The sequence below is a fragment of the Telopea speciosissima genome, chromosome 8 (assembly GCF_018873765.1).
Source record: "Telopea speciosissima isolate NSW1024214 ecotype Mountain lineage chromosome 8, Tspe_v1, whole genome shotgun sequence".
Taxonomy (NCBI): domain Eukaryota; kingdom Viridiplantae; phylum Streptophyta; class Magnoliopsida; order Proteales; family Proteaceae; genus Telopea; species Telopea speciosissima.
This window is the reverse complement of record NC_057923.1, coordinates 40,968,514-41,256,871: the sequence shown is the minus strand read 5'-3', so window position 1 is coordinate 41,256,871 and position 288,358 is coordinate 40,968,514. Positions and strand designations below refer to the sequence as shown.

General features: G+C 40.3%; 2 protein-coding genes and 4 long non-coding RNA genes across 6 annotated transcripts; 3 read left to right on the top strand and 3 right to left on the bottom strand.

Annotated features, from left to right (window-relative positions):
* Nucleotides 1-111,604: 111,604 nt before the first annotated feature.
* On the top strand, nt 111,605-137,022 carry LOC122672300 (proline--tRNA ligase, cytoplasmic-like). Its single transcript, XM_043869795.1, has 8 exons — nt 111,605-111,628; nt 111,854-111,961; nt 115,638-115,760; nt 115,900-116,052; nt 133,574-133,858; nt 134,535-134,753; nt 136,138-136,231; nt 136,869-137,022. The coding sequence occupies exons 1-8, from the start codon at nt 111,605-111,607 to the stop codon at nt 136,907-136,909; spliced, it is 1,047 nt and encodes a 348-aa protein (XP_043725730.1). The 3' UTR covers nt 136,910-137,022.
* Nucleotides 137,023-144,100: 7,078 nt separating this feature from the next.
* LOC122670957 lies at nt 144,101-163,624 on the bottom strand. The gene is made up of 3 exons (XR_006334293.1): nt 163,525-163,624; nt 152,349-152,354; nt 144,101-144,113 (listed from the first exon to the last, which is right to left on the bottom strand). It is a non-coding gene; the product is annotated as an uncharacterized LOC122670957 (long non-coding RNA).
* Nucleotides 163,625-164,098: 474 nt separating this feature from the next.
* On the bottom strand, nt 164,099-181,798 carry LOC122672698. The gene is made up of 3 exons (XR_006334460.1): nt 181,789-181,798; nt 181,266-181,270; nt 164,099-164,139 (listed from the first exon to the last, which is right to left on the bottom strand). It is a non-coding gene; the product is annotated as an uncharacterized LOC122672698 (long non-coding RNA).
* LOC122672697 (protein SMG9-like) lies at nt 165,373-245,920 on the top strand. Its single transcript, XM_043870171.1, has 8 exons — nt 165,373-165,646; nt 165,744-165,852; nt 187,493-187,608; nt 208,931-209,050; nt 209,200-209,289; nt 224,514-224,665; nt 245,298-245,565; nt 245,659-245,920. The coding sequence occupies exons 1-8, from the start codon at nt 165,443-165,445 to the stop codon at nt 245,809-245,811; spliced, it is 1,212 nt and encodes a 403-aa protein (XP_043726106.1). The 5' UTR covers nt 165,373-165,442; the 3' UTR covers nt 245,812-245,920.
* LOC122672701 lies at nt 191,651-208,097 on the bottom strand. The gene is made up of 3 exons (XR_006334462.1): nt 207,867-208,097; nt 206,840-206,845; nt 191,651-191,662 (listed from the first exon to the last, which is right to left on the bottom strand). It is a non-coding gene; the product is annotated as an uncharacterized LOC122672701 (long non-coding RNA).
* Nucleotides 207,721-207,917, top strand: LOC122672699. Its single transcript, XR_006334461.1, has 2 exons — nt 207,721-207,761; nt 207,861-207,917. It is a non-coding gene; the product is annotated as an uncharacterized LOC122672699 (long non-coding RNA).
* Nucleotides 245,921-288,358: the final 42,438 nt, after the last annotated feature.

The following is a 288,358-nucleotide window of genomic DNA, read 5'->3' as shown; positions in this document are numbered from 1 at the left end:
CCATTGGCCAAATGGGATTTTAAATGAGTTTTAGCTCTTAAAGCCCAAGCCAAACAGGCCCTAAGTGGGATTTGATATAAGACCAAAGCTTTGCCTTCAAGTCTCATTTATTTCTCTCACCTACTCAAAACATTGGAGACTTGGAGCATTGAAGGCTTTTAAGAAGAAGAGCTTGCAGGGGTTGTGGAGGTGGAAAATCATCCATTAATCCATCCTTGAGGTAAATGCCCTCATCCTTTCCCTCTCTTTTCCATTTTCGGGTTTGGAAATTCCCTTAGGACCGATTACAAGCTTGGGGTTTCTCTTGGAAACCCAATAACCCCTATTCAATGCTCCCTTTGAGACTTATATCCCCTTCCCTTAATGCCTTCATGAATTTGATAACCTAAATGCTGTTCAAGCATTTAAGACCTAGTTAGGTTTGGGGGAAAACCTTGGAGATGGATCCAATCTCTTATTTCCCCTAAATTCTGTAAGGGACTATGTGTTTCAAAACTCCAACGAAGGTTTGGACCCACCTCCCCAACCCTAGGACCCTTATGGTTCCATGGATGAAGGATTGGAGGTGAGGATCTTCACGGATTTCAAAAGAGTGGTGACGGATCAACGAGCGGATCCACTGTTGTGCATCTACTCGTTAGTCCGTCTAGCATAACCTAACCATTTAACCTAGGCAGAGCCATGAGCAGACCCACTTGGTAAATCCACCTGTAGCTCAGTTCACTCTCGGGAAAATCTTAGGGTTTGGACGGATGAATGAGCGGATCCATGTTCAACATCCTCCCACGAGTCAGTTCCATATATTTTCTAGGTATGGCCTGGATGGATCCATGACTGGACTCACCAGGCTGCCTCCGTTCCTGCATCAGCCCCTGCTGTCTTGACCCAAACTTTAATTAAATTATTGGGACCCTTCATGGGATCCACCTATACTCTTCTAACTTTGCTCTCACGCATCCTCAGACTTTGGGATCTATACAGGAGTACGTGCACTAGGGCAAACCTTACCGAACACACCGAATGACAAGAAAGTGAATTGTGAGTGGGCTTTGGGTGATGTTTGGGCTTGATATATAAATTATAGCTATATAGATCACACGATGGTTTATGCTTGCATTCATTCTTACCATGTTGCATCTTTGCATATAAAACCTTGTTAGATACAAATGGATGAAATGTGGATATGTTTACTTTACTTCATTATATAGGGTTACGGTGCCAGGTATTCCGGTGCCTGACCCCAGGAATTTTTATTATAATTCATTGCTTACCATCTTGGTCTGTATGTGTCGTGCCGTGCTGGTACCCAAGTACTAGATGGAATGGGACGTTGATACGCCCAGAATGTGCAACCTGCCCCTAACAGACTGGGATTTTGATTGAAGGACAGAAACCCCTGACATAGCATCCAAGCACACTGTGGAGTATCACTTTAGTGATTGAAATCGATGAAGAAACCCTGAGGATGTCCTCCTATATACCTGTCAGAAGATGGATCACTGACCCTTGTAATTGTACAGCGCACAGCATAATGTACTGCCTAGACTCCTGGTATTCTCTCTCCTCTCCATGAATGTAGGTCCCACACCTGAAAATAGGTGCAAAAGGCCCTGAGTGGCATGTGGATGCAAGGCCCTAGCCCTAGGTCAAACCCTTGTGCAAGCCCATGAAGAATCAGCCTTGCTGAAATCTCTAGGTGATGCAAACATCATTTAGAGACATCACCCAAAGTGGAAAAATTGAATATTTTAATGATTTGATCTATGGGGACCACCCATATTGGACATGGGTACCCTCCATAGGTTGAGGGGAGTCTGAGGGACCACCTCATACCCTTGGATCCCTGTGGACCCCACCTGAGTGCCCAAAATGGCAAGAATAAGGTTAAAAACACATTTTCAAAAGGGGCTTAGGCAGGCAAACAGGCCTCAGTGAGAGGCTGGCATATTAATAGGGATGCCTTAGCTCATTTTAGAGCTTTGGCTACTGTTGAAACCGTAGAGGGAAGGAGAAGAAAAGAGAGAAAAGAGAAGGAGAAGAAGAGAAAGGAAGGAGAAGAAGAAGGAAAGGAGAATGAGGAGGAGCAGCCCTGCCTCCAAGGCCCAGTTTGAGCAGCCCTAGACCAGTTCAGGTATAAAACCTCTGCCCCTACCTACTGTTCTCACTGGTTTACTGCTATGCTCCATGGATCTCTGTGTTTTTGAAGTTATTCTGGCCATTGGCAGCCCAGAACAACTGGGGGCTGCCATAAACCATCTCAGATCCAACATGCAAACCTGATGCATGAAGGATCTGAGCATTTGATGATATTTTTGATGGCTGTTACAAGCCTGAGACCGAAACCCAGCTCATGCCAGCCTGCACTGCCCTATTACACTAAGAACAGGCAGTCTAGGGCTCAGATCTGTGTACCCTGGCTGCATACAACCTAGCCATGAGTTGTAGCAGCTCTAGAATACTGATATACATGTGAATCAAGCCCTGCATGTAGCCAAATCCTTGGTTTGCAGCTGAAGATGCACTGGGTTACTATTCACTAGGCTTTCTGGGTAGCTCCTGGCAGCCAAGTGGTGGGCCCAGGTAAAAATCCAAGGTGTCCAGTGTAAAGAACACCCCTGGGGGTCCATGATGGCTTAACATGCATGGGGGAATGATGTGGCCACTGCCTATGGCCCAAAACCTAGGAATCTCAACCTGTTCACAATTATATAGCCTTTGGGCGATGCAGACATTGCCCAGAGAATGAAAATTGGCAATTTTGCTGATCTGACTTGGCGATCTTCACCCATGGACCATAAATTAGTGTAGGGAGGTGGTAAATGACCAAAACACGCCTCCCCACATCTGTCCACATGTGTGAACACCTTGGGTACCCAAGTGGGCCCCATAGGCCTTGGAACCTTGTCTGTGAAGGTCCTGCAGTACTGCCAAGTTGGGAATGTACTGTGAAGCTTAAATGACCTAGAAACATGAACTATGGTGGAAAATGACCTTTCTACCCCTAGGCCACAATCTCTGGATGATGCACCGGGACATAGGCCTAAGGCCCAGAGAATTCCAAGTGATTACCAATTGTATACCGAGTCAACCCGGTGAGCTTAGATCAACCCTAGGACATCCAAAAATAGTTTAGAATATTAAATGAAATATTTTTGATTTATACTTAGGGTTTGATCCCGCGCTCGAGGTCTACAGCCAGACTGCAGCCAAAACTGAATTTGCAACTGAGTTCATAGAACCAAACCCAGGTGAGTGAAATATAATCGTGTATGTACGTGTAACAATATTATTATGCCGGCAATTAAATTCTTTAATTTTAATGTTGTGTTATTTAATTCAATTCAATTTCGTAAACTTTTACACATCGTATGATTGTTGATCAACTCTATGGATATATCTTGATGAATGTGATTGTTAGACTAGATGTTGTAGCCGACTTGGAAATGGGGCCTGTAGTAGCCCGTATTATGGGATTCGATTGACACTGCCTGACTCATATGATGCCATTTAAACATGGGGTTAGAGAATCATCACCCGTGCTACGCACCCTTCCCAACAAGGGTTAAGGTGTTGGATGACTATGAGGACTACCGTAAAACCTCAATCATTTACGCTAGGAAGCATCAGCATAGTTGGGATGCCCCAAGGCGAATATGCTGGGAAGGGGAAGCACCAGTAGGTGAATCATGGCTATATGCCCAACAAAGTTTAACCTCAAATTACATGTCGAGAAGCACTGAAAGGTGAAATTATATTGAGTCGGTTACCTCACAAGTTCAATCTAGAGGGCCGGTCAGGCTGTCCTGGGTAGGGAGATGTCGAAGCCGGCTGGTTCTCTCCGATAACTCAATGGGTGTATTGCAGGAAGGGGTAACCAAGCCCATACCAGGGATACATGTATTGGAGATTGTAGTAGCACTAACCTACCTTAGCTATATTGTTAGGTGGCTAATTGAATAATCTGGACTTACAAATCATGTAGGAACATGGAGATTGTGGTTGCATATGCATGCATGATGATATGTTTTGCTCACGGGCTCAGTGGGGCTCACACTCTGTTATATATGTTTTTCTTTCTAGATGATTATGTAGATAGATGCCACTGTGGCATGGAGGCTCGTTACGAAGAGGAGAGCCCTCGTGATTATGATTCTATTGGTATGGACCCCGATGGAGGTCGTACCGATGATGTGAGTGTTTTCAATGATTATTGATGAAGACCAGTGAGGGGCGCTCTTTATGCTTTTTATCTTGGGGACTCCTTTTTGCTTTTGATAGGAGTTTATCCCCGTTCCTATTTCTTTCTTAGCCTTTTCTTTTCTTTTTGGGGTTGAGTTATCTCGCCCTGTATATATATGTATATTTCCTTTTTGCTTATGTATATGTCAGCTTTTCTTTTCAATTTGTGGGTTGTACTGGGGAATGTATCAAACTTACATATGTGTATATATCACCATCATTCCCGTATCACTACGCTTTCTCTTTCTTTGTTATAATTGTAGATTATCTGCAGCACTCTGATGCTACTTATGGTAATGTTACAAATGTGGGACCGTGAATGTATTAACTGCTTCTAGATTCATGAGATTTGGTGGATTGCCGTTATGCAATTTGATTCACCTGCCTAATCCTCCCAGGGGGTGGTTTGGGGTGTGACAAAGCTTGGTATCAGAGCGTGAGGCTCTTCTTACATTCACGAGTTGCAGAATAGGGATAATAAATTACCAACATTAAAACATGTATAAAGTAAAAAGCTACATGGGAGGTAGATGTAATTAAAAGACAAGATGCATAATTACATTAACAAATGATAACTGTGGCCGAGCCACTACAAAGAGTTCGATTGAAAGTACTACTTTCAATTTACATGTGTTGACAAAAAAAAAAAAAAATACATAAGCTAAAAAAAAGGTAAGATAAAAGTCAAAACTACATAAGATTAGGTCAGGCTAGATGTGTGAAAACTGGCTGGAGTACTACTCCGGTGGAGGCAAATCACACGGTGGAGGCTGTGAATGCCGTGAGTCGACACGATAGAATGTCTCCCAAAAGTCTAGGCGTCGTTCCACTGATCCCACTCTGCCCTCAAGAGAAGAGAAGCCCCGATCCACCCTCGTAGATAACTCGAGCTGGGTGCTGAGGCCCTGGAACTGAGACATCATCTGCGACCACTCGAAGGACTCTGGCACATGTGAGATAGTGGCACCTATCGCGTCATACGGGGGTAAATTTGTAAACTATGCACCAACCCCCTCAAAGTCGCCCTCCTCTCCCTGTATGTCTCCCTCATCGCCCTGCATCTCTCCCTACTCCTCATCTCCCTGCATCTCCACCTAATCTCCCTCCTCTGGATTACTCCCTGGCTCTCCTGGCACCTTCATCTTCAGGATCGAGGTCTTGTTGATGGGTCTAGACCTGTCTCTCTCCATGTACTGACCATCCAAGGGAATCTCAAAGTGTCTGAAGACCAAAGTAAGGAACTTCCCATATGGAAGGTTTCCATCAGAAGGGTTTTGGGCGTGATATAGCATAGCCTGAAGTAGTAAGTACGGGAGGTTTATCACTGGACCCCCCTTGCCCGCTCCCAATAGGCAATAAGTAATGTAGGCCCTCATCATAGAGATACTACCTCTGTTCCCACCCTTCGGGTAGATGTTGTATGAAATACATCTACTGATGATACGAGCACTAGGCTTGTAGGAAGCCTCAGACTTAGGAGTACTCTCAGAACCGGTCAAAGCCTTGAAGACCCTCCTCCTAGTCTCCAAGGAAAACATATCAGAAATATCAATCCTGGGCTTATAGTAGCACCTCACGCCCGTGTTAGGCAGCCCCAGGATCCCTGCTAAAGTGGCGGTGGTCAGTCTAATATCCACCCCCTTGACTCTGCTCTCTAATCCCAACTCTTATGCCCCAGATGGCACTAGGTTGCAGTAAAAGTAACAAACCAAGTTGGGATAACATGGCTCTGTAGGTGATAGCATAGAGGCCCAACCTAGAGTGTTGAACCTGGTGTACAAGCTATACTGGTGGAAGTCATCCACTTGTACCACCCTTCCATTTACAATCTTTAGGGACCTAAACTTGTCCCAATCCCTAGCATGCTCATACCTAGAAAACAAAAACCGATTGAAATCCGGCTCCTCTGATGATGAATCCTCCCTAGGAGAGGTAGGTGGCATAGAGGATGAAGAGGAATGCTCGCTCTCGGCCCGTAGCCTCTTGCGTGCTACGGATTTCCTCACCGTTCTATGGCTAGTAGACATTAGGCTGCAAAAAGGAAAGAAAAGAAACAGTTAGGGCAAAAGAAAGTGCGAAAACCCTAGCCAAAATAAGAAAAATAAGGAAAATAACCTAATGTAAGGAAAAAGGGTAAAGAATCTTACCTAGGGTTGCGTAGAATTGTGGGGGACCCGTGAAAGTGGAAGGAAATGGTGTGGAAGAGGTCACACTAAGCACCAAAGCTCTGCCCTAGGTGTTTAGGAAACTCTAGAAAAGAAATGAGGAGAAATGGGACCCTCTCGAACTATTATGTCTGGGCCCTGATTCTCTGGGCAATAGCACTAGGCGATGCATCTAACGCCCAGAGAATGAATTTTTGCTGTTTTTGCATAACAGCTTGTGGAAACTTGGTTTTTGCCTAAAAATGCTTCAATAAACACAAAAACATTAATTTTATAAAATATACATATAAAGGAAATAATATATATATATTAAAGGGGAAATGTTCTCTGTTTGGGAGTGTGGCCTATGCCAGCACTCCAATGAGTCTATCTCTCTCCTCCCCATGAGAAAAGACACCTCTGCCCACTTGTTTTAATGAAGAGAAAGATAGACACATGGGAGTGTTGGCGTAGGCCACACTCCCGTACAGAAAAATACTTCCCTTAATTAAATTGAAAATATTACCAAATAACATATTTAGGAAAGTATAGCCAATGCTTGAGGATTATTAAAGTAAAAATAAGACACATGGGGATTTAGGAATTTTCTTACATATGAGAATAAATAATGATAAATAAAAATGCCTATGCCTAGAAGCAAGTGATGTGTGTACAAATAATTAATAATATGTGCCTAGTACTATGTGTGTATGAACCGAGTGGTGTGATCCTATGCAAACTTGAACATAGATATATAAGTATGTTGTAATACGTATCTATGAGGTTTAGGGAATGTAGACCTTACCATACCCACAACCTAGGTCATCCAAGAATGGGACCCAATAGGTTGTCCAATCAAGCTGAACCTCGTAGATGCTAAGGTACCTCGAGCCAACCCAAATATTTTCTTTTGAATATAGCTACTTAAATTCCTATAGGCATGCACTTAATTCTTTTAATTAAGTATTCATAGTAACTTAATGTTTAGAACCTCTTCATGACAGGACTTACCACCTCAGTCAAGCCTGGAGACCCCAACAACATGATCTATATTAGGCAACTAAGAGAGAGACTAAATTGGATACATCAAGTACTACCCCGAGCCGAGAACCGGTTGGACTTCTTCCTAACACTTGCCGCCAATAGTGGATCGGAGGGACGAGCCCTCTATCTATCCTTAGCCGAGGAGGTTAGAGCCGACATAGAATACCTGCATATGATGGCATTCATGACCGAAAAGACGCGGGAACTGCTTGCCTGTTAGACTCAGGTACGTATTTAAAAGATTTTTGGTTAAAATTTGAAAGTCTATCATATAGTGTCATGCATAGCTTATCGTCGCATAAAATATTTATGAACAGAACAAGTAAAAGAAGAACCTTATAATAAACAAAAGAAAACATATCTAATAACACACCTTGCTGGTACGACTATATAAATTCACTGAAACTATGGGCTAGGTATGTACATGTATTGACTAGGAAAATTTTGTTGACCTCGATAATGAGTGTTGGATTTTGAACATGTTGCTCTTTTCAAAAAAGCAACTATGGTCAATACAAGAAGTTCTCGAGGTGGTCGTCGTGGAAAATGCCCTCGCCTTATACCGGAGGTTGATCTGCCCAATGGAACTGAGGCCCAAAATTCTGAAGCATCGGCTGCTTCGTCGGGAGCACCGGCGGCTGCTCAAGCCACTGCTGTGGCACCTCAACCAAGTATGGCAGTCATTGAAGTAAATGTTTTCATGACAACTATGATGCGGACCATGCAGCAACAACAAGAATTGTTGGGCTAGATGTCTACGCAATTTGCAACTATGTTGCATGAGCGTGCAGCACCACCTCCACCACCCAACTGGCTTGTACTTTTCCCACTACCTGTGCCTCAACACTTAGCGAAAAACTCTACCGCCAAGGTGATGGAGAGATTCAAGAAACTCCAACCACCCACGTTTTCCTAATTGACTTTCGAGGCAATGCAGCCGAAATGGTGGATTAGCGCCTTAGAGAAGGCATTTGAAGTGCTCGAGTGCACGGATGTGTAAAAGTTGATATTTGCAGGTTATTAGCTACAGAATGACGCTGAAGCCTGGTGGAAGGCTACTAAGCCAAATCTTGAAACTGCTCACCTGAATCTGGGGGTGTCAATTCAAGGCTCGGACCGGCCTGACAGAATCGATCGAGCCCGCTCGACTAAAGCCCGGCCCAGTCCGGCCCATTTACTAAACATGTCATCAGGCTTAAGCCCGGTATAGTTAGTAATCGGGCGGTCTCGGTGTGAGGTCTTAGCCCGTCGGGCACCCGACCGGACTGACCGAATGCTAGCCCGACCTAGCCCGACCTTGATGTATAAAGATATCCTAGGAACTGGGTGATCTTCCTTCCTCTCCTGCTACTCCTTCCATCTTCAACACAGAACCACCACCACGTATATACTCAATATTTTCTTATCTGTGATTTGATTAGCTCCTCCTAATCTAATCTTCCATAAAGAAAAAATTCAGTTTCAATTTGATGACAAGAGATCTAATATAAGGTTTTTGATGATACTATACTTAATAAGCTGAAGTTCATGCACCAAAGAAGAAGTCAGAGGGGAAGTCATGGCGGCTATATTTGGGTAAGTTTTGGCCTGAACCCACCTTTGATGAAGCTAATAGACAATGATGAGCACATTTATGTGTGAAATTTTAGGGCATAAATTATACATTTTACCACATTGGACAGAGTTACTCGGTGCTTTCTTGTGCTTTTCAGGGTTTAGGTGAATTCTTGTGAAAATGAAGGAGATGATGCTAAGGAGATGTTTTTAAGCTTTTTAGAAGTGTAAATGGATGCATAGCCCATCGAGGCAGCTTCGCAATGGTTCAAACGGCACTTAATTCCGAGTTGAAACGAAGAAGTTATGGCCGTTTCCGTAACGACGCGTGAAAATGGTCTGCAGGGGTTTATTTATAATTATTGACAGTCGGATGGAAACAAAGTGAAACGGAAGTTCGGATTTTAGGGGCCTTAATGAAATTATCAGAAGTTACTTTACTGTACCCGAAAGATTCCATTTGGAAGGCTCTGGACAGTCCAACTTCAACTTGAGATATCTTGGGCTCCCCAACTCCGAATTGGATGAAATTTTGGTCTATTTTGTGTGATTTTTCGCAAGGAACACAATGGTGAGACCTATATAAGCACCCCATGCTCCACGTTTTCTGAAGGACAGAATGGATATTTTATTTATTCTTGAAGGAATCCTAGTCATCACCCTTACTCTCTCTCTCCTCCAACTTCTCAAGGGCACTTCTGAAATTCTACTTGGGATAGATTTATATTTTCTCATCTATGGAAGGTTGAAAAATCAAAGATGCTTTGATTTTATTGCTTGGAAAAGATATCTACAAAGAAAAGGAAGCACTTGTTAAAATTGGAAGTTTATTTTTCTAGAAATAGAAGCTCTATGTAAACAATCTTCTCTTCTTCTTCTTTCTATTTTTTTTCTTTTTTCTTAGGATTCAAGGCATTGTAAAAGAGGAAAGAGAAGAGAATATTCTCTTTTCTTAGGGAATATTTCTCCTACACTTCCATCTTCTCTCTTCTCCTCTCTTCCACCTATAAATACCCCCTACCTCTCTTGTAAAAATTTGCTCATTCACTTAGTGAAATTTCTTCTCTTCTTCTCCTTCTAATTTGTGATTTTTGGCTTTTCTAAGTTCTAGTTTGCTTTTATAATTTTTAGTTAATGCTTATAATAAGTTTAGTTTATGCTTTAATTTCAATTTAAGTTTTCAATTGGGTTGTAATTTCTTAATTCTAGTTTAGGTTTTAAGCCTTCTAGTCTAAGTTCTTAAGTTGATGACAAGACTTGAAGATTTAGAAGAGGAGGCCATGGTAAGTTTATGCAAGTATTCAAGCTTTTCATTTACATTCATGCAAGCACATCCAGGTTTTACTATCTAAACTCTCAATCTCATTCTCCATCTCCTCTATCTCTCTCTATCTTCTTCTTCTTCCCCCTCTATTTCTTTTATTTTAATTTTATATGGTTGTGGTTTATGGATGCATTTTTATTCCCTTATTTCTTTTTATGTGGCTAGTATGTGTGGCTGCATTTTTATTCCTTTCAATTCTCTTTAGTTTGATAGGTTAGATGCTCATGTGTTAGGACGCCGATTTAATCCCTTAATTTTGTTAGATGCTTATGAGTTAGGATGCATTGATTTTTGTTAGTTTAATTAGTTTAATTTAACACTTTAATTTGGTTCATTTTGCATTACTTTTAAGTTAGTTAAATAGAGTGGCGTATATCTCCTCGTGTTCGACCCGTAGCTACGATTGACCCGTACGCTTACGGTTTTATTTTAACTCAAACAAGTTTTTGGGGCCGTTGCCGGGGAGATTATTGTCCATTTTATTTATCTGATTTTTTAGTAGTTCGAAGTGTTTTAGTTTATTATTTTCTCTTCTTTTTTTTTTGAAAAAAAAAAAAAAAAATCAGTTTTTGAAAACCTCTTCTTGTTTCTCTTCTGTTTCAAATAGTGTGCGCCCAATCTAAAGTCCTTCATATGCTTCAACCCTCCATCTTTTGGTATCCCTCATAGGATTAAGTTACCTATGACGCTACATCTTGACTTGGTTGGGTGGATTGACATGTGACTTATCTTTGGAGGTGACCACTCTTGATAACAGGAAAGCGACATAGTGAGAGTGTTGGAAACATAAACGTATAGTAGACCTCCATTCTACATCAGAATCCATATTGGAGTCGCACGTAGGTGGCTATAGAAAACTATACGGGTTCCCTTGCTGTCAACCTATATGGCATCCTTACAGCTTTTGAACCATTGTTTCGATTTTTGAGGGATAGAGATGCACTATCTACCTTGGGGTCCCTCTTGTTTCTAGTTTTTTTTTTTTTTTTTTTGAAGTGTTTTATTTTTCTTTAATTTTTCTAAAGGAAACCTCATATCTATTTAGGTGGCTAAGGTGTGGACTCGTGATTCAAGTAATCGTCTTATTAGAAGACCACCTTCTCTACCACCTTTGACCATGGGTGACCAACAACCCAAGACTCTTAAGGATAGGTTTTACCCCACCAGGGCTACACGCCCTCATGCATTAGTCCACTTTGTTGTTACAGGGAATAACTATGAACTCAAGACCAACTTCATCAATGCTACCCCATTTCCATGGGATGGCTAATGAGGATGCATATCTCTTCCTTAGGGAATTTGAGGAGGTCTGTGTTCTAATTAAGGTCCAGAATTTAACTGATGATGCAGTTAGGCTTAGGTTTATACCCTTTGCCCTGAAAGACCAGGCCAAGAAGTGGCTCTATGGACTGCCAACAAACTCCATTAATACATGGGATGAGTTCACCATTGTCTTTTTGAGAAAATTCTTCCCTCTTCACAAGACCAATAAGCTTAAAAGTGACATCCTCCGCCAGAAACCATATGAGTCCTTTTCTAAATTCATGGAAAGATTCAAGGACCTCCTCTTAGAATGCCCTCACCATGGTTTTGACTTGTGGCAGCTATGCCAAATTATTTATGAGGGTATTGATTATCAGACCAAGCAACTTGTAGAGTCTATGTGTCCAGCAGGCTTTACTTCTTTTTCTGAGGAGAATGATGCATGGACATTCTTAACCAACTTGGCTGATAAGACTAGGGAATGGGAATCTTCCCAAGAGGCTGAAAGGACCACTAAGGGGTATCTCATTGAGGGTATGCCAGCCAAGGAGGCCAAACTTGATAGCCTCATAAAACGGTTGGAGTCCATAGTTCTTAAAGAGTCTATACCAGTTAATCCGGTCAACCAAGTCAACCATGTATCGGTATGCAGTTGGTGCCAAACCCCTGGACACCTTTCTGAGGAATGCCCCAACACCTTGGTGGGCAATTCCAGCACTGAGAATGTAAGTACTCTCTACCAAAATAACCCATATAGCAATACTTACAATCCAGGATGGAGAAATCACCCCAATTTCTCATGGAATCAAGGGAACCAAGCAGGCCCATCCAACTTTAACCATCAAGGCCAGGTTGGTGCCCAAAGGACCAACTATGCACCACAAAGCCAAGGAATGTCTCCTAACCCCTTTCCCCCTCGTCCTCATCCAGGACCTTCTATTAATTCTGCTAGGCCTCCTCTCCTTGTACCTTATCAGCAACCCCCAGGGTTTACCAATATAGGAGAGGCAATAAGACTGAATGAGATGGACAACAAGATAGCTCTTCTCATGACAAGCCACAATAACATGGAAAAACAACTCACCCAATTGTCACAATCCTGCATGAGAGGGAAACAGGGAAGTTACCTAGCCACTGAGCCAAATCCTAGGCATCGGTTCATATTCAAAAAGGTACCCAAGCTCCTCCAACCAATGTTGCACAAGGCCAACAGCACCAAGGGCCCTCTAGACAGGTAAATGTTGTTTATGCTTTAAGGAGTGGCCGTGAGTATCAACAGGCTAGTGCACCTCAGTCTTTATCATCTCATACTCCTGTTGACTCTCCCCCTTCTGAAGAGGCCATTGAAGTGCCTACAGTTTCAGGTTCGTCTGATGAACCTAAAGATATACCAGATGATTTGGTTGAGGAAACCAAAGAGGATTCTGTTGAGGAAGTTAAAAAGACCAACCCTGAAAGAATTTATACCCCACCTGCCCCTTTCCCAAATAGGTTGGTTAGCAAGAAGTCTCCTTCTATGGAGAAGATATTGGATGTGTTCAAACAGGTTCAGGTGAATATCCCCTTGTTGGATGCTATTGCCCAGATCCCCGCTTATGCTAAAGTCCTCAAAGACTTATGCACCCAAAAGCGGACCACCAATGTGCCCAAAAAGGCATTCTTGGCTGCTAACATTAGTTCTCTAATCTCACAGCCAGTAGCAGCCAAGCATAAGGATCCGGGAAGCCCCACCATCTCTTGCACTATAGGCCATACTACTATTGATCATGCCTTATTGGACCTTGGTGCAAGTGTGAACCTCTTACCCTTTCATGTCTACCAACAACTGGGATTGGGAGAACTGAAACCGACCAAAATTACTCTTCAACTTGCAGATCGGTCGGTTAAAGTTCCTAAGAGAATGATTGAGGATGTCCTGTTGAAGGTTGGGGAATTTATTTTTCCTGTAGATTTTATTGTTTTAGATACCCAACCCACTGCCAACTTCAAGGACCAAATCCCAATCATATTGGGTAGACCATTCCTAGCTACCAGTAATGCTTTAATCAATTGCAGGAATGGTCTCATGAAATTATCTTTTGGCAATACTTCTGTTGACTTCAATGTGTTTAGGTTGGGCAAGCAGCCTGACATGGATGAAGAGGTGCATATGCTTCAAGGATTTTCCGATGATATTGATACGTTCTTTGAGATTGATTTTGATTCGGGATTTCAAGAATGTATGCAAGAATTGGAGGGTGTTGATGATACTCCCTTATCTGAGGTCTGGAGCATCCAACCACCTTTGGATCCCCTTGGACCCCTATCCACTTCCATTCCCAAATCCTCTATTATTGAGCCCCCCACATTAGAGTTGAAGGCATTGCCCTCCAACCTCAAGTATGTCTTCTTAGGACATGATCATACTCTTCCTGTTATTATTGCTTCTGATTTGACTTCTATTCAGGAAGAAGATTTGATTAAGCTTCTAAAGGATAATAAGGAAGCCATAGGTTGGACCATGTCTGACATCAAAGGTATTAGCCCCTCCATTGTTCAACATCATATACATCTGATGGAGAGTTCCACACCTTCTAGGGAACCCCAAAGGAGGGCTAATCCTGTGATGAAAGAGGCAATCAAGAAAGAGATCCTAAAATGCTTGGATCATGGCATCATTTATCCTATTTCTGATAGCCAATGGGTGAGTCCTGTGCAGGTTGTGCCTAAGAAAGGAGGAGTCACTGTAGTTGAGAATGCTAATAATGAGTTGATTCCAACCCGTATCCAAACAGGATGGAGAGTGTGCATTGACTATAGGAAATTGAATGCGGCAACTTGGAAGGACCACTTCCCCTTACCTTTTATTGATCAGATGCTAGAGAGACTAGCTGGCCATGAATATTATTGTTTTCTTGATGGTTATGCAGGCTATAACCAAATTCCTATTGCTCTAGAGGACCAACACAAGACCACTTTCACATGCCCTTATGGAACCTTTGCTTATCGGCGTATGCCTTTTGGGCTTTGCAATGCCCCTGCTACATTCCAAAGGTGCATGATGAGTATCTTTTCTGATATGGTAGAGCACTTCCTAGAGGTGTTTATGGATGATTTTTCTATTCATGGCTCTACTTTTTCTAATTGCTTGCATCATCTCTCTTTGGTTCTTAAAAGATGCATAGAAAAGAACTTGGTCCTGAATTGGGAGAAGTGCCACTTCATGGTAAAGCAAGGTATAGTTCTTGGTCACATTGTGTCCAAAGAAGGGATCAAGGTTGATAGATCTAAGGTGGACCTTATAGCCAATTTACCACCACCCAAGAGTGTGAAGGACATTCGATCTTTTCTTGGCCATGCAGGTTTTTATAGAAGATTCATCAAGGACTTTAGCCAGATAGCTAGACCTCTCACCTCTCTTTTGGCAAAGGACTGTCCATTTGATTTCTCTTCTGAGTGTCATGATAGTTTTGAGCAATTGAAAAGAGCGTTGACTTCAGCCCCCCATTATTCAAGCTCCAATTTGGACAGTTTCATTTGAACTTATGTGTGATGCCTCTGATTTTGCTATAGGGGCTGTTCTTGGGCAAAGAATCAATAAATTGCCCCATGTGATTTATTATGCAAGTAGGACTCTTAATGATGCACAGCTTAATTATACCACCACTGAGAAAGAATTTTTAGCTGTTGTGTTTGCTTTAGAGAAGTTTAGGCCCTACTTGGTTGGATCACATGTGATTGTTTATACTGACCATGCAGCTATCAAATATCTTGTGCAGAAGAAAGATGCCAAGGCTCGCCTCATTAGGTGGGTCCTTTTGTTACAAGAATTTGATTTTGAAATTAGGGATAAGAAAGGGTGTGAAAATTTGGTTGCAGACCATCTATCCCGGCTGCCTAATTCCTTGACTGTTGATTCTCCAGTCAACGAGAATTTTCCTGATGAGTATCTGATGGCAGTGTCTAGTGAACCTTGGTTTGCTGACATTGTTAATTATCTGGTTACGGGTGTGACACCTGCACATTGGTCCACCCAAGATAAGAATCGTTTCTTTTCACAAGTTAAGTATTTCTTTTGGGATGATCCTTATCTTTTTAAGACCTGCTCGGATCAAGTAATCCGGAGATGTGTCCCTGATCATGAGCAACAATCTGTCTTATCTTTTTGCCATGATCAGGCTTGTGGAGGCCATTTTGGGCCTAATAAGACTGCGGCCAAAGTTTTACAGTGTGGATTTTATTGGCCTAGTCTGTTTAAAGACGCTTTTACTTATTGCAGGGCATGTTCTTCATGCTAATCCTTAGGGCGTCTTACTAAGAGAAATATGATGCCCCTCAACCCAATTCTGGTGGTTGAGGTGTTTGATGTATGGGGTATTGATTTCATGGGGCCTTTCCCTAACTCTTTTGGTAACCTGTACATATTACTTGTTGTGGACTATGTGTCCAAATGGATTGAGGCAGTTGCTTGTAAGACCAATGACCACAAGGTGGTTGTGAAATTTCTGAAGGAGAACATCTTCTCCCGTTTTGGTACTCCCCGGGCTCTCATTAGTGATCGGGGCAAGCATTTTTGTAATCGGCCTTTTGAGGCCCTCATGAAAAAGTATGGTGTCGTCCATAAGTTGGCCACACCCTACCATCCCGGACCGAGGCCAGGTTGAGGTTTCAAATAGGCAGATCAAGCAAATTCTTGAGAAAACCATCAACCCGAACCGCAAGGATTGGTCTAACCGATTGGTAGATGCATTGTGGGCCCATAGGACAGCCTTCAAGACCGATCTTGGTCAATCTCCGTACCGTCTGGTGTATGGAAAGGCATGTCACTTACCTGTAGAGATTGAGCACAAGGCCTTTTGGGCTATCAAGAAGCTTAACTTTGACCAACGCACTGCAGGTGCCCATAGGAAACTCCAACTATCTGAGTTGGAAGAGCTTAGGAATGAGGCATATGAGAATGCCTGAATTTACAAGGAAAAAACCAAGGCTTTCCATGATAGGCACATTTTGAGAAAATCTTTTGAGGTAGGCCAGAATGTTTTGTTGTACAATTCTCGTTTGCATATCTTTCCAGGTAAGCTGCGTTCTAGATGGGATGGGCCCTATATTGTTCAAAAAGTTTATCCTCATGGGGCTGTTGAAGTCCTCAATCCAAGTACAGGAGCTACTTTCAAGGTCAATGGCCAAAGATTGAAGCCGTACATAGAGATGCCTACTCCAGTTGACGAAGAGGTCATGAATCTCCATGAGCCTCTTTACCTTGACCCCTGATATCCTGGTATGTATCCCCTCCCTTGTCCTTATTCTTTCTTTTCTGCATGCATTGAGGACACTGCATGAATTAAGTGTGGGGGGGTGTGTTGGACTTTAATTGTGAATTTTGTGAATTTTGAATTTTGTGAATTTTGATTGTGGCGATAGTTTTTGGGTATGTGCATAAGCCTCTTCAAATTGCAAAGCAAGAGTGAGAGGGAATTAGGTGCCCTCCTAGCATGCGAAATAATAAAAAAATCCCTTTTCAATGATGGTAGTTGGTTTGTATCCGGTGATGGGGATTGAGTTTGAAAATATGAGTGGTACTTCATGTGATGGTTAGATTCATCTATGTGTTTATGGACCCCTTTGATCTTTTGGCTAGTAGTTGAGACCAATTTGTTTGTGGCAAGGCAAGGCATGAAAGTGGAAGTGAATGAAAAAAAAAAAGAAAAAGAAAAAAAACAAGGAACAGAAAAGAAAGTGGAATTCCTTAGGACTAGACAGGGCACTGTGCCTCATGAAGCAGGGTGACTTGATCGAAATTCCTTGGAAGGAAACTCAAAAAAAAAAAAAAAAAACTCTTGCATCAATGTCTCAATGTCTTATGGATATATGCAAAAAACGAAGCTACCAAGTATTTGGGTGTCTGGTGTATGCTCCACCATGTCATTCAGAGAACAGTAGTGGAGTAGAAATAGAGTTTGTGGTTGAGAAAGAAAAAAAAACTTTTGCCTTAATGCCTGAAAAAAAAAAAGTATGGTCAACAATACTCAATGCCTAAGTCTTTGGTTCCATCGATGCTATGGGGGGTTTACTTGAAGATGAGTAGTGTTCAGAAAATATGAGGAGATCCCTTGAACTTGATACATGCTTGTTACATGAATTGATGTGGGGTGATAAAATTCAAGTGTGGGGGAACCTTTGGCTCCTTGATCATTAGTTGAACACTTTTTGGGATTATGTGCACTGTCCTACTTATGCCATGATTAAAATTTGCAGCATTTATTTACAATTGAATTTTGGGTGTATATTCACTGCAAACACCCACGAGACACAACTCGTCCACTAGGGGTAACCTAGGGGTTTAAAGGCTTGTTGCACATGCTAAGTGCAACCGTGATTCCTACGAAAGTGAGTTAGGATTTTCTGCATTCTAGGTTAGTTTTTGTTTTTGCTTTACTTGAGGACAAGTAGCGTTCAAGTGTGGGGGAATCTGATGAGCACATTTATGTGTGAAATTTTAGGGCATAAATTATACATTTTACCACATTGGACAGAGTTACTCGATGCTTTCTTGTGCTTTTCAGGGTTTAGGTGAATTCTTGTGAAAATGAAGGAGATGATGCTAAGGAGATGTTTTTAAGCTTTTTAGAAGTGTAAATGGATGCATAGCCCATCGAGTCAGCTTCGCAATGGTTCAAACGGCACTTAATTCAGAGTTGAAACGAAGAAGTTATGGTCGTTTCCGTAACGACGCGTGAAAATGGTCTGCAGGGGTTTATTTATAATTATTGACAGTCGGATGGGAACAAAGTGAAACGGAAGTTCGGATTTTAGGGGCCTTAATGAAATTATCAGAAGTTACTTTACTGTACCCGAAAGATTCCATTTGGAAGGCTCTGGACAGTCCAACTTCAACTTGAGATATCTTGGGCTCCCCAACTCCGAATTGGATGAAATTTGGGTCTATTTTGTGTGATTTTTCGCAAGGAACACAATGGTGAGACCTATATAAGCACCCCATGCTCCACGTTTTCTGAAGGATAGAATGGGTATTTTATTTATTCTTGAAGGAATCCTAGTCATCACCCTTACTCTCTCTCTCCTCCAACTTCTCAAGGGCACTTCTGAAATTCTACTTGGGATAGATTTATATTTTCTCATCTATGGAAGGTTGCAAAATCAAAGATGCTTTGGTTTTATTGCTTGGAGAAGATATCTACAAAGAAAAGGAAGCACTTGTTAAAATTGGAAGTTTATTTTTCTAGAAATAGAAGCTCTATGTAAACAATCTTCTCTTCTTCTTCTTTCTATTTTTTTTCTTTTTTCTTAGGATTCAAGGCATTGTAAAAGATGAAAGAGAAGAGAATATTCTCTTTTCTTAGGGAATATTTCTCCTACACTTCCATCCTCTCTCTTCTCCTCTCTTCCACCTATAAATACCCCCTACCTCTCTTGTAAAAATTTGCTCATTCACTTAGTGAAATTTCTTCTCTTCTTCTCCTTCTAATTTGTGATTTTTGGCTTTTCTAAGTTCTAGTTTGCTTTTATAATTTTTAGTTAATGCTTATAATAGGTTTAGTTTATGCTTTAATTTCAATTTAAGTCTTCAATTGGGTTGTAATTTCTTAATTCTAGTTTAGGTTTTAAGCCTTCTAGTCTAAGTTCTTAAGTTGATGACAAGACTTGAAGATTTAGAAGAGGAGGCCATGGTAAGTTTATGCAAGTATTCAAGCTTTTCATTTACATTCATGCAAGCACATCCAGATTTTACTATCTAAACTCTCAATCTCATTCTCCATCTCCTCTATCTCTCTCTATCTTCTTCTTCTTCCCCCTCTATTTCTTTTATTTTAATTTTATATGGTTGTGGTTTATGGATGCATTTTTATTCCCTTATTTCTTTTTATGTGGTTAGTATGTGTGGCTGCATTTTTATTCCTTTCAATTCGCTTTAGTTTGATAGGTTAGATGCTCATGTGTTAGGACGCCGATTTAATCCCTTAATTTTGTTAGATGCTTATGAGTTAGGATGCATTGATTTTCGTTAGTTTAATTAGTTTAATTTAACACTTTAATTTGGTTCATTTTGCATTACTTTTAAGTTAGTTAAATAGAGTGGCGTATATCTCCTCGTGTTCGACCTGTAGCTACGATTGACCCGTACGCTTGCGGTTTTATTTTAACTCAAACAGACAACTTAGCAAATGACGAAGAAGAAGAAGAAATAGCCAAATTGACTACTCCTTTCTTGAACCTACCTCTACTATTATTTCACTCAAATCGTTTATTGTTGATGAGATGGAACCCATTGAAGGGTATAATGTTGTATTAATTATCAGTGCTGGGAAGTGTCAATTTAAAAAGATTGAATCCATTACTAGGGGTGTCAATGGGTCGGGTTGGGCCGGGCCTGCCTAAACCCTGACCCTGACCCTAGAGGGTTTAACCTAAACCCTGACCCTGACCCAACCCTGGTAGGGCCAAGAAACCCTTAACCCTGACCCGACCCTGCCAGGGTCAGGTTGGCCATGATTGACCATGTCTTGACCCTGATTGATATATATCAAAGAATATATCTAAAAAAAACCTGAAAAATTCTTTAAAGAAGAAGAATAAGAGGGGAAGGAGAGAGAGCGAGAGAGGGAGAGAGGGACTTGGAGCATGACAAATGGCAAGTCAAGTGGATCATAGATAAAAGTGATGGAATAGGGTAAGGAGAAGACCAATTTACAACACTGCAAGTCTGCAACATTTGATTCAACTATTGATATTCATTAAAAAAGAGAAAGTAAAGCAACATGGAAGAATCAACCCAAAAACAGCAGATCGCATAACCAAGGGTTACAATGTTGCGCAATCGATGAAAAATATACCTAGTAAAAAACTCCACCGTTATCAACTGTCTCCACTCATCTAGCGTCAAAAAGATTCATAGGAGCAGCACCAAACTGTTCCAGGGTATAGATCAGAACTTGATCTGAAGCCATAATAGGAATCCAAAGCTTGCTCTTCGGTAAATAAATCTCCCTTCAAGCAACAACCACCACCAAAGCCAAGCAGCTTCTTCCTATAGATCGACCTTGTTCCACCACATGTCTAACCAAGGAGCGATGGCAGCTGAAGGCTCGACGAGATCACGAGAGAGATAGGGAAGGAGGAAGAGGAAGGCAGGAGACGCAAGAGTGGCAGCTTTTCTCCCTTAAGGAGTTAAGGGATCTGGAAGAAAAGTGAAATGCGATGTAGGGTTTAGCCATGGGTTTTTTTATCTTTTCATTAATAATATACATTAATATATGATACCTATAACTAATAAAGGGCCGGGCCGGGCCGGGCTAAGCCCGAGGTCTTATCCCGAACCCGACCCGACCCTGCCAGGGTCAGGCTAAAATTTAACCCTGACCCACCCTTCGGACTAACAGATCAGGGTTGGGTATGGGCCGGGCTCAGGGCGGGTTCAGGTGGGTTCAGGCCAGCCGGGCATTATTGACACCCCTATCCATTACATGACATTTGGTCTAAAACATCAATTAGCTCGACCATTTTGAGTTAAATAGGTCATTAGCCCGACCGAGACCCATTTCAGGCCAGTTTAGCCCGAATAAGGTTGTCCCGATTAAAGACCGAACACCGACCGATCAACCGAAAAGAAACCATACCATGCCCACCCAAGACAAGCCCGAATGCCTAAATGGTCGGACACTGTGCAGCCTATAAAATTGGTGAGGCCCGTTCGGCCCGATCGAGATCGACCAAGATCGACCGAGCCAGACCGGTTGACACCCCTACCTAAATCCCACATGGGAGCAATTAAAGGAGTCTTCTTCAAGAATTACTTCCCAGAGCTTTGGGGACAGGAGGGAAGCTGAGTTCTCTGCACTGGTACAAGGGACCAAGTCAGTGTTGGATTACTAACAGCGGTTTAAAGATCTGTTCCATTTCGCTACAGAGCACCTGAGAAGGGAAGTTAGCAAGGCAAAGAAGTTTGAGAAGGGACTCAAACCTGAGATTGGATCAGTTCTGTCAATTATGGACATCCGGGACTATGCTCAGATGGTTGATAAGGCAAAGACTCTGGAAGACAGGTTTAAAGAAAAAGAGAAAGAGAAAGCTGTGACATCGCCAGGATTAGGCAAAAGGCCAACTAATTTCCAGACCTTTGGTTGGCCAAACAAAGTTTTTCGTGGAACTAGTTCGTACCCCAATCCGACTCCATACCGTAGGCCGAACGTGGGTCAGAACCCTTTTCGCCCCACTTTCAATGGACCTACTCAACTGGCTACGAGTTAAGCGACAACGGCTGCTACGCTAGCTTGACCAGCCACAAATCAAGTGAGCCAAGCCTCAACACCAGCTGTTCCACCCTATAAATGCTATGTGTGCAACAAGGAAGGGCACATGGGCAAAGAATGCAGATTGCGTGGGTACAGCAATAACTCACCCAACCAGCCCTACGCTAGACCATTTTAGCCATGGGACGATCGGACGCGAGGAAAGGTGTTCGCGTTGACAAACGAGGAAGCTAAGATGAACCCTAATGTAATGACAGGTAAATCCGTTGAACACTACTAAGTTGTAGGGAACAATTGGTTTATTTATGTAACCTCAATTATATACAAACCCTAGGTACGTTGAGTGTCTCAACCATTCCTGCATGAGTACTATTCGACTCAGGTGCATCCCACTCTTTTGTTTCTCCCACCTTTGCGAGTAGGATGGAAGATCAACCGAGAGACATTGGGCACGATTTAGCAGTCAGTACACCAACGGGTAGTGTCATGACGTTGAAGGAGGTCTACGACCCCTATCAGATAGAGATTTGTGGGAGAAGTTTGACCACATGGCTAATAAAGTTTGATATGAAGGACTTTGATGTAATATTAGGCATGGATTGGCTATCCGCCTATGGGGAAAATGTCATGTGTGCAGAAAAGAAGATAGTATTCAAGTTGGAAGATGGGTCAGTTTTCACCTACCAAAGTAAACCAAAGAGGAAACCTAGAAGGATAACCTTATCTGCCCTCTAGGCGCGAAAGTTGCTAGATGAAGGATGCCAAGGCTTTTTAGCCACTGTGATAGAAACGGAGGCTAAGATGCCTTGGAGGAACTTGATGTCGTCAGAGAATTTCCTGATGTTTTTTCAGAAGATCTGACCCAGCTACTGCCGAATCATTAGACAGATTTTGCAATTGATCTAACCCCTGGTGCAGCATCAGTATCCAAAGCACCATATCGTATGGCACCTATCGAATTGAAGGAGTTACAGGTCCAACTACAAGACTTATTGAAGAAAGCTAGGTTTTATACAACCCAGCGTATCTCCCTCGGTAGCACCCATGCTATTCGTGAAGAAGAAGGTGTTAGCCAAACAATGGTCCAGGGATCAAACCATGGTTCCCTAGGGAGACCAAGATATTTATCCTTAGGGTTTTGCATGCCCTGGGTTAGCCCATGGTGTCCCATGGGTGCCCCATTTTAATTTTTAGGGCTTCCCATGGTCGCCCATGGGAACCCTGGTGCATCCCTATTAGGGTTTCTCCTTCCCTCATGTGTCCCATAAAATTTATTATCACAGTAGGGACGAAGAAACTCATCCCTAGTCCATCACATGGCAAGGGGGATCCATCCCTAACTCGAATGCACAGCGGAAAAGGTCGATTCGAGTTTCTTTCGCATCCCATAAATATTAATAATCAATAAACTGAAGGAATTAATGAAGAACTGCTAACCTGGTGAGCCTCAAGTGTTGCTCCTCCAATAGACAGTGGTTCTTCCTCCAGCGAGCGCTCCAAGCAAACAGATCTGAACCTCCAATGGTGCTACCAAGGTTCTACATGCCAGTCCCAGATGCCCTCAAACTCCTCAACACAGATCTAGGGTTTCACAAATCCTAACTCTCAAACATAGGTGAGAGAAGCAAGAAGAAGAAGAGAGATCACAAGAGGGAGGGAGAGAAACAAAAAATGTAGGAGAGACAGTGTCTGCTCCAAAAACATGGAGAGCTGCCCTCTTCTGCGTTTTATGGTCCCCTATTTATAATAATAGGATTTAATTAAATCCTAGATAGATTTAATAGAGCCCTAGTGAGAGTCTGACTCTCTCTCTCTCAGTGTGGCAGTTCTGTTTAAACTTAAAGTGCTTACACAGGTGAAGAAGCAGAATCTAATAGAGAAAGTATTAATTAGATTCTTTATTTAATTATTAATGGATAATTACAATTAGCATCAAATCCATTAATTAAATAAAGAGCCAATTAAATTAGCAAATTCCAAATAACTCCCTATATGATAACAATTTATCATATACAACCCCCCCACTAATCAACACCATCATTATGGAATCTAGGGCATGTACACATGTACTGCCAAACCCCAATCCATAGTACATGTCCATATAAGAGCGTCTGTGCATCCGATCGGGTTCCTTACAACTCGATAAAACACTTTATTTGAAATAACTATAAATAATGTATCATTTTATGTAAAATAAATTTTGCAAAACCATTTCCAAAACGGTACTGGATCCAGATTCTGATCCGACCATGCACAGACAGTCTCTATCTTGGTGTTCCCCAATCGGGCAGTGGTGACCGTGTTGGATAACTCCTTCACTCACAAAGTGTTCACGCATTCCCAGAACACTGGCTTTGACTCGCTTGAGTCTCAGTCATTGATAAACCAAAGAATGCGATCACACTTTGTAGTGACAGGGTTCCCTCAGGTACAGGGTGTTGGTGACACATGTCTGTCCCTTCCTACATCTGGCAGTAATACATGAGAGAATCGACAAAGTAGATTCTTCGCCAATGCACACATCAAACATGTGAGCACTCGCATTCGTACCCTGACATCACATGTCTAGGCATACCCAATGCGACGACCATATGATAAGGGTGCCCAGCCCAAACCCTAGTCGTGACTACCATTTTAAGTATAACTTACGGACACATAGTGCTCAAAAAGTTTATATCGCATGTGACAATATTAAACTAAAATGTATAAATGTTCAATACAAAGGTGAATCGGGTTGAACCGGACCGAACCGGGTTTGATGGACACACACTTGTCCAACAGAAGGATGGCAGCATGCGGCTGTGTATCGACTACCACGAGCTAAATAAGCTGACCATCAAGAATCGATACCCGTTGCCGCGCATCAACGACCTATTTGACCAACTATAAGGAACAAGAGTCTTCTCCAAGATTGATCTTAGGTCCAGATACCATCAGTTGAAGATCAAGAGCGGCGACATACACAAAACAGTGTTTAGAACTTGATACGGACATTATGAGTTCCTAGTCTTATCATTCGGGTTAAACAACGCCCCCGCAGCATTCATGGACATGATGAATAGAGTATTCCATGACATGTTGGACAAGTTCATCATCGTGTTTATTGATGACATTCTGTTGTACTCCAAGAGCGAAGAAGAGCATGCACCGCGCCTAACTCTCGTGTTGCAGCGGTTGCGGGAACACCAGGTCTATGCCAAGTTCAGCAAATGTGAGTTTTGGCTACACCAAATTGGATTCTTGGGACACATTGTCACCAACGACGACATTAAAGTGGACCCAGGCAAGGTGAAAGCAATTTTCGAGTGGAAAACACCGAAGAGTGCCACTGAGATCTGAAGTTTCTTAGGTTTGGCCTGGTATTACCACCAATTTATTGAAAATTTCTCGTGCATCTCTACACCCATGACAAAACTAACAAAGAAGGGCGCCAAGTTTGAGTGGAATAAAGCATGCGAGAAAAGCTTTCAGGAGTTAAGAAATTGGTGGGTGGTAGCTCTAGTTTTGACCATTCCGTATGGCACTAGAGGAATGGTGGTATATACTGAAGCATCCAGAATAGGATTTGGTGGCATCTTAGTGCAAAAAGGTAAAGTGGTCGCCTATGCCTCAAGACAATTGAAGGAGCACGAAAAGAACTATCCCACTCATGACATGGAGTTGGTAGGGGTAGTCTTCACATTAAAGATTTGGTGACATTACTTATACAATGAAAAGAGTGAAATCTTCAATGATCACAAAAGTCTGAAGTATTTCTTTACCCAGAAGGAGTTGAATATGAGACAGAGACGGTGGTTAGAACTAGTGAAGGATTATGACTGTGAGATCCAGTACCACCCCGGCAAGGTTAACGTTGTAGCGGATGCATTAAGCAGAAAATCTCAGACTGCATCCCTTGCTTCCTTGGTCATAAGCGAACAGTTGTTTGAAGAAGCTCGAAAGCTTGATCTGGAACTCGTGATCGAAGGAACAGCTATACAATTAGCAACTATGGATTTACAACCGTCGATACGAGAGGAGGAAATTACAAAGCAACCCTTGGACCCCGAGATGGCCAAGATAATTTGGGAAGTACAACAAGGAGTCCATAAGGACCTAGATTTTTCATAGGCCCATGATGGGGCATTTAAGTTTCGAGACAGATTGTGCGTGCCTGATGATTTTGACATCCAAGACCGAATCCTTAAAGAGACACACAACTCACCCTATTCAATCCATCTTGGAAGCACGAAGATGTACAAGGACTTGAAGAAGTATTACTGGTGGCTTGGGATGAAGGAGACCATAGTGATATACGAGTCTAAGTGCCTCACCTATCAACAAATAAAAGCAGAGAGACACCGACCATATGGATTGTTGCAGCCACTCCCTATACCTGAATGGAAGTGGGAAAGGATTACTATGGACTTCGTAACAAATCTACCCAACACCAGGAAGGGAATGAATGCAATTTGGGTAATTGTAGACGGACTAACAAAGGCGGCTCACTTCGTACCAATTAAAATAAGTTATTCAATGGAGAAGCTTGCCTAACTATATATTGAAAATATAGTCCGCTTACACAGTGTGCCTGTTAGTATCGTATCTAATAGAGATCCTTGATTTACCTCAAGGTTTTGGAGGAGTTTACAAAAGGCATTGGGATCTCAGCTAAATCTTAGTACGGCTTTCCATCCGCCAGCTCGAGTTGGTGGTTTTGAGGCCCAGAAATGTTTTTTTTTTGCTTTGGTTTTTTATATACATCATATTTTTGACATTCTAAACACAGTACATTAATTATTTTCACAAAAGAAAAAAAAAACTCAAAATAGTACTTGTATTTTTACCCAATTTTACTAATGTACATTGAATGATCTTGTACAGTGTAAACTAGGCTTATTATAAATACTAAGTTCACATATAGTTAAACTACTAGAAAACTAAAAATTCTTTTAACCATCAAAACATAAATTATACAACACTCACCACTCAATTCCATGAGGAGTTTCTTGGTGGGTCCAATCCACGAGCTATGTACAATTGAAGATGTCGTAGTCGTTTCTCTGAATGCACCACATATGTATCCCATGACATGCTTTGGGCCCAATTTATCTGATAGTCCATAATTTTCCATCTATAGGCCCCATCATCAACTTGACTGTGATATCCCAATCTAGGGAAGGGCTCACCGAGACTGTAAGAAGGTGGAGTCGACACACATGATTGGGCTGGATACCCGAAGATACTGTCGACAAAAGGTGACCCATCCCCATATCCATATGCAGTAGAAGATGCATCATGACCACTCCCATATCCGAATGAAGTAGAAGATCCACCATATCCAAATGAACCGATGCTCTCGAAGGATGGTCCACCATCATATCCACCATACAGACACAACATGTGATGCTAATCTGACACTCTCGAAGCCACTATCATGATGTTGTGCTGGACTTGGGGGGTCTCTGCTATGAAGGATGGTGCACGCCAATGCCTAAATCCTCGAGTCTCCTTCAAACTTATGGCTTCCATAGTGTCAGACAAACTTGACATATCTATCACAGATGCCTCATCAGAACCACTTGCGAGGACCTCGAGTCTCCCTCAAACTTATATAGGCTTGGTTCGACTTGGTTCAACCATGTTTTGGTCTCGGTTAGCTACTTTACCAGCCGAAACTTAGTATTTTTTATCTATGATACCGAGTTGTCTTGGTCAAGACCTGCAGTTTCGACTGAGATTTATTTCCATGAGCGCTATAACTCCCAACACAAGACAAACAACTCTATATATAAAAATTGGGCAAGAGATCACTGTCTGGTCGTGCAGCGCCTGCACCAGCGCAGGGGCTAATAAGAATGTGTGCAGGAGCATTTGACTAAATGAGATTTTTTAGTTCACTGGAGGCTGAGCAGTAATTTTGTGAGGTCTTGTGTCTGGATGCAGGAACCATATGACCAGTTAATGTTCTTTTTCTCTTAAATTCTTTACTTTGATTCATTTTATGTCAAAGCAAAGGAGCCTCATAACTCATAAATCGGTTAGCTATACCGGCCAGTAGCTTAAACATTTAATTCCTTATTTTGAATCAATTCATGACTCATGACTCAGTGCCTAATAATGAGAGAGAGAGAGAGAGAGAGAGAGAGGTGGTTATAAGGAAAATGGGCTTGATCAAACCAGAACTATGCCTATCTAGTTGTAATACTAGAAAATATTGAACTACAGGAGGAAACTATACACACCCCAAAATAAGAGGGTATATGTTTAAGTGTAACTACAATTACAACATTTACAAAAATTGAGGGGTGAACCATGTACAATACATAAGTTTCCATATAGTAAGTAAGGGTTTTACCGGAAAAACACAGTAAAAGTAATAATTAGAAGGTTGTATCATCAAGGATCTTGCACACATCATTAACAAGTTACACTCGACAACAAAAGGTTTAAAGTCAAAACATGTTTCAAATTTATTTATTATGCTACATTTGTTTTACTGTAAAATTTTACATGAAAAATTTTACATGTGAAAATTTTACATGTTGAAATTTTTTCCAATGTTTCCATGATGTAAAATGTCATTGCAAAATATTTTAATGTTTATTTTCCATTTATTTTACAAGGTAAATTTTAAAAAATAATTACATAAGATGCCATGATTACAGTTTGTATTAGCAACTCATATTATATGCTTGAATGAATCATATGAGTAGATGGTAACCACAAATACATAGGCCTTCTATTATCTATTCAAGGCGACAAAAAAAATGTTCAATGTGGGACACTTCATTTTATTTTTCCAATGTTCAGACATGAAAAAACACACTTTTTATTTTATTAATCAACTATATATTTTTTTTTCTTTCCATGTAAAGTTTTATTGAACACTCTATTCATAAATTATTGTTGAGGCTTATGAAATTCTTAAAATCTTTAACTCTAATGTTTCAGATGCTTTGAATATATATTAATTTCACATGGAAGCCATGCTTCTTTTCTGATACTTGGCTATGTCTAAAAAATTTGGCCACAATGGGTCACACATATGGATAGAGAACAACATATGTTGGGGATTGCAAGTAGTGAGTATTTAGGCAACTAAAGGTAACCAATTGACACAACCAAGTTAAGTAAAAAGGTTGATGGAGAACACTGGGGTAAGATGGAAAATAAAAGAGAAGAAAATAGAAATATGTATTTAATTAATAATTCATTTTATTAGTGGTAAGAGAGAATTTAATTAGTAATTCACTCAAGAAAAGAATCCAATCTTATATCAAGTTTGTGTATTAATGTATTATATTCACCTATCACTTGGAGACAAAAGTTCTTCTATAAATTAAGGGGAAGGGTACTCTATGGTCGAACCAGACCATATTAAAACCTCATAATACACCATAACTCGACTACTCAGTCATACTATATTTTTTCTTTTCTTTTGGCAAATCACACCTCCAACACCTCATCAAAGCTTGATTCATTGAAGATTGAAGTTGCTAACCTCCTCCAAGTTGCATCTCAAGAACCTAAAGTAACTATTCATCTCAAAAACTATATTTTTCATAGAAATAGATTTAAACTTGTTTGTTGACTATGAATTTTTTTATATATTATACATTGTCCACCCATCTATGGAATGCCAGAGGTGAATTTTTTTTCTGTTTTTAAATTATTTAGTAGTATGTAGTATGTAATGGTTAAATGGTTTATGGTTTGATGTATTTTAGTTTCAAATGCTTATTTAAGTTGTTTTGCACTTCTAATCTTCTATTTTAATTATATGAGTTCTAAATATTGTGTGGAATAGTCCAGGGTAAACCTCACGCACACCCTAGATTACTAACTTAGGGTCCGTAGTCAAAGTACCATTTTGGGTTTGAATTTGTAAAAACTAATGGTTCCACTATGTTTAGAAAGCCTAAAATAGGGGGAATGTCAAGTTTCAATCTCTATCTTGGCGATATGGTCACCGAAACCTACTATCGAATTCAGAAAAACAAAATACATGATCTCGTCGAGATCTCAGCTTCGTGGCCTGGTGAAACCGAGATCTAAAACCTTGGGAACAATTATTTTCCAGATCAACCTAAATTTGAAATCTGAAACTTTAATAGAATCCTTAACCGAACACAAATTAGGTAATGAAAATAGGGAAACATCATGTAGAAGACAATTTTCTAATCCATTCACCCCTACCAATAAAAGGACCCAACAATGTGCATATGGAATCCAAAAGTTGACAAGACATACAATATTGTAGCAAATCATGAAAAAAACATACTCTTGAGCCAAGAAAAGAAGAAATTAATATCACCTTGTATTGGTAATAAGGAATGCCTAACAAAAAAAAAAATCTGCATCCTTGCATCGAGGAACATGCAATACACGATTGATCAAATAAATTTTAACGGGATTTAGGACTACCTCAAAATTCACAACTGCTATTTGAAGGATCCAAAAATCATTGACTATTAGTTGAATGGTGTCTCTCAACTCCCTAGATATGTATAGAATGCCATCTAATAGTTTTCCTTATGAGTGTGCCAACCAAATTGTGTAACGCTATAGGGTGTCCCACAGAAGTTGTACAAGGTGGGCCTAACTCATCTACAGAGTGCTATGGGAAGTGTGAGTGTTCTAAATGGAAGAGGTGTATGAAGTCTAACTTCATAAAAAAAAATTCAAAGAAAACTGCCAACCCTTAAAAAGGGCTAAACCAAGGCATGGGGGTATGGGCCAGCATGGGTGGGCTTGGGTCATCATGGGCGTGTGCTTGGACAGGCTGGCAGGCACACCATAGATAGTTCAACACGCAGCCAAGTCGACCTAGGCTCGAATAGTGCACTCTGACCAGGCACGGGGCGGGGCAGCTAGGGTGTTGTCACGCGTGTGTGGCTGCCAATGCGGTCGCGCACTTGGGTGCCCTTAAGCCATCTGATTGGTTTTTTTATTTGTTTTTAATTTATTAAGAGTTAAAAATAAAATACTAATAACTTTTAATTTGTATGGCAGACATGCCTTTTATCGCCGTAAAGCTTTCTGCAAGTAATTTCCATCTATACGGTTATCAAACCCAAATTTTGTTTGGGATATGACAAAAAGTTTCCAACAAGTGTGTGAGACTTTTAAAATGATTTTGTTTGCATCGATCGAGAGGTCCAAATGATATTAGAATTGAATGAAATCTAAAAATAGCCAAATAATGTCATTTGAGAAGTTTTGACTCAAATTCAGAAGGTTTAGACGTTTAAATTATGCTGAAAAAAATAGGGAGGGTTGGACCAATTAAAAAGAAGCCCAGGAATCGTGTGCTTCTTCAAACTTTCTCCTCTTCTGTTTGTGTAAAAGGGTAGGAAGCGTTTCATTTTTCATCGACACTCTTCGTCCTTAAAAGAAATCTAAATAGAGAGTGTTTAAGCAGCAAGCAAGCTTGCTGCTTGCTGCTTGCTTATTCAAAGGACCTACAAAGAGCCATCTGCTGTTTCAAACTTTTGGAGTCCAATACAATGAACTTTTGCAATTTTATGGGTTAGAGGACGATAGGTATTTTGAAACAAGGGTTTATAGACTTATGGAATTCATAAGGTTAAGGTGGTAGACTAGTAGAATTCATAGGATTAATTGTTTATGCATATTTTCTGGGTTTTATTTTTCTTGTTTCCCAAGATTCAGTTGCCCTTCTTGTAGGGATTTGAAAACCCCAATCAATCATTCACATGCCCACACAGATTTGGAATGCATCAACAATAGAAGAAGAATAAAACATACCTTTTGGATTTTGAAAACTGAAGTCGATCTACAAGCTTTTCCTTTCCTTTAGCCTTCCACAGCCTTTTCACTCTTTCTCCAGTGAGTAGGAATACAAAATAATAAGTGACAGTTGTGAGGACTTTAGAATTGAATATATATTATATTCTCCCCGACCCTAACCACACTCCCACAATGTGTAAGATCAGTTATACCCCTGACTTAAACCTAGAGTAAATTATTAATATTGACATTATGGACCCGACAAAGATAAGATATATTACTGAAACCCAAAAACCCAATACTTCTTTCATTTGCTTTTGCAAACCTTCTCCTCATCTTCTCTCTCCTTCCCCATTGAAATTAGAGCACAGACCACATGTTCCTTCTCCTTTATCTCCAATTCTTGTTGCTGCTGTGGGTCAATTATCTAGTGAGATAGTTGAAAAGGCAAGAGTGTAGTGGATAGATTTCTTAGGGAAAACACTTGTTGAGATCAAGGAATTGAAACATTGGTTGGTTCGGTCTTCTTTCTTTTTAACATTTAAGTCTTCTTTAATTATCTAGTTTGATTTCCTTATGGTGTATTGTCAGAGTAATTCTTCTGTGTGCGAATCTCAACATGTTTGAATTGTATACTTCAAGAGAATATATTAAAAACTTGTAATAAGAATATTAATTTAACGATGAACCATGACTATAAAAATGATTTGCCATTACCAGTGCTAGATAAAAAAAAATTTCAACAAATGGATCCCAAAGAACACAACCAATGTAATACAATAACTGAGAGAGAATGTTACCCAAAACTCACTGATGGTGAGTTACTCCAAATGAATGCAGCACTTGAAGATGATTCATGTTGATTGCTCCTTCTCCAATGACCATAACCCAAGCTTGAAGATGAGGAGATAGTCTTTGCTCTCCAATTACAAAATTATATTGTGTTATTATGCAATTAGGGTTTCAGCCTTCGCCTTTTAAACAAAAGTCAATGATGGAGATTACAATCCAACAGATACGATCATCCCAAGTGGGTGATCCTAAAGGGTAATCATTAAATTATTCATAGTTACACAAAAGGATAATTTTGCAACGACTTAACTTGAAAACTTCCAATGCGAGAAAACTTTTATTATATTTTCTTCCCCACACAACCAACATCCATAATGGACCTTGCAAGCATGGAATTAATCTTAGGGTGTCAATTTAGGTCCAAACCAAGAAGCGTCCCAGAATCGTCTTGCGAATATCTAAAACCAACCAGTCACATTACTAAAGGGGATGTTTCTAGAAGCTGGTTTTGGGACCGATTATTAAATGACTGACATAGGACAGTTTTTGGACAGGTTTCCCAACAGGTCTAGAACTGAAAGCCCAATAAAGAACCAACTAGAACCAGAACAGTTATGACGTGTTTACTTATTTAAATTTAGTTAATACTTAATATATAGTTATAACTTAGATAAGAGTTATATAGTAATTACAAAGAAAAACTAAGGGTTATCATTTATTTTGGGCTTGGTTGAGTGTTTATATTATTAAGAATTGACGTTTGATTATTTTATACTTATGAATATGTTCAATTATTTGTATACTTAAGAATTTTGTATATATTTGATTGTTCGAGACTTTGACTGCTTAGAACCGTTAAGCAATCGGAACCGAACCCTCTCATTATTAAATAAGACTGGATCCTAGTTTTGAGACTGTTTATTAAACGGAACGATTCTGGGATTGACCCCTTGGGACCAGAATTGGCAAAAACTATCTCAGTTACCCAGAACAATCTAGTTTGACACCCTTAATTAAATCACCGCTATAAACCACAATGCATTGCATATTAATAAGTAAGTATCATGACTAGTGATTGGACCAAAAAAGATATGGAAATATTTTTCAAATAATCTTTATTTAATATAATAATAACATAAAATCATTTTGCAAACACTTTACAAAACTTGTATCAAACCTAAGCTTTTGACCAGTCGCTGTTAGACGACTCGCTCACTTGGATGTTCTCCCTAATAAGACAGTGGTAACCATATTGAGTGTCATCCCCATACCCTAAACATTGAGTAAACCGATATATAGTCAATCCTATCGGTAGACATCAAACACCAGTTTACCATAGATGCACAATGCATAAATGCAACAATAAGTGCATCTTAGGTAAATGAAGAAAACAACTACCAGAGATTCTTGTTGACAAATACAATTGGCAATAAACCATTCAATAATCTCAACAAATCAACTTTCAACACACAAATATGCATTCATTTATATTTCCATGTCAATCCTCATTGGATAAATATACAATGTGGCAATCCTATAACCCAAATTCTGTCCATACTTCTAAACCAATAAAAGGTAACTTTTGAGCTGTTGCACATGAAATGATAATCACAACAACCATATAATCATGAACTGCAATTAATTAATTTAATCACATTAGATTAGGTTTGATGGTCACACGTCTCATACATCATAGGTCATATAATTGAAGACTTGGTTCTAGAACGACAACAACACTACCAGGATCGTGCCTGTACTACCACAACTTTAGGTGTCCCTCTCTCTAGTTTCCCATCTCCTCTTTCCCTCCCTCATAGTTATGTTGGATTTATGTGTCCATCAAACCCGGTTCGATCTGGTTCAATTCGGTTTTACTTTGTATTGAACCTTTATACATTTTGGTTTAATATTATCACATGCGATATAAACTTTTTGAACATTATGCGTCCGTAAGTATTACTTAAAATGGTAATCACGACTAGGGTTTGGGATGGACACCCTTATCATATGGTTGTCGCATGGGTATGCCTAGACATGTGATGTCAGGGTACGAATGCGAGTACTCACATGATCGATATGTGTATTGGCCAAGAATCTATTTTGTCGATTCCCTCATGTATTACGGTCATATTAAGGATGGGATAGATATGTGCCACCGTGACCCTTTACCTATAGGAACCCTGTCGCTGCAAAGTGTGACCACATTCTTTGGTTCATCAATGAGTGAGACTCAAGTGAGTCAAAGCCGGTGTTCTGGGAATGCACAAACACTTTGTGAGTGAAGGAGTTACTCAACATGGTCACCACTGCCCGATTGGGGAACACCGAGATTGAAGTTGTCTGTGTATGGTCGGATCAAAATCTGGATCCAGTACCGTTTTGGAAATGGTTTTTACAAAACCTATTTGACATAAAATAATAGATTATATGTAATTATTTGAATAAAGTGTTTTATCAAGTTTTGCGCGACCCGATCAGATACACATACACTCTTATATGGACATGTACTATGGAATGGGATTTGTTAGTACAAATGTACATGCCCTAGATTCCATAATGATGGTGTTGATTAGTGGGGGTTTGTATATGATAATTTCTTATCATATAGGAAGTTATATGGAATTTATTAAAATAATTGATTCTTTATTTAATTAATGGATATGGTGCTAATTGTAATTATTCATAAATTAAAATAATTAATTAATTATATCATTCCCTATTAGATTCTGCTTCTTCACCAATTAGAAACACTTTGAGTTTAAACAGGAAAGCCAACAAGGAGAGAGAGAGTCTGACCCTCATTGGGACTTTTTCTCATCTAGGGCTTTGGAAATCCTAGTGTTATATAATAACCAAAAACGCAAAGGGGGCAGTGCTCTACGTTTTTCGCTGCCCACCCCGCTCTTGGATGATTTTTGGTTCCCTTTCTCTCTCTTGTGATTTCTTCTTCTTCTTCTTGCTCTCTACTTTGTTTGAGAGTTAGGGTTTTGGAAACCCAGATTTATACTTGAAGAACTGAAGAGCATCTAGGATTGGCTTGATGAACCTTGGCTGCACCATTGAAGGTTCAGATCTGTTTACTCGGAGTGCTCATCGGAGGAAGAACCCATTGTCTATTGGAGGAGCAACACTTGAGGCTCATCAGGTTAACAATTCTATGTTAATTTCTATTGATTTAATTGTATTGATTATTCATGGGATGTGAAACCGAATCGATTTTTTTTCGCTGCGCATTCAGGTATGAGATGGATCCCTCTATCCATGAGATGGAATAGGGATGATTTTTCTTTATGACATGGATCCCAATAATTTTATGGGACGTCAAAGAGGTGGATTGGGCATTGATTTGTCATACCAAACCCTAATAAGGTTCCAGTAAGACACCATGGGCGACCATGAAAAACCCTAAAATTGAAAATAGAATGCCCAAGCCAGATTAGGGTGCCCAGGGACAACCCTGGAGTTCCCTAAAACAGGAAACTCGATAAATATCATATATTGGTTTACCATGGTGAACCACCATCCATGGACCGTAGCATCGACCTACAAGTTATTCTTCCCAAAGGTCCCATTTTTTTAAGCATGAGACACCAATACGTGACCATCATGCATGTGTTGGGGTCAGGTGAATCGGTCAATCCGGATCAGCCGTCCACATAAGGTCATTCTGGAACAGTAGGAATTGGCATCGGTCTCGGTCAATTCCGATCCAAATCGGCCAATTCTTTAAGCCTTGCTTCTATTCCTTTCATACTGGAAGGGATTTAAATCCGTTGCAGTGCTTAATCTTGCGGTGCCTTTCTAGTTTGGGACTGCAAGCTTGACAAGTGGAAGATGCATCATTCAACGGTGCGAGCTCGAGTAGACTTAGTTGTTATTTTTATTTTTATTTTTCTTTCTGCTTGAGCTCCACCGTAGGATAAAGCATCTTTCACGTGTCAAGCTCGCAGACCCAAACTACAAAGATACCGCAAGATTAAGCACTACAGAGGATTTAAATCACAGAGGGATTTAGAAGGATGAAGACTTTCATCCTCCCGTGGGTCATGCTAGTTACGTTCTGAATGAATCTAGGAATGCCCAAATGCTTAGGTTTATGTTAGACCAAGAGAGATCCAAGCAATAAGACAAGTAGAAAAAATAGAAAATACTAATAAGTAAAAATAAGGAAATTTACACATACCCCCCTGAGGTTTGACGAAAGGATATTTTCAACCCCCAGGTTTGGAAAATTCTGCGTACCCCCCTGAGGTTTGCAAACGGTAACAGATAGGTCCATTCCGTCAGTTCATGACTAACACTGTTAAAAAATAGACTTGAACTGACGGAATTGCCCTTACAAAAAAAAAACAAAAAAATACCTGCAACTCCTCTTCACCAAATCGATTGGGGAAGATGAGTTGTAGGTTTTGTAGAGAATAAGTTTAAAAAGGTCTTTTAATTCATGGATAAATGGGGAAAAACAAAGAAATTAAATAAAGGAACAAGAGTTGTGATCCGGACTCCATCTTCGCCATCTAGTTTGGCAATATTGGATACCATCTTCGCCATCTTGGCCGTCTCCTTCTCCACCTTCGTATCTTAACCAGTTTTGTTGTTTCCTCCTCCACATTCGCCAACTTAGCGCTACACTCACCGTCTCTGTCTTCGCCACCTCTGCCAAATCCTTTGGAGCATCTACAACCGACTTTGAAGCTTCCACCGCCGCCTTTACCGCCTCAGCAATCGCTGTCTTCACCACCTCAGCATAATCCTTGTTTATGACTAGGGTTCGAAAAGAAAATCCAGCAATATGGCAGACTAGCATCATAGAGAGCATGGTACCGTAGGGAACATAATAGATATGACCAGATCTTTAATTAATGAGGCAGCAACATCAACAATTACAGAGTGAAAAAAAAACCATGTGCATACGACAAAATCTCCTCCTTTCGCAGAAACCCTAGATTCAGATTAAGGCTTCTTCAACTTTATAGATGAATGGAAAGGGTTTTTTGAAGATCTTACTCATTTGTAATCGGAAAGGTGCAAAATTCTAGGATAACCTTCTCTCTATACCAAGGGAGATTCGATTCCGATTTGAGGGCAATCAGAGCCCTCTATCTATCTGCAATTTGGAGTTCTTAGTTTCCTGCGCAAATAAGCTATTCCAGAACCTTGGGTTACCCCTATGAAATCGAGATGACAAATAGTGGAACAAAGAAATGTTCTCTGCTCAACAATAAGGCTTCAATTCAAGCATCGGAATGACTGGATCCCATTATCATAAACAATTTCCATGAACAATCTAAAGAAACATTCGGATGCTACTATCAACAATCCTTCTTTGTAAAAATTACAGAAAATCAAACACCAGATACATTTGACGGAGGAGTCGCAATGGCTTTGGTGCCAGAAGCTTCAGGAATACATTTACTCTCTCGGTCTGTTACTTTCCTCTGCTCTTTCTTGAAAATTTCTGGTCAATTTCGAAATTCTTTTCTACTCTTTCTAAAAAATTGCTGGTGTGATGGTTACTTTTCTCTAGTCTTTCTTAAAAGTTTTGAAATTCTTTTCTGTTCTTTTAGAAAAATTGATGGTATGATTACTTTCCTCTTCTCTTTCTTGAAAGTTTTGAATTTTTTTTGCCTCGCCTAATGGTTGACCATTAATTGACTTTGATAATTCTTGTTTTTGAAAACTGGAAACCGAAACCCCGAAACCTCACCGAAGATGTTCCATTAGAAGCCATGGATGGAGCAATTGATGGGATACCTGTAACTCATCTTCCCCAATCGATTTGGGGAAGAGGAGTTGCAGGTTTTTTTTTTTAAGGGCAATTCCGTTAGTTCAAGTCTACTTTTAACAGTGTTAGTCATGAACTGACGGAATGGACTTATCTGTTACCGTTTGCAAACCACAGGGGGGTACGCAGAATTTTCTAAACCTGGAGGGTGAAAATATCCTTTCATCAAACCTCAGGGGGGGTATGTGTAAATTTCCCTAAAAATAAATTCTGCCAACTTACAAGTTCAAGTAATCAGCAAGTTGGTGAGAGTGATGTCTTGAAACAACAATACACGAACAAAACCAGGTTGAGACTCACCAAACTAATGTTGTCCTTAAGGTCTAAAAACACCCCTTATTAGAGTGCAACCGGGTGTCTTGCGTTTTTATCTCCAAGATGACTCAACCTCAAGTCTATTAACTTTTGCACAAAGTGTTCGACTGCAGCGGGAGAGCAAGGATAGGCTTACAGAACGGTTTTGAAAACCTTTGAATGCAACTACAGACGGTAGTGAGAAGTCAAAGTTACCAACAAAATACTATTCTGTTTCTAAACAGAATACTATTCGGACAAAGGAAGAGAGAGACGGAGAGAAAGAGAGAAAAGCCACAAAAAAGGAATGAATTGGACTATCCATTTCACCTCTATTTATAGAGGTAAATGCATCCTTTCAAGGCATCCCATGGAAAGGGTGTGTCCATTTATTTGAGTGGATAGGATTAAAAGATTCCAATCCAAACATTTATATGAAGTGTCTCTTGAAGATACCTCATAGTATAGGTGTGTCTCTTGGTTCAATGGATTAGATTAAAAGATTCTAATCCAAGTGCTATGAATGCACCTATACAAATGGATATGTCTCTTTAAAGAGACATGGCCCTTAGCTAAGAAACCAGGCCAACATTGAACCAAATAATAATCCAAAATCGGGTCAACATTGAACCAAAGAATGACCCAAAACCGGGCCAACTTTGAACCAATCAACTTTGAATCGAAAAATTAAATACACCACATCACACTACCACGACTTTGGTTCCAAGTCTGATGCTCTTATTTGCTTCCAACACTTCAAGAAAATGGCAGAAAACACGCTTTCTTCAACCATTAAATATTTTCAGTGTGATGGTGCCTTGGAACTAACTCGCGGATTCTTTAAGGATTTTTTGGATGATTGTGGCATTGTTTATCGTATTTCATGTCCACATACCCCAGAACAAAATGGGATCTCTGAACGGAAGCACAGACACATTACCGAAATGGGTTTAACTCTTCTGTTTCAAGGACATATGCCAAAACGGTTCTGGCTTGAAGCATTTAATATAGCCATTCACATTATCAACCGACTACCCACACCAATGCTACAAAGACGCTCCCCTCATGAGATTTTATTTGGCACGCCTCCTGTTTACTCTTTTCTTCGTGTATTTGGATGTCAATGCTATCCAAATATCCGGCCATATAGAAGTGACAAGCTTTCTCCGAAGTCCCTATCCTGTGTGTTCTTGGGGTACAGCCAGTTTCACAAAGGGTATCGTTGTTTTGACGTCAAATCCGGCCGGGTTTTTATCTCTCGCCATGTCACATTCAATGAACAGATTTTTCCATTTGCGGATTCGTCACTAGCAGCTAGTACACCACCACCTCCCACCACTGTAACCCTATCCCTTCCATTCACATTACCAAACCTCTCCTCTCCACCCACCCCTACCTCTTCCATTGCTGCCTCACCTAGCTCATCAACTACACCAGCTCCACACCCAATTCTACCACCTATTCAGCCACCTTTCCCAATGTCACCACCACCCCCACCCATTCCCATACATCCTATGGTAACTAGAAGCCGCACTGGCTCTAGCAAACCACGTATTCCCATGTCCCTTATTGCCCTAAAGCATCCTCTTCCTCAAGCATTTACTGTACACACCACTTCCATCCCCACCGACCCTACTACCTATGCTGCTGCTGCGAAGCACCCACACTAGGTTGCTGCCATGCGTCATGAATATGAAGCTCTTCTTAAAAATGCCACTTGGTCTCTTATCCCTCCCACTAGCACCATGAATATGGTTGGTTGCAAGTGGGTCTATAGGACCAAAACGCGTAGTGACGGTTCAATTGAGCGTTACAAAGCCAGGCTCGTCGCCAAAGGCTTCCATCAACAACCTGGCCTAGACTTCTTCGAGACATTCAGCCCTGTGGTCCGGCCTGCTACAGTGGACACCGTCCTCTCCTTAGCTGTTACACGCACTTGGCCCATTCACCAACTTGATGTAAAAAATGCTTTCTTGCATTGTCAGTTACAAGAAGAAGTTTATATGCAACAACCACCAGGCTTTGTTGATCCGGCAGCACCATCTCATGTCTGTCGTCTTCACAAGGCCCTCTATGGCCTCCGTCAAGCGCCTCGTGCTTGGTTCCAACGGTTTAGTGGCTATTTGTTGCACATTGGATTCACCCAAAGCAAAGCTGATAGTTCCATGTTTGTTCACTATACAAAGGCTGGGATAATAATTCTACTATTGTATGTTGATGACATCATTCTTACGGGTGACAATGCCACTAATCTTTCTCAATTTGTCACTCGTCTGGGCCGCGAATTTGCGATGACTGACCTTGGTGCACTTCACTACTTCTTGGGCATTGAAGCCAAGCGCACGCCTGCTGCCCTTGTGCTAACACAAAATAAATACACCCATGACCTCCTGGACCGTACTAGTATGACTACTTGCAAACCTTGTGCAACTCCGGCTGTCTCTGGGTCCAAGCTCTCTTTCACTGCTGGTACTCCATTGTCTGACCCCCAAGAATATCATCAAATTGTAGGCGTTCTGCAGTATCTCACTATGACTCGTCCAGACATCTCATATGTTGTTAACCAAGTATGTCAATTTATGCATGCCCCGCGGACGAAGCACCTAATGGCTGTGAAGCGTATACTACGTTATCTCAAGGGCACTGTGGGTGCTGGCCTGCCAATCCGACCTGGTCCCCTACATCTTATTACTACATTCTCTGATGCAGATTGGGCTGGCTGCCCCGACACTCGACGATCCACAACTGGTTTCTGTACTTTTCTCGGCCCCAATTTACTATCATGGGGCTCCAGAAAGCAACCAACTGTGTCTCGTTCAAGTGCTGAAGCGGAGTACGAGGCATTGGCCGTCACCACTTCTGAGTTGTTATGGATTTCATATTTGCTTCAGGATCTTCACCTACCTGTTGCACTTCCAATGATCATTCACTGTGACAATTTATCTGCAGCGCAAATGGTCGTGAACCCAATTCTTCATGCTCGTACCAAACACATAGAAGTTGATTACCACTTTATGCGTGATCTTGTTCTCAAAAACACACTTCGGGTTCGGTTTGTTCGCTCCAATGATCAACTGGCCGATATTTTCACAAAAGGCCTGCCCAAACCATTGTTTAGCGTTCATCGTTCCAAACTGTTGTGCCTCCGGCCCAATAGTTTGCGGGGGAATGATAACGCACAAGGATTGTCACCTCAGCATCACTTATCCAGTATTGCCACCTAAGTATCACTTATCAAGTCTCCACACACCCTAAACTGAATTATCTTATCATCTCACGGTTGTAACAGTATCTATCCACTGTAACAAGTTGTAACCATCTATGACTCTTTGTATAATGAATATTATAAATACAAACCACTACCCACAATGGGTAACGTGATTTGCATTGACTAAAACATTCCCATCTCTTTAACTACTATAGATGATGTTGGTGGATTTGATATTGTTGAGCTATCTGTTCTTCTTTGCAATGATGAATTTATCCAGAAACTCAATAAAGATTGGAGGGATGAGGTCCATGCTACTGACGTTCTCTCTATGTCACAACATATTCCTGAACTTAATCTCCCAATAGTATGAATTCAATCTTTTAACTGACTCTTGATTTTCCCCTCATGTTGGTGCACTGTTGACTATGCGTCATTTATTTCGCAGCTTATGCTGGGTGATATAGTAATTTCTGTTGAGACCGCAGCTAGACAAGCAGAGGAAAGAGCGCATACCATTCTTGATGAGATCCACATCCTTATGGTTGGTTGTACATTAGTGTTTTTACCCACTTATATCATTTCCAGATTTGTATTTTCAGCTTACAAGCGTCTGTTAAATTCGCTGACATTGTGTTTTGTAGTTTGAGTATATTATTCTATTGAAATCGGCTGCCTTTCTTTATTTTTCTTTTTTCCTTTTAAAGATATATTACTGGATAATTATATAGCTCTAGACAACTATTAACCAGCACAATAACTAGATGATTATAAGACATATAACAATGGCAGAAGGTCCTTAACACAGCCACATATGAAGGCCTTAATCCATGGCCCACCTACTTTTGCCACATAGCAAGGTGATGTCAGGGAAATTAGAAGTTAGTGCAAGTTCTTTTTTCCCAGGGGAAGGGGCTTGATATGAGGCTCCCTCTTCTGTATAGATCTTTTCCGGCCTCGTTGTATAACAGGCTTTTTTATTGAATCAATAAAATTATCTTTGAGTTATGATAAGAAAATAAAAGGGTAGGGGAAGGGAGGGGGTTGGCCTAGCACTGTCAACATCCAGTGGTGTCATGGCAGGCATCCTTGGTATGGATAGAGCAAAGACACTTTTTGCACAGTTGTGTGACTTTGCTCATGTTGCGGGCTTTCACAATCTCTTGTTTCATTTGCACGTGGGCATTTCTTGTTATAAATTTTTGTTACCGAAAAAAGAATGAAGGAAGAAAAGAAAAGAGGATTACGAGCCACTACCAGCTCTTTTGCAATGCATGTAGAAACAATATAAAAAAGAGAACATAAGAGTACAATGCTCTTGGGTTCCCATTGGACTGAGTCATCATCCAAAACTGGCTTGAAAGGGTGGTGTAATATACCTATCTCTGCTTTAATTTTACTGAGATCTGATCCACACAAGGTCCATTATAATTTAAATCATACTTGAATATACCCTAATTCAATCTGTTAAAAGTATTATTCACTTTTTGTATAAAGTTTCCCTTAACATATCTTTTATATGTATATCCATCTTGGGAATATCTATACACTCCACTCGACTCAACTAAGTTTTATCCCTACTAAATGGGGTCAGTAGATGAATCCTATTTTTCCATTCAACTCTACTGAGAGCAATGTCTCTTGTTAATTTTTAGCCATGGATATATTTCCTCACCACTTCTTCCAAGGTCATTTGAGGGCTAACCTTTTTTCTTTTAGCTCCTCCAATTTGAACCATTTCACTCTTTAATGATGCATCCATTGATCTTCTTTGTACATTTCCACTTGTTGCATTGTTTCACTTACCTTTTAATAACAATGGCTATCCTGATCTGAAATTAATAACATTGAATCTGATATTTCTTGGATTGAAAGTAGGCCTTATAAATGCATTATTGAATTAAATTCAGATGTATCCTGTACTCAGGCCTGATCTGTTACGACCCTGTACTACTAAAGAGGTTCTGACACTTTTCATGCAGAGGGAGATTTTTCTCTGTACCAAAATTTTTTTAATGTAAATTAAGAACTGTAACTTGATGTTTCTTCCTCCAGATTCATGGGTTGCTACATCTTTTGGGATTTGATCATGAGGTCAGTGACGAGGCTGAAGCGGAAATGGAGAAGGAGGAGGAACTTCTTTTGAAGAGTCTTGGATGGAAGGGGAAAGGGTTAATTCAGAGTGCATATGATGCTACTAATAAGGAGGGCCATCAACTGGAAACTTCAGATGGTAAGTGTTTCTTCTATTATACAGCTTTATGATGGGTCTTTCCCTTGGCTGGATTTTTTTTGAATTTGTTCTGTAGTATAAAATTTCATAAAGATATTGGTAGTTTGAGATGCTTTGCAGGTGAGCTGTCAAAAGAGAGAAAGAGAGAAGGCAGTCTGCGATTTTACAAGCCAAAATTCAGCTATATCTTCTGTGACATGGATGGTGAGCTTGTGCAGAAGTTGGTAACTTGCTTCTTGAATTTTTTTACTTTAACTTACACTACTGGCCTATATAAATATAAGGCGCACTGCTGAACAATAGAAGCCAAGTTTCTCCAACAACAGCAAAAGCACTAAAGGAGGCTGTGTCAAGGGGAGTAAAAGTACTGATTGCCACTGGAAAGGTGAGAAGAAATAAGTTTTACGCTCTTAGTTTTATGCCACTGTATGAAAAGCCATATAATCCAATGGCTTTTGTGGTACACGTTGGATACATACTAGCATTTGCTTGCTGAATCCTGTGTTCACTGGTTGTATTCGTTGTATACCTTAACTCTCGAAGAATGGATCCATTGGGTGGGTGCACTGAGGCTCTTTTAAGTGAAGCTTTCATTTTCATGGGGTTTCATTGTAGTTTTGATGTTGCATTCCTGCAAACTACAAGAATACTTTTCCTAGGATATGCTTGCACATTGCATAGAAACTGATCTACAACTTGAGAGATTTCTTAGGCTTCACATCAGTTCGTGCAAATTGCATGGAAACTGAAGAGGCTACCTGCCGAAGCTCATAAGCCAGAATGCATTTTCCTTCTCTGTGATTCAAGGCTTATAAGTTATGATTTTATAACAAATATAAAGATAGTCTCACCAAATAGATATCAAAGATGTTGGGGATCACCTGCAATATGTGCAATAAGGAATTCAAAGATGGTTTATAGAATAAGCTCCAGTAGAAGTCCGAATGGCACCATTACAATCTCAATAGGAAGGTTTGTCTTGCCTTTTTGTCTTTTCTTCATTTGTCAGTCCCATGGCTTCTGTTGAAATAAATCTAAAATTATGCTAATGGACTATTTTTTTTTTAATCGAGAAACATGCCTAAGAGAAAATGAGTGACACTGATTATATTATTGTTTGATGGGTTATTTGATTTGGATTTTTGATGATAAAATTGGTTGCCTATTCCAGAAATTTGGGTATCCTGATCCGCTTGGGTATTTGTTGGATGTTATTTGTTAATTGTAATATGTAATATATTAGGTTTTATTCTTGAGGTACCAATATTAGCACTTGATACTATTTCTGCATTAAATTTTGATTTTTTATCTTACCTAATTTCTTGAGCATGACAATGCATGAGAATCATATATATGCAAATTTTGAAAAGAGCTATCTCTCATGCTCTCTTCTTTTCTCTTATTTTTTGGTTTTGGTTTTGGTTTTGTTTTCTCTTTGTTTCTCTGTTTTTGTTGCAGCACCCTTTGCCTATAGATCTCTGATGGTGACTAAAAAGACTGGGTTCTTTGGAAGGATGTTTTTTTTTTGTTTTTTTAAGCTATGATCAAATCTTTTGATTTGCCTGTCATAGTTTCCTTCAAATTTTTTTCTTGATGGATGGTGAGATGGTGAGATGGTGAGGACAACAAATCAAAACATGTCTTCTAGCTGTGAAAGCTGATGTGGCATGTCTCGGCATTTACTTGAGGAGCTCGAGATCATTGTCTTAGATTATGTTCTTCCATGCAAAACCTGGAATTTGATCCCCTTTTCTATATTTGTATGTGTAAGCAACTTTTTTCTGTAATTTTTCAGTCAATAAAATTTTTCTCTATTTGCCTTTTAGGATAAAGATAAACTGAATTCATTCATTCAGTTGCTAATATAGCAACTTTAGAAAAACAGCTGGAAAAGGCACCTAGGTGCAGGTACTCAACAAAAAGACCTGAAGACCTTTAATAGATGATGATCCATAAGAATAGACCCTTTTTTGATCTGTTCTTTATTATTTATTACCACTTCCTTGTATACCTTTGTTTTCGTATCCTTCAGTGTAGACATGACGGATTAAATAAAAAGTATTTTCTCTGAAGATCTATGAGGTCTATAACATGATAGTATGATACTTGTATGTGAACTGTGGTGTTTTTATCATGTACTAGCTGTGAAATTTCCTAGGCATGCAATGGTGTGATTCAGAGTGGTTTTTGCGTGTCCTACTTTATCCTGTCATCTACAAAGCTGGACATGTTAACCTAGCATTAGATTGGAAATTAGAATATCCAAGTCCAAAACACAAAACAACTTACCATCCACTCCCATCTTCCTGAATACCTGTGAAGCAAGACTGGTCTAAGAAAACCTTGTCACAACCTAACAGCACAATGGAAAGATTAAATCAAAGAGAAGAAAACAGGATTTCTGGTTTTGTCTAATTTTATAACACTTGGAAGAAACCTTCCAGTTTTCTTTGTTTCTTAAAGAAAAACAGAGAAGTCTAATCATAAATTAGTATCATGATGAGGATTTTGACATCCTCTATTGAAATGCTGAGGATTTTAATCTGCCATGTGTTTACATTGGATAAAACCATTTTGTCCTTGCTGACTGCTGATTGTTCAATCGTTATACTGAATATGACAGATAATCTCTCATCCGTGAGTTATGGAAGCAATGGATCAAAGCTGCAAAGCATTTGTTGTTTTGGGTTGAAGAGAGTTTTAGAGACTAACGCCAAGTTCGGCTGTTTACACTGGTAATGCTCGGCAATACCATTGGCGTTGCTCTTAGTTCACCTTCCCTTATTGCGTTAAGTCCATATTTTGAATTTGGTTAATTTGGGTAATTGCATTTGCACGCTTTTCTCCTTTCTTTGTTCCATAAAAGTTTGATTAGGAGTTAGAGAAGTTATAGATTAGAAAAGATTATATCTATGAATATGATGGGATCTACATAATTTTCTAGCATTGTGACTGCATTCCAATTATATCTACAGAGTAGCCCTGGTTGCCCTACCCTTCCAGATTTTTTTCTCTAAATTTAACCATTCTCTCCTTCTTGATAATCTGTTTTTCAAGTTTCCTGTGTTTCTTCTTTTTTCAATTGGGGCTATTAAGCTTACTTTTTTTCTTAATGCTTAATTTGGCACTTTGCGAACCCTAGCACCTGTCAATTGCTATTTTCGGTACATACCAGGTAAGTGAATACTTGTTGGAAGCATCTGTCTTAGGCACCTAACCCCCCCCCCCCCCATCCCCTAAAAAAAAAAGAGAGGGTGGTTAGGCCGTGTCAGGGTTCTATGTTTTCTATTGTTATCTCTCTCTCTCTCTCTCTCTCTCTCTCTCTCTTGTGTTTCTATTTTGCTTGCTAAGCATGATGATGTCACATTTTAAATTCATTCCCTTTTAAACATGCACTTCAAGTTTTTGGTCACAAGTTCTAAAACCAATAGCATTTGGTGGAACTTGAAATTTCATTCATTGATCTTTACTTGACAAGATATTATTCCTCCATATGTAGAGGCATTGAGTGGATGGTACTTGGCAATGTATTATTCCTCCTCTCAGAACCATCCATTCGTTGATCTTCAATCACAAGAACCCTGTTAAATGCTATAATTAACAAACAATATGTAGAGGCTATTATCCTTACCAAATCCCAAACCAAATGTCTGCCTGTTGGTTCATATGTATCATAAAAAAATCTAAGATGGTTATGTATAGGAAGCAGGAGAAAGACAAACATTAAACAACAGGTATGCTGGATGATAAATTTGCAATACTTCATCTAATCACACGTCAATGGCTGCATTTTTTGCCTGATCAGATCCATGGATGCTTTGACAGGAGGTTCAAGTTGGGTTCTAAATTCCAGGGACTGACTCAGAACCATGAACATTCTTATTTCCTTATTTCTTCCTTTATTTATTTATTTATTGGGAAATTTACACATACCACCCTTGAGGTTTGACGAAAGGATATTTTCACCCCCAGTTTTGGAAAATTCTACGTACCCCCTAAGGTTTGCAAATGGTAACAAATAAGCCCATTCCGTCAGTTCATGACTAACACTGTTAAAAATTAAACTTGAACTAACGGAATTGCTCCTCTAAGAAGAACCCACACAAAAAAAAACAAAAAAAAACCAAACCTACAACTCATCTATAACTTTTTGCAAAGCTTCAAAGAGCGGCTTCTGATTCTTCTTCTTCAAATACTGAAATCAATCGCACAGAACTTAAAAAAAAAAAAAATAGCGCGATTCAGCTTCCAAGTTGCAGCAAAATTTGAAACTCTTAAAAGTGAAGCAAAGGTAAAAAGAGATAGTAGAGAACTCTCAGACCTCACTTGCTATCTTTGAAATTTGTGCTTTAATGGCAAACAGAAAAAACCTGTCAGGTACAACTAATTGCTCACCAATTCAATCTCTCAGACGTACAGAACTCTCAGACCTCACTTGCTATCTCTGAAATTTGTGCTTCAATGGCGAACAGCAATCTACCTCGAAGGATTATCAAGGCATGTCTCGATCCTGTACTTCGATCCCTCTTTTAATCTCTCTGATTGCATTCTCAATCTTGCCGTTAGTTGATTCTAGAAAATTTTCACGAAAGAAAACCTTTTTCATGATTTTTCCGTTGATGATTTTCGTCTACGATCTTCTGTTCCGTTGTTTTTTTTTTACTTCGATTGAGTTTTCTGATTCTAGGGTTTGGTTAATATTCTTTGGTGAATCATAAGATCGATACTGTGTTACTCTTTTTGGATGATCGAGTTTGATCTCAAGAAACAAAGAATTCCATTGGCTCACTCAATAAATCACCCTCTCACTCTCTCCATTCCAAACAAACAACAGCCGAGAAGAAGAAAGAAGAAAGAAGATTCCTGCAATTCTTGGCCTCCCATAGTTCGTTGTTTCTTCTTCTCCTCCTCCTATCGCAATCCTGTTAAAAAGGAAGAAACAAACCCTGGCGGCTTAGGAAAACCCTTCTTCAATCTGGGGCGGTTTGATCGAAAATAATGGAAGTTCAGAGGTTTAGGTAGTTAATGATCCTTTGGTCAAGAATCCTGCGGCAAAGGAGTTCTTCCATCCCCCTATATTATTACTCATCTTCTCCAATGTTAAAACCCACTCCTTTTATTTCTCTTAATCATAATTATAGAAACAAAAGAAAAACCCTTATGATTTTGGAAACCTGCAACTCATTTTCCCCAATTCGATTGGGGAAGATGAGTGCAGGGTTGTTTTTTTTTCCTTTGTAAGGGTAATTGTGTCCATTCATCTCTTATTTTTTTTTAGGTTCTTCTTAGAGGGGTAATTCCATCAGTTCAAGTCTAATTTTTAACAGTGTTAGCCATGAATTGACGGAATGGACTAATTTATTACCGTTTGCAAACCTCATGGCGTACGCAGAATTTTTCAAAACTGGGGGTGAAAATATCCTTTCGTCAAACCTCAGGGGTGGTATGTGTAAATTTTCCTTATTTATTTTGATAAGTCTGAAATTTAGAATTACCATATCTGTTCGTGGTTTTAATTGGGCTGTACTCATAAGTCAGAAGCTAGGCTAACCAGGCTCAGATTGCATAATGTTACTGATTGGTTGTGGTTTACAGGTCCAAACTTTCCAGTGCACAGCTTGTTCGCAGCGTCGTTGTATTGACATTGTTTGAATCTTTGTGATTCACTACTCTATTCTATCACTTGATTTGGATGCCATAGAATCAAAACTGAAACAGGCACTTTATGTTCAAAACCATTTACTTGCACCATTACATCATCGAAAACTACCATTTATTTATTTATTTTACATTTAGCATCCGAGGCATTATCGATGATATATGACCTCTCTTTCAACCTTCATGGTGTAGATATTGCCTCATGTAGTGGAGGGTCCTTCAACTTTTGAAACAATAATTAAATATCCCTCCTTTTACCTCTCTCTCTCTCTCTACCCCTCAATGTGTGTGTATGTGGGTGGGTGATTGTGTTGGCTTTGACATGTAAAATTTTACATGTCAATTTTTTTTAGTGAAAATTTTCAGTTAGAATTTACACCGAAACAAACATACTTGATCTTTTCAAACCTACCTTATTTACTCACTCATCTTCTCCTAATGGTGTTCCAGAGCTCTATTTGATAACATTTTTGTTTTGGGAACGTTGTTTGGGAATGCTATTTTTTGGTAAAATCAGTTTTTTAGTTTCTGTGTTGAAAAATCGTTCTTTAGTGTTTACTGACGTTTGGTAATGCTGTTCTAAAAATTGTTCAAGGACACAGTAAAACATCATTGGTGTTTGGTAAAATCTATTCTGAAACGGGTTATAACATTGTTACTATTAATTAGAGAAATACCATTTAACACTATAACCCAATAATTATATAATTGCCATTACCTTCCAAGCCAACATAAACAATGAAAATGAAAATGCCATTACAATCACTTGTTCTTAAAAATAATTATGAAAATCTCATTACTCTAGGACGCAATTTGGAAAGAAAAAAAAAATCCACGATTCCTATTAAATGATCATTAAAATTTATTAAACAGTCCAAGTGCCAAGTTCTAGACTTAAAATTTATTAAACAATCCAAGTGCCAAGTTCTAGACTTCAGTACGTCTAAAACAGAGATTGAAACATCGAGGGTTTTTTTTAATCTCAACTTTTTTTCAAGTCAATATTGTTTTAATCCTAAAATGGAAGTTGAACGAAACTCATAAATGAACTACAATTCCTATAAAATCAATATGTATTTGTTGAGTGAAATATAATATTAGAGATTACCTTAAAATATGGGTTGTATTTTGGGTTTGCATTAATCTCTGGGGCGGATTTAATCAAAAGATAGTGGCTTGATTGTTTCTTTCACTAATCTATGCATAGCCCTCAACACTATATGAACGACAGTGCTAATTATCTGTCCAGAGCATTGAACTCTCTCTTGCACATCCCTGTTACTCATACCCTAGGCTACAGTCATCAAGAAGATTGTAATTTGTTCATCTACTCAAATGGAACAATTGTCATCAAACCAACCTATATGTATCATCATAACGCATAGATTATGGAAAAATGTGTCTTTCCATCCTGAATTTTTGATACAACGGTTTGAATGGCTAACTAATATCCTTCGAACCATAACTGCTCCCGAGTGACTACCATCCATACAAGGCTCTCTAATATTGAGTAAATTACTAATGTATGGCGTCATGACAAAAATGTTGAATTGGTCATCACTTGATGAATCTTCTATGTTATTCTAATTTGATGCCATAACTGTTAAAAAAAACCCTATAGAAAAAAGACAACCATAAAGTTAACCATGCAAAAATGCATACTTAAATAACCTAAAAAAAGATAAAGGTCACCAAATCATATACGAGCAATAACATCAACATACACCAATAAAGGAATGAAATCATCCAACCTAACATCCATGTAAAATCATAAAATTAATCAACCAAACATAAAACATAAAGTTAATAAACATCCAAGATCAAACATAAAGTTAATCATCCAACATCATCCTCACTGATAAAAGTTCAAGTTAGAATGAGTTTCTATCATCACTATGGTAAAACATCCAGTATCCACATCCTTTTTACAGGAACTACTTCAACCCAAGATTGTTGAGTGGTATATTAACAGTGAATGCTCCAAACATATTGTTCTCCAAAATACGTAATTACGATGGACGACGGGTAACATTTGGAGATTACAACAAAAGATAGATAATCGATATTGGTAAAATCATCATTCGAGGTACAACTGCGTCAAACGTCTGCTTAGTTAATAAATTAGCTTATAATTTATTAAGTGTGAGTCAATTATGCAGTGGTGGATTTAAAGTAAGTTTTGATGTTTCACATTGTCTTGTTATGATATAAATGACAATGATATTCTAAAAAGATATAAAAGTGATAACATCTATACTTGCATGTTTGATGATAGTAGTAGCAATGCATGCTTTATATCTAATGATGAATCTAATGTGTGACATAAAAAGCTTAGGCGTTTCAATGTTAAACACAGTCAAAACATTGCATCAAAGAATATAGTTAGAAACCTACCAAAACTAAAGTTTGAAAAAAAACACTATGGTGAAGTTTTTCAAAAGGGAAAACAAACCAAGGTTTCTCATATCCAAAAACATAGTATCCACTATCAGACTACTTGAAACGCTACATATGGACTTATTTGGTCCTATTTCTACTGTAGTCTAAGAGTAAAATATTATACCTTTGTTATTGTCAAACCCTGCTCCTGACTGACTGGGATTTTGATTGAAGGACAGGAACTCCTGACATGGCACCCAAGCACACTGTGGAGTATAACTTCATTGATTGAAGTTGATGAAGAAACCATGAGGATGACTTCCTATATGCCTGTCAATAGATGGATCACTAACCCCTGCAATTGCACAACTCACAACATAATGTATTGCCTGGACTCTAGGTATTTTCTCTCCTCTACATAACTGTGGGTCCCACCCCTAGAAATGTATGTAAAAGACCCTAAATGATATGTGGGTACAAGGCTCTGACCCTGGGTCAAACCCCAGTGCAAGCCCACAGAGAATCAGCCTTGCTGAAATCTCTGGGCGATGCAGACATCACCCAAAGTGGGAAATTGCTATTTGTCTATGATTTGATCTGTGGGGACCACCTATATTGGACATGGGCACCCTCCATAGGTTGAGGGGAGTATGAGGGACCACCTCATACCCTTGGATCACTGTGGACCCCACTTGAGTGCCTAGAATGGCTGAGAATGCAGTCAAAACTGTATTTTAAAAAGGGGCCTTAGCAGCCAAATAGACCCTAGTCAAGGGCTGGGCTATAAATAGAAGTGTCTCAGCTCATTTTAGAACCTTGGCTACTGTTCAAATCATGGGGGAAGGGAGAAGAAAGAAAAGAGAGAAAAGAGAGGAAGAAGAAGAAATAAAGAGGAGGAAGAGAGAGGAGGTCCTACCTTGGCTCAGACCTGCCCCAACATCCATCTCCAACGCAGTTCAGGTATAGAATCTGGACCTACACCCTGCTGTGATGCTGTTTTCCATTTTTCTCTTTGAATCTCTGTGATTTTGTTGGATTTCTGGCCATTGGCAGCCCAGAACACCTGGGGGCTGCCATGGACCATCCCAGATCTGCCATGCAAGCATGAAGCATGGAAGATCTGAGGTTTTTATGGTGTTTTGCATACCTGCTTTACACCAGAGACCGAAACTTGGGTTGTGCTAGGCTGCACTACCCTGTTACACCAAGAACTGGACAGTCTGGGGTCCAGATTGTATGCCCTGGATGCATGAGACCTAGCCCTAGGTGGTAACAGCCTTGGATTACTATTTTACACCTAAATCCAGCCTTGCATGCAGCCAAAACCTAGATTTGCAACTGAAGAAATCCTGGGTTACTATTCATTGGGTTGTCTAGGCAGCTCCTGGTAGCCAAGTGGTGGGCCCAAGTGAAAATCCACATGGACCAGTGCAAAGTGTGCCCCTAGGGGTCCAAGATGACCTAACATGCATGGGGAGAAGATCCATGCACTGCCCGTGGTTCAAAACTTGGAATCTCAGCCTGATTCCGATTTTGCAATCTTTGGGCGATGCAGACATCAGCTAGAGACATCGCCCAGTGAATGAAACTTCACTAAAATGCTGATCTGATTTGGGGGATTTTACCCATGGGCCATGATTCAGGGTGGGAAGGTGGAAAATGACCAAAAGGCCCCTCCCCACATTTGTCCACATGTATGAATGCTTTGGGTACCCAAGTAGGCACCGCAGGACTTGGAAACCCTGCCTATGATGGTCCTGCAACACTGTCAAGTTGGCGACAGTACTATAAGACTAATATACCCTAGGGACTTGTACCAATGTGATAAATGACCATTCTGCCCCTAGGCCACCAACTCTGGATGATGCACCGGGACATAGGCCTAAGGCCCAGTGTAAGGCCCAGAGAATTCCAAGTGATGACCAGTTGTACACCGAGTCAACCCAGTGAGCTTAGATCAACCCTAGGACATCCAAAAATAGTTTGGAATATTAAATGATAAATTTTTGATTTATATAAAAGATTTGATCCCGCGCTCGAGGCCTACAGCCAGACTGCAGCCGGAACTGAATTTGCAACTGAGTTCTTAGAACCAGACCCAGGTGAGTAAAATATTATTGTGTATGTACGCGTAATAGTATTATTATGCCAGTAATTAAATTCTTTAATTATAATGCTGTGTTATGTAATTCAATTCAATTACTCAAAACTAGTACACATTGTATGTTTGTTGATCAACTCTGTGATTATGTCATGATGATTGTGAATGCTAGATTAGATGTCGTAGTCAGCTTGAAAACGAGGCCAGTGGTAGCCCATAGTATGGGATACGGTTGACACCACCCGACTCGTACGATGCCATATAGACATGGGGCTAGAATTTCATCACCCGTGCTACGAACCCTTGCCAACAGGGGTTAAGGTGTTGGATGACTGTGAGGACTATCGTAAAACCTCGGGCGTTTACACCAGAAAGCCTCAGCACAGCTGGGATGCCCCAGGGCAAATATGCCAGGAAGCCTCGGGCTACAAGCTTGGGAAGGGTAACCAAGCCCACACCAGGGATACATGTACTGGGGATTGTAGTAGCACTAACCTGACTTAGCTGTACTGTTAGATGGCTAATTAGATAATATGGGCTTGCATATCATGTAGGATCATGTGGATTGTGGTTGCATATGCATGCATGATGATATGTTTTACCCACGAGCTCAGTGGGGCTCACACTTTGTTATATATGTTTTTCTCTTAGATGATTGTGCTGATCGATGCCACTGTGGCATGGAGGCTCATTACTAGGAGGAGAGCCCTTGTGATTATGATGCTATTGGTATGGACTCCGACGGAGATCGTGCCGATGATGCGTGCGTTCTCGGTGGTCATTGACGAAGACCAGTGAGGGGCGCACTTGATGATTTTTGTCTTGGGGTCTCCTTTTTGCTTTTGACAGGAGTTTATCCCCATCTTTGCTTCTGGTGCAGTTTTAGTCTTTTCTTTCTTTTCGGGGTTGAGTTATCTCGCCCTGTATATATGTATGTACTTTTCTCCTGTTTATATATATGTCAGTCTTACTTTTGGTTGTGGGTTGTACTGGGGAATGTTTCAGAACTTATGTATATATATATCACCATCATTTCCCGTATCGCTACGCTTTCTCTTTTGTTATTATAACTGTAGTTTATCTACAACACTCTGATCTTACTTGTGGTAAAGTGATGATTGTGGAACCGTGAATGTATTAACTACTTCTAGATCTGTGGGGTTTGGCGGATTGTCGTTACGTAATTCGGATCACCTACCTAATCCTCCCAGGGGGTGGTTTAGGGTGTGACAAAGCTTGGTACCAAAGCGTGAGGCTCTTCTTACATTCACGGGATGCAGAATAGGAATAATAAGTTACCAACATTAAAACATATAATAAAGTAAAAGCTACAGGGGAGGTAGAAGTAATTAAAAGACAGAGATGTAATAATTACATTAACATTAAGGTAACTATGGCCAAGCCACTACATAAACTTTGACCGAAAGTACTACTTTCAGATTTACATAAGCTGACAAAAAAAAATAACTACATACACCATGAACAAAAAGAAAAGATACATAAGCTAAAAAAAAAAAAGTAAGATGATGTGAGTCTAAACCATGTAAAGTCAAGTCAGGAGCTGGCTGGAACACTACTCCGGTGGAGGCTGAGACTGGCGAGAGTCAACGTGGTAGAATCTGTCCCAAAAGTCCAGACGCTGCTCTACAGATCCCACCCTACTCTCCAGAGAAGAGAAGCCCTGATCCATCCTGGTCGCCATATCGGTGAGCTGAGTGTTGAAGCCCTGGAACTGTGACATCACCTATGACCACTCAGATGGCTCTGGCACATGTGAGCTAGTAGCACCTGTCGCCTCATATACGGGCAAATCAGTGAACTGTGCACCTAACTCCTTAAAGTCATCCTGCTCATCTCCCTGAATGTCTCCCTCCTCTCCATGCTTCTCACCCTACTCATCATCACCCTGCATCTCCATCTGCTCACCCTCCTCAAGATCTTCACCTGGTTCTCCCGGTACCTTCATCTTCAAGATTGAGGTCTTGTTGATGGCCCTAGACCTGTCTCTCTCTCCATGTACTCGCCGTCTAGGGGAACCTCAAAGTGCTGGAAAACCAAAGTAAGGAACTTCCCATATGGAAGGTTCCCATCAGAAGGGTTCTGGGTGTGATACAACATGGCCTAGAGTAATAAGTATGGGAGGTTTATAACTGGACCCCCCTTGCCCGCTCCCAGTAGGTAGTAGGTAATGTAGGCTCTCAGTATGGAAATGCTACCCATGTTCCTGCCTTTAGGGTAGATGTTGTAGCACATACACCTACTAATAATGCGAGCACTGGGCTTGTAGGAAGCCACTGATCTGGGTGTGCTCTCAGAACTAGTCAGTGCTTTGAAGACCTTCCTCCTGGTCTCCAAAGAGAACATATCAGAAATGTCGACCCAGGGCTTGTAATAACATCTCACCCCTGTGTTGGGCAGCCCCAAAATCCCTGCTAATGTGGCGGTGGTCAGCCTGATATCCACCCCCTTCACTCTGCTCTCTAATCCAAACTCTTGTGCCCTAGATGGCATCAAGTTGCAGTAAAAATACCGAACCAAGTTGAGATAACAAGGTTCTATGGGTGTCAACATAGAGGCCCAACCCAAAGTGTTGAACCTAGTGAACAAATTGTACTGGTGGAAGTCATCCACCTGTACCACCCGGCCATTGACAATCTTTAGGGACCTAAACTTGTCCCAATCCCTGGAGTGGTCATACCCAGAGAAAAGAAACCGGTCAAACTCTGGCTCCTCCGATGAAGAACCATCCCTAGGAGAAGAAGGTGGCACCGTAGAAGAGGAAGAATGTTCACTCTCGGACCGTAGCCTCTTGCATGCTATGGATTTCCTTGCCGTTCGGTGGCTAGTAGACATCAGGCTACAAAAAGGGAAGAAAAGAAGAAGTTAGGGCATGAGGAATTTATAAAAACCTAACCAAAACAAAAAAAAATAAAGAAAATACCTAAATTGGGGAATAAGGTTAAAGAATCTTACCCAAAGTAACGTAGATTCGCGGAAGAACCCGAGGAAATGCAAGGACTTGGTATGGAAAAGGTCCCACTAAGCTCCAAAGGTCTGCCCCAGGTGTTTAGGAAGTTTTAGAAAAGAAATAGAATGAAATGGGGCCCTCTCAAACTGTTATATCTGAGCCCCGATTCTCTGGGCGATGCATCTAACACCCAGAGACATCGCCCAGAGATTAAATTTTTGCTGTTTTTGTGTAATAGCTTATGGAAACTTTAATTTTGCCTAAAATAACCTCAATAAACATAAAAATATGAATTTTTATAAAATGTTCATATCATGTAAAAAAAAATTTTATTTAAAATTAATTAACTAAATAAATTCAATTATTGCCCAATAACCTAATTAGGAAGGTATAGCCCTTACTTGGGAATTTTAAAATAAAGACAAAATGCATAGGAATTTGGGAATTTTCCTTTGTATGTAAATATCTAATAATAGATAGATGTGACTATGCCTATATGAAATAGTGTGTACATAAATATCTATTATGTGCCTAATACTGTGTGTGTATGAACCGAGTAGTGTGATGCTATGCAAAATTTGAACATAGATATGTAAGTATGTTGTAATATGTATTTACGACGTGTAGTGAGCGTAGAACTTACCATACCCATAGCCTAGGTCAGCCAAGAATAGGATTTAATAGGCTGTCCAGTCAGGTTGAAACCCTAGATGCTAAGATGCCTCGAGCCAACCCATTTATATTTTATTGAGTATAGACGCTTAACTTGCTATAGACATGTACTTAATTCTTTTAATTAAGTATAACCTGATGCTTAGAAAATTTTCATGACAGGACTATACTACCTTAGCCCAGCCTGGAGACCCTACCATCATGCAATACATTAGGCAACTGAGGAGAAGACTGATCAAGATACATGAGATACGAGCTCGTGCCGAGAACCAACTAGTAGTTTACTTAGCTCTTGCGGACGCTAGTGAACCTGTGGGTCGAGCCATTTACTTATCCTTAGCATACGAGATTAGAGGCGATATAGCTTACCTTTAAGTGCAGAACATTATCACTAGTTGGTAGTTACAGAGGCTTGCCTGTTAAGCTCAGGATTTGAAAGACTTTTAATTAAAAAATTTTAAATCTATCATATAGTGTCATGCATATCTTGTCATTACATAAAATATCTGAAGGATAAGAATTAAAAAAACAAAAAAAAAAAGACACTTAAAAAAAAATATACATGCAATAATAAACATAAATATAATAATACACCTTGCTGGAATGACAACAAAAATCACTGGAACTATGGGATAGGTGTGTACATGTCTTAATTAGGAATTAATCTAATGACCCCAAAAGAAAATGTTGGATTATTGAGTGTGTTGCTCTTTTCAGAAGAAGGCAACCATGGTCAACACAAGAAGTACACGAGGTGGATGCAAAGGAAAGCGCCCACATGTTATATCGGAGGTTGAACTGCCAAATGGGACTGAGGCCCAAAATTCTGAGGCATCGGCTGCTTCATCGGAAGTGCCAGCGGCTGCTCAAGCCACTATTGTGGCACCTCAACCGGGCATGGCAGCCGGTGAAGTAAATGTTCTCATGACCACAATGATGCGAACCATGCACTAGCAACAAGAATTGCTAGACCAGATGTCTATGCAATTTGCAACCATGATGCATGAGCGTGCAGCACCACCTTCACCACCCAACCGGCCCGTACTTTTCCCACCACCTGTGCCTCAACACTTAGCGGAAAACTCTACTGCTAAGGTGATGGAGAGATTTAAGAAACTCCAACCACCCGTGTTTTCCAAATTGACTTCAGAGGCAATGCAGCCGGAGCGGTGGATTAGCGCCCTAGAGAAGGCATTTGAAGTGCTCGAATGCACGGATGCACAAAAGTTGATATGTGCGGGTTATCAGCTACAGAATGAGGTTGAAGCTTGGTGGAAGGCTACTGAGCCAAATCTGGAAGCCACTCATCCAAATCCCACGTGGAACCAATTTAAGGAAGTCTTTTTCAAGAACTACTTCCCGGAGAGCTTCAGGGACAGGAAAGAAGCTGAGTTCACCGCATTAGTACAAGGGACCAAGTCAGTGTTGGATTACCAACAGCGGTTTGAAGACCTGTTCCATTTCGCTCCAGAGCACCTGAGAGGGGAAGTTAGTAAGGCAAAGACTTTGAGAAGGGACTCAAAACTGAGATTAGATCAGTACTGTCAGTTATGGACATCCGGGACTATGCTCAGATGGTCGACAAGGCGAAGATGATGGAAGACATATTTAAAGAGAAAGAGAAAGAGAAAGAGAAAGTTGTGACGTCACCCGGGTTGGGCAAAAGGTCAAGTAATTTTCAAACATTCGGTTGGCCAAACAAAGCTTACCGTGGAACCAATTCGTATTCCAACCCGACCCCGTACCGTAGGCCGAATGTGGGTCAAAACCCTTTTCGCCCCACTTTCAATCGACCTACTCAACGGGCTATGAGTCAGACGACAATGGCAGCTACAACAGCTCAACCAGCCACAAGTAAAGTGAGCCAACCCTCTACACCAGCTGTTCCACCCTATAAGTGTTATGTGTGCAACAAGGAAGGGCACATGGCCAAGGAATGCCGATTGCGTGGGTACAGCAATAACTCGTCCAACCAACCCTACGCTAGACCTTTTCAGCCACGGGATAATCGGACGGGAGGAAAGGTGTTCGCAATGACAAATGAGGAAGCTGAGGCAAACCCCAATGTATTGACAGGTAAGTTCTCTAAACACTGCTAAGTTATAGGGAATAATTAGTTTACTTTATGCGACCTAAATTATGTACAAACCTTAGGTACCCTGAGTGTCTCAACCATACCTGCATGAGTATTATTCGACTCAGGCGCATCCCACTCTTTTGTTTCTACCACCTTTGCGAGTAGGATGAGAGATCAACCGAGAGACATCGGGCATGAACTAGTAGTCAATACACCAACGGGTAGTGTCGTAAGATTGAAAGAGGTTTACGACCCCTGCCAGATAAAGATTTGTGGGAAGAATTTGATCGCACGACTAATAAAGTTTAATATGAAGGACTTTGACATGATATTAGGTATGGATTGGCTATCCGCCTATGGTGCAAATGTCATATGTGCGGATAAGAAGATAGTATTCAAGTTGGAAGATGGGTCAATTTTCACCTATTAAAGTGAACCGAAAAGGATAACCTTATCTGCCCTCCAGGGGCGAAAGTTGCTAGATGAAGGATGCCAAGGGTTTTTTGCCACTGTAATAGATACGAAGGCAAAGATAAAACCCTTGGAGGAACTTGATGTCGTTAGAGAATTTCCTAATGTTTTTCCAGAAGATCTAACCCAGCTACCGCTGGATCGTGAGATAGAGTTCGCAATTGATCTAACCCCTGGTGCAGCACCAGTATCCAAGGCACCATATCGAATGTCACCAATCGAATTGAAGAAGTTGCAGGTCCAACTTCAAAACCTGCTAAAGAAAGGTTTTATATGACCCAGTGTATCTCCCTGGGGAGCATCCGTGCTGTTCGTGAAGAAAAAGGATGATAGCATGCAGCTGTGTATCGACTACCGCAAGCTAAATAAGCTGACCAATCGATACCCGTTTCCACGCACCGACAACCTATTTGACCAGCTACAAGGAGCAAGAGTTTTCTCCAAGATTGATCTTAGGTCCGGATACCATCAATTGAAGGTCAAGAGCAGCGACATTCACAAAATGGCGTTTAGAACTCGATATGGACATTGTGAATTCTTGGTTTTGTCATTCGGGTTAACCAACGCCTGGCAGTGTTCATGGACATGATGAACAGAGTATTCCATGACGTGTTGGACAAGTTCGTTATTGTGTTTATTGACGATATTCTAGTGTACTCCAAGAGTGAGGAAGAGCATGCTCGACACCTTACCTTTGTGTTGCAGCGGTTGTGCGAACACTAACTTTACGCCAAGTTCAGCAAGTGTGAATTTTGGCTATACCAAATTGGATTCCTAGGACACATCGTCACCGAGGACGGTATCAAAGTAAACCCAGGCAAGGTAAAAGAGGTTCTCAAGTGGGAGACTCCGAAGAGTGCCACTGAGATCCGAAGTTTCCCAAGTTTGGCCAGTTATTACCGCCGATTTATCAAAAAATTCTCGTGTATCTCAGCACCCATGACAAAACTTATAAAGAAGGGCGTCAAATTTGAGTGGAATGAAGCATGCGAGAAAAGCTTTTAGGAATTGAGAAACCGGTTAGTACCGGCTCCAGTTTTGACCATACCAGACGGCATTGGAGGAATGGTAGTGTATATTGACGCGTCCAGGATAGGATTGGGTGGCGTCCTAATGCAGAAGGGTAAAGTGGTCGCCTGGTCGCCTATGCCTCAAGACAACTGAAGGAACATGAAAAGAACTACCCCACTCATGACTTAGAATTCGCGGTGGTGGTCTTCGCGTTAAAGATATGGTGGCATTACCTATATGGTGAAAAGAGTGAAATCTTCGTCGATCACAAAAGTCTGAAGTATTTCTTCACCCAAAAGGAGCTGAATATGAGACAGAGGCGGTGGCTAGAACTGGTAAAGGATTATGATTGTGAAATCCAGTACCACCCCGGCAAGGCCAACGTTGTAGCGGATGCGTTGAGCAAAAAATCTCAGACTGCATCCCTCGCTTCCTTGGTCATAAGCGAACAGTTATATGAAGAAGCTGGGAAGCTTGATCTAGAACTCATGATCCAAGGAACGGCTCTACAACTAGCAGCTATGGATTTACAGCCATCGATACGAGAGGAGGTAATTGCGAAACAACCATTAGACCTCGAGCTGGCCAAGATTATTTGGGAAGTACAGCAAGGAGTCCATAAGGACCCAGATTTTTCATTGGCCTGTGATGATGCATTAAAGTTTCGAGACAGATTGTGTGTGCCTGATGATTTTGACATCTAAGACCGAATCCTTAAAGAGGCACACAGCTCACCCTATTCAATCCATCCTGGGAGCACGAAGACGTACAAGGACTTGAACAAGTACTACAGGTGGATTGGGATGAAAGAGACCATAGCAATATACGTGTCCAAGTGCCTCACCTGTCAGCAGATAAAAATAGAGAGACACCGACCATATGGATTGTTGCAGCCACTCTCTATACTTGAATGGAAGTGGGAAAGGATTACTATGGATTTCGTGATAAATCTACCCAACACTAGGAAAGGGATGAATGCGATATGGGTAAATGTAGACGGACTGACGAAGGCAGCTCACTTCGTACCGATCAAAATAAGTTATTCAATGGAGAACCTTGCCCAATTATATATTGAAAATATAGTCCGCTTACACGGAGTGCCTGTTAGTATAGTGTCTGATAGAGATCCTCGATTTACCTCAAGGTTTTGGAGGAGTTTACAAAAGGCAATGGGATCTCAGCTAAATCTTAACACAACCTTCCATCCGCAGACGGACGAACAATCAGAAAGTGATGAATGGCACTCGGCACAGAGAGGGGGGGTGAATCTATGCTTATTAAAATTTTCCGCAAACTCAGATTATAACAACCAACAAACAATCGGATGGTCACGCACCAATCACTACAAAGTAGCTTGGTCTACCAGTGAACCACACCCACTCTGCAAGTAAGCACTTCAAAATAAAATATCAAACCACAACACAAGCATATATGTGGTTCGGCATAATGGCCTATGTCCACGGAGCAATACCCCTCATGGGTTTCGTGCTTTGCTCAGCACACTTCTATTAAAAACCTTATTACACAGGTTCAACACAGTTCCATATGACATAGGAACCACAAGAAATTCTCTCACACACCTAACTGTATCAGCACAGTAGGCTTTAAACACTAACAGTGAGTTTATATGATCAACCCAAATTCTCAACACTCAAAATTACATGAATCTCACTCCCCAACAAGACTAAATGATAAAAAGGGAAACTTGAATGAAAAACTACCTCAAGAACGAAGTAGAACTACAACCATTGTCGATGCAGACCTTCTGGACATCAGTAGCAGCGTGCGGCATGTCCTGGAAGCCTCTGACACGGATCCCAATGCATCGATCTACTCAAAATGCCTTCTTCTCTAAGAAAATTCGAACATTAAATCACAGAGGCATCAAACCCTAAGTCCGACTTCACCACTGCGTAGAAGACTTTAAGATATGGGGGGTAGCGTCTCTGCACAAATCTCAAAATTCGACTTTTAAATAGCCTAAAGTTCGAGGCAAAGATTGAGTCAATCTAGGCCATTAGATTAGATCGTACAGACGGCCCAGATTAAAATAAGATTCGATCTTCCGTCTTCCGCTTTACACGGGAGCGGAGCACACATAAGCCATTGGATCCTCCTCTTTGATATGAGATTAAAACAGAGCCATCAGATTAGATTCTTGATCCACCAATGAGAAGTCATCACTTAAGTGTACCAATTTTGCATGTGCTTAATTGCGAGGTGTCCATTTAGAATCTTCTATCTCAGCCATTGATTATGATTTAGATCAACCAATCAGAACAAGAGATTCTAATCCAGATTTAAAGTTCAATCTCAGCCACACAATTGCTTGCGTTTTTGGGACAACGATGACTCATCCATGACCTGTAAACGTGTCAGAAAAAGCTGAAATTTTTATCTCCCACTATTTGCCACGTGGTCTTCACATCCGTACGATTGGAATTCTCATGTAAGGCTCTAAAAAATTCACTAACCTGCCACAGAGAATGACTTCCAGTAGCTTGATTTTAAAAACCTCCAAATATTTTCCAAGTATAAGAGCATACTCAAGCTATTTGACAAAATGCCCAAGAGGGCTGGGTTGCTGTGCCCAAGGGGCTGAGCTGCTGGGCTGCTGTGCCCATGGTGCTAGGTTGCTGGGCTGGTGCCTGGGCTGCTGTGCTCATGGTGCTAGGCTGCTGGGCTGCTGTGCCCATGGTGCCAGGCTGCTGGGCTGGTGCTTGTGCAACCATGCTGTCAAGGCTGTGATGGCCATATGGCCTTGTTGACTCAGTCAAATGCCAAAGTGGACATGCCACCTTACTACCCCCTGGCATGTGACACCCCCAGGTGGGGTCCACACTCTCTCTCTTCTTTCTCTCTCTTCAAAATCAATTCAAGCTTGCTGTCCAACTCACTGACAATGATCCTGATGCACTCTTCTGGCCTTCACACACATCAACCTGTAGCTCGAATGACTATGTGATTTATTCACCCTTGTAGAGAAAAACTTTGTAAACATGTTGGCACAAATTACTTGTCTTTTATCTCTCATATGCACACTTTTCAAGAGTCCCAAAAAGGCTTCACAGTCACAGTTGCTGAATTTCAGATTTACTTGAAAACTTGCAACTGAACATGTCATTTTCACAAATAACCATTGTTTGGCTCAAGTAACACTTGAAACACATCATTAACAAGAATTTAAACATGCGAAGCCACTCGGAAGACTAGTGGGTCCCACTAATCATCAAATCAACCTCCAAACCAAGAAAAACACTGTTTTGACTTGAATTTTCAGAAATCTTGAACTTGAACCTTAAGGAGGCAATATAGCTCGAGTTTGACCTTGAACTTTCTTGGAACGTATCCAATAAACTGAAATAAAGGCCACCAAGAGCTCAAACCACCAGAAACCTCTCTATATTGAGAATTCATCTCTCAAACCAAGCTATTACCTCTTCAACCCTGTACATGCTTTCCATGAACTGTACACAAAACCTCCAGATCTCTGAGAGCAAGGTTGTTAGACCTCAAATACAATATTTATGAGATTATGAGAATGTTCAAATAACTAAACAAGGTGGCCTACACTTACACACTCATGCAATGGAGAAATATACTATGCAAACATAAAAAATAAGCATGAATGAAACTACAATGCTATTGTGTGCTACCAAAACATACCTCAAGGAGTCATGTCATCCTAAGCAGGATTGTCAAGAGTTGGAAACCCCTTGGAGAGCTATGGGCATTTTTCATGTGCATCACCTGGCTTGCAAGAAGAGTCAGGCACCCAATGTTTTTGCCTTTCTACAGCTTTACTTTTTCTTTCCCTTTTATTTTTATTGGCAATGCTTATATGATAAAATGTTGAATGCTCACGCATGCCATGGGATATTGCTATCCCTTTCATTTTTTAAGTCATGCTTTCTGTGTTCTCATTAGAAGCTCACATGCCATGGGATTTTGCTGCCCCTTTCATTTTCTAGGTCATGCTTTCTGTCTTCTCAGTGGAAGCTCACATGCCATGGGGACTTACTTTATTTATTAGCTTTGAGGCTCACACGGTGTTCCTTATTCCTAACTTGCAGACAAGCTTAGCACATTCCTTACACCACTGCTGTCCACCAAGTTGCCAACAATGACAATAATACCATTAGATCAACAGAAAGAACTATCCAGACTCTGGAAGACATGCTCAAAGCCTGTGTCTTAGAAATGAGTGATAGTTGGGATGCCCACATACCTCTGGTGGAATTTGCATACAATAATAGTCATCACTCCACCATTGGCATGGCACCATTTGAAGCACTTTATGGCCGGAAGTGCCAAACCTCGTTATATTGGGACGAGGTCGGAGAACAAAAATATCCCGGGCCAGAGATGATACAAGCAATATGTGATAAGGTGGATATCATAAGAGAGAAAATCAAGGCAGCCCAGTCAAGACAGAAAAGTTATGTGGATAATCGAAGGAAAGACATCGAATTTGAAGTCGGGGAAAAGGTGTTCCTTCGAGCGTCTCCAACAAAAGGATTGCTATGCTTCAACAAGAAGGGCAAGCTGAGCCCAAGATTCATTGGTCCTTATGAAATTCTCAACAAAGTAGGACCCGTAGCATACCGGCTGGCATTACTGCCATCTTTACAAAGCGTCCATGAAGTTTTCCATGTGTCAATGCTAAGAAAATACATCAACAACCCGACACATGTACTCTCAACTGAACCTGAACAGTTGGACGTAGATATGACCTATGAAGAACAACCTTCGGAGATATTAGACAGAAAGGAGCATAACCTCCGTAACCGCACGGTCGCCTTTGTAAAGGTTCGATGGCAAAACAATCCCATAAAGGAAGCTTTTTGGGAAAGTGAGGAAGAAATGAAAGAGATATATCCCCAACTCTTTTGAGTTACAAGGTAAGGGAATTTCGAGGATAAAATTTTTGTAAGGTGGGGAGAAATGTGAAACCCTGCTCCTGACTAACTAGGATTTTGATTGACGGACAGGAACTCCTGACATGGCACCCAAGCACACTATGGAGTATCACTCCAGTGATCGAAGTTGATGAAGAAACCATGAGGATGACTTCCTATATGCCTGTCAGTAGATGGATCACTAACCCCTGCAATTGCACAGCTCACAGCTTAATGTATTGCCTGGACTCCAGGTATTCTCTCTCCTCTTCATAACTGTGGGTCCCACCCCTAGAAATGTGTGTAAAAGACCCTAAATGATGGCTCTGACCCTGGGTCAAACCCCTGTGCAAGCCCACAGAGAATCAGCCTTACTGAAATCTCTGGGCGATGCACTAGGCGATGCAGACATCACCCAGAGTGGAAAATTATTGTTTTTCTATGATTTGATTTGTGAGGACCACCCATATTGGACATGGGCACCCTCCATAGGTTGAGGGGAGTCTGAGGGACCACCTCATACCCTTGGATCACTGTGGACCCCACCTAAGTGCCCAGAATGGTTGAGAATGCAGTCAAAAATGCATTTTAAAAAGGGGCCTTAGCAGCCAAACAGACCCTAGTCAAGGGCTGGGCTATAAATAGCAGTGCCTTAGCTCATTTTAGAGCCTTGGCTTCTGTTCAAATCGTGGGGGAAGGGAGAAGAAAGAAAAGAGAGAAAAGACAGGAACAAGAAGAAGAAAAGAGAAGGAGGAAGAGAGAGGAGGTCCTACCTTGGCTCAAACCTGCCCCAGCATCCATCTCCGACGCAGTTCAGGTATAGAATCTGGACCTACACCCTGCTGTGATGCTGTTCTCCATTTTTCTCTTTGAATCTCTGTGATTTTGTTGGATTTCTGGCCATTGGCAGCCCAGAACAGTTGGGGGCTGCCATGGACCATCCAGATCTGCCATGCAAGCATGAAGCATGGAAGATCTGAGGTTTTTATAGTGTTTTGCATACCTGTTTTACACCTGGGACCGAAACTTGGGTTGTGCTAGGCTGCACTGCCCTGTTACACCAAGAACTGGACAGTCTGGGGTCCAGATTGTATGCCCTGGCTGCATGAGACGTAGCCCTAGGTGGTAACAGCCTTGGATTACTATTTTACATCTAAATCCAGCCTTGCATGCAGCCAAAACCCAGATTTGCAACTGAAGAAATCCTGGGTTACTATTCATTGGGTTGTCTAGGCAGCTCCTGGCAGCCAAGTGGTGGGCCCAAGTGAAAATCCACATGGACCAGTGCAAAGTGTGCCCCTGGGGGTCCAAGCTGACCTAACTTGCATGGGGAGAAGATCCATGCACTGCCCGTGGTTCAAAACCTTGGAATCTCAGCCTGATTCCATTTTTTGCAATCTCTGGGCGATGCAGACATCACCCAGAGACATCGCCCAGTGAATGAAACTTCACTGAAATGCTGATCTGACTTGGGGGATTTTACCCATGGGCCATAATTCAGTGTGGGAAGGTAGAAAATGACCAAAATGCCCCTCCCCACATCTGTCCACATGTATGAATGCTTTGGGTACCCAAGTAGGCACCGCAGGACTTGGAAACCTTGCCTATGATGGTCCTGCAGCACTGTCAAGTTGGCGATAGTACTATAAGACTAATATACCCTAGGGATGTGTACCAATGTGACAAATGACCATTCTGCCCCTAGGCCACCAACTCTGGATGATGCACCGGGACATAGGCCGAAGGCCCAGTGTAAGGCCCAGAGAATTCCAAGTGATGACCAGTTGTACACCGAGTCAACCCAGTGAGCTTAGATCAACCCTAGGACATCCAAAAATAGTTTGGAATATTAACTGATAAATTTTTTATTTATATCTAGGATTTGATCCCGCGCTCAAGGCCTAAAGCCAGACAGCAGCCAGAACTGAATTTGCAACTGAGTTCTTAGAACCAGACCTAGGTGAGTGAAATATTATTGTGTATGTACGTGTAACCGTATTATTATGCCGGCAATTAAATTCTTTAATTATAATGTTATGTTATTTAATTCAGTTCAATTACTCAAAGCTATTACACATTGTATGTCTGTTGATCAACTCTGTGATTATATCATGATGATTGTGAATGCTAGATTAGATGTTATAGTCGACTTGGAAACGAGGCCAGTGGTAGCCCATAGTATGGGATACGGTTGACACCACCCGACTCGTACGATGCCATATAGACATAGGGCTAGAGTTTCATCACCCGTGCTACGAACCCTTGCCAACAGGGGTTAAGGTGTTGGATGACTGTGAGGACTACCGTAAAACCTCGGGCGATTACGCTGGGAAGCCTCAGCACAGCTGGGATGCCCCAAGGCAAATATGCCGAGAAGCCTCGAGCTACAAGCTTGGGAAGCACCAATAGGTGAATCTTGGCTATATGCCACATATAAAGTTTATCTTCGAATTACATGTCAGGAAGCACCGGAAGGTGAAATTGTATTGAGTCGGTTACCTCACTAGTTCAATCCAGAGGGCCGGTCAGGTTGTCCTAGGTAGGGAGATACTGGAGCCAACTGGTTCTCTCCGACAACTCAATGGGTGTATTGCGGGAGGGGTAACCAAGCCCACACCAGGGATACATGTATTGGGGATTATAGTAGCACTAACCTGACTTAGCTGTACTGTTAGGTGGTTAATTAAATAATCTGGACTTGCATATCATGTAGGATCATGTGGATTGTGGTTGCATATGCATGCATGATGATATGTTTTACTCACGAGCTTAGTGGGGCTCACACTCTGTTATATATGTTTTTCTCTTAGATGATTGTGTAGATCGATGCCATTGTGGCATGGAGGCTCGTTACGAGGAGGAGAGCCCTTGTAATTATGATGCTATTGGTATGGACTCCGACGGAGGTTGTGTCGATGATGCGTGCGTTCTCGATGGTCATTGATGAAGACCAATGAGGGGCGCACTTGATGCTTTTTGTCTTGGGGTCTCCTTTTTGCTTTTGATAGGAGTTTATCCCCATATTTGCTTCTGGTATAGTTTTAGTCTTTTCTTTCTTTTCGAGGTTGAGTTATCTCGCCCTGTATATATGTATGCACTTTTCTCCTGCTTATGTATATGTCAGTCTTACTTTTAGTTGTGGGTTGTACTGAGGAATGTTTCAGAACTTATGTATATATATATATCACCATCATTTCCCATATCGCTACGCTTTCCCTTTTGTTATTATAACTGTAGTTTATCTGCAGCACTCTGATCTTACTTGTGGTAAAGTGATGAATGTGGAACCGTGAATGTATTAACTGCTTCTAGATCTGTGGGGTTTGGCGGATTGCCGTTACACAATTCGGGTCACCTACCTAATCCTCCCAAGATGTTCTCTAAAATACGTAATTTCGATGGATGACGGGTAACATTTGGAGACAACAACAAAAGATGGATAATCGATATTGGTAAAATCATCATTCGAGGTACAACTACATCAAACGTCTGCTTAGTTAATAAATTAGCTTATAATTTATTAAGTGTGAGTCAACTATGCAGTGATGGATTTAAAGTAAGTTTTGATGTTTCACATTGTCTTGTTACGATATAAATGACAATGATATTCTAAAAGGATATAGAAGTGATAACATCTATACTTGCATGTTTGATGATAGTAGTAGCAATGCATGCTTAATATCTAATGATGAATCTAATGTGTGGCATATAAAGCTTGGGCCTTTCAATGTTAAACACAGTCAAAACATTGCATCAAAGAATATAGTTAGAAACCTACCAAAACTAATGTTTAAAAAAAATTACTATTGTGAAGTTTTTCAAAAGGAAAAACAAACCAAGGCTTCTCATATCCAAAAACATAGTATCCACTATCAGACTACTTGAAACGCTACATATGGACTTATTTGGTTCTATTTCTACTGTAGTCTAAGAGTAAAATATTATACCTTTTGATTGCTCTCAGGTCTCTACCCTCATTAGAGAATGGAAAGTGATATTAGGGTCATGTGGAAAATGGATTTGATGAATCACAGGACTTTTAGTTATGATGTGGAAGGTGATAGAAATACAGCACATTAGAATTTCTAAAATTTATCTATTAAAGGCATATGTAATTATATATATTTCTTTTTTTTTTTGAGGGCAGAAATTATATATATTTCTTAAGAGCACATAAATAGATAATAGGCAAGGTCTAGATTCATGGTCAGGTTTATATATATATATATATACTAGTAAATATGCACGTGCAGATACATGTGTGTCCATATGTGGTTGCAAACATGAGATATTAGAGAGGGGAGGTTTGGTTGTGGAGAAAGGGAGTTAAGGAGTTAATTTATAAACATAGTAAGAGATTTCTATGTATGAAATAGTAACTGAAACATGTCATTTAAAAATAGACAAAATCTCGTAATTCTTCAATAGATTTTCTATAACAAATCATTTTTTCTTCTCCTACTTATGTGGTATAATTTCACCCTGGTGATATGGGTTTAATTATCAAATGTATTAATCAACCGTAGTTTAATCTAGCTAAGCTATTTGATCAACTTCACACCAATTAAAATTTCAACAAGTTCAGTCAAGCTTTTAAACGAAAATGATAGATCAAAAGAGGGTATGATGTTTTTGAACAGCCCAATAAGTCTGACCAAGCATGCATGACTGAACAAATTTTACCATTGGAAAACAAACAATGCTGATTTACCAGACAACACCAGGCAAGCTTAAATTGGTTGTCGAAAAGTTGATGTCAGAGATGCATCAAGTAAATATCAACAAAATGCTTGTTTAGTTTACAATTTCTGCATCTCCCCAGCCATACTTTGGGAACCCATGCTTCTAAAAATCCCTAGAAGACATTGGTCAATGGCATAGATAAAAACACCAAGATTATTAAATTGCTTGGATAGAAAATTGTGAAAGAAGAGCCAATTCGATTGGTATTATAATGTTCAAAATAGGTTGTTGGTAGTGTTGAGGAGAAATCTCTGTTAGCATAGGTTATAGCACTAAATATATGAGAAAATGTCAAATTAAAAGGATCCACAAAAAATATGGTACACATTATAATTTATATAGGTTGACTATTGTTAATTTCCTCAATAGCAAAAGTTGTAAGTACCCACACCCACCTCCACCTGTTTGTTTGTATTTCTCAAACGGCTATATTCAGGGAAAATGCATGTCGTTTCATAAAAAATATGACCATTTCATATCCGTTGGAACTCAAATGACTCCAACTTTTGGCTATAAATAGAGCACTAAAAGAGTTCTAAATGAAATTTTTTGACACACAATATACACAACCAAAAAAAAAAAAGATGAACTCCGATTGACACAGACGATCTCAGCACCCTCTTGGCCATGATGTTGAAGGGCGTGGAGGGCTAAATAGCAGAGCCTGAAGGCTTCAAGATCACTGTAGATACCCACAACGCTGCATTGTTCTCGGGGCTTATCGTCATCATCAGAACCAATGAAAGACCCATCTGGGTTTTTTTCAGAAGAGATTAAATCTGAGATAGTATTGAAGATGGAGTCATTCTCTTCAAGGACCGCTCTGAGAGAGTGATAATTCACCAAATTTCCATTGTGGGCAACTCCAACAGAGCCGAAACGGTAACCAGCGACGAAGGGTTGAACGTTCTTGAGCATGGAAGAGCCTGCGGTGGAGTACCGAACATGCCCAATTATGGATTCACCCAAAAGCTGATCCAGCTTAGACTCATTAAAAACATCGGATACAAGGCCTACACCGGTTATAGATTGGAGCACACCAATGTTGACACAGATGATCCCAACACCCTCTTGGCCACGAAGTTGAAGGGCGCGGAGGGCTAAATAGTAGAGCTTGGAGGCTTCAGGATCACCGTAGATACCTACAACACCGCATTCTTCTCGGGGCTTATCGTCACCATCAGAACCAATGAAAGACCCATCTGGGTTTTGTTCAGAAGAGATTAAATCTAAGATAGGATTCTTGAAAGAGAGCTTAAAAGAAGGTTTCTAGGTATGCGAAATGTATTGAGAACATGATGTTTTGGGGGAAAAAGAAGGGGTTTTGGAGGGTGTTTGGAGAGAAAGAAAGGTGCTTTTGAGACGGTAATGGAGAGACAAGATGGGTGTTTTCTACAGACGACGAGAACGAAGAGAGAATGGTTAAGGCCATCGAATTTTAACGAGCAGATAATAGATAAAAAGAAGAAGAGGAACAGAGGCCTTCCTTGGGCTTTTAGATGGTTGAGGGAAAGAGAGATTTTGGGGGGTTTTGTTGGAGAGGACGTTTAAACATTAAAGGCAGTTACGTTAAAAGGAAATCCCAGAAACAAACCTTAGGGATAGTGAGTGAAAGTAGTATTTTGATTTCTCTCAGGTCTAACTGTTAAAAAAAAAAACCTATAGAAAAAAGACAACCATAAAGTTAACCATGCAAAAATGAATATTTAAATAACCTAAAAAAAGATAAAGGCCACCAAATCATATATGAGCAATAACATCAACATATACCAATAAAGGAATAAAATCATTCAACCAAACATCCACGTGAAATCATAAAATTAACCAACCAAACATAAAACTTAAAGATAATACACATCCAAGATCAAACATAAAGTTAATCATCCAACGTCATCCTCACTGATAAAAGTTCAAGTTAGAATGAGTTTCCATCATCACAATGGTAAAAGATCCAGTATCCACATCCTTTTTACATGAAATACTTCAACCCAAGATTGTTGAGTGGTATATTGACAGTGAATGCTCAAAGCATATGATGGTAAATTTCAAACTGTTCTCCAAAATATGTAATTATGATGGACGACGGATAACATTTGGAGACAACAACAAAAGATAGATAATCGATATTGATAAAATCATCATTCGAGGTACAACTATGTCAAACGTCTGCTTAGTTAATAAATTAGCTTATAATTTATAAAGTGTGAGTCAACTATGCAGTGCTGGATTTAAAGTAAGTTTTGATGTTTCACATTGTCTTGTTATGATATAAATGACAATGATAGTCTAAAAGGATATAGAAGTGATAACATCTATACTTGCATGTTTGATAATAGTAGTAGCAATGCATCCTTAATATCGAATGATGAATCTAATGTGTGGCATATAAAGCTTGGGCATTTCAATGTTAAACACAATCAAAACATTGCATCAAAGAATATAGTTAGAAACCTACCAAAACTAAAGTTTGAAAAAAATCACTATTGTGAAGTTTTTCGAAAGAGAAAACAAACCAAGGTTTCTCATATCCAAAAACATAGTATCCACTATCAGACTACTTGAAACACTATATATGGACTTATTTGGTCCTATTTCTACTGTAGTCTAAGAGTAAAATATTATACCTTTTGATTGCTCTCAGGCCTCTACCCTCATTGGAGAATGGAAAGTGATATTAGGGTCATGTGGAAAAAGGATTTGATGAATCACAAGACTTTTGGTTATGATGTGGAAGGTGATAGAAATACAACACATTAGAATTTCTAAAATTTATCTATTAAAGGCATATGTAATTATATATATTTCTTTTTTTTTTTTTTGAAGAAATTATATATATTTCTTAAGAGCACATAAATAGATAATAGGCAAGGTCTAGATTCATAGTCAGCTTATGTATATACTGGTAAATATGCATATGCAGATACACGTGTGTCCATATGTGATTGCAAACACGAGATATTAGAGAGGGGAGGTTTGGTTGTGGAGAAAGGGAGTTAAGGAATTAATTTATAAACATAGTATGAGATTTCTATGTTTGAAATAGCAACTGAAACGTGTCATTTAAAAATAGACAAGATCTCATAATTCTTCAATAAATTTTCTATAATAAATCATATTTTCTTCTCTTACTTATGTGGTATAATTTCACCCTGGTGATATGGGTTTAATTATCAGATGTATTAATCAACCATAGTTTAATCTATCTAAGCTATTTGATCAACTTCACACCAATTAAAATTTCAACAAGTTCAGTCAAGCTTTTAAACGAAAATGATAGATCAAAAGAGGGTATGATGTTTTCAAACAGCCCAAATAAGTCTGACCAAGCATGCATGACTGAACAAATTTTATCATTGGAAAACAAACAATGCTGATTTACTAGAGAACACCAGGCAAGCTGAAATTGATTGTCTAAAAGTTGATGTCACAGATGCGTCAAGCAAATATCAACAAAATGCCTGTTTAGTTTACAATTTTTTGCATCTTTCCAACCATACTTTGGGAACCCATGCTTTTAAAAATCCCTTTAAGACATTGGTCAATGGCATAGATAAAAACACCAAGATTATTGAATTGCTTGGACAGAAAATTGTGAAAGAAGAGCCAATTGGATTGGTATTATAATGTTCAAAATAGGTTGTTGACAGTGTTGAGGAGAAATCTCTGTTAGCATAGGTTATTGTACTAAATATATGAGAAAATGTCAAATTAAAAGGATCCACAAAAAATGTGGTACACATTATAATCTATATAGGTTGACTATTGTTAATTTCCTCAGTAGCAAAAGTTGTAAGTACGCCAACCCACCTCCACTTGTTTGTTTGTATTTCTCAAACGGCTATATTCAGGGAAAATGCATGTCGTTTCATAAAAAATATGACCATTTCATATCCGTTGAAACTTAAATGACTCCAACTTTTGGATATAAATAGAGCACTAAAAGAGCTCTAAATGAAATTTTTTGACATACTATATACACACCCAAAAAAAAATAAGATGAACTCCGGTTGACACAGACGATCCTAGCACCCTCTTGGCCACGATGTTGAAGGGCGTGGAGGGCTAAATAGCAGAGCCTAGAGGCTTCAGGATCACCGTAGATACCCACAACGCCGCATTCTTTTCGGGGCTTATCGTCATCATCAGAACCAATGATAGGCCCATCTGGGTTTTGTTCAGAAGAGATTAAATCTGAGATAGTATTGAAGATGGAGCCATTCTCTTCAAGGCCCGCTCTGAGAGAGCGATACTTCACCAAATTTCCATTGTGGGCAACTCCAATAGAGCCGAAATAGTAACCAACGATGAAGGGTTAAACATTCTTGAGCATGGAAGACCTGCGGTGGAGTACCGAACATGCCCAATTACGGATTCGCCCGAAAGCTGATCCAGCTTAGACTCATTAAAAACATCGGATACAAGGTCTACTCCAGTGATGGATTGGAGCACACCATTATTGACATAGACGATCCCAACGCCCTCTTGGCCACGATGTTGAAGGGCATGGAGGGCTAAATTGCAGAGCCTGGAGGCTTTAGGATCACCGTAGAAACCTACAACACCACATTCTTCTCGGGGCTTATCGTCATCAACAGAACCAATGAAAGGCCCATCTGGGTTTTGTTCAGAAGAGATTAAATCTGAGATAGGATTCTTGGAAGAGAGCTTAAAAGGAGGTTTCTGGGTATGCGAAATGCATTGAGAACATGACGTTTTGGGGGAAAAGAAGGGGTTTTGGAGAGAAAGAAAGGTGCTTTTGAGAAGGTAATGGAGAGACAAGATGGGTGTTTTCTACAAATGATGAGAATGAAGGGAGATGGGTTGAGGCCATCAAATTTTAACGAGCAGATAGATAATAGACAAAAAGAAGAAGAGGAACAGAGGCCCTCCTTGGGCTTTCAGATGGTTGAGGGAAAGAGAGATTTTGGGGGGTTTTGTAGGCGAGGACGTTTAAACATTAAAGATAGTTAGGTTAAAAGGAAATCCCAGAAACAAACCTTAGGGATAGTGGGAGGAAGTAGTATTTTGATTGCTATCAGGTCTAACTGTTAAAAAAAAACAACCATAAAATTAGCCATGCAAAAATGCATACTTAAATAACCTAAAAAAAGATAAAGGCCACTAAATCATATACGAGCAATAACATCAGCATACACCAATAAAGGAATAAAATCATCCAACCAAACATACACATCCAAGATCAAACATAAAGTTAATCATCCAACATCATCCTCATTGATAAAAGTTTAAGTTAGATTGAGTTTCCATCATCACTATGGTAAAAGATCCAGTATCCACATACTTTTTACAGAAATTACTTCAACCCAAGATTGTTGAGTGGTATATTGACAGTGAATGCTCCAAGCATATGATGGTAAATTTCAAACTGTTCTCCAAAATACGTAATTATAGTGGACGACGGGTAACATTTGGAGATAATAACAAAAGATAGATAATCGATATTGGTAAAATCATCATTCGAGGTACAACTACGTTAAACGTCTGCTTAGTTAATAAATTAGCTTATAATTTATTAAGTGTCTACGTAATTATAGTGGACGACGGGTAACATTTGGAGATAATAACAAAAGATAGATAATCGATATTAGTAAAATCGTCATTCGAGGTACAACTACGTTAAACGTCTGCTTAGTTAATAAATTAGCTTATAATTTATTAAGTGTGAGTCAACTATGCAGTGATGGATTTAAAATAAGTTTTGATGTTTCACATTGTCTTGTTATGATATTAAATGACAATGATATTCTAAAAGGATATAGAAGTGATAACATCTATACTTATATGTTTGATGATAGTAGTAGTAATGCATGCTTTATATCTAATGATGAATCTAATGTGTGGCATAAAAAGCTTGGGCATTTCAATGTTAAACACGGTCAAAACATTGCATCAAAGAGTATAATTAAAAACCTAACAAAACTAAAGTTTGAAAAAAATCACTATCGTGAAGTTTTTCCAAAGGAAAAATAAACCAAGGTTTTTCATATCCAAAAACATAGTATCCACTATCAGACTACTTGAAACACTACATATGGACTTATTTGGTTCTATTTCTATTGTATTCTAAAAGTAAAATATTATACCTTTTGATTGCTCTCAGGTCTCTACCCTCATTGGAGAATGAAAAGTGATATTAGGGTCATGTGGAAGAAGGATTTGATGAATCACAGGACTTTTGGTTATGATGTGGAAGGTGATAGAAATACAGTACATTAGAATTTCTAAAATTTATCTATTAAAGGCATATGTAATTATATATATATATATATATATATATATATATATATATATATATTTATTTATTTATTTATTTTTTTGTTTGGGTAGATATTATATATATTTCTTAAGAGCACATAAATAGATAATAGGCAAGGTCCAGATTCATGGTCAGCTTTATATATATACTAGTAAATATGCACGTGCAAATACACGTGTGTCCATATGTGATTGCAAACAAGAGATATTAGAGAGGGGAGGTTTTGTTGTGGAGAAAGGGAGTTAAAGAATTAATTTATAAACATAGTAAGAGATTTTTATGTATGAAATAGCAACTAAAACGTGTCATTTAAAAATAGACAAGATCTCGTAATTCTTTAATAGATTTTCTATAACAAATCATATTTTCTTCTCCTACTTATGTGGTATAATTTCACCCTAGTGATATGGGTTTAATTATCAGATATATTAATCAATCGTAGTTTAATCTAGCTAAGGTATTTGATCAACTTCACACCAATTAAAATTTCAACAAATCCAGTCTAGATTTTAAATGAAAATGATAGATCAAAAGAGGGTATGATGTTTTCAAACAACCCAAATAAGTCTGACCAAGCATGCATGACTGAACAAATTTTACCATTGGAAAACTAGCAATGCTGATTTTCCAGACAACAATTGGCAAGCTTAAATTGATTGTCTAAAAGTTGATGTCACAGATGCATCAAACAAATATCAACAAAATGCTTGTTTAGTTTACAATTTCTGCATCTCCCTAGCCATACTTTGGAACCCATGCTTCTAAAAATCCCTATAAGACATTGGTCAATGGCATAGATAAAAACACCAAGACTATTAGATTACTCGGATAAAAAATTGTGAACGAAGAGCTAATTGGATTGGTATTATAATGTTCAAAACAGGTTGTTGGCAGTGTTGAGGAGAAATCTCTGTTAGCATAGGTTATAGCACTAAATATATGAGAAAATATCAAATTAAAAGGATCCACAAAAAATGTGGTACACATAATCTACATAGGTTGACTATTGTTAATTTCCTCAATAGCAAAAGTTGTAAGTACCCCCACCCACCTCCACACCCTACCAAAAAAAAAAAAAGAAACAAAGGTTTGATCTCCTGTGAATTGAGATGAAGAAGCTAATTGTAATGCCCCCACCCAAATCCGTCAAGGGGTTTAAGTCGTTAACAGTCTACAAGATCGATAGTCTTACCGAAAAGGAATCGAAGTATGAACCAAATAAAAATTGTCATAGCTTCAAATTACAGTAGCAGCGTACCTAATCATAACCATTCACAAAAAAAGAAACACAGCAGAAGTCTTTAAATAATCCAACAATATCTACCTTGCTACAATCATCTTTAATTTCAAACTAACATGTTATAACAAATCTTCCCAAAAAGTCTCAAATTAATTCATTATTTCCGAAATTTCAAACCTAATAAAATCATTGATATCCTTTAACAGCAAATATAGTAAGGTCTATCATTATCATCGCGTGGCTCCACTTCTTCGGTCACCTATCCACCAAGTGCGACTTCAGGTTCTAAGGGCTCATTATCTGAAATTTGTAAAGGGTAAGCTTTAGGAAAAAAGTTTAGCAAGTACACACCATAATAACCATTCGAGTATTCCAAATTGGAGACACAAATTGAGGAATAGCAGCAATCAAGATTAGATGGAAATCATGGTAATAATGGAATAGAAGATCATAAACAAAGATGAGGTAATGCTATGTATATGCAATAAAATAATTTTCTCTCGAACATTTTCAAATAAATTCTTGGTGAACATAAAATATGGCCCCGTAACATAATATGGCCTATAACGTGGTACTGCTCCTAACCATTTCCAGGTTTCACCAAATGCCAAAATCTTATCAATTAACTTCGTGTAAACGTGAAATATGGCCCCGTAACGTGATATAGCCTTTAACCATTTTTTGTTTCCACAAAAGCCAAAATCTTATAATTAATCATAAATCCTTCAGGTTCATGACATAGTGCCCCGTAACATGAGACGGCCTGTAACGTAATACAGCCTTAAACAATATGCCATTACCATTAGGTGTAAATCAATAATTCTTTTTTCTATACAAAATATAGGAGAACATAATCCCCAACTCACAAAATAATATATAATGTAATTTCATAAAAATTCTCCCTTTAAACACATGCATAAAAATAATTCATAATACTAATATTGTTATAGGAATTTAAATCATGGCATATGATATTCACCATATAAAATCACTATGGTAAAAAACCAAAAAAATAGGCTCACCAAATCATCCGATTCCAATTAAAATAGATCATAGGTTGGCTTAAGATGTGTTACACCTGCACCCCAAATATCCCCTTATACCCCAAGGCAGTTTAGACGTTTACCTGAGAGGCTATGCTATGGTGGCATTGGCCAACACCTGTAACCCCAGATTTAAAATATTATAATAGGAACCCCCTCGAAGACATGGAAGTGTGGGCCAAAGCCCCGCCACTTTTCTTGAAGTTTGGGCCTTGACAGCAACACCAGAATCACGAACGGACTCACTCTTACTGAATCCGCTCGAGGATCCGACCGTGCTGTCATCTGCCTTTTTGGGTTATTTTCCTGTGGGACACACATGCCTGTGTCCCAAACACTGTATTTAGGCCATTAGACCATGTGGACCCCTGCCCTTACCATTTGTTGGGTAGGTGGGGCCCACAAAGCCTAACTTAGGTAAATAATGGATTTTACATACTCTAACTAAAACCAAACAAGACCTAAGGGCTAATAGGTCTAGGTGAGACTTAGACCCAACCCAAACAGACCTTACTTAACTAAATGAACCTAAGGGCCATGACTTAGACCAAACATGGCCTAATGCCTAACCCAAAACCCATTTCTAGCCTAAGGACCAAACCCATTCTAAGACCTCTAACCAAACACACCCTAAGGACTCTTCTAACCCCTTAAAGATAAAGGAATCCCCTTTATTCCCTTATCTCTCTCCGTCCCAAACAAATCGTGGAGGAGAAGAGACAAGAGAAGAAGGAGGAGGAGGAGGGAAGAGGGAAGAAGTAGAGGTGGAAGAGGAATGAGAGGGGAAGGGAAGAAGATGGGAGCTAAGCCAAAATGGCTGGCTGGCCCACATCTCCTTCTCTTGCTGACCAAACAAAGGAGGAAGAAGGTGAAGGAGAAGAGATGGAAAGGAAGGGAAGAGACCAAGGGGGCTCACCTAGCCTTGGACTCTACTCCTCCATTGGAGGATCTCACCAAGGTAAGCTCCCCAAACCTTCTCCATTTTTCCCTTTTATTTGGTAGATTTCTTGAGCTTGGACTAACCTAGGGTTCCTTTGGGACTCAAGGTGAAACTCGGTCCTTAGATGGAGCTCTAATGGAGCTGACCTAGGTCTGGTTTGAACCTCTTGGTGCTGCATTTGCGGCCATGGCTATTGAATCCATGATTTTGAACTTGAAACCCAACACTTAGACCCCAATTGAGACCAAACTTTGTAGGATCTTGGATCCATGAGGTGAACCTAGGATCTAATGACCCTAGGAAGACTTAAACACCCCCTCAATGACCCTGAGGTGCTAGGGAGCTCCAACCTTCAAGTTGGAGCTGAAACTCTCTGAAATCTTGAAAGAGACTGCCGGCGGATGACCGACTGGATCCATCTATCGTGGTACCACCTGTCAGGCCATCCAGTATAAACCCTGCGTTTTGGCCTGAGCGGATGAAGGCACAGATTCACTCTGCTTGCCTCCTTCCGGGGCCTGTTGCTCTTGGGTCTGTCTCAGGAAATTGAACGAATGCAAGGGTAGACCCAAGAAGCACATCCGCCCATGGATCCACTCCCTTTTATGATTGTCTCAAGTGTCGAACGGATGCACCATTGGATCCAAGTAAGAAGTTTCGCTCGTGGATCCACTCGCTTTGATTTTTTCTTTTGGCCTGAATGGAGTCAGGGGTGGATTCACCTCTACTGAGATTGCCCGTGAGTCCACTCGTGCTGTCTTGGTTAAAATTTGATTTTAACCTTAGGGGCCTAACATGAGACCCCTCTATACCTGTTTTAATGACTTCTTTTGTATGTCTAGGCTCGCGCATCGGTGAGAATCATGTGAACCACGCCGGATGACACCCGATGTTCGGTGAGATTCATGCCAATCACGTCGGGCTACACCCGTGTTAGGTGAGTGGATTCTAGGTGACTTTGTTGGGTTTGAATATTATATAATTGTTAATCCGCATGCTATTATATATGTATAAGCATTGTACGCATTGCATTTTATTCAATTGTGAATTATTGTGAATGTGATAGCATGCTCCCCATTGTATCGGGCTATGGTGCCGGGTGTGTTGGTACCGGAACCTCAATTTATTTAAATTCTGAAAACTGTTGTATATCATCCTGAACTGTATGTGCCGTGCCGTGCTGGTACTCGAGTACTAGATGGAATGAGACATTAATGCACCCGGAATACCTCTCGAGATGATAGGACCTGCATATAGTATATCTGCGGCTAGGATGCTTATTCCCTTATGCTACAACCCTTGCCAACAGGGGTTTATGTGTTGGATAGTCTGAGCACCTGTGGTCTGTGGAGGTGGGAGAGGCCAGGACAGGGGTAGTGATGGCTATCGGGGTTTGCCATTGGGTGGTCATGATGGCTTCTACCGGCGCAGGTCCCCTTGTGATAATTGAGGTTTCATCAGGGCGATTGGATAAGTGACCCTCATTGTCTCCCGAGTTATCACAGTAGCATACACTTAACTGATAGAATTGTGTGTTAGGTGAAAAATGAATCTAACATTAGCATGCATCATTCTATTTGATATTGTTTGTGTGATGTATGTGCATCCCCTTCGCTCCCTCACTAGCTAGTGTAGCTAACCCCGTTGTACAACCACTTTTAGTTTATATGCAGATAGCCTCTTGACGAGCACCGTTGGATGCGAATCAAATGGAGTTGATGACCATGGCTTGGATGTAGATGTACACCCAAGAGTAGTGCCCTTGGGGCAATTATTTATTATTTAATTTCTGTATTCTTTCCCCAATCATGTATAAACTGTGTGTTTAATTTTTAGGAGAGAATGAATGGTTACGAACACTGTTATGGTACTATGTGTTATCATTAGAAAATCGATACTCTATAATTTCATATATTTGAATTTAATTTTGCTTCCGCTAACTCTGTGATTGGAACGATTTATTCCTTTCGGTATGTTCCTTTCTGTCATCATAATGTGATGACAGGGTGGACTGTGGGTCGGGGCACTGTATCTATGATCCTGGTAGGTATTGGGATGATATGTGATTGTCCCAGTCATACCCCTATGTGATAAAATATCTTACATTGGGATAGGGGCGTGACAAGATGTATCATCTAAAATCATAAGATCAGTATTTTGATATGATAGATCATCATAGATCAAATGAAATAGACATAGTTTCATTGGAGGTCAAATCAAATAGACCATAGATCATTGGAGAATAAATCAAATAGAGCATAGATCATTGGAGAATAAATCAAATAGATGATCGAAGAGGAATTTAGAATACAAGTATGGAATCATAAAATGTACTTACAGGTTTGTCGAATTAATCAATGTGTACTTCTCCTGAAATTTGAAAATTCTAGAATTCCTTACTCAACTTCAATTTGACTTTTGATCCTTTTAGAGTCAGAATCGGAAGATGTCTATTTCTGTAAAATTTGTAAATTTTAGTATCTATTGACTAATAGAGTTGGAATCACTTAATTTCGATCAGTATTGAATGAGTATGATCTTTTGAATAGGGAAAGATCAATCTGTACGGGATAGAATCAACTCACCATTTGCTAGACAAATCGGATTTCCTAACAAAAGTTTGAAAGTGCTCTAATGGAGGATGATGAGCATGCTACAAATACAGGTCCAGTAATAGAGGCGAGGTAATAACTCTTCTTCCTCTTCTTCCTCTTCTTCCTCTTCTCTTTTCCTTCCTTTCTTCTTTCCTTTTTCTCTTTTCTTTCTTCCCTTTTTCTTTTTCTTCCTTTCTTCTTCTTCCTCTTCCACGATTTCTCTCTCTCTCTCACATTATTCTCATGATTTAAAACTCTTTGAATAATTCAAATCCTTTAATGATTCTTTCCAAAATTCTATTCCAAGTCTAATTTGCTTTTCTCCAATAAAATTATTTCAAAAAGAATCTTCAACTTAGAGTTTTTAATTAAAAATCAGATTTGATAGATTTAATCTAACTTAACTTCCTTATTTTGATAGGATTCTATTCCATGGAGATTTTCCCTTATCTTTAAAGAAAAGATTCTCTTAGTGCTAAGTTTCCAACTAATGGGAGACTGCCACATCACCTTAATCCCATCCAAAACTCAAATAAATTTTACACAGTCTATAAAAATCGTCCAAGCATAAATCCTTTAAAATAATGTTATTTTATTAAGTTAAAATAATTAAATTATAATTTATTAAGCCCACAAATGTTAAGCCCGTTCACACTAGAACTAGGCCGGTTTAGGTTTAGCCCAAATTAGGATAAGGTTTGTTTGGTTACACTAATTAAAAACTAACTTATTATTCAAATAGCGAACATTTATTAAATTAATATTGATTTACTTTTTAAATTATTTGTTGTGAAAATTCCAAAAATACCCTTTTTAGTCTCTCTCTCTCTATCTCTCTAGAAAATCCTGAAAAGACATTTTTACCCTTTTTGGTAAAACTTCCAGAATGACTCTTGGGAAGTGACCTTGACTAAGTACGGAGTTATTTCAGCCTAAAAGTTAGTAAAATGTTAATTTAGGCAAAGGTACTAACCCCTGATTGGTTGTCTCAAGGCCAAAGCGCTCTCAGGGCTTTCCCAGAAATCAGATCATCCTTCCGTCACTTCTATAGGATCTACATAACAGATAAAGATTTAAATTAACTCCCTTATTATTCCAGGATATTACAATTCACCATCCTTATAGAAATTTCGTCCTCGAAATTTACAATTAGTTGGATCGCTGAATAAATGTGGGATATTACAGGTGGGTCCCTTTCCAATAACCAACTACTATGCATTTTTATCTCAGCCGCCCCTCTCACATTTCAGCCACGTAACCATGTTTCTTGGCCTACCCTTGGCTGAAAGTGGGAACCAACACATTCAACGATAATTTAAAAAAAAAAAAGAAAAAAAACTACAGAATCGTCCATCAACCAAAGAGATTTGACAGAATACCGACAAAGATCACCCACCCAGATTTGACGATGATGATGTCGAGAGGAGCACACAGGAAGAATGAATGAATATGAAAGAGAAAGAATGAGAAAAATGATATCTTATCGGCGAAATTAGCAGCGGTGAGATCTGGAAATATGACGAAACTTGCAATGCCAGTCCCAAAGTCTACAATCTCCTCCTCAGCGATGTCTTTGGAGTCACGATTAATGTTATTGATCAGAGGAGGGTAATAGGAATGTCAACGATGTTGGAGCTGCAGAAGGAGAGTTGAAGTCCGGTGAAGGGGTAGTGTACTACCGTTTGGGCGATGTAGCACCAACTTTGGGGAGAGAATAATGGTCAATGAGATTTAGGGACAAAATTGTCGAATTTGAAAGAGGTTGTCTACAGAAGTTACTGTTTTGGTTATTCTTGTAATAGTCATCTCAGTTGTTGCTATATCTGTTAAATGAAGGATTCAGTGGCTAATTTTGTAATGGAAAACACAATTGTAGCTAATCTTGTAATTTTTCCTATTTTATTTTGTTCCTCTCACGCTTTTACTCAAGTAACCATTCTCTTTACCAAAAAAAAAAAAAAGTAACCGTTCTCGCTTAGAGGCTCTCGGGGCATAAATAAATTGAATATCAAGGTAAACTTATGTTCATTGGGGTCATTAAAAATCACACATGTGACAAACCAAATTTTAATTAAATCATAATGAAAACATGAGAAAGGGTTCCCTAATAAGGCAATGTAAGAAGGAATTTGCAAACTACAACCAATTAGGGGTTGAAAAATGGTATTATCCATATGGCCTAAATGGGGCCCACATGATCAAAATTGGAGAGGGAAATGCAATGTGGGTCTTACTTTTTATTAGGGGTGTCAATGGGTTGGTTCGGTCCAGTTTTGATTCCGGTTTTTTGGTTTTGGTGTGGCTTTTAGAGAAACCGAGACCAATCCAATAAGAACTTTTCGGTTTCGGTTCGGGTTCAGTTTCGGTGCGGTTTGGTTTTGTGTCGGTTTTGGTTTATGATAACGAGTTGATATCGGTTTGGATTCGGTTTGGTATTGGGTTTTTTTAAACAAGTTGGGTTCGATTTGTGCCTATTTTCTTCTCTTTCTCTTTTCAATTACATAAAATATTTCATTAGCCCCACACTTAAAAAAGAGATCAATGGAACAAGCATTGTTACATATCAATTTTCCCATTTTCATAACCTCATATTCATTGATTTGTAACAATTTATCTTACAACCATAAATTTGCTCACTAATATTGAAATCAATTCAATAATTCATAACCTTATACTCATTATTTTCTTATCGGTTTCATTCGGTTTGTTATCGGTCGATCCGGTGCGGTTCGATTTTCAACTAGTCCTGTCATACCCCAGTCCAAAACCAATCCAATAAGGATCGATTCGGTTCTGTCTCGGGTTTTTTCGGTTGGTCTTAACAGTTCAGGCTAGGTTTTGACACCCTTACTTTTTATTATGTAAAGAGGGTATAAAGGAATCTGTATAAAGACAGTGCAACAATCCTTTTTCCTAAAACTATAGAGCGAGAAAGAACACCACCCGATTGCGCTACGTACGTCACCCCTGCGTCCAGACACAGGGGCACGCATAATGACCACCGCACCCCCTAGAATGATGGAAATGACAAAGGGTGTTGTGGTAATTTCATGAACCCCTATGTTTGGGCACCAAGGCGGCGTGTGCTGCGCGACCCTATGGCGTTCTCTTTCCCAAATATATAATATCATGGTATATCTAATTTGGGAGAGGGATCACTAGTTCACTACCACACCAGAGTGTAGTTTCCCACCATTGAAAGAGTAGAAAATCAAATCATCTAGTAGGGATGAGTTTTAATGAGAAGAGAGAATGTATCTATAGACGGGATGTGAGAGGATGTAGTTAGCGTCATGACCATAGTTAGTAAAAACGGGAACGGTAAAAAAAAAGAATCTTACGGTACGGGTTTTAAACAAGAAAAATTGCAAATGGACAGTCAAATAAAACGGTAAAATAACAGAAACAATAAAAAAGGGAAAACGGACAGTACGGGCTTTAAACGTTTATATTTAAAAAAAAAAACGGAATAAAAAAAGGGCACTATTCTCATATAAATTGAGGAATTTTTATTTGAAATACATACTTCTAATTTCGGTATCCGAGAATTGACCTTGAGTTGAAGGTGATATCATGAAAAATGTAGCCATTCGAGTCATCTTTACGTTAGTGAAAGAATCAGGTCGATTAGAGTTTGGGAAAGAAATATATGGTCACTTAAGTCTAAGGTCTCACATCGGGTGTGTGTGTGTGGTGTATGTGTTGTGTATATCCGCCATTCCATGGTTCCAAAAGTCAATTAACCTTTTGGGGTTGGTGTGTGGTTTGTGTGATTACACTTCACTTTGCTGTTGTTTCATCAAAAGAAAAAGGGGGTGGGTTTAGTCCCACATCGGGTGTGTGTGTGGTGTATGTGTTGTGTATATCCGCCATTCCACGGTTCCAAAAGTCGGTTAACCTTTTGGGGCTGGTGTGTGGTTTGTGTGATTACACTTCACGTTGTTGTTGTTTCATAAAACCAAAAAGTCTGAGGTCTTAAAAAATACGAAAAAAAGGAGAACATGTTTTAAATTTGTTTAAAACAGAAACGCTTGCCATTTGTCGTTTTTTCGTATGTTTGAAAAACATAAGAAAAAAACGTATTTTAAATGGTAAAAAAGGGAATGCGTTTAGAACTTAAACGCGTTTTTTATTTTTTGTTAACAATGGTCGTGATAATTCTTTTCTATTTCTACCAAAAAAAAAAAAACAAAACAAAAAAAAAAAAATTCTTTTCCATCCAATTTAAATTTAAATTGTAGAAAAGGGGAAAATAAAACTTAAGATTGACACCGCAAGTTCTAAAAAAACAGGGCTATTAAGGTAAATAAACTTTCTACAATGCCAAGGAAATGCCACTTAACATGGTTCCCGTAAACCGTCACCTTCCTCTTCCCTTCTGGTAATTTGGTTCTTCCATGGTTCAAGAAACCAGAGGAGGTTAGCTGTATCAGCGATCCATGCATATGGGTTTTGGATGAATTCTTCACCTTCGTAATCAACTGTCCAATAGGTACGTACTTCTCCATTTGTTGGAAATTTCTCCTTGTTCTCCTAAGCTTTGAAGGAAAAGACGGTTTTCGTTTTATGGCATTTGAAAGCTATAATACTGTACTCTCTAGTTAAAAAAAGAACTTATTTTTCTACAATAATAGGATATTCAGGGCTCAATTTCTGAACCCAGAGAATAAAATGACTGGTTTGATTGAAATCAGTTGGTTTTGCTGTCTCGACTGGTTAGGAACAGAGTTGGGCTGGAGCAGCTAAAATCCTTTTCATGTCATGGGATTTAGGAAATTTATTACTTCCTTCAGTGCTGTTCCTCAATCTTCTGAAAGATCTTCTCTTTACTTTCTTTAGATGCATCTTTCCACTTCAAAATCAGTCGTGAATTGTTACATTGATAGGAGAAGGGACGAAGAAGGGGAAGAAGGCGAGAGAAGAAGAAGAGAGAAAGAGAAAAGAGAGAGAGAATTTGGGATATTAATTCTATATCTTTCATTCTGTAAGTTGTACAATATAAAGTCATGCTCACTATTCCTTAATCCTTCCTAACCTATTTCACATAACCAACTGTGGTCCCCTCATCTTATTCATGCACTACTGGCCTGATATCCTGTACTAACGATTAGGTGGAATCACAAAGTCACGCAGGGCTGCAGGTAGTTTGGTTCTCCTGCTGGAGTGACGTGTAGCCACCATAGGTATTGACGTGGCCGTAGTAACCTTTGCCACAGTTGCTGCTGACATGTCCTCCCCTCTATCATGTGTAACATATATGCCCAATTTTGTTCTGTAGATAGCAAATTCTTCCGGTCGGAAAAGATGCAAAAATTACTTTTTGTGGTAATTTTAGTGCTAATTATGCGTTTGGCGAATGTTAAGAGCATTGAGGATGTGGGAGCTGGCCTAGGCAGATGAATGACGATAAAAGTATTAATGAAGGTGCTTTGGTTGTGACTCATGCTTTTTAACATTTAATTGCTATCAATACCAATTCTTATATTTTGTGGATTCAATTTTGACATGAAAAAGCATGCCTGTGCAGTGAGAGTGGTCCCCTTGAATTGTTACTTTGTCTGAGTTTATTTATGAGAATGTGATATAGGTCTGGCTAATAACTATGATTACCTTGATATTCGATGCTTAAAATTTAATTTTTGATAAGAGTTGTTGCATTTGTAGAGGTTTCGGCTTAAGTAGATGATATTTTCTATTTCTCCAATTTTTTTTTTATATTGAATATATTTTCTCTTAATTTCGAATCTTTTATAGTTGAGTTTCTTAACGTTGATTAGCTCTTTTTATTAGATGTTGGAAGCATTGAAGTACCAAAGCAGATAATTGGAAGCATATTAACATTGATTTTGTACATGAGAAAATATTTGTGTGTTGGCATCTAATAATTGGATTTATTTTTTTGGGGGGATAATCTTTTGCAGAACTATGTGTGGTGAATTGGATTGCTTCAATATGACTTTTTTTGCCTCCGACTTGCATTCATGTTGTTCAATATATGGAAGGCATACAGAGAAATTTCACAGCCTGAGGGTACTGTACTGAATCACTACGGCTCTCTATCTCTCTCCCCTTCTCTTGCTCCGGCTCTGGTTCCCCCTCCCCTTCTCTCTTCCCCTGCCCGGCCATAATCATCTCCCTCCTCCCTCCCACGGTCTTTCCCACCACCCTCCCCTGTCCTCCTCCCGTAGCCATCCTCTTTCCCTTAGTCACCCCCTGCCTTCTACATCTCACCCTCCCCCCCCCCCCCCCCCAAGTATCTATTCGTCCTTTGCATCTCCCTCACCCTTGCCCTCAACCTCACCTTCCCCTCGTCCTCACCCTCATCCTCACCCTATGCGTATCCTTCCTCCCACGTGCTATGTGTAACTATGTATTGTGTGTTTGACTCACTCACTGTGGGTGTCTTTGGGGCCTTGGGGTTGATTAGTGTTTTCATTTTCTTTTTCCTTATTTTTCCCCCTTGATTTCCTTATTTCTATATGTTTTATCCCTTGGTGTTTCTAATGGAGCTTTACAGCTTTTTCCGGACACTATGTCTGATTTTATGTGCAGTGTTGGTTGTTGCTTCAATTCCTTTTTGTGTTGGTAGCATTAAATACATGGAATTACAGCGCCCTGCAACGCCACCGTGGCAACAACACCCCATTCTGCAACCTCAATTTAAGACAAACATTAGAACCTGTTGAGATTGGCTACGTTACCCACTAGGGGTAACCTAGTCCTAGTTTGTTTTCATTCCTTATTTTATTTTGCTTAGTTTTTAGTTGTTTTATTCCTGTTTTTCCCCCTTATATGATTTCTATTTGGGATTCCTAGTTCTAGTGGGAATTCCTAGTAGGAATAGGATTGGGGGGATTCATATCTTTGATGTAATTTGATTTTATTATAAATAAGAGGCTGGGGTGATTGATCAGATCATTCAAGCACTCAGTTTTCTAAGGCTGTTAACAGAACCCTTCTCTCTCTCTCTCTCTCCCTCCCCCTCTCCCCTCTCTCTTCCTTGCAACACACACCCATCATCCTCTTTCTAACTCTCTCCTTTTTTCAGTATTTCTGATTTAAAGAGATGACTGGTTCTGTCCTCTAGGGTGCGTGCATATTTTCTTCTGTGCTTGTGTTGGAAAATCCCTCTCTCTCTTTTCCTCTTTACCACTTTTACTATTCTGATGGAGCTGAGATGATGATCACAGCCGTCACATGTACATCTCACGACCTCTTCATTTAAAGAGACGACGACTGGTTCTGTCTTTGGATCTTTTATCCTGTGCCCTACCATAATATGAGACATACGATGAATCTTCCTTCCAAGTTTCAAGCCACATGATGTTTAAGCCAAGACCTAACGGGAGGGGGAGATGCATAGGGCAGGGGAGGGGGTGTTGCAAGGAGTGGGGGAGCGGCACAACAGGTGGTGCGGGAGGGAGCACAAGGCGAGGAACGAAAGAGAGAGAGGGCTGGGGTGGGGAGCCGGAGGAGAGGGGGAGGGATATGCAGAGTTTTCCCTACAAAATGTGTGAATTTACAAATTCTACCCTTTTACTTCTGTCAAGAGAGATCATTACTCAGTAGTATGTAGGGAATGCTAGCAGGAAACAAGCTTTTACCATGATCGAATAAGTAATTATCCTTCCCAGAGGTCAAGGTCGCAGTTTTGTGCTTGCAACAACGCAAAGTCCGAACCGATGTATTTTCCCCTCCCGTGAGTGCCGGCCACCATGGCTAGTCTCCCTGGTTTGGTGCAGTCACCACCCAGGCCCCCCATCTCCCATAACCCGCCCCCGCCCCCTGCTCCCCCTCCCTTTCCCTCTCCTTCCCGTCAAGGTTAGGCCTGGAATTCCCTCTTCAGGCAAGCACCAGTGCTCTCTAGGGAAGGTCTTCCCCTGCACTTCGTTGCCCCTTCCTCTGCTGGAAGCTCTAAGGTTCCCCTCTGCCTGACTACCCTTCTGGACCATGAAGCAAGCTTCTGGCTCAATTCTTTGGTAGGCCAGTTCATTGGAAGCAGACCACCATTTCAGATTGTTAAGCTCTCCCTCACTAGGCAATGGAGTCTTCAAGGGAATGTTGAAACTTACCTGATGGATAATGGTTTGTTCATCTTCAAGTTCTCAATGACAAGCTCCGTGCGCTTGAGGGAGGTCCATGGCAAGTTGGTCGGAAACCAATCTTCCTCCTTCAATGGAACCGGCATCTACAGCTTCATCGAGTTGACCTGAGTACCATCCCTTTGTGGATCTCCTTGCCTGGTCTCCCTCTCCATTATTGGTGTACTGACTACTGACGGGCTCAGTATAGTTGGTTCTATGTTGGGGAAACCTCTCTTTTCCATAGTTGTCACGTCGTCATGGCGATCCAAGTCGGTGGAGGGGTGTCACGTCGATATATCGACATGTTGCCCGCCATGGCGATCATGTCGACCATGTTTTATTTTTTATTTTCTCTATTTTTAATGATTTAATAGATGTATACTCAAGCCATGTTTTAGTTTTTCTCTATTGTTTCTTAAGTTTTAAGGATGGCAATCTTGTAATTAAGCAGAATCTAAGAAAGGGCATAAAAGGGTTTTGATTTAATGACCAAGGGTAAACTTGGAGGGATGTGTAAAGTATAGACAAAGGGGAATAAAAGAAGAGAAGGGTACTTTAGGAAAAAGGCAAAAATAAGGGTTTGTAATAACCCACGAACGGATTATGGATTTATGGTTGTCTTCAGCCTTACGACTTCAGCAGCCTGGGACGGAAAACAACGCAGTACGAAGGAGATAACTCCTTCAACTCTTCTCGGTCCAGTCTAAACCTTCAGGCGAAGCATTGCCACATCATGTTCTATCAATTCCAGCAAGAACTCATCACAAAAATCAACTAAACAAGGAGTATTTAATTCCTGGAATCAGATCTGGCGACTTCTTAGTTGCAAAACAGAGACAGAGAGACAGGAAGAAGAAATCGAAGAGGGAAAGAGAGACAGGAAGAAGAAATCGAAGAGGGACGCCATGGCGTAGGTCGACATGCATGCTTCTCCAGCGCCAGGACGCCATGACAACTATGCTCTTTTTTTATGCAAGAACCAAAAGGAAAGATCGGTTATCTTTTGCTCGAATCTGTATCGAGGTCTCTGCCGAAGAACCCCTTCTGTCCTCCATCACTGTTGCTGATGATGAGGGTTTCTCATTCACGCAAGAAGTTATCTATGAATGGAACCCTCCCTATTGCCTTGTCTGCAAAGTTTTTGGGCATGATTCCCATAAGTGCTCCCCTAAGACGGTTGAGGTTGCTGACTGTGAAGATCCTCCGGTTTCCTCAACCACTTTAACCTCTGCTACTTGGAACTACCACTCCACTATCTACCCTCCTCCGCCTCATCCTCTCCCTCCTCTTGGCCCAACCTCTGCTTCTAACCTCCAATTGCCTAGCCGTGGTCGACGTCGAAGTCGCCGTTGTAGGGCCCCTCGCCATCGAGTGAAACCCGCCTCTGGCTCTCCTCGAGAGCATGCGCCTGACACTCTTCCCTTACCGCTGGTCCATAGCCCTACAAGGACCAACGGTAATAATTGGTTCTCCGTCCTACGGTTCGTGGTTGACGATAGCCTTGCAAGGACCTCTGTCTCTGAGCTCGCTGCTACGGTTGCTGTTGCCACCTTTTCCCCTCCAGTCACCATCGCCTCTGCGCCCCAAACTGTTGACATCGATCACTCTTCTGCTGTTGAAGCTTTTTCTCTGCCTTTGTCGGAAACCCCTTTGACAAGTCGCCATCTCTCCTCTCCTTCCTCTGTCCCAGTTGAGCCTGTAGAGTTTGTTGATCCTGTGGAGCCTGTTGTCCCTCTGTAGGTTCCTCCTAACTCTCTCCCCCAAAACCTCGGTATCTCCTCCTTTCTCAAATCGATTGCTGAGGGATTTCTATCCCCTAGGCCTTCTCTCTCCCCGATTTCTACTATCCAAGTTGTGGTTCCCTCTTTGACTCCCTCTCCTTTGTCCCCTCCCTTTCTGGCCCAGCCCACCTTATGTCCCTCCTTGGCTGGCCCAGCTGGTTCAAATGGGCCAGTTTCCTCTTCTCTCTTAACCCATAACTCTTCCCGGCTTTCCCACCCCTCTCATCACCCTTCTGCCTCCCCATCTCTCTGTGTTTTTCGACGTCGCAATCCCAGCTCCCCTCCTTTTCCTAAGAATCGTCCCTCCATTTCTTACTCCCTTCACGGCCCGGAGATGGATCCGCCTTTCAGTTTGGATATTAGGAATTGCCCTCGAAGTTGTGAGTCCATTGATCCGGGATAGTTGGCCTCCTTTGTGATGGGCCTGGTTCTTGGGTTGCTAGCAGTGCTTCCTTTTAGTGCTTGTTCTTTGTTGGGGTTTGGCCCATTTGTTTTGTCCTTGCCTTTTGGTAGGGCTTGTTTGGTTTTGCTTGTATCCTTCCCCCCCCCTTCTTTCTTCCTTTGGTAATTGAATTATTTATTCATCCAAAAAAAAAGATATGTAACATGCTAGGGGGAGTCCCCCTATCATGGTTGGTTTCCTCTATTGTTTGTCTTTAGTTGTTAGTTTTCTGGTCTAGGTAAGTTTCCTGTTTAGGCTTTAGGCTTAATTAAGTAAGAGTTATAATCCTTTTGTAATTCTGTTTTGGCTTAATATAAATAGATGTTGGCTGGTACGGTAGAAGTGATATTCTATCGCACAACCTGTTTCTCCTATTGTTCTCTCTTCTTCTCCCTAGTGTCTTTCTATCTTCTCTCTTCTCTTTGCCAGGCAATGAATACAGGTTCTGGGATTCCTTACATGGTATCAAAGCTATAACCAGTTGCCGTTTTGAGAGTCGTCTTGGGTTTCTGGTTGAAGAAGGAAACCCTAGTTCAAAGAAGGAAAACTAGGGTTTCGTATGGGTTTCAATGAAGGTTTTTTATGAAAAATTATACTTGTGATTGTGAAAACGTTGTTCTGCTGATTTGATGATCGGAGATTTATATGGTCTTCTATCTATTACTGCTTCAATTTTTGGGTATCGGTTTGCTGCTACTGCTGAAGATCATATTTGAACTAGGTTTTCTCGTTTCTATCAGAGGCTACACGAACAATGTCGAATTGAACAGAGATGTTGATGTTGAATCTGCAGCTAAGGGTTTCTCCACCTCGATTCCCCCTTTGATTAGTGCCTATCTTTCCTTGATTTCCACTGTGGGTTCTGGTTTCTGAAAGGAAGAAGACTTCACGTGAGTTCTGGTTTTCTTTCTTGTTTCCGATTACAAGAAAGTATTAGCTGTTGGTTTGCTACATGCGCCTCTGATTTGCACTTGTTATACTACCATGATTTGCTGATCGATTGAACTGCTTTGCTGTCTCGCCTTCATTCTCCATCAAGTATTTGCTTGTTCATCAATATCTCGGCTGTGCTAGCTGATCGATGCTGCGTTGTCTCAACTGGTATCGATTGTTGCTGCTATCTTAGCTGCCGATTGTTCATTGTTGTCCGCTAGAAGAAGAGAGCCTACTCCCGCAAGAGTTGTGGTTTCACAGCCTTGTTGGTAACGCTGCCTCTGTTTTGTGAGGAAGTAGACTTCCTCTTCATCGTGACTTCCCTCTTTCGCTAGTCATGGTATTTATCTTTAAACTGTTTTTAATATTGTTTCTCCAAACTACCCTTCCACTTAAAGTCCATCTACGGTATCTCCTTTTGTCATATCTTTATCTACTTTATGTGTTTCCGTATATACCCCTTCCTTTGTGGCTAAGTCTCCTTTGTCATTATTTTATAATTCGTTCTAGATTTACCCTTTTGCCTTAGCTTGTGCTAAAATTGGATTTCACCTTGATTACGACTATGCCATTCCCCTATTTATTTACCCAAGAGCCTCTTGAAAATTCTGATTAATTATTAGATTGCCACTAATTCCTTGTACTTATGTTTTACCCCTTTTGGGTGGATCAATAATTGGGTTTTAAGTCTAGGATTGCATTTAGATTGATGGATTAATTACAAATTTGCCATTATCTTGCTTTGGTGGACCCTGGATCGCAGTGGTTTGGGATTTTATTTGCTATCGTGAGGGGTGCTAATTTTATTGGTGATTATATGTGGCTGCTCTTGATTGAAAATTATTGGGATCTTATTTGTTATGGGATGTTATTTATTGCTGCAATTTATTGGTGGAATATTCTCTGAATTATTTGTTCATGTGAGGGGAGATTGAAGATGTCTACTGCAAGCAATTTTATCTGAGATTCTTTTATGTGTTTGGGACTCAGGAGTGAGTAGGATTGTTGTTGAAGTGCCTTCCTTGAAAAGGGCTTTTGTGTAGCCATTGGAGCTACACTTTTATGGCTTTTGTGTAGTTATTGGAGTTGCACTTTTATGGGCTTTTGTGTAGCCACTAGAGCTGCACTTTTATGGGATTTTGTGCAGTGGAGTTGCATTTTTTATGGGATTTTGTAGCCATTGGAGTTGCACTTTTATCTGTCTTTGTTTGGGCAGGTTACTACTTGCATTTTGTTGCATTCATTGGGAAGGACGTTTGATGTAGCCATTGGGTGCTGCATTTTGTTAGAGCTTTTGGTGTTGGCGTGTTGCTGTTGCTGATTGGATTTGTTTGGGTTGCTATTGTTGATGGATTTATTGATTGGAGTGCTACTTTGAGCTCGCCGGCATTTATGACTACATGTGTTCAAGAATGGTGCTTCCTTTCATATCTGTTCTTGTTGGTCCAAGCTGGAGTTTTCCTTCGATATATGCATACTCCAGCTTCCAGCTTGAGGGGGAGTGTTAAGATGTGTAACATGACAGGGGGAGTCCCCCTATCGTGGTTGGTTTCCTTTATTATTTTATGTCTTTAGTTGTTAGTTTTCTAGTCTAATTAAGTTTCCTGTTTAGGCTTTAGGCTTAATTACGTAAGAGTTATAATCCTTTTGTAATTCTGTTTTGGCTTAATATAAATATATGTTGGCTGGTACGGTAGAAGTGATATTCTGTCGCACAACCTGTTTCTCCTATTGTTTTCTCTTCTTCTCCCTAGTTTCTTTCTACTTTTCTCTTCTCTTTGCTAGGCAATGGTTACAAGCAAGGAACTAAAACTTGGAACTCGACCAGGTTTCGACCTTGGAAAAAACGGAGTTGACTCGAGATCTCGGTCGAGTTGGTGTATTTATTTATTTTTTTTTCCAACTCAAAGGCTGGTTTCGGTGGGTTTTAGACCTAGTTTGGGTCTGAAACTTGGTACTCAACTTATTTTAGGCCATTTAAATTTAATGACACGATCAGATTTTGCAAAAACAAAGTCCAAATAGGAGTTTCACTTCGGACCCTAGGTTGGTAGGCGACGACGTACTAAAATACCCTACTCTATAGTCTACACATAATTTAATAATATAAAGCAATCAAAGCATTCAATTAATGTAAAACAACTTAAATAAGCATTAGAAATGTTAAAGTGTACAATACATTAATTTGTTTAACAATGTTACATCTATCATCCCAGAAAATGTGATTGAATCATGCATTCAGTCCCATAGGTTGCCACATAGTCTTCCCATGTCATAGTGCTGCTGTAGTGTTGCACATAGGTTGCCACATAATTCATATAAGTGTTATCATCAACATATGCCAATTACCCTTATCCTAGGGTATAGAAGGGGCGGTTGCCATGAGGCGTGAGAAATTGATGTAAAGAACCACAAATCATGCACTAATCTTGCTGTGGTGTAGCTGAATGATGCCGGCCGCAGCTTCTCCGACGAAATCCAACTCAAAAATGGTGAAAAACCAGTGGCAGCAGCTCATGGAACAGCCTCTCGGTCGAGATAGCTTGAGATCTGGAAGTTTATAAGGTGAGTTGGGTCGAGATCTGGGTCGACCCGAGATCCCGACGATATATTGCACTTTTTGTTTTGGATGGGATCTTGTCTCGACCCAGGGAAAAACCGAGATCTCGCGACATTTAGTTCCATGGTTACAGGTTCTGGGATTCTTTACAACTTCAATTCACCAAAACAATTTAAGAGGGTAAATAAAAAGGTAGTGAACTACTTCACTCCTTCATAGTGACGCATAGAAGGACCCCTTTTTTTTCCTCATACCGGGATCTATGATTATATGGCTGTGAAAACAGTTAAGTGATATAAATCAACTTCAAATAGATAGATGACCATAAGGCTGCAGCTTTTTACCACTTGTTAAGACAATTATCTGTAACAAGATTATTCTAATAAAAATATATTATTGAGACTTGAGTGCTTTTTATTTCCTCAAATGCTTGATTTTGAATTTTTGAATCTTTTATTAGGGCTAGTATCAAAAGAGAGAGAGAGAGAGAGAGAGAAACTTATTGGGGATGCTCTAATGATAGCTTTCTGACCTTTCTCATGTTAGAAACTCAATGGAGTTGTTCTTGGACTTTTTTGTATTTATGTCCTACATGTTCTTCGTTTTCTGGCTACTGAATCAGTTGATGCATATCTGGCCATGAACTTGAAGTTCCAATTCACTTGGTTTATTTAACTGTTTGAAATTTTTTGGGATTTGTTGCTCTGGTTTTCGAAACTTCCAAAACCACTATTTTATTGAGATATGTCTTAGGTCCTAACACTTTTTGAGTTTTGACCTTTAATTGTTGCAGTAGTTACTAGACTGGATGGTTGCAAAGTACATATATTTAACGATAGTTGTCAAGGCATCGCCTAGGCATTCGGGCTCTTTGTTGGGTCCAACGTGATAGCACTTCTTGTTAACACTTCATGAGTTTACGTTGATTTATGTTTATTGTTTTGTTTTTCAATGAATGTGCTTATATTATATTCTATACCTTGTTTATTATATGTTTTTTATTTTTGGTGAATAAAAAATTTCATTACCAAGGTGAAAAGATACAGCAGCTCCCTTAGGGAGCGAGAAGAAAGAAAATAAAAACCAGTTCCTCAAGTAGGAGAGGGCTGGAGAGAAGTAGAGGACAAACCCCAGGAGACAACAATAAGCTTGTTCCTTGGGGTGTCATTACAAAAAGAGGGAGGTGCTGAAGATATGCGAGATTTGATTTCAAAAGAAAGGGGAATCCCAAATCTGCTGGTGAGTACGAGATTTGGTGGTCAATTTCCTTAGGTTTCGCTTCATCCAGATGTGATTGATTACGGCACAAAAAGCTAATTTACCCACCGTGCTGCAGCAAGAAGGACCAGCAAAAGACTTCTCAATCCAGAGCCATTCTCTAGTGAAAGGCAGAATTCTATGATGTCTAGGCCAGCATTTTGCTAAGATCCCCTCCCAAATAGCCAAGGAGAAGGGGCAAGCAAAGAAAAGGTGCTCAGTGTCTTCCACATTGTACCAGCAAAGGCAGCATGAAGGAGAAGCAGCAATCTGGCGATGGCGAAGGAAGGACTGAGTTGGAAGGCAATTAGAGAGCGCTCTCCAGGCAGTGAAGCAGTGACGGGGGATGTGATGCTTGAACCAGAGAAGCTTTCTCCATGGAGCAGGGGAACTTTTGATGCGAATATGATCCCAAGCAGCTTTGGCAGAGAAAGTACCCGTCTTGGAAGGCGACCACAAGACATAATCACCTCTCCCAAGATTGATGTTTGGTAGAGCAGACCAAATGTTAGAGAGAGTCTGATGCGAAGAAGGGGGCGGGATCCAACCAGAGGGGTCAAGGATATCAGCCACCTTAGCATTTTTGGAGATGCCTGAACTGTAGATAACTCTGGGGCTAACTAGATGAAGAAGGATGCCCATAGGATGCCAGTAATCCAGCCAGAGGGAAGTAGTGGAACCACCACCAATGCGGGAGCATATAGCTCCTTGAACAAGGGGACGAGGGGCTAAAATCTTCCGCCAGACCCAAGAGGCATCAGTAGAAGGGGAGACAGTCCAAATAGAGTCTTGCTGAAGGTGCCTTGAGTAGATCCAATCAACCCAAATACTTCTTTTTTTTGAGGCTATCTTCCAAATCAATTTGATTTTGTCATATTATGACATTACTAGAATAATTATATCATATTGCATTGACATGGCTTCTATGTTGCATAAAGCATAATTATGTAAATTTATAATTGCTATATTACATATAGTAATATACTGCAGGCCTAGGGTGCCTCAGTAATGCTTAGGCGGGCACCTTGTTGCCTAGGTGCCCCTCCTATGGCTTGGGTCGCCTAGTCTCCATGACATCCATGTATTTAACACATGTCAACTATTGCTTGTAATATCTGATGTATTGAGATCATTGCTCTGGTTTAGTTTGATAATGCACTGAAAAATGTATACCAGATAAAGTTGGAATGAAAAGCTTTTAGCTGCTGGTAGGAGGTGGAAGTTTACGATCTAGTCCGTGCATCAAGATGTGTAACTATTCAAAAAGAAACCCTATAACCTGATTTCATCTCTTCAGGTTTGATGGTCTTTCCCTGATTTACCTCTTTACTAGCTTTTTGAGATAGATGCATTTTACACGTGCAGAAACATTTCAATTTACCTATCATTTATGAAGCATTAAATGGTGGTTTGAAGTTTGAACCAGTTGGCAGTTTTATCTTAATTCAGATGGACCATTTTACTTTAATAGGATTTTAACCCAGAATTTTTGAAATGAGTAACTTAAAGATGCTCTTCTTGCTTATAGAATAACATACTGAACATGTATTACAAACTTGATTGATTTATCCAATAAAAGTATTTTTTTTTATATGAACTCTATTAGTGTTTGTTTGTTCTCTCTGTTCTACTTAGTTTGCTCATCAGGTAGAGATGACCTACAGGGTTCTGTGTCCAGACGATAGACGATCCACTACAGGGTTCTGTGTCTTTTTGAGAAGAACCTGAAACAAAGGAGCAACAAAAAGCAAAGAACGGTTTTCAGATCAAGCGCAAAAGTAGAGTATAGAGCCGTGGTGACAACAGGAGCGGAGGTTACTTGGTTGAGATATTTTTCTGAATGTTCTTCGTATAAAAAAAAGCCCCTTGTAACTAAGAAGTACAGAATTGTGAGAGCAAGAGTGCCATCCGCCTATCAGGGATTAACGTCTGTGTGTAATGTAGAAAGTGCATCTTGTTTCATCTTTTTCAGCTGCAAAATCTTAGGTCTTATTCATGAATAACCTACCTATGTCACATGAGATATAAGCACTCTATCTGTCGGAGACTCCATAAAATAACATTTTCTTGAAATCTTGAATATATATCAATAACAACAACAGCAACTCAGCCTTATCCCAACTAAATGGGATTGGCTACACTGATCCTTTCAAAAAATAAAATAAATAAAATAAAAATGAAACTAAGAGGAAAGAGGATAGCCCAGGAAATTAGGAAGATCTCAGTTACATGGTGTCGATACCGTGGATCCTTGCCCTCCAATAGGCTCTATCTAAGGTCATATTTGGCACAAGACCCAGACTAAGCATGTCATTCTTCACAATCTCACCAATGGTCATTTTAGGCATGCCCCAAGCTCTTTTAGCTCCTTCAATAGGCATCAGATCACTCTTGAAATCTTGAATATATATGCATCATTCAAATAAGGAACTAACAAAAATGAAGAAAGACGAGATCGATCAATGAAAAATAATTCTCAATCAGGGTTTTAAGTATCGGTAAGTATCGTTTCAGCTGATACATATATATTGGTGGGTATTGATACGATACTTTTTAAATTTTTTTTTTTTTTATTGACTGGTATGGCTCGATACAGTCTTATATGGTCTGATACATGTAAGATTGATATGCCTCCTTTAAACATGAAAAACAGAAAATGTGAGTGACATACGAAATTGAGAGCAACTGAAGGCTTGTTTTTCTCTTTGATATGACTTATGAGATGGAGGAACTCATCTAACATAAAAAATAAAAAAAACGGCCCTAATCTTCACCATTGCAATAAGTTTTGTGGATCTACAGTGCTCAAATCACAGATTGAAACAAATTTGGGCAAAAAAGTGGTAAAGTTGTAGATCTCTTTTTTTTTTTTTTGGGTGCTCAAATCTCTTTTTGTTATGCATCACTAGATTAGGTAAAATGAATCAAATCCATGCATCGCTGATATATATTTTGATATTGCATAATAAGATTTTTTATGATTCTAAACGGTATTTTATATGTAGCTTAAGCACATCCGTACGTTTGTTGACCATTTCAATGCTTATCTTGCATCTATCCGATACAATATGATATGTCTCTTAAATCATCCCTCTGATACGATACCCGATACCGATACTTAAATCCTTGTTCTCAGTGAGAAAACTGTCTAGTGATTGGGCCACTTTGACAGACCTGCAGTTGCTTTTGCATTATTATTCTTGTTCTGATCATCTTTTCCCCCCTTTTTTTATTTCCTGTTCTTTTTGGATCAGTTTGTTTTTGGTACATAGATCCCTGATGTGAATGTGGGCTCCTTCGTAGTTCCAAATGTCAGTTTTGTCGGAAATTGATGCAGTAACAGTTTTATGGTTGGACCATTATGAACCAGTCTGGATAGGAGAACCGGGCCTAAATTTTTCTTCAGTTTCAGTGGGGGTAGTTAGGGAATTTATCTTTCTATTTGGGGTTATTTTTGTAAGTTGATAATTAATATTATATTCTTTTTATAGTTGCGGTTGGGCATGGAATTTGAGTTGGGTTCAAACTCCATTTTTATTTTAGAGTTGGTGTTGCAGCTATATGCATGTAAGCAATCTTCCCCATCAAATACATATTGTATACTGCCATAGTTTTTTTTGGGTGAATATATACTGTCATATTGAAGCCAAGTTAGGCCCGGTTCTCCTTGGCCTAGTCCTCCAGACTGGTTCATATTGGTCCAACCATGAAAAGTGCTAGTGCATGAGAAATAATCATGGTAATCGGGGGTTTCTCTATTGTCTGGTATTTCACTTGGAAGATAGGTTTTGAAGTTTTGCCGATTTATTTTGTGTATCATATACTATATGTAGGGACAGATTCTTCAAGACCCTTCATAATTGTTCCTTTTTGTACTCATTTATTATTTGAGGGGACTTTGGATGCAACCTAACATGACCATGGAGAACTACGTTTTGACAGATGACAAGTTTTGAGAAACTATCACCACAAACATCTTATTTAATGCAAAACAAGTAAGCACTTTTGTTGGCAAAAACGTTCTGTTATAGTTTACAGTTCTGGTGTGTTCATATATGTTCTCTGATTCTGTCTTTGAAATGGAATAACATGATGCCAAATTGATGTTTTATGCACATTTTTGCATGGTGCTGTATTAACTTGATGAGAGCTGTTGTAATGCGCAGGGGGTATTTTGGTCTTGTTCTTGTCTTTCAACTTTCATGTCTTCAATTGTAACTTATTTCTTTTGTCCTTGGAATGTCTATAACCTACATTTTAAATACAACTTATGGCTCATGGTTTCCCCATCTAGAGAAACCTTGTGCTCGTCTTTCATATCTTTCTCTCCTCTCTCGACTGCTCTCATCTTTGTTTCCCTCTTCTTCTTCGTCTTCTCGTTTCATCTTCTTGCACAGGTACTGTTTCACTAGTGTCTGATCTTTTTACATGGTATCAGAGCTCTAATCTACCAGTACCTGTGGTGCTCTTTTTGGTTCGTGGGGCCTTATAAGGATCCTTTCTTCTGTGGTTAGCAGCAACCTATGCTGCCCTTGGTGCTGTGGAACCCTAGTTTAGAGAACATGAACAAAAACTAGGGTTTCTGGTTGATCATTGAGTGATGCTGGAGTGGAGGTTCTCTAGTGCTCGACGATATATATTATGGCTGTTGATCATCCTGCTGAAGCTTGCGACTTAAGATTCTGGTGATTTCTTTCCTGCGATATATGTTTTTTCTTCTTTCTTCTTTGGTGATCTATATCATGCAGCACTGTTGTAGATGCTTTATCTTCATAGAACAATGTGTTCTTGCTGCTATTTATGGTTTGGTATGCCTCTATGATCTGCAAACAAGGGTGATCAACATATGAAGATCTGATTATCATCTACTGGTTATTAGATCATGTTCTTGGCAGGATTTTGCAAACCTATTTTTGTGACCTTCCAATATTAGGAGATCCAGCCATCAGATCATCATAAAATTTTGGGAGATTGTTCCTCATCTCTTATACAGGTTTAGATCAGAGTTTTATGGTCTTCTGATCATTGTAGAGGCTGATATCAAGTTCTCCCAAATTCTGTTTCTCCTTTTTCTCTCTGACTTTGGAATTCTGATATGTTTTGTGGTTTTACAACTAGCTGTGCATATTATACACTGTTACAACAGTATTTTTGGGTATTTTCATCCATACATTGACATAAATATACAAATTTCTTGGTTGTCCTTCTACTTGCTATCGAGTGCTTGGATGTGTTTTTGCTCTGTGACTATCTCAGGTATTGGGTTATGGTAGTGTTTCTCCCACTTCATCCTTATCATTGTCTTCTGTTCTTCATGTACCACAATTGCCATTAAATTTGTTATCTCGTAATCAACGTACTAAATCTTTAAATTTCTCTTCTTTTTATCCTTCTTATTGTGTCTTCTAGGATCTTCAGACCATAGTTCGAAAACTTGTTTTGTTTCGGTGTTTCGGGCTGACTGAAATATCCGAAATTTTGGATATTTCAGTCGAAATTTTGCATTTGTTTGTTATGTTTCGGTAGGTCATTTCGGTGGGTTTTAGGCCAAGTTAAGCCCTGAAACTTCATGGAAACCCTATTTTAGGCTAAATAAATACATTTAAATGTTCGAATTGTAAAAATATTCACCCAAAATGGTGTTTTGGATTCGCACCATTGATTGGCAATGTACAGTCGAATCCTAATGTATAACTTAATTAATTACACATACACATTGTTTAAGACTTTAAGTACTAGAGGACATAATAAATTAATGATTAATAAGAAATTTAAACAAGTAAATTGACTTGGAAGTTGGAAACATAAAGTGAATGACTCATAAGTCATAACTAAAGTCATAATATTAAGTACAATAAGTAAATAAAAAGTTAAGAAGATGAAATCAATATGACAATATCCCCAATAGTCCAATACAAGTTAAGAAGATGATATGTCACCTTTCTGAATGCTCCACATTATGGCTAAAGTTGCCATCCCCTACTCTAAATGCCAACGAGGTCACAATCTGCTGTGATTTAAAGCACCAATTAATCTTAAAATGGTCTGTGCCATATCTACCATGCCAACCTGAATCGTTAGATCTAACAATCAATTATTCATCATCCAATGCAGAGCATGAAGGGCCGGCCTTCAAAAGGATTCTGATCAGACATGGTACAGTCTTTTGGGTATTTACCTGTGCTTAAAAACAGCCTCTTTTTGTGTCCATTGTGGTTTTACTGATTGGCCGTTATGAAGTCTTTGCTGGACACCCCATAAGTCTGAGTGCCTGCTTTCCATACCACTACCCGCTGGGTCCCATTTTGCATGACTAATCATTCCTTTTTATTTAGGAAGTAGTTTAATGTTGTTAGTTGTAGGTATTTTAAATTTATTTGATTGAAGAAAGACCCCATTGAGTTGTGATAAGGTTGAGTTTGAGTGTGAGTTGTAGGTATTTTAAATTTAAAAAATTAGGGAATGCTCACACTATGAATGGGTAGGGCTATGAAGTTTTAAATACCCTCCCTATTCCTCGTGGCTTCTAAAATCTCCATCACTCAAAAATCAAAACAAGAAAGTAAAGATTAAAATCCATCACTCTTAATTCCTTCTGGTACTTCTGTTTCTCTTTCCCCACTTTTCCTTCCACTTCCATTTGAATTCTTAGGGTTTTGCTTTTTCCTTGAGCTTCTATTCATCTCTGCCATCTTTTTTGATTGATTTGACGACCGCACAAGTTCTATATTTGTGTTCAGATATCCAGTATTGATCAGTTCAAAGCAGCATCATCAATTGTCTTTTGCTAGAAACATGTCTTTGGGGTTCATGTACCTTTTGTGGGTGGATTTGTATCCTTTAGGAAAAAAGACCAAAGTCCCTCTGGTGCTAGACCAGACCTGTAATAATCTAACTAGAACTAATCTCGGAAACAGGATGTCAACAATACACTTAGAACCCCAAAGTCAACTCAAGGTCAACACAGTCAACAGAAAGTCAACATTCTCAGATGAAGGTCAAACTCAAGGAATCAATCCCCCACGATGAATACTTGCACCCGTCAAAAGATGAGAGATTGGATAAGTAATTGAGAGTAAATAGAAACTTTCAACTCAGAGTGGATATCTGGGATGAACAGTAAAGAAGAGTTAATCTTAAATTAAATCAAATCAATAGGATTGCCCCAAACTCCAGCCAAGTTTTATCCTTGATAGGCTTTATCAAACCCCTTAACCTTAACACTGATCAACTGGTTAATTAGGGAGTAATTATGTCACACCCCGGCTCGGTTATTAAGGGCCAAGTATGGCGGAATGTCTCTGACATCCAACCAATCCCCAAGGATCACAAGTGTAGTACCCTATTCACAATCATTGCTCACAGATACAGTAATCAGAGGCAGCGGAAACAATTTAATTAATAGAGATAACATCATTAGTAAGAGAAGTCTAAATGATATTTCATTTATATAAATGATAAGGCTTGTGATACAACTATACAGTTCTCAAAGGTAGCACAGAGTAAAAGTATATAAGAAACTATTTTATAACTATATAAAGCATTTATAAAGCATAAAAGAGTGGGGAGGTAGCCTGGACTATCAGGCCAAGATCAGGAGGTTGCCCAATCATCACGTGCGCACGAAGTATCGTGCACTTCAAACTCCAGCGCCGCAAATCCAACATTAGAAGTAACTAAATCACTTGAAAAATAAGGATATCCACAGGGGTGAGCTCTCAACTGAGCCCAGTGAGGGAGGTACAAGCATACAAACACAATAAATCCATGATGCATGTGCTAAACTAACATGTTCCTTGCACAGATACTAAGTCTCATGGGGTATAAGTACTACTACTAATGGTAGATGCTAACCTCGGTTCTGGAACTAACCCTTCGGTCACCCGAGCGAAACCATTCTACCACGGTGAGGACCCGTCAGTTCCGGAATTAACACATCGGACCCCGACAGAAATGACCAACCCTGCCTGTTTATTCCCACAACGGAATTAGGGACCCGCTAACATGGGACAGAAGATGGCATCCCGGAACTAACACATTGGTCTTTGTTACGGGTTGTCCAACACCTTTCCCCCTGTTGGTAAGGGGCGCAGTACTGGGTAATGAATATCAACCTAGCCCAGTGCAGTCTAAACATGATGAGGCAAGCATGATCTGAGTTATAAATTACCGAATTCCATCATCATAAATTCACATCATATAAATAATCAATGCAAATGCAACGCAGTATGTCTTTGTGCAACCTATTTTATATGCAATCTAATGCATTAAATAAAAGCTAGAAAACTACAAGCTCCAGGTATAGAGGTAATGATGCATGAGCATGGCATTCAGCATAAAGTTGAAATTAATGTGATAAACACGCAGGAAATTAAGGTCGAATCCCCTTACCTGTAGTTGTAGTTAGCCTAGGTGAATAAACTCCAATAAAGGTGCAAGAACGTACAAGCACATACCCTAAATATGAGACAAGAATATTATAGATTAGTTATGTAAGGAATTCAGGTCGCTTACCCACCAACAATCCAACAAACCGACTAGAAAACAAGAGAAATACATCCTAAACAACATACCAAACACCACGCAATAGGTTCTGGGATGGTCCAAGGTCAAGTCCCAAGGGGTCTAGGTTATAAGGGTACAAAAATGGGGGAGCCGGATGCAGACTTCCAGGGAGCCGGTCAACCGCCCCTGAGCCTGCAACTCCATCCGGGAGTGTGTCCGAATTTGGGGTTTTTCCTATTTTTGGGTAGATCTTCACATGCAAGGAAGAAACTAAGTGTTTTAACATTATATAAAGGTGGGTCTACCTATATGGGAGTTCAATTTCATAAATAACTTCATAATTTTGGTAATTATTCAATTAAACCTAATTAATTAGTTTAGGAAACTAAGTGTTTTAACATTATATAAAGGTGGGTCTACCTATATGGGAGTTCAATTTCATAAATAACTTCATAATTTTGGTAATTATTCAATTAAACCTAATTAATTAGTTTAGGGTTTATAAATTGCCAATATAACTTTCAGACTTGGTAATTTCCCAAATTTCAGGTCTTAGAGAGTCAAAAACTGTTTCAAATCAGTCTAATTATGCTCAATTTCATAAACCCAAGCTTGGTCTCCAAGTTTTAATGGCAGAAATTCGTAATAGGTGAACTAGAGATGGAGAAGAAGGGAAATAAAGTAGAAGACAGTAAGTATCCAAGGCTTACCTCAGCTATAGGAACAGATTTAGAGTGCAGACAGCTTTCTAATGGAGATTCTTGGTTCAGCTCCAAGTGTTGAAGACAAGCCCTAAGGTAAGCTTCCCTTTTTTCCCTCTCTTCTTCTCTTCTCTTTTCCTCTTTCTTTCCTTCTCTCCCAAGCTGGAACGAATTTCTTTAGCTCCCTTAGACTTGTGAATAGTGATCAATTAGAAAGGCTTTTGATATTTGTCTAACTACTTAAGCACTAAGGGGTAAATCTGTCTTTTGGACATAAATTAGATTTAAACTAATTTCTAAAATAGTTTATAAACCTGAATTCATATTTATTGGTCTATTCTATCCATAACTTGATGTCGGGCGACATTAAAGGTCATCCGAACACGGGTAATTGTCTTGAACAGCATTCCCCATTGGGGAACTGGGTCCCACAGTGACAATTTTACTAAAATACCCTTCTAACCCTATTTGGTCGTACAAAACGTTATATAAATATATTTTAAATTATACTGACATTGAGTTTAATTAAGGGGGAGGTCCTGCAACCTGTCCAGCCAACAGACCCGACACAGGTAGCTCTGGTGCGGGGTCCCACAAGGTAAAAATTACTATTCTGCCCCTAATATACTAATTAATTAAAAATACAACATACATACATATAAAATGGGATTCTTACCTGGGATTCGGCCTAAGACAGAGAGAGGCTTCGCAGGCCATCAATCCAGCATGCCAAGCTTATGTGTTGTCTTCCGCTAGACACCTCAGACACATTTAAGGCCACGGTAGTTGGCTGATCGGAATGCCTTTACAGACGAGTCATGAGATAGGTCTGAATTTCTTAATCAAGACGGCCCACAACTTAGAGGCTAGTATGGGCAAAGTTGAATCGCACAAATTCCAAAAGTTCAAATTTATTCGGAAATTTGACCGGGTTTCACAAATTAGACTGACAAGGAATTTGAAACTCAACTCACTGAGTTGGAGTGATAATTAAGTAGCAGTCAAATGTCAGAACAGAAAGGCCCCAAACCCAGGTTAAGTTTAGGTCTAGGGATGCTCTTCAATCTCCCAAAGTTTCTAGAAAATCAAAGTAGGGGTTGGACTCTAATCGATCAAACAATATATGATGAAATTAGAGTGAAAACAGGGTATGTTGTAAGTTTGTTAGGATTTAGGAATGACATTTAGCACTGATTCGACCTTCCCTGAAACTGGCAATCACTTATAGGAAGAAGAACACCATGCCCTCTTGAAATCTAGAAGTAATCACCCACAGTAGTTCAAGGTATTAAGCAGAGATCAATCACAGGCAGGGCTGGCGGCAGAACATGGGAGAAAGGGGGAAAGAAGCCTATTCAGGCCAGGGTATTTCACCCAATCAAGGTTTAAACTTTAAAGTATTGGTATCGGGTATCGTATCGGAAGGGTGATCTTAAGGGACGTATAGTATCGTATCGTACTGTATCAGGGATGCGCATCGTACGCTACAGATATGCATGGAAATGGTCAAGATACACATGGAAATACACTTTTGGAGCAAAAAACAATATAAATTAGCAATATATATAACATGTATAATGCATAAACACTAAAATGGAGAACAACATATAACGAGACAAGAGACTTTCATCGATTTGAATACAAATCCTTGCAAATGATCAAGTTTGATGCATCAACAAACTTAGTTTAATCTAAATCTATCTATTTATAACAAAAAAATAGGATTAAAAACCATGAGTTAAACACAAAGATCAAGTTTTTTTGAAACCTACATTTTTCTGTGAAATCTCTTTTTTCTATGAAATCTCTAGCAATCTTTGATCTTAAAAACAAAATCATAGTTTGATAGTCACATAGGCCTTTAATGGCCTTGTCAACTTGTATCGGTTGGTATCAATCGTATCGGTCTGTATCGAGCTGTATCAGTTTGTATCGAGCCATATTGGCCAATACATACCGAGATACATATTGATACTCTTACAGAACCTTTAACGTACGTATTGTTTGTATCGGTCGATACAACACGATACCAATCGAGACACTATTTTCTAAAAAAAAAGATATGTATCGGTATGTATCGTATTGCTATTGACCGATACCGATACTTATTGGTCCGTATCGTATTGTATCGGTCAATACTTTAAACCATGCACCCAATCTGAGTTTCAAAGGTTCTTAATGCTAATAGCACTCAAGAGCTTCAATTCATTCAAACATGAGAGGCCGAACAGCCCTTACATGGTATTTGTAATGTTCAAATCAGTTCCTAATCAAACTAGGAATCTTAAAAAACCAACTTCCACCATGAATAGGAATCATTACATCTTTGCTGACACTAAAAGAATTTAAAACTAAACTCCTACTTCAATTAGGAATAAAAGCAACTAGTAAATCAACCAAATAAAAAACTTACTAGCTCATGCGAGCTTGAATAAGTCCAGCCCACCCGCTGGTTCAAATTGGTCAAAAATTTGACCTCGGTTCAGCTGCTGCCCTCCTTCCTTTCTTCCTGCGGATGTAATACAGCCCAGTGTGTGGATCTACATCACTGTCCTGCTGCTTTCAGCACACCATGAACCCAGCATAGAAAAGAAGTTTAAAAAACAGAACAAATCAAGAGCAAGAAATTGAGAAACAGAAAGTACGGAAAATGGAAACTTTGTTAATTTTTGTTCTGCTCTTCTCCTTATCTGATTCTGTTTGCATGATGAATACGCTTTAGATTATTTGAAAATGCTGATGGAGAAAAGAATACTAGATAACTGCAAACTGAGTAGAGGCATCAGTATTAAAGAGTTCAATTAGAGGGGCACTGGTCAAGTCCACTTTTTTTGGAAAGAATCCTAACAATGAAGCCTTCTAGGTCAATTTTCAGTTGCTACATCTTCTTTGCAATGTTAATGTTTGTGCCTCTGATCTGCTAATTGCACCTTAGGCCAGGGGCATCCCCTGCCCCCTTGAGACATGGTGCTACTTCACTGACGGACACACTTTTTGTGTGGTTGTGCCCCTTTGTGCACCTTTGTGGTTGTTTGTTTCTTCTAGTTAACAAAGCGTATCCCATTTTTGTTCATCCTTTGCTGCATTGGTGGCTTACTCTAGTTGATTAATGATGTAGGACAAGACATGAAGAAAAATAGGCCAAAACACTGTTCATGTGAACAGTGCTACAACCCCTTATTTTGCCTTGGCGGAATATTATTAGAAGATCCTGTGGGGCCCAAGACCAGATCATGTGAAGACTTTTTAGAAGGGTCAATTTTGTGTATGTGTGGGGATTTAGAAGTTTAGTTAATTTCTAATTTTAGATTTAGAAAGTAGGCCTAATTTTCTATTTTACTCAAACTTAGTTTTTATTTTATAGTTTCTAATTTTGTTCCTTGCATGTTGGCTAAACTATAAAGCCTAGTTTCTATTTCATTAGGTTTCTATTTTCTTTAACTTGAGGTGCAAGCATAACCCTCTATAATTGTAAGGCTGATGTAGCCATTCCCCCACGATCTGAATGAAGAGTAAAGATTACTTATGCAAGTTTTATTGTCCCAATTGTGAGGATGAAGGGCAGAGGGCCTGGTTAAGGGAGCCGAAATCTTAGGGCTGCTGAGAGCCAAATCCCCTTATCCCCTACCTTCTATTTTCCTATCCTCTTCTTTTCACTGTCTACAACACCCAACCGAACCATATTCCTGCTGTGTTTTGTGACTGCAACTCAGTGCAATCAACTGCTGCTGAAGACCAAGTGATTCCATCAAGCTCTTGACTGATTGTAGCTGATCATCACCAGAGAATGATCGAGGTGCACCCCTGCAGATCAGTTTTGTGCCCTGTTTCTCCTGCAATATCGAGCCACCTTTTCTTTGAAGCCTGGAGTTTGTTTCAGCAAGGCTTTTGAGGATTGAATCAGACCAACAAGCAGCCCACTTGACCCCAGTATGAGCCTCTGTGAGTGGCTGGATTGTCCTGCAGCCTTAACCTTCTAATTTTGTAGTTTACCTTCTAATTTGGTAACCAATCTCTATCTCTGTATTTGGCCATTAGAATCAGCACCAATTTGGAGACAAGGATCCTCTTACCAACCCCTACACTCGATCCAAGTTTGATCCCTGTCACATGGCTGGTTTGATCCCTACCACCTAGGTTACTATTTTGGTTTTATTGCTATTTTGATGTTCTGCTGCAACCTGTGATCGATCCTACTGTAGAGTGGTTCTTACTTGAACCCCTTTTACATTAACTAATTTAAGCCTACTCCATATTTTGAAAGTTATTTAGGCTATGGAGCTTAGGCCTCGTCATCTATTACACTGGTTATACACTGAAGAACTTAGGCTTGCCCTTGGTGCTTTGTATGTGCTTCTTGCTTTAACAACTCTGCTGCTTTAGATTCATCAAGTGTGTTGTCTCACCAAAATGGAAACTTATCCAGTTGTTCTGGTATGTGAGTGAGTGGTGGAGGCATTTTCTTACTAGGTTGTTGAATCTTGAAAACTATGTCTAGACCTAATCGCTATCCTTCTGCATTATATTTGATGTCCACTTTACTTGCTTCTTTCTTCTAGCACTATTAGCCTGATAAGGAATATTTTTCTCACAGATCTGTAAAGAGAAGCTTACCTCTATTTTGCTTTACTAGGGATATCTGGGTCCTGGTAAATCCAGGTACTGATTTATTTACTGGAAACTTTGACATGTAATTTTAGGAGTCGTGAGTTTCTTTGGCAAGAAGGGCATACCGCTTTTGCTACAAAGGAAGAGGCAGATACAGAGGTATTTCGTTTTCCATCTCTAATTTTGTTTTTGTTTTAGATGGTATGATGTGGAGTTAGGTAGGTTCCTATTATATATATTGAAAAGGATTCTTGATCTTCTTGATATAGCCCTTGCATCACAAGTGGGTTGTAGTTAGAAAATGGAAAATGGATAAGGATGGAAGGACATCTTGCCAAACTTGATTTTCATCGTCCTTTAAAATGAGAGGTGGAAGGAAGTCCATCAGTTTTAAGGCTTATTTCTCAAAATGAATTCCCTTATTGAACTTGAAAAATTAACATGTTTTATATAGAGAAGTAGCTCAGTGTGTTCCACTCTCCCCTTTGATCATATTGGCGTGTTAGAATCTACGTGATGGAGATCCTTGTATGCTGAGCTTCTATGTCAACTTATTTCTTGGCAAATAATGCTTTTGATGCCTCTCTCTCTCACTCTCCCCTCCAATTCCCTCCTTCTGTATCTGCAGTGTCCGTTGCTTTTTGGATTTGTTTGCATCTCCTTAACCTTATATAAATGTGGTTTAACAAGGAAAAAAAAACATACTAGTATTTTAGCTTAATATAATTATTATCTTCCCTATGCACCTGTGGAAATTCATAGTTAATCACAATACTAATTTTTCTTATTATTTATCTAATTGTATTATCGTCTCCATGCACTTCTTTAAATTCATAGTTAGAATCTTATATGTATTGGTTGCTTCTTCTGGGCATTTCACATGGGAGGGCGCATAAAATTTGGGGGAGGGGGAATAATAAAGTAATAATATTTTCCTGACATGGGATACATATGCTATAGGATTGCGAGAGTTGTGAGACACCGTTTTCTAGTGTCTTGACAACTATGCATCATGCTATGTGCTCTATTTTAAGTGTTAGATTGTTTGTTTAATGCATTAGGTGCTCGTTTCATTATATTTTTCCTTTATTCTCTCTCTCTCTCTCTCTCTCTCTCTATATATATATATATATATATATATGGGAGAATGTTCTCTGGGCCGCAGTGCAGGCTGTGCCCAGGCACATGGGCCTGCCATTCAGGGGGGCAGGGTGGTCATTGCGCCCACCCCCATGTGCCTGGGCGCAGCCTGCGCTGCAGCACAGAGAACAGGGCCCCTATATATATATATATATATTTGTTTAATGCATTAGGTGCTCCTTTAATTAGATTTTCCTTTTTATATATATACACGGCACCTTAATATATTCAGCCAATCACAATATGAGATTTAAGCCTACCCCATTTAGTTGGGATACGACGTTGTTGTTGTTGTGATTCGGTTGTGAAGCTCAATAGAAGTGGTGAGAGTAAGCATTTCCATAGATAAAAGGAAGAGGCGGGGGGGGGGGGGAGGGGAAGAAGAAAAAAGGAAAATGAACCGAGTCATGCACTCATGCATTCATGCTTGACTCGTGTGGACACTTGTGGGGGACACAAGAGAGACATCTAATGGTTGCTATGCATGATTTCTCATTATTGCAGCTCTCTTGTCTGGCCATTATGCCTATTTGGGATAGTTTGAATTTTACACCTCCACTTCACAAATTATTTGCCTGACATGGTCTGGATGAAGGTTGGTTTCTTTCAAATATAGGTGGATTTGTAGAGTTTCAAACCGTGATTTCTCCCCCCTTGGATAGTTAGCAATGATTTTATTAGAGAGGAAAAAAAAGAGAAGAAAATGAGATGGTACAGAAGGGACTAATAAGATACAACAATAAGAGCCAAGAGAAAGATTAATGGCCCATATACAATATATCTCTGCCCACTTCACCTCTAGCCAGCTTCTTTTATTGAATTTACGACCTCAATATCAAGTGAAAGAGAAGTCCCTTGAGTTGCAAGAGTCTTGGCCCACTTGATTAAGAACAAGTCTCACCAGGGGCCTATAATCTGAGACTGAAGTCAATGAATGATAACCGAGGAATCTCCTTCCACCACAATGTAATTCCAACAATTGTCCGACGCGAGGTCATACCCTGAACAATTGACTTTGATTCTGGTTTGATATAATCCCTCTATACCAATCGACCCCGAAAAGGCCAGCAATTCCTGCTGATTCCTAAAGACACTACCAACACCTTCTGGTCCCTGGTTGCAAATAAAGCTTTCATCTGTATTGAGCTAGAGGATGTTTGGTCGAGAGGGGCTCCAATCATGGATTGCTTGGTCACAAGCTCCAGAAAAGGAAACGGTATGTTTCCAATTCCTCATAAATTAGTTCATGGTGATCCCATGGAACACCTCAATGGTCATAACCATCTTGCCATTCCCAACATGATAAGCTCAATAACCTCTTAGACTGAATCTCAAAGAGTCCCTAAACACCCAATTATTCCTCTTTTCTTGGAGCTGGAACCTTTATCTTTCTCTCTACTCGTTTTCTTTCCTGTTATAATTTATGCAATCTGCTACTATCCTAACCTGTTACAACTTACAAGTTACATGTCATTGTTCAGAAATGCAATCTCTCTATTTAATCAGCTACCAGTGTAAATGTAAAAGCCATTTATCTGGGGTAATCCACTGTAGTTTTCCAACTATGATATGTTCATATCTTAAATTGATTTGGAAAAGTGAAGAAACCCATGGGGAAATCTTCAAGGACCAAACAGAACTCATCTATAACTTTCTTGTAAACTATCCCTTTTCCCCTCCATCGACTATTATCCCTTTTTTTTTTAATCAATGGTATCCAACTCTTATATGATGCTATTAATTTTTTAAATTCATAACCTTTTGCTTTCTAATAAATAGCTGATTATACCTATCCACGTGTCAATTTATAACTGAAACTGAAACTGAACTGACCGTATAAAACCGAACCAAACCAAACCAAAACATGCGGTTCAGTTTCGGCTGAAAATTTAGAATCTTTTTCCAGTTCAGTTTCAGGGTTGAAACCGTTGGTTCGAACTGAACCAAACTGAACAAAGAACTGAATAAATTCTATTCCTTTTTAATGTTATAATCAATGTGGATGATAAATGCAATTCCTTTTTAAGGTTTGGAAAAAAATTGGTGCATTATGGCCCTAATAGACAAGGGGTCTTTTTGTTGTTGAAGATGCAAAAGGTTTGCCCAAATCCTAAAAAGGGCCCAAACCTAATACAAACAGGGTCAAAACCGAATAGTGAACTGAAACCCAACCATGTTGGTTCAGTTTTGGTTTGGAAAAGAGGCTGCTTTTCAGTTTCGGTTTCCACACGTTGTATCTTGAACTGAACAGAAACCAATCGAAAAACCAAAACGATTGACACCCTCATCAACAATTACAATGCTTTCATAAATCCCAAACCCTTATTGCCAAAAGAACCCTTATAGTCAGAACCTTCTCACTTGATGCTGTAAATGATTTTCTGTGTTATCGATGCATGTGGAGAGTATGAAGTACCTTCGGCTCTGAGCTATTACAAGGACAGGTATGGCAATAAGATCACAAAATTTAGTTTTTTTATTAGAAGGAAACAAGCATTGAAAATATTATTAGTAGGCTGTTTATCCTCCTTTGAATTTATTATGCTGGCTTTAGTACTTTTTTTCTAACACAATTGTTTCCTTTTATTTTCCAAGTTTTGTTTTGGATATTATGTACAGTTTTAATATGCCATGTTCTTAATTAATGTTTCTTTTTGTGAAGCCTCTATATGTAATTATGTTTGTTTGCTTTCAGGTTCTTGAAATTTTAGAACTTTATAGAAGGATATATGAAGAATATCTTGCAATTCCTGTTATCAAAGGGAAAAAGAGTGAGCTGGAAAAGTTTGCTGGTGGGCTTTACACAACTAGTGTTGAGGGACTTAATAAGTATATTCTTTGCATCATATTCAAAATAATTCAGGAATTAGACATCTTCTATGGTCTACTTGATTCTAAAGCTTGAAACCCTGTCCATATTTTGATATACTACTGTTTACCAATTGTTTTTTTGCTAGGCATTTATTCCAAACACTGGTCGTGGTATACAAGGAGCTACCTCTCATTGTTTAGGTCAAAATTTTGCAAAAATGTTTGAAATAAACTTTGAAAATGAGAAGGGAGAAAGAGCTATGGTCTGGCAGAATTCCTGGGCATATAGTACCCGAACGGTAAGTCTGCTTTTAGTTTTTTCTGCAAGTAGATATACACTTTCCCACCCCCAAAAGTAACTCAAATATATAGTACCCTTATGGTGGCAGAATATTCCCACCTTTTGAGTCATCAATTTGCTGGTTATGATATGTAGGTACTGATGTTAGGACACCTTAGGGTTTTAGATTTCAAAGGCTGATTTACAAGGGATGGTGGGGAAGGGTTAGGAGTTCGGACTACAACTCAACTCATACCCCAAGTAAGGGTTGGCGATCCTGTTTCACCATTGACCTTTGTTCGGAGCTATACTTGTTGTCAACTCTCGCCCATGCATGTCTTCTGTTGCCACTTCTCCCAAAGCCATTTTAGGCTTGCCCCTTGCTCTTTTAGCTCCTCCAATCTGAATCACATCACTCCTTATAATGTGAGACTAGACCCAGAAAAAGTCTAATCCCAAGCAAGTTCAGATAAAAAATCTCCAAAGAACAAGAAAGAGTTTTTTTTTTTAACAAAAGAACAAGAAAAAGAGCAATGAGATTCCCAAGAGAACAATGGGATCTCAAAATTGGTTTGAGAAGAATGATGAGATCTCAAAAGATAACCAAAAGAAAGAATCCCACAAATTTAATAACTTGTTGAAGCAGCAATGATCTTGATGTAATAATCTTCAAGAAATCGATGTAACAATCTGTTGAAAAGAAATCCCAGCAGCTTGTAGCACTCTTAAACTCGATTTGATTGAACTACGGTTTGGAATCAAAAACCGATGGAAGGGGATGGGGAAGGTTGGGGTTGGCTATCTCAGCCTAGGCATCTCACCCATCCTATCTCAGGATTTTCACAAAGGTTTAAGCCAATATTCATTAATCAAATTCGTGTACAATGCTAGCCTCCCTTACAAACTTATATAAAAGAGTTAAAAAGAGACTTAGACACTAAAAAGGAAAGGCCTAATCCAATCCTTAACTAATAAGGTAACCTAACTCGACTAAAAAAGTGAAATAATAAAGAAACAGACTCAAAATAGGACTTTAACTAAGCTAATGAAGTAAATCCCGTTTTCATACTTTCTACCATATTTTAGGCCCATTAAAGTGGCCCATTGCACAGAAAAACCATGGGATAAAAAATCCAACACCTATATAACCCAACCCAAAGCTTATTTTCAATAAAATAAGCTCTCTAAGTGACTTATCTACATCACCTTACTAGGGCATTTATGTTCATTGCACTAGGAAAGGCATAGGACTGATTAGGGTTCATACAAGTACCAAGAAATTTCTGTTATGGAGCTGAGAACAGTAAGCACAAGCAGGGCATTTAAAGAAAGCGAGAAAAGTGAGCTAAAAAAGCATTGGGAGTAGAATAGAAGGAAGAAAAGTAGAGGAAACAATTAGAGTTTAGAGGACAAAGAGGACTGATAGTGAGGCAAGAGAAAGTTATTGAAGAAGAAGAACAGAAGAGAAGAGAAGTGCAGATATTTGATTGAAGGTGGAACAGCTCCCTATGGTGATGCAGGAGCACTTTCTTGGACTGCGCCGAATCTGTTTGAGAGTCATGACTGGGAACTGGGCTTGAATTGTGATTTGGGTCTAGTAGGATATATATTTATTGGGAAGCAGTTTTCTGTCCTGGAGTGTGGCCTACGCCAGCACTCCCATGTGTCTATCTCTCTCTTTCTTAAAACAAGGGGGCAGAGGTGTCTTTTCACATGGGGAGGAGAGAGATATACTCATGGGAGTGCTGGCGTAGGCCACACTCCCGGACAGAGATCTTTTTCCCATATTTATTTTGATTTTTTTAGATTGGAGTTTTAGATAAGAGTTAGATACTAGGACTCTAGGGAATAGTTTCACATTTCGAGTTTCTTTGTTGCTTTAATTTTCTTATTTAGTTAGTTTTCTAATTTAAGAGTTAGTTTCTATTTGTAGGAGTCTTTTGTTTTTCTTTGTATATGCTTGTAATCTCCATCCATCGTGGCAATAGATTTGAAGAATGAATTGAGTTTTTGTTAGTTGAAGCCTGCGCGATCTAGAGCAGCTTGGCTGTTGTCCTTTTCTTCCCTGCGATCTGGTTTCCCTTCTCTTCTTGCCCTATTCTTTCATTTATTCTTCTTTATTCTTGTTAAAATAATGTAATCCTACCCAATAAGGGTATTTTTGGTTTTTCCCCCTTCCCCCCCCCCCCCCCCCCCTAGCCAATTCCTAGTTAGTATTCCTAATTAGAATCGGCAAGGGGAGTTTTCCTAGTTCAAGTCTGAATATCTGTGACTCCTTTTATGATAAATAAAAGGCTTGGTGATCCCTATTGATCACTTAGCATTCAGTTCTAAGTCTGCTAACATGGTATTAAAGCCAATTCTGATATAAAGAGCTGCTTTCTCAGATTTTTTTTGTTTTTGTTTTTTCTTTCCCCTCTCCACGGTTTCTGGTTTTCTCCTCTCCTCCACTCTCGGCTCTTCTCTCTCATTCAGGGCAGCAACTATGAGGTGATCTGATGATGATTTAGGTGTTGCCTTCAATCATACCTCATTGAAGACTGAAGATTATTGGTGTGACCTAATTCTGCTGACAGATCTCCTCCATCCTTGAAGATGGAGTTCTTCCTACACTTGAAGATCGACTCTTCCTTTTGGAGATTTTTTCTTCTATTATTGTTGCACACCTTCCCTGTTTGAAGACTGCAGAATTGGATCAAGTACAATTCAGATCTGACCTGTGACTTCTCCAGACACTTGTTTTTCCTAATTTTGGATCAATTAGGGTTTGGCTCATCAGAAAGAGTTAATTTTTGGAGGACTTCTTCCCCACTACTAGAGGAGCATTCGATCTATTTTTCAGTCTACTCTGACAGCTGAAAGGGCTGCAATTTCAAAACCCATCCTTCACACTCGATTCAGGTACTGCCCAGCTAGGGTTTTCTAATTTCTCATTTGAAGTTGCTGATTTTTGGAGGACTGCTTCATCACTATCCCAAAGGGACTCGATTAAACTTGTGGCCTCTTTGCATCAGTTCTCTTGCATCTTCATCATCTACAGCTATTGCGATTTGGGTTTTATTCAAAACCCTAATTGGAGTTTATTTTCCTATTAGATTTTCCTTTTTGGCTGATTTTTTGGGAGCAATCTGATCTTCATAAGGGGGTGACTCAATTCTAGTTGGAGTTCTTATTGCTGGCTGGATTGTGAGATCTTCTTCACCTTCATTGAATTTAGGTGTCCTTCATCGAATTTAGGTGTCCATGGCTGATTCTGACTTCTCTACTGGTTCAGATGGTTAAGTCACTTTTGGACTTGATGGACAACCTCGACAAGAGCATCTTCCCTTTGCTGTCACCATCAAACTTGATGGAATTAATTATCTCATGTGGTCCAGATCAACCTATCTCACCATTGCTGGCCCTGGTCTCACTGGACACATTACAGGTACTACAGTAAAGCCTTCTACCGAAGGTCCTCTTCAGGCTCGATGGATTTCTAATGACTCTCAAGTCATGGCTTTCCTTCTTAACTCTATGCAACCAGGACTGTCTAGGGGCTATTTACTTCTAGACACTGGTGCTCAGATATGGCTGGCTGCGAAGGAAACTTATGGACAGGTTGGTAACGATGTTCAGTTTTATGAATTACAAAAAAAAAATTCACGAAACCACTCAGAAGGACCTCTCCAACTCCAATTATTATGCTGTTCTACGAAGCCTATGGCAACATCTGGATCATTACACTGATTACATGCTACTGATTGCTGCCTATCGCAAGCATGTTGACAAGATCAGGGTATATGACTTCCTAGCTGGTTTGAATGTGGAATATAATCAGATTCGGGTTCAAGTTCTCAGCCGAATCCCTTTTCCTACTTTGGAACAGTCCTATGTTGTAGTACATACTGAGGAAAATAGGTGGACAGCTATGTTACACACTCCCACCACTGACTGATCAGCTCTACAAACTGCTGCCATTGCTGTTCCTGTATCTAATGGATCCTCTGCTATTAGTGACTCTTCTAAAGGAACTGTGAGGTGTGAGCACTGTAATAAGCCTTATCACACCAAGGCCTCTTTTTGGAAACTGCAAGGTTAGCCGGCTGACTTTGAAGCTAAGCGTGCTGCTCGTGGGAAATCGAAAAACAAAGCCAATCATACTGAGGCTGCCACCAGTGCTCCTACTATTGACACTAGTCTACCCAAGGATAAACTTCAGGCATTCCGTCATATGTTATAGACTTGCGCTGCTTCTACTACATCGACTCCTGCCAATACTTCCACCACTTTAAGTTCAAATTTTGCCCATTCAGGTATTTCATATGTTGGTCACTGTGCATCGGTAGTCTCTTCTCCTTGGATCGTAGACTCTGGTGCCACTGAGCACATGACTGGATCCTCCAGTTTATTTCATCGTTATTCTCTTGCTTTTAGGAAAGACAAAGTTCAAGTGGCTGATGGTTCTCTCTCCTCTGTCTCTGGGAAAGGATTTATCAGTTGCTCCCCTTCTATAAATTTATCTTCTGTCTTACATATACCTAATTTTACCACTAATCTTCTATCCATTAGTAGTCTTACCCGTGACCTAAACTGCGAAGTAACCTTTTTTCCTTCAAACTGTGTTTTTCAGCATCTGCCAATGGGGGCAGCGGTTGGATGTGATAAAGTGCATGGTGGATTGTATTTGCTTGATGATGGATGTCCTTCACCACAACTTCCATCTCCTATTCATCAAAATTCACTAGTCTCTTCTACACTTCGACAATGGCAAAACCAATTAGGTCATCCCCTTATAAGAACTTTATCATATTTATTTCTAGAATTAGTTAAACAATGTAATAAGGATGAATTTTTTTGCGAGGTCTGTGTTTTGGCACATCGTTCAACTTATTCTATTTCTAATAGAAGTTCTCTTTTTAATACTGATGTGTGGGGTCCTAGTCGAAAGCATTCCCTTTTTGGCCATCGTTGGTTTGTTTCCTTTATTGACTATCATTCTAGGAGTACATGGGTGTATTTGATGCATAACAAAAGTGAAGTTTTTTCTTGTTTTCAGAATTTTCACAAGTTGGTTCAGACCCAATACAATGCCACTCTCAAAATATTGAGGAGCGACAATGGCAAAGAGTATATGCATGGTCAATTCCAACAATACCTTGTTGTCCATGGGATACTCCATCAAACTAGTTGTGCAGATACCCCGGCCCAAAATGGTGTGGCTGAAAGAAAAAAACCACCATCTCTTAGAGGTGGCTCGGGCTTTTATGTTTGCCCGTACTGTTCCTCCCCAATATTAGGGAGATGCTGTCCTTACTGTAGCCTATCTTATTAATAGTATGCCTACCCGAATCCTTGACTCTCAAACCCAGCTGGCATTTTACAAGGCTCTTCAGTCTTTGTGGTTCCCCCAAAAATCTTTGGCTGTGTCTGTTATGCTAGGGATACTCGATCCCCAAGCAAACTGGAACCCCGTGGCCTTTGCTGCATTTTGTTGGGATATTCTCCATCCCATAAGGGTTATAAATGTTACTATCCACCCACTCGTCGTACCTTGGTGAGTATGGATGTTGTTTTCCATGAAGCTCTCTTCTATTACCCGACTGCAGATCTTCAGGGGGAGTATTCTAGTGAAGATGTGTTAACTGAGCTTCCTGTTCAGCTCCCTGTTTACAACTAGCCTAACCCTAACCCCCACTCTTCCTGCTCCTCCCATACCTTCTAACAAAGACAGAGAGGATCTTGCACAGGGGGAGAACTTAGATACTGGTAATGATGAAAATCCTATTCAGGGGGAGTTGACTCCAGTTCAGAAAACCATTGGAGAATTTCAGAGGAGAATTAATGACTCCAACCTCAAAACCCACTAGAGAGGATACTCCAAACACAAGTAGCTTCCATCCACTACAACACCAGTTCCCATCCAGTTGCCGTCCTCTGGAACCGGATCACTCTCTTATTCCTAGTAACATCTCTTCTCCTGAACTGCCTATTGCTCATCGTATAGGTATTAGGGCCTGGACTCAGCATCCTATATCTCATGTTGTCTTTTATGAATCCCTTTCTCCATCCTTTCGTGCATTTGTCTCTTCTCTTTCTTCTGCTCGTATTCCCCAAAATTGGCAGGTTGCTCTTACAGTGGTAAAGTGGAAGGCAATAATGATGGAAGAAATGAAAGCCTTACAAAAGAATGATACATGGGAGCTTGTAGTTCTTCCTCCAGGGAAAAGACCTATTGGATGTGAATGGGTGTTTGTGGTGAAACAGAAGGTAGATGGTACTGTGGATCGATATACAACACGACTGTGGCAAAGGGGTTTACTTAGACTTATGGAATTTACTACCAAGAGACCTTTGCACCGGTTGCAAAACTAAATACTACCAGAAGAATGCCTTCATCCATGGAGAGCTTGAAGAGGAAGTGTATATGGATATTCCACCTGGTTTCTCATGTGATAAGCCCAATGGCAAGGTATATAAGTTTAAGCGTGCTTTATACGGGCTGAAGCATTTACACCCGTGCATGGTTTGAAAGGTTCCACAAGGTTATAGTTTCTGTGGGATAGAGTAGAGTAATGTTGACCACGCTCTGTTTATAAAAAGGAATGGTGATAAAATAACCATTCTTGTAGTCTATGTGGATGACATTGTTGGAATCGGGAATGATGGTGATGAGATTAGCAAGTTGAAGACTTCCCTTGGCCGAGAATTTGAAATAAAAGATCTTGGGAAAACTAAAGTACTTTCTAGGGATAGAAGTTGCTCGATCCTCTAAAGGCATCTTTCTCTCTCAAAGGAGTATATCCTAGATTTATTGTCGGAGACTGAGATGTTAGGGTGTCATCCTTCTAATACACCTATGGAAGCTACTACACAGCTCATTGAAAAGGAGGGTAAACTGGTTGACAAAGGTCGTTATCATAGGTTGGTGGGAAAGCTTATTTACGTATCTCATACACAGCCAGATATAGCCATTGCCGTGAATATGGTAAGTCAGTTCATGCATGATTCCTATTCCTCTCACATGGATACTGTTCCTCGAATTCTTTGTTATTTGAAGTCAGCTCCAGGAAAAGGAATTCTCTTGTCTCCTCATGGCCATCTTCGAGTTGAAGCATATACTGATGCTGATTGGGCTGGATCATCTGATAGAAAGTTCATCTCTAGCTATTGCTCATTTGTTGATGGAAATCTTGTCACATGGCGTAGTAAAAAGTAGAACATAGTGGCAAGGTCTAGTGTTGAAGCAGAATTTTGTGCTATGGTACTTGGCATCTGTGAACTGTTATAGCTTAAAGGTTTATTGCAAGATCTTGGTGCTCCTGTCTGTCTTCCCATGATGTTGTATTGTGACTAAGGCTGCCATTAGCATTGCTCACAATCCGGTTCAACATGATCGTACCAAACATGTAGGGGTTGATAGGCACTTTATCAAAGAGAAGTTGGAAGAATGGCTAGTCTGTGTTCCTTTTGTGAAGTCTGCTAACCAATTAACCGATGTATTCACTAAGGGGTTAAGTGGGAAAGTCTTTCATCCTATTTTAGTCAAGTTGGGCATGTTCGATAATTATGCTCCAACTTGAGGGGGGAGTGCTAAAATAATGTAATCCTACCCGATAGGGGTATTTTTGGTTTTCCCCCCTTTTTCCCCCTAGCCGATTCCTAGTTATTATTCCTAATTGGAATCGGCTAGGGGAGTTTTCCTAGTTGAAGTCTAAATATCTGTAACTCCTTTTATTATAAATAAAAGGCTTGGTGATCCCTATTGATCACTCAAGCATTTAGTTCTAAGGCCGCTGACAATTCTCTTCCATCTTGTTCTTTCTTCTCTTTACCTGTGCGTTCCAGCTGTGGTGGAAGTCTCAACATTGGGAATATTGTTTGGGGTTTCTAATGGGGGACAAAATAGGAGAGGGGAAATCTGAGAAGAAATCAAAGGGAAGGGGGGGGGAGAAGAAGAAGGGTTTGGGGGGGGGGGGGGGAGGTCTACCCACTCACAAACTCACCTTTTTTTCAATTCATTCTTGCATATCTCTAATGATGGGGAATTACATCATATATAAAGAGAAATAAAAGGAACCCAAAATTGAGACTCTTAATTACTTACTAAAACCAGGCTAACTAAAATAGAAACCCAATAAAACTCAAATTGGAAATTTCCCTTTTTGTCTAATAACTAGCTTAAAATAAAAGATTACATAATAATTTCCCAAATAAAATAAACTTCCTAAAATCCTACTAGATCCAAACACTCAAACTGGACTCGGTTCAACGGGGTTTGGGTCGGTCCAATGTAGTACACCAGTTGGGTTGGCCCGGTCCAAGATTGTCCTGCATCAACTGATAATGGGGGACAGAATAGGAGAGGGGAAATCTGAGAAGAAATCAGGGGGGGAGAAGAAGCCGTTAGAAGAAGAAGAAGGGTTGGGGGGGGGGGGGAGGTGTGCCCACGCACAAAGTCACTTTTTATTCAATTCGTTCTTGCATATCTCTAATGATGGGGAATTACATAATATATAAAGAGAAATAAAAGGCACCCAAAATTAAAGGCTCTTAATTACTTACTAAAATCAGGCTAACTAAAATAGTAACCCAATAAAACTCAAATTGGAAATTTCCCTTTGTGTCTAATAACTACCTTAAAATAAAAGATTACATAATAATTTCCCAAATAAAATAAACTTCCTAAAATCCTACTAGATCCAAACACTCAAACTGGACTCGGTTCAACTGGGTTTGGGTTAGTCCAATGTAGTACACCAGTGGGGTCGGCCTGGGCCAAGATTGTCCTGTATAAACTCTCTCGTGGTTAAGAAAAACTCGTCCACGAGTTTTGAAGAAGGAAAGGATCAACATTACTAGGTCGGTGTTCATGAACAACGGCTTTGATGGAGCGATGATCCAGGGCACATCACGAACATCAACAATCAGTATAGGGATAAAAGGATAGGTCTGTATTTCGTCGATTGGAATCTTGTCGTGGGGGTTTAAATTGTCATTTAGACCGTCGATCTGTTCTTCGGGTTTGACCTCGACCTGACCGTTGAGTTTATTCTCGATCACGGGGTCATCCTCGTGCTCTTCGACAACCTGTGAGGGAATTGGTTCTTCATGCGACTGCGGTGTGGTTGCCTTTGGCTTTAATCCTCTCAAAATATGACCCTTGGTCAAATGCAATGGCCTTAGAATACAAGTGTTGTTGAGAAGGTCAGCATTGCCACAACGCTCATTCACCCAATCACGGCCCACTTTGATGATGCGCCTTGGGGATGGAAATATCTGATACCAAGCCTCATCATAGTATGTGGTATGAGCAAATTCGACGAAGTATTGATCAACAAGCTCGTCATAACCTATCTCGCTGGTCTTCGACAACATCTCTATTACGGGTTGTGAGACGAAATTGCTACTTTTCTCATTATCAACAAGGAATATGACACCTTTTCCATTGGGCAATCCCAATCGAGTGCGGAAAATATGGGTTTCCATACCCAGGGTAAAATTGGAAGATGATAATGAAAAAGGATGAATTAGGAAAAAAAAAAGTAGATGAAAGGGGTAATTCTGGAAAAGGAACATAGGCCTTAAACAACTAGACGTTAGAAGGGAGGGGGTAATGTTGGAAGCTAATTGAAAAAAAAAGGACTAAACCAAAATATGGAGGGGTAAAGCAGTAAAATGTGGGAAAAAGAAAACAAAACAAAGTCAATTAGGAAGACAGACGTGACCAGGGGAAAAGAGGAATTACCGTTGTTCAACTGGGAGTCTGATTCTGTCGAACCAGAGAGGGGGGGACTGCTAGGAAGGCGCTGCTATTGGCGATGAGGGGGAGGCCTAGCGATGGAGAAGAACATGGCAAGAAACCAGGTGGTTGAGGCAGAAATCCAGGTATGCCTCTTTTTTTTTTTTTTTTTTTTTTTAAATCTTTTCTCTCTCGTCTCTCTCTGCTCTTCTTCACTCTTTTTTTTTTTTTCTCAGCTCAGGCGGAAACAAAAAGGGGGTGGTGGTGGGCATGGTATAAAATCTCGCGATATATCGGCGATATATCGCCATATTTCGTAAATCTCGACATTCCGAGATACGAAACACTTCCGAAACAAAAAAATACAATATCTCGTCGATATATCGTGATATATCGACGATATATCGTGGATCTCACGATATATCGCGAGATCTCACGATATATCGCGAGATATTGAAAAAGTGACAAATAGTGTCACACTAAGGCCCCTTTTATACCATATTTCGCAGCTCTTGGTCGATATTTCGACCGAGAGCTGCTGAAAATCAATTTTTCTCTCTTCTTCCTCATTTTTTCCTTTTCTTCCTCCCTTCCAAGCCTCATCCAAGCATTGTTGAAGCTCCTTGTCGCCGGGAAGACGTCGGAGGGTCATCTAAGCTCATCATCTAAGCCTATTTTCATTATTTAAGGTAAATTCTATTTCTCTAAAACTATTTTTTTTTTAAATACTTTATACAAATGTTGTTGGATGTTGATGATATTAATATATGTTAGACACCGGAGGCCGATCTACAGCCTCACGGTGTCGAAATTTTTTTCCCATATGTATTTTTTTATTTTTTTTCTGGTTTTAAAAATTCATTTTCCTACAACTAAAATAGGAAATAATTAGGGGTAATATGACTTAGATGGTAATGAATTAAATATATGTTAGACACCAATGGCCGATCTACGGCTTCACAGTGTCGGATTTATTTTTCTGCTCTTAAATAATTCTTTTAATTTTCGAAAATTAAGAAAAATATATAAAAAATTAAAAAAACAGAAATAAATAAGGAAAAATATGAGTTTTAAGTTTAAAAAATAATGAAAAAATATGAAAGTTATTTCTATATGTTTTGAGATGCATTACATGTATATTATGTTTACTAATTTTTGGTTTTGTTATGTTAGGTCAATACTTATATTAACATTATATATAAAAAATTGGTTTTAATTATGTGAAAAATATAAGGGTTAGGGGAAAAATATTAAATAACTATACAAGTGTATTAGTAATCTAAAAGTGTCAATTGAAGTGTATCTACATTAAGTTTTTTAATTATTTGTGTTACTTACATTGCAGTAAACAAGTATCATTATGGCGGATCGTGATAGACAACGTGCGAAGGGCAAGCAAAAGGTGGGGGAAAGTAGTCAACAAAGGGGGCGGAGGGAACAAAGAGAACTGAGGGAACAAGAGAGACCAGCCAGCCAGCATAGGGGTGACATTGCATGGTTACATGGTATTCCCATTGATGGGGATAAGAGAAAATCTATATGTAACTATTGTCAAATGCAATTTATGGGAGGTGGGTCCAGTAGACTTAAACAACATCTGACTGGAGGATCTAAAGATGTTGTAGGTTGTCATATGGTCCCTACTGAAGTAGCAAGGGAGATTGGTGATAGTTTGAGGGGAAGAAAGAAGAGGAAGGCTGACAAGCAAAGGATAAGAGAACAACTTGAGGATACAGTGAGGATTTCGATGGGAGGAGGAAGACGATACAATGATGATAATGATGATGACTCCTCTGATGATGATGATGATGACATTGCAGTACCTGATGACATACAAACAGCAGAGGAGGCTAGGGATTTTAGGCGGACTGTTTCAAGAAGTAGAGTAAGTTTTCAAGATGATCAGCAGAGATAAAGAGTAGGGGGTAGTGGAGGAGCTGGCAGTTCTGGAGGTCCTAGAACTTTGAATCCTTTTAAAAGATCACAAAGTGTGAGGGCAGCCCCAACACCTCTACCAGTACCAGCACCACCATCAACATCTGATCCTAAATTGCATAAGAAGAAAGGAAGCAGTCAACCCAGAATCAAAGGAGCATGGAAGGGGATGAAGGGATTGGTTAAAGAATCAATAGCTAAGTGGATGCTATACCATACCATCCCAGCAAACACTGCACAAGGCCCCCATTATGATACCATGATAGATACCATTGTAGAGGTTGGCCCAGGATTCAAGGGCCCCACCCCATATGAGGTAATGAATGTTTATCTACCTCAACAAAAGAGTGAGATTGATGAGTACATTAGTGAGATGAGGAATATGTGGGAGATATATGGGGTGACTATAATGGCAGATGGATGGACTAGGCCTACAAGAAAGTCCATCATCAATTTCATGGTTTATTGTGATGGGAGGACAGTGTTCCTCAACGTGGATGCATCCAAAGAGATAAAGGATGCAAAATATATTTACAGATTGTTAAAGGAAGTAGTGGAAAAAGATGTGGGTATTGAGAATGTTGTCCAGATTGTAACGGACAATGGAAGTAACTTCAAGCTGGCCGGTGAGAAGATGATGAACAATAGTAAGTACCGGCTCTTCTGGACTCTTTGTGCAGCCCATTGCATTAACTTAATGCTAAAAGATATGGGAAAGTTAAAGTTGGTGAAGACTGTAGTTGAAAGTGCAAGACAAGTCACCAACTTTGTATACAACCACTCCTATGCACTCAATCTATTGAGGGAAAAATGTGGGGGTGACTTGGTTAGGCCTGGCATCACAAGATTTGCCACCAACTACATTGCTCTCAAAAGCATTGAGACAAAGAAGGTGGGAGAAGCATTTTTGCTTCGAGGAGTGGTTTGAATGGAAGGGTTCCAAGACTCGCAAATGGGAGGGAAGCACAAACAACGATGTCATCGAGGACTTCTGGACCAAACTAAGCAAAGTGGTGAAAGTTTTAGAGCCAGTAGTTAAAGTTCTACATGTTGCTGACTCCGCTCTGAAGGGCCCAACCATGCCAGTCCTATATGCTGCAATAGACTTGATGAAAGATAGTGTCTATAGTGTGGCTCCTCGCAGTAGCAAACACTTCTTAGATATCATAAATGCTCATTGGGAGAATCAACTTATGCATCCATTGCATAAGGTGGTGAGTAAATTTGTTTTTGTTTACTAATTCATAGTATTATTATTTACTAATTACCTATGCATTTGACAATACCTCTATTCTATATGTCATATTTCAGCATACTACTTGAACCCTAAGTATCAATATAACAATAGTCTTGGGTTGGAAACTCAACTTATTGATGCTGTGAAACAAGTAGTGAAGAAGTTGGAGCCAGATGGTGCACTACAAGCAATTTGCAACAATGAAGTGAGTTCATTTGGAAACTCAACTTATTGATGCTTTCAAATAAGTAGTGAAGAAGTACTTACTAATTTTCCACATGGGTGTAGATCAAGGTATTTAGGGATGCATTGGGAAGTTTTGGACCTGAGGCTGCGATCCTAGGCAGAGCACGTGGTGATGCTGGTAATTCTTTTAAGTTTTAAATTACATATGTATTGAAATTTGAAAGTTGAAAGTTGAAACAACATTTGACACATGTCTTTTTTGTTGTAAACTTGTAATGCAGCTGAATGGTGGGTGTTGTATGTGGAATCGGCTGAAAACTTAAGAAGAATAGCAATTAAAGTCCTTGCCTAAACATGTTCTGCATCTGGTTGTGAGAGGAACTGGAGTACCTTTGCACTCATCCACTCCAAGAGGCGCAACAGATTGGGGTCTCAACGTTTATCTGACATGGTGTATGTGCACTACAACTTGAGGCTGAAACTGCAACACATACGCATGGGACATGAGGGACAGAGGGGCACCATTGATCTAGCTGACATCTTTCAAGTTGACTCAGACGATGAGGACCCTATTGTGGATTGGATGAGGGATAGAGGTGAGCCAGTGTTGGATGAGGAGGGAGGTAGGCCCGACCCCATGATAGCTTATGAGATTGGTGCTGATGTGGACGAGTATATGGCTGACGAGGGTCAGATACATGCAAGGGAAGCCTCACCCATACCATTCCAGCCCACTGGTGGCAATGTTGCTGATGATGAAGACTGGTCTAACTCCTCAAATGATGATGATGGTGATGATGGTGATGTTAGTGGTGGTGATGGTGATGCTGGTGGTGGTAATGCTGGTGGTGGTGATGTTGGTGGTGGTGATACTGGTGAAGAATTTGGGCATGCGAGAGCGTTATGTGGTAGGCCAGGAGGCCCAGGATACGGCACTTGTAGAGCCACTCCGATTCACTGGAGAGACACAGTTTGATCATGCCACACAAGATACGGACCACGGAGCACGTGCCCCCGCACCCCCACCCTCGAGAGGCCCCCCTACATACATACAACAGGAAGCGTAGGGGTCGACAAACACAGTTGCAACCTGATCACATGGACATTGATAACCTATCTAGCTCTGTTGGTGGTTTGAGTATGGGTGATAGGGAGAGAGGACCGATTGGACATTGGCGTGCCCCATCTTTTGACGCACATGCCACTCCATTGGCATCGGATTATGGTGCATCACAACCTTACGGTGGATATGGATCATCATCATATGGGCAGTTTAGTGGGGTAGGGGACTATGACTACGATCCCAGTCCCAGGGACATCTTGGATCATCTTTTGTAGATAACATCTTTGCATACCCTAGCGGACCTAGCTACCAACCTCACCAGCCATACATGCAGCCAATGCCATCGCCTCTTGCGCCGGCGCCAACATCAATATCAGTGGATCATCTTCTTCACGGATTGGATCGATTGGTAACCCTAGTTTATATCCTAGGATAGGTTACCTACGATATGTTGATGATTCCATTTACGTGATACTTGTGGATGACTACACTCGTTTCTTCTCCGATTCTATACCGTGGTCCACATATGTCCTTCAAACAGAGAGCAATGGACGTCGACTCCAGCGAGGCATGAGTGGGATTGATCCAGGGAGGCACAGCAACTACTATTAGCAGTTTAGCACTTGTAATTTGTAACTTAAGTTGTGATTTCATTAATCTATGTGTATTTAACTATTTATACATTAGGGTCGGCGACCGTATGTCAATCAAGGGTGCAAGCCCAAAACACCAATTTGAATTCACATTTTTACAATTTTATGGTTTAAATGTGTTTATTAAGCTTAAATAAGGCTGTCCATGAAGTTTCAGGCCTAGATATGGCCAAATACCCCCCGAGATGGACCCCCGAAATATTGCAGAAAAAATACAATATTTCGGTCATATTTCGCGATATCTCGGATATTTCGAATATCTCGGATATTTCGGATATCTCGGTAGGCCCGAGATACCGATATATCGCGAGATATAGTACTATGGTGGTGGGTTGGGGGTTTTGATAATGGAAACGAAGAAGATGGGATTAGGGGTTTGTCGGTGGGAATTGCAGGGGTTTTGTTTTTTTTTTTTTTAATGTGTATTTCACTGTTTCAGTGAGGTAGAAGAGGAAATGAGAGCTGGGGTTGGGATTTCAATGGATGTGGGTTGTTGTGGAGGATGAGCGAGAGTTCTGGTTTTGTTTTGTTTTTTTTTAACTGAAGTGCTGTGGGTTGGGAAACTGGGAAACGAAAGGATGGGTTGGGGATTCAGCGGAGCTGCTGTGGGGAAGGGATGAGATGGGGTTTGGGTTTTGGTCGATTTCTGTTTCAACAGAGTCTCGACTTTTTTTTGTGTGTGGAAATCAAGGGAGGTGGGATGGTGAAGACGCAGGTTGCTGTGGGAGTCGGAAGTGAGGGGAAGGGTGCTGTGGTAACAGCAGGATAGATTTTTTTTTCCTAACATGGGAATGAAAGATGGGGTTGAAAGGTCACGTACAGAATGTGATATTGGCGACAATGATGGGTGATATGGCAAATGGTTTGGTATTTTAAGGGAATCAAAGGGAAGGTGGGGGTTGCTATTGGTGTTGTTCGGTCACAACCGCAGAGAAAAGAAACTAGGAAAGAAAAAGGAGGAAGAAGAATAGACTGGGGAAAAGAAATCACAAGGGAAGGAAGAAGATGGGATCCTTCAGCCCTGATACCAGATAATGGGGGACAGAATAGGAGAGGGGAAATCTGAGAAGAAATCAGAGGGGGGGAGAAGAAGCCGTGAGAAGAAGAAGAAGGGTTGGGGGGGGGGGGGGGGGAGGTGTGCCCATGCACAAACTCACTTTTTTTTCAATTCATTCTTGCATATTTGTAATGATGGGGAATTACATCATATATAAAGAGAATAAAAGGCAGCCAAATTAAAGACTCCTAATTACTTACTAAAACCAGGCTAACTAAAATAAAAACCCAATAAAACTCAAATTGGAAATTTCCCTTTGTGTCTAATAACTACCTTAAAATAAAAAAATTACATAATAATTTCCCAAATAAAATAAACTTCCTAAAATCCTACTAGATCCAAACACTCAAATTGGACTCGGTTAAACTGAGTTTGGGTCAGTCCAATGTAGTACACCAGTTGGGTCGGCCCGGTCCAAGATTTTCCTGCATCAGTTTCATTGGGAAGGGATGAAACTTAGGAGTGTGAACCATTATCTATGGGTGACTACAGTTTAAGAATCTTGGCCCCATATGTTTTCCCTCGGTGAGCTTTGAAGATGTTCAGGTCTGGTCTGCTTCTACCTCTTGGTTTGATGTGCAGTAGCTTATTTTCAAACTAATCCTAATCTGTTGAAATTTCTATTGGTTGGAATCAAGAGGGGTTTGAATAACGATCACTCCCGAATTCTCACTTCGGTTGGAATTCTATTGAGGGAGATCTCCTCTCTGAACAAACTCTACTTCTACTGGCCTCGCTGTTCGGGAGTTTGAAGGTGAACCCCCCCCCCCCCCAACACACGATTTGTCTTTTGAGAATTGGTTTCCCAAAATTACACCTCCCTCTCAGTCTTTATTGTCCTTTATTTTAAGTTTTTTTCCAATTTTGTATCTTCTCTAGAATTTTTTAATTCCCATCTTATCCTTTTACTTTTACCGACCTAAGAGCCCATTGAAAGTTCTGATTATTACAGCTGTCACTCTCCCTTACAAGCTTTGGAATATTTACTAAACTGCCATTTTTCATTTTCTTCCTAATATTGGCTATTGCGCATTTTGGTGGGCCCACAGCAAACCCAAATAGGGTTTTGTGACCCGGCTTACAATCCATATGGGCTTATGTGAGCACGCCTCAAAACACATTTCTTCTATGGTTTGTCTCCCAATGATTGGTAATTTTCTGTTCCCATGCTTATGAGTTGGTACACATGGATCAGATTATGCTCCTGTGTCATTGAAATCAAGATTGGTTGCTACCTACATAAGAAGTCCATATCTTGCTGTACCAAGGAAAAAGGCATCTTCATTTCATTTCAAGAACCCATGGTTTTTCAAAATTTTACTGGTTCAGATGCTTGCTTTGCAGAGTGTATCTCTTTTTCCCCCTTGATTATAATTGATTGGGCAGCCTGCCAACTGTAAGTGTAAATAGCTAAGAGGTGAACTGGGAATCTATTCAGGGTCTATGCTACAACTAGATAAAGACCTTGCCAACTGAGCTAGTGGGGAAGTTCCATGATGTAGATATAAGTAACAACAGTCTGACAAATTTGTGTAGCTTTTGAAATTTCATTCTTCTTAATGGTATATATTGAATTAAATTGGCCTATATGACCCACTGGATGCATGCCATGCACGTCAGATGGAAATCCAAATAGTAATAAATAGTTACCCTAAGTTAATGCTTTCCTGTTTCTTTGTAACATACAGATTGGGGTGATGGTGATGGTTCATGGGGATGACAAAGGCTTGGTACTACCTCCTATGGTTGCATCTGTACAAGTAATTGTGATTCCTGTGCCATACAAAGATGCTGATACAAAAGCTATCTTTGATGCGTGCTCAACAACTGCTAATATGTTGAGTGAAGCTGGTTTTCGCGTTGAAGAAGATTTTAGAGACAATTATTCACCTGGTTGGAAGTACTCACACTGGGAAATGAAAGGTGTTCCTTTGAGAATAGAAATCGGGCCAAAAGATGTTGCTAATAATCAGGTATTGCAAGTCTATCCCTGTTCTCATCTACTGTCACAAACTACTGTTTTTGTTTCTCTTTGTTTCGTCTCTTTCATTGTCTAGCATCTACTTTACCTCTTGCTATTACAGCATAGTTGTACAATACTTTGGACCATCAATGATTGGCCATCTTTCTTCTTTCTTCATGTTATCTCTGTATGTTTCTTTCCTGAGCTACCTGCTGGCATATCTGATAAGAAGAATTTAGGAACAACTTAATGGATAACATAACAATTTATTTGCCAATGAATCAAGCCACAACAGTGTTTCCTGTAACTGTGCATGGAACATATAGGTGGATGCTCAGGCATTGTTCATATCTGTCACTACAGCATCGCATTTTTCATGAAGATAACAATCTTCTTTTTGAACAAGTGAAGCATTGTAATCTATCATCTAGGTTTCCCCCATTAAGCAAAGTCGGAGCCAGCCTTATATCATGATTTTACTTATCTTGGTTGTATATTGAATGGTCCTATTTTTAGTGCCAATGATTCTATATGCATTTATGCAACAATAATGACATGACAGGACATGCAGGTTGAGATATGCTATTCATTTTTAAAGCCTCATGATTTTTGTCATAATCATGCTTTTAGTATAATACTAAATATCATGCACAGGTGAATGAGTGAATATGTTGAATTTTATGCAGGTTCGTGTTGTTCGCTGTGACAATTTGGCAAAAATTGATATTCCTATGTCCACTTTGGTTGAGCAAGTAAAAGATATTTTGGCTAGTATTCAGCAAAGCCTGTTTGATGCTGCAAAACAAAAACGGGATGAGCACATTAAGGTGGTGCATACATGGGATGAATTCGTTGAAGCACTAAATCAAAAGAAGATGATCTTAGCTCCTTGGTGTGATGAGGAGGTAAATTGTCCATTATTATCATATTAATACACACAAAGGAATATATACATTTTGTTGTTTTATGTTTTGCATTAACATAGACATTTGCATGTTGATCATCAGACTTGCTATCATTTAATGGTACTTGCAACTAAATTTTGGATTGTATGCTTTTGCCGTTGAGAAATACTGTAGGAAAATTTTGTGATGGTTGAAGAACTAGACTTTACTTCCACGAAATCATGTTATCCATGTTAATTCTGCTGAATTTGCTAAAATGTGGGGATACTGAATAAGAAATGCTAGTGTAGATTGTGAAAAGAATCTGGATCTTTTTTTGTTGGGTTATGATTAAATTTTCTTAAACTAAAGATTGAGTTCCAACCTTCATATATGAATAGTATGAAAAACTTGATATCTGGTGGAATAATTCTTTATCTTGTATATTGCATATTCACACAGTTTAAACATTGGCTTTTATTCATTAATTTGTGGACCGTGAAGTAGTATAGTTTGCATGGAATGCAAAAGATACTCTGATACACCATGGGACCTCATCTTGTATGCCTCTTGTTAAGTCCTCCGTGATAAGCACAAACAAATAAGGGCTCGAGGCTGATCCTTGGTGCAGCCCAATTGAGATTGAACAGAGGCCTTGGCCCCCTGCCTTTCTGACGCTAGTCACCACATCAACATACAATTCATCGGAGAAGCCAATGATGACATTCTTCAAGAAGATCCAAATTACCTTCTTTCAAAATTGGGATTATGTAATATTTGCCAATTTGAAGAATTTTCAAAACTTTTCCAAAAATATTACTATCTACTAGAAGGAAAAAATGCATGAAAAGATTTTATTGATCAACGAAAAATATTTACAATAGCTCAAGACTAGCAAGGCTAAAGGAAAGAAGAAAAGCGCAGAACTGTATCTGAATACACGGCATATAACAGAAAACTTCTAATTTGGTGAGATGGAATTCCCAAAAGAGGCTGAGGCCCTTTTAAACAACCTTTTTAGCCAACCAATCTGCAACATCATTAGCTGATCTAGGGCTCCAACTGAACGAGCAGTTCACATCTGGCAGGCCATTGCTCTGATGTGCCTGATAATGTATACCCCCCATGATACCTCTGACTCCAATCTTAGCGAAAATGTAACTGTGCTGAGTCTTCGTAATGGTAGAAGCTCTGTCCTTCCCGAGTTTCCTTCTCCAACAGGCTGCAACAGTTCACTTTGAACACCCTTTTTCGTTATGTTTCCAAATTCAAGAATTTCTTTTTTGCTGGAAAATAATTTATTTTGCAAGGCAGTCTGAAACGAGGCAGCTGATTGCTGTTCCCAGACTATGAGTTGACACTGTTTATTTCCGTGATCATACCTGACAACTTTGTAATTTTCTAGGATGTTGAGAAAGATGTGAAAGCACGGACGAAAGGCGAAATGGGAGCAGCTAAGACACTTTGTTCCCCATTTGACCAGCCGGAACTCCCCCCAGGTAGAATACTTTGTGTTGTCTTGTGATATTTTTGGTTTTTTATTGTCATTGTTATCATCAGAATGCTGCTACTGCTAGACTATGTCTTATTCCCAATTGTGCTCTTTGCTTCACTGTTTTTCTTCTTTAGTCTCTTCCTGGTTAGACTAGAATGAGGGACCTTCGAAGAAGACCTTGCAAAATCTCAACATCCCACAATTGTTTGAGAAGGGGATGAATTGTAGTTAACTGGTTTCTTATTCATATTTTGGATAGCATGTGTCTTTGGGCGAAAGTTACATGATTGTTCCCCCTGCTTATAATGTATGGAGGAACTAAGCATGACCTAGAACAGTTTGAATATGGCATTCTACAGGCTTTCTATTTCAATGTTCATGTTGCCAAAATGATCTCAGATTGACATCTGTTAAAGATGGTCGGTGGATGCTTTTTTTTTTGCTTCTACTTTCAACCGATATAGTTGCTCCATAGGAGTTGCTAAAGAATGTAATGGATATGGCTATTGTTTTTATTATTTTTTGATGATATCCTTGCTCTTTCTTACTATTTTAACTGGTTAAAAAACTGAAATATTCCAATTTTATGTTGAATTATATGTTACACAGTCTCATTTTGAAGTTTCATGTTAAATTTTCAGGGACACTTTGCTTTGCCTCAGGAAAGCCTGCAAAGAAGTGAACCTACTGCGGTAGGAGCTATTAAATCTTGGACTATTTGTTAGGCAAATACAGGAGGAGCTTATATTAGTTTTCTACATTTAATGTGTGGGTTGCATCTAGTTTCTCACTACTCAAAAGTGATTTTGTTCTGTTAGTGTATTAGACTAATGGAATCTTTCAATTCAGTCTCTGGGGTTTTAATTGAAGCTTGCACGATGATATTACAAACACCCACCCTAATTTTAAGATCCTTTGTGAACAACTAACGAAAGAACTCCTGGTGGTAACTTTAGAACGCAGAATCCAATGAAATTCTTCATGATTTTTCTTTTTTTATTTATCTTCTTTCTTTATTCATGTCTTCATTTCTCTTGGGGTTTATCCTTTATCATCTCTCGATTTGTTTACACTAGGAAATTCCTCGATTAAGATCGCTGTGGCCCTATGTATCTCTTGTGTCTACAGGTCATGATTTTTCTGCTACTTGGAAGTAGAGTTGGCATTGAAAGATTCATAACCTCTGAAGTTGACTTCTTTTCTTGGTTTAATTGTGAAAGAGAGACACCTACATGGAGAGCAATCCTTGATGAAGAGTTGAGTCTCTACTGCCTTGGGATGCAGAACCGTCAGCATATCAAAATACTCCTCATCGGAGAGGAAAGCCATGTACTCACACCTTGGGGGGCCGTACTTGAGCGAACACTCTAATGATACCCCCAAAATCCCACTTAGCTCGGCCGTGGTAAAGGTAATGTACACCCCATTGACCCATGTAGTTAATCGACACTCTGCCTCACCGTTGTCTACCATCTCCAAATTGGCATAAAAATAGTGGACCAGTAAAGGATAAAAATCCGCTTCAGGTTCAAGTATGTTTTACCATCTAAGATGGGTAAACCTCTCCGCTATTCGAAAGGACGGAAGATCGGCAGTAACTATCCCGCTCTTGGGGATGATAGATGCATATTGAAAATCACCCCACAAGGCCGCATTCCCGATCGAATGGAACCAATGAGCATCGAATTCCATAGGCGGAGCTTGGTTTCTTGCACCTCTTCTCGGAGCCATTAGTGGTCGCTATATATATATATATATAGAGAGAGAGAGAGAGAGATGTAAATAAAGCATAGCATGGGTAGTACTCGTTCAAGCCATAACACAAACATGTGTGCAAATAACCTTGCGAGAAATCTAAACAAGTTTGGATACCAAAAAAAAAAAAAAAAAAAAACATGTGCAATTGGGAGATCCCCACATTAAGGTAATAGGTGGATTCGTGGGTTGGGAAGTCCATTGGTTACATAAAACAACCTATCAAGACCAATGTTAAACCAAGGTTTCAACCACATTGTGAAAAGTACCTATTTTGGGGCGAAACCACAAGAGTCCCAAACCTTGAAAATTTGAAAATATGGATTTTGAGCAAGGCATGTTTTGGGTCGAAACTTGTGCGAATGGATGAGTGCATTAGTGTGTGTTTGGTGTGCATACATTCAATCAATGGAAGCATCAAGCATTAAAACCCTAAATTGCTTTTAAAAAAAAAAATTTGAATTTGAGCAAAAATCCTATCAAAAACCTAGGGTTGGATTTGGGAAAAAGTGATAGAAACATCAAACCACACCATAACCGCCCTAGGCTTGCCAACATTCATGGTATAATCAACCAAAAACTCTATTGGATGTAAAACAATCCAAGAAATTTCAAGAAGAAGGGTGTAAACCTAACCTAGATTTGGTTAGAATGGAAAAGAATGGAGAATGGAGTATGGAAGGAGAGGAACTTACCTTAAGTGGGGCTTTGGCTGTGAAAATCCAAGGCCAAGGCTTGAATCTAGTGACTTGTAGTGGTAGGAGTCTCCCTTGGTCGCCCTAGCCTTGTGTCTTGCTGATGGAAGAGGAAACTGGGCTTGTGGTATGTGTCTTTTTAAAAACGAAATCCTATGCAAGTGGACGATGCCATCGTTCGCTGGAAACAAAACCTACATCATTCGCTTTGAACGATGGACTTCACTATTTCCATAGTCCGCTGGCAAGTGGACGACGCAACACAATCCGCTGGGTGCATCGTCCGCTCAGTGCGAAATGTGACTGTTTTGTGAATTTTTGGCTCCCTATTTTGTGTGCACCCATGTTACGTGTCTTGGACCCTTTGAGCATGACCCAACCCAACTTTTGAGCCCTCTATGACTTTGATTTGATTAATTTATATGGTGTATTTTTTTGGACTAACTTTTTGTTCTTTCCTTCTAAGGATTTGACCATGGTGTATACACGGTGTGGTAGAGGACGTAGGATCCCCAAACCTAATCAAGATGTGGCTGAGACCTCGAAGCCAAGGAAGAAGGATAAGAGGAGAAGGGAAGAGTTAAAGAGGGCTCACCTAGCCTTTGTTCTTACTATCTCCATTGATGGTGAGTCATCTCTCCCTCTCCATTCCCCTATTGTTAGTTTTGGGATTTGGGTTTTGGGTATAACCTCGGTTGGGTTTGGCTTGGGTTCTTCTTGGAACCCAAGGGATGGATGAGTTCAGATGTATGAACTCATTGTGAGGCCAATGCCACCCTTGCTGCACTTCAAACCACCCTTATAGCCTAATGGTGAAACCTAGGATTTCATCTATGCAAAAAGCCCTAATTTTGCTTATGGTGAATTCAATCCATTGAGTCCTTTGATCCCTTGTTTTGAGTAGGTTGTGATGGCCCTAGAACACTTCCTCAAAGCCCTTGGAGGCATTAATTGCCTTGGGGATCAATTTGGATGAAATTTTGGGCTGAAAACCCGTGTTCTGGTGCGACTGGACTCACTATAGTGAATCCGTTCATAAATCCGTTCACACTCAGGACTGCTAACTACTCGACCTTTGCTCACTATTTTTACCATAACTTGGTCTATACACATTGTATTGACACAATTCAAGTTGTGTTATACACTATATTTAAAGGACTACAATTCATATGAACAAACCTCTGACCAAATTGAATTGGAGAGCCCCTGAAAGTGGGCCCCAACTTGCTATTGTGCTTTGACAGCAATGTTGGAATTTGAGTTATACCCCGGTGACCCTGCTTGCTTCGTGGTTGTTAGGTAAACGTATAAAAGGTTTTAGTGACGGTGTTATACAGCCTATAGTGCCCTCCATATATGCTAAGTAGGTGTCCTATTTTGGTGCCAAGGTATACCCTTGATGCCCCTATTGACCTTTCCCCCCCCCCTTTGTTTTGGGTTTTGGGAGCTATGGGTTGGGTTTGGTCTTAGGTTCCACTTGGGACCCAAGGATTGGGTGAACACTTCAATGTGGATGCACTCATGGTTCTAACGATCCTAATTCAATACACTTGAGCCTGCCCCGCCATTAAACCCCTGTAATAGCTCAAGTGTGAGCTAATGCCCAATTAATTGAACCTTAAAGACCCCATTCCATTTTGGGTTTAAAGACTTAGCATCCCAAAACCCATAAATGAATCCTTAGGGGATCCAATCCATTTGGGTCTTATGGCCCTTAGTTTAATAAGTTGATTGACTCTAATGGGTCAAATATACTAACTCAATACAACCTTAAGGCCCCTTGTGAATGAATCCTAAACCTAGGGTTCTAACCATCTAAAGCCCTAGAAATTGACCGTGGGGATTAAATCTCTTGAACCTCTATGACCAATGTGCTGGCTATGGTAACGATACTCCTACATAGTAACCAATGCTCACCATTTGACATTCTAAGAACCGTATATGGACCTCTCTCTTGGATTTATGATCCTAACACTTCAAACCCTAGATTTGGAGTATTGGTGTTTTAAACTCCCTAGACTTTAATACAATGTTTTGGATATGATGATGTGACCCTAGGGAAACCTTAGGACATCCTCCCATGGCCTCTATGATCTTAAGATTCCAAAAATCGAAGTTGGAAAGTGAAAATCATGCGAGCTTAGTCTCGAACGAAACCACAATCGGATCCACCATCGTGCCTCCGTTCGAGGTTCCGTTCAATGCTGCTAGAATTAAACTGTGAGTGGAACTACGAACGGACTCACCAGCTACCTCCGTTCATAGTTCCTGTCTTCTTGATTAAAAGTAAAGGTGCATATGGATCCATGACCGGATCCACATAGTGAATCCGCTCGAAGATCCATTCCATGTATCTTTGGACCTTTCTACTGGGCGGAACAGGTACTAATGCCTCCATTCTCGAGTTCGTTCGCACTGTTTCATACCTAGTTAAGATTTAAACATTGGGGACCGACTTGGGATCTCCTACACTATTTGAGACTAATTGTCATCCATCCCAAGGTAACTAGACTTGTACGGGGAGACATATAATACACCGGTCAGATAATGAACCTTATAAGCGACACGTGAATTACTATGTGAGTGAGGGTTAGACTTTATTTTATCTTGAGTGTTTCTATGCTTAAATGATATGTTTGATGCATTCATGTTACTAGCCATATTTCATGCATACTGCATGTTTGCATTATTTAACTATGAATGTATTCATGTGTATGTGAGATGATGGCTATACGTTGTGATTGTGGTTGGAAATAGATGAGATGGTAACCTTCATCATGTTCTATAATTGGTCTGCCATGTGTCGTGTCATGCTGGTACCAGATGATAGATGGTATGGGACATCAGCCACACCCCAAACCACCCCCTGGGAGGATTTAGGCAAGTGACCCGGATATCCTGTGACATCCGTCAATCCCTAAGGATCCAGAAGCAGTTAATTTAACTCACAACCACACACCCGTAACAATGGATAAAAAGAGATACAAAGTGCTGCGAAAGCTACAACTTATCATTAAACATTCAAAAATAAACAGTACAGTGTTTATTTCTCTATTTGACAACTTAATTATGCAGTCAATACTTTTCTAACCAATAGCTTTACATAATACAAAAGAGGGCTATAACATCAAGAGCCCAAGTAAGCTATACAAGATAAGAGGGGGGATTTAGTATATCCTATCTACCTAAGGAGAGTCCCCAAAAGGTTAGATTAGTATAGGATTATCCGCAAGGGCCACCCTGGTCATCCACACAAGACGGATAACCTCCCTCAGGGTCTAAACCCAAAAGGTCGTAATCACCATCATCCTCCTCAGTGAAATGAGTCTCCCAAGTGTCGAGATGTCTACCTATGGTATTGTCTAAAAAGAAATATACAAGAGTGTGAGCTCCACCGAGCCCATGAATGAAATATATACCATGCATGCACATGCAAGCACAACCAAATGAATCCTACATGAAATGAGGATCTTTATTATTATTAAACCACCTAGCATCAAAACTCAGGCAAGTAAAAGTGCTACTACAATCCCCAATACATGTATACCTGGTGCGGGCCTCTAACCCCTTCCCGCGATACACTCATTGAGTTGTCCAAGAAGACCAGTCGGCTCCAGCATCTCTTCCCAAGGTCAGTCCGACTGGCCCTCTAGGTTACTACTGTACTACCACCAGCCCTATTGACAGGTGGGCCTACTGACCGAGCAATATCTCCTTGAGACACTGGCCTCACACATTTCTGTGCTACCGCCATGTCCTAATAATCATGATGGATCAACTGACCGAGCAATGCCTTTCAGGACATTGACCTCACACTTTTGTAGTATGAAACACATAAACCGTTGTTGGCAAGGATTTATAGCACGGGTGATGATTTCCTAGCCATATGCATTCTATATGACATAGTGTGAGTCGGGTGGTGTCAACCGTATCCCATTCTACGGGCTACCACTAGTCTCATTTCCAAGCCGGCTATGGCATCTAATCTAGTATTTTCACATATAAGTATTATCATCCATTTCCAATGTCCATTAAATTAGATTCAAAATTTAAATAAGAATATAAAGCAATTTAAAGTAATTAAAGACAGTAAATACTGTTGTTGTTGTTGTTGTTGTCATGATCCATCAGTCGTGTTACACCTACACTCATGGTGTAATTCTACTCACCTTGTGCAAATCTTACTTGTTCTTCAGTTAGCTCGGTCCCAATGGATATCTGACACTGCGTCTCATGCTCGGGGTTATACTCTAAGTTAATCGGACCATTAAGATGTGTCAAACATGGTTTAGATCAGATTATGGTCCTAGGGTTGGTCTAGGTTGTGTTTGATTCAGGTTTGAGTTCATAATCACTAAGCTATAATTCTCTGGGACTTGCACTGGGTCTTTGGGTCAAACTCCCAGTGCATCACCCAGAGATACAGAACCCATGTTCTAATAAATTTTGGGGAAAGATTAACATAATCACAGCCCCACCAAGCATGCAAAACAAGGCCAAAGATTTTAACTCATGTTTGGCTTAGTCTAGGTGTGTATACCTAGCTCTGTGGGGTCCACTTGTGCACCCAAAGTGTGGATGACAGCAAAGGTGGTTGGGGTAGGGTTTTTAGGTCAATGATGGGTTCTATGTACTGTTTTTAACCCATAGGTGGTGGTCCAAAAGAGTGATTTCAAAACTGGGCCCAAACAGCACCACTGGGCATTTGACTAGGCATTGGGGCCAAACATCCAGTGGAACGCCCAGTGCCTGTAGGACATGGGTTTCCAAGCTCCAATTATGGTATTGGCTGTTGGGTTGGCCCTAAATCGACCAAGGATGAGTTCTGGGAAGTTGTAATGGTCAAATTGAGATGAATGGGATGGAATTTATGTAACCATAGCTTGGTTAACCAAAGGGTGATGGTTTGGGTTCTGACACCACAGGGACACTCAACCTTGGTTGAAATCAAATGCATAATCTTCATTAATCCACACCATAAGCTTGAAAACAGGTTGTATTTATCCATTACAGTTGCTAACTTAGGTTACAAACCAAGCTACCCAACATGCATGTAAGGTTTGAGGTCTTCAAGGCTCTATTCACCTCATATGCATGCATTCCATTTCAAAACTGTCCAAGTATCATGGCTGGAATCAAAATCATGTATAAACAGATTATATCTAGTACAAACATCAATTAAAACATATGGAACCAAGCATGCATGCATGATCCATGGTTGTCTTAGCATTCTAGGTGATGAATTCATATACTACATACATGATTATGGCCAACTGACATGAGGAATGGGCTCAAATACTATGAACAGAAGTGAGACATGGGGAAAAATAGATTTTAATGGTCCTAGTTGGGTTACCTTGAGCTTGGAGAGTCGATCTAAAGCTCCCAAGCCTTCAATCCTTCCTCCTTTCCTCTCCTTCCCTTTTCCTTCTTCTCCTTCTCTCTCTTTCTTCTTTCTTCTCTCTTTCCTCTCCAATGGTTTGAACAGTAGTCTAAAGTAAATTTTAGAGTTGGGCCCTCCTATTTATAGACTTTAAAGTACTAGGGTCTATTTGGCCCAAGCTGTCCCATATCTAAAATGCATTTTTAACTTGATTCTTCACCATTTTAGCTACATAGGTGGGGTCCACATGGTTCCAAAGGTAGGGAATGGTTCCTAAAATCCAAATGCATATGTATGAGATGGATACACATCAAGGAACTGGTTCCCAAAGTCCTGGAATGAAAAACACATGCTTCAGCAACTCTGGGCCTTGCACTGGGCGTTTGGGTCAATCGCCCAGAGATTTCATTTGCAGAATTTGATTGGAATGAAATGAAATTTCAGTTCATTTAGAGGCATAATTGAATTATAGTTCCTTCTAAGGAAATGTAGCTCTATAAGTCCAGTTTCTATCAAATTTGAAATCGAAGAAAATGAGGATTGGATTATGGAGTTATGTCAATTTTATTAACCAAAGGTCAATCTGTCAAAACAGAAGGATTCGATTTTGACAGCAACTTGAAATGAACTTTTAACTAATTTAAAGACATAACTAGGTAATGGTTTCTTCTAATAAAATTCATCCCTATGAGTCTATTTTTTAGAAAAATTTGAACCAAGACAAATGGAGTTCGGATGATGGAGTTATGTCATTTTAACTAAGAGAAGGTCAATCTACAGAGTAGCAGAATTTGATATTTGTGTCAAGATTTAACATGTATGTATGGAATTGGGTTTTCGTCATCAAATCAATCATGCAGATTGATGTTTGGTCTGAAAATTCTTTATCTAAAACATTCAAGGTGGTGAGGGTCATCATTAGTTTAACTTAGAACTAGGATTAGGTCCTATGGTTAGGTTCTTTACCTTAGATTTTGGGAGCAACTTGATAGAATTCCAAGCTTGGCTTCTCACACTTGAACTAAGTTTAGGAGCCTACGCCTCTCTTTTATTCTTCTTTCTTTCATACTAAAACAGTGCCGAATCATCCCATTGTTAATGTCTTCACGCATTAACCATCCCTAAATGTTTCATAGGCCTAATGTATCATGTACTCGGGTAGGGCCCTAAAAATCCAGGGATGATACCAACCTTAGGCTGTACATTTGGTAATGAGTTGTACAGTTGAAAGGAGTTGGTGTTTGCATTATTAACGATATGTAGGTTCTCACCAAGGGAGCTACCTCATTAAGTTCAACCACAGGATCAATGCACCATAGTGTACTGGTTGCTTTGACCTCGGGTTTCGGACCTTCAACCAAAATTTCAAATTAGCCTATATTTTTGGGCATGGGTTTAACAACGTCGATGCACCCAGAATACCTCGCGTTACGATAGTTTCATATAGTATATTGCACATTGGGTTTGTATAATATGATTAAAGGGATATGGGTGGTAGATGGGTTAATTCCTAAATCATGATCATCTTATTGATAATCCAGCCCAGGGATCGAGGGTATGTTCCGATACCATGGCTTGGGATTATCGAGGGTTTACTGGGAGACCGATGAAGTGTTCTGGGACCGGCAAGCTTCCACTAACATAGTTTGGGTTATATTGTTGGGGATCATATGTTCCAGTACCAGGGATATGGCTCTACTGTGTCGTATACTAATGGCGTTGAATCGTTGGGGATCGATGGTAAGTTTTGGTACTAGGGATACAGTTCCATTACTCTACGCAGCATAGCATTCATACATATGTTGCATCTCATCATCATCAACATTATACATCATGATTCTTATTACATATTGTACTGTTATGTATGTTGCATGATTGTAAATTGGATCTGATGTGGGAGTCATCATTGGTTGTATGGGACGTTAATGATGTTCGTTTATCAAGTTTTTCTTGTAGTCAAATAATTTTTATTGTGTGTGTGATTTAATTTTCTGCTCATTAGGCTCAGTGGAGCTCATCCCTCGTGGAACCATCTCTTTTTTAGAATGTGTTGTAGGTAGTACCATATTGGAGAGCGATGGAGGACTTGGTAAAGGATATGGATGCGAATGTTGATCTATGACCATTGCTACAATGATCGTTTCCTTCCATTCTGTTGTATTCCAATTATCATGATTTCTGGATGTAATGTTTTCTTTTCTTTTCTGTACTTAGAAATCTACATATAATGTAATAACTTTTAGATTAAGTGTGTATATGTTCAGAATGTTAACATTCAAGAATAATCCTCCTTATGTATTTATTATCACTTTAGTACCTTCCTCTTACTGAGAATCAGTGGTTTTATTTATAAGTCTTTTGCCACCATGCATAAAGTGGGAAAGACGTCCTCTCTCTAATCCAAAGAAGGACATGATGTCATTGGAATAGTCGTCCTTCAGAAGAGGACGTATCATAGCACTATGACAAGGAGAGAGAAAGCATGTGCAAAATTCTTCATAAATAGGACATACCTCAGCTGTACCAAATCGGAACACGTGTACTTCAAGAATCCAATAACGAGGGACTTCTCAAAGCTAGTCCCATGCAAGTGTCATGTTCTTCAAACCCATCAGAGGTTGGGGATGCACCCTCTCCAAGGCTTCACAATCATCCCTCGGCATGGAGTCCATCCATGAACTCAAAGCCTTGTCCATTGATTGGAGAATAACAAGAAAACAGCAAAATAGAAAAGAAGAGAAGAAATTCTTGAGAGGAAACACCCAAGAGAACAAGAATAAGGGATTTAACACTCCCCAAGTCCCTTAATATAGCCCCAAGGATGAGCAAGGGCTTAAGAAGGGAAGGGAAATCGAAAAATCTAGCAATTGGGCATTCCAAAACGAAAACAAATCAGAATTGGAAACACGGAGTCGGCACTAAGAGACCCTGATTTGACAGCGAACCATGTCATTCTCGACATCAAGACCCTGTCGAGGAATCCACTTTGATGTCGAGCCTAGTTGGTTCACTATTGGGTAGCACATTTTTACTGTCTAACTTGATTCAACAGTCAGTTAATGGTACTCGACTATCACACAACCAAACTCAATGTTGTGGAAAGCTTTTTCAATGTCGATCGACAGCAATTCGATGTCGATACTATAATTTTATAGCTTATGACAACTTCATGCATTTTTGGGAAGTCCACACTGAACCAGTGGGTCCCTACCGTCCCCACACATCATCCTACACCCTAGGGTCACAATGGACCATCTCACACCACAATCACATTCATACATATTATTTTGACCTACCCAAGCACGTAATGGATCTAGAATCCTAACTTTGGATTAAAAAAAAATCAATCGTTCAAAGTCATCCCAAAATATTTACAAGGCTCAAAGGCCCGAAATTGTTCACCATCCACTCTTGGAACAAAAAAAAAGAGAGAATCTATTGATTCGCCTCGTCCTCATCAGACTTATCTCCATCACCATCCCCATCATCGTCCTCGTCATCATCCTCCTCGCTCTCCTCCCGCTCATCCTCGACCCGTGCCCCATGGCCACTAACAGGGTCATCAATTTGGATCACCAGAGATCATGGCACCGGAACCTCTGCAGCTAGGGTAGGCTAGGCAGCAGCCAAGGCCTCATCCCTTTCTTTCTGGAGCCGATTAGTAGTCGCCTCGTACCCCAGAGTGTCACCCTCCTGCATTACATAACAAGCATTAGCATCCATATATTTTAAATGTATATTGTCACGCCCCCATCCCGACAAGGGATAAAATACTATAAAAGGGGTATGACTAGGATGCTTACCAACATCCTAACCACTACCAGGATATCGATGCAGTGGCCAACTCACAGTCTTAAACCAATATGAAATTACAGTAATATCAGAGTGGGGAAAGTAAAAGAATATTACATTCTAAAAGATCATAAATAAGCAGAAGCGTTACAAATACAAATGATTCAAAGTCTACATGATAGATAGTTCAACCCAAAAGATTAGCTGGAAACTGAATAGCAGTATTACTACCAAATATATATATAATGCTAATGATAAACAAAATAACAAAAGATATAATTGTGCCCCAATGGCACAGTTCTTTAGTGTACACTAACTTTCAGGTCCAATATCACGGGCTCCGATCAGTCCACCTCAAAGGAGGATCACCATCATAAATCACCTGTATACAACTAAAAAGGGTAGCGCAAAGGGGGTAAGCACCACTGAGCCAGTGAGGGGATGGGGAATGCACAAACAATTTACACATTGTCCATGATGAATGCAAATGTTAATATATATTTTCCACCTAACACACAATCTACGTCATAGGCATATGCTACTATGATAACTTAGGTATACACTATGGGTCACTTAATTATTGCCACAATGCATCCTCAATTATCACCTTTGGGCCTACGTCAGTCGTAGTCATCACCACTCAGAGGCAAACCCCGATAACCATTGCTACCTTGACTGGCCTTTCTCACTCTCTATAGAATCCGGTGCTTTGGTTACCTAACACCTAAACCCCTGTTGGTAAGGGTTGTAGCATAAGGGATCAAAGATCCTATCCGTAGATATACTATATGCAAATCCTATCGTCCCAAGAGGTATTTCGGGTGCATCAATATCTCATTCCATCTATCACCCGGGTACGAACACGGCATGGCGCATATAGACCAATATGGCAAGCAATAGAAGATAACGTAAACATATATGGGGTTCCAGCACTAGTACCTCCTAGCACCGTAACCCAACACAGTTTGCATCATCATAATCATCATCACAAATAAGAAATAATGCAATCATGCTTATAATTATGCAAGTAACAATATACATGTATAGATATAATAAGCAAGCCAAAATAATCACCCAGATCCACTCACTAATAGTTCGAATATCGTTTGACATCTGGTATGGATTGCCTTGACACACACTCTCCCGCACAAGTTAGGTAGCCTAGGGATACATGAAACATAATATTAGAAGGTGAGGACGGGTCCCAAGAGGAGCCCCAAGTGTTTTCATCATTTTATACCAAAGACAGCAGGACAGAAGCAGGGACGAAGGCAGTCGAGGTGGTTCTGTTCCTGGTTCCGCCCAGGTCATAGGCTCAAAATACATGGGACAGATCCACGAACGAAATTATGATCATGGTTCCATTTGTGCATCCATTCCAAACCCTGAGAAAATACTAAAGGGTTCGGAACCATGGATCGGAAGTAGTCATAGTGGTTCCATTCGTTGTTCCGCCTGAGCCTGAATATGAAATCCTTAAGTCAGTCTAATTCCCAGCCTTCTTCCTTGAGGTCCAACAACCTCAAGGATTAGGGGAGGGTGTCCTAAACCTTCCTAAGGGCACAATGTCACATATCATTCATTGTTCTTGGGAGATTCCATGGATTGGTCTCACATTAGGGCTTTCCATTTCTAGGTTGAGGTCATAAGTCCCTTAGGACAGCAAAGGGGTTTTGAGAGCGGCAAGGGTAGACCTTGGCACCAAAATAGGTCACTTAATTAGTATATATAGAGGCACTTTACGTGGAAATTAAATCCCATTAAAATTTATCCAGTGTTACACCAGCCGCCACGATGTGGGCGAGGTCACCGGTTTAAGGTTATGCTCTAAAGTTGTTGTCAAAACATAACCTCAGTGTTTGATCCCACTTGAAAGGGTCATTAATTCGGATTGGGTCTAAGGTTCCTTCATAATAATTGTATCCCTTTAAGTCTAGTTTACAACTCAACTTGAATTGCATCGATACAATATGTATAGACAAAGTTATGGTCAAAATACTGAGAGTGGTCAAGCTATAAGTAATGAACGGATTTATCGTGGTTCCACCCCTTGTTCCATCCGCAACAGAAACCAATTTTCAACTTCGAAATTCCTGTAAATTAGTTTCTAAGGCCATCAATGGCCTCAAGGGCTTGTAGGGATGGTTCCTAAAGTTCATTAGGGTCCTCATAACCCTAATGGCACAATGAATCAAGGAATCTATGGTCTATACCCAATTACTCAACCCAAACTTGAGTTTTGGGTGAAAACCCTAGGTTTTCATGGCTTGGGTTGTATGGTACATCATTAGGAGGATTAGGGGTGTGCAATGGCACCCAAAGGGACTAAGACCATGCCCCAACATAAGAGCATTGAGTCCCAAGTGGAACCCAAGCAATTCCCAACCCCAAAAACTAAAACCCTAAACAACCAAATAGATAAATAGAGAGGGAAAATTAGGAAGATTACTTACCACCATTGGAGGCAGCAAAAACAAGGCTAGGTGAGCCCTCTTTACTCTTTCCTTCTCCTACATCCCTTCTTTTCCTTCCTTTTCTTCTTCTTCTTCTTCCTTCTCTCCTTCCTTTTCTTCTTTCCTTGTTTGGACAGTAAGAGGGGAGAAAGAGAGTGTGGGTGAGGGAGTTGTTTTCCCCTTCCCCCTCTCTTCTTCTTTCCCCTCCTCACGATTTGGCTTTTGGAGAAATGAGGAAGGCTTAAGAGCTCCCTCCATTTATAATTAAAATGGACCTCTGGGTCCATTTGCCTAAGTCCTTAAACTCCCAAATCCATTTTAACTCAAGTTGGGCCTTAGGGCCTGTTTGGATGGCAACCCAAAACTCCAACTCATTAAGGCTCTAAAGTGCTATGGTACTAAAGTCTTGTTTGGCTTAGCTTAAAGCCCTAGGGTGGGTTTTAGGATTAGGGCTTATTTGGTTGGCCAACTTTAGGACTCAAAACTCATTAAAGCCCATGTTGAATAATATGGGCCCACTAACTTGACCCCATAAGACATGGAAAGATAGGGATGGGGTCCACCACGCCCGGGAACATAGCAACAGTGTCCGAAACATGGGCACTTAGGTCCCACCCAAGAAAACACACAAAACAAGCATGACAGCATGGATGGAACATCGGGCAGACTCACCAGCAGTGGTTCTGTTCATGGTTCTGTCCCTACTGTCAAGGCCAAAAACTTAAAGAAAGATGACGGGCTTTGACCCGTAATTTAAGGACTTCGAGGAGGGTATGTGTACCTAACATTTAGGGTTCAAAGTTACCCATTGTGTGGTCCAATCGCCCATCAAGGTGTGAATTCCAATCTTTGTTTCGAGCTTTCCCTTTGACTGTTATGGTCTAAGGTCACGGGTGTCGACCGTTGGCAGCATCGCAACACCTATCAATGAAAATTCAATTTACCTCGGGAAATTAGGGTGTATTTTGGGCGCGGGTGTAACATACATACTAACCATGCAGGCACCGGCACAATAAGAACCGCTACTTACCAGTTGAAGGATCTTCTTGCTCTGCGAAGCAGCTAGTTCTTTCAAACTGGCAGCTTCTTTCAAACCAGCAACCATCCTCAATAGGTCATTGTACCTATAACCAGGGACCTACACCAACAATGATGGTCAGCCGTTACAAAAAGAAGAGAAATGCAATTTCAAAGCAAAGTCAAAACACTTACAAAGTTGAAGCCGCATTGACAGTCGGCCATAGAAGAAGAAAGACGAGGGATAGGCACCTCTTTGCCCTGCCATATAAGGGACCACCTAGGCACTGGGAAGAAAGCATCAAGCACCTTGTGTGAACATGAGGGTGCCGAAGACGATCGGACCCCAGCATCACCAATAGGGGAAGGCACCATCCGAGGAGCAAACTTGAACGAAGTGGCCTCACAAGACGAAGTACCAACACTAGCCATGGTAGCACTAGTAGTCTCTCCAGCCTCGTAAGGCTTGATGCCATTTGGAGCCTAAGCACATAAGGAACAGTTAGCAACCAAGAGGCAAAATGAAAGATAAGAAGTAAACAAGTTCGAAGATTACACACGGACCCGAAGGAGTGAACCTCACACACATCAGCTCCTTCGCCCTATACCTACGGTAACGACCCCACGAGTTAGGCTCAACAAAGGGCCAAGCATAGACATCCTTCATGAACCGGTGCATGTCCTTCCTCAACAGCCACTCTGACTCGAGCATGAAGTGTGGAGACCTTATAGGGATACTAGCCCTCTCAGTACTACATCATTGCCTATAGGCCCGATCTCCCAAGCGGCAAGCATACCCAGAAGGCCCAACGTAGACCATGTGCCAAGGCATAAGTCTCCTAGCAACCTCTAGCTGAAGTTGCATGCCTAGCTCTATGAACTCAAAGGGCTGCCACACCACCTGTCAACACAAGTACATTCAGATCAGTATCAAGCCAAACACAAGGCAAGAAAAATAGTCAAGGTAAAGTAAAATTTTACCTCCTGTGGTGAGAGCCAGCTCAGCATCTCCCTCACCTCCGGGACTGGAACCTTCCTCTCCTTAGGACGGGTGTTATCAACCAACCACATCCTAGCCCGAGGAAAGTATGTATCATCTCTGGCCCTCAATCTAGGGGCCCATACCCTGAGATGATCATAGCAACAGCACTGCAACCAAGTCAAAGAACATCAATATATGCAACATATCGAAAGCAAGTACAAGATAAATCAAAATACAAGGAAAGCAAAGACAATGAATTACCTCTAGTATGAACCAAGTACCGCTAACGCACTAGGTGTTACACCCACACCCAAAATATACCCAAGTGCCCTGGGACAAATTAGACCTTACCAAAGGGTAATGCCATGGTGGCAATGATCAACACTGATAACTTTGAACCTAGTATTTATTGAAAGTATCCCCTCGAAGTCTTGGAAGTGTAGATCAAAGCCCCATAACTTTCCTTGAAGTTTGGGCCCTAATAGCAGCACCGGAGTCACGAACGGACTCACTCGTATTGAATCCGCTCGAGGATCTACCCATGCTGTTACTTGCCCTTTTGGTTTAATTTTCTGTGGGACCTACACCCCCATGTCCCAGACACCCTAATTGGACCTTTGGACCTTTGGACCATATGGATCCCTACCCTTACCATTAATTGGTTAAATGGGCCATGAAAGTAGGCCCACAAAGCATAACTTAAATGAATAATGGGTTTAATACCTTAACTTAAACCAAATGAGCCTTAGTGGACAAATAGGTCCTATGGACTTAGGGTGCAACCCAAACAGGCCCTAATTAACTAAATGGACCTAATGGTCTATGACTTGGACCAAACATGCCCTAAGACCTAATTAAACCCAAAAGACTAATTTGTGTTGGGGGATACCTAACCAAACACTACCTAAGGCCCCTTCTAACCCTTAAAAGATAAGAGAATCCTTTATTCCCTTATCTCTCCCCCTCCCAAGCAAACCATGGAGGAGAAGGAGGAAGGAAGAAGAAGAAATAGAAGTAGGAGAGGGATGAGAGGGGAAGGGAAGAGGATGGAAGCCATGACAAGATGGCTGGCTGCCCCACATCTCCTCCTCTTGCTGTCCGAATAAAGGGAGAAGAGATGGAGGGGATGGTTGGAAGGAAAGAGGTCAAGGGGGCTCACCTAGCCTTGGGGTTTGCTACTCCATTGGAGGTGAGTGAATCTTCCATTTCTCCCTCTCCATTTCTTTATTTACTAGCTTAGGGTTATCTTGAGGTTGGGGTTAGCTTGGGTTTCACTTGGGATCCAATGCTCTTTTTGGAGAGATGATTGTAGTCCCTTTGGGATGCCTTTGCATACCCTTGCACCTCTCTTTGAAGTGTCATTCAACCTAAGCCATGAAACCTTACCCTTGGACCAATTTGAGACCAATCCTTGTGTGATCTTGGATCCAAGAGGTGAACCTAGGTTCTAGTAACCCTAGGGAGACTTAGACACCCCTCCCATGTCTCTAAGAGCTGGGTACACTCTAAGCTTCAAGCTGAAGAAGAAGCCCTTTAAAATCTCAGAAAAGATTGTTGATGGACGCACGACTGGATCCACCAATCGTGGTACCGTCCATTAGTCTGCCCAGTGTAATTCCTATGATTTGACCTAAATGGATGATGGAACGAACTCAGGTCTATTACATCTACCCGTGGGTCAGTTCACTCTCGGATATGTCTCAGGGATCGACCAGATGCAGGGGCGGACTAAGGAAATACATCCGCCTATGGGTCCGCTTGCTCTTGGGTGTGTCTTAGAAGTCGAACGGATGCACAACCGGATCCAAGTAAGAAGTTCCGTCCATGGATCCGCTGTCAAACCCTGCTCCTGACTGGTTGAAATTTTGGTTCAAGGACAGGAACCCCTGATCGGGCAACCAGGATCACTATGGAGCATTACTCCAGTGGAATGTATCAATGAAGAGACCCTGTGCATGACCTCTTTTATACCTGTAAGAACATGGACAGTGGATCCTTGCTCTTGCACAGCTTATAGCCTGATGTATGGCTTGAACCCCAGGTAATCTCTCTCCTCCCTATGGTGGTGGGACCCACCTAAGTAAATGTGTGCCAAAAACCCTTAATGGGCATGTAGGGACAATACCCTGACCAAGGGTCAAACCCCTATGCCAGCCCCCTTAGAATTCAGTTGTTGGAATTCACTGGGCCATGGCACTGGGCGATGCAGCAAGGCCCAATGACATCCCCCAATGGCTATTTTTGGGTATTTTTAATTATTATAATTATGGGGACCACCTAATATGAACATGGGCACCCTACACTGATAGAGGGGATTCTGGGGGACCACCTCATACCCTTGGTTCACTGTGGACCCCACCAGTGTGCTCAGAATCACCCTGAAATAGTCTAAAAACCCATTTTTTAAAAAAGGGACTTATGGCCAAACAGACCTTAGTAGTCTTGGGTCTATAAATAGGCAGGGCTGAGCTCATTTTAGAGCTCTTGCTCTGTGGAGAATCCGAAAGAGAGAAAAGAGAGAGAAAAGAGAGGAGAAGAAGAAGAAGAAGAGGGAAGAAGGAAGGAGAAGGGGGGGAGACCTGCTGCAGCCCTGCAACCAGCCTGGATCCGAGTTCTCCCAGCCTTGTGTATGTATAAAAATACCCCTATATGCTGCTGCTCCCTATCCCTCTCTTGTTTTCACTGTGTTTTGCTCCCTGGGCAGCCCAGACTAGCTGGGGTTTGCCCAGTATTGGTCCAGATCTACCATGCAAACCTTGTGCGTGGAAGATCTGAGATCTTTATACATTTTTAGCATTTAGTTATGCTGTTCCTAGGAGCCGAAGCTGGCTGTGCCCACCTGCACTGTCAGATGGCCCCAATACCCTGCGATTTGGAATCCTGGGTGCTGGCCAAGGTTGCACAACCCTAACCCTAGATGGATGCACCCTTGAACCCTCTTGATTCATGTATTTTCAGCCATATACAAGGCTGGAACTGAAATCCAAGCCTAGCCAAAACCCTGAACACTATTCATTTGGGCTACTTGGGCAGCCATAGTTAGCCTGACAGTGAGCCTAATGGAAAAACCCTCTGGACCATGATGTAGACCATCACTGTCGCTACCAGACCCCCTAAACATGCAGAGGATCAAGTATGGGCCCAGCCTTGCAGGCCCCACCTTGGGATCTCAGCCCAGTATCGATTCTGCAGGCAATGGACGATGCAGCAAGGCCTAGAGCCATCGCCCAGTGATTGAAAACCTACTGTATTGATGGGCAAACTTGGAATTTCTCACCTATTTGGCCCCTGGACACTATAGGCCGTAGGAAATAACAAAAATACCCTTCTCCCACATCTGTCCACAATTAGAAAATATTTTGGAACCCTAGTGGGCCCCGTTGGTGATTGTATCACCGCTATGCTTGGTCCTACAGCACAGACATGCTGTGGACAGCATTGTGATTATGTTCTGACCTAATGGCAGGTGCTGACATTATTAGTGACCATTTTACCCCTGTGCCACAGACATTGGTTGATGCACCAGGACATGACCTAAAGCCCAATGTAAGGCCCAGTGACTCTAAGAGTGAACCAAATGAACCCCAAGTCAACCCAGTAACATTAGGGTAACCCTAGGACTCCGAATGATAGACTAATAACTTAACATGGCAACTTTTGATTTACATCTAGGATTTGATCCTGTGCTCGAGGACAACAACCAGACAACTACTAGAACTAAATTTGTGACTGAGTACCTAGAGCCAAGTACTGGTGAGTGAATAATACTGTCTTATGTGTATGTGTAATCATGATTTTGCTGGCAATTAAGAATTGGAATTATAAATGCTGTGATATTTATTTCTGTTTAAAGCTATTCAAATCACTGCATATTGAATGACTATTGATCAACTCTGAGAATGTTTGCTTGATGAATGTCTGCTAGACTAGATGCCATAGTCGGCTTGGAAATGGGGCCTATGGTAGCCCATATTATGGGGTACGGTTGACACCGCTTGACACATACGATGCCATATAGACATGGGGTTAGAGTTTCATCACCCGTGCTACGCACCCTTACCAACAGGGGTTTAGGTGTTGGATGCCTATGGGGGCGACCATCAGAAAATGAGAAAAGAGAAAAAGGAATGAAAAGAACATCGGAATGGTGCATGAATGAATCATAACACCAGAATGGTGCATATGGGCTATAAGCCAGAAAAAAAAAAGAAAGAAATGGATTGTCCCACGGGTTAATCACAGAGGGCTGGTCGGGCTGACCTTGGTGAACGAATGCGGGAGCTGACTGGTCCTCTCTGACAACTCAATGGGTGTATCACGGGAAAGAGTTAGAAGCCCACACTAGGGATACATGTATTGGGGATTATAGTAGCACAAACCTGACTTAGTTGTATTGCTAGGTGGCTAATAATAATCTGGACTTATATATCATGTAGATCATGTGTATTGTGAATTGTGACTGCATGTGCATATATGATGATGTTATTTGCTCACGAGCTCAGTGGGGGCTCACACTCTATTATGCAATGTTTTTCTTAGATGATCCTATAGGTGGATGCCGCTGTGGCATGGAGGGCTATCTCGAGGAGGAGAGTTTTGGTTGTTACGATGATATTGGTGTGGACCCCAACGGAGGTCATACCGATCCTGCGTACGTTCTCCATGGTCATTGCGGATGAAGACCATTGAAGTGTGCATATGATGTTTTGACTTGGGGACTTCTTTTTGGGTTGTCTGGAGTTATCCCCATCTTGATTCTGGTTTTGTTGTAGTTCTTCTTTTTCTTTCTTTTGGGGTTGAGTATGCTTACCTTGTACATGTTAATGTATGTAGTACTGTACTTATCAGCTTTGCTTTCCTTGTTGTGGGTTGGGGAAAATGTTCGAACAACTCTTATATGTATATATTATCATCATTTTCCCGTATCACTATGCTTTTTTTTTTTTTAATTGTTAGTTGTAGGTTTCTACAACACTCTATTCTTGCCTATGGTAAGTAATGGTTGTGACTCCATATTGGTAAGCACTGCTTCTAGATTCGTGGGATTTGGCTGGCTGTCGTTATGCAATCCGGGTCACCTACCCAATCCTTTTAGGGGGTGGTTTGGGGTGTAACATCCGCTCCCTCTATTTTCACCTTTTGGCCTGAACGGAGTCAGGGACGGACTCACCTCTGCTGCAACTGTCTGTGAGTTCGCTCGTGCTATCTTGGTTAAAACTTGATTTTAACCTTGCGTGCCTAGCATGGGACCCTTCTATATATGCTTTAATGATTGCTTTTATGTTTTTAGGCTACCCAACTAGATGGATAACTGGTGCACCGGTGAGATTCATGTCAACCATGCCCGGTGACACCCGAGTTCGATGAGTAGGCTTTGGGTGACTTTGTTGGGTGAATATATATATAATATGCGATCTTAAGCATGCTATAATATAAGTATAAGCATTGTGCGCATTGCATTGTTATCCAAATGTGAACTGTTATAAATGTAATAATATTCTCCCCATTGTATCGGGCTACGGTGCTGGAACCCCAATTTATTTAATTATGAAAATTGTTATATGTCATCCTGATCTGTATGTGTCGTGCCATCCTGGTACCCGAGTACTAGATGGAATGGGACGTTGATGCACCCGGAATACCTCTCGGGCTGATAGGACTTGCATTTAGTATATCTGTGGCTAGGATGCTTGTTCCCTTATGCTATGACCTGCCAACAAGGGTTTACGTGTTGGATAGTCTGAGCACCTGTGGTCTGTGGAGGTGGGAGAGGCTAGGATAGGGGTAGTGATGACCATCGGAGTTTGCCACTGGGTGACCAGATGGTTTCTACCGACGTAGGCTCCCATGTGGTAACTGAGGTTTCACTGGGACGATAAGTCAAGTAACCCTCAGTGTCTCCCGAGTTATCACAGTAGAATACACTTGACCGATAGAATTTGTGTGCTAGGTGGCAAATGAATCTAACATTAGCATGCATCATTCTACTTAATATTGATTGTGTATATATGTGTGCATTCCCCTTTGCTCCCTCACTAGCTGCTATAGCTAACCCTGTTGCACAACTCCTTTTTAGTTGATATGCAGATAACATCTTGACGAGCACCGTTGGATGCGATTCAAGTGGAGCCGGTAGTTATGACTTGGATGTAGATGTACACCCAAGATTGGTGCCCTTGTGTCAATTACTTATTATTTAATTTCTGTATTCATTCCACAATCATGTATAAACTTTATGTTTAATTATAAGGAGAGATTGAATGGTTACATTTATCGAGATTGTACTATGTGTTATCATTAGAGAACCGATGCTCTATTATTTCACATGATTTGATTTAATTTCGCTTCCGCTAACTATTATTGGAACGATTTATTCCATTTGGGTATGTTTCTTGTTGTTATCACGATTGATGACAGGGTGGACTGTGGCTCGGGACACTGTATCTGTATCCTGGTAGATATTAGGATGATGTGTGTTGTCCCAGTCACCCCCTATGTGGCAAAATATCTTACATCGGGATGGGGGCATGACACTAGATGCGCCACATGGCCAAAGAATCCAATGTCCTTAGTATATGGGCATAGCTTGGCCCAGTCCAGTCGAAGGACTTCACCTTCGACAAATCCCTGAGTTACCACACCATGGAGATGTGGATCCTCATACCACTGGTGCTAAAAATGGTGCTCCTCAAGAGATAGAGGATGAAACACTTGCTAGCTGATCCAGCTTCTCACGACTGGAAGAGTCGGTCACCATCTTCTTCTCCCATTCACGATGGAACCACTGCATCGCCACGTTTAACTTAGGATGGAGGGAACTGAGCTGCTTCTTTAGCTCCTCCTTATTGTACTCCCAGGTGCCAGGAGGTCCTGTCATGGCCTCGCCACCAAAAGAAAGGCCCGTATATAAGAATTAGCAAAGGGGCGTGATCGCCCTCTCACCATAGGCAGATGAAATGTGTGGGTGGTAGGCCACCATCTCTCAGCCAAGGCTTGCACCAAAGACATATTAAAAGACCTAGTCTAAAGGAGAGCTAGATCCTCGAAACCGGCCGCCATGATTTACTGCTGGACAACATTGCATAGCTCACCGTACCAGTTCAGAACAGTGCAGCGCGATCCATATTTGTGGTAGGTCACGGGCTCCTGTAAATAGAGTAATAAATCCCCAGTGGGTCAAAGTTCATCAAACATAAAGGTTTTAAAAATGGATTGGTCCTCAACAATGGAAATCCACAAAATAACCTAAGCTAGGCCAACATAAGCATCACAAGCAACAAGTATGCATGAGCATCACAAGAAAAGTAAGTGACAGAACTCATAGGTTCGGAATCAAAATAGGCCATCCTATATAATAGAGCCCTATGAAGGAATGCCATCAATCCCCAGTGGATCCTAATAGGACAAGATCGATACAATGCAACACAGGCAATCTAAGCAATGGTTCAAAAAAAAATAAAAAAAGAAATGGGGCTATCCATACACGAACCTAAGTTAGGGTTACCCAAATCATCAACAACCATGGCAAAATCAAGATTGGGCAATCTTCATAAGCAAGATCACATGGTTACAGAACAGAATTCAAGATAAAGGAATCCAAGGCTTACCTTGGGCGGCTTCTAGGCATTGCCGCATATGTGGGATGGTGTGTCTCTGAGCAATTGGCCCTCATACCACGGAGCCCTCGACGACTCCTTGCAATCACTCAGCCCATCCTCGTCCGGACCCATCTCTGGTCGTCGAGTGGGATCACCTCCTTATCGTATCATAATGCTCAAATTACTTGGTCTCTTGGGAGGAGGAGGTGTACTATCAGACCCCATGGGCCTCTTGCCTAGACATCACATATAAACAACAAGAAGAACTGAGAAATACAAGGGAAAATGGGATTTCCTCACAATCCCAATTGGATAGAAACAGAGAAGAAGAAGAGATGATCGTTTTAAACACCAAAATGCATGATTTGACCCACAAATAAGGTCACACAGCCTAAAATGGTGAAAAATCACTTTGGAAACCCTAAGCTCTCCGAGAAAATCAACTTTGGAATATTTTGATAGCTCCTGACTATAGCATCTAATGATGTTGAACTGCTAGATTAGATGCCATGGTCGGCTTGGAAATGAAAGGTATGGGCAATAGGAACACTGTACATTTCATACTCGAAAATGGGGTGTGTGGTAGCCCGTAGAATCGGATACGGTTGACACCACTCAACTCATACTTACCATATAGATCATTTGGCTAGGTTGAACATACTCTTATGCTACAGCCCTTACCAATAGGGGTGCATGTGTTGGGTGATCATGGCCTCTTGAAAGCCGCTGAGGGTAGAATCCGGGATAGGTTGTCATGGTTATCTTGGGGTTTGCCGAGGGAGGGAGTCGGTGCTCCCAGACTAGCATGGGTCCCATCTGCAATGATTGAGGTTGCAAGCAAAGTGATGATAGGAAGAAGCAGAGGTTGTTTTTCGAATTATTGCAAGTAGCATATGCCTAGTAACTTAGTTGTGTTGCTAGGTGGACTAGAGTAATAAAATTGAACACAAGCGTATAGTTTCATGATGATGTGTTGTGCCTGCATGCATAATTTATTATTCATTTGCTGGGCTCAATGGAGCTCATCCCTCGGGACATGTTTTCTTTTAGATGATTTTGCAAGTGGATGTCTCCCTGAATGGGAGGATCATTTCAGATAGTATGGTGATGGTGATTGTGATCATTCTGATATGGACCCCGACGGAGGTGATCCCTCTGATGTGGGTGCATTGAGTTAGATTGGAGGAGATGACCTGATGGTGGTTGTCTTTCTTTTGATGTTCATAGAACATTCTTTTTGTGGATAGCCCGTTGGAACTTTTCTTTTGTATAGTTTACAGATGCATATTTTGTTTATTTGTATCTCGATGTAAAGCTATGAAAAGGTCATGGTTGTGGTGAACACTGTGGGTGGTGAGCTATAGCTGAACTATGTATTTGGTAGCTCATTTATGTATATATAAAACTTTAGTGTTCTGCTACACTCTGTCTTTGCTATACCTTATAGTGAATGTCTGTGTGTGTTTGTGAGTGGTGTTTGCTTCTGGATCATAGAGATTTGGCGAATATGGCTTGACATTTGGGTCACTCGTTCAATCCTCCTAGGGTTGGTTTGGGGTGTGACATAAACCCTCCTTCCCCTCTCCAGCTCCTCCAGCTTCTCCCCCCCCCCAATTTGGCAAAGAAATAGCTGAGAAATGAGGTCACTTCCTATTTATAGACCCAACCGCTTAAGGTCTATTTGGCAAGGGACTTCTCCAGTTAAGAAGTGCATTAATCCCAATTTAAGGGGTGGGTCCACCATTTCAATTCCTTTTTGGGCATGGATTAATGGTCATAGTCTATAGTATGTGGGGTCAAAAAGATGAGAAGCCAACTCCACACACACTGGGCCCCACAGCCAAAACACCAAGTTGGTCAGATGTTAGAATCAGTCGACACATCACAACCGGTTGGTCTTGATCAGCCAATTAAGACTAGTTGTTGTAGCATAGAACAACTAGGTTTCTTCCCTAGTTTCTTCACCCATCTTCTAGGGTTTGATTCCAATGGTTAGGGCACTTGATTCTGTGATATTAAACATGTGAAGTTAGGTGTCTAACACCAAGGTAGATGTGCTTACCATTAGTCTACTGGAAATTGCAATTGCTGTACCAAAACACCATAATTGCCGTTTGTAGGGACTGTACCTACATACAATTCCATAGAAAGGTTAAGGTAGGGCACTCCCAAATTCATGGTTGGATGTTGAGTTTGATCCAGATCGTCGATGAAGCATCGAAATAGATGTCTTTGTATCGACAGTGGGTGTTTGGTCAAAGTAATGATCAATGGGGTGTGGGCAAGTAGTTTGTTGCCAAAGGAGGAGTTACTTGGGGCTTAAGCAAACCAAAATACGCATCAAAGTTGCCAAAGTTGAGCTTGGGCATGAAAGGAAGTGAATTGAAGCTGAACATGGCAAAATTGGGCTACTCGGATATACATAGGGTTGACATTGAATTAAGGTTGAGTCGACATAGAGGAGGGGGTAGGTTGACATCTAGTTGTTGTCAATGAACAACTGTCGACATCGGTGAAGGTATTTTTGGGTGTCGGCATGAATAGCTTGAATGTCGATGGAGAGGATAGACAATAGAATGACTCTGTTCGACATTAAAGGGAGATGGGTCGATGTCGATGGAAGGTAGGGTCGATATTGATGGAAGGTCTTTCAATGTCGGTCCTGAGTTTCGTGTCGACAGGAAGGATTTAGGCTATATGGGCTGGTTCTATGCTGGACTAGGCTGGTTCCAAGGGAGTTGGGGTCAGGGCTAACCTTTCCAAGGGATCTTGAAAGGCTCTGAGGCTCTAGTTATGGCTCTAGCTAGGGTTTTGAAAGATCGATGGATGGATTCGGGCAGTGAACATTTGCGCTACAATTATAGATACATCGACTCTATGCCTCGGAGGATGCTCATCAACGTCACAGGAAGCCTTCGGGGGAAAGGGCAAAATGAGGTGTCTATACAGGGCAACCTGCCGTGTCTGGCAATATATGATCTTGGCCACATGTCGCATGCCCATTGGTAGGTGATATTTATGCTACTATCTATCTTTCATACTTTTTCCTTAGTACTTAGGAGTTGGGATTGAGGTAGCCCATGCCTAATCCAAGTTCACTTAAATCTTAAAAGTAGACCCAAATCCTCTTTTCTTTCTTAAGCTCGTAGGCTGCATGAGGTACGGGTTCATAATAAACTATAAACCTTGGGAAAATTCCCCATGCTGCTAGTGTGGGGAGGAATATGTCGCATCCATGAGTGTCTTGAAATAGATTTCATTTATAAAAGGTCAATTTTGTTTAAGATAAAATAATAATAAAAAAAAAAACCATGTGGGAGAGATCTCCACACTACTTTTTTTATGGGTAAAGTACACGTACCCCCCTAGAATGCACCCAATATTCCTCGTACCCCCCTAAGCGGCTCAATATTCCACGTACCACCCCTGCTTTACACCATAAATGCCATTTAAGTCCACACCAGGTATTAAATGCTATAAAATGACCAAACTACCCTTTCTTCTATCTTTTTTAAAATTTAAAAAGACCTAATTGCCCTAACCTATTTGCTAAAATTTGAAAAGACTAAAATGCCCTCATCTTCACCAAATCATCATCTTCTTTTACCTTCGATCCTTCCACATGATTCCACTTCCTTTTTGCAAAGAGTGATCCTGCAAGAAAGCTCACAATGCCAAGAGCCAATATGGCTTTCCCTGAAATTGGTTTTCCTCTCATTTTCTTTGTCTCTGTATCGATTTCCAGCAACAAACACACTTTCCAATAGATCTCCTGAGTCCAAACAGTATCTTCTTCTCCAGCTTCATTAGAAAATGGAGAAATTAAAGATAGAATGAAGCATATGATGAGAGCCTAAGCAAGGGTAACAAGCTTGGTTTTAAAGATGGGTTTCAAGCTTCAATGTAATTTAATGTGGGGGATTGAACATTTAGAGTAAAATCTTCGAACTCTCTCAACAACATCCCATCTTCAAAATAGGGTCTTTGACTCTCTGTTTCAATAATCAGGTTTGGGAGTGGGTTTTGGAAATTGGGTAGAGTGAGTGCGTTAGTTAGGTATTTTTAGTGAAATCAACAAAAATGCCTCTTTACTCTTGGAAGTGGAAGAGATGTTGGCGATATTCAATTTCTTGAGGATCACTAACGAATTACTAACCAAACGACTGATACGGTACAATCTCTTCTCAATTTTCTTCCTCACTTTCCCGTTTCTGTAAGCGAACCCATCAAGACAAATCTCACATGGCATCTCCTCTGGAATCCTACCAATGGTGACCGGTAAGATGAGGCAATTACAGTGAAGCTTGATTTCCTGCTTTTTCACGTATCAGTGACTACCTCCATAAAATCCTTCAGGCCAGAGGTTTCCTTCCATGATTCGTACTGCTTGAAGTAGTTCAAGATTATTTCCCCCTTGGCTTTAACCATGTTGGTGGATCCCTTACTGATCAGCCCCCACCCAGATTTCTCGTTGCCATCGTAGGTGAACATTGCCTTGATCTCCTTCATTATTTGAGGGTTTCTCCCCTTTTGAGTAATTTTTTCCCCGATCCTGGTAAATCAACCAGATCCGGGTTAAGTAGCAAATGACTCAGTTTTCTTAAGGAAAAAAAAATGAATCTTTGTAGAGCATGATCAAGAGATTGTGGGGTTTGAAAGATGAAAAATCTGGAGGAGATTGAGGAAGTAAAGGAATTGAACCCGTGAAGGAGTGGATTCCGACAATTTTCTCGGCTGCGGACTATGGTGGGTGACACAGATCGGTACCTGTGAAAGATGAGAAGGTTGAGTCGTTGAGGGAGGGGAGGGAGATGCGATTAAGAAGTTCAGAACTTGGAGTGGTGATGGTGGGGGGTGGGGGTGGGGGTATGTAAAAGAAGACGATGATTTGGGGAAGATGAGGGCATTTTAGTCTTTTTAAATTTAAGCAAATAGGTTAGGGCAATTAGGTCTTTTCAAATTTTAGAAAAGATAGAAGAAAGGGTAGTTTGGTCATTTTATAGCATTTAATACCTGGTGTGGACTTAAATGGCATTTGGGGTGTAAAGCAGGAGTGGTACGTAGAATATTGAGGGGTGGTACGTGGAATATTGAACCGTTTAGGGGGGTACGAGGAATGTTGGGTGCATTCTAGGGATTACGTGTACTTTACCCTTTTTTTATTAAGGGATAAAGATTATACTAACGGCCTGGCAAAAGAGAGGTTTCATTTTAGGCAAAAGATTATCATTCCTTCTACCCCGAAAAAAAAAAAAGAAAAAAAGAAAAAAAAGAAAAAAAAGAAAAAAAAGAAAAAAAAGAAAAAGGAAAGAAAGAGTGACTTCACATTCCTACGCAGCATGCAGGCGTACATGGCTTTTAATTCGTGAGACATTATTTTTGCCAACGGTCTAGGGCCGAATCAGAGCGATCCTTATTCATTACCAATTTTCCATTTTTCGGTTGATTTGCATTCCAAACTGAAGTTGTAGTCTAGGTTCTTGAAGAACCAATTCAAACAAAGGTAGGATTTTGGCGCGGGATTTGGAGAAAGCTAATCAATGGCTGCAACTAGTGGGAGCAATGCTTTAAATCCATCATCTGCTCCTCCGAAAATACTCTTAGCGAAACCTGGTTTGAACCGTGTCGGCGGACCCGGTGGAAGCGAAGACGAATCTGTCACTCTTCGGTCTCGTCTACCACCTCCTGCGTCTCTTAATCTCCTCTCTGATTCTTGGGAATTTCACACTGATCGTATTCTTCAGGTCGGTTTATTGTGACCCCTCTTAATAAGCATTCCAGTGTTCCTTCCTATATGTGGAAAAGATTTAAGAAAGTTTTTTTCTTTTTCTTTTTTTGCAGTTCCTGACTGAGAACACTGATTTCACTGTTATTGGAGTAATTGGACCTTCTGGGGTGGGCAAATCGACCATCTTGAATGAGCTTTTTGGGTTCGATGCGACCTCGCCTGGTAAGGATCACTATTGGGTTTTCTCAAATTTATGTCAGGACACATTTTATTTATTGGTTCACTTGGCATCTTTTATTTTAACACAGATTGTTTGAATTAGACTATAAATCGGTCACCAATTGTTGTGATTGGGGAAGGGAAAAAGCAACAGTTTGAATCACTCATCTTTCAAGGAAAAGGGGGCAAAGGGTGATCAATTTGTAATTGTCTCATCTTTCACAGTTGTGGTTTGGGATTTAATCATAGTACTATATCTCGCGATATATCGGTATCTCGGGCCTACCGAGATATCCGAAATATCCGAGATATCGCGAAATATGACCGAAATATTGTATTTTTTCTGCAATATTTCGGGGGTCTATCTCGGGGGGTATTTGGCCATATCTAGGCCTGAAACTTCATGGACAGCCTTATTTAAGCTTAATAAACACATTTAAACCATAAAATTGTAAAAATGTGAATTCAAATTGGTGTTTTGGGCTTGCACCCTTGATTGACATACGGTCGCCGACCCTAATGTATAAATAGTTAAATACACATAGATTAATGAAATCACAACTTAAGTTACAAATTACAAGTGCTAAACTGCTAATAGTAGTTGCTGTGTCTCCCTGGATCAATCCCACTCATGCCTCGTTGGAGTCGACGTCCATTGCTCTCTGTTTGAAGGACATATGTGGACCATGGTATAGAATCGGAAAAGAAACGAGTGTAGTCATCCACAAGTGTCACGTGAATGGAATCATCAACATACTGTAGGTAACCTATCCTAGGATATAAACTAGGGTTACCAATCGATCCATCGTGAAGAAGATGATCCACGTGATATGATGTTGGCGCCGGCGCAGAGCGATGGCATTGGCTGCATGTATGGTGGTGAGGTTGGTAGCTAGGTCCGCTAGGGTATGTAAAGATGTTATCTACAAAACATGATCCAGTATGTCCCTAGGGATCGGGGTGTAGTCATAGTCCCTACCCCACTAAACGCCCATATGATGATGATCCATATCCATATCCACCGTAAGGTTGTGATGCACCATAATCCGATGCCAATGGAGTGGCATGTGCGTCAAAAGATGGGGCACGCCAATGTCCAATCGGTCCTCCCTCCCTATCACCCATACTCAAACCACCAACAGAGCTAGATAGGTTATCAATGTCCATGTGATCAGGTTGCAACTGTGTTTGTCGACTCCTACGCTTCCTGTTGTATGTATATAGGGGGCCTCTCGAGGGTGGGGGTGCGGGGGCACGTGCTCCGTGGTCCTTATCTTGTGTGGCATGATCAAACTGTGTCTCTCCAGTGAATCGAAGTGGCTCTACAGGTGCCGTATCCTGGGCCTCCTGGCCTACCACATAACGCTCTCGCATGCCGTCAAATTCTTCACCAGTATCACCACCACCAACATCACCACCACCAGCATTACCACCACCAAGATCACCATCACCACCACCAAGATCACCATCATCACCATCATCATCATTTGAGGACTTAGACCAGTCTTCATTATCGCAACATTGCCACGGTGGTGGAATGGTATGGGTGAGCTTCCTTGCATGTATCGACCCTCGTCGACCATATACTCGTCCACATCGCACCAATCTCGGAAGCTATCGTGGGGTCGGGCCTACCTCCCTCCTCATCCAACACTGGCTCACCTCTATCCCTTACCCAATCCACAATAGGGTCCTCATCGTCTGCAGTCGACTTGAAAGATGTCGGCTAGATCAATGGTGCCCCTCTGTCCCTCATGTCCCATGCGTATGTGTTGCGATTTCGACCTCAGTTGTAGTACACATACACCATGTCGGATAAATGTTGAGACCCCAATCATTGCGCCTCTTGGAGTGGATGAGTGCAAAGGTACTCCGGTTCCTCTCACAACCGGATGCGAGAACATGTTTGGGCGAGGACTTTAATTGCTATTCTTCTTAAGTTTTCAGCCGATTCCCCATACAACACCCACCATTCAGCTGCATTACAAGTTTACAACAAAAAAGACATGTGTCAAATGTTGTTTTAACTTTCAACTTTCAAATTTCAATACATATGTAATTTAAAACTTAAAAGAATTACCAGCATCACCACGTGCTCTGCCTTGTATTGCAGCCTCAGTTCCAAAACTTCCCAATGCATCCTTAAATACCTTGATCTACACCCATGTGGAAAATTAGTAAGTATTTCTTCACTACTTATTTGAAAGCATCAATAAGTTGAGTTTCCAAATGAACTCACTTCATTGTTGCAAATTGCTTGTAGTGCACCATCTGGCTCCAACTTCTTCACTACTTGTTTCACGCATCAATAAGTTGAGTTTCCAACCCAAGCCTATTGTTATATTGATACTTAGGGTTAAGTAGTATGCTGAAATATGACATATAGAATAGAGGTATTGTCAAATGCATAGGTAATTAGTAAATAATAATACTATGAATTAGTAAACATAAAACAAAGTTACTCACGCCTTGTGCAGTGGATGCATAAGTTGATTCTCATGAGCATTTATGATATCTAAGAAGTGTTTGCTACTGCGAGGAGCCACACTATAGACACTATCTTTCATCAAGTCTATTAGGCATATAGGATGGCATGGTTGGGCCCTTCAGAGCGGAGTCAGCAACATGTAGAACTTTAACTACTGGCTCTAAAACTTTCACCACTTTGCTTAGTTTGGTCCAGAAGTCCTCAGATGACATCGTTACTTGTGCTTCCCTCCCATTTGCGATCTTGGAACCCTTCCATTCAAACCACTCCTCGAAAGCAAACATGCTTCTCAGCCCGGCCTTCTTTGTCTCAATGCTTTTGAGGGCAATGTAGTTGGTGGCAAATCTTGTGATGCCAGGCCTAACCAAGTCACCCCCACATTTTTCCCTCAATAGATTGAGTGCATAGGAGTGGTTGTATACAAAGTTGGTCACTTGTCTTGCACTTTCAACCACAGTCTTCACCAACTTTAACTTTCCCATATCTTTTAGCATTAAGTCAATGCAATGGGCTGCACAAGGAGTCCAGAAGAGCCGGTACTTACTATTGTTCATCATCTTCTCACCGGTCGACTTGAAGTTACTTCCATTGTCAGTTCTAATACTGGACAACATTCTCAATACCCACATCTTTTTCCACTACTTCCTTTAACAATCAGTAAATATATTTTGCATCCTTTATCTCTTTGGATGCATCCAGCATTTGAGGAACACTGTCCTCCCATCACAATAAACCATGAAATTGATGATGGACTTTCTTGTAGGCCCAGTCCATCCATCTGCCATTATAGTCACCCCATATGTCTCCCACATATTCCTCATCTCACTAATGTACTCATCAATCTCACTCTTTTGTTGAGGTAGATAAACATTCATTACCTCATATGGGGTGGGGCCCTTGAATCCTGGGCAGCCTCTGCAATGGTATCTATCATGGTATCATAATGGGGGCCTTGTGCAGTGTTTGCTGGGATGGTATGGTAAAGCATCCACTTAGCTATTGATTCTTTAACCAATCCCTTCATCCCCTTCCATGCTCTTTTGATTCTGGGTTGACTGCTTCCTTTCTTCTTATGCAATTTAGGATCAGATGTTGATGGTGGTACTGGTACTGGTAGAGGTGTTGGGGCTACCCTCACACTTTGTGATCTTTTAAAAGGATTCAAAGTTCTAGAACCTCCAGAACTGCCAGCTCCTCCACTACCCCCTACTCTTTGTCTCTGCTGATCATCTTGAAAACTTACTCTACTCCTTGAAACAGTCCGCCTAAAATCCCTAGCCTCCTCTGCTGTTTGTATGTCATTAGGTACTGCAATGTCATTATCATCATCAGAGGAGTCATCATCATCATCATCATCATTGTATCGTCTTCCTCCTCCCATCGAACTCCTCACTGTATCCTCAAGTTATTCTCTTATCCTTTGCTTGTCAGCCTTCCTCTTCTTTCTTCCCCTCAAACTATCACCAATCTCCCTGGCTACTTCAGTAGGGACCATATGACAACCTACTACATCTTTAGATCCTACAGTCAGATGTTGTTTAAGTCTACTGGACCCACCTCCCATAAATTGCATGTGACAATAGTTACATATAGATTTTCTCTTATCCCCATCAATGGGAGTACCATGTAACCATGCAATGTCACCCCTATGCTGGCTGGTTGGTCTCTCTTGTTCCCTCTGTTCTCTTTGTTCCTTCCGCCCCCTTTGTTGACTACTTTCCCCCACCTTTTGCTTGCCCTTCGCACGTTGTCTATCACGATCCGCCATAATGATACTTGTTTACTGCAATGTAAGTAACACAAATAATTAAAAGACTTAATGTAGATGCACTTCAATTGACACTTTTAGATTACTAATACACTTGTATAGTTATTTAATATTTTTCCCCTAACCCTTATATTTTTCACATAATTAAAACGAATTTTTTATATATAATGTTAATATAAGTATTGACCTAACACAACAAAACAAAAAATTAGTAAACATAATATACATGTAATGCATCTCAAAACATATAGAAATAACTTTCATATTTTTTCATTATTTTTTAAACTTAAAACTCATATTTTTCCTTATTTATTTCTGTTTTTTTAATTTTTTATATATTTTTCTTAATTTTCAAAAATTAAAAGAATTATTTAAGAGCAGAAAAATAAATCCGACACTGTGAAGCCGTAGATCGGCCATTGGTGTCTAACATATATTTAATTCATTACCATCTAAGTCATATTACCCCTAATTATTTCCTATTTTAGTTGTAGGAAAATGAATTTTTTAAAACCAGAAAAAAAATAAAAAAAATACATATGGGAAAAAATTTCGACACCGTGAGGCTGTAGATCGGCCTCCGGTGTCTAACATATATTAATATCATCAACATCCAACAACATTTGTATAAAGTATTTAAAAAAAAAAATAGTTTTAGAGAAATAGAATTTACCTTAAATAATGAAAATAGGCTTGGATGATGAGCTTAGATGACCCTCCGACGTCTTCCCGGCGACAAGGAGCTTCAACAATGCTTGGATGAGGCTTGGAAGGGAGGAAGAAAAGCAAAAAATGAGGAAGAAGAGAGAAAAATTGATTTTCAGCAGCTCTCGGTCGAAATATCGACCAAGAGCTGCGAAATATGGTATAAAAGGGGCCTTAGTGTGACACTATTTGTCACTTTTTCAATATCTCGCGATATATCGTGAGATCCACGATATATCGTCGATATCTCACGATATATCGACGAGATATTGTATTTTTTTGTTTCGGAAGTGTTTCGTATCTCGGACATGTCGAGATTTACGAAATATGGCGATATATCGCCGATATATCGCAAGATTTTATACCATGGATTTAATCAGCCCTACATTCAAAATCAGTAAGAAGGTATTGAATCATCATAGCATTAGCAAGCTTCAACGCATAAAAAATGGCTTATAGAGTAAAGGAACTAAAATGTTGATTTTCCTCCTCTTTAGGGGAAAATATATAGGCTACCAAAGCATGCCACTCAAATGATGCATTGATTCATCTGAATTAAGATGGCATATGCCAACGTCTGATTTGAAGCATGTACACCATCTGCAACATAAGAGGTTCTGAAAGGTTTAATTGGAGAGTTTGGAAGGTAATTTACCTTAATTTCAGAAATAGTTGGTGATTGAACTGTAATTGAACCCACATTGCTCATGGTTGAGCTACAAAACATTAACCATTTTTTTCCTTCCTCTTTTTTGTGAGGTCGGGGTGGGGTTTGCAATGGAAGCCTCAGAACATGATTTCAAAATTATTTTAATTTTATGTTTAGCTTCACACTTCACAAGTTTTATCTGTTTCAAATACTCTCCACTTGCACAGAGAGTCGGTCATCGGTGGCAAATTTTGAGGTTAACCCATATTTCCAAGGAGAGAAAGAGTCTCTAATATCTTGATTTAGAATCTTACCTATAAATCACTTATATATTGTCAATGTTGTTTTGGAAGTTCTTATTTTATAGTATATATCTATCCATAGAACACAATCTGTCACACCCCGCTTTCCAACAACCAGGGTAGTGTGACTAGGATGCACACATGCACCACAACATCCCCAGGATCTCAGAAGTAGTAGTTAGCCCTCACAGTCCCTACCCAACATATTTATAATCGAAGCAACAGAAAATAAAATATAACGGAATACATCAGAGTACAGAAGCTAATTTGTGATAATATATACATAGCTGTGTGAGAGTTATCCTTTAAACATCCAAATTTCCATCCAGACATAAGTAATATTTAAATTCAAATTATTGCATCACAAAGTATAATCGAAAGTAAAGTTAGGGCCAAGCCCACCAAATACATCTCAAATTGAAATAAAATAAAATAGCTCTTGAGGATCCTATCCTCGAGTCACCGTGCCCCATAGGCACACTCATCACATCCACAATCGGCTCTGTGTCCATCGGACTCTAGAACCCACTAGTCATCATCATGATCAATCATATCCACAACATCATTAGTACCCACCGGCATAGCATGTCCTGCATCAGAATCTAAAAGAAAAGGTATACATGTGGTATGAGCTTCACTAAGCATATCAAGTGAATTAGAACATACAAGCATACACAAATAGTCCATGAATGCAAAGCATAAGATGCATTGATTCATTTTATTATTATCCAACTAACAACGAATACTAAGTCCGGGTATAATGCTACTATAACACTTAGGCTGCATCCCTGGTCCGAAGACGGCGAAACCCAACAATGTCTTGCAGTATCGGACTCCTTAAGAGATTGTCCACAAACCCCTTTGTCATACCCTGTCTTAGCGTTTGGTTCCGAAGAAATGGTCGGAACCCGAACTCGGTCTGCTTCCGGAAGAACTCTCATCGTACAACAGATATGGTATCTCGACAAATCTCATCAAGCTTACCACGTGGCTTGTCCAACACCTGACCCCCTGTTGGAAAGGGTTTGTAGCTCAAGGTTATTCCAATCTAACCAAGATGCATCTATCATGTTCATGAGTCGCATGCATACGTATATGTCTAGGGGCCGAGATCATGGTACCGGTATTCCCATCAGCCACACCATCCTCCCGTCTCCCCTAATGTAGAAATATACATGCTAAGTTCGAGGACTATCGTACCGGTATTACCCAACGGCCACATTGTAACCTGTTTCCAACTTAAAATAACATGCAAAATCTTCAAACACATGGCAATCACGAGCCCGACATTTCCCTCAGCTCCCGGATCCCATTTCTCTTACATGATACATTTCCATTCATAGCATAATCAAATCAAGCATGTAACAATTAAAGTAATCCATCAATATACGATGAGTAAACATTGAATATAATAAGATTACAATATAATCAAACATATAGAGTGCATGTCCTAGAGATGCTACTAAAACATACATAATGAGAGTAAAACACACAATTATTTATAATGCATGAGATGCAACACACAAACCAAATGGTATAGAAACACTCTTCAAATTAAATCAATCTAACCCACTTACTTAGTCTCTTAGACTTAGAGAATTAATCCCACGATTTGTTTCCCAAAGGTAGCCGCACGGCCTTACTGGGGGTTTGAGTAAGTCCTAAATAATAAATGTATAAATGTAAATTAATTACAAATACCCCAGGAAAAATACCCAAAAGTGTTCCTTATATAGTCATTGGTTTTGCCCAAAAGGGTTGGGGATGAACAAGGGCACAAAGGGCAAGAAGTAGGTGCAGCAGTGCCTAAAATAGGCAGGGGTGGCAGATGGAGCGGCTGATGATGATCTGCCGCCTGGGATCAGCCGCCCCAAGCCAGATTTGCTGAATTTCAGCTTGGCTTGGTTGCATGCCATCCCAAGCATCAAGGTAGCTCGGGTAATGATCCCTACACCTTCCAACGAGTCTATTAAATCCAAAGAATACATCCAATTGATGGGGGGAGGGATTTGGTAATGGTTCCAATGCTTGGAAAACCAAATTGAATAAAAAACCATCAATGATTTATGGGGTTTTGCATACCTTGAGCTGGAGAGGGTAGAATAGAGTCTAGAACTTTAAATGGATTACTAATTAGGTTAACTACAAAAGCATTCTAGGTTTCCAAAGTCAAATCCCAAATCAATATCTAATAATGGAGGAATTGAAAGAAATAGGAAGAACTAAGCAAACCTTGAAGATCTAAGGCAAGAGGGAGTGAACCAGCTGTGCTCCCTTCCTTCTTCCCCTCATCCTCCCTTTTTCTCCTTCTACAGCTCCTTCCCACGAATTTGGTAATGTGGCTGAGAGAAAAGGGGTTTTAGAAGCTTATTTCCATAAATAAACAGGTTATACTAGGGCCTGGTGGTTGGTCTATGGAAACCCCAACTTAAAGTGCATTATTCTCACATTATGACCATGTAAACCCCTCAACATGGCCCCACAAAGTATGAAAGGGCATGAGAGTGTCCCATAGCACCTAGGGTTATAGATTAGGTTTACATCAGGGCCAAGTGGATCCCATTGCACAAAGATGCTGTTTTAAGGCCTTTTGAGGATGTGAGGCAGATGGGGCAGCTGATGAGGTTCTGCCGCCCCCATAGGCGGCTGACGGGGATCTGCTGCCCCCATAGGCAGCTGATACAGTAGAATGGTTATTTATAGGCCCCAAAGTCAGCCAGTGAGTCCAGTCATAGTTCGAGAACTCGCGAGATCTCGTCGAGTTTCTCGGTTTTTTGAAATCCTGGGACGAGATTGCCTACGAGTCTCAAAATGTCAATATCTTGCCAAGATTTCGGCGAGATCTCTGTGAGATCTCGGTTTGACATAGGAAAATGCCCATATAGGTCCTTTATATGAATGCCAGATCTCGAGATCTTGCTGGAAATTCTTGGTATACAGACACCTATCTATGCTAGGAACCAAGTCAGACAAGACAGACACTTATTTATTGGGTGGTCTCATGGTAAAGACTGGTTGAATGATTATATAGCCTTTAACAGCCAAATTTTATCTTCAAATTTATGACAGTATAGATTAGTAATTTTAAGGATGAATTTTTTATTTTGTGGGCATAGTTTTCGACAAAGATCTTAAGAATGATGTAGTAGACATTAGAAGATTTGGGAATAGAATCCTATCTATTAAGCTGGTGCTAGACAACGAGATTATCAACATAGTTAGCGCGTACACGCCCCAGGCAGGATTAGATGAGAGTGTCGAATTACAATTCTGGGAACACATGGATGGTTTAGCGCATGGTTTTGGTCAATGAGAGAAAATTATTATCGGAGGTGACCTTAATGGATATGTGGGCAGAGATTGTAGAGGATATGATGAGGTTCATGGAGGATATGGAGTTGGGGAGAGAAATGAAGAAGGGATCTTAGTGCTAGACTTTGCGATAACGTTTGATTTGTGCATTGCAAATACCTTTTTTAAAAAGAGATATGAACATTAAATTACCTACAAGAGTAGACAACATGCAGGCCAAATAGAATTCTTCCTTACTAGAAGATCTGACATATTATTATGTAAGGATTGTAAGGTTATACCAAGAGATAGCTTAACTGCCCAACATAGATTGGTGGTCTTGGATATGTACCTCGGTATGAGGCAACTTAAAAAGGCCAAACAGGTTTTTCCTAAGATAAGATGGGTGCGACTCATAGTTGTCATGGTGGCATGGCGGTCTAAGGTGGTGGAGGCCTATCTAAGCGCTTAGGCAGTAAAGCGGCCCCCTAAGCGGTAAAAGCGGTCTAGTGTTAATTTTCCCCCTCCCTCCTTCCCCACCCCCCAAACACTCTAATACATGATGGCATGATGCATCATAGTATCATATCTTAAAGAAATAGCAGTTGTTAGTACTATAGAGAAGAAGAAGCAGCAGCAGTCAACCAATAAAAACACAAGAACAGAGAAGAAGCGGCAACAACAGCAGTAGGATGTTAGTGCGTTACAGAGAAGCAGCAGGCAGCAGTTAACCATGTTACCAAGCCAAAAAAGAAAAAAGCAACATAGAAGAAGCAGGAGAAGCAGAAGAAGCATAGAAGTTACAGACTTAAAAAAAAAAAAAAGCAGCAGCAGTAGGCATTACAGGCTACAGAGAAGAAGAAGAAGCAGAAGAAGTATAGAAGTTACCAAGCCAAAAAAAAAAGGAGAGTTACTGTTACAGACTACACTCTACAGAGAAGAAGAAGCATAGAAGTAGAACTATAGAAGTTGACAAGCAAAAAAAAAAAAAGAGAAGAAGTTACCGTTACAGACTTCAGAGAAGAAGCATCATAGAACTATAGAAGTTACCAAGCAAAAAAAAAAGAAGAGAAGATCAGAAGAAGTTACTGTTAAAGAGAAGAAGAAGCATAGGGAGTAGAGAGTAGAGACTTACCTTGCCGTAAAGGTAGGAGGAGGAGGAAGCTTCGCCTTTTGCCTGAGTCGAGTTGCTATTGCCGGAGCCGGAAAGGAAGGAGGAAGGTCGCACAACCTTTTGCGTAGAGGAGTTGAGGGTTTTAATTTCTTAGAGAAAAAGTTATAGGCTTTTAGCCTTTTACGTTTTAACTTTTAGGGATTTTAGATTTTTAGTTGTAAAGGCTATTTATTCCATGTAGCAGACTAGCAACATACGTGAGATAATTATACACCAACCAATGCCAATTAAACAAAAAGAATAATATATAATTGCATGAAAAAAATAAAAAAACAAATACACACTCCATATTGGCGTTCGCCTTTCCCTCATGGCATGCCAAGGCGTCGCTTTAACCGCCTTGGCGATGCCTAGATGGTTAAGTCGGCCGCCATTCACGAGTTTTGTTAAGCGTAGGCTCGCTTAATATATGGATTTCCGCTTGGACGCCAAGGCGGCGCCTAGGCAACGCCTTGACAACTATGGTGCGACTACAAGGAACTCTCCTAGAGTCATTTACCGATAAAGTAGTTTTACAAGGAAGGTGGGATTTTGAGGGCGATACCAACGAGATGTGGATTGAGATGACAACTTGTATTAAGATGGTTGCTAAGGAAGTTCTAGGGTTTTCCAAGGGTATGCGTATGGGTCCTAGAGAGACTTGGTGGTGGGTTGACGAGGTCCAAGCAGCCATTAGAACTAAGAAAGTTTGTTTTAAGACCTGGCAAAAGGACTAACGTGGCAGAGGATAAAGTGAGATACTATGTCGCCAGAAAAGAAGCTTGGAAGATTGTGGGGAAAGCAAGAGCGAAGAAATATGATGACCTTTATAAAAAACTTACTACTAAGGAAGGGAAAAATTTGATCTATCAGATAGCTAAAATAAGAGAAAGAAAGAGTAGAGATTTGGACCATGTTAGATGCATTAAAAGCGAGAATGGTAGAGTACTATTACGGGATGCGGACATTTTGGAGAGATGGGGTGAATATTTTTACAATCTACTTAATGGAGCTACCTTGACTGATAGAATGGATTCGGAAGTTGAGAGGAATAACCCTGAAGCCAACACTTGTCATGGACTTCTACAACAAGTTAGCGAGGCCGAAGTTAAAGAGGCCCTATGAAAGATGAGGTTAGGTAAAACCCCAGGACCGGATGAGATCCCAATTGAAGTATGGAATAGCCTAGGAGTATGGGGGGTATCTTGGCTAACCAAGCTGTTTAACAATATTTTGAGTACAACGAAAATGCCAAATGATTGGAGGAGAAACACTGTAGTTCTAATTTATAAGAACAAAGGTGATATTTAGAACTACAATAACTATAGAGGCAGTAAACTAATGAGTCATACCATAAAGCCATAGTTCGAGAACTCGTTTCGTTTCGGTATTTCGAGCTGACCGAAATATTCGAAATTTTGGATATTTCGGTCGAAATATTGTATTTTTTCTGGTATGTTTCGATAGGTCATTTCGGTGGGTTTTAGGCCAAGTTAAGGCCTGAAACTGCATGGAAACCCTATTTTAGGTTATATAAACACATTTAAATTTTCAAATTGCAAAAATAGTCACCCAAAATGGTGTTTTGGATGTGCACCATTGATTGGCAACGTACGGTCGAACCCTAATGTATAACTTAGTTAATTACACATTTACACATACACATTGTACATTAAACAAGTAAATTGACTTGGAACTAAGTTGGAAACATAATGACTCATAAGTTAAGTCATAAATCATAATATTAAGGACATAAGACATCAAGTCAATAACAAGTTAACAAATAACAACTTAAGAGTTAAGATTTAAGAAGATGATATCAAACATTCCAAATCACAATATGTCAATATCCCCAATTGTCCCCTACAAGGCTACAAGTCAAGTAGTCAACTAGTCATCATTCATCTCAAATGTTTACAAATTTGCTAATAATAACTACTCTGCCGTCCAGGATCAACCCCACTCATGGTCCGCTGGAGCCGATGTGTATTGCTCTCCGACTGTAGGACAAATGCATGCCACGTCATAGTCTGGGAGAAGAAGCGAGTGTAGTTATCCATAGTGGCCATGCAAACTGCATCATCAACATGCTAAAGGTAACCTATCCTAGGATATAGGTCACCAAACTGTGAAGAAGTACTACCCACTGATCCACTATAATATGAGTCATATGACGGCTCTGGGAGCATGTACGGATTATACGGTTGCGGCTGGTGGGTTGGGTAGCCAGTGTAGGAAAAGAAGTCATGCATAAAAGACGATCCACTATATCCTTGTGAGTGGGAGTCATACTCAAAACTGGGAATAGGCTGCTGCCCCCAAGGGTACTGTCCAGAATGCCCTTCGCCACATGGATGTGAATGAGATGAACCATGCTCTGATTGTGCTGGAGATGGGCTGCTGTCTACATGAAAAGGTGGGGCATGGAAATGCCCACTCGATCTACTGTCTATATCGCCAATACTCAGTCCACCAATAGAGCCAGATAGGGCATCAATGTCCATAAGCTCAGCCTGCCTACTAGTACCACTACCACGACCACCAGGACGGGATTGGCCACTCTGCTTTCTCGAGTAGGTCGAGGTGGACGATGTGGGCCGTGTGGTTGGTGTGGGGCCGGTGGGGGCACAGATTGCCTCTTGCTGCTCTTGTACCACAAACGGGACTCAAGTTCCCTCATATGCTTGACCACCATCACCATCATCATCACGTCCATCATTACCTTCATCATCACCTCCATCATCACCATCTCCACCAGGACCACCACCACCATCTCCACCACCACCATCTCCACCAGATGACATAGACCAATCTTCATCCTCCTCATCAACACCACAAGTAGACTGGAACGGTATGGGTGACGCATCCCGTGCATGTACCTCACCCTCTGCAGCCATGAAGTCATCCACATTAGCTTCTATGTGTTCAGCTATCATGGGGTCAGGTCTACCTCCAAGCTGATCTAACACTGGCTCACCTCTATCCCTCACCCAATCAGCAATAGGATCTTCATCATCTGACTCCACCTGGAAAATGTCGGCGAGATTGATATTTTCCCTGATACCCTCTTGTCCCATGCGTATGTGTTGCATCTTCAACCTCAAATTATAATGCACATACACCAAGTCAGAGAGACGTTCAAAACCCAATCTATTTCTCCTCTCGGAGTGGATGAGAGAAAATGTACTCCAATTCCGTTCACAGCCAAATGCTGAACATGTCTGGGAGAGAACCTTGATTGCTATTTTTCTTAAATTGTTTGCCGAACCCCCATACAACACCCACCATTCAGCTGCATTACAACAAAAGAAACATGTCACCTTCATTTCAAAAGAATAAGATATTGAATTGAGTAATGACTAATGAAATAATGACTAATGAGTATCGGCATCACCGCGTGTCCGGTCTTGCTGTGCAGCTTCGGTTCCAAAACTTCCCAATGCATCCCTAAAAGTGTTCAACTATAATCATTTGGAAAATATTTAAAATTAGTAATGACTCGTTACTATTTAGTATTGAATTGAGTAATTCCAAATGAATTATAACTTATAAGACTCACCTCATTGTTGCATATCGCCTGTAATTTACTATTCGGCTCCAACTTGGCAACTACTTCTTTGATTGCGTCAATAAGACTATTATTCAACCCAAGCCTATGACTGTATTGGTACTTGGGGTTCAAATAATATGCTGAAATTGACATTACATATTGACTAGTTAGTAATATATCCTTCAAATTAACTTTAAAAGATGTAATTGCATAAAAAACAAAGAGTGTACACTCACCAGCCTTATGCAGTGGATGCATAAGTTGATTTTCCCAGCGCTCCTTGATAATTTTGAGAAAGTGTTTGCTACCTCGTGGATTTGCATTGTAAACACCTTCATTCATCAAGTCTATGGCAGCATATAGATGTGGCATGGTTGGTCCCTTGATAGCAGAATCAACTATATGCAAAACCTTGACCACTGGGTCCAGAAGTTGTACCACTTTATGCAACTTAGACCAAAAGTCATCTGATGAAATTGTAGCTTGTGCTTCCCTACCACCATGGGTATTGGACCCATTCCAGTTGAACCAGTCTTCAGAAGCAAACATTGATCTCAGTCTAGATTTCTTGGTTTCTAAACTCTTGAGTGCAATGTAGTTGGTGGCGAATCTAGTTATGCCTGGCCTCACTAAGTCACCCCCACACTTCTCCCTCAAGAGGTTTAGTGCAAACCCATGGTTGTAGACAAAGTTGGTCATTTGCCTTGCCTTTTCCACATGTTGTACCAATTTGACCTTTCCCATGTCCTTCAACAAGAGGTCTATACAATGGGCAGCACAAGGAGTCCAAAACAAGCGGTACTTATTGTTTTGCATCAACCTCTCACGGCACTCTTGTAGTTGCTTCCGTTGTCCATTACAATTTGGACAACGTTCCCCACTCCTACATCTTCTACCACTTCCTTCAGCAATTTGTAGATATACTTTGCATCCTTTTTCTCCTTGGATGCATCAACAGACTTCAGAAAGACTGTCCTCCCATCACAATGCATCATAAAGTTGATGATGGGCTTTCTTATAGGACCAGTCCAACCATCACACATTATGGTTACCCCATAGTTCTCCCACAACCCCCTCATTTCATTGATGTAGTCTTCGAGCTCTCTCTTCTGTTGGGGCAAATAGACATTCATAATCTCATATGGGGTGGGCCCCTTATACCCTGGGCCAGCCTCAGCAATGGAATTTATCATAGTCTGATAAAAGGGGCCTTGTGCTGTGTTTGCTGGGATGGTATGGTATAACATCCACTTAGCTATAGATTCCTTCACCATCCCCTTCAGATTTTTCCATGCTCCCTTGATTTTTGGTTGTTTGTTGCCTTTCTTTCTATAAACACCAGGTGCTTGGTGAAGTGCTGGGTCATCTTGTGGTGGTCGAGGCGGAGGGGGAGCTGCCCTCGTACTCTGTGATCTCCTAAAGGGATTAGGCAACCCACCGCCTCCACTTGTACCTGCTCCTCCACTACCACTAGCACCAGCTCTAGAGGTACTAGCTCCTCCACTACCACCTACTCTCTGTCTCTCGACTCTCTCCTGATCCTCATGATAATTGGCTCTGCTCATCATCTGTGCTCGTCTCCAATCCCTAGCCTCTTGCTCAGTCTCTATATCATCAGGAATATAGACATCATCACTGTCATCATCATCATCATCACGATGGCTTGATTGGCCTCCCGCTATACACCTCACTCACTGCTTCCTCAGGATCTACTTTTGCCTTCTCCCTCTGAGCCTTCCTCTTACTCCCTCCTTTCATGTAATCAATGACAGCCCTAGATACCTCCACAGGGACCATATGACATGCGACCACTTCAGGAGAATTCCCAGCTAGATGTTGTTTGAGTCTAGTGGCACCACCTCCCAAAAACTGCATGTAACAATAGTTGTAGTGGGATTTTCTTTTATCCCCATCAATTGGAGTGCCATGCAACCATGCAATGTCACCCCTAGTGCGCTTGGGTGTGCTCCCCTCCCCCTGGGTCTGGGCCGGTTGCCTCTGCCCCTCTTGCCTCTGGCTCTGTCGTTTACCACGGTTCGTCATAATCAGACTAGTTTACTGCTGCATGAATAAAAGACAATTCATTAATCACTGAAGCACATCAATTCTTTTAGTTTAAAATTTTAAATGTTTAAGAATTAAGATTTAAGAGCACTAACACAAGTATATAAGTATATAACTATTTAGTATTTTTCCCCTAACCCTCATATTTTTCTCATATTTAAAAACAATTTTTAAAAATATTTTTCAAATAAATATTGGCCTAGCACAACAAAATCTAAAAGATATGTAAATAGGCAGCAAATAAGAAGTATGTACAATTTACTTTTATATTTTTCAGTAATTTTAAAACAAAAACCTCATATTATTTCTTATTTTTTGCTATTTTTTTGAATTTTTTAAATATTTTTCATAATTTTCAAAAATTAAAATAACTAATTATTGGCAGAAAAATATTTTTGACACCATGAGGCCATAGATCGGCCAATGGTGGCTAACATATATTTAATTCATCACCATACAATATACATAACCCCTATTATTTTTTGATTTTTGTTGTAAATAAATCCAATTTTTGAAGTAGAAAATAAATAAATAATATATATACCAAAAAAAAATTTCGACATCGTGAAGTCGTAGATCAGCTTCCGGTGTCTAACATATATTTATTTCATCACAAGCAAACATATTGATCAAGCATTTCCTTAAAAAAAATCTATTTTGAGAATATGGTTTTACCTGAAATAGTAGAAAGGCTTCACAGAATCACAGATGTGCTAAGAAGTTTGTTCTCCAAGTGATTCCGGCGTAGATGCTGCAAGGATTCAAGTGGGAAGTGGAAGATTGAAGAAGAAATAAGCAAAAACCTTAAAAAACCAAGCAAAAGAGGAAAAATGCTATGTTTCTCAGTCTCGGTCGAAATTTCGACCGAGACTATCGAAACATGGTATTTTATATAAAGCATTTTCTCGAGATTTTTGAAATCTCGCGAGATTTTTAAATATCTCGAAATCTCGAGAATTTCGATCGAAATTTAGTATTTTTTTGATTCGAGGGGTCATTTCGTTTGGAGGGGGTCGAAATTCTCGAAATTCTCGATCGAGATTTCGCGAGATTTTGAACTATGCATGAAGCTATGAGAGAAAATAATTGAAGCACACCTAAGAAAAGAAACTGATATATCGGAGAACTAATTTGGTTTTATGCCTGGCTGATCCACGACTGAAACTATTTACCTTCTAAGGAGGCTTGTAGAAATTTTTAGAGCTTACAAAAGGAATCTCTATATGGTTTTTATTGACCTAGAAAAGGCGTATGATAGAGTTCTTAGAGAGCTCATTTGGCATGTATTAGGGAAGAGAAGGAGCTCAAGTAACTATGTGGATGTAATTGAGGACATGTATGAGGGTGTGATGACAAGTGTCATAACTATGGAGGGCCAAAGTAGTGAATTCCCATTTACAATTGGGTTATACCAAGGATCAGCTCTAAGCCTTTATTTGTTTGCACTCATCATGGATGATTAACCAGGCATATCCAAGATGAGGTCCCTTGGTGTATGTTTTCCGCTGATGATATTGTTTTGATAGACGAGGCAGTAGAGGGGATTAACGCAATGCTAGAGTTATGGAGATCTTGCTTGGAATCAAGAGGTTTTAAGTTAAGCAGAACAAAGACAGAATGTATGATGTGCAACTTTAGTCAAACCAGGAGAGGTGATGATATGGTGAAACTTGAGGAGCAAGAGATACTACCAAGTGAATACTTTTGATACCTGGGGTCAACCATTAACAATGAGGGTGATATAGAGGATGATGTTTCACATAGAATTAAAGTAGGATGGATGAAGTGGAGAGGTGCATCAGGAGTTTTATGTGACAAACGCATGCCTAGTAAGCTTAATGGGAAATTCTATAGGACAGTAATAAGACTAGCGATGGAGATCTTGCTTGGAATCAACAGGTTTTAAGGTAAGCAGTGGAGGGGATTAACGCAAAGCTAGAGCTATGGAGATCTTGCTTGGAATCAAGAGGTTTGAAGTTAAGCAGAACAAAGACAGAATATATGATGTGTAACTTCAGTCAAATCAGGAGCGGTGATGATGTGGTGAAACTTGCATTAACAATGAGGGTGATATAGAGGATGATGTTTCACATAGAATTAAAGTAGGATGGAGGAAGTGGAGAGGTGCATTAGGAGTTTTATATAAAAAACGCATGCCTAGTAAGCTTAAGTGAAAATTCTATAGGATAGTAATAAGACCAGCGATGATATATGGGGCGGAATGTTGGGCCGTTAAAAAGAGTAATATAGATAAGATGAGTGTAGCGTAGATGAGGATGTTGAGGAAGATGTGCGGCAAGACCAGGAGAGATAAAGTAAGGAATGATTGTATTAGAACCGAATTGGGAGTTGCACCAATCCAGGACAAGCTCCATGAGAGCTGCTTGAGGTGGTATGGTCATGTCCAACGGAGACCCATGGATGCACCTGTAAAGAGGAGTGACCAGATTCAGTTTGAAGGAGCTAAAAGAGGTAGGGGCAGGCCTAAAATGACTATTAGAGAAGTGGTAAGAAAGGATATGCATGTGGTAGGGCTCGACCTTAGTATGACTGTGGATAGAGTTGTTTGGAGGACAAGGACCTGTGTAGCCGACCCCTTATAGGGGGATGTTCTTGCGATGCTGCTTTGATTACTGCATAGACTTTTTCCTTTAGTAACTTTATTTTATCTTTTTACTTCCTTTTACTCCTAACTTTTTTACTTTTTACTCCCTTCTACTTCTCCTATTTCTATTACTGTCGCAGCCTCTTCGGATCCATGTAGCCGGCCCCATTTAGTTGGGATAAGGTTATGGGTGGTGTTGTTGTTTTTGAAATTTGATACTCTGTTATTTATTTATTTTTGGGTGAATAAGAAATTCATTACCAAGAGAGAGGAAAAAAAAGAATTACAAAGGGCCCCAAAAAGGGAAAACCAAGCCAGCCAGCCTAAACATTAGAAGAGGAGGCCTGAGCTAGAAAAGAAACATTAGAGAGACCCCAGGATTGAACAATGATTCTGTTCCTAGGGGTGTTAGTACAAGAAGAGGGGGGGGGGGGTACACAAGATAACTTTGCTTTAATTTCAAAGGAAATGGAATCTCAAATCTTCTGGTAAGTCCGAGAGTTGGAGGTCCTTTCTCAAATTGCACTCCATCCAAATATGGTTAAGAGTAGCACAGAACGCCATCTTCCCAACCACGTCACAAGTAGAGGAGCCAGCAAAAGTCATATCAACCCAGATCCATTCTCTAGAGAAGGGGAGGATTCTTCTGCGTGTAGGCCAGCATTTGAGAAGAACACCCGACCAGATTGCAGCTGCAGTAGGGCACTCAAAGAAAAGATGGTTCAAATCTTCATCATTGTTCCAGCAAAGGCAGCAAGCACGGGTGACAGAGATCTGGCGGCTGCGCAAAAAAACTTGAGTTGGAAGATAGTTGTTGAAGACTCTCCAGGCTGTGAAGCAGTGGCTAGGAATGTGATGCTTGAACCAAAGGAGTCTTCGCCAAGGGACCAAAGGGCCTTTCATCCGAACAAAATTCCAAGCAGCCTTGGAAGAGAAGGAGCAAGAGCTGTTTGATGACCAAATAACACAGTTGCCTCTAGTGGTAGGCTTTCTAGTGACAGAGTTGAGCTCATTCTAGATAGGAGTGAGAGTAGGGCCAGAGGGGGGAGGAGCCCAACCATTGTGATCTAAAATATCAGCAACCAAGGAAAGCCTATGGAATCCAGAGGAGTAGATGGACCTAGGAGTAATTCGGTGTAGTAGGATTCCCATAGGATGCCAGTTGTCTAGCCAGAGGTATGTGGCGCGACCATCACCAATGCTGGAGCGAATGACCTGGAGGGCCAAATGACGGCAAGCTAGGATCTTCCTCCAAACCCAAGAGGCATCTGAAGAGGGGGAGGCAGACCAAATGAAGTCATGGCGCAGAGGACCCGAGTAAATCCAATCGACCCAGATGCTCTTTTTTTTTGAGGCAATTTTCCAAAGAAGCTTGATGCTACCAGCGGTGTTCACCTCTTTGATTCTTCTAATACCTAATCCCCCTTCCTTCTTGGGAAGACACACTGCAGCCCAGCTCAAAGGTGCTGGTTGGAAAATCTTTGTTGGAAATTCTTAACCACAGGATTTTTATAGCTAGTTCTGCCTAATTCTATTTTTTTTAATATAGATTTTGTTCTTCTATTGGTACTGTCTTGTGGACCTCCTTGCTGCTCATTTCTCTTAATTTTTATGAGTTTTCATTTCTAAAAAAGGGTTTGTCTGATTGACACCTCTTTGGTTGAACTTGGACTACTGTAAACTGAATTTTTTAACACGCTAGTTTTTCAATGAAGAGCCACAAAGTTAGGGGTAAATAGGCCATTTGGAAAAAATGGAAGATTCACTAGAGAACAGAAGAGTTGTCAGGGATCATCGTGAAACTTTAATTAAAAGCCCAAAGTAACTAGATCTATCAGCTCAAAAGAATCCATACTGATTAAAAAGCAGAAAAATTATTGTGATGCGATTAGAGTGCTCCCAAATTCAAATCATAAATGAAAACCGTGCATTCTGTTTTGCATGGTTGCCAGAGGTCTCTCTAGTACTTGTAGTGCCTATCATACGGAAGATGTAGTCAAGCTCATTCAATTCACCATTTTCATGAATCTGGACAAAATGATCCTCCTCACCCCTTGGATAACTTAGGAATGGCAGTGCATACACCAAGATGGGAGATCACAAGCCAAGGCAGTGGCAAAAGTAGCGATGGTCACCATCAGTTTTGTGGTTTTTTAGAAATTTGTATTCAACCTAACACACTCTTTAACACAAGTGTAGCAAATAACATTCAAGAGTCAATTTCTGGGTTGGAGTTGTTCTATTTAAGCTCTCTGCTTCAAGGAACAGGTCAAGGTTCAACCTTCTTTGGTTTGTCACTGGTTCAAGGTTTCCCCTTGGTGCTGAAATTTACCTTTCTTTTCTTATCACTTCCTTTCTTCAGACCTTTTCTTTAATCTACCTGAGAAGAATCATCACTCTCTGAGTGCATTTTAATAATAATAAACAGGCATCTTAGGATATAAGCTTGGAAATCATCCCCATGGGATTGTTAAGGTTGTTCTCTAACTGTTGCTCTGATACTTTACTTGAAAACTCATATTCAAAGCTTCGATGCATTTGCATTCCCTTGTTGTCAAGGAAGATGAGGTCAGCATAGCTCAAAACTATTCCTGTTGATTTTATTTGGTTTTGTTGGCAGGGTTGCAGACCTCTGATGCCAGAGTTGCAGGCCTCCATAACCATGACTTGGAGAGAACTAGCAAATGCGATTTTACTGGCTAGCCCCTCCATAAAGACTAGGCATTCACTAAAATCCAGTGGGAAATAAAAGTGGCTAAGATGCATTTGACATCTCACGAGTGAGGTGTCAATCAGAAACATCCCCCCCACCCCCAAAATATTTTTTTTATTTTTCTTTCACATAAAATTAATATATCCAAAGCCAACCTGCCATATTATTTTAACGGACAAGGCAGACCTTTTGAAGGATGTATAACAAAATTTATGGAGGAAGAAAGGAAAATATCTGACATTTTCATTATAAAAAAGCAGCTCAATTTCATTTCCCATGTAATACTTGCTTCATTGATTGCTGAGTTGTTGCAGAATTATTGTCAGAAGATAAATTCAGCTATGCTACCTTGCAGGGATGTTGCCACCTTTTGCAACACAGACGGAGGAAACTAGAGCAATGGCAAGGCACTGCACTGTGGGTATGGAACTCAGAGTTTCTGCTGAGCGGCTTGTACTTCTTGATACCCAGGTATCCTCTTTATATCTCCCTTTCTGCTCCCCCTTTACATTGATATTGTCATGCCCCAAATCCGGGTAAAAGGTATGGAGTTGGCCCTCACGGACCGCTGTGTGATAACAGCTGATTTATAAACCTGTCCATTACATATTGCAGAGGAAAAACTGAACTTTGAAATAACGGCTGATTTAATAACAGATATTAAAATTCTCAAAAAATTGTTACATTTCAAGTCTTTATTTACACAAAAGACATCCAAATTTCATTGTATGACAACTTCCATAATTCCCATACCTTCAGTATCATTGTACTTCTCCCAACATAATTCCCATCAGATACATACTGGATCAAAATAAAAAAGGAAAGTTCTTTCCATCTTGGAATCCCATTTCAGAAATTGACGTTCTTGATGGAAAAAAATTGTCAAGAGTGTACGAAAAAGATCTAAAGGTTTGGCACATGTGAGGTGAGGAAGAGAGGGTGTTTGAGAGAGCAAGAAAGCGATTGAGAATGAATGTGAATTATCCTTATGTTGAAGACAGAGCTGTGATGGTGGGTTCTCTTGGTGATGATGATCCGGTGACCGAAGGTGAGGGAGATACTCGGTCAATTGATTTGCATGGTGGTCCTCAAAACCTTCAAGGACTTGGTGAGGTAAGGGGTAATGGAGGAGGAAGGAAGGTCAGTATTGGTGGAGGTATGGCGGGTTTGCTTGCCAGGGATTAAAATCTTATGCATCGGCTATTGGTCGGAGTGCTCTTCCAAACATTGATGCTGTAACGTCCCGAACCCAGACAAGGTACAAGGCACTGCTCTCGCGAGCGTTAACCCAAAAGGTCACAAATAAATATGTTAAAGTAGTAGCAAAAATCCCAGTATCGCATAACTGTTAGAGTTTATATGTTGTAGGGGTACTTTAGTAACTAGTAGCTTTATATTGTATTTTTCTGTTCTACCTTTACCTCCCTAGGGAGGTGTATGTAATTTCTTTTATTTCTTAGTGAAGTAATATAGGTGTGGTGGAGACAATACTCCAACACACAATATTGCATCATTTTCTCTTCTTCTCTTCTCTTCTTCCTCTCTTCTTCTCCAACCTCCTACTTCCATCCTTTACCTTGTTCCATTGCACTCTCTAACTTCCAACTTGGTATCAGAGCACTCTTTGTTGGTTTGAGAGTCGAATCAGCTTCTTATCCCTTTGCTTTCCTTCCTTTGGAACCCTAGGTTACAAAGAGGGTCCAAGGAAGGAACTGTTATGTAAAGTGTTTGAAGATCTCTTACAAGGAACATGAATGAGGACCATGGAGACCATGAAGAAGGATTCCATTTGAAGATATAGAGCTTGGAGCTTGTTAGAAGTTGTCGTGAAAGGGGAAGGGAAGTCGTGAATTAGTGCTAGAGCTAATTCACGATTTCCCTCTTAGGGGTGTTTGGGTCTTTTGCTGTTTACCCTATTGTTAGTCTTAATATACTGAATTTTTTGGGCAGGCTTAGATACGGCTGTGACTCCCAACTTGTTGCAGCACTTCTTCTTCTCCTTCTCCTCTCTTCTCCTCTCTCCTTTCTCTTTAATTATTTTACATGGTATCAGAGCTGGATCGATAGGGACTGGTTCACGAGTTCCAGAGATCTATTGTTCTCTTTTGATCGATGTTTTACAGTGGCTGAAGGTGTCTTCTACAAACCAATTAAGTTGTAGACTATTCAGTCTTTCGTTTGAAGGGGTGCGGCACCCTATGCTGTCTTTGGTTTTTGTTTAGAGACTAGTTCATGATTATATGAAGAACTAGGTCTATTTTTGGATGATTTTGAGTTGTTGTGGGACGTGAAGGTTGATGGAGTAAGTGTTTGAAGTCAACGATATTGGGAGTATTAATGATATTTCTTTTATCGTGATTTTGTGCTTTGAGTTGTGTTATACTTTGGGGGTGATTCTCGATTTTTTTTTCATTGGGATTATTTGGTGGATTGTTCTTTGGCTGTTTTTGCTATTTGAAGATTATCTGAATTAGTAAGAATGGTTGAGACCAAGACTACAATGACTGAGCTTTCGTTTTCTCATCGTATTACCGATTGAAAGTTAGAGGGAATATCAAATTTCCAACAATGGAAGAAGGTGGTTCGTTTGGCTTTGATTGGCCGTGATCAACAGGATCATTTGACAAAATCGAAACCTGTTGATGATACATCATGGGACACTGTCGGTGCACGAATTTTGAGCCAGATGCTGAATTCAATGGAAAATCAGATTGCAGACTTGGTGACTCATATTGATACAGTTAAGGAATTATGGGAATATTTGAATATCCTGTACTCTGGACAGGACAACCTGTCACAGATATATATTGGAAATGCATTAAACCCCAATGAGGTCCATGTGGGTCCACCATTAGGATTCCAATTTGAGCACGGTTTAATGGTCATAGCCCTTAGCATGTGGGGTCAAAAGATGGTAACCCAACTCCACACACTGGGCCCCACAGCCGAAACACCAATCAGCTCTGCTGTTGGAGCTAGGCGACACATCATAGCCGGTCTGTCTTGATGTGCCGGCTGTCTGCTGCAGCCCCAGCAGCTGGGTTTCTTCTCTTGTTTCTACACCCATCTTCTAGGGTTTAAGCCTAAAGGGTAGGCACTCAATTACATGATATTAAACACATAAGATCGGGTGTCTAACATAAAGGTAAAAGTGCTTACCATCAGTCTGTTGGTGTCTTTAACTGCTGTCCCAAATCACCAACATTGCCCTCTGTAGGGACTGTACCTACATGCAAGCCCATGGATAGGTTAGGGTAGGGCATGGATGTAACATCTCGAATCTGGTAGATCAAGCAACAACAACAGAATCGAACCAAAGGCATTGGTTTAGTTACTACATGAGCTGAAATGCACGAAGTCATGAACAAAAGATTCTTACCTACAGACTACAAGCAGCGCATGCACCTAGGTTTGCACAGCTGAAACGGGACAAACTAACAGCTGAGGAATTTGTTGCTAGACTATTAATACGCCACTCGATTTGATTTTGAGTGGGATGAAGTATTGGTGGCACAATTCCACAATGGTTTGCACCCTTAAATAAGTGCTGTACTAGCATCTAGTCGATTGCCTACAATGGAAGATGTTGTGCAGGTTGCATATTAAGTAAAAGAAAGTCTGAAACAGCCATACAATCGAATGAATTTTCCAGCCACTTTTCCTAGGGGTAACAGTTACAATAAACAACGGCCTCCCCTCCCCGAGAGAAGTCATTCAACAAACCACTGGCTACTGGTTCATCTATGGCATCTTCATGGCTTAATCGGCTATATATTCCACCTCGACGTGATTTTGATAGGACATCTTCACAACATATCCGACCATATTCTCCACCTCAGCGTGGTTACGATAACTCTTCTGTGATGCCAAAGGCTGCTATTCAGTGTTTTACATGCAAAGGATACAGGCATGTTACTGCTCAGTGTCTCTACTGTTTGGTGGCTTATATTGGTTAGGATTCTTTTATCCCTTATATTTAGAAGAACACCTTGGTGTTGAGATAGTCGATTTACCATCAGAGCGAGCACCAGGTGAAGTCAATGGCAATGATAGTGATGAGGAGCGACATCCCTGTTATGTTCTTCGTCCTGTTATTACCACTCAGAAAGTCACTGAGGATGAAGATTGGTGGCGCTGCAGTATCTTTCAGACCCTTGTGAAGTGCAACGACCAGTTATGTTGTCTAGTGATTGATTTATTAGGGGATTAATATGGGATTAGAGGAGGCTTAGCATGATTGGATCATGTGTTGTATTTGAGGGCTGCCACATGGTGCATGAAGGGGATGAGGTGGTGGCATGGTTAGTAGCTACATGGCATAGAGGTGAGGAGTTATCAGGGGTCAGCCAATTTGTTTGACTAAGTCTAAACAGCCACCATTTGCATGGGAGAGGTCGTGGTGGCAATGCTTTGTCAGCCACATGGCTTAGAGCATGAGGTGGCATTGAGGAGAAGCTTCCACCATGTGCATGGCAAGGTGGTGGTGGCAATGGGAACCTACCCACATAGCAAAGTAAGGAGCTGGCTATGAGGTGTCATTGACTTGGTATGAGTGGTTTATTAAGCTGAGTTTGACCATGTCAATGATGTTTAGTTAACTTAGTAATTAGCAATTAAGTTGGTTATCATTTTCATATGAGCAAGACTATCATAAGATTAGAACACTGCTGGTTTTGCTATGCTGAGTTAGAGAAAAGAAAGAAAGAAAGAAAGAAGAAGGAGAAGAAGGAGAAGGAAGAAGAGGTAGGTTATTTAGTTGGATTTTGTTCTTTTGATGTTGAATTGGTTCTTAGCTAACGTTCTTAACATGCTGTGGTGTCTGAAATCATAGGTATTTGAGACTTGTACACTTAGGTACATAGTTTGAAGCAGAATTTGTAAGAAGTTTGAGTAAGAGGAAGGGAGAAGGGGTTGAATAGTTAATTTGTTTCTATGGTAAGTTTATTTTGAGCTATTGTAGATGAATTGATGTTGAGTTTGGATTTAACTCTGGTAGGAGCAGAAAATTAAATGCATTTTGATGTGTTACAGAAGGGTTAAAACCCCATTTGAATACTCAAATGAACAGAGGAGAAACTTAGCTATCGAGCAGAGCATTCTGTCCAGGAACTGGTTGGACACAGATTTGACTTGGATGATGGAACATGGATATGTATTATATGATGTGATATGCATGATATGTGGAGAATACGTATGATATCATTTGCTTAATGATTAAATGAGGGAAATATGGTTATTGAGTGATGGTTGTATGGGATTATATATATGAAGTGATATATTATTAGAATGATACCTGATATGTATAGAAGTATGTACCTAAAGAATGTAAAGAATACAAGTAACACAGATGGATATGTTACATGCTTAAAGATTATGAGAAGAATATGTGATTTTAATGATGAGATGAGTTATTCTTAAATGTTCTTTGAATGCAATGTAATGTTTGAGCTAGTTTGAATTGTTTTATGGTAATGATGTTGCTCAAGCATGTTATAGAATGTTAGACAATGCATAAGAGATGCATTGAATGAAATGAAAGTATTATGAGTTACTTATGAGAAAGAAAGGAGAAAGAAATGAATGTAATGAAATAAATGAGAACACAATACGCTGTGACTGCCGTCCCTTCCCAATAGAGGGTTATGTACTAGATGAGGTTTTATTCGATGGTAATTCTAGAGTTTGTTCCTCCTAGACATGTGGTCTAGTGTAGATCATTATACGATGATAATTCTAGGGCATGTTCCTTTTGGAATATGTGGTCTATTACAAAATGTTATACGTTGGTAATTCTAGAACATGATTCTTCTGTGTACTAAATCTCGCGACGAATATTTTGAGTATCTCGACCTAATCGAAATGAAATAGCAGCTCGAATAAAAAAAACACAAAAACACGATTGAAATTTCGACCATCTCGCGATATCTCGAGACAAAATCGAAATCTCGCGAGATATGGAGATTCCTTTTTCAAAAGTAGCTTTATAAATAACAAAACTCGTTAGTCTCTGTTGAAATTTTGACCGAGACTTAACAAGCTCTGGTTTTTTGGGTTTTTTTCTCCTTGTTCTTCATCCTTTCACTTCTCCTTGCTGATTCTTGCACCTGCCTTCGAATCTTTGCCTCATCTATGCCGGAGAACATACCATTAGCACATTTGTGAAGCTTTTCCACTATTTTAGGTAAAACCAATTTCTCCAAAAATGTTTTTTTGAAAGAAGCATGGTCAATATTTGTTTGTTTGTGATGAAATTAATATATGTTAGACACCGGAGGCCGATCTACAACTTCACAGTGTCGAAATTTTTGAGTCACCAGATAACTACTTGACTTGTATTGGACTATTGGGGATATTCTCATATTGATATCATCTTCTTAACTTGTTATTTACTTATTGTACTTTAATATTATGACTTAAAGTTATGACTTATAAGTCATTCAATTTATGTTTCTAACTTCCAAGTAAATTTACTTGTTTAAATTGCTTATTAATCATTAATTTATTATGTCATCTAGTACTTAAAGTCTTAAACAATGTGTATATGTAATTAACTAAGTTATACATTAGGATTTGACCGTACATTGCCAATCAATGGTGTAAATCCAAAACATCACTTTGAGTGACTATTTTTGCAATTTGAACATTTAAATGTGTTTATATAGCCTAAAATAAGGTTTACATGAAGTTTCAGGCCTTAACTTGGCCTAAAACCCACCGAAATGATTTACCGAAACATAACAGAAAAATGCAAAATTTCGACCGAAATATCCGAAATTTTGGATATTTTGAATATTTCCAAAACATCACTTTGGGTGACTATTTTTGCAATTTGAACATTTAAATGTGTTTATATAGCCTAAAATATGGTTTCCATGAAGTTTCAGGCCTTAACTTGGCCTAAAACCCACCGAAATGATCTACCGAAACATAACATAAAAATGCAAAATTTTGCCCGAAATATCCGAAATTTCGAATATTTCGGATTATTCGGTCAGCCCGAAACGAGTTTTCGAACTATGGTCTAGTGCAAACCAAGTAATTCTAGAGCAAGTTCTTCACGGACATGTGGTCTAGTTAGAAAAGTTAATGATAGAGCGTGTCCTCATGGCCATGCGGTCTATCTAAGAAGATCCGCGTCATTCCTTCCTAGACTACAGTGACTGGGATACATGAGTAGAATAAGTGATGTGAGGCCTAACTTACCTCAACGTTTTTTTTTTTTTTTGATGAAATGTGCACATTCGGCAGTTTACTAGTAACTGGACTTAAATATTAAACTTATCTACTCATTATTGTTTATGCACTCGTACACTTAATGTATTGTAACATGTTCACCTCATTGGGCTTTTAGCTCACTCCTCAATTGGTGTTGTTTTACAAATGATGACACTGGAGGGTATCTATGTACAACTCCAGATGCTGTGGCTGTGAGTGCTCGGGCTACTCAAACCCTGGAGATAGGGCTTGAGAGTCATGGAGAATGATTTTGATGTAAAGAGTTTTAGTAGTGATGTAATTACGATGGATGTTAATGGATATGTAATATTCATAGTTGTCATGGCGTCCTGGCGCTGGAGAGGGCTGCATGGCGACCTACGCCATGGCGACCCTCTTTGATTTCTTCTTCCTGACTCTCTTTCCCTCTTCGATTTCTTCTTCCTGTCTTCGATTTCTTCTTCCCTCTTCGATTTCTTCTTTCCCTCTTCGATTTCTTCTTCGATTTCTTCTTCCTGTCTTCTTTCCCTCTTCGATTTCTTCTTCCTTTCTTCTTTCCCTCTTCGATTTCTTTCGATTTCTTCTTTCCCTCTTCGATTTCTTCTTCGATTTCTGAATTTTCTTCTTAAAACTTGAGAAACAATAGAGAAAAAATAAAACATGGCTTGAGTATACATCTATTAACACATTAAAAATAGAGAAAATAAAAAATAAAACATGGTCGACATGCTCGCCATGGCAACGCCATGGCGGGCGACATGTCGATATATCGACGTGACACCCCTCCACCGACTTGGATCGCCGTGACGCCGTGACAACTATGGTAATATTACTTTAGAATAATTGGTTTTGAATATGTATTAGGTTTGCCACTAGTACTTTATATGTTTGCAATTCAGTAGTATAACACTTTGTATCATAAGCCTCCACACAGTTGATGAGAAGGTTGCCAACAACTCCAAAGGGGGAGATTGTTGCATATAGGTTGTCATTGTTGGCAACCAAGTACAGAGCAGTGTTGAGTTGGCCAGTCTTGAGGCTATGGTAGTGTCCAATGGCTCAGGAAGTGTTGTTGGTAGCAGTTCAGAGCATTGCAAGCATGGGCAGCAGTGATACAAAGTGTTTGGAGGCTTATAGAGTCATATTTGTGTCCTAATTCACAAGTCACTGCAGCTGTGGTATCTGTAGGGATTTTTTTCAGTGGGTCCCGCAGCAGAATTTGGAAGAGCTATGAACTGGAGAAAGCTAGTTCGTAGAGTCCTCTTTCCATCGGTTCAAACGGTTCGTTAATCCGATGTCAGATGAGGGAGTTATGAATTTTTTAGTATGGGTGCGCAGAAAAGAAGCAAATCTGGAACTTCTTGGAATTCAATACATGCTCTCGGCCAGCAACATAGATTCAGTTTTTATCTCAGGGGTTTATTTTGCAAATATATATTAGTTATGTCTACAGTGGCATAAAAAAGGTGAAACAAGGGAGTTTTTATGAAATTATCAAGAAGTTGGATGGATTTCAAAAAGGTGGGTCACGTGAAGTTCATGAGTGGCTGTTTTAAAATGCTTTTTTAAAGTCTTAGATTCCTTTTTGGAACTTTTGATTAGCTCTCCAAAAAGGTTTCTCGTAAACCGTGAAAGTTACTTTCCATCTTTTGAGAAGTTCTTTAATCAATGCTAGATTGAAGATTACTATTATGGAAATTCCATTGGCCCATCTAAAAAGGGCTATTTAGTCATTTACATGATCTTTTGTTAAAAGAAAGAGAAGTGGTTTTCTTCTTCAGATGGGTAGAGCTACAGAACCGTGAGAAGAGAAGAAAAGAAAGAAAAGGGAAAAAGGGTTTTCCATTTTTAGAAGAAACAAGCAACCAAAAATGGAATGAATCTCTCTCTCTCTCTCTCTCAAGCTTTGATTTTGAAGAATAGAAGGGTGTTTTTATATGCATAAAAGCTTATTCCAAATGGGTTGTTGAAGATTGAGGATAGTTATTGAAGCTCTGTTTATGGAGAAATTGGGGTGTTGATTGTGTTTTTAAGAAAATACAAGAAGAGGAAGAAGACAAGAAGAAAGGAGCTATTATGGTCCCCTCATGGCAGTGCTTACTTGAAAGCTCAAATCTCTCCACAAATGACAGAATTGATACTTCCAGTGGGCTCTAGTTGATCTCTGTAAAGCTCAAACCTCTTGCGTGAGGGTTGTAAGCATTCTTATGACTCCTTATTCATTTATGCTTCATCCCTGTTAGTGATGTATGCTAGAAATAGTTGAACATTGTTGATAGACCTATTCTAGTTTGTGCTTATTTATAAGGCATTGTTATAAGCCCAAAACCCTATTGTTTTTGCTCTGTATTTAGTGGGTGCTAAATACTGGGAGTGGGTGCTCTCAGGCAGTGGGTACTTTTTGTACTGGCATTAATTGCCCTCTAAGTTCTATGCTGAGAAAATTGGGTGAGGTTGCTCCCAGCTGTAGGTGCAGCAAAAGTTGAGTATTGAGCAAATACGAAGCCCATAGTGGCATTGCTCCGTAGATGTAGGAAATTTGCCGAACCACGTATATGTTGTGTTGTGCGCGTGGATTTGTGTGTTTGTTTATCTTGCATTTGAAGTATGTGGGCTGCAGGATGGGTGTACACACTTGGTAGAGCCTTTGAGTCTGGCTGGGGTGTGTACACGACTTTGTGATTTGTATTTAGATCCTCTCAGTTACTACCAGTGCCAGTGGGAAAGACATTGAAAGAATTGGATCACTGATTCACCCCCCCTCTCAGTGATAGCCATCGAACAACATTGCAAGCATGGGCAGTAGTTCAGAGCATTGCAAGTATGGGCAGCAGTGATACAAAGTGTTTGGTGGCTTATGGAGTCATACTTGTGTCCTAATTCACAGGTCACTGCAGCTATGGTATCTTTAGGGATTTTTTCAGTGGGTCCCGCAGCAGAATTTGGAAAAACTATGAACTAGAGAAAATTAGTTCGTCGAGTCCTCTTTCCATCGGTTCAAACGGTTCGTTATTTCGATGTCAGATGAGGGAGCTATGAATTTTTTCGTATGAGTGCACAGAAAAGAAGCAAATCTGGAACTTTTTGGAATTCAATACATGCTCTCGACCAACAACATAGATTCAGTTTTTATCTTAGGGGTTTATTTTGCAAATATATATTAGTTATGTCTACAGTGGCATAAAAAAGGTGAAACAAAGGGGTTTTTATGAAATTATCAAGAAGTTGGAGAGATTTAAAAAAAGTGGGTCACGTGAAGTTCATGAGTGGCTGTTTTAAAAAGCTTTTTTAAAGTCTTAGATTCCTTGTTGGCAGCCTTCTCATCAACTGTGTGCATACATCTACAATCATACACAACATATACTCAAACTCCCCCTGCTTGCAAAACTTGCATTTTCTCCCCCTACTGAGGACTGGAATTCTCCCCATACAGTATTGAGGACTCTCTCTCCCCCTTTGACAACAAGTACAAAGGGATGTACAAGGACTCCCCCTGAGCCCATAATGGGAGCAAATCATCTACAATAAGCATGTACAAGGACTCCCCCTGAGCCCAGAATGGGAGCAAATCATCTACAATAAGCATGTTCCCCCTATCCCTCCGCACCTCAATGCCTTGGAATAAGAACCTCTCCCAACTTCTGTCTGAGGAACTCAAACTACTCCTTGGGTAATGGTTTTGTGAAAATATCTGCTGATTGTTCTGCTGTGGGGATAAACTTCAATCTCACTACTCCTTCTGTGACCTCTCTCAAAAAGTGATATCTGATTGCAATATGCTTTGTCTTGGAGTGTATGACTGGATTCTTTGAGATGTTGATAGCACTTGTATTATCACAATAAATCACCACAGGTCTATCAAGCTCAACACTCAAATCCTTCATCATCTATTTCATCCATAACACCTGTGTACAGCATGATGTGGCTGCTATATACTCAGCCTCTGTAGTAGAAAGGGAGACCGAATCTTGCTTCTTGCTATGCCAAGCCACTAAACTGCCACCCAAATAAAATGCACCTTCATTGGTACTTTTTCTGTCATTCACATCACCTGCCCAGTCTGCACATGAAAAAGCTGACAGTGTGAAGTTTTTGGTTTTGGGATACCACAGGCCATAGTCATTGGTACCTTTTAAGTACCTAAAGATTCTCTTTATAGCTGCTACATGAGTTTCTTTGGGCCCAGCTTGAAATCTTGCAACCATACACATGGCCTACAAAATATCAGGTCTACTAGCTGTCAAGTACAAGAGACTTTCAATCATTGACCTATAAGTGGTGTGATCAACTGATGGGGATGCATCATCTTTAGTTAACTTGCATCCAGTCATCATGGGTGTATTGACAGGTTTGCAGTCTTCCATGGTGAATCTTTTCAATATTTCTCTCACATACTTGGATTGACAGATAAAAATTCCTTCTTTTAGCTGACTGATCTGCAACCCCAAAAAGATTGAGAGTTCACCCAACATAGACATTTCAAATTCTGCCTTCATCTTCTTTGCAAAGTCTCTACACATCTCATCCTTGTGGCCACCAAAAATGATGTCATCTACATACAACTACCACAATCTGGCTGTCTATATTTGATTTCACATACAAATTACTGTCCACCATGCCCTTTTTGAAACCCAAATGACATAAATAGGTGTCCAATCTAGCATACCAAGCTCTGGGAGCTTGTTTCAGCCCATATAAAGCCTTCCTCAACCTGCAGACAAATGTAGAATCTTTACTGAGTTGGTATCCATCCGGTTGCTCTATGTAAACTTCTTCATCCAATGTGCCATTCAAGAAAGCAGACTTAACATCCATCTGATAGACCTTGAAACCTTTGTGAACTGCAAGTGCTAGGAATAATCTAATTGCCTCAAGTCTTGCCACTGGAGCAAAAGTCTCCTCAAAATCAATACCTTCTACTTGAGCATATCCCTTGCCTACATGTCTAGCCATGTTTCTTACAACTTGACCATCTTCATTGAGTTTGTTTCTGAAGACCCATTTTGTGCCAATTACATTTTTGTCAACTGGCTTAGGAACTAAGTCCCATGTGTGATTTCTTTCAATTTGGTCAAGCTCTTTATTCATGGCTTTCATCTAGCTCTCATCTCTACTTGCCTCCTCAACAGTTCTTGGCTCAACCTGTGAGAGAAGAGAGTAGGTGTTGGAGTACACTCTTCTAGTTTGCTTACCTGCACTCCTAGTTCTCATCCCTGCACTAGGATCACTTATGATTTGATTTTCTGGATGATTCTTAACAGTCCTGCTTTGCCTTTCTTGCTCATCTGCCTCAGTGTCAGGCTTATCATGTTCATCTCTTCCTTCTTGCCTATCCTCACCTGCTTCACTTACCTCAGTGAGGTCTTCAACTTCAATAGAATCAACTCCTGAGCTAGTAGAGGAATCTCTTTTCTCATCAACCTTGACATTTGCACTTTCCACAATTTTGGCAAGTCTTTTGTTGTAGCATCTGTAGGCTTTGCTTGTGGTGGAGTAGCCTAGAAAGATGCCCTCATCAGCTCTATCATCAAACTTCCCCAAATCTTGATTGGTATTTTTGATGTAGCACTTGCTACCAAAGACTTTGAAATGTCTTGCTGTAGCTTTCTTGCCAAACCAAATCTCATAGGGAGTATTGTTCTCATGAGCTCTCAACATACACCTGTTGTGAATATATACTGCAGTATGTACTGCTTCTCTCCAAAATTTGTTACCCATGTCATTTTCAATCAACATGGTCCTGGCCATCTTTTGAATAGTCCTGTTCTTCCTTTCTACAACACCATTTTGTTGAGGTGTTCTTGCAGCTGAGGTCTGACTTTTGATGCCATTTTCATAACAATATTCTTTGAAGTTTGTCCAGGTGTACTCACTTCCTCTATCAGATCTCAGACATTTAATCACTTTTCCTGTCTGTTTCTCAACTTGCTTTTTGAAGACTTTGAAAACTTCTAGTGCTTCTGATTTGTGCTTCAAGAAATATGCCCATGTCATTCTAGAGTGGTCATCAATAAATAAGATAAAATATCTCTCTCCTGTGATGCTTTGTGTCCTCATAGGAACACATATATCAGTGTGTACCAACTCCAATGGTTGACTAGTATGATACTCTTTTGACTTGAAAGATACTCTAGTCTGTTTCCCTTTCTAACAAGAACCACAGATATGGTTTAATGGCTTTTTCAAAATATGTATATCTCTAACAGCCTTCTTTGAAGAAATTTTTCCAAGACTGTTAAACCCAATATGTCCAAGCCTCCTGAGCCATAACCATGTCTCTTCCTCCGTGCTTAGCATACAAGTGTCTTTAACTGTCTCTGTCAAGGCGTAGAGATTCCCTGGAGTTCTCTTTCCCGTGGCCATCAACTTCCCTGTGCTTGTTCTTCTAATTTCACAGCCCTGGCTATTATACACCACTTCATGTCCCCTATCACAGATTTGACTGATACTGAGTAAGTTATGTTTAAGCCCTTCCACATACAACACATTTTGGGGTTGCACCTTCCCATTGTTGAGCCTAATGGTACCCTTTCTAACTATTTTAGCACCATCATTGTTCCCAAACTTCACTAACCCACCTGCATAGGTCTCTAACTTCTCAAACCTCTTCTTGTCTCCTGTCATGTGACTTGAGCAGCCACTATCAAGAATCCATGGTGTTGAGTCCCCTTGAGCTCTGAAAGCTGTTTATACAGCCATAGAACTGTTGCCCTTTTCTGCACTGCTCTTCTAAACCCAAACTCTGCTTTTTGATTGAGGTTTCTGTAGTTGCTTCTCTCTAGGAATCTGTTTCTTAGGCTTGGTTGCTTTAACACTTTTGACATTGCCCTGTCTATCTTTGTTATATGATCTCTGTGGAGGAAATACAGTTCTGCAATCCCTGGCAATATGTCCATAATTGCTACATCTGTAGCACTCAACCATCACATCCATCAAGGGTGCAAAATGATTCCTATCAGCAAAGTTTGGTGGACCAAGATTGAATTTGCAATCTGAAATTCTGTGTCCAAAAGTATTACACTTTAAACAATGACCTTGAAAGAACTGTCTTTGTCTCATTGGCTCTCTTTGCCATTTGTATTGAGCTCTGTGATCAACAAAATTTCTAGCTTTCTGTTGAGAAAGATAGTAATAAGCAAAGTTCTCTACTCTCCTGCCTGGTCATGCTATTTGTTGTTTAACATGGTTAGTCTTATGGGGTGGAGTTTGGTTTTTCTCAACTCTCTTGTCTTTCACAGTAATAGGATTCTGAGCGTGCCTTTTCCTTTTCTCTTGGCATTCTTTGATGATTCCCCTACAAATCCAAGACCGAATTTGTTGTAAGCTGATCTCTGAACACTAAGGATCTCATCAAGCTTCTTACTACTGGGATGCACCTGTGAAGATTTTTCTATGTCATGTATACTTGAGTCATTTTCAAACTCTGCTACCTTTGCCTTGAGAGCATCAATCTCCTTCTGGAAATCAAAATATTCAGCTGGGATATTGGACTCTTCTTCCAATTTAGCCTTTAGAGATAGATTTTCTGACTCAAGCTTTGTGCATTCTGTAGTTTTCTGTGATAATTTCTCTTCAAGATCTTCTAGAATTGTTTTTTGATTCATGTGCTTGCTTTTTCAACTAAAGAACTGATTGTTCTTGTTCCTTAAGATTTTGTGAAACTTGTTTAACCTTCTTTCTTTCTTTCTTGAGCTCTTTGAGAGCAGCTCTAAACTCTTCTTTAAAGTTCACTTCTCCTTCTTCTTCAGAAGTTGTGCATGTTTTTGGTGATTCATCCTCTTTTTCTTCAAACACCATAAAAATGGCATGCTCATCTACATCATCATCTGATTCATCTTCAGATTTTTCCTCAGATGTGTCATTTCTCTTCTTAGAAATGAAGCTTCTTTTCTTGAATTGATTTTTCTTGGATGACTTGGAGAAAAACTTCTTCTTCTTCTTTCCCTTGAAACTTGTTTTCTTTTCTTCTTCATCATCACTCTCCATTTGCCCTTTGTGGGGACATTTAGCTGCAAAGTGTCCGACTTTATCACAGTTGAAACACTTAAATGGAAGTTTATTTTTATACTTCCCTGTCCCCTTTTTTAGTTTTCTGGTGAAGTGGGCTATGACCTCATCATCATCATCACTGTCTTCTTCTTCACTTTCAGGTTACTCTTTTATTTTCAATTTCTTCATTGCCTTAAATGCTACCTCTTTGTCAACTGACTTTCCTTTGCCTTTTCTCATCTCATAAGTTGTAAAGATCCCATGTAGCTGATCTAAGCTAAGTACTTCCAGATCCTTAGCTTCCTCAATAGCTGAAACCTTAGAGTCAAGTCTGTCTGGTACAGATCTAAGAATTTTCTTCACAACAACAAAGTCTGTTAGACTCTCTCCCAGTCCTCTGATGGAGTTTACAACCCCATTGACTCTAAGCATATAATCTTCAATGTTTTCTTCATTCAACAACTTCAATCCTTCAAACTGAGCTCTATAAAGTTGGAGCTTAGCTTCTTTGATTTTTGTATCTCCTTCGTAGATGCTTTTTAGCTTGTCCCAGAGTCGTTTGGCAGACTTGCATTCCATCACTTTTACAAACTCACTGTCAATAAGAGCACCTTTGATTGCATGCATGGCTCTACAGTTGTTTTCATATTTCTTCTTCTCTTGGTTATCTGTAGGTGCAACACCAGTCATGGTGTATTCATGGAACACTAAAGTCCAAACATCATATCCAAGAAACCCTAGATAGGTCTCTATTCTGTTCTTCCAAGAAACATAATTTGTTCCATCAAAGTATGGTGCCTTTCTTGAAGACCCTTCTCCTGAAACCATACTGACCCTGAATCACTCAGCTGCCTCTGAAGCTGTCACTGAGTCCCAAGCTCTGATACCAATTGTTGTTCGATGGCTATCACTGAGAGTGGGGGTGAATCAGTGATCCAATTCTTTCAATTTCTTTCCCACTGGCACTGGTAGTAACTGAGAGGATCTGAATACAAATCACAAAGTCGTGTACACACCCCAGCCAGACTGAAAGGCTCTATCAAGTGTGTACACCCATCCTGCAGCCCACACACTTCAAATGCAAGATAAACAAACACACAAATCCACGCGCACAATATAAGATATACGTGGTTCGGCAAATTGCCTACATCCATGGAGCAATGCTACTATGGGCTTCCTATTTGCTCAATACTCAACTTTTGCTGCACCTACAACTGGGAGCACCCACACCAAATTTTCTCAGCATAGAACTGAGAGGGCAATTAATGCCAGTATAAAAAGTACCCACTGCCTAAGAGCACCCACTCCCAGTATTTATCACCTACTAAATACAGAGCAAAAACAATAGGGTTTTGGGCTTATAGCAATGCCCTACAAATAAGCACAAACTAGAATAGGTCTATCAACAATGTTCACCTATTTCTAGCATACATCACTAACAGGGATGAAGCATAAATAAATAAGGAGTGATAAGAATGTTTACAACCCTCACACAAGAGGTTTGAGCTTTACAGAGATCAACTGGAGCCCACTGGAAGTATCAATTCTGTCCTTTGTGGAGAGATTTGAGCTTTCAAGTAAGCACTACCATGAGGGGACCACAATAGCTCCTTTCTTCTTGTCTTCCTCTTCTTGTATTTTCTCAAAAACACAATCAACACCCCAATTTCTCCATAAACAGAGCTTCAATAACTATTCTCAATCTTCAACAACCCATTTGGAATAAGTTTTTATGCATATGAAAATAGCCTTCTGTTCTTCAAAATCCAAGCTTGAGAGAGAGGGAGAGATTCATTCCATTTTTGGTTGCTTGTTTCTTCTAAAAATGGAAAACCCTTTTTCCCTTTTCTTTCTTTTTTTCTCTTCTCACGGTTCTGTAGCTCTACTCATCTGAAGAAGAAAACCACTTCTCTTTCTTTTAACAAAAGATCATGTAAAGGACTAAATAGCCCTTTTTAGATGGGCCAATGGAATTTCCATAAAAGGAATCTTCAATCTAGCATTGATTAAAGAACTTCTCAAAAGATGGAAAGTGACTTGCACGGTTTACGAGAAACCTTTTTGGAGAGCTAATCAAAAGTTCCAAAAAGGAATCTAAGACTTCAAAAAAACATTTTAAAACAGCCACTCATGAACTTCATGTGACCCACCTTTTTGAAATCTCTCCAACTTCTTGATAATTTCATAAAAACCCCCTTTTTTCACCTTTTTTATGCCACTGTAGACATAACTAATATATATTTGCAAAATAAACCCCTGAGATAAAAACTGAATCTATTATCTATGTTGCTGGCTGAGAGCATGTATTAAATTCCAAAAAGTTCCAGATTTGCTTCTTTTCTGCGCACCCATATAAAAAAATTCATAGTTCCCTCGTTTTACATCGGATTAACAAACCGTTTGAACTGATGGAAAGAGGACTCGACGAACTAACTTTCTCCAGTTCATAGCTCTTCCAAATTCTGCTGCGGGACCCACTGAAAAGATCCTTGAAGATACCATAGCTGCAGTGACCTGTGAATTAGGATACAAGTATGACTCCATAAGCCTCCAAACACTTTGTATCACCTGACCATGCTTGCAATGCTCTGAACTGCTACCAGCAACACTTCCTGACCCACTGGACACTGCCATAGCCTCAAGACTGGCCAACTCAACACTGCTCTACACTTGGTTGCCAACAATGACAACCTATATGCAACATAACCCAACTCTAGTAGTAAGTCTTCCTCTTTGTATGATGTGTTTCTATGGGAGTTGTACTAATCATAAGGAAATGTTTGTGATCATGTGATCAACGCCTGTGAGGGCAGTACCTTTTACCTTGTCTAGACCCTCCTCCTGAAGGTATGTCATAATCTTCTTGGTCAATTGTGGTTGTTTTATAAGAAGGCACAACATTGAGAGTATGTGAATACCTACTCCTTCAAGCACGACAACAAAACCATGAAGTTTATTCCTGCTAAGGATCTCCCTGACATTTAACTCAAGAAAGTAGCGGATTCGTTCCTCCTCCAGCGTGTTGCTTCAGATGGCCTCCTTGGTTATTATCCAAACTCAATGGAGTTGAGTTTTTTTCAGAGGAGAATTGGTGCAATATCACTTGGCTGGTTAGACCAGTATGATAGGCTTTGGAGACCGAAGCCTAGATAGAACCAGTCCAATGGTTTTTGGTCCAACAAGGGTTGGAATTAGTTATATTATAGGTATTTATTTAAGTCTTTATTTATTTTGAGTTGCATACATAGGAGTTAGATAGAGTTAGAGTTTGAGTTGCAAGTTATTTAAGTTTCATAGTCTAACTAGGACTAGGAGTCTTGTTATTTTTCCCTCTAAATACTTGCATGTAACGCAACATTGGGATATGAATTGAATAGAGGTTTATTGAGTTTTACTCTGTAAGAGTGTGTGATTGTGTGATCTCCTTGTCCTTCCCCTACTACTTTTCCCTTCTCCTATCGGCCCTCAACCACTGCCGCTGCTTAGTGCATGTTCAATAGTTCATTTCTTGTGGAGAATGTGATTGGTGACCCTTGGGTGTGTGCTTATTCCATATCTTGTTTGGCTTGAATATGATCCTCTACTCTGGGTGTATTATATTTCTTTTTGGTTGACATCATTTTCATTCAGTCATCATTTCCTTAGATGGCTGTCACCCTTTTGTCTTTATTATGTTCATATAGCAGCATAACTTTAAATTATGTGATGGTAGGTCTCAATCTTCTTCCAAAGTTATTCCAAGCTCTAGGACAGCTGCAAAGAGAAAGAAGACTGTCATAATTCAGCCACAAGTAAGCGGTCCTATGGATGCTCATGTGAGACGGACCCCTGAACAAGTGGTTGCTGACAGGAGGCTTAAAGGCCGTAACCAAACTACAATAGAGAACCGGATGAGATCAGCTGAAGAGAAAAAGAGAGTTGATAATCATATTGTGGATTGGCTTTATGAGTGTAACATTCCATTTAATGCACTAAAGGCAAGAAGCTTTGAAGTGATGATTGCATCCGTTGCACAATATGGGCCAGGATATAGGCCCCCTACTTATCATGAAGCGAGGGTGCCTTTGTTAAAGTCAGCAAAGGAGAGAACTGCAGAGATGAAAAAGACCTATGAAGGGTATTGGAAGCAGTTTGGATGTACACTCATGTCTGATGGGTGGACAGATAAAAAGGGAAGACATTTGATCAACTTCCTTGTCAACTGTCTGGAGGGGACTTATTTTATGGGTTCTGTGGATGCATCAAGTTATGTACAAGATGCAAATACCTTGTTTCAATTACTTGATAGCAAGGTAGAAGAAATTGGGAAAGAATATGTTGTGCAAGTTGTTACAGATAATGCTGCCAATTATAAAGCAGCTGGTGCATTGTTGATTGAGAAGAGGACAAGGCTCTATTGGACTCCTTGTGCAGCCCACTGCATTGATCTTATGTTGGAAGATATTGGGAACTTGAAGGCATACAAGAAGGTGATAGTGAAGGCTAGGAAAATAACTACATTCATCTACCGACATACACGCCTTCTAGATGCCCTGAGAGCTAAAACAAATGGGAGAGATCTTGTGAGGGCTGTTGTAACAAGATTTGCAACTTCATTTCTAACACTCCAGAGCTTATTGAGGCATAAGGATGACTTGAGGCATTTATTTATTTCCGATAATTGGAAGCATTCTAATTTGGCAAAGACAGAGGCAGGAAAGAAAGTGGCTGAAACGGTCTTTGCAATTACATTTTGGAATGGTGTGGAAGACTGTATCAGAGCATCAAAATCACTTATTGTTGTTTTGAGGATTGTAGATGTTGATGAGAAGCCTGCCTTGCCTGAAGTCTATGTTGCCATGGAAGAGGCTAAAAAGATGATTAAGAAAAATTTTAGGGATAAAGAGAGGTTGTGGAAGAAAGTCATAAATATTGTTAATAGGCGATGGGAGTGTCAGATGGAGCGCCCATTGTATGCTTGCATTGTTTCTTAATCCTGGGAAGTTTTTTCAGTATTCAAAAGCTGAGGATTATCAAATGAGACAGACTTTACAAACGGCTTTTAATCAAGTCACTTCAAGATTAGTGCCTGATCCATCTTTACAAGATAAGATATTACATCAGGCTGGTGAATATAGAAATGCTTGAGGTCTTTTTTCGATCAGTATGGCCATTAGACAACGGACAACTATGAATCCTAGTAAGTAGCTAATTGCCTAATTATTTTATATTATTTAGTTATTTTGTTTGTAGTTTGTACCTACTTTGTATGATATATTTATCCAATTCTTTTTATTATATTTATACAATTATACTTTATAGTTCTTTGGTGGGATACACATGGAGGTGATGCTATTGAGCTTTCAAGGATTGCACGGCGTTTGCTGGGCCTTTGTTGTACCTCTTCTGGTTGTGAGCGCAACTGGAGCACATTTGATTTTGTAAGTATTTTGTGATTACATTTATTTTTTTTATTTTTAGACTTTTAATTTTGTTATTAGTTTATAGAAGAATGACTTGGGATCCTTTATTGAATTCAGATTCACACCAAGAAGAGGAATAGACTAGAACATGAACGTTTGAATGATCTAGTCTATGTTCAATACAATCGCCGCCTTCAAGAAAGGTTTCGACAAAGGCGTGAGGAGAATAGAAATTATGATTCCCTATTGCTTGATGAGTTAGACTGGACTAGTGAGTGGATGGTTAGCCAACCAATGGATGATTTAGTCCATCCCCAGAATGATCTCACATGGGGCGCTGCTGATAGAGCAATGGGGGCATCTACATCATTTGAAGGCCAAAACCGTGCAAGGAGAGCTCAACCATCAACCTCTGGAGCAATCACCTCTTACGCACGTCGTAATCGAGAGATGGCCCAGACGGCTTCGGCTACTGTTGAAGATGATTCAGGATCAGATGGAGATATGGTAGAAGGGGAAGATATGAATGACGACGAGGATGTCATAGATAATTTTGGAGAAAGGGCACGTGGTTCCATGGAACAACAAGAAGAAGATCATGATCATTTACCAGCTTCTAATTTACTTGATGATGATTTTGATTAAATCATTTGACATATGTATTTGGATATTATGGATAGTTTGAGTCTTTGACATTGACACTTAACTTGACTCTTGAAGTCTGGAGTATTTGAGTATTTGATTACTTGATTAGTCATTTGTGATTTTGTGCTATGTCTTTTAGTTTTTTAATTAAATTATGATGTTTGATTATTTTGAATTTTTATGTGTCATGTATGATTTTTCATTTTGATGACTTGAGGTGGCTTAAATTTAATTTGTAATGATATAAGGTATGATACTGTGATGCATCATGCCATCATGGACTGACTATTGAGTGTTTTGGGGGGAGGGGAGGGAGAAAACTAACACTAGACCGCCTTTACCACTTAAGCTCCGCTTAGGCGGCCGCTCTACCGCCATGCCGCCGTGACAGGCCTCCACCGCCTTGGACCGCCATGCCGCCGTGACAACTATGGTTTTCATTTTGCTATTTCTTTGGTGTTATAGATATTTATAGATTATTTTATTGTTTGTTTATGTATGGATTTTTCTGGGTATTATTAACAAAATTCTTCTTCATGCAGCCTATTTTTAGTCCTTCTGTTTTGGCTGAAATGATGAGGCCTGATGGCTCATCAACAATTTCTATATTACATGGCGAGTCCTTGTCAGCTGATCTGGCTCATGAACTGATGGGTATTCAGGTAAAAAAATTTAATGCTTTGCTTCCTTTAATTTTATTCTCGAGCACAAGATCATATAAACATATTAAGTGTATTTAACAGTTTTTGAAGTTCTGTAGCGGACCTAATAGAGTTAATCAACTTTGGATTGCTGCAAGGAATCATTCTAGCTTGGCGTTTTCATGGCATCTGTTTGTCATGTTATTCTGGTTATATCAGAGGGAGTTCATGATATGAACATGTGGCATCTGATGCTGACGGTAAGCCTACTTGCATGACTATTGCTTACCTGCAACGTGTTTGAACAGAACAATCCAGGTGACATAAAATTGGTTCTCATACTCTCTGTAATGTGACTGTGTCTGAACTGAAGTTTTTGTAGATCTATTCCACAAATGAACTCCTGGCAGTTAAATTGAGAAAATAACAGAAGTTCTTTTTAATAGTTAAATGCTTTTTTTTTACTAGGCACCTTTTAGGTGTACCATGTACACTATTACAATATTCACTCGTGATACCCAAAAGTACGAGTCTTCATATAGTAAATACTGAATACTCATCTTAATGCTGATGGATTGGAAGGTCAACAAATTAGAGTTATTTTATTGTGATTGCGTAATTGCTTTTTCTTCAGTCTGTGCTCATCCACAGCCTATCTGCAAATCAGTTCACTTCCCCTTATAACTCATGCCTCTGACTATTGTCGCTGCTGGCTGAAATGTCTCAATGGAGTATTTTAATGTATATCACATCCTAAATCTACTATTCGAACAACTATCAATCTTGGTAACACTAGCACTCTGGAATGGGCTGGCAAAAGCCCCTAGCCCTGCTTTGAAAAATGGAAGTCAACCAGCTATCCAGGAGTCAACCCATGATCTCTACTATAATCATCCCGAGTCAGAATTATGAGTTACTCAACAAAGCCTGGGTATGGTTTGCAAGATAATACAATATATTCTAAAAACAACTTATGACAAGCTTCATGGAACTATGTTCTGTAACTTGATCTTTCCCACTCAGCGCGATATTGACTTGCCAAAACCAAACTCTTCAGTTATTTATATATATTCTGAGACATTCATATAACATAATATGTGTTAGCATTGTTATGGAGAGAGTTTTTTTCTTCTTTTAGTCCAAGCTGGATCTTCCTTCTTTCTTATTTGTACAATTCAGCTTCAAGGGGAGTGTTAGCATAATGTAATCCAGAATACCGTGGGGGTATTCTGGTCCTTTTGGGGGTATTTTATGTTATTAAGTGTTTACTTGGCTGTGTGGGTTTAGTCCCACATCGCCTAGCTTATGTAAGTTGTAACTTAGGGGTCTTTCTCTCATTAAATCAAGCAATCCTATTATTTTCTTCCCTCTCTCTAATCCGACGGTTCAACCAACATGGTATCAAAGCTGGTCTGATCTAGGTTAGAGAGAAAAACCCTATTTTCTCCCATTCTTTTCCCCCAATCGATCTCTCCTCCTCTTCTCCCTTTTTCTCGTTTTTTCGTGCTCCTATTTTTCTCCTTTTCAACACAAAAACAGGGGCAGCACTAATGAGGTAAAGATCATATCGATGATTTAGTGCTGCCCCCTTTCTCTCCTATCGTTTTTTATTAAAAAAATAGCTGGAAGCCTCTTCTGCGATTTTGGGGTTCCTCTTTCTTTGAGATCAGATCTCGATAAACTTGATCCTCTAATAGAGGAACACCCTAAGCAGCCTTTTTCCAGCCCTATGTTATCCTATTCCTACACCTAACTGCCCTCTTTTCTTTCTCTCCATCTTTCAATAACCTTTCCAGCCCCTATCCTAATCGACTCCAATCGATTTTAGGGTTTCCCTTTTCAGATGCAGCTAATTTTTTGGGGGTGATTCCCTATTACTACAAGCCTTACTTGACCTAAGTTTGGACCCTTTCTGATGGCTGGATTTGTTTCTACAGCAAAATCTTCTCACCCTGCCTTTTATGGTTCCCTGTTAAAAGTTAAAACCCTAATTGAAATCGACATTAGGGGTGCAGGTTTGAATTCTTGCTGCCTTTTTTTGAGGGATGATTACTCCACCTACAGAAACCACTCTACCTCAGTCTTTGCCACTTTCCAAGTATTTGAAGACCCCTAACCCCAATCGATCCTACTCTTCAGGGGTTTTTTCAAAACCCTGAGCCTTATCGATTTTAGGGTTAGGGTTGTTTGTTGCTTTTGGAATTCTTTGTTGGTGTTTCTAACATCAAGAAGGACATTCTACTTCAACTATTTATGGCTTGAAGAAGGTCTACTGTCCAAGATAGCTGCTGCCCTCATTATCTGCGATTTTTTGGTATTTCTCCCATGTGAAGATCAAGTCTCAATTACCAAGGAGATTGGTCATTCGAACTGGAGATCCATTCCAGCAGTTTTTGGTCAGCAAGTATTACAATAAGCAAGCACCTTTGACATTTCAGCCTCACCTTTGTTGAAGACCCCTTCCCTACAATCGATATTCACTTTCAGGGTTTTTTACAAAACCCTGGCTATGATCGATCTAAGGGATAGGGCAGTCCACTATTGGTGTTTTTTGAGGAAGCGTTTTATCAACATCAGAGGAGTATTCAGCCCATTATTCAGCATCTTACATCAGGTTTTTTTCAATCTGTTGGGTTGGTTTCTTCAATTATCAAGCTATTTTTCTTGTTCCTATATGGTTGGCTGCTTCAACTGCCTATGGATTTGTCTGGTTATTTATCTTATTTGGCTGGTTATTATGAGCTTCACTACCTACCTGGCTAGTGTTATTGATTGGCTTTTGTAAGCATGATTGGTTGATGTGTTACTGCTGCCTTCATGTGGAATACTGCTGCCCTATAATTGTGACTGTGTTTCCTCTTATTGGAGATCGAATTGCTTTCGTTATTGAAGACTCGAATCTGCTACCCTGGAGATCAGCCTATTTGGGATTACCACAGAGTGTTCCACGATTTTTTTGGTTGCACCTACGAACCTATTCAGTCATGTGGAGCCTTTTTGGTTTATATCCGGCATACTTTGGAGCTTGAATACTAGCATTGTTACTAATTCAGATCTGATCCAGTTTTGTTGAGGCTACTTCCATTCATTGCTGTCCGGATATCTTCTTAGTACTGTCTAGCATGTGGGAGTTTCTACCATGGAATCTTTTGCACAATTGCTCCTCCCTGTTTGAAGATTGAACAAACCTTGACAATTGGAGCATTTCCTTACTTCGAATCAAACTTGTATATTTTTCAGATCTGCATATTGGGGTTAGGAGTTTCTCCCCTGCAGGGGTTTCCATTCAAAGTGTTTGTTTCATTGATGGAAGGTGGTTGGAGCTTTCTATGTTACCCAAGTTAATCCTACTCCATTATCCCACTGCTGTTTTTCTTTCACCACCTCCCAAAACATACCTTTGGCATTACCCATAACACCCTTGGAAGTTAATGGTATTCTCTTCTTTACCATTTCTTCTTTTTCCATTACACTTGGCAGCCACTGAACCATTCTGTAATGTTATGTTTTGCCCTATTTCTAACCTAATCTCTCTTATGTCCACGTGCACTACATGTGAGGGGGGGATTATATACAGTATATCTGCAGCCATTGCAGAGAGCAGATCATGCAGGGACACTTGGTGCAAAATATAGAAGGTCAGAGGTTTCATCATTGCCAATAAGTGTCTACCTTGTTATTGGGTTACGTTTTCCGTAAGGGGGAGGCTGGTGTTAAAAGTTTTGAAGATGTTTGGTTATTGCCTGCCCATATGAGGTCCTACAGTTTGGTTGTTTCCGCTGCCTGCTCTTTATTGCTACCTGACTCATCTGCTTGCTGCCCTAGTTACTTACCTTCAAAATTATCAGTCAGAGATTCATTCCTGGATAATTGTTGAAGATTGGTGACAATTGCTCAAGTCTGCCCAAGTTTGAAGGTCTATTGTTTTTCAAGTTCTTGAAGGTCTATTTGGGAGCTGGACTCTGCTACAAATTATTTTTCCCATTTTTCATTCAAGTTGGGCATTAGTACCTTGTATGCGCCAACTTGATTGGGAGTGTTAGCATTGTTATGGAGAGAGTTTTTTTCTTTTAGAGTTTTTTTCTTCTTTTAGTCCAAGCTGGATCTTCCTTCTTTCTTATTTGTCCAATCCAGCTTGAGGGGGAGTGTTAGCATAATGTACTTCAAAATACCGTGGGGGTATTCTGATCCTTTTAGGGGTATTTTATGTTATTAAGTGTTTAGTTGGCTGTGTGGGTTTAGTCCCACATCGCCTAGCTTATGTAAGTTGTAACTTCCCCTCTATTATAAATAGAGGGGGTCTTTCTCTCATTAAATCAAGCAATCCTATTATTTTCTTCCCTCTCTCTAACCCACGGTTCAACCAACAATATGCATATGTCATTGGGAAAGCGCTGAGTGAGGCTGCTTCAGGTTTCAATCTAAGCTTAATCCAACTGTTGAGATCTGCTGGCTTCAGTAGAGCGCAGCCCAAGTTGGTACTTGCTCTCATGCTTGATCAACACTGCTATCATTGTAACCAGTTGAAACAAATACAAGGACAATTTCCTGAAAACCGATGACAGAATTTGTTAAGATGAAATATATAGGAAATGGGCAATGTCTATGTGAGTTGTATATCCACTCATGGATTGAGGCTTGCTTTTGAAGAATGTTGCAGGGATTGCTGAGTGTAGCTGCAACAGAACTGGATTGCCATACTTGGGGATTGATGAACCTCTTGGAGAGATCCTGTATCTTCTTGAACATGTCTTACTTTGTGGGACCTTTTTAATATATGGTCTTCTGGAAATCAGATATGGTTTGAACTTTGAAATTGAATAATAATAATTGAGGTAAATTTAGCTCAAATGGAGTTCATTTTTGTAAACAGCCTTGAGATCTGAATGCGGGAGTGATCAATATGGATCACCAAGATCCTTTATTTATAATCATAGATTTACAATAATCATACTAGAATTAGGAAAGCTACCTTTGCCTTTTAATGTTAGGAATACCCAAATAAGAATAGGCTAAGGGAGAACAAATATAAAATAGGACAAAACTACCCCTATTGGGTAGAACTACTTATTCTAACACTCCCCCTCAAGTTGGAGCATAAATATCAAACATGCCCAATTTGACAAGAATAGGATGAAAAACTTTCCCCTTAATCCCTTAGTGAACACATCAGCTAGTAGGTCAGGAGACTGCACAAAAGGAACACAGACTAACCCTTCTTCCAACTTCTCTTTGATAAAGTGCCTATCAACCTCCACATGTTTTGTAAGATCATGCTGAATAGGATTGTGAGCAATGCTAATGGCAGCCTTGTTGTCACAATACAACATCATGGGAAGACGGACAGCAACACCAAGATCTTGCAATAAGCCTTTGAGCCATAGCAATTCACAAATCCCTGTGCCATAGCACGAAATTTTGCCTCAGCACTAGACCTTGCAACTATGTTATGCTTTTTACTACGCCATGTAACAAGTTTTCCACTAACAAATGAGCAATATCCAGAGATGAACTTCTTATCAGAGGATCCGGTACAATCAGCATCAGTATATGCTTTGATACGAAGATGGCCATTCGGAGACAGAAGAATTCCTTTTCCCGGGGCTGCCTTCAAGGAACGGAGAATTTGAAGAACAACATCGATGTGAGAAGAATGAGGATCATGTATGAACTGACTTACCATACTCATAGCGACGGCTATATCTGGTCGTGTATGAGATAGATAAATAAGCTTGCCGACCAATCTCTGTTAAGGACCTTTGTCAACAGGTTCACACTCCTTTTCTTTTAGCCATGTAATAGCTTCCATTGGTGTATCAGAAGGATGACACCCTAGCATTCCAGTCTCGGTTAGCAAATCTAGGATGTACTTCCTTTGAGAGAGAACGATGCCCTTAGAAGATCGTGCAACTTCTATCCTTGGAAAGTACTTTAGGTTTCTCAAATCTTTTATTTCAAGTTCTTGGCCAAGGAAAGTCTTCAATTTGCTGATCTCATTATTATCATTCCCGGTGACCACAATGTCATCCACATAGACTACGAGAATGGTTTTTTTTTGATCATTCCTTTTTATAAATAGGGTATGATCAGCATTACTTTGCTTATAACCCACAAAACCATAGCCTTGTGAAACCGTCTAAACCATGCATGGGGTGACTACTTCAGCCCGTATAAAGCACGCTTCAATTTACACACTTTGCCGCTGGTTTTATCACATGAGAAACTCGGTGGAATACCCATATGCACTTCCTCCTCAAGCTCTCCATGGAGGAAGGCATTCTTAACATCTAACTGCTGCAATTCCCATCCCAGATTTATTGCACAAGATAGTAGTACTCTGACATTGTTCAGCTTTGCAACTGGTGCAAAGGTCTCTTGATAGTCGATCCCATAAGTCTGAGTAAATCCCTTTGCCACCAATTGTGCTTTTTATTAATCCACAGTGCCATCTACCTTCTATTTCACCACAAATACCCATTTACATCCAACTGGTTTCTTTTCTGGAGGAAGAACCACAAGCTCCCATGTATCATTTTTGTGTAAGGCTTTCATTTCTTCCATCATTGCTACCTTCCACTTTCCATCTGTATAAGCTTCCTGCCAATTTTGGGGAATACGAACAGAAGAAAGAGAAGACAAATGTACAGAAGGATGGGGAAAGGGAATCATAAGAGACTACATGAGAAATAGGATGCCGAGTACAAGCCCGAATACCTTTGCGATGAGCAATTGGTAATTTAGGAGAAGAAGGAGAAGAGATGTTACTGGGAGAGCGATCTGGTTCTAGGGCCGACAACTGGATTGGTACTGGTGCTGTAGTGGATGGTAGCTTCGTGTTCTTGGAATGTCCCCTGTGGTAGGTTTTGAGATTAGAATAATTAATTTTCTTCTGAAATTCCCTAGGTTTGTTGGACTGGAGTCAACTCCCCTTGAAAGGGATTTTTAGCAATAGGATTTTCAGCATCATATAAGTTCTCCCCTTGGGGAAAATCCTCTCTGTCTTTAGTAGGAGGGAGGGGAGGAGCAGAAGGCTCAAGAGGGGTGGGGTCAATATTCGGTTGATTCTATACAGGAGACATATTCGGCTGGTTCTTTACAGGAAGCTCAACCAACACATCTTCTCTGAAATTCTCCCCCTGAAGAGGTGTAGATGGATAATAGGAGAGAGCTTCATGCAAGATAACATCCATATAAGGTACGATGGGCCAGGGGGAGGGTGGTGACATTTATAACCCTTTTGGGATGGAGCATATCCCAAGAAAATACAATGGAAGTCACAGGGTTCAAGTTTGCCTGGGGATTTGGCATCCCTAGCATAATAGACACAACCAAATACTTTAGGTGGGACGACAAAGGAGGAATATCCCTGTAATAAAGTAGCAGGGGTTTGTGAGTCAAGGACTCGAGTAGGCAACCTATTAATGAGATAGGCTGCAGTTAGGATAGCATTTCCCCAATATTGGGAAGGAACAGAATGGCCAAACATAATAGCCCGAGCTACCTCAAGGAGGTGGTGGTTTTTCCTTTCAGCCACACCATTTTGGGCTGGGGTATCGACACAACTGGTCTGATGGAGGATTCCATGGACAACAAGATAGTCTTGGAACCGACCATCCATATATTCTTTGCCATTGTCACTCTGCAATATCTTGAGAGTGGCATTGTATTTGGTCTGAACCATCTTATGAAAATTTTGAAAACAGGAGAAGACATCACTTTTGTTATGCATTAAATTAACCCATGTACTCCTAGAATAACAATCAATAAAAGAAACAAACCAACGATGGCCTTTGAGGGAAGGTTTTCGACTAGGTCCTCAAACATCAGAATGAAGAACTTGTTTTATTAGAAATAGAATAAGTGGAACGATGTTGTTTAGCCAAAACACAGGCCTCAAAAAAAAAAATTCGCCCTTATTACACTCTTTAACTAATGTTGGAAATAAAAAAGACTAAGTGCTTAAGGGGGGGATGACCTAGTCTTTTATGCCATTGTTAAAGTTCAGAAGAGACTAATGAGCTTTGATGAATAGGAGAAGGAAGTGGTGGTGGTGAAGTAGGACTCTCATTATCAAGCAGGTACAATCCACCATGCATCTTACCACATCCAATCGTCGCCCCTGGTACCAGATCCTGAAAAACACAGTGTGAAGGGAAAAAAGTTACTTTGCAATTTAAATCACGGGTAAGACTACTGATGGATAGAAGGCTAGTAGTAAATTTAGGGATATGTAAAACATATGATAAATTTAGAGAGGGAGAGCAACTGATCGATCCTTTCCCAGAGACAGAAGAGAGAGAACCATCAGCCACTCGGACTTTATCTTTACAAAGAGTAGGAGAATAACGATGAAATAGGTTGGAGGATCCAGTCATATGATCAGTGGCACCGGAGTCTATGATCTAGGGAGAGGAGACTACCGATACACAATGACCAGCAAAAGAAATAAATGAGTGGGCTAAATTTGAACCTGGAGGGTTGGAAGAACTGGCAGGAGTCGATTTAGTAGAAGTAGCGGAAGCCTATAACATACAACGGAAAGCCTAAAGTTCATCCTTGGATAGTCCAATGTCAGTAGGAGTAGTAGTAGTGACAGCCTCAGTATGATTAGCCTTGTTTTTCGATTTCTGAGCAGCACGCTTAGCTTCAAAGTCGGCTGGTTTTCCATATTTCTTCCAACATATGGCCTTAGTGTGCCCCAACTTACCGCAATGATCACATTTGACTACTGCCTTTTTCAGACTAAGAATTTCCAGCAATATGAGGAGTAGAACCAGTCCCTGTGTGTAGAGCTGATCGGCTGGTTTTCCATATTTCTTCCAACATTGCTTGTATTTATAATAACAAATTACAATAAGGAGAGTTCCTAATCATGTTAGGAATTCCTAATCATGATAGGGTTCCAAGTTACAATAGGAAAAGAAAAATAAAAGAGAACTCGGACTAGAAATAACAACTCAAACTAGGACTAGGAAACTAAACACAGACTCATACTCAAACTAGGAGAGTCACATGAGGAGGACAGGAATCTCGAGAATCAAGATATCCTATTCTCCCCTGGACTCAATATACTTCAACACGTTTGATATGTGAAAAGTGGTGTGTAAGAAACATAGATAAAATTAGTTTAAGAACAATAAAATATTTGTGGATTTAGAATTTTAGGTTGGCATTGGCTGGAGTGAGTGTTGGGAAGGCTAGGATTACTGGTAGATGTTGAATAAGATGAATCAATGGAGCTTTAGATGTAATATGGTGATGAGCAGCAATGGTCTATGGAGAAATTTTGGGGATATTCTGAAAAATAGAAGGGGATGACGACAAGGCAAAAAAGCTGCTTTGTGTTGGGCGATAAGGTCTCGATGACTAGAACCCGTATGGTAGGGGTGGTTACTGGTTTCTCTTGGAAGTCGCTCCCAATCACCTATTTGGGGCCCCCTCTCCACGCTGGAAGACTCAGAATTTGTTTCTTTGATGACCTTGTCGAGAAAATAAGAAACAAGGTGGCAGGTTGGAAGGGGAGACTCTTATCCTTGGGGGGACGTGTGACTGTTAAAACATGTTCTCTCTTCCGTTCCCATCCATGTTCTTGCCACGCTAGATCCACCTAAAGCTGTCATTCGGAGGCTATATGGGATTTTTGCTGATTTCCTTTGGGGAAGTTTGGAATGGGGAAAACGCAGACATTGGGTGTGTTGGCAGAAGGTTTGTAGGCCACTTGAGGAAGGAGGGTTGGGGGTTAGACTTTTGGAGGATGTTGGCCTTGCTCTCCGGCTTAAGGGTCTTTTGAGGGTCCTTTCTGACCATTCATTTTGGAGTAACTTCTTCAGGGCAAAGTTCTTTAAAAATTTACATGTTGCCTTGGCTAGGTCGCATGGGGTTGGCTCAAAGTCTTAGCGTAGTACTTTGGCTTTCAAGGGGTTCTTGATGGATAGATCAAGATGGTTTCTTGGCTTTGGCAAGATTTCCTTCTGGCTTGATAATTGGTCTAGGGCTGGCACTTTAATTGACACTGTTGACAATGGATTTCTGGTTGATTTGGGGCTGTGCGTCAAGGAGGCATTTGAGGAGGATGGTTCTTGGAAGCAGGACATTTTAAACCACTTTGATTCAACTGAGATAAGAAATAGCATTTCTCATGGTAACTTTGCTCTTTCAGGCAGAGATGATGTTTTGGTTAGGACCCTGCTAGTGCATAGTTGTCAAGGCGTTGCCTAGACATCGCCAAGGCACTGCTTAGGCGTCCAGGCAGATTTCTAGGTGCCTAGGCGGCTGTCGCCTTATTGTAGGGCACCTTGCATTTAATTGGTATCGAAGCAAGTTCTGGCACTTATTTATGCCAAATATCTGTTGAGTAAATGTTTTTATATTTGATATTTCATTTACTTAAGATATTATTCATAAATAAGCAAAAACCCCCTTATTTGAATCCAATAAAAATAGTTAAAAAATAAAATTCCAAAAGGATAAGAAGTCAACCCCCAGTTCAAGAACAAAAATTGGATTTTTGGCGATAGGCGAAATTTTCAACTTTGTAATGCTAGGGTTCTTCTCAAATCTAAAAATTCTATAAATCTTAATATGGTAAAACATTGCTAAAAACCAAAAGTGTGGAAAAATATTCATTTGTTTTGATATCTAAAAATATTTTCATTTAGAGCGATTTTGCCAGCATTCACACACCAAATATGGTTTGACTAGAACATAACTCCTTCAATACAAATCAGATTTAAGTATTCGCGCACACCAATTTAAGGATTTTGTTAGGTGGCTCACTGATAATAGGTTAGTAGCAAAATCAGGAGCATGAAGTACAGACTGAAGGGAAATAGGAGTAACTCGCACATTACCCTTACCAGAGACAGAAGAAAGGGAACCATCAGCAACTCTTACCTTGTCCCGCTTAGAGTAAATGGAGTAGGAATCATAATACTGTGACACACTAGTCATGTGATCAGAGGCTCCAGAGTCAATAATCCAGCTGGGTGCAGTAGGAGGAGCAGACAAGACTTGTAGAGCTGAGGCAGAAGTAGTAGACCCCCCCCAGAGATAGAACCAATAGCTGATCCTCCAAGGTTCTACCTTCATTTCATTGACATTCTTATTTCATTTCGTACAAACATATCATGTTATATTCTTGTCATTTCACTTGTTTATGTTGAGTCCTTGCATTCATTCACATCTGATTTCATTCATATACATGTTCATTCTTTTTCTTTCTCTTTCCATTTCATGCTTTAAACATCACCACCATAATCTTATTTCATGCTTATACATCATCATCATCATGTCATTACATACATATACATCATTATCATCTCTTCACTCCATACATTGCATCACATATTATTTTCAGAACCATTCTCATACTAGAACACCAGCATAAACATAAAATTATCTACAAGCTCATCAATGCATTACATCCAAAGAACATGTCGTAACAGCACTCACATGGACATTATCAACAACTGAGATACTATATACATATGCTTTATATACGCATCACTAAATAGTACATCAATCACATATTTACAATATCCATGATTTCCTCACATCCATATTCATCTACACACACAGTCCTTCATAACTCTTTCATTCAATTATAAAACAGTACTTAGACATCCCCCTCACATCATTCTACTTATGCATGTATAGTTATGTAAATAAGCCGTAACTAGTCATACCAATATATAAATACCTACAACCATATACATATGAGACCCTCACAATACTCATATACATATCCAATCAATGATACAATATTGTAACAATGTATAATGAATCCCTCACATTCTCAACATAAAACAATTAAATCGTATGAAACTAAATTAAATATAAAGATTCTCATAACATTTCCTCATAAATGTAAACACATTCGTATAATTATAGTACATTATAATATATGATCCCTCACCTTTAATTAAGAACTCCTTGGAAAATCATATGCGCTCCTCACGTGAACTTTGAATCCTTTTCCCTTTCTAATCCTCTAAGCTTCCTGTTCTTCTATCTAATCTCTGTTTTTCCTTCAATATTTCTCTTCAGTTTTTATGGTTCTAGCAAACAAGTTCCATCAACATCTATTTAATTACACTCTCAATTCAGTAGCCATCATTGATCCTCAATCCTTTTACTTTCTTTCTTTCTTCTTCTTCTTTTCTCTAAGCCAGCAGAAAACTCAGCAGAGCAAAGCAAAACAACAACACAGAAATGTTTCCACCATATGAACCCAGGCTGACTTAGGATAATAAATTGGTCACAGCCATTCCAACCACCTCCAGCTTGGTGTGCTATGAGACTCATATAAAGGTAATCCACTAGATTTGCCCAATTGACAAGACGGACAAACGGGAAGACTGGTATGACAAACTATTATGGCGAAGAAGACGTTCATTAGGATGTCCCAAAAGGCTATGCCATTTATCAATAGTGGTGCGCTCGGCTAAAGAAACAAAAGGAGACAAACCGGATGAAAGAGTATAGAGTCCGCCATTACTCGGACTGGACAATACTATTGACTTAGTGGATGGAATTCATACACGACATTATTATCTTTGGCAAACTTTTAAACAGAAAGCAAGTTCTTTGAAATAGACGGGACATGTAAAATATTGGACAATGCAAAGTTAAGAGAAGTGAGGGGGGAAGAGATAGAGCTACTACCAACATGTGAAATAGGCAGTCCCTTACCATTGCCTACATGCACTTGATCATTACCAGAGTATTCTTCATAGGACAACATTGAGTGAATGTCAGGAGTTAAATGATGTGAGGTGCCCGTGGCAGGGTACCAGGTGAGAGTGTTGGATGGATGGGGGTTGGGAAGTGGTGGATTGGGTTTAGGGTAGGCGTGGGATTGAATGGGATAATAGGATTGAGAAAAATTGGCATGAGGTTGGTAAGAGGGTTGAGGGGGGTAGGGGTTTTGAGGGTGATAAAAGCATGTAGCATTGGAGTGATTATGATTGCAGAAGGAGCACCACTGGGAACCACGACCACCATACTGTCCAAAGCGTCCACCACGACCACAGCCAAATCTGCCATGCCTCCCATGCCCCCGTTGAGAACCACAACCAGGAGAGGCGGTGTTGGTCGATGGAGTTGAAGAAGGAGCTGCTTCAGTAATGGAGAGTTTGCGGAAGGCACGCATGCTTTCATGGCTAAGAAGAAGGCCATGAAGTTCAGTGTATGACAAAGGAGTGGGACGATTCAGGATGCCAGAAACAACATCCTGAAGATCGTCGCATAGGGCCCGTAAACAATGGAGATTGAACTCAGTATGTTTGTGTGCATTATTAGATGCAGCAAGTTCATTGGCGATAGCTTTCACATGTCGGAGAAGAGAGGTGACGGACTCATCAGGCTTTTGACGGAGGTTCTGCAAGTCTCAATGCAAACACATTAATCTGGTGGAGGAGGCAGAACCATATGCTTCATGAAGTGTAGTCCAACATTCATAACAGAATCAAGTCTGCAGAGAGAGAGGCCATGAGAAGGCTCACAAGTTGGGCATCTTGTTTCTGCCAGGCAGCAGCAGCAAATGGATCGGCAGGTTGAGGATGGGATCCATCGAAAAAACCAAAAAGTCCTTGACCCTTTAAGAAGGGAGCAATTTGTTTCTTCCAAACAAGGAAGTTGGAGGCGGTGAGTTTGATGTTGAGGAAGTGCTGGGCGGATCGGAATGTGAGTGGTGAAGGGAGAGTAGGAGTTAGAGAAGTGAATGGAGTGGCGGTGATGCTGTTGTTGTCACCCATTGTGAGAGTGAGGTAGAGCTCAGTAGAGCAGGAGAAAAAAAAGAGGAGAATGTGTGCTCGGTGGAGCTTCATGCTCTATATACCATATTGAAGAATATTTTTACCCTTGATTCATTGATCTCCACAAGTGGAGTTTAAATACATTACAAGAATGTGATCTTAGAGAATCACATGAAATAGGAAAGAAGAGATTGGAGAGCTGAACCAATATCACATTTGATGAAATCTAATATTGCATGTGATATGGTTGCTTTACAAGAGAAAAGAATATTATGTTTCCAAATATTTGTTCCTTGGGTGGCACTACTGCATGTGCACTGATATTTGGCCAGATTATATATTATCATCTAGCTACAACATTTAAATAATAGAAATTTTTGAACACTCGTTTCTTCTACTACTTCTAGGCCTACCCTTTGTTTGACTACTGTACTAGGAACACTATTTATGGGTCTTATGCTATTTTAAAACACTCTATACTAGCTCTCATGATGAGGGTACTACTATTTTAGAGCAAGAATCAATTACATAAGAAAAACATATGAATGTCTGGACCCAAAACCTTTAGCGCCAGTTCTGCATATTTACCTAGTTATTGGTTGGTATTTCTCAGTTTCATTATACCACCTGATCCTTCATTAGTTTATCGTTCAATTTTCTCTCTTTATTTTGTAATTTTTGGACCCTACCTTGCACACCAAAATAATAGAGGGAATAAAATAAGCAAAAAAAAAAAAAAAAAAGCTAGGGAATAGGGACTCCAGCCCAGCCCAAGCCTGTTCATATTAGGCCAGGAAGGGTAGTGCAATAGGGTTAAGACTGAGCCTCACCTTGGCCAGGTTTGAGTCAGCTTAACTTCACTGACCTTAGTTAGAAATGATAATCTTTTCCTATTCTAGTGGACGAAATAATATATGGTTATTAATAATGCATAGAAATGTAATACAAAATAACCTGCATTGTAGTTTAACAATGCTTACTATGTCACAGTGCTATTAGCTGATATTAGTTATGCAAACATCGCTTAAGTTATATAAAACATAAAGTACAATTTTTAGGCTTCAACCATGCTCAGGCTGGGCAGGGTCTGTGCAACCCAACCTTTAGTTTGGGGCTCAAAATCTTGGACTTGGTGAGCCAGGCCTTTTTGGTGCTCACCTGGCCAAATATGCAGCCATAAGACTATCTGTAAGAACACATGAAAGCAATCTTTTGCCCATGAGAATGTGAAACAATGACTACATCATAATTGATCGATTGTTCTGCCCCTGACATGTAACTGAAAGCTGTAAAGTCAACACTTCCAAGTTCAAAGGTCAAAAAAGGGCGTACCCAGTGCACGAGGCTCCCGGCACTGCGGGGCTGGGGATGGTCATAATGTATGCAGCCTTACCCCTGCTTTTGCAGAGAGGCTGTTTCAAGACTCGAACTCATGACTACTTGGTCACAATGGGGCAACCTTACCGTTGCACCAATGCCTGCCCTCTAACTATTCGAAGTTCTAAGTTCATTTTCCTAAATTTTTTGCTTCCCTTTTTTCAATGTTTTTGTAGTATCTTAGGGTAGCATCTTATTTGGTTGCTTTTTCTGTTCCTGATGTAACTGAAACCTGTAAAGTCAACACTTTCCAGATTCTAAGCATACACTGAGCATTTCTTTGGCACTCAAATCAAATTTCTATGATAGTTTGTTAGCCCTGGTTCATGCTATCCGATTTCATTTATTTGCAGGTTGATTTGTTGAAACATGGCATTCCAGACCCATCTTCCTTAACTTCTTCCTACTCCCAGGGCTCTAATCTGGGTCATGAAAAGGAAACCAAAGACACCCCACAGGAGGCCGATGAAGAGTATTTGGCTGCTCCAATTTTTGTGCACACAAAGTGAGTTTAGTGTCTCCATATGACCATTAGAATTTGATGCAGTTATGCATAGGATTTAGGACTTGTCTTTTTGTACTTTTTTATTCATGTGAAGAGTTGTAGGAAGATGCAATTATGCATCGGAATTAGGATTTGACTTTTTGTAATTTTTTATTCATGTGAAGAGTCGTAGGAAGGTAGAGTCCAATTAGAGTTGAATTTGTTTTTTTTTTTTTTTTTTTTTTTTTTGCTTTTCTGTTTTAGATTTAGATAGAGTTTTTGGAAAGAAATTTTAGATTTGGTTGCAGCGTTACCTTTATCTATGACTGTGGCAGTGTTTCCCTCTTACTCTCTCTATCTTCTCCTTCCCATAGTTCAAAACCTTCTGTCCCTCTCTTTTTCTTCCTTTACTCCTCATCATCTCCCCTCTATTTTATTTCCTTGATTACTGTTTACCATACCAACAGTAAACAACCTGATCAGAGCTTGCTGAAACTCCTCCAATACCAGATCCTGTTTACCTTGTGATTCTGATCGAAGGTGAAACTACTGCGGGCAATTCATATTCTATGGTACGACTCTCCAATGCTTCCATTATATGTAAGATACCAAGTTAGTTGCAGAACCACATCTACAAGTGAGAGATAACCTAGAGGGGGGTGAATAGGTTTTCACTAGTGAAATATGAGCCTTTTTAAAGTTTCTTTTGATTTGATCTTAATTTAGAATCAAGTAAATGAAATAAAGTGCCCAAAAGAAGAAGACACAAGATTTTATAGTGGTTTGGCTAACCAAGCCTACATCCACACCTCTCATCTTTGAGAAAATTTCACTAGCTCTCCCTTTCAATACAATAGGTGGGGAAGAACACCTTTACAATCTTTTTGCCAGGATAAGAGTATCATAAATCTTATAAGGATAAGAGGATCCTTTGCACAATCCTAAGTACAGTCTAGGCTAGTGCAAAACCACCTTGCTCATTTAGAGTTAACCCAACTCAAGAGCCAGAACAAAATCAAATACAATTAAGATAATATAAGAATTACTTAGGCAAGGAGTGTGACTGTAGTAGATGGTGAAAAAGTCTGACATCATTCGTATTTATAGAGGACAGTTAATGCTCTAAAAACATGTGCATAAATAGTTCTAACGGATCTATTTTTGTCTTTCCGGTCGACCGGACAATATAGCCGTTGGGGCATGAGCTGGACCATCTATTCAATGTGTGGTCGACCAATGGATCGACTTGCACAATCTGGCAGGCTTCTACCAGTCCTGGCCGAAAATGCCTTGTGATCCGGTCAATCGGAGGATCGACTGGCAGACTGTCCTGCTTGAATTTTGACAGTCTGACTTTTGGGGACTTGGTCCTATAACTCTCCAACCTATACTAGTGTCAAAGGGAGTTCTATAAAAGCCTCTTATGGTTTCTATATGATGCATATGATTTTTAATTATATGTATGTAGTTACAAGTACGCAAGTGTTTATCTATGTGCACACGAGCTTCTTCTTGGAGATCTTCAAGTGACCTTTGCTTCATGGATTCTATGCTTGAGTTCAATGGTATGTCTTTCAAGTCTTGTTTCTTTAATCTTTAAACTTCTCTATTCTTTGCTTGAGTTTAATGATGTGTCTTTGTTCTTTCAAGCCTCGTCTTGATCTTCTCTATTCTTTTAGCAATCATGTAAACTTAAGATTTTTAGATTGAGCTGGAGAGCTTCCTCGCCCTTGTTCTCTAGGCCTCCTAAGGTTTCTATATGATGCATATGATTTTACATTATATGTTTGCAATTACAAGTATGCAATGTGTTTATCTATGTGCACACGAGCATCATCTTGGAGATCTTCAACTGACCTTTGCTCATGGTACAAAATTTCGCGATATATCACTGATATATCGTAAAATTTCGGTAATTTTGGTAGGGCCGAGATGAGATGTGAAGGTGAAACCAAAAAAGACAATTTCGATGATATTTCGTAACATTTTGGAACATTTTGGCGATATACCGAAATATCACCGAAATGTTACAAAACACCTCACGTGACTCATTAAACTATAGTTATAAATACCATATTTTGCCAGCTAACGGTTGAAATATCGACCGAGAGCTGGGCAGAAGCTGTTTTTGGGGTTTTTTCGTTGTTTTCTACTCTTCCAACTTGGATTCTAAGCATCTTCCAACTTGTTCTTCATCTTCTTCAAAGGATCATCGTAAAAAAAACGTCGGAAACACCTCCTAGCAAGATTGTGAAGATTTTTCACTATTTAAGGTAAATCTTTTTTCTCTAAAACTTTTTTGAAAATAGTATGTTCAATACCTGTTGGATGGTGATGATATTAATATATGTTAGACACTGGAGGCCAATCTACAACCTCATGGTGTCGAAATTTTTTTTCCATATGTATTTTTTTTTTTTAATTTTCTGGCTTTAAAAGTTGATTTTCCTACAACTAAAGTAGGAAAAAATTAGGGGTAATATAACTTAGATGGAGATCAATTAAATATATGTGAGACACTACTGGCCGATCTACGGCTTCACGGTGCCGAACTTATTTTTCTGCCCATAAATAATTATTTTTATTTTCGGAAATCAAAAAAAATATTTAAAAAATAAAAAAAAGAAATAAATAAGGAAAAAAATGAGTTTTAGGTTTGAAAAATCATGAAAAAAATATAAAAGTAATTTCTACATGTTTTGAAATTCATTAGATATATATTATATTAAATAATTTTGGATTTTGTTGTGTTAGGTCAATATTTATATTAAAATTATATATAAAAAATTATTTTTAATTATGAGAAAAATATAAGGGTTAGGTGAAAAATATTAAATAGCTATACAATTGTTTTTGTATTCTAAAAGTCTCAATTGAAGTGCTTCTACATTAAGTTTTTAATTATTTGTTTTACTTACATTGCAGTAAACAAGTATTATTATAGCGGATCGTGAAAGACGTGCGAAGGGCAAGCAAAAGGTAGGGGAAAGTAGTCAACAGAAGGGGCAGAGGGAGCAGAGAGAACAGAGGCCAGCTAGCCAGCATAGGGGTGACATTGCATGGTTACATGGCACTCCAATTGATGGGGATAAGAGAAAATCTCAATGTATTGTCACATGCAGTTTTTGGGAGGTGGGTCCAGTAGACTTAAACAACATCTGACTGGAGGATCTAAAGATGTTGTAGGTTGCCATATGGCACATGTGCAAGTAGCTAGGGAGATTGGTGAGAGTTTGAGAGGAAAGAAGAAGAGGAAGGCTGACAAGCAGAGAATAAGAGAACAACTTGAGGACGCAGTAAGGAGTTCAATGGGAGGAGGAGGACAATACCATGATGATGATGATGACATTGCATTACCTGATGATATACAAACAGCAGAGGAGGCTTGGGACTTTCGACAGACTGTTTTAAGGAGTAGAGTTAGTTTTCAAGATGATCAGTAGAGACAGAGAGTAGGGGGTAGTTGGGGAGCTGGCACATTTGGAGGTTCTAGATCTTTCAATCCTTTTAAAAGATCATAAAGTGTGAAGGCAGTCCCAACACCTTTATCAGTACCAGTACCAGTACCACCATCAACATCAGATCCTAAACTACATAGGAAGAAAGGAAGCAGTCAACCAAGAATCAAAGGGGCATGGAAGGGGATGAAGGGGATAGTTAAAGAATCAATGGCTAAGTGGATGCTATACCTTACCATTCTAACAAACACTGCACAAGGCCCCCATTATGAATACCTTGATTGATACAATTGCAGAGGCTGGCCCAGGGTTCAAGGGCCCACCCCATATGAGGTAATGAATGTTTATATACCTCAACAAAAGTTTTAGATTAATGAGTACATTGGGGAGATGAGGAGTATGTGGGAGACATATGGGGTGACTGTAATGGCAGATGGATGGACTGGGCCTACAAGAAAGTCCATCATTAATTTTATGGTTTAATGTGATGGGAGGACAGTTTTCCTCAAATCTGTGGATGCATCCAAAGAGATAAAGGATGCAAGATACATTTACAAATTGTTAAGGAAGTGGTTGAAAAAGATGTGAGAATTGAGAATGTTGTCTAGATTGTAACGGACAATGGAAGCAACTTCAAGCTGGCCGGTGAGAAGATGATGAACAACAGTAAGTACCGGCTCTTCTGGACTCTGTGTGCAGTCCATTGCATTGATCTAATGCTAAAGGATATGGGAAAGTTAAAGTTGGTGAAGACTGTGGTTGAAAGTGCAAGACAAGTCACCAACTTTGTATACAACCACTCCTTTGCACTCAATCTATTGAGGGAAAAATGTGGGGGTGACTTGGTGAGGCCAGCCATCACAAGATTTGCCACCAACTACATTGCCCTAAAAAGTATTGAGATAAAGAAGGCCGGGCTGAGAAGTATGTTTGCTTCTGAGGAATGGTTTGGATGGAAGAAGGGTTCTAATACTGCAAGTGGGAGGGAAGCACAAGCAACCATGTCATCTGAGGACTTCTGGACAAAACTAAGCAAAGTGGTGAAAGTTTTGGAGCTAGTAGTTAAAAGTTCTACATATAGCTGACTCCGCTTTCAAGGGCCCTACCATGCCAGTCCTATATGCTGAAATGGACTTGATGAAAGATAGTGTTTACAGTGTAGCTCCTCACAGTAGCAAGCACTTTTTGGATATCATCAATGCTCGCTGGGAGAATCAACTTATGCATCCATTGCATAAAGCTGGTGAGTAAATTTGTTTATGTAACTAATACATAGTATTACTACTTACTAATTACCTATGCATTTGACTATCTCATTTCTATATGCCAAATTTCAGCATATTACTTGAACCCCAAGTATCAATATAATAATAGGCTTGGGTTGGAAATTCAACTTATTGATGTTATGAAACAAGTACTAAAGAAGTTGGAGCCAGATGGTCATCAACTACAGGCTATTTGCAATAATGAGGTGAGTCTTAGAATTCATTTGGAATATAATTAGTAAGTAGTAATTAGTAATAAGTAATTACTAATTTTCCACATGGGTGTAGATGAAGATGTTTAGGGATGCATTAGGAAGTTTTGGAATCGATGCTGCAATACAAGGCAGAGTACGCGGTGATGCTGGTACTCAATTCAATATCTAATTCTTTTAAGTTTTAAATTACATATGTATTGAAAGTTGAAACTTGAAACAACATTTGACACATGTCTTTTTTTGTTGTAAACTTGTAATGCAGCTGAATGATGAGTGTTGTATGGGGAATCGACTGAGAATTTAAGGAGAATAGCAATCAAGGTCCTTGCCCAAACATGTTCTGCATCTGACTGTGAGAGGAACTGGAGTACCTTTACGCTCATCCACTCCAAGAGGCACAACAGATTGGGGTCTGAACGTCTATCTGACATGGTGTATGTGCACTACAACTTGAGGCTGAAACTGTAACACATACGCGTGGGACATGAAGGACAAAGGGGCACTATTACCTTGCCGACATCTTTCAAGTTGAATCAGACGGTGAGGACCTTATTGTGGATTGAGTGAGGGATAGAGGTGAGCCAGTGTTGGATCAGGAGGGAGGTAGGCCCGACTCCGTGATAGCTTCCGAGATTGGTGCTGATATGGATGATTATATGGCTGACGAGGGTCGAATACATGCACGGGAAGCATCACCCATACCATTCCAACCCATTGGTACAATGTTGCTGAGGATGATGGCTTGTCTAGGTCCTCAGGTGATGATGATGGTGGTGATGGTAATGGTGGTGGTGGTGATGAAGAATTTGATGGAATGCAAGAGCGTTATGTGGTAGGCGAGGATACAATGCCTGTAGAGCTAGTCTGATTCACTGGAGAGACAATTTGGTCATGCCACACAGGATACGGACCACGGTGCACGTGACCCCGCACCCGTACCCTCACAAGCCCTATACAACCATACAGCAGGAAGCGTAGAGGTCGACAAACACAGTTACAAGCTGATTATATGGACATTGATAACTTATCTAGCTTTGTTGGCGGTTTGAGTATGGATGATAGGGAGGGAAGATCGACTGGGCATTGGTGTGCCCCATCTTTTGACGCACATACCATTCCATTGTCATCGGATTATAGTGCATCACAACCTCGCGGTGGATATGGATATGGATATGGGCAGTTTAGTGGGGTAGTGGACTATGACTCCCAATCTCAGTCCCAGGGACATACTGGATCATCTTTTGTTGATGACATCTTGCATACCCTAGCTATCAACCTCACCAGCCATACATGCAGCTAGTGCCAATGCCGCTTCCGCCGACATCATATCATACTTGATCATCTTCTTCCCAGGCTGGATCGATTGGTAACCCTAACCCATATCCTAGGATAGGTTACCTATAGTATGTTGATGGCTCCATTTACATGACAGTTGTGGATGACTACACTCGTTTATTCTCCGAAACTATACCGTAGGCTACATATGTCCTTCAAATAGAGAACAATGGACGGCGACTCAAGCGGGCCATGAGCGGGGTTGATCGAAGGCACAACAACTATTATTAGCACTTGTGACTTGTGAGTCTTGTGAGTCTTATACCCTTGTCTCTTATAAGTCGTGATTTGTGAACTTGTGAGTTGTGACTTTGTGTATTGCCTATTAAAGTATTGACTATTGAGCTATTGAATATTGACTATTGAGTCATTGACTATTATGGAGTTTATGAGAATATGATTTATGAATTATGTCGTATGAGTTTTAATTAGTTTGTTTAAATTTCTTTTATATCTTTGATTGCTTAATCAATGTGTATTTAACTATTTATACATTAGGGTCGGCGACCGTATACTGTTAATCAAGGGTGCAAGCCCAAACGGCCAAAAACCCATCGAGATGGACTCCCGAAATAGTGCAAAAAAAATACAATATTTTGGGAAAATTTCACCATATTTTGGATATTTCGGATATCTCGGTAGGCCCGAGATACCGATATATCGCGAAATTTTATACCTTGCCTTTACTTCATGAATTCTTTGCTTGAGTTCAATGGTATGTCTTTCAAGTCTTGTTTCTTCAAGCTTTGAACTTCTCTATTCTTTGCTTGAGATTAATGATATGTCTTTGTTCTTTCAAGCCTCGTCTTGATCTTCTCTATTCTTTTAGCAATCCTATAAACTTAAGATTTTTAGATCGAGTTGGAGAGCTTCCTTGCCCTCGTTTCAAAGCTATCTTAAAGCTCTAGGCCTCCTAAGGTTTCTATATGATTTTTCATTACGGCGTATTTTTGGTCCTGATTTGATCCAGGCAACATGTGAGAAAGTGGATTTGATTCGTTCACGAATCAAGGTAGCCTAGTCCAGACAGAAGGATTATACAGACATGAGGAGGAAGGATCTAAAGTTCACTGTCGGAGATAAGGTGTTTCTCAAGGTATCGCCCACCAAGGGGGTGATGCGATTCAGCAAGAAGGGCAAGCTGAGTCCGAGATTCATTGGACTTTACGAGGTTCTGGCGAAGACCGGGTCGGTAGCGTATCCAAGGTTTGAAAACTCGGTTCTCGGTGCCAACTTGGACCCTTGAAAAACTGAGTTGAGTCGAGATCTCGGCGAGATCTCGCCGAGTTGGTGCAGTTTTTTCTTTCTCGACTCGAAGCCTCATCTCGGTGGGTTTTAGACCTAGTTTGGGTCTGAAACTTGGTATTCAGCCTATTTTAGGCCATTTAAACACAATGACACTATCAAATTTTGCAAAAACAAAGTCCAAATAGGAGTTTCAGTTAGTGGGAAAGCAAGACAGACACTTACTTATGCTATAAACTAGGAGAGACACAGGACAAACACACTCATTTATGCCTAAGATCATTTAAGTTTGACCGGTACATAACTCCTTCAATATAAATAAGATTTTAGTAATCTTAGACTTGTTGGAAAGCTTTGTTTTAAAAGCTTTCCAACAAGTCCAGGATTGCTTAAATCTGATTTATATTGAAAGAGTTATGTTCCGGTCAAACTTAATTCAGTGTGTGCGAATGCTGTCAAAATCGCTCTTAATGAAAATAGTTTTTTGGACATCAAAACAAATGAATATTTTACTGCACTTTTGGTTTTTAGCAATGTTTTACCATAATAAGATTTATGGAATTTTTAGATTTGAGAAAAACCCCAAGATTAGAAAGTTGAAAATTGCACCTACCGTCGAAAATCCAATTTTTGTTCTTAAACTGGGGGGTTGACGTTTTTTTTTCTTTTGGAATTTGATTTTTTAACTAGTTTTATTGGATTCAATTAGGGGGGTATTTGCTTAGTTATGAATAATATCTTAAGTAAATCAAATACAAAAACATTTACTTAAATGATATTAGGCATAAATAATTGTCTGTCTTGTCTGTCTTGGTTCCTGCCATAGATAGGTGTCTGTGTATCAAGGATTCCAGCAAGATCTCGAGATTTGACACTCATATAAAGGACCTAGATGGGCATTTTTCTATGTCAAACTGAGATCTCGACTGAGATCCGAGATCTCGGCGAGATATTGACATTTTGAGACTTGTAGGCAAGGTATAATATCTCGCGATATATCGGTATCTCAGGCCTACCTCCCTCCTGATCCAACACTAGCTCACCTCTATCCCTTACCCAATCCATAATAGGGTCCTCATCGTCTGAGTCAACTTGAAAGATGTCGGCGAGGTCAATAGTGCCCCTCTGTCCCTCATGTCCTATGCGTATGTGTTGCAGTTTCAGCCTCAAGTTGTAGTGCACATACACCATGTCAGATAGACGTTCAGACCGCAATTTGTTGTGCCTCTTGGAGTGGATGAGTGCAAAGGTACTCCAGTTCCTCTCACAGCCAGATGCGGAACATGTTTGGGCAAGGACTTTGATTGCTATTCTTCTTAAATTCTCAGCCGATTCCCCATACAACACCCACCATTCAGCTGCATTACAAGTTTACAACAAAAAAAGACGTGTCAAATGTTGTTTCAACTTTCAAATTTCAATACATATTAAAACTTAAAAGAATTACCAGCATCACCGTGTGCTCTGCCTTATAACGCAGCATCAGTTCCAAAACTTCCCAATGCATCCCTAAATATCTTGATCTACACCCATGTGGAAAATTAGTAAGTACTTCTTCACTACTTGTTTGAAACATAGTTCAAAATCTCGATAAAAAAAACGAGAATTTCGACCCCCTCGAAACGAAATGACCCCTCGAATAAAAAAAATACTAAATTTCGATCGAAATTCTTGAGATTTCGAGATATTTCGAGATTTTTTCAAAATCTCGCGAGATTTCGAAAATCTCGAGAAAATGCTTTATATAAAATACCATGTTTCGATAGTCTCGGTCGAAATTTCGATCGAGACTGAGAAACAGAGCATTTTTCCTCATTTGCTTGGTTTTTGAAGGTTTTTGCTTATTTCTTCTTCAATCTTCCACTTCCCACTTGAATCCTTGCCACATCTACGCCGGAATCACTTGGAGAACAAACTTCTTAGCACATCTGTGAAGTCTTTCCACTATTTCAGGTAAAACCATATTCTCAAAATTGATTTTTTTTAGGGAAATGCTTGATCAACATGTTTGTTTGTGATGAAATAAATATATGTTAGACATCGGAAGCCGATCTACGACTTCACGGTGTTGAAATTTTTTTTTGGTATATATATTATTTATTTATTTTTCTACTTCAAAAATGGGATTTATTTACAACAAAAATAAAAAAGTAATAGGGGTTATGTATATTGTATGGTGATGAATTAAATATATGTTAGACACAATTGGCTGATCTATGGCCTCATGGTGTCAAAAATATTTTTCTGCCAATAATTAATTATTTTAATTTTTGAAAATTATAAAAAATATTTAAAAAATTTAAAAAAATAGCAAAAAATAAGAAATAATATGAGGTTTTTGTTTTAAAATTACTGAAAAATATAAAAGTAAATTGTACATACTTCTTATTTGCTGCCCATTTACATATCTTTTCGATTTTGTTGTGCTAGGCCAATATTTATTTGAAAAATATTTTTAAAAATTATTTTTAAATATGAGAAAAATATGAGGGTTAGGGGAAAAATACTACATAGTTATATACTTATATACTTGTATTAGTGCTCTTAAATCTTAATTCTTGAACATTTAAAATTTTAAACTAAAAGAATTGATGTGCTTCAGTGATTAATGAATTGTCTTTTATTCATGCAACAGTAAACTAGTCTGATTATGACGAACCGTGGTAAACGACAGAGCCAGAGGCAAGAGGGGCAGAGGCAGCCGGCCCAGACCCAGGAGGAGGGTGTGCACCTGGGGTGACATTGCATGGTTGCATGGCACTCCAATTGATGGGGATAAAAGAAAATCCCAATGCAACTATTGTCACATGCGCTTTTGGGAGGTGGTGCCACTAGACTCAAACAACATCTAGCCGGAATTCTCCTTAAGTGGTCGCATGTCATATGGTCCCCTGTGGAGGTATCTAGGGTCGTCATTGATTACATGAAGGGAGGGAGTAAGAGGAAGGCTCAGAGGGAGAAGGCAAAAGTAGATCTTGAGGAAGTAGTGAGGTGTACAGCGGGAGGCCAATCAAGCCATCGTGATGATGATGATGATGACAGTGATGATGTCTATGTTCCTGATGATATAGAGACCGAGCAAGAGGCTAGGGTTGAGACGAGCACGATGATGAGCAGAGCCGCTTATCATGAGGATCGGGAGAGAGTCGAGAGACAGAGAGTAGGTGGTAGTGGAAGAGCTGGTGCTAGTGGTAGTGGAGGAGCAGGTACAAGTGGAGGAGGTGGGTTGCCTAATCCCTTTAGGAGATCACAGAGTACGAGGGCAGCTCCCCTCCGCCTCCACCACCACAAGATGACCCAAAGACTTCACCAAGCACCTGGTGTTTATAGAAAGAAAGGCAACAAACAACCAAAAATCAAGGGAGCATGGAAAAATCAAGGGGATGGTGAAGGAATCTATAGCTAAGTGGATGTTATACCATACCATCCCAAGAAACACAAAGACAAGGCCCCTTTTATCAGACTATGATAGATTCCATTGCTGAGGCTGGCCCAGGGTATAAGGGGCCACCCCATATGAGATTATGAATGTGTATTTGCCCCAACAGAAGAGAGAGCTTGAAGACTACATCAATAAAATGAGGGGGCTGTGGGAGAACTATGGGGTGACCATAATGTGTGATGGTTGGACTGGTCCTACAAGAAAGTCCATCATCAACTTTATGGTGTATTGTGATGGGAGGACAGTCTTTCGAAAGTCTGCGTTGATGCATCCAAGGAGAAAAAGGATGCAAAGTATATCTACAAATTCTTGAAGGAAGTGGTAGAAGATGTAGGAGTGGGGAATGTTGTCCAAATTGTAACGGACAACGGAAGCAACTACAAGAGTGCCGGTGAGAAGTTGATGCAAAACAATTAGTACCGGTTGTTTTGAACTCCATGTGCTGCCCATTGTATAGACCTCATGTTGAAGGACATGGGAAAGATCAAATTGGTACAACATGTCGTGGAAAAGGCAAGGCAAATGACCAACTTTGTCTACAACCATGGGTTTGCACTAAACCTCTTGTGGGAGAAGTGTGGGGATGACTTAGTGAGGCCAGGCATAACTAGATTTGCCACCAACTACATTGCACTCAAGAGTATAGAAACCAAGAAGTCTGGACTGAGATCAATGTTTGCTTCTGAAGACTGGTTCAACTGGAATGGGTTCAATACCCATGGTGGTAGGGAAGTACAAGCTACAATTTCATCAGATGACTTTTGGTCTAAGTTGCATAAAGTGGTACAACTTCTAGACCCAGTGGTCAAGGTTTTGCATATAATTGATTCTGCTATCAAGGGACCAACCATGCCACATCTATATGCTGCCATAGACTTGATGAATGAAGGTGTTTACATTGCAAATCCACAAGGTAGCAAACACTTTCTCAAAATTATCAAGGAGCGCTGGGAAAATCAACTTATGCATCCACTGCATAAGGCTGGTGAGTGTACACTCTTTGTTTTTTTATGCAATTACATCTTTTAAAGTTAATTTAAAGGATATATTACTAACTAGTCAATATGTAATGTCAATTTCAGCATATTATTTGAACCCCAAGTATCAATACAGTCATAGGCTTGGGTTGAATAATAGTCTTATTGACGCAATCAAAGAAGTAGTTGCCAAGTTGGAGCCGAATAGTAAATTACAGGCGATATGCAACAATGAGGTGAGTCTTATAAGTTATAATTCATTTGGAATTACTCAATTCAATACTAAATAGTAACGAGTCATTACTAATTTTAAATATTTTTCAAATGATTATAGTTGAAGACTTTTAGGGATGCATGGGGAAGTTTTGGAACCGGTCGCACAAAGGCGGACACACGGTGATGCTGGTACTCATTAGTCATTACTTCATTAGTCATTACTCAATTCAATATCTTATTCTTTTGAAATGAAGGTGACATGTTTCTTTTGTTGTAATGCAATTGAATGGTGGGTGTTGTATGGGGTTCGCAAACAATTTAAGAAAAATAGCAATCAAGGTTCTCTCCGGACATGTTCAATCCGGCGTGAACGGAATTGGAGTACATTTTCTCTCATCCACTCCAAGAGGAGAAATAGATTGGGTTCTGAACGTCTCTTTGACTTAGTGTATATGCATTATAATTTGAGGTTGAAGATGCAACACATACGCATGGGACAAGAGGGTATCAGGGAAAATATCGATCTCGCCGACATTTTTCAGGTGGAGTCAAATGATGAAGATCCTATTGTTGATTGGGTGAGGGATAGAGGTGAGCGAGTGTTAGATCAGCCTGGAGGTAGACCTGACCCCATGATAGCTGAACACATAGAAGGCGATGTGGATGACTTCATGGTGCGCAGAGGTGAGGTACATGCACGGGACGCGTCACCCATACCGTTCGATCCTCTCGGTGGTGTTGATGAGGAGGATGAAGATTGGTCTATGTCATCTGGTGGAGATGGTGGTGGTGGTCCTGGTGGAGATGGTGATGATGATGAAAGTAATGATGGACGTGATGATGATGGTGATGGTGGTCAAGCATATGAGGGAACTCGAGTCCCGTTTGTGGTACAAGAGCAGCAAGAGGCAATCCGTGCCCCCACCAACCCCACACCAGCCACACGGCCCACATCGTCCACCTCGACCTACTCGAGAAAGCAGCGTGGCCAGTCCCGTCCTGGTGGTCGTGGTAGTGGTACCAGTAGGCAGGCTGAGCTTATGGACATTGATGCCCTATCTCGCTGTTGGTGGATCGAGTATTGGCGATAGAGACAGAGATCGAGCGGGCATTTCCGTGCCCCATCTTTTCATGTAGACAGCAGTCCATCTCCAAAGACAATCGAGCATGGTTCATCTCATTCACATCCATGTGGCGAAGGGCATTCTGGCGTACCTTGGGGGCGGCACCTATATCTTCTCCATCCATTCCGCTTTGAGTATGACTCCCACTCACAAGGATATAGTGGATCGTCTTTTGTGCATGACTTCTTTTCCTACACTGGCTACCCAACCCACCAGCCGCAGCCGTATAACCCGTACATGCTCCCAGAGCCGTCATATGACTCATATCATAGTGGATCGATGGGTAGTACTTCTTCACGATTTGGTGACCTATATCCTAGGATAGGTTACCTTCAAGATGTTGATGATGCAGTTTACATGGCCACTGTGGATGACTACACTCGCTCCTTCTCCCAGACTATGACGTGGCATGCATTTGTCCTACAGTCGGAGAGCAATACACGTCGGCTCCAGCGCACCATGAGTGGGGTTGATCCTGGACGGCGGAGTAGTTATTATTAGCAAATTTGTAAACATTTGAGATGAATGATGACTAGTTGACTACTTGACTTGTAGCCTTGTAGGGGACAATTGGGGATATTGATATATTGTGATTTGGAATGTTTGATATCATCTTCTTAAATCTTAACTTTTAAGTTGTTATTTGTTAACTTGTTATTGACTTGATGTCTTATGTACTTAATATTATGATTTATGACTTAACTTATGAGTCATTATGTTTTCAACTTAGTTCCAAGTCAATTTACTTGTTTAATGTACAATGTGTATGTGTAAATGTGTAATTAACTAAGTTATACACTTATACATTAGGGTTCGACCGTACGTTGCCAATCAATGGTGCACATCCAAAACACCATTTTGGGTGACTATTTTTGCAATTTGAACATTTAAATGTGTTTATATAGCCTAAAATAGGGTTTTCATGAAGTTTCAGGCCTTAACTTGGCCTAAAACCCACCGAAATGACCTATCGAAACATACCAGAAAAAATACAATATTTCGAACGAAATATCTGAAATTTCGAATATTTCGGATATTTCGGTCAGCTCGAAATACCGAAACGAAACGAGTTCTCGAACTATGGTTTGAAAGCATCAATAAGTTAAGTTTCCAAATGAATTGTAAGACTTACCTCATTGTTGCAAATTGCTTGTAGTGCACCATCTGGCTCCAACTTCTTTACTATGCTGAAATTTGACATATAGAAATGAGATATTGTCAAATGTATAGGTAATTAGTAAATAGTAATACTATGAATTAGTTACATAAAATAAATTTACTCACCAGCTTTATGTAGTGGATGCATAAGTTGATTCTTTCCACGAGTATTGATGATATCCTAGTAGTGTTTGCTACTGCGAGGAGCCACACTGTAGACACTATCTTTCATCAAGTCCATTGCAGCATATAGGTCTGGCATGGTTGGGCCCTTAAGAGCGGAGTCAGCAATATGTAGAACTTTAATTACTAGCTCCAAAACTCTCACCACTTTGCTTAGTTTTGTCCAAAAGTCCTCAGATGACATGGTTGCTTGTGCTTCCCTCTCACTTGCAGTATTGGAACCCTTCCATCTAATCCACTCCTTAGAAGCAAACATACTTCTCAGCCCAGTCTTTTTTGTCTCAATGCTTTTTAGGGCAATGTAGTTGGTGGCAATTCTTGTGATGCCAGGCCTAACCAAGTCACCCCCACATTTTTCCCTCAGCAGATTGAGTGCATAGGAGCGGTTGAATACAAAGTTGGTTACTTGTCTTGCACTTTCAACCATAGTCTTCACCAACTTTAACTTTCCCATATCCTTTAGCATTAAATCAATGCAATGGGCTGCACAAGGAGTCCAGAAGAGCCGGTACTTACTATTGTTCATCATCTTCTCACCGGCCAGTTTGAAGTTGCTTCCATTGTCCGTTATAATTTGGACAACGTTCTCAATGCCCACATCTTTTTCAACTACTTTAACAATCTGTAAATGTATTTCGCATCCTTTATCTCTTTGGATGCATCCACAGATTTGAGGAAAACTGTCCTCCCATTACAATAAACCATGAAATTGATGATGGACTTTCTTGTACGCCCAGTCCATCCATCTGCCATTATAGTCACCCCATATATCTCCCACATACTCCTCATCTTCCTAATATACTCATCATTCTCAAGCTTTTGTTGAGGTAGATAAACATTCATTATCTCATATGGGGTGGGGCCCTTGAATCCTGGGCCAGCCTCTGCAATGGTATCTATCATGGTATCATAATGGGGGCATTGTGCAGTGTTTGCTGGGATGGTATGGTATAGCATCCACTTAGCTATTGATAATTTAACCAACCCCTTCAATCCCTTCCATGCTCCTTTGATTCTTGGTTGACTGCTTCCTTTCTTCTTATGCAATTTAGGATCTGATGCTGATAGTGGTACTGGTACTGATAGAGGTGTTGGGACTGCTCTCACACTTTGTGATCTTTTAAAATGATTGAAAGATCTAGAACCTCTAGATGTGTCAGCTCCTCCACTACCCCCTACTCTGTCTCTGTTGATCATCTTGAAAACTTACTCTACTCCTTGAAACAGTCCGTCGAAAATCCGTAGCCTCCTCTGCTATTTGTATATCATCAGGTACTGCAATGTCCTCATCATCATCCTCAGAGGAGTCATCATCATCATCATGGTATTGTTTTCCTCCACTGCTTGTCAGCCTTCCTCTTCTTTTTTCCCCTCAAACTGTCACCAATTCCTCTAGCTACTTGAGTAGGGACCATATGACAACCTACAACATCTTTAGATCCTCCAGTCAGATGTTGTTTAAGTCTACTAGACCCACCTCCCAAAAACTGCGTGTGACAATAGTTACATTGGGATTTTCTTTTATCCCCATTAATTGGAGTGCCATGTAACCATGCAATGTCACCCCTATGTTGGCTGGCGGGTCTCTCGTTCTCTCTGTTCTCTTTGCTGCCTTTGTCCCCTCTGTTGACTACTTTCCCCCACTTTTTGCTTGCCCTTCGCACATAGTCTTTCACGATCCGCCATAATAATACTTGTTTACTGTAATGTAAGTAAAACAAAAAATTAAAAACTTAATGTAGATGCACTTCAATTGACACTTTTATAATACTAATACACTTATATAGCTATTTAATATTTTTCCCCTAACCCTTATATTTTTTGCATAATTAAAAACAATTTTTTATATATAATTTTAATATAAATATAGACCTAACACAATAAAACCATAAATTATTAAACATAACATATATCTAATGCAATTCAAAACATGTAGAAATTACTTTCATATTTTTTCATTATTTTTCAAACTTAAAGCTCATTTTTTTCCTTATTTATTTCTTTTTTTTTTTTAAATTTTTATATATTTTTCTTAATTTTTAAAAATTAAAATAATTATTTATGGGCAGAAAAATAAATTAGACACCGTGAAGCCGTAGATTGGCCATTGGTGTCTAACATATATTTAACTCATTTCCATCTAAGTCATATTACCCCTAATTTTTTCCTATTTTTGTTGTAGGAAAATCAATATTTAAAACCAGAAAACTGTAAAAGAAAATACATATGGAAATAAAATTTCGATACCATGAGGCTGTAGATCGACCTCCGGTGTCTAACATATATTAATATCATCACCATCCAACAACATTTGTAGATAGTATTTTCAAAAAAGTAGTTTTAGAGAAATAGGATTTACCTTAAATAGTGAAAAAAGGCTTGGAGGATGAGCTTAGATGAGCCTCCGACGTGTTTCTGGCGATAATGCGTCGAAAACTATGAAGATCAATGCTTGGAGAGTGGAAGAAAATCAAGGAGAAGAGAAGAAATGAGGAGAGGAGGAGGAAAAAATAGTTCTGTAGAGGTCTTGGTCGATATTTGGTCTTTATATGTGACCTCTTAAGTGAAAAACATGTTTTTTTACATATTTTGCCGATATATCGGTTTTAGGCTGAAATGTGCCGATATTTCATGAAATTTCGACCGAAATATTGCACTTTTTCATTTCGTTTGGGCATTTCATCTCGGCCAGGTCGAAATTACTGAAATATGGCGAAATTTTGCCGATATATCGCGAGATTTGGTTCCATGGTTACACCACTTCATCTTCATATATCATCTTCATATATAAGATAGGTGGATTGCGAAGGAGGACAACCTTGCTGTCCAAAAACTTCTCGGGTTGCTCCTTGTAGGTCATATCGGCTACGATCTCTGGTGGTTCTTGTGATAGGATATGACTCGGGTTATGAATGTATTTCTACATGGACACATGGAATACGTCATGTACACCCTCGAAGGATGGAGGAAGTGCCAACCGATACGCTCATAGCTCGAGAACTCGCGAGATCTCTCGCGAACATCTCGCCGAGTTTCTCGATTTTTCTAAATCCCGAGACGAGACTGCCTATGAGCATGGAACCAAATCTCACGATATATAGGTGAAATTTTGCCATATTTTGGTAATTTCGACCTGGCAGAGATGAAATGCCCAAACGAAATGAAAAAATGCAATATTTGGGTCAAAATTTCGTGAAATATCGGCACATTTCAGTCTAAAACCGATGTATCGGCGAAATATGTAAAAAAACATGTTTTTCACTTAAGAGGTCACGTCACCTCTTACATAAAGACCAAATATCGATGGTTTCGGTCCATATTTCGACCGAGACCTCTACAGAATTGTCTACAGAACTGTTTTTTCCTCCTCTCCTCATTTCTTTTCTTCTCCTTGATTTTCTTCCACTCTCCAACCATTGATCTTCATGGTTTTTTACTATCGTCCGAAACATGTCGGAGGCTCATCTAAGCTCATCCTCCAAGTCTTTTTTTCACTATTTAAGGTAAATCCTATTTCTCTAAAATTATTTTTTTGAAAATACTATGTACAAATGTTGTTGGATGGTGATGATATTAATATATGTTAGACAACGAAGGCCGATCCACAGCCTCACGGTGTCGAAATTTTTTTTCCATATGTATTTTTTTTTAATTTTCTTGTTTTAAAAATTGATTTTCCTTCAACTAAAATAGAAAAAAATTAGGGGTAATATGAGTTGTACATCTGTATGTAGATCCCACAGCCTCACGGGGGAGGTATTTGTCATTTTGCTGACAAGCGGCGGGTTACCACTGGGATTCCTTCTTTATCTTCTACCCATTCGAACATCAAATCAATACTCCAGAACGTACACGGTGCCACAACTTCAGGTTCCGGACCTACATTTGGATTCGGGTTAGGGTTCGGATCAAAATATGCCAAGCCATAACATAAGGGCTGGTGCTAGGAGGGTAATCGACGAATTTTTCCCACTGTCGGTTGAGGAACCTTTCTTTGACGGCAAACCCGTAAAGTGGTCAATGATCTTATGACTGGGCTTAACCACCATGGCAAATAGCTCACTGGCATACGTGGCAACACCATCTACACGTCACAAGGATATTAATAAAATATTAGGGCCTCGGGTGCGGTTATAACACTAGGGCTTAAGCAGCTGCCTAGACTGGACCATCTGCTGATCTATAATCATAACCACGACCACAGCCCCTTCCCCTTCCACGACCACGCCTACGGTCTTGAGAAGATGCATCAGCACCAATATAGTCATTGTAACCACCGGATTCATGTTGCATATCACCACAATAACCTCATCCACTCCCACAGAAACCGTGGCCCCTTCTACAGCCTCTACCTCTGCCACCATACCCACACCCACCATCTCAACCTCCATCTCCATTGTACTCAAAGAACCCATTGTTATTTCTTCTTCCTTTCTCCCTTCCTCAACCACCATGTCCTCTGCCTCATACGCCAGGAGAGCCATCTCCTTCATGGTCAAATTCAGTCCACGGCTTTACTTGATAAGCTGGAATAGGTGATTGGTAACCAGTGGAGGATGTATCCAACTCCTTGGAAAAGGTGATTGTATCATTGAAACATGCCGAGTTGTTTCTAGGGGTAGTAAGCCTTCTTCCAGCGGCTCCCACATGTCCGTTATATCAGTAGATCCAATTGATGTGTTCTGATGGAGACCAGCAGTTCTTCTCTTAATTAGTTCAGTAATCATTAGAGTCTTGTTGATAGCCCTCACCCATTGCTTTAAGGACAATTTCATTAGAAGTCTTGATCTAGAACTTCTATTTTATGCATTCACCGGGTTTATCGTCCTAATGTTCTTGTGCCAGTCACAGTTGGCTGAGGGGAGGACAAGTTGTATATCATTTTTTCTTTTTTGGGATAAGGAATACTAAACTAATTACAAGAGAATAGCTAAAGTACAGACAGAGAACAACAACAAAGGTAAGGCCTAAACTCTGAACAAAGGAGCCAACAATATGGTAACGCCCCTGCTACAATGATTCCCTATTCAAATCCCCAACTAGTCTTCAGCTATAGCATGTTGCAGACCTCATTCTCCCCAAGGATCTGGCTTTCTTAAGAAGATAGAAATAATGACATGGCCTTACAGAATTGGATTGTAGCCAGCAAATCAACAGCAACAAATCTCCTGCCAGACTAGTAGTGCTCACCTAACCATTAGCCAGAGACACTTCAAAACCTTTAATAATTGCCTTCATCTCATGATTGAATCTACTCTCCCAATAGGATAGGAAAATCCGACTGCAATAAAACCATACCCTAATGATTCCAAAAACACATTCAAAACCCGCTGGCCTAGGATTGCCAAAGGAGCTGCCATCCATGTCCAGGTTGATAACATTAAGCAATGGTGGTGGGGTCTAAGCATGTTGAATTTTCTTCTGCACCACATTTGAACAGGCCGGTGGCCATAAAATCATTAGATCTCATAATACACCAGAAGGCTACAAAGGTTGTAGCCCATCTAGCAGTCCTCAACATAGCCATTCCAATCATCTCATTGGTAAATCTGTGTCATCCTTGAAACATCCTGTTATTCCTTGTGACAGAGTCAATATGATGGCCAAAAACACAGATCTCCATTTAAACTTACCTTTCCTGGTAAGGGAAATCAACTATGAAAACTCCACAAGGTCACAGATCCTTTTGAGGGTACCAGTTACCAATATAGGCCACAAAATGGCTCAAACAGCCCTAGTGAAGCCACATAGAAATTGTTGAAGCTAACCAGTTGTCTTTGCTAGTTAGTTCTTGTCAGAAATCTATGCACAAAGAAGAACCGAAAATGAAAAGAGGTCATTTTAAAGTTCCCCTTCCAAATTTGACTCTACTTGATATGTCTCAAGTCCTTGCCTCATTGACAAATGCCTGAAGAGATGGCTACTACATAATTGATTTAGTTGACTGGCTGTAGTCACAGCATTATAAAGCAGTAGATTTAAAGGATCGCAAACTCCCACATATGTACTGAGAACTTATATTTCTTTTTGTATAGATTGAGAGAACTGGATCTCTTTCCTATTAATACTCTGCAGCTTAGGAGAGCACTTTCACAATATTTCAGCTTGTCTTCGTTCATGGGAAAGAAATATGTAAACAATATCAAAGCGCAAATGCAATCTTCTGGGTCCTCTGATAACAAGACTGATGATTTGGGCTCAGCAGAGCTGGAGCTGTTTCTAATCCCATCAAAGAGACAAGATGACTTGCAGAGAGTTCAATGTGAAAGCTATGTTTCCATGTTAGGGAAACTCCGTGATTTGGTACTCTCTCTCTCTCTCTCATCAAAAAAATAATTTTCCGCTTTGCCGGATATTTCAGATTTAAGTTATGTTATTTATTTTTGTCTGACTCAGGTGCTGTCTATTAATTGCCGGCACTTTGCAAAGGCTGTGTCAGAACGTGAGTGGTTGAGGAATTCTGCCCGAATATGGGATATGGTAAAGAACTCTCCGGTCATTGCTGAGTATAGCAGAACACTCCAAAGTTCAGGTATGTTCAGAAGATAGCTATTACTTGCTCATCTTTCCGGTTCAGTGATTTGTAGACCTTGCCTAGCTGGCTAGCATGCAGTTGGAAGTGAGACGTATTTCTGGTTAAGCCAGTTCATGTTTAGGACTTGATATTGGTGATGTAATCTGTAATAAGATCATTGTCATTTTTGTCTTAATCTGGTTCGAATTGAATTAATTCTTTAAATATGGTTTTCGGCATGTCAGAAACAGTCTTTGGATGTCCCTAATGTTTCAGAAAGAGAGGTTTTTTGAATAGTAAATAACCAAAGTTTTCACAAAAAAGAGAACAATAAAAACCCATGTGGGAGAGCGATAGTACCACTAGGGTGTCCTGGGAAACTTTTCCCAAAAAGAACAGTGAAATGTAGCCCTTCTAAAGAGAAAGTCTCAGAGGTGTGACATAAATTAATGGCCAAAACATGTTTTTACTCCATCATTTAATAGTTAGTCTTCTAATGATAAAATACTCTTGTTTGCAAAGTTCTGTACCAATTCTGAAGCCATTTGATTAGTCAACTTTGATGTGGGGCATTTTGGTCATTTTCAGAAAAAAAAATTACTTACAATCTTTGGAAGAAGCCCTTCTGAAGGGCTTAGGCCTCTCAGATGGGTTGAGGTTTTACATGAAATAATAACCCAAGCGTGTAGTTTTTACATCATCTAATATTAGTCTTTTAATGATAAAAGACTGTTGTTTTATCATTAAAAAAATACTTGTATTTTTCCCATTAAAAAAGCAAATACACTTGTTTTCAAAGTTCGGACAAATTTTGAAGCCGTTTGATTAGTCAACCATGATCAGGGGCATTTTGAAAGAATTTCAAAATATTGGAACAGACTCTTATTCATAACATTATCATCATCGAGAACATCTCCAAGGTGACAAAATATGGTGTCTACACCCTTGGGGTTACAACCAAACACAATAACTGAGTGATCCATAATTGATTACTAACTAGTCGGTCTATTGTCGTGCTTTAACCGGTCAGGCTTACCGCTACGGTCCAGCATTTGACACCTTTATGCAGCATCACATAACCATTGGTGAAGATATTTTTTACCTGGGGTGAAATGAAATATAATAGAATCAAACTTAGGTACTTTATACTTCGATGGAGAGGACTTCAAATTGTATTTGAATCTTACTACAAGTCCTATTATTTAACATCTCTCACTAGTGTATTCCTTAGTTTTTGTTTATTGTGGATGGTTGGGGGGGTTGGCGTTGAGGTTCCTAACAATGAAACCCTGTTCAGTCCCCTTAATAATAACAATGAAATCATGCCTTTTCGTTTTTTATTAACAAGTAGTAATGTTGTGGATGAAGTGAATGGCATGTTAAGATCATCAAGAACAATTTCGGTTTTGACTTGTGACCAAAATATCAATAATGTAAGATCTTAACCTCGTCGATGTCTGGTTGGCCCTTCAAAATATAGACCGTATGAATCTAGCTGGTCATTGACATCGTTAATGCGTCACATTTCATCTTATGGAGAGAGAGAGAGAGAGAGATGCCATCAAATTAAATTTGGCAGTGGCCAATCCAGGTCTCCACCCATCAACAATCAGATTTGCCTAATCATTTATCAACATTGCCAGAAACCATTGAGGCAGAAACATCTTAATTATATGAAAATGTAGAATGTGCAAGTTCATATCCAAGCTAACATAGATTGACCTGCGGAGTTACCTTTTTACCATGGGTAGGATGGTGAGTTGGGATACCTTGGTATGTGCAGTCTAAGGATAACCTCTGCATACTACCTTCATGTTGAAGGAGAAAGAAACAGAATGTATTTCAGTCATTGACAGTAAAATTCAGAAATTGACCAAAAATTACCATTACAATAATGTGACATCGTTACGTGTCCGGATCGAAGATTCCTTGCATCAAGCCAACTGAATGCTATCACGTAGCTGTTTTTTATTGGTTATCATGTAGTTATTGTCGCAGTTATTTTATTAGTTAATAGAGTTGTTATTAGTGGATGATAGTGGAAGGAGAAGTGGTGTAGTTACGTAACTATTTGTATACTTATATATAGAAGTATTCGATGAATGAAAGAGATTTTTGAAATCCTAAGTTATCTCTTTAGAGTTATCTTGATAAAAGGATTGACGGCATCCCAATTGCGCCAAGGCAACGGGCGGCTTCTTCCATAAAGCCCCTCTATTTTCTCTCTTATTTCTTTTCTTTCCACCCTTAATTTCTTTTTCGTTTTCTTTTGAAGAAGGAAAGGAGTATATTAATAAGGAAATTTACTACCTAAAATAATGTTTACCTAATGCTCTTTTTGCTAAATGTCCAAAAGCCTTGAAGGTAGGCTGTCTATACAAAAATGAATTTCCTAAGTAGTTTGGATGAATCCAGCTAAGAAATCCGTACAAAAGTTTCTCGCACTCGTGAAATTGGAACTTGACACATCGAAAGAGGTCCCGAAGATCCCAGATATCATGTAAGATATCCAAGACTTGCCATGGCACTGACTTATGTCCGTTTATAATCTGAATGGACATGAGGGAATATAGCAAAGTATGAACTCTGACCTAAGACTATGGGCTTTTAGAAGGCCGACCCTAATGGCCCATAACTCCATCTGAAGAATGTCACGATCCATTGTGATCCCGGCAACTGCGACTATGGATTGGCCGAAGTGATTTCACCCCATAGTCCCAAAACCACTAGTCAAGGGCCAAACGGATCCATCATAGTTCACAGCCATCCAGGCTAGAGGAGGGGCCAACTAAAAAAAGGAATATCACGGTTAACACTAAAGGATGAAGAAATTCTCTACCTGTCGAGGAAAGACTGGGATACAGGGGTATTCGGCATGACGTGATATAGTCGGAGAATTTACATCTTGTATCAAGGATGATAATGTACACTATTGGCAGATGATGTTAAGGGCCTCCCAATGATATCCACACATGCGTAGGATTTTTTTCCAGATCGCATACGTAAATTAGGTCTTGTCACCTAACCAGCAGAAATAGCAAGACCACTCTATAGAGATCCCCCACAACGCCACCTTCGTCCAGGTTGTAAGAACTTCCTTTGCCTCTAATCAAGCAATGAACGAGAAACGAGGGTGGGAGGATGATGCCCAAATAATGTGATGCCAACTAACCTCAGGACGGGAGCTTCGAATGGCATTCCCAGCAGACTTCATCGAGAATCGACTAAAAGGAGTGGGTGTCCAGGCTATGGTATCCATAGGAGATGGTTGAGACATCTAGAAGAGCAAATCTTTGTCCATGTGGAGCAAAGGGCCGGGACATATGGGGGATCCTCCTTCCAAATGGGCTGAGAAATTAAGGAACTCATTGTATCAAAGGGGTTTCGGCCAAGAGCAAGCGTAAGAATAAGTCCTTGAGTGTAAACCACGTGTCATACCCCACTCCCAAGACATTGGTAGTGTGACTGGAATACCCTTGTATTCGAAACCAAATCCCAAGGATTGACACTTGGTTGTGTCATGTTCACTACCACCGCGATACACTCATAGATCAGGAATATAATCCAAGACATAATCAAAGTCATATTCAGAGGGGCAGTGGAATGGAATGATTATATATAATTAATTCTAAGTAAATCCGAAAACTAAAGTGTGATATTATATAATTAAGTATAGCATTTTCCATTATCCACAATATTATCACATATTATGACCACAATAGTATCTAAATGTATAGTGTTCTAAAACTTAAAACTAACATTAATTACATCATCTCAAACCAATATTCTCAAAGTCAAAATAATACATAGTCCTTATCCACTGGGCCTCTATCCCGCACTACTATGCTCCATAAGCACAAGTATCGTAACTGCAACTGGCTTCATGCTCCTCGCCAAAAACACCCCATGCCTCGTAAACATCTCTACCATGGTACTCCTGCCCAACCTCAATCGGGTCCGTCATAACTACATCCATGTCTAAAAAGAGAGATCCCTCAAGGGATGAGCTTCCAACTAAGCCCAGTGAGCGATTAAACTACATACGCAAATGCAATATCATTCATGATGCATGGATGCATTTGTAAATTTTCCCCCTAGTCAACAAATTCTAAGTCAAGAGTCGAGTACTTCTATGACACTCAAGTAGCATCCTCGGCATGCAATGCCATAACCCGAATGGCAGTCTGACGATGTCAAACTCGTGCCAATGTAGAAGCTTACGAGACCTGACCCCTCACTTGGTTGTCAGCAAATCCCGATACATACAATGCCATAACCTGGATGGCAATCTGACGATGTCAAACTATGACACTCATGTAGCATCCTCGGCATATAGTGCCATAACCCGGATGGTAGTCTGACGTGTCAAACTCATGCCAATGTAGAAGCCTACGAGACCGGACCCCTCACTTGGTTGTCTGCAAATCCCGATACATACCCCGTCCTGGTGTTCAGCCCGATATACAGGTCGACGCCTGAACTTCATGGTGGGCTACCCCGAAAACACAGTCGGGACCCATGGGCATGCTTGACACCTATACCCCTGTCGGTAAGGGATGTAGCACTGGGTACATAATTTCCTAATCGGCAAACAACTAATGCAATATAGGGGTACACCTATGCGTAGCTTAGAGGTTGAGTACATAGTGCCAAAACACGGTGGCCCGAGTATCCTCTCGCCCCTCTAGCTTACTCATAAGCATACACAGTGTCGGGTGTGATATCAAAACACGGTCGGCCGGTCACAACCCGATTAACATCCTCGACATACACATCACAGTCAATCATCATCGACATCTCATTCACATATACATCTCATGGCAATCCCAAGTTTGACTCCCACTGACAACACTTGGGATCCCATCATCACATATCCGTATTCTCAATTCAATATCATCTCGCATTTGATAACATAACCATCATATACTACTCATTATCATGCATAATAATTCTATATTCAATAGCCACCCCTAGTCTTCTAGCATTCATCATGATAACCATAGACTACACTTACCATGGTCCACCATCTAATCATTTATAGCATGCATTGAAATTAGCATAGATCATCATGTTAATTGACACATACATTCATGGATGGCATTCTATGCAAGTCATACAAAAACATTCCAAAAATTAAGTCCAAGTGTCTAATCCCTTCACTATCATCGTATCGTATGTCCTCGTGTTTCGTGCACATGTATGCTCCCTGATCACAAGTGTAGGTTACCCTAAAAGTCAAATTTCAAATGTGCCATATATGAGAGAGGGTCTGGGATTCAAGCCCAAAGTCAAAAGTCATCTTTACTATTCATTCAAGCCTCTGCGGAGGATCCCTGCAGAGGCTCTACTGCATCCTCCACAAGCTACCTACGCACAACCCAGAATTGCAGATTTTCAACTCAGCTTGGATCTATGCGTGGCCTGAGGTCATGGGGTCTATAGTTGGTCATTTGGAGTAATTTTAGTCTCCTAAAACTCCATTTAATGTATGGCTTCAATCCCCGATTGGATCCATACATTGGGTTAGGTTCTAGCATCAAGATCTTCCAATTTTGAAGTTCTACAATGATGTTTTCGTGGTGGTTTGGCCATGGGATTGGTAAACAGTGATTTGAGGTCATCAATTAACATTAATAACACTAAATAGGAGGTCTAACTATAGTAGAGCAATAAGCCCTATGGTTTAGCTAAGGATTGGATGGATTCCAATCAAATCCAAGTGAAATTAACCTAGAATCTATATGGAGTAGCTTACTTACAATAAGGTTAGCTTAGGACAAAAAGGGGGACATGTTTCTAGGTTGCAAATGGACTGCAACTCCTCGTCTCCACGAGTTCTTAGGCCCAAGGGTGGATCTCTAGCTGGTTGGGATGAAGATTGCACTCAAGAGGGGCTCCAAAGGAGGTTAGGGCTCCTCCTCCTTCCTTCCTTCTCTTTATTCTTCCTTTTTCTTTCTTTCTCAGCCTCCCCTGTTTTCTCTCCTCTCTTAGGTGTTAGAAATGGGAGAAATGAGGAGAGGGTAGGGTTTAGGGTTGGTTTAGCTAAGTATCTAAGAGTATGTTTGGTTGGGTTGTTTTAAGACATAAAAATGGGTTTTAAACACATGGGTCCCAAATAGGACAGGCTATTCATATTAGGGTTTAGTTATGCCCCTTAGGTCATAACAAGGTTACTCAGGGTGGAGCCCTAGGCTCAAGTCTAAGTGGTCTAAAGCAAAGCCAATTGGATCTGGGCTGTTTTAGCCTTTGCGGAGGATCCCTATGGAGGCTCTACTACATCTTCCCAGGCTGACTAGAGCATCCTTCGCAAAGGGTATTTTGGTCAAGTTTGGCCTCAATTGCTTGGGGATTTCATGGATGTGAATACATGAAAGAGGGGCATAAATGGATATAAATGGGATGCAAATTTATTAGGGGGTATGTTTAATGTTTAGATAAGATACTCACCATTAACCAACTGGGTAGGGAGGTCCCGTGTATTTCCTACGGCCTTCTTCACATCCAGGGCAAATGCACGGAGGGAGGTCATCCAATATATGATTATTGATGAACCTTCCCCGATTCCTATCAAGGAACCTTTCCTCCGGTGGTTGACCTATCCCTTGACGAAGGGCCTTATGTGTTAGCTTTATTGTGATGGCCCAAAGGTCAACTGATGTAGTTGAGTTCTGAACCTACACACAAGTGCTAATTAGTATAGGTTTGGCCACGGGTGTAACATTCTCCCTATCTTATAAGAAATTTCGTTCTCGAAATTTGATATACCTGATAGTCCGAACAAGTGAGGGTGTTTTGCTTTCAGCTCACTCTCGAGCTCCCAAGATGGTTCTTGATCAGTGTGGTTGCTCCAACGGACCTTTACATATGGAATAGTGTGGTAGCGGAGGCTATACTCTTTGTGCTCCAAGATCTCTACAGGTTTCACATCATAAGTCATATCATCAACACGCTCTGGTAGCTCCTAAGATGACACATGTGTTAGATCAGGGACATACTTCCTTAACAATGATACATAAAATACATTGTGAACTCCTGCTAAGGTTGGAGGTAATGTCAACCTATAAGCCACCTGTCCAATACGTGCCAAGATCTCATAAGGTCCAATGAATATTGAACTCAACTTCCCTTCCTTCCCAAACCTCATTACCCCTTTAGTAGGTGACACACGAAGGAAGACTTTTTCTCCAACCATAAACTCTAAATCCTTCCGCCTAACTTTGACATAGCTCTTCTGCCTCGATTGAGCCACCTTGATACGGTTTGGTATCAAATTTACCTTTTCACAAGTAGCTTGGATTATCTCCAGCTCCAATATACATCGTTCTCCAACTTCATCCCAATACAGTGGCGCATGACATTTCCTCATATTGAGCCTCAAATGGTGTCATGCCAATGGATGCTTGGTAGTTGTTGTTATAGGCAAACTCGATGAGCGAGATATGCTCATCCCAACTACCCTTAATGTCAATAGCACATGCCCTAAGCATGTCCTCCAAAGTCTATTTAAATAAATCATCATCCGTTAGGGTGTTACCTGAATAGAGATGGGAATGTAGCGGAAGAGGATCTCATACAGGTTTGGTAACAAGCTTCACAAACTCGAACGATCTCCTTCGCGATCTTCGAATATCTGAAAAGGTTTCTCCACAGAGAACTCCACACCACAAGTCCCTGGGAAGAGATGGAATCCCAATGAGAACACAAAGCACTGGAGAGAGGGAGAATTTGGATTTTCAGATGATTTGGTCTTAGGGTTACAGGCTTTCTATTTAAAATCAAAACCCTAAGACCCCTATCTAATTTAGACTCCCATTGGGAATAGACCAAAGAGGGGGGAAGAGACCTAACCACTTAAGTGGCTAGTTCTCTCTATGCCAAGTGGGTCGGGTCGGGTCGGGTCCAGCCTGCCCTTATGGGCGGCTTGGACTGGGCTTGGCTCATGTTCGATTTACATCTCCCACTCACCCATATGGGGCACATTAGTTTAACTATGCATCCAAGTCTCTCTCAATTGTGTAATGCTTCATACAAAAAATAGAGCATGCGACCTATCGAGATAATACAGGGTAGGAGTACTATATCAAGCTTCCATTTAACCAACATATTACATCACTCACAAACAATCTCGAAATACCCAAAACACTCCAATTACACCAGATCTAGTACTCTGGATCCCTCATGATGAGCAATGCTAACACTTTGTATGCAATGTACTCATGACTACATTGATCACAAATACGACAAGTTGCCCGGGCAATGAGTACAAAACAACGGTGTAATGTTAGATGGTTTTCCCTGAGCCCCTCATATCAATCCAATTATCTCCAACAACTTTCCCAATTTTTCCATTGGACCGCATCATCCATGATCCTAAGGAGAACGTCAAAGTAGCATCATTGGATGTCCTATTCACGACATTGTCTTAGGTAATAAGGGTACTGTGGGATTAATGTAATCCATGTGGCTCACACAGTGACGAAGCAGGGATCCATTTAGCCACTCTCACAATGAGTCAGTATAAGCACATGCAGTATGATATGCATGTTATGGCACAACTCCCACTGAGGTGGGCATGTCACTCATAAAAAAATAAATGCATACAGATCTTAGTCTAATCGCTGCTTCAAGCACCTAACCTGAGCTTTTAGTACAGTCACCCCGATAGTTTCTGCTTGGAATCTCACATCCAAATTTTTATGGGCTACTTAGAAGTGTGGTATCTTTCAAGTTGGACCAAATAAGGTCTCATCTTAGCTCTGACTAAGGCACCATTAAGTACAAATGCTTATGGGCTCATTTCGCTCAGTATCCTCAAGCACCGAGGTGAATCACCCGTGTGAACGGGTCGATGCAACGCCTGGTGACATCATTACAGTAATGACTATATACACATAATATTGCTCAAATAAATATATTCACATTAATAAATGTAAGAGTAATACAAATAAATATCCATTGATAAGAAGCTTTTCAAAAAATTCATATTAAATCCGCCTGAGTACCAGGTTCCTAACATTAACTAGGAAAACATCTCTGACAATGGGCTTTGTTAAAGGATTAGCCAACATATTGCCAGTGGAGATGTGCTGCAGAACAACTTCACCTTGTGTGACCATATCTCGAATGTAGTGATACCATATATCAATGTGTTTGGCTCTACCATGAAACTTGGGGTCCTTTGCAAAAGCAAGCACTGTCGTGCTGTCATAATGTATAAGTGTGAGGATCCGTTCCTGGAACCGCGCATTCCCTGGTGCTTGGTTCGGATGGGGGTAGGTTATGCTCCTCAGTTGGAGAGAGAAGAAATGCATCTTCTCGAGGGTTATGATTTATCGGGGGATGGGGGTCATACAATCAAGTGAAATGGAGTCGCCACCTAGGATTAGGGCCTAGGACCCATTGGTGTAGTCTTGTGAAGGGCAATAGGACTTCATTTGGTCTGGTCAGAGATTCAGGATAAGTGGTCATATTACGAGAGTGGGAAGATGTTAGACACCCACCTCGCCTGGGTAAACCAGTCTTTCTACTAGATGCTGGTTTTTGAATACTCCCCCATCATAAATTTCCTATTCCCACATGTATAGCTAAAATGATGCACAAATTGCTTAATTAAATTAACTACTGTACACTACACGGGCATAATTTAAAAGTCTACATTATTATGGGATTATGATTTATTAGGGGATGGGGGTCATATAATTAAATAAAATGGAGTCGCCACCTAGGATTAGGGCCTAGGAACCATTGGTGTAGCCTTGTAAAGGGCTATAAGACTTTGTTTGGTCTGGTCAAAGATTCAGGGTAAGTGGTTAGATTACGCGAGTAGGGAGGTATTAGGCACCCACATCGTCCGGGTAAACCGATCTTTCTACTAAATACTGGTTTTTAAATATTTTCCCTTTATAAATGTCCTATTCCCACATTTGTAGGTAATATAATGCATAAACTGCTTAAAGTTAAACTACTTTAAATTAACTATTGTACACTACACAAGAGTAATTTAAAAGTCTACATTGTTACGAAATTAAAATGCAATGTAAGAGATGTGTACCTATATGCTTTAAAACAATAAAATTATGAAAAGTGCAGTATGGGCAGCGTCCCCTGGCTTAGGTGGAGACAAACGATTGACTTTATCCTTTATCGGACAAAGTAATGGCTTACGATGATTGAGTTGAACTCTGTCGGACAGAGTAACAGCGTCGGGTATTGAGGTGGACTCTGTTGGACAGAGTAGCAGTGTCGGGTATTGAAATTGGAAACTACTACAGCAGAGTAATGGCGTCGGATAGTTATGGGAGTGGGACCTCAGATAAAATAACAGCGTCGAAAAGCTTTCAGAAACTAGGGATTAGGATATCGGGCAGGGTGACTAGACTATAGGAGGCTTCAAGGTTTTGGATGAAAATGGGTTAGGAAAGGCAGGTCTGGGGGACCTGGACTTCGAACAGAGGGACGAGGCTCGAAAACTCAAAATCGAACCAGGGCAGGGCCCTAAAACTAGAATAAAAAAGGAAAAAAAAAAATGAAAACTAGAGCATTGGAGGTCCCTCCTCCCCTCAACTTGGAACTTGTTGAAATGAGGGGTGGGAGGGGGTATTTATAGGCAAATTTTCATCTGGCGACGTGGCAAAACCTACGACATCGTTGAAAATAAATAAAATTCATTTTGGGTACCCCATGGCGCTATGGCTCTGGTTGCGGCGCCACAGGGTCAACGCTTGTTGGCCGTAGTGCTGCCATGCGGCGTCGCGTGCCCCCACTGTCAGGCGCGGTGCCGCTTGGTCAGGGCTTCAGGCGAGGGCATCAAGGGGGGTGTACCGGCAAGCAGGACCGCCGTGGTCAGGGAAGGTGAGCAGTATCTCCTTCAACACTAAGTAAAAGGGTCTTGTAAATTGTTTTTAGGGATATGGTGTCAAACCCTGCCCCCTGACTGGCTAGATTCTGACTGAAGTGCAGGAACCCCTGACATGGCAACCAGGATCACTGTGGAGCATCGCTTTAGTGACATGGATCAATGAGGGAACCTGATGCTTATCCTCCTATACACCTGCTAGAAGATGGATAGCAGACCCCTGCACCTGCACAGCTCATAGACTGATGTATGACCTGGATCCCAGGTAATCTCTCTCCTCCCTATAATGGTGGGACCCATCTCTAAAAAATCATGTAAGAACCTATGGTGGGCATGTGGGGGCAGTACCCTAACCCAGAGTCAAACCCCTGTGCAATCCCCCTTGGAATTCATGCTGTTGGAATTCACTGGGCCATGCACTAGGCGATGTAGCAAGGCCCAGTGACAAGGCCCAATGGCTGTTTTTGGATATTTTTAATTATTTAAATTATGGGGACCACCCAACACCCCACCAGTGGACCCAGAACTGGACAGAATTAGTTCAAAAATGAGTTTTTAAAAGAGACTTAAGACGGAAAACAGGCCTTAGTTGGCCTTAGACCTATAAATAGCAGGCCTTGGGTTCATTTTAGAACCCTTGGCAGAACTGAATCCGAAAGAGAGAAGAGAAGAAAGAAGAGAGCGAAAAGAGAGGAAGGGACGGAAGAAGGAAGGAAGGGGGAAGGAAGGAGACCAGCTGCAGCCATTCCAGCCTACAACCGAACCTCCCTCAGCTATTTTCAGGTATAAAAATCCCCTGTATACCTGTTGCCTTTTGTTTTCTACCTGTTCTTACTGTGTTCTATACCCTGGGCAGCCCAGACAAGCTAGGGTTTGCCCAGTCTTGCTCTAGATCTGCCATGCATGCATAGAGCATGGGAGATCTATGATTTTTATCACTTTTCATTAGGCACTTATGCTGCTGCCATGGCCAAAACCTGGCTGTGCCCACTTGCACTGCCAGATGGCCCTATTGGCCAGTGTTTTGGAACCTTGGGTGCTGGACAATGCTGTAGAGGCCAAACCCTAGGTGGTTGCAACCTTGAACCATGATTTTCTATGTATTACCTGCTCTGCATGAGGTTGAAACCAAGTTCTCAGATTTGCAAAACCCTGAACACTATTCACCAGGGTTATCTGGACAGCCACAGCCAGGCTGACTGGAACCCTAATGGGAAAACCATTGGTACCATGGGATATACCATTGCAAGGGCTACCCTGATCCCCAGACATGCAGAGGATCAAGTGTGGGCCCAGCCCTATAGGTCCAACCTTGGAAACTCAGCCCAAGGTCGATTCTGTAGGCACTGGGTGATGCAGCAAGGCCCAGTGCAAGACCCAGTGATGGAATCTTTCTGAAATAAAGGGGTAGATCTATAATTTCTTGATGGCCTTGATCCCTGGACACTGTGGGATGTGGGAAATGACACAAATGACCATCCCCCACATCTGTCCATATGTGAAAAATATTTTGGAACCCTAAGTGGGCCTCACAGGTGACTGTACACTACTGTGATTGATTTTACTGCACTGTCCTGAGTTGTACAGTAGTGTATTATGTCATAAACTATAATGGGACCAAATCTGACCTAGTGGTAGGTCTGGGCACTGATAATGACCAAAATGCCCATATTCCCTTGGCACTAGCCCATGCACCGGGACATGACCTAAGACCCAGTGCAAGGCCCGTGTTTCCAATTGAGACCAACTAAACCCCAGGTCAACGCAGTAAGTTAGGGTAACCCTAGGGCACCAGTGTAGGGCCAATAATTGAATAAAACAATGCTTAATTTTGTGTTTAGGATTTGATCCCGTGCTCGAGGTCAACAACCAGACAATTGCTGGAACTGAATTTGTGACTGAGTACCTAGAGCCAAGTACTGGTGAGTGAATAACACTATCGTATGTGCAAATGTAATTATACTGATGCCGGCTATTAATAATTGAATCTTGAATGCTATGTTATTTACTTATAATTCAAGTTACTCAAATCACTGCATAATGATTGTCTGTTGATCAACATTGTGAATTCTATATGATGATTGTGATTGTTAGACTAGATACCGGACTCGGCTTGGAAATGGGGCCTGTGGTAGCCCGTATTATGGGATATGGTTGACACCGTTGGACTCATACTATGCCATAAAGACATGGGGCTAGAGTTTCATCACCCGTGCCACGAACCCTTGCCAACAGGGGTTAAGGTGTTGGATGCCTATGGGGACAATTATCAGGGAGTGAAAAAGAAAAAGAAATAAAAGAACACCGGAATGGTGCATGAGGGAAGAAACTTATCCCCCTGGATAATCACAGAGGGTTGGTCGGGCTGGCCTTGGTGAGGGAGATGCGGGAGCTGACTAATCCTCTTCGACAACTCAATGGGTGTATCGCGGGAAGGGGTTAGAAGCCCGCACCAGGAATACATGTATTGGGGATTGTAGTGGCAAGACCAGACTTAGTTGTATTGCTAGGTGGATAATTATAATAATAAAACTGGATTTGCATATCATGTAGAACATATGAACTATGGATTGTGATTGCATATGCATGCATGGTGGATGTTATTTGCTCACGAGCTCAGTGGGGCTCACACTCTATTATATGTTGTTTTCTTTCTTAGATGATCCTGTAGGTGGATGCCGCTGTGGCATGGAGGGCTATCTCGAGGAGGAGAGTCCTGGTTGTTACGATGATGTTGGTGTGGACCCCGACGGAGGTCATACCGATTCTACGTACTTTCTTGGTGGTCTTGGATGACGACCGTTGAGGAGTGTTTCTGATGTTTTGTGTTGGGAACTCCTTTTTATTTTGTTAGGAGGTTTCCTATTTTGACCGTGGATCGGTTTTAGTTGTTTTCTTTTCTTTCTTTCTTTTGGGGTTGGCTACCCCAACCTTGTGTATTATTATGTATATAGTACTGTATGTACCCGTTTTTCTTTCTCTTGTTGTGGGTTATGTGTGCCGGGGGAATGTTCAAACAAAGGTTACTATGTATATATTATCACCATTTCCCGTATCGCTATACTTCCATTTGTTATCTTTAAATTGTAGATGTCCTGCATTACTCTGATTTTACTGATGGCTAAGATGTGGTTGTGGTTCATGAATGTAAGCACTGCTTCTAGATCCGTGGGATTTGGCAGATTGTCGTTGGGCAATTCGGGTCACCTACCCAATCCTCCTATGGGGTGGTTTGGGGTGTGACAAAGCTTGGTATCAGAGCGTGAGGCTCTTCTTACATTCATGACATGCAGACTAGGGTTAACAAGATATAACTAATAAAACATGTAATAAGTAAAACCTACAGGGGAGGTAGATGCAATTAATTAAAGACATGAAATTTTTATTAATTTAACCATATTTACATAAGTTTGATTGCATAAACTGCAATTCAACAAGTACATAAGTTGATAGAAATAAAAGAAAAACCCTAGACTAAGTACATTAGGTAAAGGACTAAAATGCATAAACTACTAAAAAGAAATGATCATGTCCATGTAGTCAAAAGTGTCCAGGGCTACTCTGAAGGAGGCGGAGGCGGATGCGAATCAACTCGAAAGTAGCGATTCCAGAAGTCCAATCTTTGCTTTACTGCAACCACTCTACTGCCCAAGGAAGTGAAACCTTGATCCACTCTAGATCTCAGATCAGACATCTGTGTACCAAGGCTCTGAAGCTGTGTCATTACTTGAGCCCAATCTGGAGGCCCTGGAACCTGTGAACTGGTGGCCCCAGTCGCCCCATAGGCAGGTAAGTCTGTGAACCATGTGTTAAAACCCTCGAGGTCATCTGGACCTAATCCCTGCTCCTCTGTATACATGCCCTGAGTGCCACCCCCGATGTTACCCTGCTCCTCTCCAATCTGGCCCTCAACCTGTACACCACCACTATGAAGCTCACCCTCTGGTGCATCCATCGACTCCTCATCCTCTACTGGCTCCTCACCAGGCACCTTCATCTTCAAAATGGAAGTCTTGTCTATCGGCCTGGATTTGGCCCTATCACTATACTCGCCCTCCAGCGGAACCCCAAAATATTTGAAGACCAATGTAAGGAACTTCCCATAAGGAAGGTTCCCATCAGCTGGGTTCTGTGTGTGGTACAACATCACCTGAAGTAATAAAAATGGGAGGTTGATGGCTGGACCCCCCTAACCAGCACCAAACAAGTAGTAGGTGATGTACGCTCGCACCATAGAGATACTACGCTTGTTGTCGCCCTTCTGGTAGATGTTATAGGTCACACATCTACTAATGACTCTCGCACTTGACTTGTAGGCGGTCTCGGACTTGGGGGTATTCCCTAAACCGGTCAACATAGTAAAGACAGTCCTCCTAGTCTCGAGGGAGAACATGTCTGATATATCCATACGGGGTTGGTAGTAAACCCTGTCCCTGGTGTCAGGCAGATCTAGAATCTCAGCCAGAATGGAAGTGGACAGCCTGATATCCACTCCCTTTACCCTACTCACTATCCTGAACTCCTGTGTGCTCGAAGGCATCAGATTACAGTAGAAATACTGAACCAAGTTGGGATAACATGGCTCGGTGGGGGACAACATCGATGCCCAACCCAGGGCATTAAACTTGGCAAAGAGGCCATATTGGTAGAAGTCCTCTATCCTAACCACCCGGCCATTTACTATCTTAACTGAAGCAAAGTTCCTCCACTCTTTAGCATGCTAGTACCTGGAAAAGAGGTACTGATCAAATTTGGGCTCTTCAGAGGAAGAGGTATCCATAGGAGAAGAAGATGGAACCGAAGATTGGGTAGATTCTTCAGATTTGGCCCGTAGCCTCTTCTGGGCTACTGACTTCCTCGTGGTACACTGACTAGTAGACATTTTCTACAAAATAAGAGAGAGAGTACCAGGTTTAGGGCAAGTAAAATAGTAAAAGCTAACCTAGGTAAAGAAGGAATGGAGAAAAACATGTAAGCACATAGTGAAAACCTTAAAGCTTACCAGAGAGCATATGTGGTCGCAAATAGGCTAAGAAAACACGAAGACTTGGTATGGAAGTGGTCCCCTCACTCTCCAAGAACTTCTCCCAAGTGTTTAAAGAAGTCTAGAGTGAAAATAGGGAAGAATGGGACCCTCTCAGACTTAAAAAGCCTGAGCACGATTCTCTGGGCGATGTGGCAACGCCTAGAGACATCGTCCAGTGATGGTAAAATTGCAGAATTACAGAATTTTCACTTGGAGACCCTATTTTTGGGCATAATAACCTCATAGGACATTAAAGTAAGGACTAAAAAAAATTTAATTTATTATTATTAAATAAAAAAATATATATATTAAAATATTAAAATATATAAGAAACTGACAACTTCAGGACTTAGGTTTTATAAGCTCAAGAAGGTAAAATTTTACAAATAGGGGCTAAGGAAAGGACCTATAGGGCTAGGTTTTAAGCAAGTGTGTGTCATACATATTATTGTGCATATATATATATATATACATATAATATATGATATGTATACATTATGCTGGTCTACTGTAATGTACGAACCGATTGGATTGTTGTGATGCAAACTGAACATAGCTACATAGGTATGTTGTGCTACGTGCGTAGTACGTGTGGGAAGCGTAGATCTTATCCAAACTTAGGTTAGAATATCTAAGATCAAGACCTAACAACATTTCTTAGTCAATCGATCACGTTGACGTTAAGGTACCTTGAGCCAACCCAAGAGTTTGTTTTACTGGTCCATAGCTATTTAAATTTTCCATAGTCATGTACTTAATTCTTCTAATTAAGTATGTCCTGATGCCTAGAACCAATTTATGTGATAGGACCTATCACCTTGTCGAGGCTGGAGACCCCAGCACTATGATTTATCTCAGACATTTATGGGAGAGACTAAGGCGGATACGATTGATTTTACCCCAGGCTGAGAATCGACTAGACTTTTACTTGGCCATTGCTGCCCTTAGTGGAACCGAGGATTGAGAGGATTTCATGGCCTAAGCTGAATAAGTGAGAGCTGACATAGAGTACCTGTTAGCCTTGGAGTATCTGACTAGGAGGAGGCTAGAGATGCTAGCCTGCTAGACTAGGTAATTTATTAAAAGTTTTTGATTAAAAGTTTGAAATTTTGATATAGCACCATGCATAGCATATTGACACATAAAACATGTAAGAAAGAGGAAACACAAAGTATTCAATAAGACACATCACCTAATGAACCAAGACAGTGAATCTAATAATCCACCTTACTGGCAAGACTCTTGACACTCATTGGAACCATAAAATGGAATATGTACCTGCTTAACTAGGAAATAAATTGTTGATAAAGCTAGATGGAATTGGAATATTGAACCTGCTCCTCTTTTCAGAGAAGCAATAATGGTCAACACTAGAAGTTCTCGAGGAGGTTGTAAAGGTAAACAACCTAGAATTGTACCAGAGGTTGAATTACCTAGTAGAACTGAGGCTCAATACGCTGAGGCATCGACTTCTTCCTTAGAAGCACCAGCGGCTGCGCACGCGACTACTGCAGCACCTCAGTCAAATGGGGCAACTGGTGACATAATTGCGGTCATGACCATAATGATGCAGACCATGCAGCAACAACAAGAACTGCTTGGCCAAATGTCTGCACAGTTTGTAACCCTGATGCATGAGTGCACTGTACCACCACCACCCAATCGACCAGGATTATTTCCACCACTTGTGCCTCAACACTTATCTGAGAATTCCACCGCTAGGGTTATGGAGAGCTTCAAGAAACTCCAACCACCAGCATTCTCAAAGATAACCTCTGAAGCAATGTAGCCAGAATGATGGATCAGTACCCTAGAAAATGCATTTGAGGTACTTGAGTGCACGGATGCACAGAAGATTATTTGTGGGGGTTATCAATTGTAGAACAAAGCTGAAGCTTGGTGGAAAGCCACGAAGCCTAATTTAGAGGCTATTCACCCAAATCCCACTTGGGAACAGTTTAAAGAGGTTTTCTTCAAAAACTACTTCCCCAAAAGTTTCAAGGATAGAAAGGAAACAGAATTCCTCGCACTGGTGCAAGGGAACAAGTCAGTACTAGATCACCAATAGCGGTTTGAAGATCTGTTCCATTTTGCTCCAAAACACTTGAAAGGGGAAGTTAGTAAGGCCAAGAGATTTGAGAAGGGACTCAAGACTAAAATTGGGTCAGTGTTGTCAATAATGGACATTTGGGATTATGCTCAAATGGTTGATAAGGCGAAGACAATGGAGGATAGATTCAAAAAAGGAGAAAGAACAGACTGTGACGTCGTTCGGATTAAACAAAAGGCCAAATAATTTCCAAACCTATAGTTGGCCAAATAAAGTTTATCATGGAACGAGCTCAAGCCCTACTCCAACTCTATATCGTAGGCCGAGTGTAGGTTCAAATTCTTTCCGCTCCACATTCACACGACCCGCTCAACCTACTACAAGTCAAGCGACAACAGCAGCTTCGCTAGCTCAACCAGTGGTAAGCCAAGTGAGCAAAACCTCGACACCTGGAGCTCCACCTTTCAAATGCTACCTGTGCAACAAGGAAGGGCATATGGCTAGAGATTGCAGAACATGTGGGTATGGCAATAACTCACCGAATCAACCCTATGCTAGGCCATTTCAGCCACGAGACAATCGGATGCAAGGAAAGATGTACGCTCTGACCAATGAAGAAGCTGAGGCAAACCTCGACGTAATGATAGGTAAGTGGTCGAACATTGTAAATTATAGGGAATAACTGGTTTAATTCATGAAACCTATATTACCTACAAACCCTAGGTACCCTGAATGTCTCAACCATACCTGCGTGAGTAATGTTTAACTCGGGCGCAACCCACTCTTTCGTCTCCTCAACCTTTGCGAGTAAGATGAAAGACCAACCAAGAGACATTGGGCATGAATTAGTAGTAAGCATGCCGACAGGAAGTGTTGTGAATTTGAAGGACGTCTACGACCCTTGTCAGATTGAAATCTGTGGGAGGAATCTAGTCGCACGATTGATAAAGATGGACATAAATGACTTTGACGTAATACTAGGCATGGATTGGTTATCTGCCTATGGTGCAAACGTCTTATGTGCGGTGAAGAGAATAAAATTTAAACTGGAAGATGAGTCAGATTTTACCTATCAAAGTGAACCAAGAAGGAAATCTAGAAGGATAATATTATCAGCACTCCAGACGCGAAAGTTACTAGCAAAAGGATGCCAAGGCTTTTTGGCCACCGTAATAGATACAGAAGCAAAGGTAAAGTCCTTGGAAGAACTCCACGTCGTTAGAGACTTTCCTGATGTATTTCCAGAAGATCTGACTCAGTTGCCACCAGACCGTGATATAGAGTTCGCGATTGATCTAGTTCCTGGTGCAACACCGGTGTCTAAAGCACCCTACCGGATGGAGCCAATTGAGCTGAAGGAGATGCAGGTACAACTTCAAGACTTACTGAGTTAGGGATTCATTCAACCCAATGTATCTCCCTGGGGAGTACCTGTACTGTTTGTAAGGAAGAAGGATGGTAGTATGCGGCTGTGTATCGACTACCGCGAGTTGAATAAACTGACAATCAAGAATCGATATCCGTTGCCGCGTATTGACGACCTATTCGATCAACTTCAAGGAGCAAGAGTTTTCTCCAAGATCGATCTTAGATTGGGATACCATCATTTGAAGATCAAAAGTGGTGATATTCCTAAAATGGCATTTAGAACTCGATATGGACATTATGAATTCTTAGTCCTATCGTTCGGATTGACCAACACCCCAGCGGTATTCATGGATCTGATGAATAGAGTATTCCATGACGTGTTGGATAAGTTCGTCATAGTATTTATTGACGACATTTTGGTATACTCTAAGAGTGAGGAAGAGCACGCGCGACACCTTACATTTGTGTTGCAGCGGCTGTGAGAACATCAACTCTATGCCAAGTTCAGTAAGTGTGAATTTTGGCTAAACCAAATTGGATTCCTGGGGCATATTGTCACCAAAGATGGCATTAAGGTAGACCCCAACAAAGTGGAAGCAGTCTCAAATGGGAAACTCCAAAAAATGCCACGGAGATCTGAAGTTTCTTAGGATTGGCTGGGTATTACTGCCGATTCATTGAGAATTTCTCGCGCATTTTGGTGCACATGACAAAACTCACCAAGAAGGGCACCAAGTTTGAATGGAATGAAGCGTGTGAGAAAAGCTTCCAGGAATTGAAGAATCGTTTAGTGTCAGCTCCAGTTCTGACCATTCCAAATGGAACCAGAGGAATGGTAGTGTATACGGATGCATCTAGAACAGGCCTAGGTGGCGTCTTGATGCAGAGAGGAAAAGTAATCGCATATGCCTTCAGGAAGTTGAAGGAACACAAGAAGAACAACCCCACACATGATCTAGAATTGGCAGCTGTAGTCTTCGCATTGAAAATTTGGCGACACTACCTATACGATGAAAAGAGTGAAATCTTCAGCGATCTCAAAAGTTTGAATTATTTCTTCACCTAGAAGGAGCTGAACATGAGACAAAGATGGTGGTTAGAATTGGTAAAAGATTATGACTGTGAAATCTAGTACCACCCTGGTAAGGCCAATGTTGTAGCAGACGCATTAAGCAAAAAATCTTAGACTGCGTCTCTCGCATCTTTGGTCGTAAGTGAGCAATTAATAGAGGAAGCTTGAAAGTTCGATTGGGAGCTCGTGATCGAAGAAGCAGCTATGCAGCTAGCAGCATTGGACCTGCAGCCGTAGATACGAGAAGAAATAATTTCGAAGCAACCATTGGACCCTGAGTTGGCCAAGATTATGGTGGAAATCTAATAAGGTGTCCACAAAGATCTAGATTTTACATTGGCCCAAGATGGAGCCTTAAAGTTTTGTGATAGATTGTGCGTGCCAGATGACTATGATGTCCAAGACCGAATTCTCAAAGAGGCGCACAGCTCACCCTATACTATCCACCCTGGAAGTACAAAGATGTACAAGGACTTGAAGAAATATTACTGGTGGATTAGAATGAAGCAGACCATAGCAATCTATGTGTCTAAGTGCCTCACCTGCCAACAGATAAAAGCGGAGAGACACCGACCGTATGGTCTATTACAGTCACTTCCCATACTTGAGTGGAAGTGGGAAAGAATCACTATGGATTTCGTGACAAGCTTGACCAACACTAGAAAGGGCATGAATGCAATTTGGGTGATCGTAGACGGACTGACTAAGGCAGCTCACTTCATACCAATTAAAATAAGTTATCTAGTGGAGAAGCTTGCCCAGATATACATTGACAACATAGTCCACTTACATGGTGTGCCTGTCAGTGTTGTGTCTGACAGAGATCCTCTATTTACATCAAGGTTTTGGAGAAGTCTACAAAAGGCATTGGGATCACAACTAAACCTTAGTACAGACTCTGGAGGATATGCTCCGAGCCTGTGTTTTGGAAATGAATGATAGTTGGGATGCCCACATACCATTGGTGGAATTTGCATACAATAACAACTATCACTCCACCATTGGCATGGCATCATTTGAAGCACTATATGGCAGAAAGTGTCGAACTCCGCTCTACTGGGATGAAGTTGGTGAGCGAAAATATCTCGGCCCTGAAATGATACAAGCGACTTGAGACAAGGTGGATGTCACAAGGAAAAAGATCAAGGCAGCCCAGACGAGACAGAAGAGTTATGCGGATAACCGAAGGAAAGGTATTGAATTTGAGGTCAAAGAAAAAGTATTCCTTCATGTGTCTCCAACCAAAGGATTGCTACGTTTCAACAAAAAAGGCAAGTTGAGCCTAAGATTCATTGGTCCCTACGAAATTCTTCACAGAGTAGGACCCATAGCATACAGGCTGGCCCTACCGCCATCTTTATCGGGTGTCCACGATGTCTTTCATGTGTCAATGCTAAGGAAATACATAAACAACCTGACACAAGTGTTATCGACTGAACCTGAACAGTTGGACGTGGACATGACTTATGAAGAACACCCCACGGAGAGACTGGACAGAAAAGAGCATAACCTCTGAAACCGCACCGTTGTTTTCGTGAAAGTTCGATGGGGAAACAACCCTATAGAAGAAGCTTTATGGGAAAGTGACGAAGAAATGAGGGAGAAGTATCCTCAACTTTTTGGATTACTGGGTAAGTAAATTTCGAGGATGAAATTTTTGTAAGGTGGGGAGAAATGTCAAACCCTGCGCCCTGATTGGCTGGATTTTGACTGAAGTGCAGGAACCCCTAACATGGCAACCAGGATCACTGTGGAGCATCGCTCCAGTGACATGGATCAATGAGGGAACCCAGTGCTTATCCTCCTATAAACCTATTAGAAGATGGATAGCAGACCCCTGCACCTGCACAGCTCATAGACTGATGTATGACCTGGATCCTAGGTAATCTCTTTCCTTCCTATAATGGTGGGACCCATCTCTAAAAAATCATGTAAGATCCTATGGTGGGCATATGGGGGCAGTACCCTAACCCAGGGTCAAACCCCTATGCAATCCCCCTTGGAATTCATGCTATTGGAATTCACTGGGCCATGCACTGGGCGATGCAGCAGGGCCCAGTGACAAGGCCTAGTGGCTATTTTTGGATATTTTTAATTATTTAAATTATGGAGACCACCCAACTTGACCATGGACACTCTCCAGTGATAGAGGGGACTCTGAGGGACCACCTCATACCCTTGGTTCAGTGTGGACCCCACCAGTGGACCCAGAACTAGACAAAATCAGTTCAAAAATGAGTTTTTAAAAGAGACTTAAGAGGGCAAATAGGCCTTAGTTGGCCTTAGGCCTATAAATAGCAGGCCTTGGGTTCATTTTAGAACCCTTGGCAGAACTGAATCTGAAAGAGAGAAGAGAAGAAAGAAGAGAGATAAAAGAGAGGAAGGGAAGGAAGAAGGAAGGAAGGGGGAAGGAAGGAGACTAGCTGCAACCATTCCAACCTGCAACCGAACCTCCCTCAGCCATTTTCAGGTATAAACATCCCCTGTATACCTGCTGCCTTTTGTTTTCTACCTGTTCTTACTATGTTCTGTACCCTGGGCAGCCCAGACAAGCTAGGGTTTGCCTAGTCTGGCTCCAGATCTGCCATGCATGCATAGAGCATGGGAGATTTATGATTTTTATCACTTTTCATTAGGCACTTATGTTGCTGCCATGGCCGAAACCTGGCTGTGCCCACCTACACTGCCAGATGGCCCTATTGACCAGTGTTTTGGAACCCTGGGTGTTGGACAAGGCTGCAAAGGCCAAACCCTAGGTGGTTGCAGCCTTGAACCATGATTTTCTATGTGTTACCTGCTTTGCATGAGGCTGAAACCAAGTTCTCAGATTTGCAAAACCCTGAACAGTATTCACCATGGTTATCTGGACAGCCACAGCTAGGCTGACTGGAACCTTGATGGGAAAACCATTGGTACCATGGGATAGACCATTGCAAGGGCTACCCTGATCCCCAAACATGCAAAGGATCAAGTGTGGGCCCAGCCCTGCAGGTCCAACCTTGGAAACTCAGCCCAAGGTCGATTCTGTAAGCACTGGGCGATGCAGCAAGGCCCAGTGCAAGACCCAGTGATGGAATCTTTCTGAAAAAAAGGGGCAGATCTATAATTTCCTGATGGCCTTGAACCCTGGACAGTGTGGGATGTGGGAAATGACAAAATTGACCTTCCCCCACATTTGTCCATATGTGAAAAATATTTTGGAACCCTAAGTGGGCCCTGCAGGTGACTGTGCACTGCTGTGATTGATTTTACTGCACTGTCCTGAGTTGGAAAGTGGTGTATTATGTCATAAACTATAATGGGACCAAATCTGACCTAGTGGTAGGTCTGGGCACTGATAATGACCAAAATGCCCTTATTCCCTTGGCACTGGCCCATGCACCGGGACATGACCTAAGACCCAGTGCAAGGCCCGGTGTTTCGAATTGAAACCAACTAAACCCCGGGTCAACCCAGTAAGTTAGGGTAACCCTAGGGCACTAGTGTAGGGCCAATAACTGAATAAAACAATGCTTGATTTTATCTTTAGGATTTGATCTCGTGCTCGAGGTCAACAACCAGACAACTGCTGGAACTAAATTTGTGACTGAGTACCTAGAGTCAAGTACTGGTGAGTGAATAATACTATCGTATAAGCAAATGTAATTATGATCTGATGTCGGCTATTAATAATTGAATCTTGAATGCTGTGTTATTTACTTATAATTCAAGTTACTCAAATCACTGCATAATGATTGTCTGTTGATCAACACTGTGAATTCTATATGATGATTGTGATTGTTACACTAGATGCCATACTCGGCTTGGAAATGGGGCCTGTGGTAGCCCGTATTATGGGGTACGGTTGACACCGCTAGACTCATACTATGCCATATAGTTATGGGGCTAGAGTTTCATCACCTGTGCCATGAACCCTTGCCAACAGGGGTTAAGGTGTTGGATGCCTGTGGGGACAATTATCAGGGAGTGAAAAAGAAAAAGAAATGAAAGAACATCGGAATGGTGCATGAGGGAAGAAACGATTGTCCCCCTGGATAATCATAGAGGGTTGGTCGGACTGGCCTTGGTGACGGAGATGCGGGAGCTGACCAGTCCTCTCCGACAACTCAATGGGTGTATCGCGGGAAGGGGTTAGAAGCCTGCACCAGGGATACATGTATTGGTGATTGTAGTGGCAAGACCAGAGTTAGTTGTATTGCTAGGTGGATAATTATAATAATTAAATTGGACTTGCATATCATGTAGAGCATGTGAACTGTGGATTATGATTGCATATGCATGCATGATGGATGTTATTTGCTCACGAGCTTGGTGGGTCTCATACTCTGTTATATGTTGTTTTCTTTCTTAGATGATCCTGCAGGTGGATGCCATTGTGGCATGGAGGGCTATCTCGAGGAGGAGAGTCCTGGTTGTTACGATGATGTTGGTGTGGGCCCTGACGGAGGTCATACTGATTCTGCGTACTTTCTCGATGGTCGTGGATGAACACCGTTGAGGAGTGCTTCTGATGTTTTGTGTTGGGAATCGTTTTTGTTTTGTTAGGAGGTTTCTTGTTTTGACCGTGGATCGATTTTAGTTGTTTTCTTTTCTTTCTTTCTTTTGGGGTTGGGTACCCTAACCCTGTATATTATTATGTATGTAGTACTGTACTTACCAATTTTTCTTTCTCTTGTTGTGGGTTATGTGTGCCGGGGGAATGTTCAAACAAAGTTTACTATGTATATATTATCACCATTTCCCGTATCTCTATGCTTCCATTTGTTATCTTTAAATTGTAGATGTCTTGCATTACTCTGATCTTACTGATGGTTAAGATGTGGTTCTGGTTCATGAATGTAAGTACTGCTTCTAGATCCGTGGGATTTGGCAGATTGTAGTTGGGCAATTCGGGTCACCTACCCAATCCTCCTAGGGGGTGGTTTGGGGTGTGACATATAGAGGGGGTGACATGGCTCGTGTACTGGGGGAAAAAGTCTTTTGAGGAACGTCATCAACTGTTTGTGTCCGATTGTCATTATTGCTGGAGGTGGTGACAAAATCCACCATCTACAGTAAGCATAGCGTTGTCTGAGTGAGTAGAAACACTTAAGTCTCTACAAGAACCTTCTTAGCCAAATGGCCTTCTGAGCTATTACTGAACATGCGATGTACTCCGACTACATCGTGGATAGGGGGATGCAGGTCTGTTTCTTGCTACTCTAAGTAATAACTCCGCCTCCTAGGACAAATGCATACCCTGAAGTGGGTTTGTGCTCATCTCTATCACTAGCCCAATCAGAATCACTATAGCCTCTCAGTCTCAACTCTGAACCACTGAAGGTGAGTGAGAGGTCTGTAGTTCCACATAGGTATCGAAGGATTCTCTTTACTACTTGCTAATGAATAGGTTCTGTGTTGCTCTGGTAACAGTTAACCATGCTAACAATAAAGCATATATCTGGACACGTGCACATCATCGCATACATCGGACTACCTATTGCTGCCGCATAGGGTATTTTGGACATTTGGTTTATCTCTTCATCAATCTTAGGGCACTGGTCTAAGTTTAAAATGTATGCCTTGTCCATTGGAGTGTCTATGGGTTTTGAGTTGTTCATATGGAATTGCTCTAGAACTTTCTTTATATAAGTCTCTGGAGACAAAATACGAAGTCTCCTAGTACGATCCCCCACAGTATTCATGCCCAACACAAAGTTGCCTCACCCATGTCCTTCATCTCAAAAGTAGAGGACAACCACTCTTTAGTAGCGACAATCATCTCAATGTCATTCCCAGCCAGCAAGATGTCATTAGAATATAAGGACAAAATAATAAAACCTTCCTTGGACCATTTAACATACACACAGTGGTCTTCTTCAATCATGCCAAAACTTATAGAGATAATGGCACGACGGAATCTAATGTAGCACTACCTAGACGATTGCTTAAGGCCATAGATGGAACGTTTGAGATGGCATACTTTGTGCTCTTGTCCCTCCTTCTCAAAACCCACGGATTAAGCCATAAATATCTCTTCATCCAATTCTCCATTAAAAAAAGCAGTTTTAACATCAATTCGGTAGAGTTCCAAATCCAACTTTGCGATAATGGCTAGAATGAGGCGAATTGAGGCCATTCTCACCATAGGGGAGGATGTCTCATCATAGTCTACGCCCTCTTTATGGGTATATCCCTTCACCATAAGGCATGCTTTATACTTGTCACTTGAACCATCTACCTTGCGCTTGACCTTTAGAACCCATTTGTTCCTGATGGCTTTATGGCGGAAGGTCAACTAACTCCTGGACTTGGTTCTTACTCATAGAACTCAACTCATTTTCCATAGCAGCTTGCTACATTTCCAAAATCTGGAGAGGAGAGTTCTTCACTTATTGAGGCAGACTCATCCTCATCCCTTGGAACACAAACAAGGGCATCCCCGTCAATCTCAAAATGATGATGGGGAACATGTCCACGTGCACTCCTACGCGTAAAGGGATCTGGTCCTTTGGGTTGTGTGCTTTCACTAGGTGGTGCACTCCCACTAGGCTGATGATCACTCTCATGATGAGTTATTAATTCCCCACCTTCGCCAAGAGTAGGTGAAACGTTTTCATCAATCTCTATCTCAAAGATATCAAGATCTCTGCCAGCATCTCTAATACTAGGAAAATCGGTCTCAAGAAAATCAACATCACGGGACTCAGTCTCGGTTACTCCTCCATCATGATGTTCATCGTACATCACAATTCCTTTGAGGTATCTTAATATCTTGTAAAGATATTCTTTTTAGCTCTAGGGTCAAGTTTCCCAAACTTATAGGAGGTACTATGAACATATCCCGCACATCCCCATGATTGCATATGCCCCATAGTGGATTTTACGTCTTTTCACAGTTCATAGGCAGTGGAAGGAATCGACTGTGAGGGCACACGGTTAAGGATGTAGGCAGCGGTCTATAAAACATTCCCCCAGAAAGATATTAAGAGGTTGACCTACGCCATCATCAATATAACCATATCTAGAAGTGTCCTGTTCCTTCGCTCTACTACACCATTTTGCTACGAAGTGTTAGGAATAGTTAATTGTCCGGTGATTCCATTTTCCTCACACGGGCTTTTGAACTGATCTAACAAATATTTACTCCTCAGTGCGTAGAGTTTTTAAGTTCTTACCTTGTTGATTCTTAACCTATGCTACAAAGCGTTTGAAGTAATCTAACGCTTCGTAGCGGTGAGCGATCAAAAAGACAACCATATCATGATTAGTCATCTATGAAGGTAAGAAAATAAGAAGCACCATGACGTGCCTTCACATTTATTGGTCCACAGATGTCTAAATAGACAAGCTCTAGGGTATGAGTTGCTCAGATTGCCTTTCCAAAAGGCTTTTGGTGGGCCTTCGAGCTAAATAGGGCTCACATGTCGGGAGGTTGATTTTAGTGAGTGGACAAAGAAGGCCTTCTCTAGCTAACCGTCCCATCCTATCTCGTCCTATGTGTCCTAGTCTAGCATGCCATACAATTGATTCCAAATAAACATCAGTATTAATTACAAAATATAAAGAAGTAACCACAAGAGTTATTAAGTCTAATTTAATAAAACCATTGTTAAATTTGCATTATCCAAAAGAACTACCATCTAAAAGTATCTTAAAAGTGTCACCATAAAAAACAAATGAATAACCTAAAGTCAAAAGTATAGTAGCAGAAAGAAGATTATGTTGGATTTGCAGTGTGTATAGCACATCATGAAGCAAGATGCGATCAAAGAGCAAGGTGAGTTGATAGGTACCAACTCCTCGAACTACTTCACTCGTGCCATTCCCCATGTAGATATCTTGGGCACCATCTAGAATCTTTCTGTAATCTATGAACCCCCCTTGATCACGAGCTGTGTCTTGTAGCTCCCGTATCCACAATCCAATCAGATTGGATTTGGGCAACCAAAACATGTATACAGACAAAAGTACAAGGAGAGAGAGATAGAAATGGTACCTTTTATGCTTCAGTGCAATCACAAGCAAAGTGCCCCATTGTCTAGTAGTTGTAGCACTTGACCTTGGAAATATCTCTTTTTTCTCCTTGCTTGCCATGTTTGTGCTTGGCGGATTTGCCTCCACTTGGCGTAGCTTTTTGAGCCTGTCCCTGATTCCCTATGTTCCTTTGTCTCTTGTGTGAGACCCAAAAGTCTTACGCTGCTCCACTTAGGCGAAAATGCCCAATGGCATGTGACTGGGTCGCCTTTAGCTGCTCCACCTTAGCTCTACATAAGTAGCAATGTCATTGAAAGTTTTAACACTATCGTTATGTGTGAGAACCACTTTCATTTGGACCGAAGAATTAGGTAACATCCTAATGACGGTTTGAACTTGCTGCTCATTGGTAAAGTATACCCCAACATCATCTAACTTTCATATCATGTCTTTCACAACCCTAAGGTGTTTAACCATGTTGTGCTTGGGGTCCTTATGGTACATCTTAAACTTCAAGGCCATGGCCCGCACCCTTGTAGTTGATGTACCACCACATTCTAACTTAACCAGATCCCACATGGACTTGGTAGTTTTGCACTTTTCCACTGGCCGATGAGATCATTGTGCATCGAGCTAAATTTGATAAAGCGAGCACTACCGTTTCTCTTAAACCAAGCCTCATAGGCTTCGTTTTCTTGACGGTGATGGGAGATAGTACCCTCATCGGGTTTAGCCATTTCAGAGGTCAGGTGTTCAAGGTAATCTTGTTCATTAAGTAAGAACTTTATCTTACGATACCACATGTCATAGTTGGTTCCATCCAACTTGTTGCCTTGGTTAAGGTCAACAACAACATTCTTGGTAGCCATCACTATAATGTGCAAGGGAAGACATTTAGTATATATTGACAAACAAATTTGTTTAAGAAACCCTAATTAAAATTAATGGTTCTCTCTTTCACATAGTGAGACCAAAAATTTCGTTAGACTCATAATCAAATCTCACAATGTGTGAGTTTGGAAACGTATAATTTTAATTGATTTTGAACAAAATAATAGGAAGAAAGGGCATCTCCAAACCATACTTGAATGCACCATACATCCGGTGCGCAAGGGACTCACACAAGAGAGCCAGAGACCCAGATTGGTAATTGAAGTGATATGCCGAGTTGATACAAAGTCATGATACGCAGTGTAGTAGCCTCCCTTTAAATGGCTTCTCAAAAACAAAATGAAAAATTACAACTAGCTTTTTACATTAAAAAATCCTACTACATCACTACTAAGGGAACAACGTAGTTTGTATCATGTCCAGGTACCAACTCTATTGCACATACATCAAAAACATATCGCTTACAAAAGTACCAATATTCCATCCCATAAAATACAAAGAATAAAATCATATGGGTTGCAAGGGATGGAGGTTTGACAGTGTTACCCAAATGGTAGAGTCGAACAAGGTCAATATCGCCACAGGAGGATAAAATTGCCAATTTAAATTTGCAAACACATTAAAGCAAAAGTAAAACACTCAAGGGAAATTAAAATCCAAAAAATTGGGGTCCATAAACATAATTATAAGCCAGTTAGGGAAAAAGAAAGGGTTTGTGTGAAGGGATTACCACTTCACTCATCTCCTTCTCAAAAAAACACTGCAAAACAAGGTTTAAACAAAAACTTAAAACCTGCCCCCCCTTTTTTTTTAATAGCACAATGGCACATAGCCACTATAGCTTAGCGCCATATAGCCATGGTAGCTGAAGGCCATGGCCTGTTACTGCCACTGTTGTGCCCGCAAGTACATCACGGGCAAACAGACATAAGGGAGAGAGAGAAATAAAAAAATGCAACACACTATACTTGTTTTGACTTTTCAAAGTCAAATTTCCTTACTTTAAGAACTTTTGAAAAGTATCATGATGATTACTTGTAAGGAAAAGCAATCATTGTGATGCTATAATGTAATTATCATTATTTTTTTTAATATACCAATCATTGTGATGCTATAATGTAATTATCACTATTTTTTTTAATATACCAAGCTCAGACTTAGGGGTGTAAGAACTCCAATCTGCTACGCATGAACCGCACAGTAGGGGCATGGGCTAGGGTTAGGGCTAGGGCTAGGGGGCATGCATTCGTGCAGCCAAATCGATGTACGCACGATAGGCAGATGTGAGTACAGTAGCTATGTGGATTGGCAACAGCCAGCAATGGTGCGTGTTGCCTCAGTAGTGTGCACTGCTAAAAATTTATATCCCCAAAAAAAATTGCAAGCATTTGTTGTAAATCTCTCTCATCCCAAATCAAAAATAGGGAGAACCAAAACCCTAATGGCTCTGATGCCAATGTAAATAAATCATCACCCGTTAGGGTGTTACCTGAACGGAGATGGGAATGCAGCGGAAGAGGATCTCGTATAGGTTTGGTTACAAGCTTCATGAACTCGAATGATCTCCTTCACGATCTTCGAATATCTCGAAAGGTTTCTGAACGAAGAACTCCACACCACAAATCCCTAGGAAGATATGGAATCCCAAAGAGAACACAAAACACTGGACTGAGGGAGAATTTGGTTTCTCAGGTGATTTAGTCTTAGGGTTATAGGATTTTTCTTTAAAGCCAAAAATTTAAGACCCCTACCCCTATTTAGACTCCAACTAGGAATCAACCAAAGAGGGGGGAATAGACCCAGCCACTTAAGTGGTTGGTTCTCTCCATGCCAAGCGGGTCAAGTTCGGCTTGCCACTTGTGGGCAGCTTGGACGGGCCTAGCCCATGTTTGATTTACAGTTTGTATAGTATGCTCCGACTATTCGTCGATCTGTAGGTGGAAGGCCGTGCTAAAGTTCAGCAAAGAACCTATGTCCTTCTAAAAGCCATCCCAAAATCTCGATGTAAACCTCAGGTTTCAGTCTAAAATAATACTGATAGGCACTCCATGTAGGCGAACAAAATTATCAATGTAGAGCTTGGCCATCTATCCATGGTTAATGTCTTCATGGGAATAGAATGTGCTGCTTTGGTCAATCGATCAACAATGACCCAAATGGAATCCAAACCCTAGCTATACGAGGTAAGCCAGTAACAAAATCCATGGTGATGTTATCCCACTTCACTCTGGCATAGGTACAGACTGAAGCAAACCATGTGGTCAATAAAGTGTCGATAATAATCGGCCAAACCCCAAAAAGCTACAGATTTCCCCCACATTCTTGGGAGCTTCTCATTCCATCACTGCCTTTACTTTTGTTGGGTCAACCTTGTTTTCTTTAGCTGAAACTACGTGACCCAAGAAAGCAACTTGTGTGAGCCAAAACTCACTTGCTGAACTTGGCATACCATTTCTTCTCTCTCAACCTCTGTAGTACCAACTTGAGATGCTCAACATGCTCCCCCTCTAATTTGGAGTAAATCAGAATATCATTAATGAATATCACAAACTTGCCAAGGACGTCTTCGGATTCTCAATTTATCAACTCCATAAACACTGTTGGGGTGTTGGTCAAACCAAAAGATATCACTAGAAACTCATAGCATGAATTGAGCGCGGTCTTGCTGATATCACCCTCCTTGATCTTCAATTGGTGGTATCCTGACCTCAAATCAATTTTGGATAATACTTTAACTCCCTAAAGCAGATCAAACAAATCATCAATCCTTGGTAGCGGATATTTGTTCTTGATGGTCAACTTATTGAGCTCTCTATAATTGATGCACATCCGTATGTTACCATCCTTCTTCTTGATAAAGAGTACTGGTGCTCCCCAAGGAGACACACTAAGCCTAATGAATTCCTCAACAAGTCTTGAAGTTAGATTTGTAGTTCCTTTAACTCAGTTGGTGCCATCCGGTAGGGTACTTTAGATACGGGCGCCGCTCCTAGTAATAAATCAATAACAAACTCGGTCTCACGATTAGGAGGCAACTCCATCAAATCATCTAGGAAAACATCCAAAAAGTCCCTCACAATCCTCAACTCTTCCAAGGGTTTCACCTTGGCTTCTGTATCAATTATCGAGGCTAAATAGCATTCGCACCCTTGATCCATAAGCTTCTTGGCTTTCTCCTATCTCCTATAAAGACAAACTCTTCCTTGCCCTGAGGCTTAAAAATGATTTGCTACTCCGTGCATGCTAGGTTCGCCTTATAGGCTACCAACTAATCTATACCTAAGATTGTGTCGAAGTCTCTCATCTCCAACTCGACAAGGTGTGCAATCATGTTTCAGACACAAATTTGCACGGGGCACAGCTCATAGACCACATCTAAGCTAACCACATCTCCAGTTAGTGTGCTAATAGCTACTCCCTGAGCTAAACTCTTAGGGGAAATACCCATCTTCTTGGTGAAGGAGGGAGACATGAAAGAGTGTGAAGCAACTAAATCAGAAAGGACATAGGTGGGGATGCATGCAATAAAAATAGTACTTGACAAGAGGGTTGAGATTAATCATGCATGCATGAAATAGTATGATGTACAATCATAAAAAATTAACTTTAGGATGGGGTTACCAGTTAAAACTCCTAGGGTTACCTTAGTTCAGTCACCACATATACTTGGCCCAGGATCCTGTTGCCTTGTGGAGGGAATGGGGGTCAACCAACAGGTCTAGAATGAGTTGCTCACGAAGATGCGGGCTGAGGTGCTACTTGTGATGCTTCGGGCTTGTGTTGGGGGCAGCCCTTGGAGATATGTCCATGTTGGTTGCAGTTGAAACACCACACACTACCTCTAGTAGGTAAAGATGAAGCTGATGACTGAGTAGGTAGGGGAGACTGTGATGCCTTAGCACGCTTGTAGTACACTAGTGCAGGGTTCGTGTAGGGTACTCAAGGAAACTTGCTTGGTTCCTGATTGATTGGTGTTGTGGCTGGTCTCTTGCCATGTCCCGATTGAGCAAAGTAGGAATTCCTTTGCCTATCCTCAATATACTTAGCTATTTGAACCATTCTTGCATAAATTTGGGGCCCATGGAACACCAAGATGGAGCTGATACCCATCCTCAATCCTTTCTCAAACCTCTTTCCTTTCTCTACATCCATCTTAAGATGGTTGGGTGCAAAATAGAATAACTCCTCAAATTTTTGTTGATATTAAAGGATAGATTTGGATCCTTGAGTGATATCAATAAACTCCGTTGCCTTCCTCTCTCGATAACTCTCCGAAAAGTAGTCCTTAAAGAATGCCTCCTTGAATTGTGCCCACGTGAGGTTGGGGTAGGTGACAACAAGGTTAGGTTGAGTGGTCTACCACCACACATTGGCCTTGCCTTTCAACATGTATGTGGCACATCGAATCTTGTACTCCGTGGTGCAATCAAGCATAGAGAATGCCTTCTCCATCTCCCGAATCCACATGGCCGGGTGTAGTGGGTCTTTAGTTGGCCCAGAGAACTCCATGGATCTCAATTTCTGAAACCTCTCCATGACTCTTGAGACATCCATTCGATCCCGTGCCAGTTGAGCCACTTCCGTAGGAGGATTGGGCGGAATGGGAAGAACATTTGCCGCCACTCTAGCCCTTTCATTAGCCTCAAGTCGAGACGTCATAAGCTCTATAAACTCTCTTTGTTACTACTAAAAGGTTGCCTCATGTTCTCCATATAGTCCATTTATTGGGCTTGGAAGTTTCTTAAGATATCCCCCACAATTTGGCTAACTTCATGGGCTGTGTTGTACCTCGGGGTGCAAGGGGTAGTATACCGGAGGTACCGGCTGCATCCCTATTAGGTGTGGGTGATCTATAACTAACACCGCATCGCGAACACACCATGGTCAAGTTCGTAAGAGGGAAAAGATCAAAATATTAGTTCATGATAAAATCACTAGATATCAAAGCAATCTAACGATTCGTAGCATGCTTGGTAGTGTGGCGGCCATGCACAAGAATGGAAAAATTAGCCTTTGCAGAGGTTCCCTACGAAGGATCATCTACATCCTCCATAGGCTAACAAAGGCTCTCAATAGAGATTTTCCTATGCAGGACTTTTACATGCGAAGGATCCCTGCAGAGGATCCTGCGTCGCGGGTCCATCCTCTGCAAGACCCAAAAGATGTTTTAAAAAGGGATAAAACCCAATTTTTGTTTCATTCTCCTTCTCTAACTATGAGTCAAGGCTTCTAAACCCCCAATAGTGAGGTCCAAGCTTCAAAACACTCAAAACCTAGCTTCCTCAACAACCTTCCTCAAATCGGCATCGAGGTAAGCTCCCATCATTCTCAAATCGATTTTTATGTTTCCTCTTTGCTCCAAGCAAAACTAGGTCATGCCCATGCATTTTTCTTTGGTATTGGTTTGCATATGATGATTATTTGGATTGTATGCTTCCATTCCCATGTATTCACAGCGTTTGGCATGCTCACACACTTACTTGGTGTTCTATCGATGCCCGATACTGTTTTTCCCAAATCCTTTCCCTAGCTTCTTAGGGTTTTTTTTTTTGCCAATGGTTGAATGTAACTTGGATTTTAGGCAAAATAGCTTGATATAGCTATTAATTTAGGGCTTAATCCATGTATTCATGCTAGTATATCCAAAATAAATGTGAACTTGATTACTCCCAACCTTATTGATTGGATTTTGGGATTTTTCGCATTAAAAAATCAAGGCTTTTTGGTGTTTGCCCCAATTAGCGCATTTTGCTATAATAATTGGGGATTGAGAGGAAGGTTGGGTTGTTTTTGTACTAGTTAGGTCAAGCCCAATATTGTCCTCAAGTATTTGAGTCCAAAATCTAACTTCTTTACTATTTACCAACTTAAATATCTTGGGGATTCTCTTGTTTACTCGATGCGTGTGCCAAACACTTTTATAGACTCTTATCATGTTTTTATCCCATATGTGATCCCACTAATCTCATATTGTTGGATTCTTTTAGTGTACAGGGTTCTAATGGCGGCACGAAGAAGTGCACATAACCAACTCCGGCTAGAGAGTTTAACAGACATTGGTTCCGATTGGCGGAGCTTGAGGATTTGTGGGTTGATTTTTGGCTTGCCAAGGTTATACGGGAGAGATGGGTGGTCGTGGAGGACTTCCAATCCTTCCGTGTCACCAAACGATTTACTTGACTTGGATGGTTGAAGATCTTAGAACCCTTGGATAATTCTTATCTCCTCCTGGTTTGATACGTCTATGCAAATTTTGAGATGACCGACTATGGTGATGGAAACTACCGGGTCAATTCGCGGGTCAATGGGGTGGACATATCTTTCACCACCGCCAAGATTGCTACAATTCCTGAGATTTCTCCCGCCAGTTCCTTAAGATATGGTCCTCCAAAGTCCAAGTACACTAGCATCATGTCCCATGAGGAATATGCTGCCATGATGCACACTCTCTGGCCCAAGAACATAGAGACTTGCTTGCTCTTCAAGGATTACTTTCCTTCTTTGTGGATCCTTGCCCGCTTGGTCCAGTTCAATGTGCTATGTATTGGTGGGCACACAGATGAGGTAATCTTCTAAACTTTCAATTTGCTTGGGTATTTATGTCATTGATTAATTACTTCTTAATGTATATTTTCTAATACTAGATTACCTCTTTTACAGGTGTCAAATAAGCAGAGCTACTATGCTTACTGCCTCTATCATGGTCAGTCATTGAGCCTTCCCAACATAATTGTTCAGACTCTGGCATACCGAGCGGATCACCGAGAGGAGGGGAATTTGCCTTATGCTAAGTTGTTCACCTGATTGCTACATCACTTCTAGGTTCCCATAGATGATGAATGGAGAGCTAAACGCATCACTCTCCTTGACAAGACTTCATTGAGGAGGATGGGTATGACTGAGTGAGAGGGGAGTTTCGAACCATCACCAGATATGGTGCAGGAGGCTAGGGGAGCTGAGGAGGAGGAAGCCAAAGAATAGGCTGGAGATGGTGATGACCATGATAGTGGCCATGGTTCTGATGGTAGAGATGATGACTCAAGTGGTGGTGATGACCATGGAGACAGGAGGGATGGTGGGGGTGTATCAGTGGCTATTCCTCTTACTGCTACTACTTCTGTCACTGCTTCACCCGTTCGGAGGACAGTTCCTTCTCCCTCCCAGACAGCCGGTGCTTCTACTTCCCATATAGTTGGGACTTCTTCAGCACAGGTTGATGCGTTTCCTCTATCGCCACCCAGAGAGAGTGATTAGGCAGGTGGACCAGGTTGGGGTTATATGATACAGAGATTCTCTACCCTCGAATAGAGGATGTAGGCCAAATATAATGATTTCGTGGCCCTAGTGAATGCAGGGTTTGATGACATGAATGATTGGTTGGTCGACATTGAGTCCTGTCTGGCCATAGAAAGGGCTCGAGGTACGACAAGACTTTGATCTAGAGTGTAAGACCAAGCCACAGACAAGGGGAAGGGGCAACAACAGGATTAGATTCTAGGATTCTATTTTGGTTTCCTATTTCTGTTATGTTCTTCTGTTCATTTTACATTAGTTTCTAAGTGTTAAGGTGGCAGAAAATGGAGAACACTTGTATTTTCTTTTTCTTTTTATTCGAGTAATGTCAGCCTTGGACGGCCTAGGCATGTAAGAATGTCTTCTACCTAATGCAACTTACATTTTCAATCACCAACATGTCTCTATCCTGCTATTTTTTTTTGTGTTTGATAGAGATTTTTATTATTCGATTACTAACACAGAGTTGGTCAAGGCGGATTAAATCAAGTACTGAACAATGCAGGGAAAAAGCACTTTGATACCATGCTGTCACACCCCACTCCCAAGATATTGGCAGTGTGACTAGAATACCATTATATTCTACACCAAATCCCAAGGATCGACAATTTGCTATGTCATGTTCACTATCACCATGATACAATCATGGATTAGGATTATAATCTGACATAATTAGAGCATTATTCAGGGGGGCAGCGGAATGGAATGATTACACAATTAATTCTAAGTGATTCGGAAAACTAAAGTGTGATATTATATAATTAAGTATAACATTTTCCATTATCCACAATATTATCAAATATTATAACCATAATAATATCTACATGTATGCTTTGAATGAATGCTTGAACTCTCACATGAAAGTGACTTGTATTGGAGGCTCTTAATTATATTTTGCAATGGTGTTTAGAGCCTTAAACAAGTGGGTATTTATAGGCTAAGAGATATGAATTAATTAAGAATCTAAGTAAGGATCAGATTCCATAAGCCATATATAATCCGATATACTGTATGTTAATCCGGTATGCCGGATCACCTAATTTCCTTTTTAAATAGAGGAATGACGGTCAAATTATAATAGCCTTTTATTGATCTGGTATGCTGGATTATGATCTGGTATGCCGATTCATGATCTGGTATGCTGGATGACAATCCGACGTGGGCTGGAAGACTACTGCAGGCAATTTCCTGAGATTACAACACTGATTCGGTATGCCGATTCACCTAATCCGGTATACCTTTTCACCAAATTTCTGCTGAAATTTGTTAAGTCCTTTATTGACTTACTTGGATGATTCCAATTGGGTTTGGTCGTATGGATTGGGTTTAATTTAAACCTCCTAAAGCCCATCTAAATAAATACATGCATGTGTGTGCATTGCATCAATTGTGACTTTAAATTATGATACAACTAGATACAAGAATAAACAAGTTCTTTGAGGTCTTGTATCTCAAAGAGTTGCTTGAATAGAAGTCTTGAAAGTAGTCCTTCACTTCATAATATTCTTTGAAATCTTTGTCTTGGTGCATCAAGCTTTTACATGCTCCCTCTTACTTGATGCTCATTTCTTATGAAGTCTTTCTATACAATATAACATAGGTTAGTATAAGTAACTTATTTGTTATCATCAAAATCATAATGGGTGATGCGTGGAATTTATCCCAATAATCTCTCCCTTTTTAATGATGACAAATAAATAGTATCAAACGATATAAAGAGATAATATCAAGACAATTTATGTTCAAAAGATAAATTACAACTTTATCTCCCCATTTCTCTTGCCCTTTGGCATGATCAAAAAGCGGGGATCGAAAGAAAAAAAACTTAATAAAAATTTGGTCATTGTAAGGTCTTCTAGGATGGAGGAAAGTTTGCTTCATGTGATAACATTCCCAGATGGTATGTCCTTTCTTGTTGCAATTATTACATACAACAATTTGAGGGATATAGGGAGTCTTTCTTTTGGGATTGGGTTTGCTAAATTGATGGCTTTTCTTTCTTAAGTAGCACTCCTCAATAGAGTGACATTTCTTCTTACAATAGTTACAAAACTTCATTTTGACTTTCTTTCTTGCCATTTTACTTGAACTTGGTTCTTTTGATTTATTTGAACCTTTGTTCACATCATAGCCTATCCCTTCCTTGTTTAGAGGTGCTTTTGAGGCATTTCTAAGTAAGATGTCAAGAGTTCTTTTTCTATTGATAAATGATTCTAAGGCCTTACACAACTTCTCTTTTTCTTCTTCCAAGATGTCAACTTGAGAAGCTAGAATTGTATTTTGATCTTTAAGAGTGTTTATCTCTTTCAAGAGATTCTTTTTAGTAGTAGCTAACTCCATGCTACTTTGGTAGAGGTCTTCAAAAGCTTCTTCTAATTCTAGAAAGTCTTTATGAGATGGAAAAGTGGGGGTTACCTCATTTTCACTCTCTTCATCTTCAATAGTCACAAAAGCAAGGCTGATTTGCTCTTCTTCTTGAGATTCTTCGTCTTCCTCTTCTTCATCGCTTGAATCGAATGAGTGTTCAACTTTGTATACTTTTTTGTGTTTTTTTATCTTCGGACAATCTTCCCTATAGTGTCCTGGTTTCCTACACTCATAACAAAAAATGTCTTTTGAAGAAGATTCATTATTCTCTTTAAAAGCATTCTTACCCTTTTAGTCTATTGAGAGTCTCCTCTTGTTGAATGAGGTTTTGCCTTTGTTCTTCAGGAACTTTGAGAATTTCTTTGAGAGATATTCGATCTCGTCATCAGATAGTTCTTCTTTATCATCACTTACTTTATGGTATGATTTGAATGCTACAACTTTCTTCTTTGGTTCTTTTGGTTCATCCTCCTTGGTGTCCAGTTTTAGCTTCATCTCTTGGGCTTGGAGTAATCCCAACAGCTCATCTAGACTTAGTTTATTGATGCCCTTAGATTCTTTGATAGCTATAGTCTTGGGTCTCTATTCCTTTGAGAGAGATCTCAATATTTTTCAAACATTTTCACAATTGGAGTAGACCTTGCCTAAACCTTTCAGCTTGTTTGCAATATTAGTAAAATGGGTAAATATAGCATATATGTCCTCATCATTTTTCATTTCAAAAAGCTCATATTCATTTACAAGCATGTCAATCTTTGATTTTTTAACTTTCGAAGTACCTTTATAGGTAACAACGAGTTTATCAAACATCTCTTTAGTGGAGTCACACATACAAGTTCTATTGTACTCCTTTTCTCCTAGAGCACACTGAATATAACTTATAGCTACATAATTAAGTTGAACTTTTGCTTTGTCAGCTAGAGTCCACTCTTCCTTGAGTTTATCTATATTGTTTGGTCCATTCTCAATGACTTTCCATGCGTCAATGTTATTGGCACACACGAAGTTCTTGAAGCGATTCTTCCAATAGGAGAATCCATCACCTTCAAAGAAAGGTGGTCTAGTGATAGTATATCCCTCAATCTTACGATTGGCAGAGGATCTCATGGTCTTAAACTCTTAATTGGATTATAAAAATCACGATCTTGATCTCCCGCTTTGATACCAAATGTGAATTCACCTAGATGGGGTGTGAATAGGTAAATGTAGTGGAATATATAAACTTATGCGAAAATTAAAATAAATCACCAAAGTAAAGACAAGCAATGTATAAAAAATGGTACAAGAGATTTATAGTGGTTCGGCCAAGCTTGCCTACGTCCACTCCTCTCACCTTAGAGAGAATTCCATTAAAATAAATCTTGAGTATGAGCAAGAGAACTCGTACAAATCTTGATTGAGAGCAAGAGGACTCAAACTACTCTTGATTCTGAGCAAGAGGACCCAAACAAATATATAAAATAAAAGGTACTAAAGATTAGGATTACCTCAACCTTGGTAGAGTTTGCTACCTTTCAACTTTGAAGCTTAATGCTAAGTGAAGGAGCTTGTGAGAGAGTGTGCTTTGAATGAATGCTTGAATTCTCACATGAAAGTCACTTGTATTGGAGGCTCTTAATTATGTTTTACAATGGTGTTTAGAGCCTTAAATAAGTGGGTATTTATAGGCTAAAGGCTTGAATTAATTAGGAATCTAAGTAAGGATCGGATTCCACAAGCCATATATAATCCGGTATGCTGGATCACCTAATTTTCTTTTTAAATAGAGGAATAATAGTCAAATTATAATAGCCTTTATTTGATCTGGTATGCTAGATTATGATCCGGTATGCCGATTCATGATCCGATATGCTGGATTACGATCCTGTGTGGGCTGAAAGGCTACTGTAGGCAATTTCCTGAGATTACAACACTGATCCGGCATGCTGGTTCACCTGATCCTGTATGCCTTTTCCTGATCCAGTAGACCTTTTCACCAAATTTCTACTGAAATTTGTTAAGTCCTTTATTGAACTTACTTGGATGATTCCAATTGGGTTTGGTCAAATGGATTGGATTTAATTTAAACCTCCTAACCATCTAAATGAATGCATGCACGTGTGTGCATTACATCAATTGTGATTTAAAATTATGATACAACTAGATACAAGAATAAACAAGTTCTTTGAGGTCTTGTATCTCAAAGAGTTGCTTGAATAGAAGTCTTGAAAGTAGTCTTTCACTTCACAACGTTCTTTGAAATCTTTGTCTTGGTGCATCAAGCTTTTACATGCTCCCCCTTACTTGATGCTCATTTCTTATGAAGTCTCTCTATACAATATAACACAGGTTAGTACAACTAACTTATTTGTTATCATCAAAACCATAATGGGTGATGTGTGGAATTTATCCCAACAATCATGTCCATCATACTTGCATCCATATCTAAAACGAGAGGTCCCAAGAGGGATGAGCTTTTAGCTAAGCCCAGTGAGCGATTAAACCACACAAGCAAACACAATATCATTCATGATTCATGATCACATGAGGTATTACATTTGAAAATTTTCCCCCCTAGTCAACAAGTTCCAAGTCTGAGTCAAGTACTTCTATGACACTCAAGTAACATCCTCGGCATATAGTGCCATAACCTAGATGGCAGTCCGATGATGTCAAACATGTGCCAATATAGAAGCCTACGAGACCGGACCCCTGATTGGATTGCCCGTAAACCCACGATACATACCCCATCCTAGTGTTCAACACGATATATTGGTTGACCCTTGAACTTCATGGTGGGCTACCCTAAAAACACGGTCGGGACCCATGGGCATGTCCAACACCTATACACCTGTCGGTAAGGGTTATAAGATTGGGTACATAATGTCTTAACCGGCAAACAACTAATGCTATATAGGGGTACATTGATGTGTAGCCTAGAGGTTGAGTCCATAGTGCCAAAACATGGTGGCCCAGCTATCCTCTCGCCCCTCTAGCTTACACATTACACAGTGTGTCGGGTGTGATACCAAAATCATGGTCGGTCGGCCATAACCCGATCAAAATCCTCGGCATACACATCAGAGTCAATCATCATCGACATATCTTCACATATACATCTCATGGCAATCCCAAGTCTGGTGCCCAGTGACGACACTTGGGATCCCATCATCATATATCCACATTCTCAATTCAATATCATCTCACATTTGATAACATAACAATCATACACTACTCATCATCATGCATAACAATTCCATATTCAATATCCACCCCTAGTCTTGTAGCATTCATCATGATAACCATAGACTACACTTACCATAGTCCACCATCTAATCATTTATAGCATGCATTGAAATTAGCATAGATCAACATATTAATTAACACATACATGCATGGATGGCATTCTACGTAAGTCACACTAAAACATTCTAAAAATTAAGTCCACATGTCTAATCCACTCACCACCATCGTATCGTATATCCTCGATTTCCGTACATGTGTACACTCCAATCACAATTGTAGGTTACCCTAAAAGTCACATTTCAGATGTGCCATAAATGAGAGAGGGTCTAGGGTTCAAGCCCAAAGTCAAAGGTCCTCTTTACTGCTCATTCTGGCCTCTGCGATGGATCCCTGCGAAGGCTTTGCTGCATCCTCCACAGGCTATTTCCACACAACCCAGAATTGTTGATTTTCAACTCAGCCTGGATCTATGAGTAGCC

What these genes read in the sequence shown, in the direction of transcription:
- LOC122672697 (XM_043870171.1), top strand. Translation starts at nt 165,443, where the DNA reads ATGGCTGCAACTAGTGGGAGCAATGCTTTAAATCCATCATCTGCTCCT. An exon ending in TGTGGCATCTGATGCTGACG is followed by an intron (nt 209,290 to 224,513) that starts GTAAGCCTACTT and finishes ATTTATTTGCAG; the next exon opens with GTTGATTTGTTGAAACATGG. An exon ending in TAGGGAAACTCCGTGATTTG is followed by an intron (nt 245,566 to 245,658) that starts GTACTCTCTCTC and finishes TGTCTGACTCAG; the next exon opens with GTGCTGTCTATTAATTGCCG.
- LOC122672300 (XM_043869795.1), top strand. Translation starts at nt 111,605, where the DNA reads ATGGAAACTTATCCAGTTGTTCTG. An exon ending in AGGAAGAGGCAGATACAGAG is followed by an intron (nt 111,962 to 115,637) that starts GTATTTCGTTTT and finishes GTTTGCTTTCAG; the next exon opens with GTTCTTGAAATTTTAGAACT. An exon ending in TTTACACAACTAGTGTTGAG is followed by an intron (nt 115,761 to 115,899) that starts GGACTTAATAAG and finishes TTTTTTTGCTAG; the next exon opens with GCATTTATTCCAAACACTGG.